The following is a 241,346-nucleotide window of genomic DNA, read 5'->3' on the forward strand; positions in this document are numbered from 1 at the left end:
GGCACCCTTTCAAAACAGAGACACGGAGAAATTTATTTAGCCAAAGGGTGGTGAATTTGTGGAATTTGTTGCCACATGCAGCTGTGGAAGCCAGGTCGTTGGGTGTATTTAAGGCAGAGATTGAGAGGTTCTTGATTAGACGTGGCATCAAAGGTTAGGGGAAGAAGGCCGGGAACTGGAGTTGAGGAGGAGAAAAAAAAAGGATCAGCCACGATTGAATGACGGAGCAGACTCGATGGGCCAGATGGCCTAATTCTGCTCCAATGGTCTTATGGTATCCTTTCATACCCTGACTAATCAAGAATCTTTCAACCTCTGCCTTAAATATGCCCAATGACTTGGCCTCCACCACTGCCTGTAGCAATGAATTTCACAGATTCACCCCCCTCTAGCTAAAAACTCCATTTGTTAAGGATATCCCTCTATTATGAGGCTGTGTTTTCTGGTCTTAGACTCCCCCACCATAGGAAACATCCTCTTCAAATCTGCTTTATCCCAGAACTCCCATACCATCCTCCGACAGCATTGAGAGAGAGAGAGACCATTTGAATGCAGGGGCCTTCCCTCGGGAACAGCGAGTGAGAGGGAGAGAGAAATCCTCACGTGCAGACACTATCCTCTGGCAGCAGCGAGTGAGAGGTTCGAACACTTGCTCTCCTTCTGTACTTCCTTCGATGTTTTCATTCTTCTTCAATGCTTTAATAGGTGAGATCTGTGAGAAATGGAGCTGATCATGGGATAGTGCCCCAACTCTAAGCTTCTTGGCCTCATCCCCTCAGTACTATCTCAGAGGAGATCTTATAGAAACATTTAAAATTATGAAAGGGATAGATAAGATAGAGGCAGGAAAGGCGTTCCCACTGGTAGGTGAGACTAGAACTAGGGGCTATAGCCTCAAGATTCGGGGGAGTAGATTTAGGATGGAGATGAGGAGGAACTGCTTTTCCCAGAGGGTGGTGAATCTGTGGAATTCTCTGCCCAGTGAAGCAGTGGAGGCTACCTCAGTAAATATACTTAAGACAAGATTTTTGCATAGTAGGTGAATTAAGGGTTAAGGGAAAAAGGCAGGTAGATGGAGATGAGTCCATGGCTAGATCAGTCATGATCTTATTGAATGGCGGAGCAGGCTCGATGAGCCAGATGGCCTACTCTTGCTCCTATTTACATTCTTAATAGAGAATGAGCCTCAAAACCTAAGCCTCTGTGCCTCCCTTAGCAACTGGATCCTCAATATCCTCTTTGGAAGGCCACAGTCAGTATGCTTCAGTAATAACATTCCTTCTTTGCTGAAAATCAACACAGGCACACCTCAAGGATGTATGCTTAGCCCGCTGTTCTGCTGTCTCTACACTCATAACTGTGTAGCTAGGAAAAGATCAAACACCATCTTTTAACAATAGCCACTGACACCACTGTTGGCAGAATCTCAGATGGTGATGAGGAAGCACACAGGAGTGGGAAAATGGGCTGAAAAATGGCAGATGGAATTTAATGTAGACAAGTGTGAGGTGTTGCACTTCAGTAAGACCAACAAGGGTAGGACACAGTGAACGGTGGGACACTGGGGAGTGTGGTAGGACGAAGGAACAAAGGGATCTGGGAATACAGGTCTATAATTTGTTGAAAGTGGCGTCACAGGTAGATAGAGTTATAAAGAAAGCTTTTAGCACACTGTCCTTCATGAATCAAAGTACAGGAGATGGGATGTTATGTTGATGTTGTATAAGAAGTTGGTAAGGCCTAATTTGGAGTAATGTGTGCAGTTTTGGTCACCTACCAACAGGAAAGATATAAATAAGGTTGAAAGAATACAGAGTAAACTTACAAGGATTTTGCTGGATCTGGGGGACCTGAGTTATAATCAGAATCAGGTTTAATATCACCAGCATATGATGTGAAATTTGTTGAAAGATTGTATAGTTTAGGACTTTATTCCTTGGAATGTAGAATATTAAGAGGAGATTTGATAGAGTTGTAGAAAATTTTGAGGGACATAGGGTAAATGTAAGCAGGCCTTTTCTGCTGACTTTGGGTGCCATTACAACCAGAAGTCATGGGTTAAGGGTGAAAGGTGAAAAGCTTGAGGGGAAACTTCGTCACTCAGAGGGTTCTGAGAGAGTGGAAAGAGCTGCCAGCACTATTCCAATGTTTAATGGATAGGTATATGGATGTTAGGGATATGGAGGGCTATGATCCTGGTGCAGGCTGATGGGAGTAGGCAGTTTAAATGGTTTTGCATGTTCTAGATGGCCAAACTGCCTATTTCTGTGCTGTACTTTTCTATAATCCTAGGAGTGAGATAAATTAGTTGCTTGAATGGAATTGCCACAACGCCCTTATATTCAATGTCAGCAAGACTAAGGAATTAATTGTGAGCTTCAGGAAAGGGAAGATGGGAGAACAGCACCAGTGTTCTTTGAGGAGGTGACACTAGAAAGGTTGAGCTGCTTTAAGTTCTTGAATATCAACATCTCAGAGGAGCTACCCTGGGCCCAACATTATGATTTAATGAAGAAGGCACACAAGTGGCTCTAAATTAATTAGGAGTTTGAGGAGATTTGGTAGGTCACAAAGATTTGCAAATTTTTACAAATGTGTGGTGGACGGCATTCTGACTGATTGCATCTCAGCCTGGTATGGAGCCTCCAAATCGCAGGATCACAAGGCTTGGTAGACTTGGTCCGTTGTCACAGGCACAATCCATCCCACTCTCAAGGACATCTTCAAGAGGTGGTACCTCAAGAAGGCAACACCCATCCTTAAAGACCCTCACCATTCAGAACATGCCCTCTTTGTGTTACTACTACTAGGGGAGGACACACAGGAGCCTGAAGATTCCTGTTTAAGGAACAGCTTCTTATTCTCTATTATTAGATTTCTGAAAGCTCTACCAATCCGTGAACACTACCTCGTTATTCACCTTTTGTACTTTTTTTTTGGCAATTTTTAGTAAATTTTATGTCTTGCACTGTACTGCTGCTGCAAAACAACAAACTTCACAACTACATCAGTGATAATAAACTTGATAAATACATCTGTGCTTCATTTTGCGACTTGAAGCATTGCAGTTCCTCACAATAAATCAGATTGGGATAATCAACATCCTGGTAGATAATCTAAATGTTAGGCAAAGGCTCTGTACATTTGCAGTTGATTTATTGTACAGTTAAACTTTCTGGATTGTAAACAGACTGTGTGAGGAGTTGTTGGTTGTTGTGAACACTGATAAATTGTACGACTTGGCTAAAAGGAGTCACTAAGTCAAAAAATTGTGCATTTAAGCCCCACCACAAGATATCCAGTCTCTTCCTAATTCTGACAAAGGAAAGGTTTACCATTTCCAGCATCTACTCCTGCAATGACCTAATCTTAACCTTGCTGGCATAGGAACACCACTTATAATACATGCTATCAGTGTATACTGATGTTATTTTGTGATAGATATCGTGTAGGTTTTCACAGATAATAATGGAGGAGGCATCTTATGTTTAAGAAAAAACCGCAACAATTCATTTATTGTACTCAAAGCACTGAACACAACATGCAGTAAAAGTACTTTACGCAGTACATCATCACGTCACACCAGCATCTTAAATTTAACCCTGACTGAATTTCGGTGGCTGTGAATTATGCATGTTACCACCAATTACATTACCATACAATAGCCTTACTTTTGTCATAGAATATTTTTAATGCACTTGATACTGTGTGGTTCTTGGAGATGAAACCAACAGGGAATTTATAATCTAAGGATTTTAACAGTCCTTCTGTTTCATATCTGTAACAAAATAACATCAGCACGTACATGAACACAGCTTTATAAGTAGTGTGCCCATGCCAGCAAGGTGAAGATTGGATCATTGCAAGGGTGGGTGCTGGAAATGGCAAATATTATCCTTGAAAGAATTTGGAAAAGACTGTACAGCTTGTGGCAGGGTTCAGTGCATAATTTTTGGATTCAGGTAAAGTAACACCATTCAGCTAAGTCTGACAACATTCATCAACACCTGTACACGTGAATGATTTTAAAGTGAATTCACCATTCCCAACTCAGCAGGATTCTGCTGGTGCACATAAGAAGTTTTAGTCAACTTTTTTTCAAACATTTTTATTGAGCTCAAGTGAAAACAAATGCCATGAGAGATCTAATAAATGCCCAAAATTCCCAAAGACGTTCTACCTCCTACACAGTACTCAGGACTATAATGAAATACTCTCTGCTGGCACTCAAGATGCTGGACATTATCCAGCTCACCCAAGACATTAAGCATTTACTCACTCCACCATGTACTGAGGCTTCAGTGAGCACTATCTGCACTCCAACCTGCCAAGACTTCAGTAACACCTGCAATCTTTATCGTCTAGAAAGAGAGAAGAAGTGGTGGTGTGGGAACATCACCAAACCCGAGCTCCCTTTCAAAGCACATAGTCCAGCCTAACCTTACTGTTTCTTTATCATCGCTGTGTTAAAATGTTCGACCACATGTACGGTGCCTAAAGACAAACTGCAAATACCTTCAGTGGTTCAAGGTGACGGCTCACTTTCACTAGGGCAATTAATTTGATCAATAAATGGTGCTCTTATCAGTGATGACCAAATATTTAAACAAATAAGAGGCATTGTGAGATGTGTTTTCAAATAGCAAAGTACTTTTCATCATTTCTTGAGGATTTAATATTATGAACACTTAGCGTGTGTCTCAAGCAGATTATGGAATCTCAGAGCAGTACTGCAAGGATACAGACCTTTCCAGTCACTTATCATGGTGCCCACTCAACTAGTCCCAATTTCCTGTCTTTGGCCTAAATCCCTCCAAGTCTGCTCCTCCATGTACCAATCCGAGTACTTCATTAAGGATACTATTGTGCCTGCCTCAACCACTTCCTCTGGCATGGACCCACCACCCTCTGTGTGAAAAAGTTGCCCCTCAGGTCCTCTTAAATCTTTCACCTCTCACCTTAAACCTAGACCCCTAGTTTTGGACTCTCCCACACTGGAGAAAAGATTGTTACCATCCACGTTAATACATTGGTGAGACCCGTTGTAAATTGAGGGACTGCTTCCTCGAGCATCTCCGCACCATATGCCACAAGCTGGACTTCCCAGTGGCCAAACATTTTAATACCCATTCCCATTCTGACACGTTGATCCATGGCTTCCTCTTGTGCCAAGATGAGGTAACCCTCAGGGTGGAAGAGAAAGGACTTATATTCAGCTTGGGTACCCTTCAACCTGGTGGGATGAATATCAATTTCTCCTTCTGGTAATCAAATTTCCCCCACTCCCTTCCTGTATTTTTCCCTCTGACCTTTCACTTCTTCTGACCTGCCTATTACTTCCCCCTGGGTTCTCTCTTCCTTCTCTTCCTGCTATGGTCCATTCTCATCTCCTATCAGATTCTTTCTCCTCCAGCCCTTGACCTTTCCCACCCCTCCTGGCATCACATATTACCATCCAGCTAGCCTCTTTCCCCTCCACCCACCTTTTCATTCTGACACCTTCCCCCTTCCTTCTCAATCCCGGTTGGTGGGGGGGGGGGGGGCGAGTTCTCGGCCCAAAACACTTCACTGTTTATTCTTTTCCATAGATGTTGCCTGACCTGCTGAGTTCTTCCAGCACCTTGTATGCTTTGGATTTCCAGAATCAGTAGACTTTTTTTGTGTTCACATTAATATTTGCCTCTCATAGTTTTAAAAGCTTTGATAAGGCCACCCTTCATTCTCCTACGTTTCAAACAATAAAGATATAGCCTGGTCAGCCTCTGCCTATAATTCAGGCCTTCTAGTCCTGGCAATCTTCTCTACATTCTTTATCTGTGCTATTATCTGGTTGTAGATAGAGTATATCACATGGAATTTACTGCTGTTAATGCTTGATAACTTGCCTAAAACTTTACATGTCCACCAAGTTTAATTGTCATTCAACCATACATGAATACCCATGAATACAGCCAAATGAAACACTGTTACTCCAGGGCCAAGGTGCAAATCACAGTACAAAGTCATACACAGCACAAGGCACATATAGCATATACAAGATAGCAAGCTTATAAAACAGTAAAATAGTCGCACAATTTTTTTTTTAAATTCAGTGTTTAAAATTATGAGAGGCAAGAGAGATTAATTTTAGTTTTCATGAAGCCCTTGACGTCTTTGAGTCAATAAGTATGATTATGGACCAAAGAGGTAGAAAAACAGAATTGCCTTGCCCTGTGACAACAGTGACTAAGAGCATTTTTTTCAATTTCAATAAATGCTGCCAATTGATGTCAATTCAACTGAGATGGCAACAACTGAAAATCTCCCAGGTTCTTGTAATGGTTCCTGATACATTCCTGGAAACTCTAGGATTTTCTGGGAAGGTTGGGGATCCACATTCTCTCACAACATTGTTGATCTTCAATGCTCTCCGGATTGACCTGCAAGTCTACACCGCTGTAAAATCGAACAGCAAATGGTCAACATTGTAGTTGTATTTACAGTGTCTACATTTGTTAAATAAAAGTAAAGTTCAAACTTCAAAGTAAATTTATGATCGAAGTACATATTTGTTACCAAATACAACCCTGAGGTTCATTTTCTTGCATGCATACTCAGTAAATCCAAAAACCATGATAGAATCAATGAAAGATCACACCCAACAGGACCAATAAACAACCAATGTGTAAAAGACAACAACTGTGTAAATATAAAAAAAATAATAATAATATATAAATAAACAATAAATGTCATGAACATAAGATGAAGAGTCCTTGAAAGTGAATCCATAGGTTGTGGGAACAGTTCAGTGATGGGGAAGTTACATCAAATGAAGTTATCCCTACTGATGTTTGAGGGGTAATAACCATTCTGAACCTGTTGGTGTGAGTCCTGAGGTTCTTGTACTTTTTTCCTGGTCAGCAGTGAGAAGAGAGCATGACCTGGGTGGTGGGGGTCCCTGATGATGGATGCTGCTCTCCTGCGACAGCGTTTTGTGTGGATGTGCTCAGTGGTGGGAAGGGCTTTACTTATGAAGGACCAGGCTATAACAACTACTGTTTGTTGGATTTTCCATTCATTGGTATTTCCATACCAGGCTGTGATGCAAACAGTGGATATACTTTCCACCGCACATTTATAAAAGTTTGTCAAAGTTTAAGAAGAATTTAAAGTTGCTGACCCTCTCCATGTCAGATCCCTCAGTAAGGACTGTCTCAAGAACCCCAATGTCAGCAAGACCAAGGAGCAAGTAAAGATATGATTGGTTAAATATACACTCCGTGGTCACTTTATTAGGTACACCTGAAGGTTAATGCAAATACCCTGACGACCATGGTAGGGCAGCAGCTAGCACGACACTGTTGCAGCTCAAGGCATCAGAGCTCAGAGTTTGAATCCAACACCAGCTGTAAGGAGTCTCTATATGTCCTCCCTGTGGAATGCGTGTGCTTTCCCCAGGTGCTCCAGTTTCTTCCCACAGTCAAAGAACATACCGGGTAGATTAATTGGTCATTGTAAATCATTGTGATTGGGTCATGATTAAATCAGGGTTGTCAGTGGTTGCTGGGGCGGCGCCGCTTGAAGGGCTGCAAGTGCCTGCTTCCTGCTGTATCACTAAATAAATAAAAATTTCTATCAGACAATCATGTGGCAGCAACTCAATACATAAAAGCATGCAGTCATGGTCAAGAGGTTCAGTTGTTGTTCACACCAAACATCAGAATGGGGAAGAAATGTGATCTCAGTGACTTTAACCGTATAATGATTGTTGGTGCCAGAAAGGATGGTTCGAGTATCTCAGAAACTGTTGATCTTCTGGGATTTTCATGCACAATAGTCTAGAATTTACAGAGAATGTTGCAAAAAACAAATTTAAAAAATCCAGCGAGCAGCATTCTATTGGTAAAAACTCCTTGCTAATGAGGTCAAATGAGGAGAATGACCAGAGAAGCTAAGAGAAAGGCAACAGCAGCTCAAATAACCATGCATTACAACAGTGATATGCAGAAGACCGACTGTGAATGCACAACACATTGGACCTTGAAGCAGATGGGCTACAGCAGCAAAAGACCACAAACATATACTCAGTGGCTGCTTTATTTGATACAGGGAGCACCTAGTAATGTGGTCACTGAGTATATATTAGCTGCACATTTAATTTTATGAAGGAAAATGATAAGGGAAATTTGGTAAGAAATGAATTACAATGGTTGGGAGGATGACATTATTTAATCATGTTGGGATTGAAATATTTTGGTTCTTCAGTGCTGGAAAATATCTGGGTGGAATGAAAGAATATATACTTTGAACTCTGTGAAATATTGGGATAGGATATTGGGAAAGTTGTGAGATGTAAAGATGGCATATGGAAGTGAAGGAGGGTGAATGATTAAGATATTGGTGCATCTGGCATGACTGAGACGTGTGCTCCGGAAATGCTAGCTCTCATTGTTGAACAACACGCATCAAAGTTGCTGGTGAACGCAGCAGTCCAGGCAGCATCTCTAGGAAGAGGTACAGTCGATGTTTCGGGCTGAGACCCTTCGTCAAGACTAACTGAAAGAGGAGCTAGTAAGAGATTTGAAAGTGGGAGGGGGAGGGAGAGATCCAAAATGATAGGAGAAGACAGGAGGGGGAGGGATGGAGCCAAGAGCTGGACAGTTAACTGTCTTCTCCTAACATTTTGGATCTCCCCTCCCCCTCCCACTTTCAAATCTCTTACTAACTCTTCTTTCAGTTAGTCCTGATGAAGGGTCTCAGCCCGAAACATCGACTGTACCTCTTCCTAGAGATACTGCCTGGCCTGCTGCATTCACCAGCAACTTTGACGCGTGTTGCTTGAATTTCCAGCATCTGCAGAATTCCTCATGTCTCTGATTGTTGAATTGTGTTTAGGAATTTAGTGGAAACTGCATAAGCAAGAGAGTGCTCATTTTTGGAAAAAAAGAGTGGTTAATAAGCAGAGATGCACAAAATGGAAAGATAGAAGAAGTTGTAAGAGGTTTGAGTAGAGTTTAAATACCAGCACATAATGAATTAGTGAATGGCCTGTGTCAGTGCCGTAAATTCCATTTTACATCCTGTTAACTGTGTATAAATTAAAAATTTGTGTTTGAAGCTGAATTATCAGACCAACTGATATTTTTTCTCTCTAATGTATTTATCAAGGTTTCCTTTTATTGTGTCTTTGTTATGTGTCTCAGCAACATGTGGTTGTGAATTCCATATCCTAATATCTTTCTGGGTGAAACAGTTTTTCCTGAATTCCTGCTGATTTCCTTTGTGACTACCTTATATTTATGGCCTCTAGTTCTCCCCTGCTAGTGCAAATACTGTTTTTTTCTCCAAATCTTTCCTACCAAAGATCATTCATAATTCTCCCAAGAGGATTATTATTTTAGAATTTTGAATTCCAATTCATTATCTAGCTCTTCTTCTCATTCCTATAATGTAAAGATTTGCCCTTCACAAACTTATTGCTCCTCTATAAACAGTAGCCACACTTAGTAAGAAAAATGAAATGAAGCACTTTGAGTAATTCAGGTAGCGTGGTAGCATAAGCGGATAGCACAATGCTTTACATCACCAGCTGTGAGATCATTCATACCGTTGTCTGTAAGGAGTTTGTACATTCTCTCATGACCAAGTGGGTTTCCTCTGGGTGCTCCGGTTTCCTCCTATATTTAAAAGATGTATATTCAGGGTGAGGGAGTAGTGGGCATGCTATGTTGGTGCTGGAGGCTCAACACAACCCTCACAAATTAGATTTGATGCTAATGATGCATTTTACTCTATGTTTCATTAACATCTGACATATAAAGCTAATCTTTAAAATAATATTTAATTTCTCAAAGTTACATTTAGGTGATTAAATGCAAATTTTTCTTTTCAACATATTTGGAGCTTAAGTTAGGAAAACTTAGATTTAAGCATTATCCCCAAATTCCATCACAGCATCACTGAGAATTTGTAATGGAGACAAGCCTTTACAGTTCAATTTTATAGACGTCCAATCTGTTATAATAAAACATGTTTATCATATGAAAATTAGGCATATAAAATCTATTCACCCAAATAATAATAAACTTGGCTAACCTACTTACTGTTAAGTCTGTACAGGCAGGCACTTTCCCATCTACAACCAGCTAACCAGAGTCACCTGCCATTCGTTTCCAACTCATCACCTGCAGCCTATTTAAACCTAGCTCTCATCCACAATCCTTGTTGGGCCTTCAAACCAACCAACCTCAACCAGTTGCTCCTAGCCTTCAGTTATCTTCTTGCCTTGTTGTGTTAAGTACCCATTCTCTCTTGTTTTGTAGCCCCTTGTGGCTTGTTACTTTGCAGTTTATTATTAAACTAATTGCTCACCGCTACAGTATCGCTACTGCTCTACATTTGGGTCAAGCTTCTGCTACATTTCCTGACACTTATCAAACTTGCACAGAAAAACATCTGGATTACTCTTACATAGTGCCTGTAAGTAAGAATATACACAATATCTGCTATCATGAAAACCAGTTTGAGAAGCGTGTCAAATATACTGCCTGCCGAAATAAATTACATTTCTAGTGTTCCTTTCATTTCCTTACTACACTCTGTTAAGTAAGGTAGAGTCCCAAAAGTTGGATGCTTATTAGGCTTTCATTGACATTATGAAATATTTGACACTGACATTAATTATCCATTATTGGATGCATTTGGTATTTTAAATAAATAGCAAATTTTATTACAATTCTAATGCACACTAAAGTAAAATCATTACAGTATTCCATTTTTCGTTCCCCTTCCACCACACACATTTAATATCAGATCCTGGAAACTGATTTTACATTTTATTTTATGACTGTGTAGTGGTCCCACAAAAACACTTGAGTTGTTTTGTATGCTTCATGTTTATAACATCAATTGTAATTTGAAGTAAAAACAGAAAATTTTGAAATACTTAGCAGCTCAGGTAGCATCCATGGAAGGTCAAATGGCTGATGTTTTAGATCTGGGATTCCTCATTGCCAGCATTTTCTGCATTTATTTCACATTACCAATAATTGTTGTTTGAGTTTCTTCCATGAATTGCAATTTACAGCTGTATCCAGGGAGCTTTTGGACTCAATTTTATCCAGTCCCAAACTGCTTCAAAATGTCTGAATAACTGTGATATTACTGCAATGATTTTTAATGTATTTTACTTAAAATTAAATAAAATATAAGTCAATATTATATGTCAAAACCTTTTGCAGTTCAGGTTTTACATTCTGAGTAGTGAAATGGTTAACATTACAGTTTCTGGTATGCCACAATTAAACAGAACCATTCTGTCTCCCTCCAAGGATGTTTACAAACTGAGAGCTTGTAATGAATTCTTGCTTTCACTCAGGAATGAAACTGAACTAAACGTGGATGCAAGTCAAAATATGATTCAGAGAGTGTTTAATTTAACTAGTGTATAAACACAGTACCTGTAATGAGCACTGTATTTACATCATTGCACTACAGGAGAGAACATTGCACTGGAACTTAATTCAGAAATTTTAGGTCAGTGTAAAGTACTAAGTTCAATCCCTAGCAAAAAGGAAAAGAATCCCTGCTTAGCAATTAGTTCACTGGAAACCACAGCTTCCTCCTGTTCTTTTAAATTATTTCTGAAGCACCGAACAGTGTACAGGTTATATGACTAGGTGCAAAAACTTGTGTAAAATTATAGGAACCAAACACAACTGCAGCTGTCAATGTTCAGGTCTAATGGCTTATTCCTACAACTCATTAACCTTCATAGTAATATTTTTGTTCTCGGAAGTATGAAGTGAATGTCTCTTTGTAGAGAACTGGTCATTACAAGATTGAATTTGAAAAAAAAATCCCTCTATCTGACATCCCACTTCACTTTTTATAAATATTTTGTTTCAAAGATGTAATGTAAAAATAAAAATTGGTAAGTATGTACTCTGTAGTTGCAACAGCCAGTATGTGAACTCAAGGCTGACGAAACACAAAACCAGAGCTGTTACTAAGCCTCTGAAGTCAGGCCAAAGGGCAAATCTAAAAGTGAAGAATTGAAAGCACATATTAACAAGAACTTGTTCACACAAAGAGTGATGTGTTTAGTATAATCTGCTGGGCAGAGTGTAATGGAAAAAGCACTGAGGGCATTCAAACTGCAGCTGGATCCTATAAAGGTTGAGTTGAGCTTCAATGGGCCAAAAGTGTTTTTCACACCCTAACTTATGAATCCTAGAGGAGATTATGTTTCAACTTCAGTTATTAAATGCATTGAGATTTATGTAATGTTACTGTATGTATTTAATGACAGCTGATTGGTATGATGAATGCCTACACAGTACAGCACCCCATCTGATGATATTCATCATGAAAGGTGAATGATAGTTGTATTGCACTTTGTTTATTGAGTAATAACCAAACAAATCCTATCAACAAGGAAACAAAAAATTGTTCTTTCAAATCTGTCCACTAATTAAAACTTACTAACAGGTCATTTGTTTATGTTCATTTTGCTGATAGGTTGAAACAAACTTGAATGAACAAGTTCACTTTTCAAAACATTGGTATGAATCTTGCAAGTTAATAACTGGTGGTTCCAAAGGGGCCACTGGCCTTCAACTATTCCAATTTAAGTATGTCACAGATTGATAGCTTCATCTGCCCTCAAGTCTGTCACTGGACTCCATTTGGAGTTCATCAGTAAGCCCAGTCTTGCTAGCCTCAGCCGCATTGGCATAGACCCTGTTCTTTTCACTGTGGATTCTTGGACTGTGCACTAGGGAAGGCCAATTTCTGTATCATTATTTTACTTTACTATAATTTTGTTAACAAATTCAAAGTACCTTAATTTGCATTCAAGTAACTTTTAAACTTTTCTGCTCCTATTTTTAATGTTTCTAAATAGTTTTGAAATGATTCTGAATGCCAGATATATAAAAAGATATTCAAAATAAAATTTATGTTCCCAAGAGCTAGAGCCCTGGTTACAGATTTAGCTTCTATCAAAGTCTATAACACATTCTAACAATGGGTCCTGGAGGTCTAATTTCTGCCCAATCTTTCCTATCCAAGTTGAGCTTTCAGAGTGCTGATAGATTTGGCTCTCAGGCCAACTGAATTTGGGTAGGAGGCTAGGGACAAGGAAAATCCATTGGGTTGTTTCCCGATTTACTTTCAAACATTAAATTTCTAATTACATGAAGAATTTGGACAATCATATCTTGGCTAAAGGGTAATTGCATCTTGCCCATGGCTGGAATCTCATTAATTCTTACCACTTCCTAAATCACACTCACATTTATTGTGTTTTTGTGACCAGCTAGTACTTTTTTCCTCACCTATTCTTCTTACATTTTTTTTTCACTTTGCTACCTTACACTTTGTTCTCTTCCTTAATTTCCTTACTGAGACAGTCTAACTTACTTTCTCCCCAAAATCTGCATCAAGCACTTATTCAGTCCTAGTGACTTTAATATTTGTTTTAGTTCACTATTTCCTTTCTCTTATTCAGCTACTTACCGAATATTTTTTTCCACGTACTGTAAGATCTCACACCTATGTTCATATCCAACCCCCCTACCACACATTACTTGGCTTTCCCATTTATGGTGTTTTAATCACATATATTAAAAAAAAGTTGACTATTTCCTTATATCCCTTGACAGAAATCCCTTCCATTTCTTTCCAGCAACACTTCGAATTTATTCCCGGAATTCATTTGACCGCTGAATTTCCCTTTCAAATTACAACCTGCCTCATCTCTGACTTCCCATTTACCCCAATGCTTCAGTTATCAATCTGTTCAATCAGAGTCAATCCCACCTGTGAAATATCTAATCTCCACTTTGATTTTTCTTTTCTAACCAGTTCCTGACTGGGCCACAGCAAGTAGTGTAGGGATTCACACTCCGCGGTCAAAGCTGAACACCTATACTGACTTACCATGAAGAACAAAAATGTGGTGGTTAGCGTTACACTTTACAGTGCTGACTGTGAGATCGGAAATTATTTCCTGCCACTGTCTGTAAGGAGTTTCTACATTCTCTCCACTGGATGGGTTTGCTCTGGGTGCTCTGGTTTCCTCCGACATTTCAAAGACACTTGTTTTATGGTTAGTAAGCTGTGGGCATGCTATGTTGGCGCCAGAAGCATGGCGACACTACATTTCAGATTGTATTGGTTGTTGACATAAACAATACATTTCATTATATGTTTCAATGTACATGGGACAAATAAAGCTAATCTTAATCTCTTGAACTTCGAATGTTAAATCTAACAACAAATCAGGAGATCATGTACTTTACCATTTATATCACCTTCTTCTGCAAGTGAAATGTTAATCTCCAGATACCTGAATCATATATATTTTTTAAAATATCTTCTTAAATTCTCACTTGTCTCCACTCATATTCACTCAGGGCCCAACTTGTACATGACTGAACTTCCAGTTCTTTGACTCAAGATCACCCAATACACCTTCATGGCTCCTGTCCCAGATGCCTTTCATATACTACTCTCCTTCTTTTCAAAACAGACATCATAAGCCTTTACCTCAAACCCCACATTGAACAACTGTCCTTGAAGATGAATATGCCTTCATAAATCCTTGAATATTTCTTTAATAAAAGAGGCTTAGATGGGGTGGTATTTTTCAGTATATCCAAGAGGGGTTTTTAAAATAGTATCTGGAGAGTCAACTAGAGGGAAAAAGATAGTGATTCTGGTTTGAGTGATAGAGTTAATAGTGGATGAAGATTTTCAGAATAGTGACAACAACTCATTATGCTTTAAGATAACTATGGTTAAAGATAAAATTAGGAGAGGGTAAATTACAGCAGGATAAGATATGAACTGAGGGGTACTGATTGGGAATTGCTGCTGTCGGATAAGCCCATATCTGACATGTGGAAGCTGTTTAAAGATCAAGTGATCAGATAGCAGGATTGGCATGTTCTGGTAAGGAGCAAACACAAGGATGGTAAGGTAAAAGAACCTTGGATAAAATGAGAAGACCTAAATTTAGTTAGGAAGTAAAATGAAGCATACATAAGATTCAGGAAGACAGATTCAGGCTGGCCCCTTATAGAATATAAAGATAGCAGGAAAGTTGTCAAGAAGGCGATTAGGAATGCCAGAAGTGCCATAAAATGTCCCTGGTGAGCAAGATCCAGGAGAATCCCAAGGCATTTTCATAAGAGGATAATTATCAAGAGGGTAGGTTCACTTAAAAATAAAGGAAAGAATCTGTGCTTGGAGACAGGGCAAGTGGCAGAGATATTAAATGCGGAGAAGGATTTGGAGGATTGTGAAAGCAGAACGGGGCATGCTAATACACTGGGATCTTTTGAGACCAAGGCGAAGGTAATACTGGAATTTTGGAAAAGCACAAGTCCTCAGGGCCTGATCCAATATGTCCCAGAATATTGAAAGAAGCCAGTGAGGAGATTCCTGGGGCTTGGGCAAAGATCTTGGACACTAGCAGGAAGTGAAGTCCCAGTTATTGGAGAGTAGCATATGTTGTACTTTTGTTCCAGAAATTAAATAGGGATAATTCAGGTAATTATAAGCCAGGGAATTCTGATTATATGATAAGGAGGCTACTGAAGAATACTGAGCAATTGCACATATGCACATTTGGAAAGGCATGACCTGCTAAGAGACTGTCAGCATGGCTTTGTACAGAACACTCATGCCTTACAAACTTGTTCAAATTTTTTCAGGATGTGACTAAAGATGTAAACTTGAAGAGGGTAAGACTGTGGATATTACCTAGTCTTTGAAAGCATTCGTAAAATACCTCATGGTATGTTGATTCAGATATAAAAAGCGCATGGGATCTGGGGTGAATTGCAAGTTTTGCTGAAGAAGACAGAGCAGCAGTTGAAGACTATTATTCTGGCTGGAGGGTCATGACCAGAGCTGTTGTGCAAGGATTAATGCAATGTTTTGGATAATCTAGATGGGTGGATTAGCGCGTTTCTGAAAGACACCAAGATTGACAGAGCTGTGAACAATAAAAAGGTCCATCAAAAAATACAGCAGGATATACATCAATTGCAGATATGGACAGAGAAGTGGCAGATAGAGTTTAATCCAGGGAAGTGTGAGGTATTGCCTTTGAGAAGTGAAAGGAGAAATTATGCAGTTAATGGTAGACCCCTTAAGAACATTGAGATACAAAGGAATCTGGGGCCCAGGTCCATAGTTCATTGAAAGTGGCTACGCAAGAGGATAAGATGGTAAAGAATACTTGCCTTCATTGGTAGGGGTGCTTCCCAGCAGCTGGAAGTGGCAGCGGAACCTCCCAAGTTACTCCGCCTGACCCAGAGTGCCCAACGACACAAACCGCCAACATCAAAGAGCTGACAACAACACACTGCATTGATGGAGACCTGGAACGATGCACTACTTACCGAGGAAGCGTGGGAAAAGAGCTGGGCTGCTGGTCAGGTTGAAGCTGAGGGGCTTCAGGGTCTCTAAGCCCACCATCTACTAGCTAATGTGCAAGCCATAGAGAACAAGATGGATGATCTCAAAGGGAGACTCACCTACTGCAGGGAGATGCAGAACTGCCGTGTATTCTGTTTCACCGAGATCTGACTCTCCACTGCCACCCCCGACTGCGCCATCCGACTGGAGGGATTTTTGATCCATCGGATAGACTGCACGGTGTCTTCGGGCAAGACGAGGGGAGGTGATGTCTGCCTACTGATCAACACTGGGTGGTGCTCGGACACAGTGGCACTGACAAGCTCCTGCAGCCCGGACCTGGAACACCTGTCGGTGAAGTGTCGTCCCTACTATCTGCCACGGGAATTCACCTCGGTCATACTGACAGCGGTCTACATTCCCCCCAGGTGGACGTGGAGTGTGTTCTGAACATACTGCATTCCAACATCAGTGAACTTGAGATCAGGTATCCGGAGGCTTTGCTCATTACAACCAGGAAGTTTAACCAGGCCAAACTCAGAAAGGGCCTGCCAAAGTTATACCAACATGTCTCCTGCCCCATTAGAGGCCTGAATATACTTGACCACTGCTACACAGCAGTCAAGGATGCCTACTGTTCCGTCCCATGACCTCACTTCAGAAAATCGGACCATCAGGCCGTACTCCTCCTCCCGGCTTACAAACAGAAACTGAAGCGGGAGGTCACGGTGTCAAAAGTAGTGTCGCGTTGGACGGAGGAAACGGATGAGGTCCTCTGTGACTGCTTTCAATCGGTGGACTGGTTAGTATTCAAGGACTTGGCAGCTAACCTCGATGAGTATGCCTCAGCTGTCACGGACTTTATTTGGAAATGCATGGAGGACTATGTGTCTTGCAAGACCATCCGGGTATTCCCTAACCGGAAACCTTGGATGAATTATGAGGTCAAGTCCCTTTTAAAGGCTAGAGCTGCGGCTTTCAGGTCCGGGGATACCAGATGCTATAGGGTTATATACTGAGTTTGATGGAAACTTGGCTACACAATCATGGGTGTACAGTGAGTACAGCAGGGGGCTGATTACACAGCCTTGTGGTGCACCGGTGCTCAGAGTGATTGTAGAGGAGAGGAATCCAGGTGTGAACGCCAGAAAGCCATTAAGGGTGGCAAGAGACAATATCGAGCCAAGCTGGAAGGCCAGGCTAACCAAAGGGATGTCAGTAGACTATGGTAGGGTCTAAATGAGATCACTGGGCGCAAAGAAAAGGCTGGGAATATCAATAATTGTGCTGCTTCTCTTCCTGTTGAACTTATCTTATTCTACACAAGATTCGAAGAGAAGAGGAGCATCCCGCTCCCTCCAGATGAACCGGACCTGGTGGCATCGAGATTCATCGTCACCAAGGAGGACGCAAGAAGGGCCTTCCTGAAGATAAATCCAAGGAAGGCGACGGGCCCAGATGGCGTCTTGGGACGGGTTCTCCAGGCCTGTGCAAGCGAGCTAGCTGGAGTGTTTGCTGACATCTTCAACTGCTCCTTGCTTCAGTCTAAGATCCCCTCATGTTTTAAGAAGGCAACGATAATCCCAGTGCCGAAGAAGAGCAAGGTGGCATGCCTGAATGACTATCGACCTGTGGCTCTGACATCAATTGCTATGAAGTGCTTCGAGAGATTGGTTTTGGCACACATCAACCACAGCCTACCAGTCAACCTCGACGCTTTGCAATTCGCCTACCGGAGCAACAGGTCAACGGCAGATGCCATCTCTCTGGATATACATTCCTCCTTAGAACACCTGGAGAATAAAGACGCATACGTAAGACTCCTTTTCATTGACTACAGCTCTGCCTTTAATACCATCATTCCAAATAAACTGATTCCTAAGCTCCAGAACCTGGGCCTTAGCACTCAGATCTGCAGCTGGATCTTCAACTTCTTCACAGACAGGACCCAGGCTGTAAAAATAGGGGACAAGCTCTCCTCTACAATCACTCTGAGCACCGGTGCACCACAAGGCTGTGTAATCAGCCCCCTGCTGTACTCACTGTACACCCATGATTGTGTAGCCAAGTTTCCATCAAACTCAGTATATAAGTTTGCTGATGACACAACAATTGTAGGCCATATCTCGGGTAATGATGAGTTTGAGTACAGAGGGGAAATTAAGAACCTGGTGGCATGGTGCGAAGACAATAACATATCCCTCAACGTCAGCAAGACGAAGGAGTAGCGGACCACACGACCCAATTTACATCGGTGGTGCGCAAGTGGAACAGGTCAAAAGCTTTAAGTTCCTCGGGGTCAATATCACAAATGACCTGACTTGGTCCAACCAAGCAGAGTTCACTGCCAAGAAGGCCCACCAGCGCCTTTACTTCCTGAGAAAACTAAAGAAATTTGGCCTGTTCCCTAAAGCTCTCACTAATTTTTATAGATGCACCGTAGAAAGCATTCTTCTAGGGTGCATCACAACCTGGTATGGAAGTTGTCCTGTCCAAGACCGAAAGAAGCTGTAGAAGATCGTGAACACGGCGCAGCACATCACACAAACCAATCTTCTGTCCGTGGACTCACTTTACACCGCACGCTGTTGGAGCAGTGCTGCCAGGATAATCAAGGACACGACCCACCCAGCCAACACACTTTTTATCCCCCTTCCCTCCGGGAGAAGGTTCAGGAGCTTGAAGACTTGTATGGCCAGATTTGGGAACAGCTTCTTTCCAACTGTGATAAGACTGCTGAACAGATCCTGACCTGGATCTGGGCCGTACCGTCCAATTATCCGGACCTGTCTCTCGGTTTTTTTGCACTACCTTACTTTCCATTTTTCTATTTTCTATTTATGATTTATAATTTAAATTTTTAATATTTACTAATTTTAACTATTCTTAATATTTAATATTTGAAATCCAGGGAGTGTGAAGCACAGAATCAAATATCGCTGTGATGATTGTACGTTCTAGTACCAATTGTTTGGCGACAATAAAGTATAAAGTATAATAAACATTTATAAATGTTCATTTAGCTTTCCAAGCATACTATAGTAATAAAATGCCACAACCAACGTTATACTGCTTTTAAACCTTTCAAAGACGTACATTATCTGATTCACAGTGACATTATTGATCTCATCACATTCGTTTATCATTTATCAACTGTCCCACCTCATTGAGATTGCCGCTCAGATCAGTAACATGCTAAGGAATGGCTCCCTTTATAGCCTGTCTTCTGTTACTTCCGAGGTATTAAGAAACTTGGAGTGGCACGGTAGCTGAGCGCTATTGCAGCACTTGCGATCCAAGTTCAGTTCTGCTGCCGTCCATAAGAAGTTTCTATGTTCATCCTCGACCACATGGGTTCCCATTGTTTGCTCCGGGTTCCTCCCATATTTGAAAGATGTACCGGTTAGTAGGTTAATTGGTCAGATGGGTATAATTGGGTAGTGTGGGCTCATTGGGCTAGAAGGTCCCATATCTCTAAATAAATAATCATTCTCCTCATACTGGCCTCCACCATGGCATTACAATGACACAGGGGCCAGCTCCCATAGGTCTTCTGAAGGCATTGCGATTTCACAGGAACCAAGTCCAATCGATAGGATTACTAATGGCATTTTGATGATACAGGGACCAGTTCCAATAGTTTTATTCTTGGCATTGAGATGACACTGGGACCAGGTTTGACAGGTTTACCGATGCCTGAAATCCCATCATTCCATTAGACGTGTTGCCACTTGTTCAGGTGAAGGGTTCCAGATCTGAAACATTAACCTATTCTCTTTTCAGAGACGCTGCTTACTCTACAGGGAATTTTCTGCTTTTGTTTTGTATTTGCAGGATCAGCAGATTGGTGATTTTCTTTTACCACTTGTGTTGTCAGTTCATAGGAAATGAAATTTCCTCCAGTCAAATGCCGTGAAGAGCAAAATCACCAAATTTTGGTCTCTCCTGAATCTCAGACTGAAATGCTTGAGCCTTCAGTGTCATACAGCTCTGTAACAGACCTTTCTTTTGAGACCTTTTGAGCCCAAGAGCTTCCAACCTTTCACCATCAAAGGCCAGACCACTGCACAATGTAGCCAGCTTCCATCCAGATTCTTCTACATAAATAAATCTATTATCTTCGACTCAACTACAACACGCTAAACATCCAATTCTGCAAATTTCAAGCAAAAACACCTTCTATTTTTGACATCAACCTTACTTTCTCAACATCTTAATCTATGCTGCTCCTCATTCCAATTTGACTTGTTTTCCATATTTAAATTGTCTTGCATCTAACCTCTACTTGCCCCACCAGAACTCCCTGTTTTTTCTCTCCCGAATTGTTGTAATCCACCCTTTTTTTTTTGCCAATTTTGTCTTGTGTTCCAGAGGTTCTTGCCAAACAGACCCCTACTCTCAAGCTCCTTAAAATCTAGCACGTGACTATGCCTTTTGATGATATAATAAATTTTGGCGTCTACTTTTGTGCACTGTCTTTATGAATGAATACCTTTTTATTTCAGATGACAGCTTGCGCCTTGATGTGATTTGAACATGTTAAAAAAAATCTCAACTAGACCTTCACCAGTTAAACTTCCTTCTTTCATTTAACCCGAGGTTAACAATGAAATTTAACTGCTATTCCACGTTTTCCCTTTTCGGTTCCTTAAAGAACAACACCCACCCACCCACCCACCCACCCACTTGCAGCTAGATCGACCAGCAATGCTACCCATCCAACTCTCAAAAAGTCTTTTTGCCCGTTATGGGTTCTGTCTTGGGGAAGCGGTGGGGAATAGAGGGTACTTGATACTGAAAGTTTTCGAGGCAAAATATTAAAGTTTCTCAGCAGTCAGGATACTGGGAAAATGCTGACCTGGTTTAATACGAAAAATTCCGGCCTCCCAATGAGAGATCAAGCCTGAACTGCGGACGCTTGTGAGACTCAACACGAGCTCACAACATAATCATTCCCGCGCCAAACCTAGGCGAAAAGAAATATAACCTAACATCAGGAAACAGCCCGACACGAACTAAATAACGAAATAGAAAGAATGCATGTCACCCGCACCCACCCCACCCTCTTCCTGAGACAGGTTCCAGCGCTGCTCCAACTACCTAACCTTATTTTCAATCGCCGGCACCCAACCCAGGCCCTACGCCCATTGGCTTTCTCCGTCCTTTTAACCCGCCCCTCGGAAAGGTCCATAAATGATTGGTCTGTCGCGATGTCAATCAACTCAAGCTACCAGGGAACAAGTTGGGTTGCCTCACTCATGACGTCAATTGCAGGTGGGGAGAATTTAGTTGTGATCCGGAAATGTTTTTTGGTCTAAACTGGACAAAAGCAACATTATAAGTTCAACAAAGCCCAAAATACGAGGTAACCATTTGATTATTTCCCTCTTCAACAAAATGCACAACAATCCGGCACCACACTTTGTGAAAATACCAACCCCCGTGGCGCGAACTCCCATTAGCTGCTCGCCTTTGACGTCTGAGCAGAGTAAAGGGTGCTGCGTTCTGTTACGCAGTGCTTCGCCTTGGGAGAAAAAAAAATAGATCCCGTGTTTCAAACACCGGCAAAGTCGTCAACGAGCTCCAAGAATCGGCTGTTTGATGAAAAGTCTAACGTCAGGGTTTACCCATTAAAACACAAACATAAGTCGGAGGCTGCGTCTTATTTTGGGGCATTTCCCGTGGTGGCGGAAGGATGCGAAGCGCCGCTGTTGTAAGAGAAGGGGCTGGTCTATATGTGGGAGACTAAAAATAGCAACATTGTATCTTTTTTATACAATTATTCATTTCGCGGCTGATACAGTATCCTCTGACTGGTGAGTAAAAATAGCAACATTTCTGCTTCCCCCAGCCACCCAAATGTATCTGCTTGGCAGGGAAACCGGAGCATGTTTGGAGTGGATATTTGCTTTTCCTGCCCCAGAGTAATGACAGGCACCGCAGCATCAAAGCTTCGGGGGGCTGACTCTATATAGAACAGCGGGAATAATACCTCACAGTGCTTACCTACTGATTTCTTTTTATTAATTTTTAAAGAAATATAAATTGGCAGGGGAATATCGTCCCAGGTCCCCGCCCCTCTCCTTGGGCTCATCCTCGAGGTGATGTTACAGTGGGAACGAGTTCTTTTCTATATTAACCCGGAAATATTCTGGCATGTTTGTCTAATTTTCCCCCCTACTCTTGAAGGATTTTTCTGACAGTTGAGGAGAAAGTGAATGCTGTTTCTGCGAACACTCAAAGGTTTAAAAGTTTGGAAAATTGTCAGGGTCGCCGTCAAAGAGGCAGGAATCAGTAAGTTCAACCAAACTACTTGCTATTTACTGATTAATTTTTTTTGCGGGGAAGGGTGGGAACAGAATCTTTACTCCTGCATCTTCTTAGAGCTATACGCTTGATTTGGGGGGACTGTTTCAGGATTGTGTGAGTGTGCTGTTCCACATTCCCTATCTACGTGATCAGTAAATGGGTAGAATCGTTCTGTTGGCTGTCATGTATTCTTCAGGGAGACGCGAAAATTACCCTGTTATGAAGTAATCCAACTAATTTCCAAAACATTCAGTTACGCGTGCGAGTCGGACGTTCTCATTGAAGACATTAATTCAGTTAATACTTCAAAACACGACCTCATAAATTCCCACATCACGTTATTGTAATTTGGCAGTGAGATGAACGTCCTGTGTAACTTAATAGCTTGTCAGTTCTGTTGAGTCGTCATAGAGAATTTAATTTTATTGCGAAGTTCTTGTACCAGACGTGAATACGGCTAGTAGTTTGTTTTGCCAGTGATTGTTTTTGTATCGAGCTATATTGTTGGGATTCAGTTATATGTAATTCCATTAAAGACTTGGACTTTCAACGTATTAAAAGTGCCATTAAACGGTTTATTTTGCTCTATATTCCCTATTAGCATATGCTAATGATTCTATGATCTTCAGTCCTTGGTGTTCAGGATTGCTAAAACAAGTTTTTCATCTATCAATGCAGTTTTAAATAAAACATTAATTGATTTCTGTTTTAAAATGGACAGACTGACGATTGTTTTGGATTCTTGATGGATGGTCTAGTGGTAAATCTTGTTAAAGGTCACGCTTGTAACATGATGTAGCACCGATTTGTTTTGTCATTTGTAATATAATACAATATTGTGAACTTGATCAAATTTAGTACGATTGCTCCTTGACAGACAATAATCATAAAGCTTTTTTAGGGCTAACTGGCATTAAATTACATTGGAAATATCTGCTCAGATAACATTTTCATACGTGTAATTGGCTGGATACTATTTAACAGTTCTAAAGCATTATAGAAAAATTCTTGCATTTTCTGACCCATTGTAAAATGCATTGCCATAAATGATTCCATTGTATTACATTAAGAATTTAGACATACAGCATGAAAAATTCATGTAAATATGTTGCTGCTTGTACTTTCAGACTGTGGTGCCAACAGACTCATTGAATTAAATGCTCCTGAGAACATTAAGAATGTAGTTTGTTTATTATCCATAAGAGTAATTTTTGCACTTATTTAAATAAATCCAGAATTATGTTTCTCACAAAGAGATGCAACTAGTGCATTCTGCTTATACACAGATTAATTCTGTAAACGTAAAGGTTTGATCTATTTGGTATACTAATCTGCACATGCATCCTGTTCCATAGGAAGTCATTGGCTTGGATGTTGGAAGGAAAAATAGCAATTCAAAATATGGAATATCACAGGTTAAATGATTTTTTTGTATAATTTATCACCGTCAAAATATTCAAAGTAGTAGTTATCAGAATAGCGGATTATGCCAGTGGTTCACAACTGAAAGTTTGATATGGAATTGGTCCACATTTTTTTTAAAAAAGGCTACAGTTGCAGTAATACAAGCAATTTTAATTGTAGGTTTAGCGATACTAACTTCTGATTTTTTGAATTGATTTTTTAATATATAGATTAAAGTGTTTGTAAATTTGGTTTTGAATTGCCATGGCAACAGTAGGATATTTTCTAGATGATTTTGAGTCTCAAAAGTATTGTAATCCTAGATTTGGTGAACAGATATCATGTGACTGATTTACCTACACTTTGGTTGGATGTATCTGGGTAGCTTAGCTTGTGAAAGCTTTAGGAGGTCCTGACAAGTAGTGTGTGTGCTGCATAGATACTTGTACATTAATGTACTGAATGTATTTTGTGTAAATATTAAGTCTTTGAACTTGAAAGTATTTTCTAAACAACTGGAAATGATCATGGAATTGAAGTTGGGTTATGAATTTATCATTTTAGGAAATATACAATTTTGATTGTGCCATCAGGCAGATTCAGTTATCTTAAGCAACAAATTATATTTAAAATCATTATCAAGGAAGTACGGCAGAGTGCAAATCAGAATATATTATACTTTTCAAGCCAGATGAAAATGTGGTTTCTGTATTAAGTAAATCGTTGTAATGGCCAATGGAACTAGCATAGGTATGGGGAAGTTCATATACTTCTAATACAGCATGTGTCTTTTATTGCACATCTTGGCAGTAGATTTAACTTTCTGCACCTGCGTCTGGGGTTTCCGAATTGTACATTGTGGTGAGATTTGTAGCTGCCAATTCCTGTCAGAATTCAGGCTCTTATCTACAACGAATTGATACTGACTTAAAACTAAGCTTTATTTTGGTCCTTCTGTAGTAAGAGTTGCTGCAAAACAAAATAGCTGAAAAATACCATGAAATAACTTCAAATACACATTTGCTTCTGTTGTTCATGGGACCTTCATATGGTTACAGCCTGAATACAGAAATACATACATTTCTTGTGAGGAAAGGCATTGTGTTTATTTTGATAGATGCATAGATATTTAGCACTTGTACCATCTTTCATATCTTAAATAATTTGGCTAAGTGAGGCTCCAAACAACTTAATTGGTTTTGTTGAGCTGCAATGTTGACAGATAAAATCTTTTGAGATTTCTATGAAGTGTTATCACTCTCTAAAATATAATATGGTGAGGAAGACTGTAATACCGAATTAACAGACTGTTTGGGTAAGAGTCTGATACAAACCAGGACCTCTGCCACCCTTTGTTTTGGCATGATAACAGTGAGACAAGTGGAAAAGGAGATGGGGGGGGGGGGGCACAAAGTGTAATTGGAAATAAGAAGCAAAGGATACCTGTTTTGTTTTAAGAGGAAAAACAAGCCTGTTCTAAGGCCATATGAAGTGTTGGGAGGAAACAGGAAAAGGAAGGGCTAATTAAGGAACAACTAACAAAGAATTAATCCAAGGATAAATATGGGGTGCATCAGAGAATGAGAGGAGGACTTCCTTGATTGTTTTACTTAAGGATATGTGAATTAATGGTAAGGAGTTTTGGCACTGTGGAAATTTATTGATAATAATGGCTCAATCATTTCCTGTTTTTAATTTTTCAGCATAAATGGATTCTTGCTGCCTGTCCAACATAAAATTACCATAGAACCAAGAGGGAAATTTTATAGATTATTATAGGGATATCAGCTGGATAACTTTGCTTAGTCATACCACAGTACATGGGAATGGAGAGACATTTTCATCAGAACATTTTAGAGTACAATGACTACAATGTAACTCGCATGATGCTTTTAAACTCATAACCTCACTACTAGTGTCAGACCGTAAATGAGTAATGTTAAGCAATTTCTTCAGTCCCAGCTCAAGAATGGGAGAACAGAATCTGCAATTATTAATACTGGCATGTTTTCGTCGCTCAAGTGGACAAATTGAGAAACTTGGAAAACCTATGCCCAACTCTGCACTGAAAGCTTAGTGAGAGACAATGTTGAATTGGTGTACTAACCAGCCACATATTTTCATCAAGGTCTCTGTCTGGGATGTACTTGACCAGTTAAATTAGATAAATTACTAATCTGCGATTTGGAAATTAGGGTTCAAAATCTTGAATTTTAAGTTCCGTAATAAAGTGAATGTTATAGTACATTTCTTAGGAGACCATGAAAAGATCAAACTTAAAACATTCAAGTACAAAGCACACTTAGAAGAATCTGGCAGCTAAATTAATAGGCTTGAACATACCACCCCACCCATAACTATTTATTTCCTGTCCATTTACAGATAAACGCGGTATAGCTATGCAGATCTTTTCTTATATGTTGCCCACTGTAGGTCTTTGGTGCCTTGGCTCTCTTTGTTTTCGTCTATCAGCTCACTTTCTGTTTATGGGGGAATTGCTGTGTTCAGTTGTCTGGTGCATTTTGCCTAAGTAACTATGTCAATTCATTAGCTGTGAAGCATGCTGAGATCTTCTCACAATGTGCGTTCTTTGTTTCTGTTTTTGCTTGCACTTTTCTGTGAACAACTGTGTAGCTGATTATGGTTTAAAGTGTCAGAACTGCAAGTTGAAGATTTTATTTTAAGCTAGCAGCCAGTTCAATAGAGTCCTGGAGATAGTTAGGAAGTCCTTGGCTATTTGTTAAGGGACTTGAGAGAAGAGTTTCCATTAAGGATTCTGTTAGAACTGCTTGAGGTTGCAATTGAAAGATGGGATGACTAAATAGTTGTGTGATGGAATCTGGAGTTGGGATCGTACAAATGCCATGTTTAATAGTAGTGGAAGTCCTTGTGAATTTATTGAAAAGTGGCATTATGTTGTGCAGACAATTTTAAGTTTGTGTTTAAAATTCTGTTGAATAGTATTGATTTGAAGGTGCAGACAAGTTTTAGTAGTGTATATTTTTTTTATGTGATTGTAATATGGCCAGCTTGTATGTCATTTCAATAAATAACTTCTAAGTGATAGTTACTTGAAAATTATGATAACTTTTTGTATATGTTCCTTTCTGCAGCTAGTGGTGCATCAGGTGTCAACCTTTCTATTTCTTTAGCATTTTTTTGGGCTTTTTGTTTACGAAGCCGAGTTGCTAGCTCGACACTCAACCCAACATGGATGGGAAGCGTGTGTGGAGCCAGCCGGATTCAAACTCAAGATCACTCATCTCAAAGTCCGGTGTGGATGTCTCTATACCACTGGCCGAATAATTCTGAAAAATGCCTGTTTTTGGGGAAAACCAAAAAATACTGCAGAAAATATTGTATAATAAATTAGCTTGCTGATTATTTTGGGTATCATTCAGAGAAAAATTTAATAGTTACTTTAACTATGATGACAAATAAATAAAATTACAATGAAACTCTTCAAAAAGATAGAGTATGTAGTCAGTATATGTATTGACTCTTATTAAACAGGAAGAAGCGGGAAGAATTCTGTTAATCATTGCAGTCCAAAGATTTTACATTTATCTCAATTTAATTGAAAATTTGTGAATTCTGAATGTGTACTGTTTTTTTTTGAAGAATGCAGTCCTAATCTCCTTTCAGGGGCATTATGTAACATGCTTGTAAAAGTTCATTCCTGACCTATTGTGTTGACTGGACGGAAGTTTGCAAGTTCAGTTTGTGACCATGTGGATTTCCACTGGGTGTTCTGGTTTCCTCCCACGTTTTAAATGTTGGTAGATTATTTTTAGTGTGTATGGAAGTGGTAGTCTGAGGAGCTCAACAGAATAGGTTACAGGAGAAATTAGTAATCAGATGGCATTGCTGTGTGAGTTGTGATAGACTCTTATGGTATGCTCTAACTCTTCCTATGTCATTTGCAAATATAGTAACACACATTCATAATGTTTGCCACAGGTTGTATTGCACTTGACTATGTCCATAATTTGAGTTTATAGCCCCACATCCCCTCGTCCTTCTCCTGGCCTATTCCCATGGCTGGAGGAGCAGACTGGAAGGAGTAACTAGGTCTCGGATAGTGAATTCAGTGACTCCACTTCTTGGCCCTTGACTGCTGTAAGGATCAATGGCCTTTTCAACTGTTCTTAAATGTCTCTGATAATCAGATACATTTAAGGCTGATAGTAAAAGTTTCAATATCTTTAAATATAGTTCTGTTAATATTTAGAAATAAATTTCAAATACATGTCTGGTGTAAAATAATTAAAACCATCAGAGTGAATTGACATTAGTTCAGGAGGGAGCTCTGGAAAGAAACAACTGTAATGTATATATCAGAGCATCTAAGTTATCTGCTCCAATGTACTGCATGGTGGAAACAGAATTGTGTGTCCAAGTTCCTACTCAAACCTTGAAGTTCAGGAACCATTGTATACCTTATTGATCTGAGGGGTGTGGGATGAACTGTTTCTGCCCCCTTAGTGTTACACTAGCTATATATTAAAAAGATGTGTTTTAAAATTAATACTGACATAAGCTGAAAATGTTTCAAATGTATCTGTTCATTTCCAATTTGGTTTTACTAACATGTTTTTGAGCTGTCTAGAAATGTGGAATAGCTCATGACATCTTGTGTCATCAGAAGGCCATCTGGGCTGTTTGGAGGAAGGGTCTTAGATTCAACTGTGTACATACTAGTCATGGCTTACAGTTTGCACTGCGTCATGGAGCAGCTGTGCCAGCAAGGCCAGTAGAACATTGGGAGCGGTAAATGGAAAGCGTGACCCCAGAGATCCTGCAAGAGGCAGACACAAAGTACAGACTGTCTCCAGCACAATTTAGCCTATTAATTAATAAAGTAAGCAATCAAGCCATTTACTTTTTGCAGTTCAAATAAATGGGGACAAGTAATATGCCCCAGATTTGACTACCATAAAACTGAAGTATCATGTAAAAGTGCATCTGTTCTCTCATGCAGGATGATCTGGAAGTCTAGGGAGAGTGGGAAAGGTCAAGTGGCATCTAACCTCCAGTGCTATGGTGGGTAGGTTTGGCATTCTAGCACAAAATGGCTAGTCTCCCTGGTGGGTTTCTCTTGACAGTATAGTTATCTGTATGATTACATTATCAATGTGGACACAGGAACTGGTGAGGGTACATCAGGCCATTATTTCTTATCCAGAATCTACTGGTTACTCTTATGTAGTCTTCCATCTGTAGTGAAAACATGGATGCATTTTAAACAACAGTAATATGAAAATTCCTTCATTGTGGTTGGAACAAATGTTCATGGACTGTTAAAGTGTTTAAGATTTTTGGAAGGTATACTTAATGTTGACCAATTTCACACATGCAAGGGTTTTGGGATTCAATGACCATCCCATCCTTGGCTTACAATGACATCTAATTTTTATTTTTCACACATAAATGTAGATTTTTGTTTACCACTCCCATTGTATTCATATATATCTATACTGAAATTACCATCTACATTTGCACTCTATGTGACAAATTATTACCTCAGAAACGAGCCTCTTGCTGTTTCTTGGAGCCCGTGCATCGAAGTTTCTTGGAGCTTCCTGTAAATCAAGGTGACTTGCACCTTCCAGTTGCTTTTGATAAAAGCAAGCAGCTTTCAATCTGAATTTTGTTCTCAAGTTTAATGCTGAAAATCGTTGTTTACTGTGCATTGAACCTTTTTTTGCCAAATTTGCAAGACCTAGTCCAGCAACTTTTTGAATGCAAGCTATCTGACGTTTAGTCCTAGTTGACCTTTGCTTGAAGACGTCTTTTATCATTCTTCCTTTGCTGGTTCAACATAGTGCTTTATGATAGCGGATGTATGACTCTAGTTACCTTAATACGTTAAGTATTTAACCTAAGTACTTTAATCAGTGAAGTGTATTCTGAAATATTTTAAGATTGTTTCAGTTTTACTTGTAATACCTTGCCATGTATTTTCTTACTGCATGTAAATGGATTTTTTTTTTGATATTACAACTGCAGTGGATACTAAAAGTAAGTAATTGTGGGATTTAAAAAAATTAAGATTGAGATAATTTTATCCTTTTAATCAACTTTCAACTTTTAATTTTTCCATTTGTATTAATATTTCAGTTATCTGAAATATTGTGTTTACATTATTCCTTTCTAAACTGAATGACTTGTGTAAATACATCTTGGTGGATAATATCAGTGGAGCTTCTGACAATTGCTGAAACATGACTACTTGAAGTTTTGGCTACCTTGCACTCAACTGAGCTGAGAGTTGTAATAGTGACATGTGGAAGTATAAGGCAGCTATGAAGCCAAGTCATTTTTATGACAAGTGTGTTACTATTGTCAAGCAATGCTTTATATTAATTGAAAATGATGAATGGTTTTACAGTCTTGATGGAAAAGGACAGTGGGCATTGAAGTTTATATGGATAAGATGCTCTGAGGATGGTTATTTTTCAGGAAGTGATTCATCACTTTATACTGCAGAACCAATGTACTGTATCCAGAACTAGTCAGGGCGAAGAAGTACTTACTCTACTTGCTTGATGGGTGCAACTCCAAAGATACTTGAACTTATCCAAAACAGAACCTCACTTGTGCTTAATATGTCCTTCTATATAATTGCTTTCTCCTGTGATGTACTGTAGTTACTGTGTGTGCTATCTGTGTGAACTAGGAGATTTGTAGTCTGAGGGCTAGATCTATTGCATTCAAAACCAGTGATCCCGAACTGTACAAGAAGTCTAGGTACAACCTACAGAAGACTATTTTAAGAGTGAGAAGACAATCCACATTGAGGTTACAGACAAAAACGGATGCACGTCAGCTCTGGCAGGTTTGCGGGCCATTACTTCCTACACAGCAAAACCTAACATTATGAATGGCTGTGATGTTTCACACCCAGATGAGTTCAACAACTTTTATGCACACTTTAAAGGAGAGAATAAAACTACATAATTCTGAATCCCTGCAGTATCTGGTGACCCTGTGATCATGGTCTTGGAGGCTGATGCCAGAACATCTTTCAAGAGGGTGAATCCTCACCATTTGTCAGGCTCCGATGGTGTACCTGGTAAGGCTCTGAAAACCTGCGCCAACCAACTGGCAGGTATGTTCAGGGACATCTTCAATCTCTCACTGCTGCAGGGAGGGTGCCACCTGTTTTAAAAGGGTAACAATCATACCAGTGCAGGGTGAGTTACCTCAGTGGCTTCTGCCCAGCAGCGCATACCTACTGTGATGAAGTGCTTTCAGAGATTGGTCATGGCTAGAATAAAGTTCTTCCTGAGCAAGGACCTGGATCCCTATCACCTAATAGGTCTACAGTGGATGCAATCTCACTGGCTCTCCACTCAATATTGGGTCACCTGGACAGCAGTAATACCTACATCAGGCTACTGTTTATTGATTACAGCTGACCATTCAACAGAATCGTACCCTCAGTTTTAACCAACAAACTCCAAAAGCTGGGCCTCTGTACCTCCCTCTGCAACTGTTTCCTTGACTTCTTCACCAGGAGACCACAGTCTGTATGGATTGGAAATAATATCTCCTTACTGACAATCAACACTGGTGCACCTCAAGAATGTGTGCTTAGCTCACTGCTCTACTCTCTCTACACCAATGATTGTGTGGCTGGGCATAGATCAAATACTATCTGCAAATTTACCAATGACACAAGCATTGACAGAATTTCAGATGAGGATGAGGTGGTGTACAGGAGCAAGATAGATCAACTGGCTGAGTGGTGTGCAACAACAAACTTGCACTGCAACGTAAGACCAAAGAATTGATTGCGTTCTTCAGGAAGGGGAAGTTGAGGGAACACAAGTCAACAGCTTTGAAGATGTATCCTGGGACCAACATATTGATGCAATTACAAAGAAGGCATGTCAGTGGCTATATTTCATTAGGAATTGGAGGAGAACTGGTGTATGTCACCAATACAGGCAAATTTCTACAGATGTACCATGGAGAGCATTCTAACCGGTTACATCCTGAACCCATGACATTTACATTTAGAAAAGCAAGAACATTAGAAGCGTAGAACCACTGATAGCTGCAAGTTTCCCTCAGGTTTCTGCTGCCGGCGGCAGTGGTGGAGGTGGAAACGATCGGGTCTTTTAAGAGACTCCTGGATGGCTACATGGAGCTTAGAAAAGTAGAAGGCTATGGGTAAAGTCTAGATAGTTCTAAGGTAGGGACATGTTTGGCATAGTTTTGTGGGCCAAAGGGACTGCATTGTGCTGTATGTTTTCTATGTTTCTAACATCCTGACTAGAAAATCTATTTCTATTAGTCCATTAGGTCAAAATAATAAATCTACCTATTTAACACTACAGTCACATTTCATTGCATGGACTTGCAGTTCAAACTGAAAGGGGTGGTTCTTAACTATGTTCTTGAATTAGGAATAGTAATTGAATACTTTCTTTGCCAGAAAGTCTTCCTGTTAATTACTGGAAGTAAATATAAGGCAACTAATAGATTACAAAAAAGAATTAAAACCTGAAATAATCCCTTGGGTATAATTGGCCATTCACATTCACTCTGTGACCTCTTGTACTGTGACTTCAACATTTTAAATCCCCCATCCTCCATAAACATACTGAGTAAAGTTTTATTTTTCTGTGTTTATTCCAGCTAGACAGTTGATAACTCCATTTTGGAACAAAAGCTGCAGATGCTGTAAAACTAAAACAAAGAGAAAATGACAGAATTGTGCGGCTGGTCAGGCAGCACATACAGATAGTGAATTCGCTGTTTTGTTGAGGGGTCTTTGATCTAAAGTATTGATTCTGTTTTTCTCTTCCTTGATACTGACAGAGTACTTTGTGTAGCTTCTGTTTTTTAATTTTTAACCCTTTGTTGTTTTGTTGAACATTTTTCAATAACTACTTTTTCTATTCACCTCTTCAATGGCTGCATTTTCTATTTGATAACCTTTAGGCAATTGTGGTTTTAAAGGGCTATTTGAAATTGCACTTGTTGCCAGTATTAGGTCTGCATTTTCCAGCATACGAAAGAAAAGCAGGCAAAGCCTATTTGATTCCTTCTACTCTTGGCATTCTATAAGAACATGGCTGATCTTTCACCTCGGCATCATTTTCCTGCACTAATCCTATATCCTTTGATTGCTTTAATGTCAAAAAATCCCTTGTCCTCTTTCTTGAATGTACACAGCATATAAACCCTCTTGTGTAGAGAATCTAAAGATTCACTATCCTCTGAAGAGGTCTTCTTTTCATGTACTGAATGGGCAAAATGGTCACAGTGTATGTAGTGGGCTGAGGGCTTTCCTCTTATTTTGTGTTTATGACCCAGATTCCAGACGTTCAATCTAGGGAAACATTGTTGGTGATCGAGGAACTGCAGCCACAATCTCTCCGGTGCAATTCTACAGAATGGTGCTGCCATTGATTTCTCCCTTAAAGAACTGGGCTGACCTTAGGATAGCTGATGCAGCCTGTTAATTGCTATCCCGGACTTGAAAATTGTTATCCCAGACTTGTTCTGACTAGAAACTCGCATGCAATGATAGTTTACTCAGAGAAGCCTGGGATAGGGGTCCTTGGACACAGGTCCTGTGGATCATGCATTAATCTCTGAACAGATAGTTTAGGATTTGTTTCAAAAGCTGAAAGCTTCCTGTGCAGCATTCCACGTTATTGTAATATATTCTGTTTATGAAACATACGACCTGATCACATACTTTAAATGGATTGTAGGAAGTTTTGGTTCCAAATTCTTTTGTTATTCAGGAATTTGGCTGTTATTAATGAGCATTGTTGAAACTGGCTGTGGCACTGAAATCTTACGCCTTAATTGGCAGTCCTCTTTTCTTTTGAATCTTCCGTGAAATATTATGTTCGTGCTCTCAGTCCTCAGAGATACATTATTAAGATTTATTTGGAGATTAATAATTAATTGGTGTACCTAATTGGCATTAGTTTTAATCTGATAAGACAAAACATGTTTAACTTTTAGTTCTAAGTTAAGTTATGAATGGTTCAATTATACAAGATGCTGCTAGTGTCTGGTAGATAGTTCTATACTCTCAGTCCATGTTCAGAGAACAGAAAAACTTGGTATTGATCTGCTGGGCAGAGACCTAGCGAATTTTTTTTTCTTTTGCAGTTTAATTTCCGCTTCTCTATATCTTCTCAGTGTCAACACTAATTGTCTTCGAGTGCCCTTCAATAGTTTCCTCACTTTTTTAAAAAGCCAATATACAATTCCTGATGTGAGTGAAGATTTCCTCCTTGATGATGTGATGATGATCATCATTATTATGTGCTGTTGTATGACGCGGCTGATCATGGTCTTGACAATGATAGTTCTTGGCAAGTCTTTCTGCAAAAGTGGTTTGCCATTGCCTCCTTCTGAGCAGTGTCTTTATAAGAAGGGTGACCCCAGCCATTGTCAGTTATCTTCAGAGATTGTCTGCCTGGCGTCAGTGGACGCACAACCAGGACTTGTGATATTCACCAGCTGCTCAAATGACAATCCACCAGCTGCTCCCATGGCTTCACATGACCCTGATCGGGGGGCTAAGTAGGTGCAACATCTTTCCGAGGTATGGCTGGCAGGCTCGTGGAGGGAAGGAGCGCCTTACACCTCCTTTGCTGGAGATGTATCTCCACCTCGCCATTCTTTATGATACTTGTATTAAAATCATTCTGTTGTTTAAATAAGTGTGATTTCTTTATAAATAATTTAAATATAGGAGAGATATTCACTCAAGGAATGCATAATAATGTTTATCTTTATTGCATTTGCAAATGTGATCAAGTCAATCATAGTAATGATATTAGTAATGATGTTATTTAATATTTACTTGGTGTTTAGACTGCAAATTCCATTTTTTTCCCTAGCTGCATGTTATTATGATATTCTACAATCTCACTTTTGCAGGATTTTTGGGTTTTTATTTTGAATGTTAAATCATTGCCCATTAAATTTAGAGATTGTACTTGGACTCATCCTTTCAATATACAGTCATCAACCTAGTTCATGTTGGAGGTAATGACTCCGACTGTCAACAAGAGCAATCTAATTCAGGCTACTATTCAAGAGCTTGCTGATGAGGCTTAATGATGCTCATTGATTAGCTCTCTGCTCAGTAAACCCCAGTGATGTCAGACACACTCCTGGTTTTTCAAGAGTTTGAGGAATCTTACTGAACTTTTACTATTAAATGGTAAGACAGCGTTATTGCAAATAGCAATCTCATGAATCTACTAGTGAGAGTTGTATATTAAATTGCTCTGCCCTAAAAATCCTTAATTTAGCATGCTGATCAAGATAGCATAATTACATTTTAATTACATTTTAATGTATACTTGATAAATAGAGTAAGGGATACAGATTTATCGGTCTGGTGCCTTTGGAAACAGTTATTGCCTTTTGTGGGTTAGGGAGAATAATTTTTATTAAGCACTAAATCATAAATTCATGTAATTATGTATTGAATGTACAACCTATTTTTCTGCCTAAATTTGAAACAAGCCCGTATGCGAGTTTACTCTTGCATTTCTTTCTTGGCTCAGTGCCTTAGAACCCATTGAAGCATAAATCCCAGTATTAAAGTAATTCTGCTGTTGGGAAAGCTAGTTTGGCTTGCTATCATTGAACTGCATAGTCTTTCTCGATGGAGTGTGAGTAAGGTAGATCTGAATCTTTAGACCACTTGACAGCTATAACTAAACATTGTAAAGTGTGACTTTGGGGAGCATTCAAATGAACAGAAAAAAATGTTTGTCTGAAAGGTCCTACTGTGTGGACTTTTACAAGCTGTGACTTTGCTGATGCAGGTGAAATAGAAGAAGACAGCAATGGTTTCTCAGCTGTTCAACCACTAGTGAGCCATCAATATCTCTTCCTTCAGCTGTCACCATTTTTCAAACTGGAGTAAGGTGTCCACTGGGCCAGAGGCATTTGGTGTTTTAGTCAGCCTCGTGATAGACCACAAACAGTTGGTTTGAGAAAGTCCATCGTAGAACAGTTGTTTTTGAAGCCCTCATGACTGGGAGGGTCGACAGCTTTGGTGTGTTTCGGATTTGCTTCTGATTATATTCATGTGGGTAAAATAGTGTTTCTTTCAGCTTGTGTATGTTGATTTAAAGTGTGTGTGTGTGGGGTGGGGTATTCTGGTGAGTAGAGATTTGTTTTAAAAATAATAATACAGGTAAATGTACCACTGTTCAATTAATTCTTTAACTATTAGTTGTGTTGGCCATAGAAATGTGCTTTTCTTTGAGCTTTATGACTGCTTTTATTTCCACTATACATTATCCTTGGATTTGCGTGAGTTTGTTTCAGTGGGAAGAATGAAGCTTTGAACCTGAGGCACTGGAACTACTACTAGGTCTTTATATTGGAATAAGATTTAAAAGAAATGATAGATTTTGTGAATGTCAATGTTTTGAGAATAGTGGAAGTTGTTCCTCGTGTATCACCTGGCTTTTCTACTTCCAGTTGTTTTCATTGCAAGTTATCAATAATATTACAATTTACAAAAGCATGATGTAAATATAGAGCAAGAAAACAAACTGCTGGAAGAACTCAGCATTTGTTTGGGGGGGGCAGGAATTATCGATTTTTTTTTTTTAGGATTAAGACCCTGTATCGGGACTACAAATATAAATGTGACTGGGCGTCTGAAACAGAACCAAAACCATTTATTATTGGTGTGTTTTGACAACTAGTCATGAAATAATAGTATTGTCTCTCTTTACCAATGATTTTTTTCATGGTGGTGTAAAGCCTTTTATGATATTGTAAGGTAGTTATCAGACATGCTGGAAATTATGCTTATTAAATTTGCAAAATATCAGAAGTACAGGATGTTGGAGGAATATAGAGGGAGGGAAAGAGAAATAGGAAAGGAATTTTTAATGAATTTGATCATTGATTCCCATTCATGTTACTGAAAATATTAGTCTTATTTTATTGTTGAAGCTAGATTATGAATTAGAAAGAACTTCTCAGCAGTCACTCAGTTTTGTTCTGCTTTTCGTTTGCTTTTCCTTTCTCACATTTCTTAAATGGAACTTTAATGCTGGTGGCTCTTCTCTCAACTCAACTTAACATTTGGCAAATCATATGTGCTTTTTGGAAAAAAAAATGCAAAGTAGCTATATATTTTGTGGTTCATTTGGAGATACTTTTAACATATTTTGTATTATTTTGCAAGATTACATCAATGTTGTTCATGTTTCAACAAAGAACCAACTTGTATTCATTTAGCATCTTTCAGCATGGTAAATCTTTGTAAAGTGTTGTCAAACAAAATCTGACATTAGGTCACGGAGAGTTATTGGAATACAGATCACCAAAAGCCCAGCTGTTTTCACAATTGCAATTTATTTTGTTAAAGTTTTCTAACTTTAACCTTTTTCAAAAAAAGATATGAATTTAAATGTAAGATTATGAGAAGCAGATAGAGTGGACAGCCAGCACCCTTGTACCCAGGCCAGCAATGGCCAATACCAAAGGACAGCTGTTTAAGGTGATTGGAGGAAGGTTTAGGGGATTTGTCAGAGGTAGGTCTTTTTACACAGAGTAATGGGTACCTGGAATGTATGGCCCAATGGTGGTAGAGGCAGATCCATTAGGGATGTGTGAGTGACTTGGGCACATTTATGTAAGAAAAATGGAGGGTTCTGGACCAAAGGTTAGATTAGTTGTGGAGTATGTTTATATAGGTCAGAACCTGAAGCCCTGTACTGTTTTATGTTCTAAATTATAATGCATTATTACAATTAGAAGAGGGACCTGTATAGATTGTACTAGCCTGACATTTTATAACTATCAAAATAACTTGTATTATGTGATAACTAAATACATATATTAAATTATTTTTCAGAAAGCCACGGTTTAATTTTAGACTTTTTGTCTTTTGGTTTTAATTGTAGATTAATTTCTGACACGCTGTAGTTTCCAAAATATAGCCTGGTATATTTTTTTAAATGATGTACAAGGCTTTTTGTTTTGATGTTTATGGAAGATTATTACATTGGAGTAAGTACTGAGCTATTGGAAATGCAAGATATCCAAATAGTTCAAATAAAATTGTATCTGGCCAAGCATTAAACATACTGCACAATCCAGATAAAACTGGATAAAGCTCAAACCAGCCAGCAGTGCAATGATAAATGAGTGAGTACTATCCTTGTGAGGGACTTGCAAAGTCACAGATATTCTATAAATGTATACTGAGGTCCTCTGAAAGACTCATTTTGTGATTGCAGAATGCAGGAGATGATGCTTTTAATCTCTTTCCATCACATTTAAAATATTTTCTCATTGTTAGGTTGTTTCAATAACTGTGAACTGAATAAGGAACAGGATTTGCTGCACATGTTATAAAGGTGTGTGACCTGTAAAAATCCAATTTCTTGATATGAGGCACCATCATCAGTACTGAGAACTTTTCAAATCCTGTTATGCCCAAGGCATTGTAGTTATTACTTTTGAGTAGGGTGAGAGTTTGAAGGCAAACTTTTGGTAATTAAGCCACTATTTGGTTCATAAAGTGGGTCTGGAAATTCGAGTACATTCTCTAGTAAGCCTTGGTTGAACATATTTGGCGTCACAAGCGTTGCTTGTTAGATAGGTCCCAAGTGTGGTTTTGGTGAGATTGATTGGGGTGTGTGTTGTATTCATGGGTCGGGGTTGGTCGATGGCATCAGAGCCCTATGCAACCAGGGAACCTCGTGCAGTGATTTGTGGAAGGTGCGGGGAAGAATCCAACTTTGTTCAGTAGTCGGTTGGGAGGGGGGAGTCGTAAGGTTTCAGTCTTGTGTTGGGTAAATGTTTGGAAGAGGGGAAAAGACTTGAGTGGCTGTATTTCGAGAGAGGTCAAGGGTTGCCAAAAATGTGGGCTTAGTGGGAAGAGAGATCAAGGACTTCTATATTGAATATGGGAAAGAGAGGAAGTTTGGGTAGAATTAGCTGAGAACTGGGCCCAGGATTCTGGGCAGGGATCATTTAAGTGCCAAAGGAGAATTTTGTTTTTCTTTTGGAGATTTAGGTGAATAGCAAATGGGATTAGTGGATTTGTAAGACTGAAGTCACAGGCCTGTTTCTTATATGACTGAGGGCTTCAGAGTGTCTGCTACACTTATATTAGTGAGTGCTACAGAAAGTGCAGAATGAATACAGCAAGAGAGTTGGCTAATTGCACAGTTCATCTCCAGTGACGTTCACTCTTAGGGCCATGCAGTCCTCCTGCAATGCTCCTAAATGATTGTTGAACAGCAAACAATTCAATCCATTCAGTTACTGTACTTGCAGTGGTGACTCGTGTGCAGATACCTGATTACATTTCCAGTGATGCATAAGGAGTTTGTTGCTACTTCACTTCACTCTAGTGGGGGGCGGGGGGTGCGGTGGTAGGGGGTGAATTGATTTAATTTGTACGACACTGAATGAAATAGCACTGCAATTTAATTTCTAGGCGCTGATGGTTTAGGGTGGTTCATTAATGATTTCTATTCAGCAGTCAGTGCATACTATTTTTAAAAATAGGATTGTAATTGGATTTAAAACTCTCTGGATTTCTTGCCAAACTGATGAATAATTTTCCCATTTTAGTGCTCTTTTAGAAGACTAGCATGTTAAGGGCAGTCTTGCGTTAGTATTTTGCTTTTTGATAGTCAGCTGGTTTCCACGATATTTACTGGTTCATTGATTTCTGAAGAGATTTGAGTCTATGTATGTATACCGTGGATATGGTTTTGGTATGTTGTTTCAGCTTTGCTTTTTAAGATGATAATATTCATTAAGACCCTGAAGGTCACAAGGTAACATTGTAAATAGGCCAAGGGCAAGATGTGGGAGATGATTTGAATGTGACTGCACTTAGAGCCATAGAACACTACAGCACAGAAACAGGCCCTTCAGCCCATCTAGTCTGTGAATTGTTATTCTGCCTAATCCCATCTACAAACCCCATTTCCAGAAAAGTTGAGATATTTTCCAAAATGCAATAAAAACAAAAATCTGTGATATGTTAATTCACGTGAACCTTTATTTAACTGACAAAAGTACAAAGAAAAGATTTTCAGTAGTTTTACTGTCCAACTTAATTGTATTTTGTAAATATACACAAATTTAGAATTTGATGGCTGCAACACACTCAACAAAAGTTGGGACAGAGTTAAAATAAGATTGGAAAGTGCACAGAATATTCAAGTAACACCGGTTTGGAAGACTCCACATTAAGCAGGCTAATTGGTAGCAGGTGAGGTATCATGACTGGGTATAAAAGTAGCGTCCATCAAAGGCTCAGTCTTTGCAAGCAAGGCTGGGTCGTGGCTCACCCCTTTGTGCCAAAATTCGTGAGAGAATTGTTAGTCAGTTCAAAAAGGAACATTTCTCAATGCAAGATTGCAGAGAATTTAGGTCTTTCAACATCTACAGTACATAATATTGTGAAAAGATTCAGAGAATTCAGAGACAGCTCAGTGCGTAAAGGGCAAGGTCGGAAACCACTGTTGAATGCGCGTGATCTTTGAGCCCTCAGGCGGCACTGCCTAAGAAACCGTCATGCTACTGTGACAATTATAGCCATCTGGGCTCGGGAGTACTTTGGAAAACCATTGTCACTCAACACAGTCCGTTGCTGCATCCAGAAATGCAACTTGAAACTGTATTATGCAAGGAGGAAGCCATATATCAACTCTATGCAGAAACGCTGGCGAGTTCTCTGGGCCCGAGCTCATCTCAGATGGACTGAAAGACTGTGGAACTGTGTGCTGTGGTCAGATGAGTCCACATTTCAGCTAGTTTTCAGAAAAAACGGGCGTCAAGTTCTTCGTGCCAAAGATGAAAACGACCATCCAGATTGTTATCAGCGAAAGCTGCAAAAGCCAGCATCTGTGATAGTATGGGGGTGCATCAGTGCCCACGGCATGGGTGAGTTGCATACATGTGAAGGTACCATCGACTCTGAGGTGTATATTAGGATTTTAGACAATGTTACCATCAAGGCGACATCTCTTCCTGGGACGTCCATGCTTATTTCAGCAGGGCAATGCCAGACCACATTCTGCGCGGGCTACAACAGCGTGGCTTTGTAGATACAGAGTGCGTGTGCTTGACTGGCCTGCTGCCAGTCCAGATCTATCTCCTATTGAAAATGTATGGCGCATCTTGAAGTGGAGAGACAGACAACGGAGACCACGGGCTGTTGAGCAGCTGAAGTCTTATATCAAGCAAGAATGGACAAAATTTCCAGTTGCAAATCTACTACAATTAGTATCCTCAGTTCCAAAATGATTAAAAAGTGTTATTAAAAGGAAAGGTGATGTAACACTATGGTAAACATGCCTCTGTCCCAACTTTTGTTGAGTGTGTGGTAGCCATCAAACTCTAAATTTGTGTATGCTTACAAAATACAATTAAGTTGGTCAGTAAAACTATTGAAAATGTTTTCTTTGTACTTTTGTCAGTTAAATAAAGGTTCACGTGAATTAACATATCACAGATTTTTGTTTTTATTGCGTTTTGGAAAATATCCCAACTTTTCTGGAAATGGGGTTTGTACATGCATTTGGACTATAGACAACCATCCGTGTACTTATCCAAACTTCTCTTAAATGTTACAAATGAACTACATCAGACACTCATAGAACATAGAACATAGAATAGTACAGCACAGTACAGGCCCTTCGGCCCACAATGTTGTGCCGACCCTCAAACCCTGCCTCCCATATAAGCCCCCACCTTAGCTTCCTCCATATACCTGTCTAGTAGTCTCTTAAATTTCACTAGTGTATCTGCCTCCACCACTGACTCAGGCAGTGCATTCCACGCACCAACCACTCTCTGAGTAAAAAACCTTCCTCTAATATCCTCCTTGAACTTCCCACCCCTTACCTTAAAGCCATGTCCTCTTGTATTGAGCAGTGGTGCCCTGGGGAAGAGGCGCTAACTATCCACTCTATCTATTCCTCTTATTATCTTGTACACCTCTATCATGTCTCCTCTCATCCTCCTCCTCTCCAAAGAGTAAAGTCCCAGCTCCCTTAATCTCTGATCATAATGCATACTTTCTAAACCAGGCAGCATCCTGATAAATCTCCTCTGTACCCTTTCCAATGCTTCCACATCCTTCCTATAGTGAGGTGACCAGAACTGGACACAATACTCTAAGTGTGGCCTAACCAGAGTTTTATAGAGCTGCATCATTACATCGCAACTCTTAAACTCTATCCCTCGACTTATGAAAGCTAACACCCCATAAGGTTTCTTAACTAACTACCCTATCCACCTGTGAGGCAACTTTCAGGGATCTGTGGACATGTACCCCGAGATCCCTCTGCTCCTCCACACTACCAAATATCCTGCCATTTACTTTGTACTCTGCCTTGGAGTTTGTCCTTCCAAAGTGTACCACCTCCCGCTGGCAGTTCATTCCATGCTCATACCACTCTCTGAAGGAGTTGCCCTTCTGATTCTCCTTAGATATTTCACCTTTCACTCTAAACCTACGATCCTTAGTTCTAGTCTGTCCCAACCTAAGGGGGAAAACAACATTAGTTGTTTTTCATGCATATCCAAAGACTCCGTGCCATTGCCTACTGCCCTCTGTCATTGTAGTGGGTTTTAAAGTTCTGCCCGTCTCTTTCTGGAATGTATTTTGCCATAAGATCTGAAAGGAGATCAATTAAACTTTGCTGAGGTCCAATTTTAAAATGCAGAATAATGTGCTCCACACAGTTGAAAGTGGGCTGCTCCACTGTACTGGTGAGTGCTTGAACAAGCTCTATTTATGATTTTAAAAAACCACGGTAGTAAGAAATTTGTATGATTGTCCTGTTTTGCTTAAATTACCCTCATCGCAGCTCCTTGGGCTCTTCCCAGGGATACATGCTGAGACGCATTTCAGCTGCTGCTGGAACATTATCTGGTCAATCAGTGATGGCCTCAGATCTGCCCACAACCTCCTGGTCCTCTATTGGTTCTCGCCAAAACTGAATTGTTTAGACGGCACATTTCCAGATCGAGAGTATATGCTGAGGCATGCATTGAAATCAAGTACAACCACTGTACAGGACCTCAGAGGAAGGTCTGGACTTAAACTCCTCCTGCCATTGCTCAGTGAGAAATGAAGTCTGTGTTTAAAAAAAAATATTTGAGTATTACGTTATGGAACTTACATAAGAAAAAAAATTGAAGACCTGCCATAATGGTTTAAGTTGTCCATCCAGAGTACTTCTCTATCTTGTCACAATCCATTGTAACAAATGGATGTATATCTGCAAATTTATGTGAATAAAGTGGTGAGAAAAATGCTATCATTGCAGAGACTTCCCAGATTTATGTGAGAGGCACAACAAACCTGGCCAGGTAGAAAATGGGTGAGAAATTCCCAGTATAATAGTTCAATCTTAGCCAACAGATGCTAGTCGTACAGTGATTGATGGCAGCTTATGCTGAGGGTGGACTGTATTGAATATTCTTACAGCTTGGTACGAGCACCTTCACCAGAAGGAGTGGAGCATTTTAAGAAGAGAACTTTCTCGAGTGCAGTCAGGAATAGGCAGTAAGCGGTGGCCTTGTCAGCAGGAGTTGACTTATTGGTAAGTGGAATATTTTCCAATCCCTGGGAGCTTATTATTGTGGAGTCTTCCTAGTGAGTTTGTTTTGGAGTTTGTGCGGTAGAACTAAAGGGGACGATGTTAATAGGAACCTAGGGAATACAATGTGGTTGACAATAAGTATAGTGCAGCATGCAATTGCAGTTTATCTGACAACTCAATAATGCATTGGAAGGCAGATGTAGCGTGAATGCATTGTCACTTCAAAGAGAGCTGCAAGTTTGGCAGTTAGGTTATTCTTTGATTTTCTTGTGACTCAAGTTAAATGAGCCCATTAGATGTTCATTTTCTTACATTTTTCGTTTTGTGGGACTAAAATGCCCCTATGTTGCTTTCTGACAAATGTTATTCAGAGTCCGTACATTACCAAAAGAACTGTAAAGCAGTTTTTTATTGCAGTAAATGCTCGAGAAATTTGAATGGTGGTAATTTTATCAAGGCTTTTCTTTGGTATTCATTACCATTTGCTTGTATTTTTAAGTACTTGTTTGCAACCTCCTGCATTAGATTTTTTTCAGTAATATATCTTCAGCATATAAATGTTATTAATTTGGTTATATTTACTTATTTTTTTATATTTAAAAAATGATATTTTTTGGTCAATTGCAATTAACATTTTTTTTCTGACCAGAATCCTGTGTAATCTAAATTATTTTATCAGCTACAGAGTACTGAGTCTTTATATTGAAGCAAAATTTGCATTGGACAGAATCAAGGTACCTAACAGTCTAGGGTGATACTGATTGTGGGGGTGGGGGGAGGTTTCTATCCGGGGCACAGCAGCAGCAGTCAGGCTAGTGGCCAGCTCTGATGCTCTGTGGGGAAGGGTAAAGTCAGGCAGAGAGCGGTAGCAATAAAGAGACTCGATATTAGGGAGGCAAACAGGAGATTCTGTAGCTATGAAAGGGACACCAGTATGGTATGTTGCCTCTCGGGTGCTAGGGACCAGGATGTCTCAAAGTGACTGCAGAAGATTCTGAAAAGTGAGAGTGAGCAACTGGAGATGGTGGTGCACATAAGTCTTCAATGACATGGGTTGAAAGGGGAAAGATGCTGAAGAGCTTGGACCTTGAAGGTAATAACCTCTGGATTACTCTCAGTATCATGTGCTAGTCAGGGCAGGAATAGGATGATAGTACAGATGAATGTGTGGCTGAGGGAGTGGTGCAAAGCACAGGGTTTCATATTTCTGGATCATTGGGGTCTCTCCTTGTGAGCAGGTTTGCTAGGGATGTTGGGGAAAGGTTAAAACTAATTTGATAGTGGGATGGGAACCACAGTGATAGGGCTGATGATGGGGCATTTAGTATACAAGTTGATGCAGTGTATAGTGAGTCTGTGAGGAATGACAGGCAGATGACAGGGCAAAATTACAAGCAGGATGAGCTGAAGTGCAACATGGGGGTAAAATTGCAAAGGGTGACAAATACAGGACTGGAGGTGTTATATTCGATATACGGATTAAGGTAGATGATCTTGTAGCGCATTTAGAGAATGGCAGGTATGATGTTGTGGGCATCACTGATTCGTAGTTGAAAGATCATAGCTGGGAGCTTAACATCCAAGGATATATATTGTATTGAAGGGACAGGCAGAAGGGTTGGGCTGTCTCTGTCAGTAAAAAAAAAAAAAAAAAAAAAAAAAATGAAATCAAATCCTTTCAAAGAAGTGACACAGGATTGGAAAAAGTAGAATCCTTGTGTGTAGAGTTAAGAAACTTCAAGGGTAAAAAGACCCTCATGGGAGTTATATACAGGTCTCTGAACAGTAACTAGGATGTGGGCTACAAATTACAATGGGAGATAGAAAAGACATGTAACAAGGACAAAGTTACAATGTTCAGGGGTATTTCAATTTGCAGGTGTATTGGCAAAAGCAGGTTGGTGCGGCGCCCCAAGACAGAGAATTGCAAACTTGGACACAAAGTCAATTCCATCATCAAGATCATTGACATATAATGGGAAAAGAAACGGTCCCTAAACTGGCCTCTGCGGAACACCATTAGTCACCGGCAGCCAGCCAGAACAGAATTGCTTTTTAGAACGGCTTATAGTTGAAAGGAGAAAGGTGATGAACTAAATTTGATAAGGGAGCTTAAGGTAAAGGAACCCTTAGGAGGCAGTGATCATAATATTATTGAATTCACCTTGCAGTTTGAGAAGGAGAAGCTAAAGTCAAATTTATCAGTATTACAGCAGAGTAAAGGGAATTACAGAGGCATGAGAGAGGAGCTGGTAAAAGTCGATTGCAAGGGGATACTAGAAGGGATAAGAGCAGACAGCAAAGGGCAGAGCTGCAGGATAGATACATCCCAAAGATTAAAAAGTATCCTAAATGGAAGATGAGGCAACCGTGGCTGACAAGGGAGGTCAAAGGCCCAAAGAAGTAAAAAAGAGCATATAAAATAGCAAAAATTAGTGAGAAGTTAGAGGATTGGGAAGCTTTTAAAAACCACCAGAAGACAACTAAAAAGCCATATGGAGAAAAAAGAAAAAATATGAAGGTTAGCTAGCCAATAATATCAAAGAGAATACCAAAAGATTTTTTCCCAGATATGTAAAGAATATATATAAAGATTTATAACCCATTTAGCTGAACTTTAGTGATTTAGAAGATGTTGACATCCATTATTAAGGATGAAATTTTGGGGTACTGTACTTAGAGTCGCATGATAAAGTAGGTAAAAGTCGGCTCGGTTTCCTTGAGAGGAAATCTTGCCTGACAGATCTGTTGGAATTGTTTGAGGAAGTAACAGGAAGGATAAACAAAGGAAAGTCAGTGGATGTTATTTACTTGGTTTTTCAGAAGCCTTTGACAAAGTGCTGCACATGAGGTTGCTCAACAAGACAAGAGCTCATGGTATTACACAAAATATACTAGCACGGATGGGAGATTGGCAGGAAGAAAACAGGGAATAAAGCAGGTCTGTTCTGGTTGGCTGCCAGTGACTAATACTGTTCTGCAGAAGACAGTTTAGGGACCGTTTCTTTTCATATTATATGTCAATGAACTTGATGGAATTGACTTTGTGTCCAAGTTTGCAAACAATGAAGATAAGTAAAGGGGCAGGTAGTGCAGAGCCTGGAAAAGGACTTGGACAGATTGGGAGAATTGACAAAAAAGTGGCAGAAGGAATATAGTGTGGGGAATTGTATGGTCATGTGCTTTGGTAGAACGAGTAAAGGCTTAGACAGTTTTCTAAGTGGGGAGAAAATTCAAAATCAGAGGTACAAAGGTACAAAGGGAGTCCTTGTGCAGGATTCCTTAAAAGTTAACTTGCAAGTTGAGTTGGTGGTGAGGAAGGCAAGTGCAATGTTAGCATTCATTTCTGGAGGACTAGAATATAAAATCAGGGATATAGTGCTGAAGCTTTATAAGGCATTGGTCAGACCGCACTAGGAGTGCTGTGAGTTTTTTTTGTACACCTTATCTAAGAAAGGCTGTGCTGTTATTGAAATGAGTTTGGAAGAGGTTTATGAAAATGATCCCAGGAATGAAATTGTCAATGCATGAGGAGCATTTGATGACTGTGAGTCTATACTCACTGGTGTTTAGAAGAATGGGAGAGGGGGGATGGGAATCTTATTGAAACTCATCAAATATTGAAAGGCCAAGATAGAGTGCAGATGGAAAAGATGTTTTATCTACTGTAGTGTGTGGATCAAGGACCAGAAGGCACAGCTTCAGAATAGAGGGATATCCCTTTAGAATGGAGATGAGGAATTTCTTTAGCCGGAGTACAAGGAATCTGTGAAATTCATTGCCATGGATGGCTGTAGTGGCTAAGTCACAATATATTTAGAGCAAAGGTTGATCGATTCTTGATTAGACAGGATATTAAAGGTTATGGGGAGAAGGCAGGAGAATGGAGTTGAGAGAGATAATAAATCTGTCATAATGGAATGGTGAGGCAGACCCAATGGAGCAGAACAATTCTGTTCCTCTGTCTTGTGGTCTAAAATTTAAATTGTAAATTATTTTCCTTATTCCTTGGTGAGCGATGAAGCAAGACCTGATGGTGTTAGCTTGTTGGTAATGTTGTCTTACTCCTCCTCCTGGCTAAGTTCCAAGTTGTAAGCATTGTTCACCTGTGATTTGGGTGATTTTCTTATCCATTGCTTTCTTAATTTACTACCTTAGATTGTAATACTGTGCTCTCTGACTCTTCCCACCCCCCCCCCGCCTAGTGATAGCCTCTTCTCTTTATTCCCTGAATTTTGATGACAGTTCCCTTCTGCCCACTCTTGCTGTCATACCCCTTTCTTATAAAACTATCATCCAAAACTAATTTGAAAGTCACTTGCCTGTCATTAGATGTGCTTAATAATTTTGCTCTGCTCTAAAAACCAATATTTGTTAACCCTGAAATTAAACATTTTGGAGGGAGGTGCTTCTAATATGAAGAGTAGCTTATATATCTATATATGTGTGTATTTATTATGTATGTATACATATTGTTTTTCAGTGTGGTGTTAGTCATTTTGCTGTACTTTAAGGTGCCATCTCTGAAACTGAAAAGATGCCTTTTTTGTCAGGAATATTTGATTTTAGTTTTTAACCTTGTATTGAAATGAAAACTGGTAATTTCTGCAGAATTTCCTAAGATCACATGCTTTAGTCTGAATTGAATGGAATGGGAAAAGTAGATTAATCAAGAAGTACTTCAAAATAAGGGAGTAAAAAGGCCTTAATGTTAAATGACAGTGGAAATTTTCAGCTAATACTGAACAGGAATACTGAGAAGCAATGACTCAATAACTCAAATTATTTTTTTTACATGAATCATAGTATTTTTGTGTTTTGGATTACAGTATTTCTGCATGTGTTTTGCAGATTGGCTGCTCTGCCCTATTTTGTCCTTTTAATGAAAAGCAATCAACTTCTTGCTCTCTATTTTGTACTGTCCGGGCTTGTGTATCATGTAGATGTTGGGGACACATCATCCAGAGCCGACTTCAACCAATGGAGGGCCTCATTAAAAGGAATAAGTGTATAAAGGAGAGAAAACCTGGGGTTTTGATTGTTTTTATGTCCCAAAATGAGGCACTGAAGAGCAGCAAGAGTTCGTGGGCATTATCTTTAGTTGTGGAGGGAAAAGCTACTCTAAGTGTGTAGTGGTGCAGCACAGTTTGTGCAAGAAATAGGAAGGGACAGGGAGTCTGTACTGAGGAATGTGTTTGATCAAGTGAGAATATACACAGGAGGTGTCAGATTTATAATGTTTGTTCATTCAATGCCCAATTATTTGAGGGTACCATGAACAAATTTAGAATTATACTAATTATTTAATTGGTTGTGGGGGATGGTGAAGAAGTGCTATTGATATTGAAACTCTTTATGCTCATAGAATTATACTTTGTTTTGAAGTTCAGTAAGTATGGTTGAAATAAAAGCTCAGGTCAACAATTAATTGAGGAAAACAAAATTAAAATACACAAAACATGGAGAGATTAGTTGCATTTTGCTAATCCCCTTTGGAATGTGTTGTCTTATTTTGACACTACAGATAAAATTGTTTTCTGCTAAACTACTTGGAAACTTTTGAGCTTAGGTGAAAATACATTCAAGATCTCCCTGGTGCATCTTTGTTTTTGGCATGAGTTCCACCTCTCAGAATGCTTTGCTTTCCTTTGCCTTTTAAATACTTTTCCAGTTCGAGTCTTGAGAACTGCTTTGTCGGACTTGGACTGTGAATTGCATAGTAATCCGGCTGTGGGACTCATAATTTGATATTGTTTTATTGGAAATGTAGAAAAAAAATTTGGGATTCCTTGCAGGCATTTCTGATTATGCATTTTGATGGAAATTTATTTTTTGTGTGTAGTCTTGCAGTGCCCTCCATATATAGGGAAAGCTATTTATTTGTTTATTGCGATACAGTGCAGAATAGGCCGCTCCAGGCCTTCAAGCCGCGCTGCCTAGCAACGCCCGACTTAATCCTAGCCTAATCACAGGACAATTTACAGTGACCTATTACGCTACCAACTGAAATATTTTGGACTGTGGGAGGAAACCAGAGCACCCAGAGGAAACCCACGTTATCACTGGGAGAACGTACAATCTCCTTGTATGCAGCAGCAGGAACTGTTTGCACGTTTCCTCTTACTACTATATTAAGACTTGCGAACCAGAATGGTCACCCCTAGCTAGTGACAGGGGCACACCGTGAGTCAGTTTTATTTTTATTTGAGTATTTAATCATTTGGGGATTAAGTAGCTATTTTAAAGTTGAAATATTTTTGTTGTCTTGCAAGTGAAATGGAAAGAGTGCATTTGATTAAAGTTTATGTATCTTAAGTATATTTAGAAACTTTAACTTTAGAAAACTGAAGCCTTCTTAGTGGATTATAATATTCTTGAGCACAATAATTCCAGTTGATCATTAGTCATTTGCCACCATTATCATTTTGTCTGTTTTATTTTCAATAAGAGTTTACACGGTCAATCTGTAGGAATTCTAGTGCTTGAAATCTTGCTTCACTATGATTATCAACAAATACATATTGTGATTTAATATTTCTATTTGTGGTATAAGGTTTTGCATCAAGCTAGTTTCTACAACTTGTTCCAAGTCACGGCTATATGTTGATTCTGCGTAATGGGTTTGCATTATCCATTGCCAGCAGTGGGTGCTGGGGAAGTTCTGAAAATGAACACCTAGAATATCTTACTGAAGAAAATGTTGGCAGCATGGACCTGGGTTAATTTGAAGTTGAACATGAAATGTTTATACTTTTGTCTCTACTGTGGAGGGAAAATAACAAGTGTCCACTTTAATGGATAGTACTGGGGAAATAAAGAAACACCAATGCAATTTACTAGACAAATAATGAGTACAATAATGGGAAGGAAAATACCCAAGTAGAATCAGCCCTAATATGACTGGCTGAATATCTGAACTTCATCAGCTATCATAATACACATTGGCACTTTAGAGTCAGTGTGTTAATACTAATAATTTGCATTAACACCAGTGATCGTCTTGTCATAGAGTTGATTGGCTCTTTATGTTATCAAATGAGCATGGGGAATAAATTATACAACCATCTATTTTACCTTAATAATTCAAGTGCAACATGAAGGAGGATTTCATTTGTTATTAGACTACAAAAAGTGAGTTGCCACTCTGTGTTCAGATTTGCATCCAAAAATCAATGAATTTGCATTATGGTATATAGTTTCATTTTTTGCACTGTCAGAAGTCAAGTTAAAATCGTGCCCAGAATCTTGTACGTATAGCATACTAATTTCCTTAGTCCTTTCCTTTTCATTCAAAATAAAATAACAATGCTGAAACCTGACAATTCCTCTGTAGTAAAGATCAATCAATCCTGCAGACCAATAACGTTCTCAATGAATTGTTGGAAATTATTTAGCCATGTATCAAGGAATTGAATGTAGGCTGTCCTTGACTTTTTCATCCGTTAATGGATGGAAAATCATAGGCAGTGCACCTGTGATTTCTTGATTATTTATGGTTGGCAGATGAGGCTCCCTGTTGTGATAGCTTGAAAAATTGGCTCTAGTTCTCCTTGTGGTTAGTACATGAAACTGCTCCAAGTCAAAGATTCTTAGTGCAATAATTATTTTCCAAAACAAATTTTTGATATAAGCTGTGTGCATCATTTTGTACATCATCCTGTGAAAGAGGTAATGCTTTTCTTTTAGACAATCTGTTGCAGCATTGAGGGCATTGTGTCATAGAGCAGATAGAATATTAAATCCAAGCCCCCTTTGCCCTTTCAGATGTGCGAGATCCTCTGCCAGTTTTCATATGAACTTTGCAAAACAAATGTATTTGCATGGGAAGATATTGTGGCTATTCCATTTAAATGTGAATGCTAATGATTTGATTTTTTTTTAATATATTTGTACCTTTGAACTAGATCTTTTTCTGGCAGTGACCAAGATTTAAAGTGACAGCTAGTTTCAAATTAGACTTGTTGCTGTTTATTAGCTCAGTCATCATAATTTAGGAATGTGCGTCAGGGTCTCCTGCTAATTCACGAGTTCATCAAGAACTTTGATGCCTCCATTCTAACTTGAACATTGACGTATTCATATTCTTCTGTAGGCTTTTCTATCTCTGTAACTCTCCTTCAGTCCACAAGGTTTGAAGACCTTTGCCACCATTTCTTGCCCACTCATTATAAATTCCTACTGTTCTACCATCTGCCTTCTACCCCATCCCCAGGTCAAGACTACTAATCTCCTCAACTTCTATCTCAGTTTTAAGGCACTTCAAAATGTATCTTTCTAAGCAAGCTTCGTTAGGTGTTTTAATCTGTATTTAGGTAACTCATGGCTGTCAACTTGGTTGTAAAACATTGTGCGGGTGGAGGTGTCTGTCACGCTATAGCGCTGTCCAGATCTGTGGTGTTGTAAGTAGAATGAGTGACTGAGATTCAGCATGGTATGCATTATGGAACGGGAAGTAATACATTGCTTAATGAGTTTGCAGCCAGAATATTACACAGAATGGTACAAAAATGTTGTTGAAGCTGAACCAGTGAAATATGATCAGGTCAGTGATAACATTATTTACTGCCTATTCACGTGCATGGTGTACAGAGGTCCTCCCCTGTTCATGAACACTTGACTTGCATTATTGTGCAAAAGTCTTGGGTGGATATGTATATATAGAACTGGGTGCCTAAGACACAGTGCTGTTGTAATTTTTTTTGTATTGCAATGTACTGCTCCCTTTTTTAAAAAAAACACATTTCATGACATATATGAATGATAAACCTGATTCTGATATGGTCTCTATTTAGACTGAGAGTGGGAAGCGGGCGGGGAGAGGAGAGGGAGCAGGAAGAAACTGAGGGAGATTCTGTAATGATCAATTAACCAATTGTATGGGATCAAATTTCCTTAACTGGTGCCTCAGGGCTGGGTGTGTCTGCACCTACATCACTCCCACCCCAGACATTCCTTCCCTGCAACTTGTTGCACCCCCTCCCATGGCACTCCTCCCTTACAATTCCAACATCCTTTGCTTTGCCTGATTTTACTGGCTCTCTCTCTGCTTCACGTTGACAAATACAGTACTGTTCAAAGGCCTTGGGCACCTTAGCTATATCTGTGCCTAAGGCTTTTGTGCAGTACTGTATGTACTGCTCTTACATATGAATGAGTGTTTGTGAGACCAGAGAGGTGGATTTGGCTCTGCTGTGAAGCTGCAGGCAGCTTCTGCTGAATGGGAATGAGAATAGTGCCCAGTAACAGAACTTGCTGTAACCATCTTGTGCTCAGGATTAATCTGCCCATGCAGAGGCTGGGATTCTACATTCACTTAACTTGGAAGATTGTAAAGGTCAAGCCTGAATCTGCTGCAGAGCAGAAAATGTTAACAGTTCAGTATAATGCTAAGGGAGTGCTATATTGCTGGCAGTGGGAGAAGGCAGGAAAAGGGTACTGATTGTGTATGATCCGCCATGATCACAGTGAATGGTAGTGCTGGCTCTAAGGGCTGAATGGCCTACTCCTGCACCTATTGTCTGTTGTCTCAAGAAGGGAAAGCCGATTGGCCAGTTATATTTGTGAGATCTGTTGTTTTTGAAATTGCATTTGCCATTTCCTGATTACTTTGTTTTTATTTCAGATTGAATTTAAGTGCCTTGAGGATGACCTAAGTACACAGAGGATTCATAAGTGCACATTAAGTTCTGCTTTTTACTATTACTAAATGTTTAAAAATACTAACCCAGAAGTTACATCACTTGATTATTCTGGTTCTTGATGACTGACAATTTACTTTATTATGGGAGAGAAGTATAATAATAACTTCTTTTGTCATCCCAGAAGTTTGACCAAGCAATTCACACAGTTGTATAGGATGTACAATGAATTTTGCTATTTACCCTGTGCTCCTTTTTTGAGTGAGTGTTTGCTAGTGAGTGCAGAGGAATTAGACTGGATTGTCCCATGAGTAACCATTGTTGGACTGTGCTGGGATAACTACATCACAGTGATGCAGTGCAGGACCAGGACCAGGACCAGGACTCCACCAAGATAAATGCTACTCTTGGCTTCACTGCCCCCCTCCCCCCCCAACACCTGCACACGGTTGTATAGATCCTCTTGAGTCTACATTTCAGGCCTCCTCTGATTTCTCCTGTCACTTTTTTTTTCTCTTCCAATTTTGTTTCTCTGTGTTCAGAAAACTTTAAAACAAAATCAGTGTTCCCCGTAAGACAAGGCAAGGCTAGAACTGCATCAAAACTTGACCAGATGTTGGATTTGAACAGAACTGCCCATGTATAATTGCAAGCTATGTTGTAAACACAAGAAAATAGGACTAGGCCATCAAGCCTGTCAAATCTGTTGCGCCATTTAAAGCTATCATAGCTGATATATGATGGCCTCAAATTCTTTTCAGTGACATTTCTCCATACCCCTCTATTCTGCAATATATCCACCTCTACCTGATGATCCAGTTTCCACCACCTTCCAGGGCAGAAGATTCCTGAGATCCACCTGCGAGCAGAAACTTTTACATACATTTTTCTTAAATGACTAGACCCTTTACAGTTCCATCCTATTGTTAGTGACTTTCTCATTAGTGAAAATGTCCCTGTCAAGCTCATTTAAGATCTTCTGTATTTAAATAAATTCTTTTAAAACTCCTGAAACAACAGGTCTCTCTTGATATGTAACTCGGTATGAGAACTTATTCTACCTCTGTGGAGCTATTTGCTATTTATAGTGGTATCTCTTTTTTAACAACACAAGACAAGGTGGTCATGGGGGCTTCTCAAAGATGGAAATAAAAATTACTTCTTTGTTCTTCATTGCATTGATTGCTTAATTTCCCAACCTGAATAAACCCCTTAAAACTATGTTGCGGCATTCTGTATTTTAAGGATTTTATTTAACTCAGCAAAAAATCTGAATACGATCTCCATAAAAATACTGAAGATTTTATTTATTAAAGTGAATTGGGGGAGGGAGAACCTATGTAGATTGCTTCATTACTTAAACAATGATAAATTTGAACTTGAAAGTTCAAACATTTTTCTGCATTACATTTCTTTATGTTGAAATTTATTTGTATTTCAGGATCTGGACATTGGCAAGGTAGTAATCGTACGTTAGTACAGCTGGCCTTCCATATCCAGATAAGCTTAATGTAGATAGTTAAAGCAATATGGATGGCAAACTTGGGCAGCTGGCTAAGTTCATTGCAGATGTTTACACCGTCAATGAATCTGACTTAATTTCCCATGAGTGAGACAGCTGTTGTCCTGTCATACTCACCTTCTTTAACTGAACAAAAGACTTGATCAGTGACAAAGTGATTGTAACTTCACCATGAAAGCAAAGTAAGATATTGAGAATTAAGTTAAAATACTGTGATTTTTAAATTCATTTTGAGAGAATTTAAATATATCAATGCTGAATAAAGGAATGAGATATTTTCAAACAAATCTAAGAAAAAAAGAGAAAATACTTCTTTTCACCTGCATATGTTGCATTCTGATCTGCAAATCTTTCTTCCCAGAATGTAAAGACAATAACCACTTCAGGCAAATCAGATTTGAATGTTTAAAGTTAATAATTTTTCCTGACAGTAAAAGGTATAATGAGGAATAGAGGGACATGTGTTTTGTGGAAACACGACATTTAATTTGCCCTCTTGCTCTGTGGCATTGCATGCTGTTTCATGGGTGAGAAAATGACTAGGTATGGAGCTTTTTGCCAATCTTTTCTCTCTCCTCCACAAACCCCTAATTTCCATAACGAACCAATGCTGCATGCCTTTCGTGCATCTTCTCTGGCATCTTGGTATTTCTGTTTGGTAAAATTCCAGAGACTGTAAGCAGAATGGTATGTGTTATTGCATTCAAAACAATGTATTTTCCCTGTGTTAGTGTGAGAGGGGCACAAATGTAGAGGTGTACAAGAAAATCTTGGATAACTGCATTCCTTTACACCCTTTTTCTTTCTTCCCTTAGGGAAATTAACTTGTCTGTGAGAATTATTTCAAAACTTTTAAATAGGGTCCATTAGATTTAATGATATGCATTGAACAATGCTTGCACTCCAGCTGTTACAGAGCAGTTCCCAGGATTGTAAAGAAATTGACCTCATTCCATTTGGATACAAATGAAAAGAATGCTCAATATGAGCACTTTAATTGTATTGGCGAATAATGTAATAAATCATAATTATGTAATTAAAAGAATTGTATGAAGTTACACTTCATTGTAATATGATATCCCACCTCTAAGTATTCTTGTAACAAGGTTTGAGCTTGATGCACATTGGGAAGTTTTAATAAGATGTTTAACTTCACAGCAAAACATCTTCCTACGTTGGCTTGCTACTGATTGATTTCATTAGGACTTTGCTCATCCTGGCAGAAATATGGAACAAGTTAAGATGGGTATGAATATTAAGAGATAGATCTGAACAAAGCTAGACCTGTTAATTAAGCCTGTGACATGATGGCTGATCTGGGAAGAAACAACAGATGGCTCAAGCTGCACCACTGGTGATGCGAAACAATGGAATATTGACTGTGTTCAAGGATTTGAGCTTGTGTAAGCACAGCAATAAATGATTACATATTTGCCCCATTAAAAATGATAACAGTGAAGCTTTCTCATTCATCTAATGTAGCTATATTATCGTATTTTTAAAGGCTGCACAGCTAAAAGTCATTGAGCTCCTTTACAAATAACATTTTGCGAGTGTTTTCTCTAAATGAATTGTGTAGTTCACTACCATTATCTCAAGAGAAACACAGGATGAGCAATAAACACAATCCTTGCTAGGGGTGTCTCAGCATTGGATGAATGGCAAATTCAAGTTTGTAACATTTGAAATAATGGAGTTGACTTTTTCTTGCTCTTTTAATACTGTATACTACCCAGTAATAACACAATTTCAAAGCTGCTGCTCCCCAAGGTGTATGTTGGGGATAACAGTTTCGTCCTTCTCCAGTGAAATCTATTTTCCATCCATGAGTAAAGCATTATATAACTTTCTCCATGTCATTTGGCATCACTTTGAGGATGTATCTGTGCATTTCCTGCTGCCATACTCCTTTTGAAGTCCAGATATGAATACTGCTTCTAGTTGCATCATACCTTCAGAACTTGGGCCACAATGACCCTGAAACACCTGTCATTGTCCTGAACAATGTAGTACTGATCTTTGGTGTCCTAAGCTCTCCCCTCCCCTCACATTAAAAGTACACACCCCACCGCTCCACCCCCACTGATCTGTATCCTGATTCCTTTGAGGTTTCCTTCAACTGCTGACAATCTTTAGGCTTTCTAATTTAAAAAAAACACTCATCCAACTGGCATTTGATTGCTTCCAGTCCTACATCTCCATGCACCACCACCACCACCAAGCCCCCTCCATGCACAGGGCACAGGTTGCTGTTGGAATGTTGCCCTTCTATCAGCCTGCACTGCTTCTCTTAAGCAGCTACCTTCCCTTGCTAGATTTGGTTCCAATTCACACACCCTGGTCACACTTCCAGTTAGGCTCATGTTCAATCTCCAAGCCCAGCTTTGGGAGAGGATGGTTGGCTGTAACATTTTCAGCTGTGAAAATGTGCAAAGCCTTGGTCAGAACTGAAGTTGGGTGCTGTAGGGCGATTTTGGATCAAATGGTAGCCCAGGTCATCTGAGTCATTCCAGAGCACGTTTTAAAAAGCACCATGATTTCTAGATTATATTCTTCTAAAAGGAGAACAACTCTGATCATCATGGCAATAGTATCTTCTGAAATGTTAATTTTCTAAAAGAATGATGGGGAAATAAAGAGAATGGGAAACTTGCATTTCATAGCAAGTGCTTTTGGGTTTGAAGTTATGAGTATTTGATTTGAAAGATTGCTGTATGGGGATACATTATTTGTCATTATTCATGGGGTTAGTATGAAATTATTTTGCACTTATACCTGCTCAAACTTCTGAACATGCAGTCTTCTTTTGTTTAACATCACTGTCATTGCAGCTTTAGCCATTTGCTGATAACTTCCAGCTAAGCCATCAAGCCGCAAACTCAATTAGCAGGTGTAGAAGAGAATATTTCTCTCCAAACTGATAATTCTCTCCACACCTGTCAGTACCGGCAAAACACTAATGAAATCAGTCAGTAGCAAACCACTGAAGGAAGGTGCTTCATTATGAAGCTGCATTGCTGACTTGTTTACAGCAGATTCTAAAGCACTAGATTCTACTACAAGGGAATTATAATCTGTTATTTCTTTGTAGTGTTTGCGCAATTTCTAAACTGCTACATGCCATAGTTCTTTACTTTGCAACTGATTTTTACCAAATAAAGACTGATGAGTATTATTTGCTTCAAGTTGTCTTTGTTTGGAAGTATTAATTCTGTGGCATATTGTCAAATACTGAAATCTTGATACTTGTCTGTTTTGAAGGTCATAGAAATCTGAAACAATTGACAATTTTAACTTGACTATAAAAGTAAATTTTCTCAGTTCGCAAGCATACTCTCCACCCCACATCTATAGAAGTTTATTGACGCTTTTGATATCCTGTCATATCTTCCTGAACTCCAAAGGAAGTAGAGTGCTGCTGTACTTTCTCTGTAATTGTACCTGTGTGCTGGGCCCAGAATAGGTCCTGTGAAGTGATGATGCCAGGGAGTTAAAGGTGTTGACCCCCTCCACCTTTGATCCTCCAATGAGGACTGGCTCACGGACCTCTGATTGTTGCTATGGCACCACTCAACCAGATCTTCTGTCTCTCCCCTTTATGCTGGCTTGTCACCACTTTGGATTCCGCTGACGACAGTGGTGAGATCAACAAATTTAAATGTGGCATGGGAGCTGTGCTTAGCCACACAGTCGTAAGTGTAACACATTGTATGGTCAAGCAGACTTGAGTTGCCTGATAGGTGACTGACTCCTGCTTTTACCTTCCCTATAGTCAAACAGACCAGTGAACTGGAATTTCTAGGCGCTGCTCTTTGGTAACAGAATCCTTTTAAATCATATTTACATAAATGGTGATTGTGATTGATTAAGTAATCTGTTACACCATGTTCTTTTCGTATGTCATTGGAGTTACAATTTATACTCTGACTACATGAAACTATAAAGAAATCCCTGTGAAAACTTGGCAGACCATTCGGAATTTAATGTATGAGTGAGCATTAAAAGCCTATCTACTTTTCTTTGAGTTTAAATCACTAACAAAAAATTTCCCTGAATGTGCCATGTAATCCCATTCCTTGTTTGTGTTACTGCCCACTTTTTCAAGCAGCTCTTTTTAATAAATTGGTTTAAAGAGAACGCTAGTAGAAAAAAAAACCACTCAGTATTCAGGCGTGTTAGAGCACTGAAATGTAGAATAATTTTTCATGACCATAACTGTTGGTTTGTGGAGTTCCCAAATTCAGGATTGCTGGTTTGGAGTTAATTTGTTAATCTAGCCCTGGCACCTGCCGCACCTTAGTGATGGTAATGGTGAAGGTGAACCAGGAGCAAAGCAATTGTTGCCTTTCCCCTCAGTTAGAAGCACTCATACAACAGTGGAGGAACCTGGAATAAATTTATGAGGAAATTTTCTTTGTTGCAGTTTAAATTCCTATTCCAACCCTTTCTAAAATGGATGTTTCTGTGTTAACATACTAACTAGTAGTGAATAACCTTGTGAGGATTTTGAGCCTTCCTGAAATTGACTCTGTTGGTGGATCAGATGCTATTTTTATATTCCATGGTCTAGTAATGCATTATGCTGCAGATGATTAACTGTACTAAAAATGTTACTTGTAAAAGGCTTATGTTGTGGTTTATCAGTGGCAGATAAGTGGGTTATTAACGAATGAAGACAAAGCCAAGTGAAATAAAATGAAATGAGGGATGCTGAAATGAGGAAATATAATAAGGATCAAAGGGCAGAGGTACTCTGGCAATTGCATATTATTTCACAACAATGGAAAAATAACGACAGCAGTCCAATCATACAATCAAACTCCAGCCTTGCTAAAGAGGACTGCTAGTGGAAATTGCCTCATCCTTGCACTTGACACTGAATTGGGTTTAGGTTTATGCTGTACGGTATTGAATCAGGTCCTTTGAAACTGTTTCCTTTCAGAAGAGTGTTTTGGGTATGTTCATATTTTGTTCCCCTAGGAATCGAGGTGAAGTGCACATTCCTTTTCTCGTCAGTGTGTTCGTGTGGCTTGCGGCTTTTGATACAGTGAGCAATAAATTGAACTGCTGTAACACTGGGCTAGCAATCCAGAGGGTGAGAAGACAGAGCCCACCATGTTATGATGGGAATCTGAATTCAATAAATCTGGTAAATTTGTAGACTTGCGTAAGAATAACGTTCCCATTGGAGATGTCTGTTGTCCAATTTCCTCTGGCCCACAGGTGACTCAGTTGCTGCAATGCAACTCATGGAAGATGAATGATTCCCTTGCCCCATCAATAAGTAAGTGCAAGCACCAATGTCAGGTATATAGTGGAAGAGTTGAAATGAAGGTTTAGGATAAATTAATAAATCAAAATAATAGTTTTATAATTGGGTCACTCATTTGAATTGTGTACCTGCTGACATTTTATGATGACTTTACAGCAATACTCTTCAGCAGATGATAGTAATAATATGGCATGATTAAAAAAAGGATTTGGGCTATGAATTTTATTTTTTTAATTGCTATTAAAAGGCTTTCACTAAGCCTGTACCTTAGCTTTTATATTAGATACTCTATTGGCCCTCGCCAATAGAGTATGAACAAATATTTGAGAAACTAGCGGGGTGGCTAGGGCTGGGTTCGCCAGCTGCTGCAGACATCTCCTGGATGCCAACAGGGCATTTCTGTGTGCCTTCTCTCCCCATCTTGTGCGGCAACAACCAGACTTGGTTGAGTCAAGCAGAATCACTCAGGGTTAATGAGAGTAGCTGGTGGTTCTTCTTCCAGTGTCTGCTCATTCCCCTGTTACAGCAGTTTCTGTGATCCTTTCCCGCACGTTGTTCATATCCGACTTACAAACGTTTCTTGGGGGTGGAGTCTTATTGTAACATGGAGGCTGCCTGTTTGCAGGAAAAAAAGTAGTGAACAAAGCAAATAGGGTTATTTTTAAAAGCACGTAACAATGTCAGCTTAGCACAAAGTATGTTTATTTTTAATTGTTCTTTAATAGTGGCAATTTTTGACGGTGCCTTGAGTTCATGCATCAGTTACAGAACAGAGTGCCAAATGCCGAATAGCTGGGATGTGAATCTTTTGCTTTTTCACTTCTGCTTTCAGATGGTTAAAACTCAGCAGTGGAAAGATGAGTTGAAGTTTGACTAACTGGAATAAATGTACTGTTCGTTAAATGCTGTTGCGGGGCATGATCTACCTATGGCACATAAACGTCATATCTCTTTGCAGTATGGGAAAGCATCTAGGTGGTAGTGCAGTTTAAGCAGATTGCCTGCTCTTGTTAACACATACCGTGAGTACGTTTCAATATCAACTGCAGAATAAAATGAGAGGTACCAGATGATTTCCGTTCCATGTGTACTGATGGGTAGGAAGGTATAGTGGATAAGTGCTTTTACTTGATTCCTCCATAAACTCTTTGGGGTGGAGTTTGAGGGGGAATACTGCTTGTAAAACCAATTCGAAGTGTGCAGTAATCAGAATACTGAGATTAAATTGAATAGCTCACACGGAGAAATATAGAACATTGTGGGCTCAAGAGCTGAATCTGTGTTGGAATGACCTGCAATAGCACAAAAAGCTTTGCTACTTATGATAAAGTTTCAAGCATCTTAGCAAACGATTCTGGGTGAGATTTGTGAGTTATATAATTCTGCACTTTCCAATATCAAATTTTCCCCTCAGCAATTTTTATATTCACGTTCTCTATATTTGCTGATTTAAGGAATTTTTTTCAAAAATGTGGGTTGTGTTATGTAATCCTGTTAAAAATCATTGGCCATATTCATCAAAACATCCAATAAATGAAATTGTACTTTTTTTCTCTTGCACAGAAAGGTCAATTTTTTGAAGTGTTACTGAGATGATTCAATTCCTCTTGCGGTGGTGAATTATTGGCAAAGCTTTCAGATTGCCTGTGAATAGCAATCCTAGTCTATTGACTTTTTATACAGGAATTCTTATGACTTAACTACTGAACTCTAAAGAGAAAGTTGGGTTGATTGTTTGCCCAGTGATTGTTAATTATTACCTGTATGATAATCTTTAAGTGATATATCTTCAAGTTAGCCAAGAATATTCCATTCATAGTAATGTTGTAGAAATTTGATCTAGTCATGGTAAACTTTGATTTCCGATTTTCTTGAGGGGAAAGTACATATTTATTGGTGCAAGTGAATTAATATTCATAATTTTTTGACCATTTGTCCAGGCTTCAGACCTGGGGTGAATTGGATAAGATAAATGTATTCCCATAAGCACACATCTTATTCATCGTTACTTTGTGCACCTTGACCGATACCTGATTATGGTAAGGTACATTGTGTGTCACTGTGCTCCCCTGTCCACTGGTCATCAAGAAAGGAATGCATATTTTAGCAGATGGTAATTTATTTTGTTAAAAATCTATGTGCTAGTGTGGCAGGAATAGAATATATTTACAGTAATGATGAATCACATTACAATCAGAGAGAGAGAAAAAAATCACTCTTGGAGTATGGTTGCTATTCAGTTAGCCACATTACCAATAGCAGGTGCATTTTTCACCTCTGCCACCAATGTATGAAACTGTCTGTGCTATAGCTTCATCTTCCTTTTGAAGAGATACCAAAACATGGGGGTTGCTTCTCCGAAAATAGTGCTTGTTCACAAAAATAGAGTCACCAAAAGTTTATTGTATTTGTTAGAAGAGCCTGGCAGACAATATACATTTCCAAACTGATACCTGAAGGTGCTAAGCACAAAGAGTGCACTGTGGGGGATACTTTTGATTAATGCAGTTTGGTAGCTTCAATTTAGTGCTGCCTGGCGGAATCCAAATTAGTAATATTTTCTTTTAAAACAAGATCCACATGTGTGAGATTTATTTAATCACCAAACTCAAGTAGTGGAAAAAAATTGTCAGAAGTAAACTATTAAATGACTGTTTGATTTTACTTTAAATCAGATGGTTCACTTTTAGTCAGTGATTCCAATAATGGTAAATCTATATAGATTTCCACACAGCTGAATGCAATTACTTAAAATTTGCAGTCTGAAGTTGGCACCTTGAATCTCTGTAGTCTTTCTAGAGGAAACACTTCCACAGTGCTGAGGATAGGGAACTCCCAAGACCAAGTGAATTTGACAATTGTAAATTTGGAGGGGAATATGCAATTGGTGGTACTCCTATATGCAGAAGAGATTTCCCACCTGAAAGCCTTACTGTGACATTCATTTAGAGAACTGGTAGATGTAGGCTTGGACTGGCAACTTATCCTCGAAGTTTACTTGCATCCACAGGTAGCTGGATCTTGTGGGCTTGGGTCACGTTGTGAGGCTGTTGTCATTAACTGTTCAATAGGAATGGTGTACCTGAGATGTTAATTGCTCGAAGTTGCAGTTTTTAGCCTAAAAGTCTTTGAATTCCCTTTAAATAGATATTGAAAATTGAATTTATTTATATAAAATAAGATCTGACAAGGGGCTGTGAATTGTAACAATATGGTATGACATTTGTTTGAGTAATTTTTTTAAATCTTAAACATTGTCTTTGAAATGAAATGCCGTTTTTGTGTAATAGAAATATTGGCAAATACATTGGTTTATTTTACATTTCAAAGGTTCAAAAGCTCATTTTATTGTCAAAGTATGCATGCAAGATACAACTCTGATATTTGTCTTCCCCCAAATAGCCATGAAATACAGAAAGACCAAGGGAGTTACAATCACAATCTAATATTTGTAATATATTTGCCAATTCAATACATTGATGTATTATCATTTGTATTGAATAATTTGCACTTCAAATATTAATTTATGTGGCTAAATCCTTCATATTGACATGGTTAATTTTCAATTAATATATATGTAAAGATTAATACAAAAATAAATATATTTGGTGTGTTATTACATTAAGTCTGTAGAGTAGACATATGATCTTCTCTCATTTGTACCATGGAAAAATACTGCTAGATCCAGCAGTAGTACTCTTGGCACTGGAAGTGCTATTGGCTGTTGTACTTACTCTTGACATTTAGTTGATCCTGCTGGAAAGACTGCCTTGTCGTCTTTTGACTATTGTATCCGTGGTTACTAACGCATGACAATTAGCTTGATCTTTGGGTAGGGGCAAAGGTTAGTCATGCAAGTTGTGCTTAGCAGAGTACAAGGAGCGAAACTGAGACAATAGCAATGGAATTTACAAGATAAAGTTTTGTTTCCCTCGCTTTTGTATTTACTAGTAAAACAATTGTTGCATTTCTTTTGTGAAATGCAATTGTGGACAGATTAAGAATAAGGACCTGACACTTGAATGGAAATATTTGCTGATTGGATTTCAGTGTTCAGTAATTATGTTGTTAGCTTTTAACTGCAATATTCCCCTGAACACTTCTGCATGCCAAAAGGAAAAAAAAGGTCAAGTACAGTTAATGGAAGCTGGTCCTGGTGAAAATGTAGTGACCTCACAGACGACTTGCACCCATTATTTTAGTTTTGTTTTACATGGCATCAGGAAAAATCAAATTAAATCAAATCCTTCATCTCCATTTTAGCATTTTATTTGTGCTAATTATTTCATTACTATTTAGAGATGGGTAATGAGTGCATTTTAGTAGGAGTCCTGCTGAAGGGTTTCAAACTCAAAATGTCGGCTGTACTCTTTTCCACAGATGCTGCCTGGCCTGCTGAGTTCCTCCAGCATTTTGCGTGTGTTGAGTGCATTTTAAGGGCTTTTTTGAGCAGGATGTTTGCTTGCTTCTGCCAATAGTGATATAAATGGGTAATATGACTCTGATTTTCTGTTTGCTTAGATTCACAAATACTATTGGGACGATGTAAGTGCGTGCTGGAGTAGAGTTTCCACTTTGGCCACATTCAGCAATTCCGTTCGCCCCATTGAATCATGCTGAGAGTGAAATCTGCCCCCCCACCCCACCCCCATGAAGAGAATTCCTGCTAGATTAAGAGAAGCAGCATTTTGGTCTTTGATTAATACAGCTAAAATAGGCTAACCACAAAATAACATCAATTTTCACCTGCCAGGAGTAACCTGATTTTTAAGATAATAGAACTCATTTTTCAAAAATGGTGCCTTTCTTTTTCTTGCACCCATGTTAATGCTTTTAACCTGTTGGAGCTCTTGTACGTAAGACAATCGCGGGGACACGGTCTGCTTTATGATGGAACTTCTTTCTAGTCCAATATTCTCAAAGCTAACACACAATATTCCAGAAAGTTGAGTTTCAAATTCCTCCTGACATAATGTAATTTTCCCTCAAGATCTATCTGCTCTAAACTCATTTTTGTATTATTTTCTCTCCAAACTTTTCTCCAACTTCTGGTACATTCATTATCATTGAAAATTTAATTAAATTCTGTGACTGATTTAGTTTCAGCCACTGCTTGGAAAGTATTTCCTTGCCTGATAACCTTTCAGCTGAAATGAGCAAATTCTGTAATGTCTCTCTTAAGCTTTTGGTGCTGATGTGTGTATATATTTTTAAGTATATTCAGGCCTGCTTACTTATAAATTAAATGCATTAAATTATACATTTTCAACAAAAGGTAACAAAGTGCTCAGTATTACTGGCATTAATTGATGGTAATTAAGTATCCAAAGTTTCTGATTCATATTTAATTTGCAGTTGAACATAAGCCTTATTCTGTTGTTGGAGTAAGCAGTGGTAACTCGAACTTGTGTTGTTTTGGGATGTGGTTTCATCCACGTTGCACCTGCGTCTGCATGCAAACCAGTTCTGCAGCTGGAAAAATGTACCATTTGGATTTAAGTAAATTTCTTGCATTGCAGCATGCCTAATTCTCCTGATCTATTGTCTCCCTCAATCAAGTTCTGGTTGAAATCAATCTCTTCCACCACACTCTGAGATGAATGTATCTATCCTCAACCTGCAAAATAGTTGCAATGGGGTTTTCTGGTGCGGGAGGAAACCAGTCTTCTATTTATTGCTAATTTTTTGAATGCTAGAGAAAAAAAAATCCTCACCGTGATCAGGTCAGAATCAGGTTTATTATCACCAGCATGTGTCACGAAATTTATAAACATTGCAGTAGCAGTTCAATACAATACATGATAATATAGAAAGAAAAAAAAGTAAATCAATTACAATAAGAATATACATGTATATTGAATGACTAAAAATAGTGCAAAAGCAGAAATAATATATTTTTAAAAAGTGAGGTAGTGTTCATAGGTTCAATGTCCATTTAGGAATCGTATGATAGGTGGGAAGAAGCTGTTCCTGAACTGCTGAATGTGTGCCTTCAGCATTTTCTGTAAATTTTCAATACAGCATTCTAATGTGCAAATAAATCTGATTTGTGCCCACTAACACTTGATTAAATTCATGAGCACCTAAGTCAATCTATTTGGAATTTAACATGCAAAAGGGAGGACGACTTTAGGTCGAATATCAGGAATAATCTGATGCGATGCTCATAGGAGAAAGCCATAAGTCCAGCATTGGGGTTGTGGTATCTGGGTTAGTGCTGAAGTTCTTGCAAATACAAATCAATTTGCAAGAAACTAAATGATAACAAAATTGCTTCAGGGGCTGGTGATGGTGAACCAACATTTGACTACTTTTTAACTTTATTGAATTTCTTGATTTGTTGGGTTGGCCACTTCTTAAGCCTACATTGCCAATGCTGTAGGAATATAATTCCTCACTTTTCCAGTAATATGTTGAAGGATCATAAGTTTACTATAAAAATTCATTGTTATTTTATAGTATTTGACATAGCATTAAGGGTGACTGTTCTAGAGCTGCTGCTACTGCACAGTGACCCAAATTCCAGTCCTTTCTTCTGGCACTATCAGTGTCAGTATAGATTTCCTCGCACACTCCAAAGATTGTGCAGTTGGTAGGTCAGTTGGTCCTCATAAATTGACCTTGGTGTGCAGATGAGTAACAGCATTTGGAGGGAAAAGTTTTGGAAGGATTAAATAAATTGAGGTAGGACTGGTGTTTTCGATACACTGGGCCAAAGGACCTGTGTTGTCTCTCTCCTGTATAACTCCATAACTTCATACGCTGATCCTGTTTAGGCTGCCATTTTCAGCTGCTACCTTACTTTAAGATTTTGCAGTGTGGAAGTTCTGTTTGGTAGGTCCAGATATTTGGGCGCCTAAGTAGCATCTGTAGAATACAGTCTTAGAAATTATGGTACAAATGCTTCGTTAGGGATTCAAATATAAAAGCATGACTGTCCAATTCCAGCAGCTGCTGATACCTCTAATGTGTGAAAACCACATTGAATATTAACTGGGTTACAGGATTGTCTCTTGCACAGAAAACAACCACTGGAAGTATGTGGATTAAATAGTTTGTGATATCATTCAGCACATTACACTGATATGACACAGATGCCATGTAGGAGCTTAACATTTTAATTAAAACCTTGTCTTAAGCATGCAGAGACAAACACATATCCAGGATCAGGAAAGAACCAGCGTTATTCAAATGAATCCTTCCTTTTAAAAAAAGGTTACTTCAAATGCTAATTGCAATATTTGTGTTTTATAGTGGTTTCAAGATACAAAATTCTGTTGGGAGTGACTGGCGCTGCATTCTGTGTATTCAGGAAATAGGAATACCCAGAAAGCGGCACCTTGGCATGGAAGAATGTGAGAAATCTAAGTGATTGTGTTAGAGAAACTTCACTGAACCCTGTCACCTGCTGTTGCCCTTGTGCAAGGAAAAGCCATGACAGCAGTATGAGCTTCCATTATGACACTGCTGTGAGGCTCTCATGATACTCTGACATTTAGTGGCTATTGGTTGTGCGACGTAGGTGCCTGTGATGTCAGCCATCAATCACTGCATTGTGGAGACTTCTGCAAGTGTATAAGTTAAGTTGGCCACTAGTTCAACGCTGGAAAAATTGGGCTGTGTTCTCTTTGCAAAGCCCTATGGCCAATTGGTGCATGACTCCTCCAATCTGCTTGGCACTGAACACAGACTTTCTGGCAACCTTCCCACTGCATCAAATGTTTCATTGTCCTTGTTTTTTTTTCCCCCTGCAGCTCGTTCCTATAAGGTCCTACAGAGAGCTGTAGGCCGTATGCACCCAGTGTCTCATTGCTTGCAAGTCCTTTTTTTTATAATGTATTTAATTTACAGGATCACAAATGTGAAATTCAATGATAGTGTATCTTCTTCCTTATTTTGATATTGATGTTTCTGTCATGCTTGGTGATGCACTATCAATAACTCCAAAAGACTGGACGTAGAGTAAGTACTGAAAGGCTTTAATTAGCAGTAAGTGGTCCATGTCCCTGCTGAGTATCTGCCCTGGACTGAGGGAGGAGCAGTGGGACAATCGCCTTTATTCAGGGGTCTGTGGGAGAAGCCACAGGAGCAGTCAGCAGAGGGGCGTGTCCAGGCATGTCCAGACTGGTAACCCAGTTACTATAGATATATATAGATATAGATATATATATATATATATATATACCACACTTGGCTATGTCTTTGCTCCTTTACCATTTCAGCTACCCCAAGAAAAAGGAAAGATGAGGGTGGGGTTGGTGGCTGACATGAGAGGTTCTCTAATATTGTCTTGTGGTTACAAACTGGAACTGCATATGAGGAGCTGTGATATAGAAAAGGAGGTTTATCTGTATAGTAAATAAGCAGAAAGTATTTTGAATAATTAACTGGTGAGGCCAGCATTGGTGGACAGAGCTGCCTAACCTGCTGAGCATTTTCAGTATTTTCTGTTTTATTTCAGTTTCTATTATTGTTAGTTTGCTTTTTAGCAATGAGGTTACTACCAATTTTGAAATTTTCACCCCTGCTCTTGGCCACCTCTGAAGTGTGGCAGAAAGATCATATTCTCCTTGGGTGATACAAAGGGATATAGAAAAATACAGCAGAGGAACAGGCCCTACAGAGCACAATGTCTGCACCAAGCCTGATTAAACTAATTCCATCTGCCTGGTCCATATCCCTCTACTTCCTGCCTGTTCATATCTTTCCGATTCATGTCTGCTTCCATTTAGTTCCTGTTACATCCAGTTGTCGTCTATGTGCCGGAAGCGTGTCAGTGGCCAAAGTGCAATGTGCTTAAATGTTGTGGTACTCTGTCTTGCAGCTGACTCTGTGCAGAATCTGAGAGATGTGGGTGTGAAGCTTGCAGTAGTAGCATGTTATGACAGGTTATTGGTGAAATGATGCGGGTCTGTGGAACTGAGCGGTGCCTCAGCCATTTAGTAATTTTAGGCTTTTGAGGAAACAAGCTCTTAAATTTTCCAAACTAATTTGAGGTCACTGGACCTTTTCAGGCAGTTTCCTGGCACTGATCTCTAGGTCTGACTGCATGTGCAGCTTTCACAGTATGCCCTCTGTCCCTCTAGGAATAGGAAACTCTCTTATACTGCCTGCTTTGAGGCTGATAGTGTGGCACCCAAAAACCTTGAGCCCTGGAGGCAGTTCCCTTCTGTGTTACATGTGTTGCATTGGCTTCGTGGTCAGCTTCTTTAATGGGATGTTAGGCAACACTTGTAGTTGAAGTACACCTCGCTAATAAACTCAGAATGTTGTCATCTGGGCAATCCTGTATTAGCACTGGATGCAGCAATCATTATAATCTGTATTTGTACCTTGTCCCTTCACAGCACGGAAGGCTATTCTACTGGGTCTATGCCAGCTTCCAGAATAACTAGCACGGTAGCGTAATGGTTGGCACAGTGCTTTACAATGCAGTGACCTGGGTTCAATTCCCCTCCACCTCCTGTAACGAGTTTGTATGTCCTCCCCATAACCAGGTGGATTTCCTCTGGGTGCTCCCGTTTCTCCCTACCGTCCAAAGAGGTTCCGTTTCGTCGGTTAGTTGGTCACTGTAAATTATCCTGTGGTTAGTTTAGGAATAAATTAGGGATTGCTGGGCAATTTGGCTTGAAGGGCGGGAAGGGCCCATTGCACGCTTTATCCCAATAAATAAATAATAAAAATTAATTAAAATCCTATTCCTCTGCTGACTTTCCTCGGATCCTATTCTCTCTGTAATTCCACCAATTTTCCCGCAGAATTCTACCATTTACGTAAATTTAAGGAACAGTTTACAGTGGCCAGCTGACCTACCAACACACATTAGTGATAGAACAAACTGGAGCACCCATGGAAACTCCTGTGGGAGAAAGTGCAAACACTACAGAGACAGGACTGGAAGACCAAGATTGAACTTTAAATCTCCAGATGTGTAAGGCACCAATTCTACGAGCTGTATCCACTGTCACCTGTAGACAGTTTAACAGGGCAGGAGTTAACCCTTCAACTCCAGCAGCCTCCACATTTATTGTATAATCCTCTGTCATTTCTGCAACCACCACCAAACAGAGTTTTACTCAATTTTTTAGTTCCCTGAGACCCTTGATCCACTTCTCAGTCACTTCTTCCATTGCCAGTTTCCCTTGCAAGTGTATGAGATATTACACAAACCATTAACTTGTCCATCCTCAATGTCCAGAGAATGTTTTTAGGGTGAAATGGTCATTTTTAAAAGAAATTTAGATGGTATAAATACACACTTAACTGAATGACAAATGATACTATTCCTGCTCTAATCAAATGAGGAAGTTTACTTGTGGGGTTAGCTTCCTTACTATAAGTATATATTTGTCTTTAAAGCAATATGTAAGCGATGTTTACCGCTAGGACATCTTTGTACACGCAAGTATTTGTAATCTTGCAGTTCATGGATAGTAAATTTTGCATACTTCAACTGTTAAATTGTCATACGTTCAAAATACAGGAAGACTTTTTTGTTTTGGAAGGAGCTTAGGAGTTGGCCATTTGCCTTCAAATGGTAACAGATAAGTTGGTACATCTCCCAGGGTGACAGATTTGTTTTTTTTTAAAAAACAGATTTGACCATGACAGATCGCGGGGATCAAATAACATTGATAAACCACAAGAGGAAACCTCAAATGGCTTATCAATATTATCTAAACATGGAGTTGTGTTACTACCTGAAAACACATTTGTGTTTTATCTAATGTATTCAGATGTACTGTAAAATTTAGTCTTTAGCAAGATTAAACCACGACCTTAGGAATAATAGTTAATTTGAAAAAGAGCAGGCACATTGTTCCTCAGCCTCTGTTCTAGTAATGGAAAGGGGTGTTTAAGTTGGCTGAACTATTAGCAACACAGGAATAGAATAAATATAGAACAATAGAAAATACAGAGTTAAATTCCTCATATTCCAGTATCTTGTCCACATGGTAAAAAAATACATTCTTAATGACTAAATGGGAAAAGGAATTAAAGAACACATACTGTAAATTACTCTTACTGCATGATAATTGAGTTGTAGTAATTCTTGCTGTTATGCAGTTTTAGAAGAACCTGATGCTTCAATGAGATTTGTGTTCCTCAGGTTATTTTTAAAAAGTGTAAGCTAACAAATGTATTTGTTTCTTGTTTGCTGCAGCATATCCAGAAATTTACATATAGATGATCATGTGCTTCCTAAATTGTTTTTGTTTGTCACATTGCAAGGATGTGCAATTTTATAAATACAGCAAATTTGTTGGAAATTTTTCCCTTAGCTTTTAACACTGTCTTAATCACTATTTATAACACTAGCCTTTTGTAGCTGGCAGTTTGTATTATATTGTACTTGAATTTGTACTTTAAAACTTTACTTCATATATTCTATTCACTGTATTTCACAGTACAGTAAATGTAATTGCATTTTGAATAGTGTTTCTCAGATGGGAAACTATTACATTCTCACTGCTGCTTTAAATGTTTTTCATACAAATTTAGGAATCCCATTAACTCTTAATTTTCAGTATCTCTAGTTACTTATCAAGGTTTTTATTTAAAAAAAATGAATGTATAGATAGCAATTTTTGGAATTCCTGTGTGTTAGGATATGGATGTTAGCCTTTTGAAAGAAAAGTGCAAGTTTCGTGATATCATTTTTGTGTTATACAGGGCAAATACAGCACACTCTCATGATATCCTGCAAGTTTCGGAAGGAATAAATGATTCTTTGAGAACACACGCAATATTTGCATGGAGAAAGATAGCCCTGAGTTCATTTCAGATTCACCCAACTATTTGAACAAGGATTTGAACTTGGATATCTGATTTGATTCTCTCCCCTATGAATTTAGGATACTGTCAGACACTTGAAATAAGTGAACACGTGTTAAAATGGGGACATGGATAAACACCAGGCAACTTGCAGTCTCATCAACTGTACAGTGGTTGCTTACAATAATGAAAACCTTTCTCTGGAATTCAGAAACCAGAAGTGTTACCAGTAAAAGCTTAATGAGAAATAACTAGTGTGGAGTTATGAATGATCCTGTAAACAACCTACTTTGTAGTACAAATATGAAGCATTGTTAGAAAGGCATTTATATTGACATGCATAAATAAATTCATTGGGAAGTTCCCACATCAAGATGACTTAAAAAAAACAGATATTCAGCACTTGCACTAATAGAAACCATAAAATGCAACATACACTCAACAGTTTTAAGGAGGTATCTACAAAAAGAGAAAGTTTTTACTTTTCATATTGAAGAAACTTAATCAGATCTTCAATCTAAGATTTAACTGTTTTCCTTTTCACAGTGGGGCCTGTTCAGACTTGTCTGTTGATCAGGAGATTGCTTATTAGCATGTACCAATAAAAAGAAGTGAGGTTCAAGCAGAGCGGCCATTGTTGGAATGGGCCAGTGTTCGTGGTCAGGCTTTGGCTCCCCAGGCTTCGGTGAGAACAGGCAGACACTAGAACTAAGCTTGAGAAATCGCAGCCAAAGGTATAACAAGTGGAGGCGGGATGGTAGTTAGTCCAGTGGACGACTACTGTAACATGTCAATTGCAGTGTACCTAATGATCGCCCTGATAACTACATTTGCAGGAGGTGCATCCAACATCAGCTCTTGACTGATGAGGTTGAGGAGCTGGAGATGGATGTACTCAGGACCATCTAGGCAGTTGAAAGCATAATCGATGAAACTTTTACTGAGGTGGTCACATCCAAAATGCAGGCTTCAGTTAGTTGAACTCAAGAGAATAAGGGAAACCAGAAGGGGACCATGAAAAGTCATTGGCAAACAGGATTAAAGAGAATCCAAGGCATTCTATACATATGCCGAGCAAAAGGATAATGAACGGAAGGGTATGTCCACTCAAGGATAATGGGGGGAATGTTAGTTTGGATGTGGGTGAAGTCCTTAATGAGTACTTTGCATCAGTATTTACCATAGAGCAGGAGGTAGAGGATAGGGAGATCAGTGCTAGGTAAAGGAGGAGGTAGTATTGGGTCTCTTACAGAGTATTAATGTGAATAAATCCCCAGGGCCTGATGGAATATACCTCAGGATATTGAAAGAGGCAGGAGAAGAGATTGCTGGGTCCTTGAGCAATATCTTCTTGTCCTCTCTAGCCACAGGTAAGGTCCTGGAGGACTGGCGAGTGGCTAATGTTGTTTCATTATTCAAGAAGGGAACTAGGGATAATTCTGCAAACTATAGGCTGATGAGCCTCGTGTCAGTGGTAGGGAAGTTACTGGAAATAATTCTTAGGGATAGGATTTATGGGCGTTTAGAAAACCATGGCCTAATTAGGGAGAGCCAACTCTCCTACCGTGTTTTCTCAGATGTGTCTTACTAACTTGGAGTTTTTTGACGAGGGTTGTTGATGAAGGTAGAGCTGTGAATGTTGTTGACATGGATTTTGCTAAGGTGTTTGACAAGGTCCCTCATGAGAAGCTCATCTGACTAAGATGCATGGGATCCTTGGTAAATTGGCTATTTGAATTTAGAACTGGCTTGCCCATAGAAGACAGAAGGTAGTGGTCAAAAGGATTTATTCTACCTGGAGCACTGTGATTGGTGGTGGTCTGCAGGGATCTCTACTGGGATCTCTGCTATTTGTGATGTCTATAAATGACTAGGATGAAAATTTAGATGGTTGGGTTGGTAAACTTGCAGATTATACAAAGATTGGAGATGTTGTGGATAGCATAAAAGAATGGCAGAGAGTACAGTGGGATAAAGATCAGTTACAGATATGGGTGGAGAAATAGCAGATGGAGCTTAACCCTGCCAAATGTGTGGATTGTTGCACCTTGGTAGGTCAAGGAGACTGCACACTGTTAAGGGCAAGATCTTTAACAGTGTTGATGAACAGAGGGTTCTTGGGGTCCAAGTTCATGGTTCTGTGAAAGTGGCTGCACAGGCTGGTGGGGTGATTAAGAGGGCATATGGCATGCTGGCCTTTGTTAATCGAGGCATTGAGTTCAAAAGTCAGGAAGTTATGTTGCGGCTTTATACTAGTCCAGTTAGGCTGAATCTGAAGTATTGCATACATTTCTGGTCGGTCCATTATAGGAAGGATGTTGAGCCTTTAGAGAGAGTGCAGAAGAGGTTTACCAGGATGTTGCCTGGATTTAAGGGCATGTGCTATAATGAAAGGGTGGACAAACTTGGGTTGTTCTCTCTGGAACAGCAGAGGCTGATGGGAGATCTGATAGGGGATTATAAGATTATAAGAGGCATAGATGGATAGAACATATCTTTTCCCAAGGGTTGAAATGTCCAATACTGGAGGACATGCATTTAACATGAGAGGAGGTAATTGCAAAGGAGACATGGAGGGCATTTTTTTTTACATAGAGAGTGGTGGTGCCTGGAGTGGTGGTGGAGGCAGAAACACTAAAGACTTTTAAGAGACAGATAGGCACATGAATGTGAAGGAAATGGAAGGATATGGACATTGTGTTGACAGAAGAAATAAGAGCCATTTGATTACTAAATCAATTGGTTCAGCACAACATTGTGGCCTAAAGTGTCTGTTTCTGTGCTTCTATGTTCTGTTTGCAGCTAGATCCAAGTGTTTTTGCATTTTCCAGTTTCATTTCACATTAAACCATTAAAACTTCAACAATGAGTACCTGCAAATGAGAAATTGTTGAATAAGAGAGCACTGGTGAGCAATAATTTAAATACAGAGAATTGTTCAGTGAAATTTTTCACTTTTCAAATGGAATATTGAAAATCCTATTGTTAATTTTGTAGACTATTGCAAATTAGGGCTGCTAATCCAGTATCAGAATTGGGTTTAATATCACTGGCATATGTAGTGAAACTTGTTGCTTTTACGGCAGCAGTAGATTGCAGTACTTAGTAAAAACTATAATGATTTTTACATTAAGTAGAGAACCGTAAAAAGACTTCATTGATAAATATTGAAGACGAAGTTTGACAGGACATTTGTACATCAAGGGAGTTGTCAAATATCGGGAGAAAGGGAAAACGACAAGAGCCCTAAGTTGGTTCAGTCGTGACGTTATTGAATAGTGGAGCAGGTCAGAGTTGTTGCTTGACCTGCTTTTGTTTTCTTAAGTTATTATCTAAAGAGTTATAGGTTGTGACCTTTCTGAACCATTTTCAGCTGTTAAGTGAGAAATGTGCATTGAGCACATTGATGATATCTTGTGTGTGAAATGGCGGTGGGGAAATTGACATTGTGCTGAGGTGAATTACCATCGTTAAGCAAATTGCCCAGTCTAGTTTCCTCAGAGAATGTAAAAAAAAATACACTTCTGTTCAAATGAAGATAGGATGATGAGGTCACATTTAAAATTGTTTACGGTCTATAAATATTAGTCAAAACTAATAATCAGGCACATTTGGGACTTTTGTAGAGCCTGGTTACACATGTTCTGGACTGTCACATGATACTCGTATTAATACCGAACTTTTATTTAATATTTTGCATCTTAAACTGCAGTATCTTAAATTTTCCAGTGAACTCTGTGAATGTGAAGGAAGCAGGAAACATAAAATCACTCGTGCCTTCTTGTTCCAACCACAAATGTACCCATATTTTTGATGTTCTGGATCTCAACTCTGGCTCTGGCTACAGATCCAACTCACATCCTGAATGAATGAGTAAACCAGATGCTAAACCATCAGGATTTCCAAACAGGAAATCCAGAATGCTAGATTATCAGGGTTGTACTTTATTTGTACTTCAAGACTGCTTCAATACCTTCTTGTTTAACTGGATCCTCAATTTCCTCACTTTCAGACCCCAGTTAGTTCAGTTTGGCAACAACATCTCCTCCACATTCACCATCTGCTCAGGTCATCACAAGGCTATGTGCTTAGCCCTCTGCTCTACTCAATTTGTATTTGTGACTGTGAGGCCAAGCACAGCTCCAATTCCATATTTAAGTTTGCTGATGACACCATTGTTAGGCAATTCAAATGTGTTGACGAATCAACATATAGGACAGAGATTGAAAATCTAGCTGAGTGGTGCTGCATGGACAACTTCTTACTCAATGTCAGTAAGACCAAGGAGTTATTATCGACTTCAAAAGGAGGAAACCCAGAGGTGCATGAGCCAGTCCTCATCAGAGGTGGAGAGGGTCACAACTTTAAATTCCACCGTATTATTATTTCAGAGGACTTGTCTTAGGCCTAGCATGGAAGTCGAATTACATAACAAGCATGACAGCGCTTCTACTTCCTTAGACATTTATGAAGATTCAACATTTCATTTGCAACATTGATCAACTTCTGTAGATACGTGGTGGAGAGTATACTAACTGTTTGCATCATGGCCTGTTATGGATACACCAATGTCCTTGAATGGAAAAGCCTACTAAAATTAGTGAACACAGCCCAGTCCACCACAGGTAAAGCTCTCCCCACCACTGAGCTCATCTACACTGAGTGCTGTCACAGGGAAGGAACATCCATCATCCAGGACACTCGTTATCCAGGTCATGATCCATTCTCGCTGCTGGCATTAGGAGGGAGGTACAGGAGCATCACGACCCACACCACCAGGCTCGGAACAGTCATTACCTCCCAAACATCAGACTCTTGAGCCAGAAGGGATAACTTCACTGAATTTCACTTGCCTCAACTGAACTGTTCCCTCAACCTATGGATTCACTTTCAAGGACTCATCATCTCGTGTTCCCGATATTTATTGCTTCTTTATTATTATTTCTTTTGTCCTTTTTGTATATGCTCAGTTTATTGTTTTTGCACATTGCTTGTTTGTCCCTCTTGTGTATGGTCTTTTATTGATTCCATTGTGTTTCTTGTATTTGCTGTGAGTGCCTGCAAGAAAATCTCAGGGCTATGTATGGTGACATATATGTACCTTGATAAATTTACTTTGAACTTTTTATTAAGAGTCAAAATTGATGTTTCACCTTTTATTGAATGACTTATTTTAAGTTAATCACGAAGAATTGAAGCCATTAAATATTTTACTATACCTCACTATTTTTGCATGACTTATTTTAACTAGAATTATTTTTTATATTATTGTAACTTAATGGCTTTTTATGTATTGCACTGTACTGCTGCTGAAGACAAGAAATCTAACTTAATTTTATTCTAGCCCTTTGATCTGCACCACTCAGCAAACCCCAGTTTAACCCCAGCCTAATCATGAGACAACTTGCAATGACCAATTAACCTACCAACTGGTAAGTCTTTGGACCGTGGGAGGAAACCGGAGTACCTGGAGGAAACCCTTGCGGTCACAGGGAGAAAGTACAGAATCCTTACAGAAAGCAGCAGGAATTGAACCCAGGTCGCTGGTACAGTACTGTGAAGTGTTGCACTAACCACTACACTACTGTGCTACCTCATGACAGATGTCAGTGATAATAAATTTGACAACATGTATAAGTGATATATCTAATTTTGATAAAATTTTGATGTGCAGAGAATGCAAGATTTTAAATATACCCTCGTTATCCCACTTTCATTTGAACAGAAAAGTTGGAACAAAAAAAATAAAACAGAAGACTGCCCTCTATCTGAATGTAATAGAATCTAATATTCAGGTTTTTCTAGTGGGAACATCACAAGTATTGACTGTTTCCAGCCTCTGACTTCATGTCCAAAAAGGTTTGTCATGGTAGTTCAGTTGCTCAAGTCCTTTCTAATTGACTTCACCATGTCTTTTCTTTTTCTTTAAAAAAATGGAAATAGTATTTATTTTATAGAAAAATAAAACATATTGCTTCATTTTACTTAATCCCAATCCAAACAATGTAATTATCTTTGATCTGAGATGTACTAGCAACAAATGTGCGGTTAAGGGCTACAATGTCAAAAGGAAATAAGCTTTATGAAAGAAAGCAAATACATTAAGGATATCACTGGCTAATTCAGCAAATAATTCCAAGTGAATTAGCAGTACAGCCTTAGAACAATTAAATTGTAAATAGATTACAGTGGATAAATAAGTGCATATCTGTTATCAGTATATCAGTTTTGTATTTTGTTTCATACATTGCCCATAATTTGCATATAGGCAAATATGCTAAGAAACAGCAAACTAATTTGCAAAAAACATACTTTGGATCAAAGTGTTAAGGTACTGCTTATTAGAGCAGGAAATTGAACTTTTTTACACATGATGGTGTGTAAAGTAATGAAAATAATGTAAATATAATTGTTTGTTCTTGAATGGATCCAGGAAGTGTGAATCTATCACAGCAGGAAATCACCTCGAGCATTTTGATTACAATTCAGAGCATCTTTTAGTGTTTTGTAGATCACTTGAAGCTTGAGAAACCAGAGGAGGTATATTTTTTTTAAAAAGTAGTTTCAAGTTGTTCAGGATTAATGTGCTTTTAGCAATAGAAAGGTTAGGATTGCCTAATCCAGAGCCTCTTGAATGATGGGATAAAACCAAAAAAGGAAAGCTTAAATCAGATGCTGAGAGTTTAACACAGCAGAAAGCCTGAAAGAATATAGAAAGCATGTGAAATTAAGGAGGAATCTAGGAAAACAAAGAGGGGATATGGAAAAATACTGGCAAGTAAGATCACCAAACCCCCAAGCTACTGATTTTCTATGTGAAGCAGATAACTACTGAAGGAGGAAGGTATTTTGGGAGCTAAAATGATGAACTTCACTTAGTGGAGAATGAAATGGGTAAAGTTCTTAACTACTGTTGTGATAGATTTCGTAAATGAGGGTGGGGTGTTAATGCTAAGGCAAGTGTGAAATATTGGACAGCTTAAACATAGTAAAAGTGGAAGTATTAATGGATTTATTATCTTTGGAAACAGACCTGAGTGAAATATATCTGAGGCTTTAAAATAGCAGGAGTGGAAACTGTGGAAGCTCTGATTTTCAATCCTGTCTGGCAAACATTGTACTGAAGGACAATGTGGATTAACTATGAAGTTGCAGCTTACTTGTATGGTGGATAGATTACTTCAATTCATTCATGGGTATTGCATACATCTTTATTTATGAAGGCACAACTTAATTAGTGGCAGCCAGCATGAATTTATTAAGTGAACACCAGAATCTGATGAGCTTAAGTATTTTCTGAGGAGATATTGTATTGGGTCAATGAAGAATGCGGGTTTCATGTTGCCTCAGTGGATTTTTTGCGGGTTTTTTTTATGTAGTCAGGTCAAAAGTGTAAAGGTCCATTTGATCAAGAAGGTGGTAGCAAATTGGATCCAAACTTAGCTCAATGGCTGAAAGCAAAGGACAGTAGTTGAAGGGTGCTTTGTGAATGGAAAACTGCTTCTAATGGGGTTTAATTGAGTAGGTATGAGTAACTCAGTCATAGTATTAGTAACTTGCAAATAAATGTAAGGATTGTAACAACAAAGTTGGAGGTAATACACAAACTGGCAATGCGGATGATGCAACAGGAGGGACTGCGGAATCTCATACTGCAGGGGGAGGGTGTATACGTTTTGAAGGCCAGGGCAGTCAACCAGTGAGGTCATGCAATTGGGAAGAGGAAACAAGGCAAAGGAATAGCCAAGATGTTGAGTAGAAGCCTGGAACAGAAATGCCTATTCAATGATCATTAAAGATAGGACAGGTGAATGCAGTTAAAAGAGCAAATAGTGACTATCTTTTATTAGCTCAGGCATAAAGCACATCAGTAGGGAAATTATATTGAAAGTATATACATCAGCTAGGCCACAGCTTGAGTGCTGAGTGTCATTCTGTTTTCATTACAGGAAATGTATCTGCTGTGGAAATTTTCAGGTATGGGAAGGTGTACAACTGAAGAAAAATTGGTTAAGCTAAGATTATTTTTGTAACTGAAGATGCTGAAGGGGCACTTAATAAAAGTGTATAAAATCACAAGGATCCTAGATTGAGGAGATGGGAAGGAGATGCTCTGTTTCTTTTTGCAGATGGACTCAGGTTTCTAGTAACTGATAGAAGGATTAAGGAGATGAGAAAAAGCCTTTACATTCAGAATATGATAATAGGCTGAAACTCACTCCCTGAAAATAATATTAAAATACATTTAAATAAGGTGAGAATTTCTACTTGAAGAATTTTGGCTTTCAGATGCGAAAAGATGGGACCAAGCTGGAGAGCTATCATTTTTCCTCAACACTAAGTAACCTCCTGTGTCATAAAGTTTCTGTGATTGGAATTTATGGTTATTGATGCCTTGGCACAAGTTCAGAGAACAGTGATATAAAGAATATTTTGGAATGCAGTAAAATGAACAGATTAACAAAGAGATTGAGAGAGGCCAAGATAAGGCAGATCTGATTTCACTAAATACAGCTTAAAAAAATTATAGATGCAGACTTAACTACTCAATAACTAGGCATTAAATGAACCTAAAAGTAGGTAGTGATGTGTCAGATGACAGTGGCATGTGAGTGCACAGAAGGGTGGAGTGTTGGTGGGAAAGTATATTTAGTTCAGACATGACTAAAGACATCATTACTGGATGCAATGGTATGATTAATGTTTAGGGAATGAATGCTTTTTGACCTGCATGGACAGGGCAACTGGCTGAGCTTGAATCATGGAAATAGGTTTGTTGGTGTGGAAAAGGCTGGGCTGCACAACAATATTAAAGTACATTTGTTTCCAAAGGTAATATTATTACCATTGGAAATGACTGTACTCAGTAAAGTTTTCCACCGGGAGATTAAAAAGTAGGATAGACTATGTGACTTTACGTCAGGGTGAAATATTTTGCCTACGCATCAGAGTGAAAGTTGTAATCTATTTCAAGAGTCCAGTTACAGCTTGACTTGTGGACATGGTATGATGCTGAGAAGCATACCACTGCTTCAGAAGATGTAATTCAAATATGTTATGAGGCTGAATTGAAAATGTGCTTAGGTGATTGATTTCGTCTTCTTACCAACTTCTAAGCTTGGCCCTGAGCCTTTTGAACGCAAGTACTGAAACCTGTTCCCTTACAGGTCCATGTTATAATTGAGTCTTGCTGGTTGAACTACTTCAAATTTGTCACTGTTGCTTTCGGATTGCTAACACAACTGAACAGTCGTGGTGATCAGGTAGATTTACGTGCCTTGTAAAAGGGGGAGGAAAAAAAAAGCACTAGCTGAAGGAAATGCTTTGTGCTTTATATTTTCTCGTGAGCCAGTGGCACATTTCAGAGGATCTGGTGATCGTCTTCAAAGTGCCATGGGTGGTTTTAAGTATAAATTCACAGGAATGTCTTGTGCCAAATTATAAATTTATTGAGAAGTAACTGCTGAGTTTCTGTTGTACGAAATGTAATGTTTATTTATCTGTGGCGCATGAAGAAAAACTGTTGTTATGACATACCCAATGAAAGAAATTTTATTTTCAGGGTCCTGATGGGTTCTAGAACTTATGTTTAAATTGTAGAACTTGACAAGGAAAACATCCACCAATCTGTAATTGAAACCAGACACTAGTTTGTTCTTGGAAGTGCATTGAAGGTAGATTAACATGAAGAAGAATTTTTGTGTGAACTCTCTGGTAGGGTCACTTAATTGTAATGCTTTTGGACTTTGTAATACCGGTAGGTGTGAGTCCAGAATTGTAAATAGGATAATTTAAGCTTTTCTGAAGAGAAGTGGGGAAGGCAGCAATAGTGGTTTGCATAGTTTACCATGGAGATCAGTGTAACGTTTAGCTGCTGAATATTCCATCCCCTTGAATAGCAATGTGTTTTTGTAGCTTGTCCAATTAAAACATTGATTTTGCTGGATTTAAACACACCTTTTTATTTTGCGGGGGGATGGGATAGGAAACTTAAATATAAAGCTTGCCCATGAATAAACCATCATAGAAAAAGTTGAAATGATCTGCTAAATTATGTATAACCATCAAAATCCCATGTCCAGCTGGAATCCAGTGCTAATTCATAGATGGAATTCAAATTTTCATGAAATAAAATAATGAATGTAATTATCAGAGTGCAGCATTACTGAGGATGAATACTGGTGCTGAGAAATATTGACCTGGAGAATATTTCTGGGAAGGCTATACTTTTCCCTCTAAGCAGAGATGTGGTCGGTGGGAAACTGGGTTAGAACGGCTTGCTGGGGTGAAGCAACCAGAGCACTGCTTAAGCAAGAATGAAATTAAATCAACATTTCTCTTTTTCACCATGTATTTTATTTATTGTAACTTACAGTAATTTTTTGTCTTGTACTGCTGCCACCAAGCAACAAATTTCATGACATATGTCAGTAATTTATTGTAACTTGCAGTAATTTTTTTGCCCTACATTATGCTGCTGCTACCAAACAACACATTTCCCATCATATATCAGTAATAATAAGCCTAAATCTAATTCAAACATTTTGTTTGTAGATCTCAAGATTGCAAACAAATAATTAAGCTGTTAAAACTTTCATGGATATTTTGAAATAATGCAAGTTCAGGATGGTTAAAGTGTTCCTACTTTCTGAAACATTAAGGATCAAAAAATAGATCTCAGCTAATGAAGTAATAATGTCACAATAGTGACAAGTTGTGATAGTTGTATATTAAATATATTAATAGTTAGCATGTCTGCATAACAATTTGATTAAAGAAGGAAGTGAGTAGCATGGGGCACAGCATGTCAATTGTTGATCACCATTTTATACCTTCATGGAAATCCTGTATGTGCACTTCAGAGGTTTGATAGAGACAGGAGCTTTTGGGTGACATGGAACAGGAAATGTGTGACAACTTGTAATATTGATTGCAGGCTCTATGAAAGAAATTTGACTCTTCTGCAGTGTGTATTACAAACTTGAACTATTTTCATGAAAGCAACACACATAAAAGTTGCTGGTGAACGCAGCAGGCCAGGCAGCATCTCTGGGAAGAGGTACAGTTGACGTTTCGGGCCAAGACCCTTCGTCAGGACTAACTGAAAGAAGAGCTAGTAAGAGAGTTGAAAGTGGGAGGGGGAGATCCCCCTCCCCCTTCTGAATTTTCTGCTCTCCCCCTCCCACTTTCAAATCTCTTACTAGCTCTTCTTTCAATTAGTCCGGACGAAGGGTCTTGGCCCGAAACGTCGACTGTACCTCTTCCCAGAGATGCTGCCTGACCTGCTGCGTTCACCAGCAACTTTTATGTGTGTTGCTTGAAATTCCAGCATCTGCAGATTTCCTGATGTTTGATATTTTCATGAAAGTTCATTTTGCCAGTAGAATACTTTCGTGGGTCAACTAATGCTTTAATATTTGTCCCAAGATAATTGGGCATCTTAAGAAGCCCAATTCAATCATATATTGTTAAATGACTGTTAGAATGAGTGGAGCTGTCTCTGCTTCTCTGTATGTCATTCAAAATTATTTTAGTTAAATTATGGGAAAGAATTGTTTAATTGCATTGGTGACTATGAATTGCAGAAGCACTTTTTATGTTTACAACCAGTAATCTCACATGCTATGATCATTAATGCACATTTTTTAGCTAAGGGTTACTCACGTAAGTAATGAGTATTGTGATTAGGTTCTACTCCTGTTTATTATGCAAGCAGCAACACAATTTTGTAGAGGATCAATGCTACTGCATGTTTACAGTAAGCCGTGTATGAATTTATTTCCATATAGTCCTCCAGTTTTCACAAGGTTGCATAGCTGTTGCTTTGTTTTGTGGCACTCACAATAAATTAAAGGTAGCTTACTGGCCTAATTAACAGAATCAATAAGAAGGTCATGAATGCATTTGTACAATTACTGCGGTTGTAAATTGAGCCCTTCCACAATAAGTAATCTTCCTACTGGATGTCAAGTATAAAATCTATTTAATTTGAATTTGGTTTTAGTTTCAAACGAAATCAAAACAAAATTATTTATAAAACAAGGAGATATCCTTGTGTTTATTTTTAAACTCCAATGTTAGACATCGGTGTCACACTCCAGTTGTAATTTAGCCACAATTATAATAGAAGCTTATATTGATAAAGCTGTAAGAAGATGGAATGATCTGTGTAATCCCAGTGATACCTGTGTACTTTTTGCTTAAGCCCTTTTATTTTGAATATTGTGGATATTGTTGCACCATGCTCGTTGAGTTAACATGGGCAAACGTTCAGCAAGTGAAAAGAGATTTGTTTCTTCTCTGCTCTTACAATGTTATGCTGTATTTAAGCATCACTACAAGCACTGTGCGGGCACCTCTGTAACATGATGTGAGTGGACAGTGTGATTCTCCTTAGTCCTGATCACTTCATGTTGGGGAGGGTGTTTTGCTCACCAGGGTGTATGGAGAGAAGCATTCAAGTTTATTTCAAGTACTTCAAATCCTCTTTGTGAGGAAAGTTTTAAGAAAATTTGATTTGATCATCTTGGAATGGAGTGATTGAGGTAACTAAATTGAACTTTTTCAGAGACTTCAAGGGAAATAATTGATGCAAAAATGTGTTTAGATCACAAGTTGGAAAAACTTTTTTTCTTTGAGATGGAAATAAATTTATAGAATATACAGTACTGTCTTTTGAAGGCTATTGATTTAAATATAATTTTTAAACTTGCAGGCAAGATTCTGATAGACATAGTGACAGAACAATTTAGATCATTCATGCAGCCATTGGCTCTTAGAACCTAATGGCATTTAGATCCTATGAGTTACAATAAAGCAGAAAGTGATCTAAAGAAGGAGACTTATATACAGAAACTGGTACTGTTTAATCATGTACTTTAATTTTTTTTAGATTAACTTGAGTTTTGAATAATATTTAGAAGTATGGATGGTGAATTTATGGCATTTCCCATAAAATTGTCATTACATATGATAGCAATTTGTCAAGCTGAATTGTGCAGTGTGCGATGATTAATCAGCTTATTGTTGCAGCAGATTAAAAGAGAATAGGATGAAGAAAGATGTCCTGGTTTCTGGATGTGATTGAAGGTCAGCCTATTTCCCAGGGCACAACAAGTAGCAAACCATTTTCAAGGACTTGCAAATAGGCAGAGATGGATCCAAAAAAAAAAATCTGAACTAAGTAAATTCAGAGTTGATACGTTTTAGTTTGTGCAGAGCTTATGAATATGTTGTTAGTAAAATTTTCAAGATCCATTCTCTTATGGGCAGAACAGTGGCACCACAGCTAGAGCTTTGGCTACAGACATAAGATGCTGGAGGAACTCAGAAGGTCAGGCAGTATCTGTGGTAAGGAATAAACAGTCGACATTCAGGCTGTGACCCTTCAGAGCCCTGATGAAGGGTCTCAGCCTGAGATGTCACCTGTCCATTCCTTACCATAGATGCTGCCTGACCTGCTGAGTTCCTCCAGTACTTTTCTGTGTGTTGTCTTGGATTTTCAGCATCTGTAGATTTTTCTCCTGTTTGTAGAGCTGTAGCTGCACAGTTCCAGTACCCTATGTTTGACCCTGACCACTGGTGCTATCTATGTGGAGTTTCCATGATCTCTCCAAGCTAGAAAGGACTTTCCCTGGTGCTCAGATGTCCACCCACATCCTGAGGACATGCTGCTATGTTAATTGGCCATGGTAAATTACCCCTAGTGCAGGTGAGGTCTGGAGGACAGGGTACTGATGGGCAAGGGATAATGGGTTACAAGGAAATAAATGGAACAATGGGAACGAACAGATTGCTCTGATAGCTAGTTTTTACACTCTTAGGGAGGTGAAGTACAAGAGTACACACCAAATCTTTCTCATAAAATGTCAAAAATTTCAAATGTTTTCATTTTCTCTATAAAACAATTATATACTTTAAAAAAAAATTATTATCAGTGTAAATGGGTCCTACTGAGGTCTGCCTCGCAACCTTTCAAATTGACTCAGGGCCGATGACCCTCTAATTCCACAGACTACATCTAACTGGATCACAAAAAGCAGTCAAGAATACTGCGCAATGCGGGCTGCTTAAATTCAAACAGCTGCCTACTATAAACACTCTGGAGATGGCCTTTTCTTTGTCGAAACTTTATAGCTCTTCTGAAGTCCTGTTCAAGGATGTCTTCAGTGAAGATGAGAAAATTACCTTTTTCATGCTGTGAAGCATTCTGAAGTTCTGATCTTAGCCACATGCCACAAACAACTAAATTAATAACAGGAATTACTCTAGAAGTAGAACTTGAAAATGTGCTTATTCCATAAGTATTCTGTCATTTTTCCTCGGTGTCTGACTCAGATATGCAATAGCTGGAAGATTTTAGAACTAAGGTGCATGCTTCATTTCTTTAAGGACCTGCAAAGGTGCTTTTACTGTTGCCATGAAAAGGCAGGGCAGGTATCTGTAAGGATAAATCAGGGCTGGGGTTGATGAATGCTCAAAAAAGCAAAAGTAAGCAGTTGTCATACATTCCCTAAATGATGTTCAGTTCAGACAACATGACATAAAATGTCATAAAGTGCTATTTGTTCCTATCAGTAAGAACATAATTGCTTAAATTAGCTATATCATTCAAATATGGTTTTGAACTTTGCATCTGTGAAATTATCACCCTAATTGTTACTACCACTGCTTTACACAGTTTTTAAAATTTCAATATGCATTTTAGACCAAGCTTTCAACCTGCTTTGCCCAGTTTTGCTGAGTTTCAGTCAGAAGGAGGAACTTCCCACCCCATTTTTCCCCTCCCCACCCCCAGTACATTTCCACATTTTTGGTTAAAGATAAAAGTCATCAAATTACTTTTAGAACATGTTTACAATTTTATGAATAACAATTGGCTCAGAAATAGAAACTGATCTAAGTAACAAACTACTGTATTTCGTGCTTGAGCAGAATGGGGGATGAATGCCATCCAGAACAGCTGGTAATACTCTTGAACTACCACTGGCGGATTCATTTGAAGAGGTGACCATTCTTGGGAGGACTCTTGCCCATCGTATGCATACATTGGGACTGCTTTCATTGGCGAATAGCACCATGCAAGTGACATGGAGGGATAGTCCCTGAGCTCCAACTATTTCAGTCATGCTGCCTTCTCTCCAAACTGTTGAATGTTAAAGTCCTGACAGCAAGGAGAAATTTCTTTGTTTTGGTAAAATGAAACAGTACAAAGACATAAAGTTAGTTAGTATTTTTAAAGCTTAAATCCAACTATTGTATGAAAAAGTAGCCAAAAGGATACAGTTTCTTTAAATCTTGTGTTCATGTTGCTATATTTACATTCTTAGCAAGTTCCAAAATGTTTAACTGCTGTTGAAGCACTTTAAAATATGGTTACTGTTGTAATGTTGGAAACAGAAACTATCTTCTAGTGCATGGCAAACTGCCAAAGTGAGTAATGTGTTTTTTTTTTGTGGCACCGAATGAGGAATTAACATTTAGTTTCATTCTGAAATGTAGATTTGACTGTGGGCATTGCCTCATGTAAAAGTACTTAGCTAAAGCACTAGCCACTATAAAAGATTTTAGACTTCTTTAACCATTCAAATGTCTATGTCTATGTTCCCCTCCTTTTATTCCCCATGATTTTCTACCAGCTTAGTAGCAGCATCTGAAAATTTACCAGTTTCTTTGTATAAGCTATTTGTGACTATGTCTGCCTGATCATCACCTCTCCTACCCCTAATTTGCCTCTCAACAAAAAATTTCCATCAACCAACCATTGTAAATACTATAGCTATTGTGTTTATCTTCCATCCTCTGCTCCCCCAATAAAGCTCTTTTCTCTGGTCATTGGCTTCTTTCCCATGCCTGGTAATTGTCCAGAGGCTGAATCTAATAGCTTGCATCCGTGGTGTCAAATCAAGTCTCGAGGCTCAGGCTTCAAATTGAAAACTACTGATAACTCAGTGCTTTCATGGATACCCAGTTTTGAGCTACCTTACTCATGTTGAATCCATCCCATTTAGTGGAGTGATCTGGATGACAAAAGCAAAACTTCGTTGTGACCAAGATACTGGGCAGTGTCTGTTTCCAGTGCCATTCTGCCCTGTGTATCTGTGACTGGTTGCTTAGTTATGACGAGGGCAGTCCTCAAGGAATTAGCCGTTTTTTTCCCCCCAGGGGTGATGCTAATGTGCTGCTGAGTTGATAAATATGGAGTTCCACTATCACAGTTTATTTCCTTCCCTTGTCAATCCTGGTGCCTCTTTCAATTTGCTGAAGTATTGGTTCATCAGCTGAAGTGATATGATAAATGGTCATCGGGTAATGGTGCCTGTGATTAATCTTCCAAACCTCTGCACCTCACCACATCTTGTTTACTGTTCCAAGGTGCCTGTTAAGTTTTACTTTCCTAAGTGTTTGGCCATCTAAACTAATGTCTTTTTGTGTGAACCCGTGCTGAATTTTTGCAACATAGTTGTGAAACACCTTTTGGCAGGAAGGGGGTTGCCTTCCAATGCGCTAAAGGCAGATTACTTTTGGTACTCTGGACCTTGTGTGTTGGTTAAAATAAGAAGGATACTATTATCACTTGATGTAACCCACTTTTGTTTAGCTGGGTGTGAGTCAATTATTTATAAGTTAGATGTTTCTTACATTGAACTAGTGTTGAACATTAATACAGTGAATCCTGGTTAATTGGGACACATCGGGAATACATTTTAGCCCAATTAGGTGGCTGCCCAGTTAGCCGAAATTTCATTTCATATTTACAAACATATTTTTTAAAAAAACAGACAATAACAGATTATATATTTAAATAAAATACAGAACAAATTAGAACATTACCAAAACTACTACAGTGCTATAAAACTGTGATCAGTTCTCAACAGTTGCCCAGGGAGGAATTAATCCAGTGTATGATGTTGTGTTCTTTTGATTGACTGTAAATGAACAGAATCAGTGCAGACACCTTGTGCAGATAATGGTCTGCCTTCAAATAATTCTGTCAACAATTGCATACTCAAAATCTACATTTTTATTGTAACATTTGGGATGATTGTTGATACCTTCAAATTCTTTGGAGTTCCTAACTTGTTGAAGTAGTGAAATGCTTTCTTTTTCACTTCCGGCTGTTTCTGGCATCTCCAAGCCTGAATGCTTGAAACCACAGTGAGCAAAGCAGTTTTGAATTGTCTTATTGTTTATTATTTACCAACTATCAGTGACAAAAATCAATGTCTTTTGACACAAACACACATATGCAAGTGACACTATTGTAAAAACTGTTTGTCTCTAAGCATGGTGCAGTGTCTAGCGGCCACACAAGTACATGTGACTGGCGCTAGTTAGAAACTGTTCAGCAACAGTCTCCTGTCCCAATTAAGTGGCAAATAAACAAAGGGAATCCTGCAAACACGAGGAAATCTGCAGATGCTGGAATTTCAAGCAACACACATAAAAGTTGCTAGGGAACGCAGCAGGCCAGGCAGCATCTCTAGGAAGAAGGTCTTGGCCTGAAACATCGACTGTACCTCTTCCTAGAGATGCTGCCTGGCCTGCTGCGTTCACCAGCAACTTTTAAAGGGAATCCCAACTATTTTCTCAGTGTGTTTTTTTTCTTTAAGAGTTGTCCCAAGTAAGTTGCTTCCCCAATTAACTGATGGCCCAGTTAACAGGAATCCACTATACATTCAAAGAAGAGAAAGAAGAATGCAAGAGAAATCATTACTACTATTCCACCGAATCTCAACTTGATGTCCCTAAAGTTTATATGCACATACATTGCACTTGCTAATACTTAGAAGGTTTTGTTTCACAGGCATTATTCTTATGTTGTATAATAGGGTTCTAGAGCAAAATTAATTGTCAATAGTGTTCTAATTTATCAGGGAATAACTATTTAGGGTTTGGCAGTGAGCTAACATTATTATCTACCTGAATTAACAACAAAGAAACAAATCAGCCAGGATCCGAGGGAGGGAGAGAAAAATCAATTGGCTTACTCTTTTGCTTAGACATTGCTCCAGGCTTGAGGATGACTTGCTTCCACTGTTGGTTTATGGGTTTTTAGATGGCTAATGAGGACAATGAAGGAACTGCAGTCACTTCTCACAGATTTGAGTTAGTGCAATTCTTCAGCCACTTAGGCAAAGCCATATGTGCAATGTATGGCCTATAGCTCAATACCATGCATCCTTTTTGCTTTGAATGCATCCTTTTTGCTTTGCGTGGCCCCAGGAGTTTGTGGGGCAGTGCATTTCTTCCCTCTTCCCCCCCCCCAAGGAATCCTTTAGGTTTTGTCAGAGGAGGGTGTTAACAAGCAAAATAATTTGAGTGCATGCTCAGTGTCAGGTTGTGAGCAACGTAATGGAATAAGAGTAAGTAGGGCCTTAAGCATGTGGTGTTGGTTCACTGTGACTACTACTTGCGTTGTGCCTTAGATTAAAAAAAATTATACCCAGTCTTGTAATAAGACTTTAGAACTGATGGTTCAGCTTGACTAAAAAGATTTTAAGGAATATCTGGTCAAAGGAGAGGCGAAAATTCATTCTAGGCCTTGAGGGAAGGAACTTTAACTCCTGATGGCCAATGGCTGTCAGTGTTGGAGTAATTACATTTCAGAATCTTGAACTGAAGGAATGCAGAAACCTGTATTATTGGAATGTAGCACTTGCTTTGATGTAGTAAGTGATTAATGTTTTTACTCTGAGAATATTTTTCAACATTTACATGACGATTGATTTCCAGGCCCATTGTTTCCAGATCCAATTGTTATAATTCTGAGCTTAGTATATTCCCAACCATCTTTTAAAATCTATTTGGTAAATGTGAAAGCCACTACTGTTAAAATGTAAATATTTGTACCCATTAACTAATACAGCACTTAACCATAATGCCTCTTTATGTTGTCATAGTTTCAATGGGCATTCTATAGTTAGATGCTATATACTGCAGGTCATCAATAATGGATGGTTTTAATTGGTGCCACAATGGGTGATGCACTGAACTAGCAGGCGTCCCCAGGGGTCACTTTTTAATTGAGATAAAAAGCTGTAAACTTACTGGATGCCTGCTGCCAAGCTATTCTGTTCCATTAGGTGCAATGAACAGTTGTACTTGGCAGAAAACATTCAGTGTCTCTTCATGAAGACTGCACCTTGGTTCCATGTAGCATTTTTAAAAATTTCTTGAACATTTTCTTCTCTGTATTGCTAAAACTAAATGTTGGATGTCTAAGAGTTGCTGCCATACAAACCTGGATTAGTTGGAAATGAAAATGGATTAATGTTATGCCAATTTGTATTTGCTTATTTCTCATAATATATTTCATCAGCAACTTTGACATGTTGGGTCGCACATAACTTTAAATTCCTTAAACTAACTGCACTGACTTCTATGATCAGCTCTCCATTGCCTTTGTGAAGAATTTGCATATTCATTAAGTGCACCACTGGAACGAATAAAAAATTGGCCACTTACCCCATAACTATTAATAAACAATCAAATAACCTGTTTCTGACTCTTAGTCTGAGTACTTGATTGTTGATTGTGCCAAAATCAATTTCTAGTTTTGAAATATTCTTTTCCTCGCGTTTAGCATTCCCCTTCTATCAGTTCAGTCACTTGTGTTTTATCCCCACACATGCACTCACTTATTTTAAAAGAAAATGTAAGTACTAAACAGAATATGTCCTATTCTACAACCTTTTCTTGTATGGTTTAAAATAAATTAATTTGAATTGAAAATCAACAAATCATCAGGTAGAGAATTATAAAGTTTGAAAGTCTTTTGGGTTCTGTGGAGAAGAATCCAGTTATAAGCCTGAAGGCGCACACTCAGCGATTCAGGAATAGCTTCTTCCCCTCTGCCATCCGATTCCTAAATGGACATTGAACCCTTGGACACTACCTCACTTTTTTAAATATACAGTATTTCTGTTTTTTGCACATTTTTAAAATCTGTTCAATATATGTAATTGATTTACTTTATTTTGTATAAAGTAAATCAATTATGTATTGTATTGAACTGCTGCTGCTAAGTTAACAAATTTCACATCACATGCTGGTGATAATAAACCTGATTCTGATTCTGAATCAGAGCTACATGTTTATATTTTATCCCTTTGAGCTTTTGCTTCAAGGCATCTAACTTTGAGCACTTTTTCCATTGTGATTGGATAATAGGATACATTCTAAATTTAGTTTTGGTTTACCTTGCCAACCTTCTATGAGAGAGTGGCTAAAGAGAAATATATTCCCTAGTTTGCTTTGGAGCTCGAATTGGACACATGCATAAAGTTAACCTGTCTGCTAGGACGATTTGTTATTTATCCCGTTAGTTTAACATCACCAAAATTAGTTGCTGAAGTTCCCCATTGAGATCAGTATTCCCCCTATCAAACTAATATGCTACAGCAGTGAAAAAGGCCAAGTGACAATCAATTTTTCATTGTGCCGGTTATTAATGGTTGCTGGTTATTGCTGTCCTGTCCAATTTGCTGCAGCTGAACAAGCTGATGAACAGTGGAAAATTAGGAATACCCAGTGAATTTCTCATTAATGTTGATTTTTCTGCCCTTTGAGAGACTGATTATTACTATTCTACAAACATACTTTTTACATAATACAGAATCATTTTTGGTGGGTGGGGGATACTCCTGTAGACCCTCCATATGCCTTTGCTTACTCCTTACAGCTTTCCCTTGGTTTATTGTCAGTCATGCGAGTCCTGGGAGGAGACTCAGGAATACCGTCGCACACTGATGTAGAAGGATTCTTCATTGTTGTTTCTGTAACAGTTTTGTTTGACCAGTCAGGGTTGTTAGCCCTAAGCTGAACCCCCAAACCTGGAGCATTGGTGGCCTCTCCCCTTTGACCTGTTTGGCATGGGTGATCCTACCAAGAGCTAAAGTATAAAGCCCTGACTCCTGCCATTATAGCTCTCTGGGTCATTGAGGCACACAAGCCACAGCAAGGTTGTGGGCCACTTTGAGGTCTTTCATTACGGGACCTGCCTTTTCTGGATGGTCCCAGGGGTGATATTTAGTGTTGTCAGGATTGGGTTTATTATTCTATAATATGTTGTATAATTTTATTATTTATCTATTTAGATATACAGCGTGGACAGGCCTTTGCGGCCAACGAGCTGCTCCGCACAGCAACCCACCTATATTTGGCCCTGGCCTAGTCACAGGAAGGTTTGCAGTGGCCAGTTATCCTACTAACATTTTTGGAATGTTTGAGGAGGCCGTAGCACCCGGAGGAGACCGGCACGTTCGTGGGGGGGGGGAGCGTACAAACTCCTTACAGACAGTGTCATAATTAACCTCCGAACTCTGACACCCTGAGCTGTAATGGCGTCGCACTAACCACTTGTTGTTTTGAGGCAGCAGTACAGTCAAAGACATAAAGTAAACAGTAAGATATAATTTAAAAAAAGGTGAAATATTTAAACGAGGGGGAACCTCTTCACTTAGAGGGCGGTGAGAGTGTGGAATGAGCTGCCAGTGGAAGAGGTGGACTCGAGTTTGATTTCAACACGTAAGAGAAATTTGGATAAATACATGTTTGGGAGGGGTATGGAGGGTGAAGATGCAAATTGTTGGACAGATCAGCCATGATCTTATTGAATGGCGGGGCAGGCTCGATGGGCCGGATGGCCTACTCCCGCTCCTATTTCTTATGTTCTTATGTTCCAAAAATTAAGGTGAAAACTTCAACTTTGGCAGGGTTGCACCAATCTGTGAGGAATAGAAGAAAATTGGGCAAAGTTGCATGGATTTTGTAAATAAATACTAACTCAATGTATTAATAATCAGTTTCACAAGTACCATTTAAAAGCCTACTGATTTTGTTTTAACTGAGATTTTTGGAAGCTTTATAATAACAGATCAAGGTGAAGGCCAGACTGAACTCTGAATGGAATCTGTGGCCACATGAGGACGGAATGTGCACTGTTGTGTCAACAGTTCATGGTTTCACCTCTCAGTTTAAACATTTGAGCAAAAACCCAAGTTACTGTCATTTCGGAGTGGCATTCAGTTGAGGCACAGTTTGTTGTGGCAGTCGGATGTAATAGGTTACATGGGACTGTTTAGAGACAGAGTACATATGGAGTCCTAACCAGTGTTTGTACCGTAATTAACATCTGGTTATTTCCAACATTTGCAGTTTTCTGCTTTTTGCTTTCTGACTTGGACTTCTCCTTTTCCGTTGCCAATAAAACCCCTGATGCTCCGCAGCTGTGATGTCATGAAGCTTGCTGAGCAGTTGCATTAAGTAATCAGCACATACAGCATAACGGGAAAGGAAAGGGCACAAGTCTAAGTTAATGCCCTAACAGGGTGCAAAGAAAAGATTAGAGTCGGTGCACATGAACAAAGGAGAAGCTCAAACACTTTTTTTGGTTTTATTTAACTTAAAATGTTATATCTGAGGGAAATAAAAGCCTCAAAGAAAAATAGTTTTCTGTTGGAGCCAAGTTTGCAAGCAGTACTTCTGAACTGGACCTCAAGAACAAAAATGAAACAATGTTAGGTATTTTATAATGAATCTGTTTTTTAAGTTCACATTAATTCACTTAATTTCCCTTAATTTTTGGAAGTATGCAAAGACATATGGAGGGCCTACAGGAGTATCTCCCACTCACCAAAAATGATTCTGTTATTAAAAATGTATAAGCATTTAATGTACCTCTTCAATATGGTCAAAGTGAAAAAAAGAATGCAAACCAGCATCGGCTGCGGAGACGGGATGAATCACTAACCACAATTTCAGGAGGGCTTAAAATACATAACCACAAAAGTCCAGAAGCTGCTGTCAGCTTAATGAAATAATGATATTGAATGCTAATGGCTTTGCCATCATTGCAATCACATTTACCTCGGTGTACATTGCCTGTTCGTTTGCTGTGATCAGTTTTTGGAATTATCACTATTATTTTAAATCCTTTTTCCATGTTGACTCCTCCAGTACTTCCTTAAAATATTAACCCTTTGCATTTTCATGTAATCATTCTACTATTGAAGTCATTTCTTCAGCAATCAAGGCACCTGTCTACTTCTGTTCCTTTAACTCTTTCAACCTATTCCCTGAAATTTTCCACTTTGTTCAATTTTTGTTTGCACCACGTTGAAAGTGCTTGATAAATGAAATGTCTTATTTGTTTTTAGTGCGTATAACTTGTTTATTAAAAGCCCACTGGCAATAAGATGAGGAACTGGATGATGGAGAGAAAAATGGTGTGGACAATAAAACCAAATCAAAAATAACTCAAGGATTAACTTAATTTGTTCCTTGCAAAAATTGCATTCTTCATTCAGCTAGTTAACTAAAGATTGAGTGATATATGCTGATGCAAACAAATGGTTGGTGGATCTGCAGAGAGCAGCTTGCAATAAGTCGCCATGCTCTGGTGCTATCTTGATGCATTTGAGTCTTGATAAAATGTCACCATCATCAATAATTTAAAAATTTCCCAATGTTTATCTCCTTACTAATGGGATGTTGTCAACATCCACAGAAGATTTTTGCACAGAAAAATATCCAATAAAATCACATTCTATAAAAGGAAATAATATTTTGCTCCAATATATTTTCAAGCAGCTTTCTAACATTTAGGTTTATGATATTGATATATTTTTGCTTTACTGCCTGTGGTTGCATTTCATATCATTTTCAGAAAAAAAAAATTACTTAAGCTTTCTCTCCTATATCCTGCATTGAATCCAAGCTCTGAATCCCCATGTTCAGAACTTTTCGAACCTCCAGCAAGTATCTGTTTCTAATTAGTTTGCAACCATGGGTCCACTCCCCCCCCCCACCCACCCCTCACCTCCAGGATACAGCAAGGTTCAATTCCTGTGAACCTTTTCGCAAGCTGAACAGTACATAAGTTGGAAATTCAGCTGCAAGCTGTGTTCCCACACGGCAGAAGGTGCCTACAGCAGCCGGCAAATCCATCCCACCAGTTTCCCAAATGATTGTCCATGTATATGGGCTGTATATAAGTCAGGTACTCAAACTGGGGAGGACCTGGACCTTCTGTGATTTAAACATCTCTACCAAATTACCCTTGAACATTTTCTGTTATAATGTGAATACCCCCAATTATTTTCTAAATGTTTATTTTTTTTATTTGTATTCCTTTATTAGTGTTATTTCATACCTGTATAGTAGCTTTTTTACATTTGTAAATTGCTTTGCCTTTGGAATGCTTCAATTTAGATTTGATTTGTTCTATTGTCTATAAGATTAAAAAGAAAAGTGATGTAAGTTTGTATAATAACTGCTGGTCATTAACTTCATGTTAGTTAACTTCATATTAGTGAACTGTTATTCACTAACATCAATATTGCTTCAAATTTATGCATTATTATTGCCTTTTTTATTCACTCTAGGCTTTGAAAGAGGGGAAGTAAAGCTGAACAAGTCCACAGGAAGATAGTTCATGAGAGAAATCTGTACCATGCACTAGAACATTAAGTACTGACAAAACTACAATTCTACACTGATATCTTAGAAAAAAGAAGTTGAAGATGGGGCGGAAAAAGATTCAGATTACAAGGATCATGGATGAGCGTAATAGACAGGTAAGAAAATAGGTTTTGGAAATGTGTGGGATGGGTTTCAGTACACCTTCAGACTTGTTCACCCAAGTTCATTTCCATGTTGCATAACATCCTGACTTGAAAATGCATTGTTGTACTTTGGGTCAACACCCTGGAACTCTCAAATAAATAGCAAAACTCCTAAAGGTTGCTGTAGTTGAGAGCATCTCAGGATAAACAGTAAATGCTGGCTTTGTCAGCCAGGGTCCCATGCCCATGCCATGAATGCGTTTAAAAATAAAATGGAAACACAAAGCTTAAATCATCAGAGTTCATGTGCATGTTTATGGTACTATCACACCAAGCAACCAGAGGAACTCCTTCCACTGAAATCCAATATGTTGTGTGCCACTAGTGTAATGCCTTATTACTTTTGAAACTTGGAGTTTGAGTTGGTCTGGCTGAATTTTGTTCCCATGTTTATAATTTTAATTCTGCTTTCTTGAATTGGACTCATTTTTTAAATCAGCTTAATTTCTGATTAATTTCTTCAAATGTTTATCTGACTTTTGGCTAAATTCATTCACATTTACCACTTCAAGTCTTTTTTTTGCCATATATTTTGTTAACTCTATTCATGAAATCATAACAAAAGTTTGTTGCTGAGACCCATGTGCAAGGCTTTGTCTTGTTATAGAAGGCTGCTCTTGGGCACTGTGCCTCAACAGCTTACAGTATGAAATTGTGTAAACTTTTGTACAAAAGCAGGGAACAAGTTCTTAAATACTGTGATCAGAGCCATACTTTTTTTTCCTCTGTTGGAAAATGGGTACAAATGACATGGAATTTTTATGTCAAATTTTTTTTCTCTTTGCCAGCATTCTAAAATAAATTTCTATATCTTTGACCTTTATACTTCACAACTAAACATCTTATGCATTTAAACTTGTAGTGTAAACTTATTGGGGACATTTTTTCTCTCTCTCTATTGAAACCTATACCTATATATTTTTTCTATATTTTTCTATGAAACAAAGTACCCAAAGTGTGCCAGATTTTACTAAGTTTAACCATTCCTGATATGCTCACTTCGCACATTGTGCCAAATTTACACTTCATGGAAATTGATGGGGGATGCTGTCAGGTAGTAGATTAGGCCCCTTAGAAAAGATGTGCTGAAACTGAAGAGGATTCAAAGGAGTTTCACAAAAATATTTCCAAGATTGAATGGCTTGTCATATGAAGAGGATTGAATGGCTTGTCATATGAAGAGGATTTAATGGCTCTGGGACTCTATTCACTAGAATTCAGAAGAATGAGGGGTGACCTCATTGAAACCTATTGAATGGTAAAAAATCTTGATAAAGTGGATGTGGAGAGGATGTTTCCTGTGGTAGGAGGGTCTAAGACCAGAGGACACAACCTCAGAATAGAAAAATATCCTTTTAGGACAGAGATGAGGGCAGAGATGAGGACAAATTTCTTTAGCCAGCGAGTGTTGAATACATGGATTTCGATGCCACAGGCAGCTGTGGAGGCCAAGTCTTTACGTATATTTCAGTCAGAGGTTGATAGATTCTTGATTGGTCAGGGTATGAAGGGAGATGGGGAAAAGGCAGGGGATTGGGGCTGAGAGGAATAATAGATCCGCCATGATGAAATGGTGGAGCAGACTCGATGGGCCAAATGGCCCAATTCTGCTCCTATATCTTATAGTCTTATTAAGTATGTCCCTTATTAACTATTCAGATCCGTCCCTTTTTCCCTGACTTACTGATTAAAATTATATTTTTTTTTATTTCTTCCTCACTAGATATTGGATGCTTCACATGCAATTCTGCTCCTTCATTTGGGAAATTTTACTTAGCCTAGTCATATTAATAATTTTCTGTACTTTTGTGATTTTTGACCTTTCATGGACTTAAGTTTCATTGCTCAGTGTAACTTTATTGCATTATGGCATATTACAGTATATTGCTGTCTGAGATGTGAACATTTGAGTGAAATGCTTTTTAAATCAGTTTGGCAATTCATTTAGGATATTCTCATGCTATTAAACTGGAGTCAAATCAGTTTCAAAAGGATGCTAAATTACAAAGGGAAATTGGTAATTTGTTATGAGGGATTAAATTTAATTCACGAATGTGGGATTCTATTTAGGAGTTCAGAATTCTGAAGCTAGAGTCACATGTGACTTTTGAGATAAATGTGCAATGAAATGTGTACCTTTTTCTTTACAGTTGACAGCATCAATTAGAATAACAATGTTAATGACGTTCAATGGGATTTTGTGTTTTATACCAATCAGAAAAAAAATGCCAAACACTGTTTATTTGTACTATGATTTTAATCAACTGTCACAATGAGATAACTTAAAAACTACAGAAAATGTTTGATACTTTGAGCAAGCAGTGACTTTTGTCTATTGCACTGGGTTTTAAACAGTGAATTTTGATGACACTCTTGGAATTTTCCCCCAGAGAAACTATGCTTATCCCAGTAGTGTTTTGGTCGGGGAGGAAGCATGTTTTTAAAAAAAAGTACAAGTACATTTTGAACATAGAATCATATAGCACAAGAGCAAGACCTTCAGCACAAAATGTTGTGTTGAATGAATTAAGCTAATAATGTCTAATTGCACAAAACCATATCCCTTCATTCTTTGCATATTCATGTGCCTGAGAGCCTTGTAAATGTTTCTGTCATATCTGCCTCCTCCACCACCGCTACAGTTCTTTTCAGGCAATCAACACACTTTCTCTTTTTTTAACAAAAATGGCCTGCACATCTCCTTTGAACAAAACCTCTCACTTTAAATATATGCCCTCTAGTATTTTAACCTTGATACAGGCTGTCTATTCTTTCAATGCCTCTCAATTTTATAAACTGCCAGCAGATTTCCTTCAGTTTCTGCTGCTTCAGAGGAAACATCCCAAGTTTATTTGACCTCTCCTCTTCTGCATCCCCTCCACAGCCTTCGTATCCTTTCTACAATGGGGCAACCAGAATTGTACGCAATACTCCAGATGCAGCTGAACCAAAGTTTTATAAAGCTGCAACATAAAAGTTCGGGTTGCTTTCACAAAGATTACAAGACGAATGTCAGTTTCCTTTTTTGTGAACTTCCACAGTTCTCTGCCTCAGTGATTTTGCTTGGGATACCTCTGCAGCCAAAGGCAAATGTGATGGCATTGCATTTGCTAACTGCGAAGTTCTAAACTCAAACGAGGACCTTAAGCCCTATTGGTTATAAATAGCCAGCGTATCCTCAGTAAAGGGAGGTTATACTGCAACTACCCAATGTTCAAAAACTAGTTCACTTTCCCTGGTTGTTATCAACGGTGAGTTTTAGCTGCCAGTAACCGCTGTTTGAGTGGTGGGTCCCCTCTCCCTACCAAGGAGAAGATACCTCCAGCTAACAACGTAGTTTAAACATAGTTCAATTATTTTTAGTGATACATGTTTAAATCCAAACAACATTCTTAGAACACATTTTAAAAACTCTCAGAGGGTTTCTATTTTAAACTTTTCCAAATTACAAGCCATTTCTAAAACATAAAGAATTTTCCAAGCACAAGCACAATTCCTATAAACTAAAAAGACAAATCAATGATCAAAAGAATCATCTACTGAAGAAACTGAAGCCAGAGAAACAGATTCCAGTTCACCCCTTGTTTCTTTAATTTACTTGATGTTCCTTATTCCATTTTCTAATGAGCCTAAATGGCTCTCTACGCTTGCACACTTGTTCTGCCACTTGGGTGACTTCAGACATGTATTTCCTCAACTACCCTTTTTACACAAACTGTCTAAAAGTCTCTTGGCGATATAGATCCAAGCTATCCTCAATTACTGCTGTAAGGCTAACTACCGTGTGCACATAAACCTCCCAGTATCAGTTTCATTATCACCGGCATGTGACGTGAAATTTGTTAACTTAGCAGCAACAGTTCAATGCAATACATAATCTAGCAGAGAGAAAAAAATAATAATCAATAAACAAGTAAATCAATTACATGTATTGAATAGATTTTTTAAAAAACATGCAAAAACTGAAATACTGTATATATTTTTTTAAAAATGTAAGGTAGTGCCCAACGATTCAATGTCCATTTAGGAATCGGATGGCAGAGGGGAAGAAGCTGTTCCTGAATCACTGAGTGTGTGTCTTCAGGCTTCTGTACCTCCTACCTGATGGTATCAGTGAGAAAAGGGCATGTCCTGGGTGTTGGAGGTCCTTAATAATGGGCGCTGCCTTTCTGAGACACCACTCCCTAAAGATGTCCTGGGTACTTTGTAGGCTAGTACCCAAAATGGAGCTGACTAGATTTACAAGCTTCTGCAGCTACCTTCGGTCATGTGCAATAGCCCCTCCATACCAGACAGTGATGCAGCCTGTCAGAATGCTCTCCACGGTACAACTATAGAAGTTTTTGAGTGTATTTGTTGACATGCCAAATCTCTCCAAACTCCTTATGAAGTATAGCCGCTGTCTCGCCTTCTTTATAACTACAACGATATGTTGGGACCAGGTTAGATCCTTGGAGATCTTGACACCCAGGAACTTGAAACTGCTCACTCTCTCCACTTCTGATCCCTCAATGAGGATTGGTAGTGTTCCCTCGTTTCACCCTTCCTGAAGTCCACAATCAGCTCTTTCGTCTTACTGATGAAATAGTTAATGATATACTCAGTGATTGTTTCCTTTTAATCTGCAAGCTTCTTTGAATGAGCAATTTAGTCATCATTGCCTGTTCTGAAACAAGTGAAACTGAATAATCCATTGTCTATTACTGCACCTCTTTGAGCAGCATTAGATAGGATGCTGTGAACCAGCAAGTCTGAGCTATGAGGAGAACTTATTTGCAAACCTGTGTTTAGAAAGCCAAGCTTGGCAAAACATGAGACCCCCTTGCCCAGAAAGTGAATATCCATCACACAACTAATCATATTGGGTGGTTTTAGCTCCTAACCCATTTGTACAAAGTTGTTAAAATGACCTATTTAACAATATATCACATTGAACTATATTTAAGCCTTAATTTTTCTTTGATTTGACACAACCATGTCTAAATGAGTGTTCATTCATGCTATGTAAAAGAGATCCCTAGCTAAAATAAATGGTGTATTAGTTGTCACATGCTGTTCACTTCTTGAAACTACTGTCAGAAACATTCCAACCCTTTCATGCGGCTTGTCACTAGCTTCAGAAAAATGCAGGGAAACTTTTGACATTCAACTCTTTTCTGGCCTGATTCCTCCCTCCCTCCATCTTTCCTCATCCTTCATCCCTTCCACTCCCTCTCTCCAGAAAGACTTGCTTCCCACTCTGGCCAGTGAGAAGAGCAGGTGGGAAATCTGTCAGGTGGTCTACACCTGCTACCTACTATGCGGAGTTGTTGTGCTCTTAGTATCATCCAAATGCCCCTTTATCACTGGGAGCAGTTATGTGCTAGAGATTCCCAGAAATTGGTGGAATGTTGCATTTCTTCGAGGAGGCTCGCCTTGGAACACATCTTTGAATCTTTTCCTCAGTTTATTTGTGGGCTCTTGTCACCAGGATTCTGATATCATGCTATTGTAGTGGAAGAGGGAAGAGGCAGACAAACAATATTTCCACAGCCATGAGATGCCTTCTGTGGGTAGTCCAGGTCTTCTAAGAGCACATAGGAAGGACCAGGATTACTGCTGCTGCTGCCGCCCCTTAGACAATGCAATATATGCCAGTTCTGAAGATTTGATCTTCACATTGGCCTCACTGTGGAAGCTACAACAGAAATGAGATGGAAATTAGGTTTAAAGATATGACCAACTGATTTAAAGGAATGCAACTGAAATGATAAGTAGTAACATGTTTAAATATACTCACAAAATATTGGAAGTTGATTTCTTTTAATAAATATTTGTTTCTTCAATGGCTATTTTAAAAAAAAGCTTGGCTGAACCCAATAGCTGCTTAATAAGTGTGGAGGCAGTGAACTTGAGCTTTGATAATTCAGCGGCAGAACTTCAAATTGGAGGTGATATGGAAAGAGCGAGATGAGTGTATCTTTGCTTTTGACAGACTATCTACAGGATAGAATTATGGAGTGCCTAGAAGGAGTAATAAGATGTTTGGAGAGCAGCTAACTTTCGTGTTCTCTGGCAGCTCCATTCGAAAGGTACAAGGAGAAGATAGTAGAACTCTATGCTTGTTGTTTGTTGACCTAAAGAAAATGTCAACAGCTCCACATACTGATAGCTAGCCAAGTATAACTTTGCTTGCTAATGTGGATGGGAAGGGACTGACCGTCGGCCTGGCACGCTTCCAGTATTTTTCCTCTTTCTAGAGTAAGTAACTCAAGGGGAATTCCTATTGGGAAAGCCATTGACCTAATATTATGGATATTTCTAATAGCAAAATGCCGGAGGAATTCAGAAAGTCAGACAGCATCTATGGAAATGAATAAGTAATTGCTGTTTTGGGCTGAGACCCTTCTTCAGGACTCTGTCACAAATAAGGAAGTAAAGGAATCAGAAATAGGTTTGGAAATGGGTGGGGTGCTGAATGAGCAAACACATGATCAATTCATAAATTGGTCAATATATGGAGAAGAATGACATTAAATTATATTTCTTTGTCCTATGAGAGAAAAAAAAGTAAATAGTCTTCCAGACTAGTATAATTTATCACTTTTTTTCTTGAAAAATAGATTGTGATATTGGAACAGATGAGAGCCTTTTTGCTTTTTTATTTTTTGTATATTACAAGAAGAACGGATTTTTTAAAAAAAATGAAATTTTAGTAGGTTCTTTCAAAAGTTAACACAAAAAATATATCTTTTGGAGGGCCACAGATTGACAGTGCTATCATGCCACTGGTTGAAAACATGTCTTGACAATAACTGGATAAACTCCGCTTAGGTTGGATCTTAAATTCAAATTTAAAGATTAGGATTATCAGACATGCAATGGTTTCCTGTCTCCTCCCACAGCAGCATACTTAAAACTCTTCATGCATACTCACTGGGTTGTGGGTGATTTTCCTAGCAGTCTGGATAAACCATGTGATGTCTGTACAAATATAATTGTATCCATTAGATTTTGTTATTCTTAGCATATTTTGAATTTTTATTTATTGACTGGATGAATTGATGAACAGAGAGGATGTTTAATTTTCCTGCAGACAATTTCTGGCCACCTGGCTCTGCAGGCATGAAGACAGAACCCAAGTGAGCTTAGTGCTGATCTGTCAAATTTAAAAAAAAAATGCTATGAGATTGCAACTTGCACAGCTTTATGTTTATTTTAATCTACAGTTGTATAATAATGGTAAGAAACTACTTATTACAAAACCTTGGACTACGTGGATTCCAAATGGAGTTCGATGCCAGGGGTTGGATGAATTGTAACATTTGGTTAATCACTGTGAGAAGTGCATATATAAGTGGGTAGGGATGATGAGAGGAGATGGGGGATAAATGGAAAATTATATCAGATGCTCAGAAATGCATCTTGACCAGAAGTGCCTGTTGAATTTCCAGAGCAGGTTATGATTAAACCTAGGCCTAGAAACAGTCATAATTGTGTTTCACTCTGGAGACCGTTTTGACCAACTTGTTTTCTTTCGTTTCAAAACTCTTGTTGCTTTTTAAGTAAATGAGCCATGTTCTTACTTTTAAAAAAAAATCTACATGACCTAATGGAACATTTCAAAGTTTTGATGGAACTGGATAAACATGGTTGAGAGAAAAAAAGTGTTTCTCAAGAACTCAGAGCTTAACTTGATATTTGGACATCAACAATTAAGTAGATTGTGACAGAACATTCCATGCAAAATTTAATAGGCTTATAAATACGGCTGTTAATCAAAAATCTGGTTTAGATTAGATGACTGTTATCTGTTTCTGTAGAAAGAGTTGAGAATGGGTATGTTACAGAAAAGGTTGAAATCCTTCGTTTATATTAGCAATGGCTTGGAGTAATTACATCAGCTACAGCTTTTCTTGAGCTCTGTTTGTTTTACATCATTTGTATGTTTACTGCTAATATATTTTTCCAAGCCTGTTACCTAATATGGAATAGGAATACAATTTTAAATCAGTTATTTTCATCTGTTGGAATTCATTTTGCTTTTGTTTGATGGTACATGATTTCTTATTATTTCAAAAGTCAAACATAACTTCCTGTTTTCTATTTTTTTCCCTAATGCAGGTTACATTCACAAAGAGAAAATTTGGATTAATGAAGAAAGCCTATGAACTGAGTGTATTGTGTGACTGTGAAATAGCTTTGATAATATTCAACAGTTCAAACAAATTGTTTCAGTATGCTAGCACTGACATGGACAAAGTTCTACTCAAGTATACAGAGTATAATGAACCCCATGAAAGCAGAACCAATTCAGATATTGTTGAGGTAAGTTCTGTTTAGCTTTATTTCAAGTTGTAAGAAAGGCATTGATAATTTGTTTGCAGGATGTTTACATTTATTTGATGGTAAAAGCAGGTTTGTCAGATATAGGTAATTGATAAAATTTTCAGCCACCTATAAATTTATAGAATTGAAATTCAGATACTCATTGGTCTTTTAGTCAACTGTAGCTCCAACTTCAGCAATAGTTTTGTAAACAAGATGGCTAACGCTAGGGCTAATACAGGAAAAATAGATTCTGGTTAATTGGGCAACATCGGGACCAGTATATTTTGGCCCAATTAAGTAGCTGCCCGAGTTAGCCAAAGTTTCTTGGAAATAGTTTAAAAGGTTATTTTTTAAAAAAGGCAAACAGCTGTTTAATTGAGTTACAAATTATGTATTTAAATGAAATATAGAACAAATTAGAATACTGCTAATAGTACTGGTGGTTGTATGTTGTATCCAGTAGTAACAGGAAACCTGTGCAGAAGAGTGTTTTTAAGGTTTTTTGTCAAAAAAAAAGCTCCTACACTGGGGCAGTTTCACTCCCTTGACCCCGGGGAGGTCTGGGTCAAGTGGACAAGTAGACATCACAACGGAGGTCTTCCCTGAATGCTGTGGATGATTTCGACTTGTGCCTCGTCATGCCCTTTGCTGTCTATGTAGAGTTGCAGAACTGCCTTCCTAGCCTTTGGATGTCACTGTAGATCTCATCTGCGCAGTCTGCTGGAGCTGACTTCGCGTGCTAGGACGGGTATATCCCTCTTTCATAGGAGTACAAGATCTGCTGCTACCCTCACCTAGTTTAGCCCTCTTTTCAATGCAATGTACTAAGGTGTGGAAACTGTCATGTGCAAACAGCTACTTAGAGCCACAGGTAAGAGCTGAGTGTCAGATGGGGACCAAAGATAACATTCAAGGTGATTGTTGACACCTTCAAACTCTTTGTAGTTCCGAAATTGAAGTAGTGAAATCATTTCATTTTCGCTTCTTGCTGTTTCGGACATTTCCATGTCAGAATGCTTGAAAACGCAGTGAACAAAACCGTTCTGAGTTGTCTTACTGCTTACTTCTCACCAACTATCAATGACAAAAACCACTGCTTTTTAAACACAAATGCACACAACTGACACTATTTTAAAAACTGTTTGCTCTAAGCACGGTGTAGTGTCTAAGGGCCACACAACGTGCACAAGACTTGATGCTAGTTAGAAAATATTCTACAACAGTCTCCTACCCTAATTAAGCGGCATTTTATCCCAACTATCCCGGCTATTTTCTAGATTAATTTTTGCTCTTTAAGAGTTGTCCCAAATAAGTGACTCCCCGATTAATTGATGACACAATTAACTGCAATCTACTGTGTTACTCCTCAAGGCTAAATTTATTTTTCTTCTAATTATAGCAAGTGGTGAGGTTCAGTTTGCTCACGTAGGTGTCCAATGATGTTCTACACTTCCTGGTGTGAACATACTTTCTCTAAACATATGGGAAGTTATGGCAACCAGTAAACAAAAGCATAAACCATGACTTTGAAATAACTGAAGTGCTGTAATACTTGAATTCCAGAGTGTTGAAACCCTCAGGTAATTTTACAGATGTTCTTTTTGAATGAATATAGACCAAGCCTATGATGAATAAATTCCTCATCGAGACGTGAAAAATCAAACACTACAAGCCATTAAAGGCTGACTCCAAATACCCACCTTCATGCTGTATATGTGCACCAATATCTTTAGTTAACAATATCAGCCTCTGATTCAAAATTAGCAAGTTACTTATAAAAGAGAGTGTCATAGAGGAGGCGTTAATATTTTTGACTTAACTATATCAGTGTAAATTAATATCAGCTCTCCTACCATCTTGCCTCAATGGGGCCACATTTTTTTTCCTCCCAAATTTTAAAGAATATGTCTTACTTGTGTAATTTCTCCTTGGAATCCGGGTGTCATTTTGATAAAGCTTCACTTCACTCCTTTCTTTGCCAATATCCTTTGTAGGGTCTGGTGCCTAGGATATGTGAAGTGCTTCGTTTGTGCTCAAATCAGGACTCTGTTGTATACTATCTAACAACTTCCAGGTCTGCTACCTCTTAGAACAACAGGTCAGATCCTGTTGCCCTTCTCAATTATGTTCCTGAACCATCTTTCATATTTTAGTTATCTATGTAGACAGGCCCCTCAATCACTTGGATTTTCACTCCTCTCCTTTTCTTGCCATTATAAATTGGAGTTCTCTCTCCAAGATGGATGGCCTCCCATTCATGTCTATTCATTCAGCCTGCTAAAAGGAAAAGAACTTCCATTTGAGTATTGCTTCTTGTGGCTTTTTGTATCTGAAAAAGGGCTATTGAGATATTGTTGCTGTTTCAGTGTCAGAGATGCTGCAACTGATTCATGCACACAGTCTCCCTCAAGCATCAGTGTATTAGAGAGCAGCTTGTTTTTCCTTAAAAAATAATTTTACTTTACTCTCCTCAGAAAGCACCTCAGTTTAACTTTGCAGGCATTGATGTAAAAGTCTTTTAACTGGGTGCTCAAATAAGTTTTGCAATTTAATGCTGTTCAGCACTTGGAACAATTCTGCCTCCATGCCATGAGCAAAGCTATGTGTGCTGCTTGAAGTATATAACTATAGTGAGTGGTTGCAGCTCCAACACAGGTCCTTATGAACTCAATAAATCACATTCAGCTCAAATGAGTCAATGTATATTAATCCTTGATTTTGCTGCTTGGGCAATTTCTTTACCACTTTAACAATTTGCTTCTAATTTGTTAAGCTTTAACTTTATAGATAAAAGTAAAAGAAATGTATCTTTAGCTGCTTGCATTAAATACACAGGGCATGGATTACCATTTGTATCCATTGTAGTTATAGAATACATGGGTGTTGGTATTAGTGACTGATACTCATACATGTAAGGCAATTTATTATGTCTTCTGGAAATCTTTGTATAAATATCAATAGAGATTTCCTTATTTTGTTATTAATTTCTTGAGGCATCTCTTCAAACAATTAAATATGATTTGCCAGCTATGACCTGTCTTTCATCAATGTACACAAACTCTTTCTCTTACTCCTATAACCCATTCTGCTACAGGGATTTAGGGCAGCAAAGGTCTTCCATCTCTGTCTGTCCATATTGTTGCACACAGATAAAGAATCATTTTTCATGGCTGTTTCTGTAACAATTTTTTTGACCAGTCAGTGTTGTTGGCCCAGAGTTGAACCCCCAAATCTGGAGGACCAGTGGATCAGCCTCTACCCTTTGACCTGTTTGTCATGAGTGACCCTATCAGGAACCAAAGCCCAAGGCCCTAACTTTAGCCAACATAGCTTTTTGGGTCATTGAGGCATGCAAGCCCACAAACCCCCTAACAACAAGGTTGTGGCACTCGTGGCGGAAGCTTTCACTGGTCTGTTTGAAGAATATTGTGATGTTCAATCACTCACTGATGCAAACTTCACTAATTCCTGACTATAGATGCTTGCTTCTCCTGGTTTCCATTGAGCACCTGCTTTCACAGAACAACAGATCAGGATTGAATCCTGACCTTGAGTGCAGTCTGTTTGAAGTTTACATGTTTCTTCCTGAAACTGCATGGGTTTCCTCAAGATTTCCAGTTTCCACCCACATCCTAAAGACATGTATTGTTAGATTAATTGGTTACTGTAAATTTCTTCAAGTTTGTAGGTGAGCGATAGAAACTTGAGGGTTGATGGGGCAGGGGTTGGTTGGGTATGGAGGAGAGGTTGAAGATCTAGTGGGGAGAGTTGATCAATACAGACTAAATGGGCTGAAGGGCCTGATTTCTGTATGACTCTGTAACATAAAAGTGAGATTATTTGTATATTTTAATGTATCATTTCTGTCTGTCTTTTCTCCTTCAAATATCATCATGAAAGAGGTTCAACAACTCTCCAAAATGCTTTGAAAGCCGACTTTCTTTCTTATTGTTGGCATTCTAAGTTTGATTGTATCAATTTGCACCTCTGTAAGGAAACTTCAGCAGCGACTGGTGTTATTGCGTCAAAGAAGATTGTTTTGATTCTGTGTGGGAATGACCTGTATGAAGGAATGCTTCTGCTTTGAAATTCTAGGAGGAACGTATGACATTTTACCTATAGTGTTATAATGCAGACAAAGAAAAAAATGGTGCTTTCGCAATGTGAACTGTATCATTGAGTTATCTGTTTAAAAACAGAACTTGAAGGCTGAGAAATAACTTCACAGTGATGCAGCTTATGTGTTTAAAATCAGGCCACCAGATCTGGTTTGCTTGCATCAGTGTTATCTGCTGCCACCAGTTTCTAAAAATACACAGAAAACAAACTGAGGACATTAGTTCATTCATAAGCATCCACCAAAATGATTGGAAATGATGCACAGAAGGTTTATTCCTCAGTAGTCATTATTCTCATCCCCCTAGTTATTTAGCTGAATCAAAATAAATGCTTAGTATAGAACATTGCAATTAAAAGAACAGTATGTCTCATTTTTCAATTAACTGGACTGTAATTCCATTGCATCCTCTTCCGTCCAGAGGACATTGGGTTTTACTTTTTTTGAATGTTTGTGTTTTTCTCCATTTTATGTGTGCTTTTGCCAGTTGTCAGTGTAGAATGGTCTTTCATCTGGAGATGGAAACCATTTCGTCCAGTTCCAGTTTCATACCACTTAGTTCAGAAGTAAGAGATGACTAGCAGTTAAGCTGTGGCAAATTCCTCGTATTTTTTTCTCAATAATGTCCCCTATTGTATTCTAGCCAGCTTTTGGGTACCAGCTCCAAACATTAATAGATAAAAGCGCAAACATAAAATGAGTTTTCTTTCCTTTCCCATCATAAATTGTACAACTTATTAAACCCAACTGTATATACTTTTAAAAATATTTCAAATGAATTTGTATACCATCAATGTTAGTTTACCATCTCTATAGCTATATCAGTAACAAATACATTCTAATAACAATATTGGTACCAGCAGGTGCTTTTAAAATGTGTGAACAAGATAAGACACTGGAATTTTCCAGTCTTAGCATTTTTTTTATATGCCAGTGACTTAAAGAAAACATTTTGGCGTACTTGAGAAGCTGTTCTACCTCGATCAAATTAGCCATAAAATCTAACTAGTTTGTAATATCTGCTCAGCAGTTGCAACATTTCACATTTAAAAATTGATGCCTGAATGCAGCTATTCTGAATATTTCCTTAGTCAAAAAGCTATTGAATCTAAAATAGTGTCCATCGATATTTTTCATTTATTTTGACTCAGTGCTTGACAGTATTAGTTTTAATTATTTTGTCGAACGTTCAAGATTCCCTGTTTTTAATGATTCTTCAACACAAGATCCTCATGTGAAAGGGAAAGAAAATTTCATGATTTTGAGATTTCTGGAGACTAGCTCTTGAATATATTCTTAAAAGATGTTTCTCTTTTTAAAGTCAAAATAAATCTACAGGTGCTTTAAATTTGAAATCAAAGCAGAAAATGCTGGAAACATTCAATAATCAGTCATGAATTGAGAAACAGCCAATGTTTCAGGTTGACGACTCTTCATTAGAAATGAGAAAGAAAGAAAATAAGTTGTTTTTAAATTGCAGGAGGGTAGGGGATGGATAGATAGGACATAGGAAGCACCTCTGATTGTATGAAGCCAGGATTATTCTGGTGATGATCTCTTGATGATATTAATCTTTTAGATTAATAAGGAAAGTTTCAGGGGGGGTGGGTGGTGGTTGGTGAACATAGAGAACTGTGGAAACTATGAAATGCAGGTCAAAATTCAGCAGAAAAGGCATTATGCTTCTCTTGTATGGCTCTATTGTAAGTGATGGTGTAAAACTTTGAAAAGGTCTTCTTATAAACTTAAGTGAAGAGAAATGGCAGTAACAACTGGAGGAGAATCACATAGCAGTGTGCATTTAACCTACGCAGAGCTCTGCATTCTTTGTGGGCACCGGTTCAACTTCCACATGTTAGCTGATTGTGGCCCTCTTTCATCTGGACTTTTCTTGATTTGTTCCCTGTGATAATGAGCCTAAATATCCTGCAAAAGAAGTTGGGAAAATTCAAGGCCATTATTTTCAATTCCTTTGGTCTGTGGTACTCTGTCACACAAGCCATCTCTTTGTCTAATTGGTCAGGCCGGACCAAATTCTAGAACTTCATCAATCTGTTTGAGTCTTTAAATTTCTTACCCAATATATTGCCATAGCTGTTAATTTTCGCTCCTCTTCATTGCTATAACTTCCTGAAAATTATTATTAATGTCTCAGTTGCTTCCTGAACATTTTATTTGGAACTTCTTGATCTTTATCTTTTGTAATTTCCATATTAACTGGAATTATTTAAGCAAATTTAACTAGTCCTGACACTTCTCACCTTCACCTCAGTGAAGTTAATGACTACTTATTTTTCAATGCATTAATATACCATTCTTCGCTTTATTCTCACTTTCTTTTTAAATATTTAACTTGGTTTTGTCTGCCCCACTGATTTCATCTGTTCTGGGACTACTATGTGGAGTTTTTTTTTCCTCATAGCTTTAAACCTTGTTGCTAATCAAATCTTCACATAATTTCAGGATCTATTCTTTGTTTTCTTTGTTAATTAGCAGTTGTACTACAAACACAAGTCAATGTCACAGGATTGCAGGGAAATTTGCAAACATTCCGTCGGTGCTCCAGTAGCACCCAAAATCCAAGCCAGCTCCACTACTGATGGTGGTTGAATGAGATGCTTCCAGGGTACCAAACATGAGAAAATCTGCAGATGCTGAAAATTCAAAGCAGCGCACACAAAATGCTGGAGGAACTCAGCGGTTCAGGCAGCATCAATGAAGAGAAAACAGTTGACATTTGGGTGAGATCTTTGTCAGGACTCCTTGCGAATTCATTACATTCTAGCTTCCAAGAAACAGGTTTTCTTATCAACGTACCTGCTGACACTTCCTTTCTTCTGCCTCAAAGATAAGGCTCACATAATATACTTTGTAAAAAATAAACAATGTTGGAAATACTGAACAGGGGAGGTAACATCTGTGGAAAGACAGACTGACTTAATATTTTGGGTCAAAGACCCTTCATTTCAGATTTCCAGTATCTCATGTTTTTTTTGACTTTTTGAGGCCAAAAAAAACTAGCTGGTACTGGTTTTCAACACACCTTTTACAATTTGTTTAAATATTTCTGGCAGTTCTGATTTAGCAGTTATAAATCAGATCTGTTCCTGTCAAAACTTTAATCATAATTTTGTTCAATATCCTCGTTGAGTTGCGAAATATAACATCGCATGATCATTGACTTGCTTCACAATTGATCTCAGGCAAATTACCTCTTAACGTTCCTATGAGATCCACATATTTATTCCGATCTTCCATTTAAACGTAGAAAGATCCACCAAGTGGACTGAAGTGGTACCTTCTACTCCAGTTATGTCTTGTCTCCAGATACACCTTCACTCTCCTAGTGGGTTATTCATGGAGTCTAAAGGGGTGACACCAGCCACCTCAGGTTTTCCAAATTTTCAACTGAGATAATGGTCATCGAATTTGATCATTTGATATTTAGAGGCCCTGTAGAGTATGGGTCTCACTAATGAACTGGGAGATAGCTATGTGTAGAAAGATTGCAGTGGTTTAAAAAAAACAATAATGATAGGTCATCAGTGAGCCAGGACTCTGATGTGTTCTTATTGGCCAGTGGTAGCATAATGGTTAACTTGGGGCATCAGAGTTTAGAGTTTAATCTCAGCATCCTCTGTAAGGAGTCTCTATACATCCTGCCCCCACGCCCCCCAGTCAAATGCATGGGTTATCCTAGGATCTTCTAGTTTCCTCCCACAGTCCAAATTAATGGTCATTGTAAATTACCACGTGATTAGTTTAGGGTTAAATTGTGGCAGGGCTTGAAGGACCGTAAGGGCCTATTCCGTGCTGTATCTCTAAATAAAATAAAATAAATTATCTAGCTGCAGTCCACTTGTGTTCCTTTTATTGTAATGAGCCTACCAGAGGCCATGCTGATACATGGTAAAATGATTTGTCAAGTACATTTTTAGGAAAGACCGAAATTCAAGAAATTCCTCCTTTAATTGTTCAAAGAAGCTAGCAAAATGATCTAATAATTATTTTCCAACATTGGTAATATTCTGGAAACTGGTTTGTTTTAATTGAAATAGGATAGGACATGTTAATAAGCGATCCAAAACTTGCTCCAGGTGCGTTACCATTACTGATATTGCCCGACCAAAATTCATTTGATAATACTCATCATAGCATTTAGGTTGCTTTATTTATCTATCACCTGAGCATTTGGACACTAACGGGGAGAATTTGCATGGATTTGTGAAGAGCATATCATTTGTGACTCATCCAATTGAGAAAAATAAATTGAATATTTTTGTAATATGAGAGATTAGGGACAAGAGGAGTTCATGCATACACATGACTAAAAGTTTGTGACACCCACAAGAGCAGCAAAGCCTAATTAATGTAGGCCTTTAGCTGAAGACAATTAGAATTCAGAAGTGACGTTGTGATCTTTTAGTTCAGGGGTTCCTAACCTGGGGTCTATGGACCCCTTGCCTAATGGTGTTGGTCTGTGGCATTAAAAAAAAATGGTGCTCCTGTTGAACAAATATTAAAATTCTGGTATGCTGTTTTGGGGCATAAAGTTGCAACAAAGGAATAGTATGTGGTAGCCTTAGGAATAGTATAGTTCAGATTTACCGGAACATCAGCTGAAATTCAACTTTCAACAAAAATGTAAAAATAAACATCAGCGCTTCTTCCTTTAGAAGTTTGCAAAGGTTTGGCATAATGTCGAAAGCTTTGACAAACCTCTGTCAATGTGTTGTAGAGTATGTATTGACTAGCTACATCACGGCCTGGTATGGAAACACCAATGCCCTTGAATGGAAAGTCCAACAAAAAGTAATGGATACAGTCCAGTCCATCATCCATAAAGACCTCCCAACCATAAAGCAGATCCACATTGTGTGTTGTTGCAGGAAAGCAACACCCATCAGTAGGGACAGCTACCACCCAGGTTGCCGCCACCAGGAAAGTGGTGCCGAAGCCTCAGCAGGTTTAGGAACAGTTATTAACCCCCAGCCATAAGGCTCCTGAACCAAAGGGGATAACTTCACTCCACTTCATTTGACGCATCATTGACATGTTCCCACAACCTATAGACTCTCTTTCAAGGACTCTTCAACTCGTGTTCTAGATATTTATTACTTATTTAATTATTATTATTTTTCTTCTCTTTGCACAGATTGTTGTCTTTTGCACACTGGTTGTCCGCCCTTTCGGCTTTCATTAATTCTATATGGTTATTGGATGTATTGAGTATGCCCACAAGAAAATGAATCTGAGTTGCATATGGTTATATACATGTACTTCGATAATAAATTTGAACTTTGAACTTTAGTGTGAATTTTAAATCTTCAAGTCTATGTGTCTGCGGATTGGTTTGTTTAAAGTGATGAAGAGAATTGACAGGACATTTATGTTGACACTTTCTCCTCTGGATGAATCCAGAACAAGCTTTGATCATTTAGGAGCAAAAATTGAAAGCACTTTGATTACACAAATGTAGTTGAAATCCAAAACTTGTGGTTCCAAAATCCATGGATTTTAGGTCAAGTAATTTGGAATTAAATTGATGGATATTTAGTAAGGTTATTGGAGATTTCAGTCAAAGGATGGCATTGAAGCATAGAACAATGATATAAATAGATTATCAGCGTTAAGGAACTATAGGCCATTCCTGATATGTAGTACATTAGTTTTGATAGAGGTCAGAAAAATAAGATGAAGAATTTCTTGATTGGAATTGGAGCAGGCAAAATGAGTGAGAAGGCATTCCATTAAAATTTGCTTTTTATTTATGAATACAATGAAATGATTTTCTGCTTTTAACTTAAGTTCATATTTAAACATGTGCAACCATGTACATTGTCTAACTCATCATAAGCAAGTTAAAGAACATTGAATTGATTGTCCAGAGGCTGGAGAAAGCAAAGATGTATGTTAACAGAAGGCAATGCCTGTTTGTATTGTTAATTCAGATGAAGACCTTCCCTGTTTGTCTCGGTATTCCTTGGTTTCCCTGGGCCACAGAGCAGGTGTGACTTTTTGAAAGGGTGAGAAAACAATGTACTCCTAGGCATCAGTCTTTCAGCTGGTATCCACATTGTTTGGTAATTGTTCTCTTGTTGATCTTTATCTCCTGTGAGGAAGCACCTGACCTCTGTATTTTCCATATAACACGATGAGAAATCAGAAAATCATCAAACTGGGGGATCTTGAATGTGAAAGCCACATCCTGCCACACTGTGGTATTGTATGTAGGTGTTACACAAGGCTGCGTCATTTACTCCACAAATTATATACATTTTTAATTATATTTAATGTGTATTATATCCACATGCCTCCAAGGAGTAGTTTAATTTTTGTTCGAACAGTTGTACCACCTGCTCTAACCCAGCTGTTTCCAGCTGTCTCTGCATCAGCTGGAGATGTGATAATGAGGCTAAGGCATCTGTCCCAATGGCAAATAGAAATGCAAGACAGACTTTGAATGGGTGAGATTGTACAGCTGCAACATGATCTGCACATATTTAAAATGGCAGCTCAGAGCAGGGAAGCTTGAACATTTTCTTTTTCACTGCCTAGTTGATAATATTTTTAGATTCTTCTACCACATTCAGTGAAGGACCTATCTTTCCTCACATGATTGCCCATATTGCATAGTTGCTTGGTAGCTGTGCTGCCAAAACGAGTTGCAGAACAAAGACTAGATGCTTCATTGCAGATGGGAAAAGCAAAGGTAGGGTTCCTTTCAATCACTTCATGCATGACTTGCCTGCTAAACCAGGCTATTGTAAAATGGCACTTAAAGTCCTAATCAGTCAGGTTTAATATCACTGGCATAAGTTGTGAAATTTCTTTTGTGGCAGCAGTATATTGCAATGCATAATAAGAAACCTATAAAGGCAATAAGTAGATATTTTTAAAAAAAAAAGTAGTGTAATTCATGAGTTCATTGTCCATCCAGAAATCTGATGGTGACAGGGAACAAGCTGTTCCTGAAATATTAAGTGTGTGTCTTTTAGCCCCTCTACCTCCTCCTCGATGGTAGCAACGAGAAGAGGGCATGTCCTGGGTGTTGGGGGTCCTTAATGATGGATGCCGCTTTTTTGGGCTCATCTGCAGCTTTTTCCACCCCTGTGCAGTAGCCCCTCCTTAACAGATATTGATGCAACCACTTAGAATGCTTTCCACAGTACATCTGTAGAAATATGTGAGAGCCTTTGGTGTACTTAGTACTTACAAAAGATGAAATCTTTCAAAGAATTATGATGCCCTGTTTCCTGAATAATGGATATATTTAGTTGAAAGTATGTAAAGTATGTACAGAAACTGGAAAAATAGATAGTACAATGTCATTTGTTAAAGAGTAGCTACAACGAATCAAACTCTTATTTTTAATCAGTTTTTATGTAAACTGTCTTGACAAACAGTGTTTTCCATGATAGCTGAGCAATGATGAAATATTATTCTGGGATTTATCTCCTTCCGTTCTCCTGCTTCCAAAAATAGCAAGTGACAATAACGCGACACCCACATTTCTTCAGCAGATGAGTTGGAACATATTGTATACTGTGGGATGTCACTTACAATAGTTGTCAAATGCTAGTCTTTGATAAAAGCTGTTTAGGTATTTGTTTAATTTATATAGAATGATGACCAGGCTTCACTGGATGTTAAATAATAAAATATTAAAATATTGTTTGCAAAAAATTTTAGTAAATTTGCCACTTCAGTTTAAGTAAAAGAGATAAAAGCATTGTCCCCGGGCAAGATGAATGCGAGCATCTGTGACTATATGATTGGTTTAAAATTGACGGAAGCATATTGAGAGTCCATTATATAATTCTTTCAATTCTTCGTTTCATTGAGGATGAAAAAAATAAGAGAACTAATCTACTGAGTGTCACATAGTTAATGTTAATCTCCATGGAATCTACATCTAAAAATTGCAAACTAGACAATGCCTTCATGTCTTCCTTGATTGACCAGTACATCATAGTACCTTGTAGTAGAGTAGGGTTGTAATGAACAGGGACTTTCTCTGCGTTGTGGATAATGAACCAAATCAAGAGAGATATGTGTCAGAGAGCTTCTGTATGCAGACACCTCAGCCCTGGTTGCTACTGATGTTAATGTGATTCAAGAAATTGTAGACTGCTTTTTGTTTGCTGCTACTCTTTTTCGCCTAAGAATCAATGTCTCCAAAACCGAACTTCTGTACCTGCCGCCGCCTCTGTGTAGTCCTAGTGAGACCCAACCACCAGTCACATCGGTCAATGGGGTAGCGCTGAAATGTTCTGACTCTTTCACATACTTGGGAAACACTGTGACCAACACCAACTCATCAGATCTGGAAGTTGAGAGGAGAATTCAATCAGCTACAAAAATCTTTGGTGCTTTGCAGAAGCGACTTTGGTCTCACCACGACATTAAAATGACAATCAAGGTCAAAGTGTATAACACAGCTGTTTTACCATCTCTGCTTTATTCAACTGAAACGATGACATTGTATCAGAAGCACATCAAGAAATTGACCAAGATACAACACAGGCATTTACGCCAAATATTACACATCAAGTGGCAAGAGAGGGTACCAGATGTGGAGGTGCTCAAACGTGCTGGGAAAGTCAGTGTAGAATCGCTCGTTACAGCTTCACAGCTGCGTTGGGCTGGTCATGTCACAAGTGTGAGTGATGATTGTTTACCCAAAGCTGTTTTCTGTGGCAAGCTACATGAAGGAAAGAGGAAGCATGGTGGCCAGATGCTGCCCTACAAAGATGTGCTCAAGTGCCATATGAAGGACACTGACATGAATGTCAACACCTGGGAGAAAGATGCTTTGGACAGAAGAAGTTGGCACTGCATTTTCAAGAAGTCAATGCCAGCTATCGACGACAAAAGGCAGAAGAAATATGAAGCAGGTCATGAACACAGACATTCATTGCTAGACCACTCAACTCATAAGTGCAACCCATGTGGGAGACAGTGCCAATCCAATGTTGATCTTGTGGCCCATAAACGTGCCTGCAGAGACCGAAGTCTCAGCACAGTCAACATCAAAATCGATGGACAGCTGAAGAAGAAGAAGAGAATGAACAAAAAAAGGTTATGTGTGTGTCTTGCCTTGATATTTTATTGCTAATAATCAGCATTATATCACCCAAAGTTATCTGAGGCAGATTGGTTTGTGACCAATAACCTCTTTCATTAAGATGTGATAAATATTTATCTTCATAATATTTTAGTATGTTAAAAATATGAAGGGCAATTTACATAAATAGATATTTTCATATGTTAGGTTTATTTAACATTCTTCAAACTTTGCTTTCTTCTTGGCATTTGTGAGCATTAATCAGAAGTGATCAGTTCAGAGCTTTTCAAGATTAATTCTTTTTTTAAAGTGTTATTTGTTGGAATTAAACTGCTGATCTATGGTCCTAAGTAGATATGCAGTCACTTAAAATTTATGTTACATTGCTCTGTATACAGGATTTTGCTAATGTTTCTGTTGAGAAGGTAACTAAGATAAATTAAACCCCATTTCTCAAAATTAAGTGGAGTCATTTTCACCTGTTCTGAACATCCTAAAGAAGTGATCTGTACCTTTTCATCCAACTCTTCTTTCCCTTGAATTCTTAACCTTTTTACCTGTAGTATTTTTAATGTCAACCCTGGCTTCTGATCCCCACACTTATTGCCTGACCCACTGAGTGTTTTCTATAGAATTTGTTTTAAGAATGGGGGGAAGGGGGGCACTCCCTGGGGAAATGAACAAGATGTCTGTGTTCATTATTTGTAAGAAAGGAAAGAAGCAAGCTTACAAAGAGAGTAAGCAGTAGTTGTTGTTGCCTGCTTGTGTAAGTCTCGTATTGCTTCATGCTGAAAGCCTTTTAGTATTGTATATCTATTATGATCAACCTAACTGCTTAAATGTAAGTGTCAGGCAAGGTTATTTTTAAGTTTGGGTAATGTTTTGCAAAGTTCAATTTGTCAGCTGTTCAAATTATAGATAAAATTAGTGAAATTATGAATTTTAAGTACAGTGGTGCAAACAGTGTGATTTCAAGATGTGTGCAGACCTCTGTACTCCCATATTCTAAAATCCTGAATGCATAAAATGGTGGCTAATGCAAGACTCTGAACTTTAACTTGCAACTTACTTTGTGAGTGTGTTCTTTTGCTTTTTACGCAGTCAGGCTAACTATATATTTTTGGTTCATAACTTTATTTTTAACTTAGCACCAAAATTATTTTATTTCTGTGTCTGTAATCAATGCCTAATTGAATTTTCAGCTTCAGAATCTGTGAATCTTCTCTGTGAATGAGTTTCCCTGTTTTATTTATTTATATATATATTTCTCTGCACGAACATTTCCCAGTGCCTTTATCAATAAACTTGCAACTGTTAAATGACCTATACTATTTCCTTTGCTAATCTTGCAACTTTTCTGCCCTAGTAATGTTGCACCATGTCATCTTGTCTCTGGAGTCTTTCTGCAACTAATGCATGTTATGATGCCTGTTCATAAAGCTCTAGAAGTGAACAGAGCTCTGTGCAATCATGCTTAAATACTGCTCAGTGCATCATCTTCTAGGAGTCATTGTCTTTTCTATCATTCACAAGGAACTCAGAAGAAATTTTGAAGCAGCTTCATGATCCCTTTGAATTCCATTAAAATTTTATCACCACGAATTAAAGTGTTCATCATTTTTTACTGGTAATTGAGTAGGGTAGTTGTGCACCAATACTAATACTGTATGAGGTATTAATAACAAATTAGAACAACATTTCCTTTTTGTTAAACTTTGTAATTGGTGGCACTGTATGAGGGAGTGTTGCCATGCAATGTCATCATTTCAAAACAATTACTAGAAGCGATTTGTACTTCAAGGTTGCAGCTATCAATTTCTTTTGTTTCCCTCAAGACTGTGTATAGTAAAAGGTCTAGCATAAGTCACTGAGGCTGAAACAATTCTATTACACCAGTTCCTGTCAGTATTCTTTCCTTTTGTCAAATGCTTCTCACAGCTGAATTATACAGAAACAGATTGATATTTCATTCTGGGAATACAAAGTAGATCACAAGGCAAATATCAACCTACGATTAATTACTCACTGCTGTCTTTTTATAGAACTTTACAAGTACTGTATCTATATTCATTACTTAGCACGACCCAAGTGTTGCTGATCCTGGCTTGAATCCAAAGTACTTGGGGCTTCTTAACATTTAACTATCATTAAACCTCAAAGTGCTACAGGAAGAATCAACACTTTACACATTTGTGTGAGGGGTCTGTTGAGTAAAAAGGCGTGCAGATTTGTTTTTGAAATGGCTATGAAAGAAATTAGAGAGATCTGTTTATCTTAGTGTAGTCATATCTTTAAGCCTAATTGAATTGATGATAATTGATAATCTGACACTTTGAAATTATATTGAAACAGTCTATGGTTGCACTAGACTTGTTTTCAGATTTAAAAAAAATCCATTTTATCATTCTGAGCATGTGACTTGGAACATTACTATTCTTTAAACTTAATTAAGGAATTACCTATGATGGAAGAAATAAAGGCATGGCTTGAGTTCCGGTGTGAACAGCTTTACCCTTTAGCACAGGATACTGAGTTTTGCTTGTTGGTATCATCTATACACCAGCACTGAGACAGCAGCAGGAAGTAACAGATGCAAACTTTAAAGACAGATGGATTCAGCCTGCCACGGGAGATTTGTTCTAACACTGCAGGTCAAACTGGTTTTAGAACATCTTTGACATTCTTTCCAGTATACACTAACAGACTCAGAAAAGGTAATCGTTATCCTGGGCCCTCCTTACATTGTTGAGCATTAAGTTTAGCATGTATTCTGGGATGGGTACATCTTGGGCGTTAGCATTGGTGATGCACAAACCACCTTCAGATGACATTGGATGATATGGAGCCATCTGTTAACTTTGTTCCCATGCCTTGAAAAAGCCCCTAGGCACAACCCAAAACATAGTTTGTTTATCTTGGAGAATATTCTGTGCTGCTCACCATTGGCATCACAACATATTATAAGAAAACTGAATCATCAAAGTTCAATCAGAAAGGAAACTAATAAAATGCTGATACCATATGTAGCTGAGTTCTGCCTACTTTGCCTCTGTTTGCTACTTGGACCCACCTATTCAGTTCGACCTATAATAGAGTCCAATGCAAATGGAAATCAACTGATCCATGTATGGAAAGCCAAATATTATTACATCGACTAGCAAATTTAATAGTCAATGTTAATTTAAATATTTAAATTAAGAAATTTAAATATTTATCTTTTTTTTGCAGTTGCTGTATATCTTCTGCCAACCAATGGATCATTGGCTGCCAGACATGTTTTAAACCTGCAGTATTCTTCCTCATATGTCATCTTGCAAGTTTACTAATTCAGTTGGTCTGACTGCTTGCTTGAGAAACATTAATTCCCATGGGGAGACTTTATAATCAGGGTCATGATTTATACAAGTCTTCTAGTATTATGACTTATTTATATTGGGAGAAATTAGCAGAGTTGGTTTGTTGCCCTAATCGTGATATAATTCCTTTCCATGAATAAACCAATATCTGTTTGCATAGAGTGTTTAATTTATATGCATCATGAGGTAGTTGATTTTTTTTTTTGCTTCCTGTGTTTTGTAGAACACCATTCCCTGCTTTTCCAAACTATGGAAGCATCCTGTAAGCTAAATGACATGGGAATAGATATTAATCCTGGGCAGTGATAGCAAATACGCTTTTTATTAGTGACAATGTATTATATTTTGCCTCACAGATTCCATTCCACTGAATCCAGTTTTGAGCTGGATCCTTAACGCCACTAATGAATTTCTAGGCAAACATGCCTAGATTTAGTGAAGATCTCATGTTGGTTCTATCCAAAATAATGTCCTGTATCAGGACTAAATGCTTATATTTCTGATTAGAAGGAAAATTTTCTGTGGATAGGATGTCAGCTCAGAAAGTTTAATCTAATTGGTATAACAATAATCTTCATCTGTGTTTGAATATGGAACCCTTTGAACATTTTGTCCAGTTTGGTTAAGATTGCATCGATTAGCACCCACATGTGCAGCAATTGATTTTTAACCCAATGTAGAGAGAACTAGAAATCATTTCTTGGTGAAATTGTGCCATCACCCCACGTGAACTCTAGATGTTTGGGTACTGTTCAGAGAGGGAGGCTAATGTTTGCTTGGTGTCAGATACAGACCTATTACAACACTCCTTGTGCAACCCCCATTTTCTCTCTTACATAAGTTGGAGCTCTTGCGTGCAACGTATGTCTTCTCCAGCTTTTAGTTACTGCCATATTCATTGATCTTGGTGATAACACTCCAGAATTATTTTCTCTGGGTGAGTTCTGGTAGGAGCTGCTGCTATGCTAGTAGCTCCCACACCACTGTCATTTATTTCAGTGGATCAAAGGATGTGATTTGTCCTCAGGTAAAGATAAATTTGAATCGTGCGTATGTGTTCAAAATCATATGTAAAAGTAATCAAATCATTTACACTTCAGTGCCTTTCCTATTTCATGGATTTGTATGTATGTTTTGATATTGTAATGTCTCTATTTGTGGCTACAATATGGCTTCTAGAAAGTCATTCCCTTACACTTTTGTCTGTGTGAACTGCCCTTTGTGTCCACTTAATATGACTGATGAAGGCCTGTATCTTTGAACATGATACAGAAGTTTGTAGACGATGTAGAAAGGGCAGTGTGGTTGACACTGTGGAGGAACTCTTCGGACTATGAGAAGAGATAGATGGTCTAGTCAGGAGGGTAGAAAACAGCAAAATAGAATTAACTCAGAGTACTATGAAGTAATGTATTGGGAGATTTGCAGGAAGCAAGGAAGTAGAGAGTAAACTGAATGATACTGAATGGTGTGGAGAAAAGAAGGAACTTTGGAATCTATGTCCATGAAAGATTAATGATAGTAGGGCAGATCAGTAAGATAGCTGAAGAGCTTCATGGTTGCTTTTTGTTATTAGTTGAAGCATACAAGATGAGAGCAAGAACTGTATGCAATACTAAGCCACAGTTTGAATACTGTCCATAGTTCTGGTCACAACTTGCAAGAAAGATGTGGCTGCACTGAGAAGCATGCAGAGAAGAATTCAGAAGATGTTCATAGAACTGTAAAATTTCAGCTTTTAGAAAAGATCGGATAAAAAATAGATTGTTTTCTTTGAAACGGAGAGGCTGATTGGAGACTTAAAGTATCCAAAAAAACAAATGACGCCTAGATAGATTAATTAGAAAATATTTCTTTCCTTTAGCAATGGGGTTACAAAATCTCTGACTGAGACTGAAAGTAATTGTTTGAAGGGTTAGAGGGAAGTCATAGAAATGTGTTTACCCAAAGGGTGGCCAAGGTCTGGAACTATTCATCACATTTAAACAGTATTTGGAATATGTACTGCCAGGGGTATGAGTGCTAAATGGTGGAATTAGGTTGGATAGTTCTTCTTTGACTTGTACAAATATGATAAACTGAATATCCTGGCCTATCACAAACTTTCTATGACACGATAAAGCTTTAGGCCAATTTCTGAGCTTTAATTTCCTTTTTCTGTTTTGGTTAGGATGTTCCAAATCATTCATTCCATCCATGTTTTAATGTAGTTTATATTGGAGCTGAGTGAATGCCTTTCCTTATGTGAATGCTAATAGTGTTCACTTGTGATCCATAATTTATTATTTACCTTTTGCTTTTCAACCATTTTATTACGTACAAGACTAATGCCAACAAATATACTTTTTCAAAGCCGAAGTTGCAAAGGCATAATGCACTTACTGCTTTAGAAGTAAGTGCAGTGGCTGCAAAGGCACTTTAACTTCTGCGTCATCAAATCTTTGATGATCCCTACAGTAAAAACTTATTAAAACTGCTATGTGCGAATATATCTTCTATCTTCATTTAAAACTTTAGAACTGAAGCTGAGTTAATATGAATAATATGATCTCAGATAATTGTGTCTTTGTAACTGGGGAATCTACTAATCCTCCAATCTACAAGGGAGCATTTTAATTGATATTCAGAGAACTTTGGCTGACATTCTGGCTTCCTCTGTAAGGAGTTTGTACGTCTTCCCCATGATACTTGTGAATTTCCTCTGGGTGCTTTGGTTTCCTCCCACAGTCCAGTGGCATACTAGTCAGTAGGTTAATTGGTTACTGTAAATTTTCTTGTGATTAGACAAGGGTTGAATGAGTGAGTTTCTGGGCTGTGCAGCTCATTCGGCTGGAAGGGCCTCTTCTGTGTTGTTCTTCTAATAAAAAAATTAATGATATTTCTTCAACTTCCTTTTGTGAAAATACCAGAGTTTAAGGAGGTGTGGGGATTGAATTTTGTGCAGCATCTACCTTGATGATTTTTTTTATTTTTCATTGGACATTGGACATTTCAAGAATGATCATACTTGCCGTAACATTGGGATATACTTCACTCTAGTTAAGACTGATCAGAATTAACTTAGAAACCTTCCTAACATGTATTTCATCACAGAAGGAATTGTTTTACAACTCATATCTACAAAAGAATTATCATTGCTACAACAAATGTAGTTCTGTACACCTGACTTAAACCTTTACAATGTTTTGAATTTAATCACCCAGATCTACCAGCAAGGTTTCAGTGTCACTGGATGTGTTGCTTCGAATGCCAGTTCTTAGATGAATTGGGTGTTAGTGTACAGTCCTCTGCCTGACGCCCAGTCGTGATTGAGAGGCTCAGTAATATGAAGGGTCTTTCCAATCATGAGCAGCAAATCCCATCCTCAAAAAGCTTAGAGCTGGTCAAGATGTATGTCAGGTTTATGGGCTATGAAGGTTATTAAAATCAGTGAATATCTCAGAATGTCTCTGAAATTTGCATTCTAAAACACATAAACTATTCAGCCCCGAGAAGGCTAAATCTTTTAATATAATTAACTTGTGAAATACTAAAATATTATAAGAGCTTAAGAAAGCAAAAAAAAAACATTTAAATCTATTTGATCAAGTTGAAAACATAGGGGAATTCACCATTCAGCCTGCTGTCATTGCTAATTTTCTTTAAGACCAATGGGCCATGTGTTATCCTGAACCAGGTGCAGCAGGGGGGTTTTCCCAGCCTAAGTGTTATGAGATCTAGAAAAGTCAGCTATCATGGAATCCATTGACACTGTTTACTTATGAGGTTGGTAATCAGTTCTACAAATATTGCAGACTCCTTTGCTCTGGTTTCTGGAATTTGCATCCTGTCACACGGATATAAAGCTGGCAGACTCATTGCCTTTTAGTATTAAGAGTCAGCATTTTTATTTGTTCCTCTGCTGTAGTATTGATGCACAATAAAGGTTGACCATCGCTAAAGAATGTATGTGTGGGTGCAAAACAGTGGTTTTAAAGAATTAGTTTGCAAAAGCATTGTCCGAGTAAATTTGCAAATGCATGGAAGCAAAGTTATTTTTCTTTTGGTATCCATACCATTTCAAATAACAAACTATGAAAGTGTTTTAGCACTATCCAAAAAAGTGGATTTGGAAAGTAAAATGACATGTGACTCTAATGGACATAACAGATGTTCATCAAGTACTGTAACAATTCTTCAGCCCTGCTGTTCCAAATGTTTTGTCCTGAGAAAGCACAACTATTTTCTATGCTTTCAAGAATAATTGAACATCTTGCTGGAACGACTTAAGGAAGCAATGGCTTCGAGTCACCCACTTGGTGATGAGAAGAGGAAATTTGGTGCTGCTTTCATGTATTAGCACCAGAATTTTTTATTTTGCTTGTGTGTAGTAAATATCACTAACTAGTCCAAAATACTTCAGCCTATGTCAGTGTGTATACATAATGTTTTTGACTGTGATTTTACTGATACAGATGAGTGCAATTTGTACCAGGAATGTTAGAAGAAATAGTAAAACCAATGACTTATGATCATACAAGTTCAGAGAAGAGTAAACCATTGAGCTCCTTGTATCTGCTCCTCTGTTTAATAATATTATGACTTGTCTGATTATTGCCTCAACTCCCACATTCCTGGTCACCCTCAGTAACCTTGCACTCCCTTCCTATGAAGAATTCGTCTAGCTCTGCCTTTAAATATTTAAAGACCCTGATTACATATTTTGAAGAAGGTTTCAAAGACTTGAGGCCATCTGACAGTAAATAGATAAGTGGTATGTTTTAAATATGTAACCCCTCATTTTAAAACAATGTTCCCTATTTCTAGATTCTCCTGCTAGACGTTTTGGGATCTTGCGTTCCATCTCTCAAATGCCTGTCACTCTTGTGCAGACTCGTGCAGATACAGGCCCAGCCTATTCAAACTTCCCTCGTAACGTATCTTGTCCACTTCATTATTTATGCTAGTGAACTTTTCCTAAATTACTTCCAATGCTTTCACATTCTTAAGTAAGAAGACAAATATGGTACACACAATCTACCTAGTGTATCATCAATAGCCTGTATGACTGAAGCATAATCTTCCTACAACTGTAGTCAGTCCTCCTTGCAATTAACAGTAATATTAACTTAGCTTTCTTAATTGCTTGCTTCACTGGCATTCCAGCCTTTTTTAAAATCAATACATAGGCGCTTTGATCTCTCTTTATCTCAGAACTCTGATCAATATGTTTCCTTTATTCTCGGACTGAAGAGACACTTTTCCACATAGTACATTACTTTTTTGCCCATTTAGTTACCTGCATTCCTTTGTAGTTTCCTTAAGTGTTCTTCACAGCTTATTCTGCTGCCTATTTCAAAGCCAAAGTTGTAAAGGTGAATTGAAAAAACTGATAAATATCAAAATGTGCTCATACCCCAAGAGCACACACCACTGCTAGATAGGCCTCACATTAAATTGCCCACTGATTCTATAATCGATGTTGGAATTAGATAATGTAAAAAATACATGCATACATTCTTCTGCTTCTGCACAGGAAAACTGTGTTAAATAAACAGACTTAAGGTGCCAAATTCATTCAGAAAATCTAACCAATTTCTCAAAACTTTCACACCTTCAATATATACAAATCTGTTTTGAGAACACAAAATCGGTGCAGGAATAAGCCACCTGGTCCTTCAAGTCTGCCCCAGCATTCAGTTTGATCATGACTGATATGCTTCACAGTTCAACAGCTTTCTGTGCTATTTCCACGTAATCCTCAATTCTGCAATCTTTAAATTATCAACTCCCCTTTAAGTACTTTTAATAATGTAGCATCCACATCTTCTGGGGTAGGGAATGCTTCAGATTTACCACCATTTGCAAGAAGAAATATCTTTCTAGGCTCTGCCTCCTAATTTTGTCTCCTTGAGACTCTGTCATTAGTAGAAACATCTCAACATTTGAACCATGGGTTAGATTAGATTTAACTTTGCTGTCATTGTGCCAAGTACAAATACAAAGCCAATGAAATGCAGTTACATGAGGAATTCTGTAGATGCTGGAAATTCAAGCAACACACATTAAGGTTGATGGTGAACGCAGCAGGCCAGGCAGCATCTCTGGGAAGAGGTACAGTCGACGTTTCGGACCGACACCCTTCATCAGGACAGTCCTGACGAAGGGTCTCGGCCCGAAACGTCGACTGTACCTCTTCCTAGAGATGCTGTCTGGCCTGCTGCATTCACCAGCAACTTTGATATGAAATGTAGTTAGCATCTAACTAGGAATGCAAAGAATAATGTTATTTACAAAACAACTGCGAATAAAAAGTAAGTGCTACAGCACACAAGTATAAAAGTACTGAGATGGGACACTACAATACGGATGCAATATTGCTTAGCGCTGTGATAAGAGGTTTATCAGGGTCACAGCCTCAGGGAAGAAGCTCTTCCTGTGCATGCTGGTGCGGGAGTGGAGACTCCTGTAGTGCCTACTGGATGGGAGGAGAGTAAAAAGTCCATGGTTAGGGTGAGGTGCATCCTTGGTAATAGTACAGCGGTAAAACTCCGTCAGTATCCTGGGACAGAGGTGAGCTTTGTTGATGCTCCGCAGAAAATAAAGGCGCTATTGTGCCTTTTTGATCAGGATGGAAGAGTTCAGGGACGGGGTGAGGTCCTTGGAAATGTGGACACCAAGGAATTTGAAGCTTGATACATGCTCCACTACAACTCCGTTGATGTAGATGGGGATGTGAGTGTGGCTCCTAGCATGCCTGAAGTCCACAATGATCTCCTTGGCCTTCTGGGTGTTAAGGGCCACGTTGTTGTCGGCACACCACGTGGCCAGGTGCTGGACCTCGTCCCTGTAGGCCGTCTCGTCATCCCCTCTGATCAGGCCAACCACCGTGGTGTTGCCTGTGAACTTGCTGAGGTCCACAGACCCCTAAATGGTATTGCTCCATGACATAAACAAGGTTGGAAACTCCTGATTTAAACTGTCATGCCTCAGAAGATCCAATTAGTTTAAGATCACCCTTTTTTTCTTCTAAACTACAGATTTAAGTATTTTTAATTATTTGTGATATAACAACCAGGATGTAGCCCAGTGAATCTCTTCTGAACACCTCTAATGAAAATATATCCATTTTCAAATGTGGCCCCAAACTATACACAGTACTCCAGGTGCAGTCTCTCCAAAACCTCTAGAATTGTAACAGTATTTCTATTTTGCAAGGGGTTTGGATTTCAGAGTAAAAGACAATATGCTATTTATCTTCTTAATTACTCACTGCACCTGTATGATTTTTTTTCGCGCATTTCATGCGCAAACCACCTGGGTACCTTTGCAGTTCACTCAATTGCAGTCTCTTCAGATAATTGTCTGCCTTTTGATTTCTCCCACTGAAGTGCATGAAATTAAACTCTATTTGATATCTTTTTCATGCAATTTCATTTAAAAACAGAGTAAGAAGTGTCTTGGTAGTCTTGCAATTAACTGGCTTCCATTTTTTTGTTTACAAGATACCGGTGTTCTTTTTAAGAACAGATGTGCATTTGTCAGCTATAGATGCGCAAGTATTTTGAAGGGAAATCAGCAATAGAATCATTAGCCAGAATCATTAAAAACTGAGAATTATTAAAATACCGAGCTTTCTATAAACCTGATTCTTTACTTTAATGTACTTATACTTGTGTAAATCCTGTGATAAGCTACGTAACTTTTTGTGAATAATTTTCAACCACTGCTCATCTCAGAAAGATAAATCCTGAACTCACAAAGATATCATCTTTTGAACGTTCATTCCTATGAGAATTATGGCTAAATAACCATCATTGATAATTCTAAAAAGTGAATTTAATTAATCCTAATTCTTTTGATCTGCATAATATTAATTATGTTCTAATTGCTAATAAATATCCTAGTAATACTCAACAGACCAGGCAGCAACTTTGGAGCGAGAGGGAGTGAAACTTTTTTCAACATTTAATTTAAAGTTTCCAACATCTACAGGATTTTTTTGCTTTTCTTGTTTTCATGAAACATGTATAAAATCTCTCAAATGTAAGTAATCTTTTACAAGAGAGACTAACTACTAATAATTATCTTAGTTAACCAACATCTAAATCAAAACATAAAACGTGAATACATTTTACATGCATTGTATTGTTATACACCATTATTCCCTAGGTGTGTTGGATACAGTATCGTTGCATCTTGGATTTTCTAGGCCAAAGAAATTCTTTCAAATATGAATATATTTTTAAGCGTATCACTGATCTCTAATGGTACAATAAAGGACTGATACAGCAATAAAGAAGTTACTTTATTGCCAGCTGTGTGGTGCCATCAAGCATTAGGACATTGGTGCAATTGAAAATGAACCTGAGTATGTAGTACTTATGAATATCATTACATCTGTTTCATATTTTGGTAATGAATGCAGATGGGACGCAGCTGCAATTACAAGCAAGCCACATAAAACTTGATTGAATTATAGCCCTGAATGTGCAATGAACAAAGATTAGATTTGGGCAACTGACTGACGCTGAGCTCAGCAAAGGAATTTTAATTGAATATCTGTTTTCTAAAAAATGCCCAGTAACAATTGTGTAAGTTTGCAGTTTATGGATGACTTCAGCAAATAGTTACAACGGTGTGATGTGCAGTACAGTATTAGAATTGCATTATATAATGCTACTTGTACTTTTGCATTTTTGCTCAAAGCTGCCATACTGACAAGCTGCTGTGAAGAGGCTTGGGTGACGCCTCTGGATATTTGGCGAAAGTCTGGCAGAGAGAGAAGTTTTCACAGGCCTTTTGTCACTTTCATCAAACTTTTGCTGGCCTCCCCTCAGAATTAGAACCGGGTTTACTATTATTGACAGATGTGAAATTTATTGTTTTATAGCAACAGTACAGTATATTGAATTTCTGTATTCTGATAGTATATTGAATTCTCATTCTTTCTCGTATACTCTCTTGCGTTGTCTCTCGCGTGTCCCCACACTCTCTCTGGCACCCCTCTTGTATTTTTCAGAACGTCAATGAATTATTTCCTTCACATTACCTCCTAAACAGAATATAAATCCAAAATTCTCCTATCTGATATGAGCACCCTCCCCCTATGTAAAGAACCCAGAATGAAAGCTTAAGGCTTTCAGGCTGGAAAGCAAAGGGGAGAGGGTGGGGGGGCAGCTGGGGAGAGATATCCTTTGTCTAATAGAAATGAGCAATTTCTCTTCCATATTTGGATTTGTTGCTTTATTATTTCATATTGCAAAATTTGTATCATTCATCTAATCTCATGGGGCTGATGCTCCTCTGATCTCTTCACCTCATTCTTAAATTTAATTCTGCTGGCAATTCTCCTCATTTCACTTCATTGAAATTCAAACTCTTCACATTGTTTCTCACCCTACTACTTTACTTTTGAACACAGGCACTCTTCAACTCCCTATCACATTAAGATTATAATGACTTGCTTCTCCAACTTGGTTTAAAAGCCAAAATTTGGCATCTCTTCCTAATTTGGTGCTGTTATTCTTGGTCTAGAATGGTGATGAGTGGAACAGAGAGTAGATAAAGATGTGACAATAGAATTTCCATAAGAGAGTTTAAAACAATAGATTTAAACTTGGGTTTGGATTTGACAGCATTGACCAGATGTGCTTTTTTGTGAAAATAATTTATTGATCACATGCAATTTTCAAGTCTAAACCACTGGTAACCTAGAGAAGGGTGTTTTTTTTCCAGTGCTCTTAGTTAGATCAAGTTCCTTTCTTGGATGAGTTGGCTTGACTAGATTACTGTATATGTGGTCTTTTGAAGGGAAGAATGCTGATATCTACTCATATAATTTATCTTGACTAAAGTACCATTGATAATAAATGAGGGTTAAGAAATAAAATCAAGATTTGGCAATGGGATACCCTTGGAAGAGCAGAAAGTATACAAATAATACATCTTTTTAAAAGTTGAAGTTCACTCCTGTTAAGATAGACAGTAAGTTTATAATACCATAAAAGGTCGTCTGAAAATCTGCATTTAATAATTTGGCCAATTAATTGTTAATTGATTGGTTTGACATGATTTATTTTAATTCCTAAAATTACTTTACTTTATACTTTATTGTCACCAAACGATTGGTACTAGAATGTACAATCATCACAGTGATATTTGATTCTGCACTTCACACTCCCTGGATTACAAATATTAAATATTAAAGATATTAATTAAAATTAGTAAATATTAAAATATTGAAATTGAAATTAGCACATCAATGACCTGTGATCTTTATTGATAGGCTATTTTGAAACTTGGTGGTGCAATAATATCAACGCCGGACTCCAGAGCAAAGGTTCCGGAGTTCGAATCCAAGTCGGGTTGAGGGTTGAGCGTCGAGCTAGCAACTCGGCCTCGTAAAAACAAGAATAGCTTGCTAAAGAAACACCGTCAAAAGACGGTGCCCTGATAACCCCACTGCTGAGTTAAGGGCTATTCTTCTTTCTTCTTCTTCATTTTGAAACTTGGAATTCCACAGTTGACCATAGTACTAACTTTGCAGTCGGCATTGAAGCTCTACCGTGTGATGCTGCTCTGAAAGAAATGTAGTGATCTTATTTGCTTAGACTTCCCTATAGGTGATGCCAGTTAAAACAGGAAGGAAATGAAACACAATTTTTAATTAAAAATTATACTTGGTGTATATACTGTGAAATGCTGAAACACAGTGCATCTAGGTGCATAAAAATATTTTTAAACAGTGAGCTTGTGCATATTTACTTGGCAATTATAACTTGCTTAGACCTGATAACAAAGCATATCTTTTTCCAGAATGCTTCATGGTCAGCCTAGTTTACGAAAGACTTGTATATTCACATTAATTCAGTTGTGGTGAAACCCAGAAACAAATGAAGATTGTGAAAAGCACTGAATTACTGACAAGTTTGGACTTCTGCTTAAACGCACTATATCATATGGTTCACACATGCCTGTGTATTATTTTGTATCCATTGAGGGATTAGTCATGTCTGGATTTTGGGGTCTGAGCTCTTGCAGCATGTGCCCACATTTGTGTGGCAAAGATATTTATTTCTTTAGGAATACAGCATGGAAGAGAAACCCTTCCAGCCATTCAGGCTGCACCACCCAGCAATCCACGACCACGCCCGATTTAACCATAGGCTGATCATGGGACAATTTGCAATGACCAATGAAGTTACCAAGAGTGATTAAGATTCAAACAATCTTCTAGAAGATCCTAAAGAGGGAGGGAGGGAGAGAGAGAGAAAAGCACTCTTTATAGAAGGTCATATTTGACTACAGTACTAAGGGAGAAGTTCAGCTCTTTAATTCTCAGGGGAGAACTCTGTTTGAAACATATTCTCTGAAATGACAGCAATCTCTAAGAAGTTTGCCCAGTTGTGGCCTCTGAGCAGGAAGAGAACTGCCTTGCTAGTGAACATCATGGTCAGTGTAGAAGGAATGTTTATGAATTTTCTCCTTTTTGCTTGAAGGTGGAAATGCATGTAAAATATAGTGTAATTTTCTGTCCACTTTCTGTGAAGTGTGCACACTAATGGGCTCTATTAAAAGAGACTCAGAGATTTCATGCTCTCGTGCCAGGGTCCAACAGACGGTCAGAACACATGGCTTTGATAGGATTACAGACTTTCTAATGTGGCAGAGTGGTTTTGATTGCTTGCACATTGTTTTGTAAACACTGCACATTAACTCTGTCTAATAGTGGAAGTTGAAAGAAATTCCAGTGACTCACTCCTTATGTGAAGTGCTGGTGGATTAGACTGATCACCACTGGCATTATGACATTGGTTTTAATGTCGTCTTTTTATGTTGGTCTGTCACAACAGCTGCATGTGACTCACCATGACAATCCAAAAGGTGCATCTTTCCGATATGACTGACGAACTTGGGTACAAAACCCATGCACACCATGAATCCAAAGAAAATTATGCAACGTACAAACTCAAACAGATTTCCTGAAACAGTTTCTGGCACTGGAGAGTTATATAGGAGGCCTCTGCTATTAGGTAGAATAGATACCAGGAGATATTATGATTTGCTGCTGATGTACTTCACCATCTCTGAAATTGACACTATGGCACATTCCTAAGATGTGTCGCAATTTCCCAGGTTAGATTCACATATAAAGTGAACACACACACACACACACACACACACACACACACACACACACACACACACACACACACACACACACACACACACACACACACACACACCCCCAGCTTCTACTCCAGTGTAATTTGGATGTATGCCGGATTTAAACACAGGTGGTAATTTCCAATAGGTAGTAATTTCCGGTAGTTCAATTGTTACATTTAATATCACAGAATATATACAGTATACAACTTGAAATTCTTACTCTTCACAGATATCCATGAAACAGAAGTAAAAATCCCAAAGAATGAATTGCAGAACATTATTAGAATCCCCAAAGCCAGTATTACGTTCTGCTTTGAAATGGAAACAATCAGCATCAGATTTGGCCTAAGCTGGCAATTGAATTTATACAGTATGTACAAGTGGTGTGTTACTGCTGTAGATTCAACAAGCGTGAGTTCTTCTGCTCACATTGTTTTCAGGGCTAATTAGTCTTGGTTTCACTAAAGCCAATATACCATAACTATCGTCTTTGTAAGTACAATTTCTGGTACTTTTTCATGTCATTTTATCCTATGCTTTTGGTGGTACTTTTCAGAAAAAGGATTCAATTTTGCCAAAGTATCAGTTCTGTATTTCCGTATTAGCATTGAACAGTTTTATTTTAATGTTCTGCATTGCTGCCTATGCCAGCACCTTTCCTGGTGGGATTTTTAAAAATAGTACTGATATACCACAGTGAAGTGTGAGATCCCCAGGAACATTCAGTTCATAAACAGATCCTTGCCAAGGCACACACTTCAGTAAAATGTGCAATTTAGCCAACTTAAAAATAGATGATTAAAATCAGTGCGTATTGCAGTTGGTGAAGCAGAGACCAAGAATATTTTTTTTGTTTTACCGTAAAGTTAACTGCTTTTCATTTAACTTAAATCATACATGGCCTCAAGATATCGAAAACAAATATTATTTAATTTGCATTTGTTTCAAAGCACAGCTACAGATGTTTGAGGCATTGGGTTTGGGTTGCAGCAGCTTCTGATCTTTCGAATGTTCCAAAAATCATTGAGTTATGTTTACTTGGGCTGTTATTTCTGTTGCATGTATGTATCCCTGTCTCTTGGGTACAAAAGTGGCCTGAGGCAGAATTGTTCTGCATTTCATCATCCATTCAAAGATCAAAAATGGTGTAAATTAATCTGAGTGTACTAGGAGTAACTTGTAATTAAATATAATTCAAACTCACTTTCTCTGCCGACTTTTGATTGACCCTTCCGTCGATTTAATAAACAAGGAATTTTGAATTGTAAAATTGAACATGCAGTTAGTTCCCTTTATTAACCATGTCAAACAGCAGTCGGTTGTTTAGCATGGTTAGGAAAGGAAACCAACTCGAAGGAAACAACAACAGTTTCTGGCAACAAGCTTGATATGCTAGTGATTGCTATTATTCTTTGTATTCTTAATTATTTCATGAGAAAATTCATGCGATTTAGTAAACTGACTTGGCCAGTCAATTAAGAAATAATCAGAATAGTTATTTGAATTGAAGAGCAGAAATTGCATTATAATTTAGATAACTTTGAATTGGTTTATTTTCCTATCAATTTTGTTTCACTCTGCTATGTGATCCCTGGATCAGCTGTTACGGTTCAGGGTCTTGGCACTGTGTCAGTGGATCATTATGACAGGGTCTGGGATCTTCCTAAAGTGGATGAAGTGCTTAAAGTGGTCAGATAGTTGAATTTTGTGTAGTTTTAAGGTATGTAGAAAGTAAATGATTTCCTTTTGCAAATTATAGGAAACTCTTCTGGAAATAGTACACGTATATTGTATGAACCCATTCATGTTTACAAAATGTGAAATTTGGTGATGGATGGTGATCAGTAATTAGTGTGGACACTTCGTCCTGTCTGGACCAACATACAGGAATCTAGCCTTGCGTTTGCAATTACAAGGTCAGAAACAACAGTACAAATAGTAAATGAGGACAATTAAATTCAGTTTCCCCATATGTATTTATCATGTGTTTTAGCTAAAATGTCAGAAGTCTGGCTCTTGATGAGATGTGTATTCTTTCATTGAATCATTCTTATTAATGCAGTACACATTTGAACCAATATAGTTGTTATTAACAAGCCTTGAAAATTGTAATGTGGCAAACTCAATGGCCGACTTCTCATTACATTTTGAACTAAATAGTGAAGGCTTCCATGACAGTACCCTCAAGAACATGGATGCCAAGTAGGACCAGAGTGCTGCCTGCAAGTTCCACCAAGGTTTCACATACCAAAGAAACTTTAAATGTTGTCACCATCAATGGGTAAAAATTACTGGGTGAAAAATACTGGAACTTCCCACTTAACAATACTTGGAAGCATTTCACCATGTGGATGCTGCAGTTCAAAAAGAGGGTTTGGTTCTCTTTGGCACTTCTGCAAGGATACAAAGACATTGAATAGTTGCCATATTTTGTTGTGCTGCATTCTATAAGCATGTCTATTCTATAAACAGTCCTGATGCAGTGTCTCAGCCCAACACATCAACTGTTTATTCCCCCTCCATAGATGCTGTCTGACCTCCTAAGTTCCTCCAGCATTTTGTGTGTGCTGCTTTTGGATTTCTAGCATCTGCAGAATCTCTTGTGTTCGATGAATGTGATCCTTGATATGTTTTGGCATTGTGAATAACAATAGTGTGTGAATTTTTTTTCCCTTCTCAATGGCTCATGCTCAGTTTGACCAAAGTGTATGGCATTTCTTTGGTGACGGTACTGCAAATTGCCAACAAGGAACTACATTTTAAATTGTATTCCTGCACTTCAGCCTTCACATAGGCTACCAACAAATATAAATGTCTATGTGAAAGCCTATATGTGTGATCTTTTTGCATCTAATTCTCTGAAATGAGTTTTTTTCAGGTCCTGAAAATATACCCAGCATACCCGGCTACCTATTATTCAGAAGTAATTTTTTAAAATTTTCAATATTTTATCAGTTTTTCCTGTTTATTTATCAGTGTGACTTTAATTTTATTATAGGATTATGCATTATTAAAATTGGGACCAATACTTTGGCATATTTTCTGACCTGGAGCTAAAAGCTAATTAGAATAAATTAGAAAATTATTGACTTGGAAAGGAGTAAAACTAAAATGATTTTTTTTTTAAAGCTAGCAAGTGTCAATAATGGTAATGAAAATAATCCAATTAATCTTGACATTAGAAATTGGGTCAGAATGTACTGCATTTAAAACTTGAAACTTTTCCAAAATCTTTTGTAAGTGGAAAGCAAGCAAAATTAAAATTGGAAATGCAGTCACAGCAGAACTTATAATGATTCCATGGATGCTGTAAGTTAGGTTCTAAGATAAAAAAATATGAAAGAAACAATTCTGATTTTTTTTTTCTCTGTCTCTGGGGAATGACAACCAGCACTTGTGTTTCTCCAGAAAGCTCTTGCTTTCTGTACTTTATGATACATGACCGAATATTGAAGATTATATGGAAAAGTTCTGAACAGAGAGTTTAATTGGAGATTGTTGAAAGCAAAATTAAGCATCTTGGCTCTTTCAAATTTTCTGTGCTAATTTACACTGCAGCAGGTAAAAACCCATCAGTTACTGCCTCTAGGCGAGCATATAGTCTGGTGGGGATTATTCATTAGAAGAAAGTATAACTTGGTTTGCTTTAAAAGGGAATAGAGCATCAAAAAAGAAAGTTTGCAGGGCTCTGGGTAAAGAGCTGTGGAACTGTACCATTCGGGAAGTTTTTTTCAACGAGCCAGCACAGACATATTAGGCTGAATGATTTCTGATTCTGCTGAAAGATTACGTGTTGCATCAATGATTTAGAGCTTGAACTCTCATAAGGTATGACGATTAATTGCATCTTTAAATGTTCTCATCATGCTATTGTAAACTTGGAACATTAATTTTATACTAATAGACAAGTTCCATAAGCATTTGTGTTTTAGCAGGAAGAAAACATTTTGAGTACCACACACAGTGGTTGTTGCAGGCAAGATTCCTCTATTTCCTCTAACTCGTTCAGTAAATGGTTTTCAAGAGAAAGTCATCTGTTGGGGGGGAAAGCATCTGGAAAAGGAAATAAATTGATATGTGTAAGCATGTTGCTTCTCACATACAATACTCGCAAATTTCTCTGCCCTTTTTTAAGCTGGCGAGGGAAAAGACACAAAGCTTCTAATTAACAAGAAAAAGTCTGTAATTAAAAGGGATATTAAGATGTTCCTCTCAGCTGTATTTTGGCACTAGAATAAGCATACAGGCTATAACAACATCATCTGCCACACTTTCTGTTTATGTACTGTTTCCAACAAAGCACATTAGAGTTGTTTATTGCTTCACTGAAGCATTATCCAACGAGAATGATACTGCTCCATGTTAGGAGATGGCTGAGTAGGTGATCAAAAACTTTGTTAAAGCTGCCAGTTTAAGGATGAGAGAAATTAGGAGATTTGGATATCTCAAATGGTGAAAGGGTTGGAGGAGAGTAGGAAGATATAGGAAGGACAGACATGTGATTTTAAAAGTAATGGTAAGAAGTTACAAGTCAAAGCCAGTTTTGGTTAGTGAGCAGGCGATGAGGGTCTGAACCCGGCATGTGGCAAGATGGTAAGTAATAGAGGTTTAGATAATCTCAAGTGCGCAGAGTGTAAAATGAGAGGCCAATCAAGAGTTTGTGGGGGGAAAAGAGGGAAGTGAATAGTCTGAGACAGGGTGGAGTCAGGTTGATGAAAATACAGTTATGGTGATAGGCATAGATATGAATTCCAAAATTTACCTCTGGACCAGATATGACACCAAGATTGCAAACAATGTGATTCAGTTTTTGATGTTTGCCAAAGGGAGGAATGGAGTTTCTAGCCAGGGAACAGAGTTTGTGACATGGGTCAATTGTGGTGTCTTCTGTAATCAATGTCCAATATTTATTTGAAGAAAATTTCCATTTCACTAGTATACAAGTGCACCTGTCTTTAGAAGCAAACCTGAAAAGAAAATGCCATAAATAAACTATCAGAGCATATTTTCAGAACAAATTTGAACTTCAGGTCTTCAGGTTTAAATGTTGACATATTATTAAGGCTCATCTTCCAGGACAGAACAAAGTTAGAAATAAATAATGTTTTGGAATTTAGTAGCAACTTAAAGTTGCTTCTGGTAATTGGACTTGAAGGTTTCTGCCTGACGTCAGGAAAGTTAGTGTTGCTCTTCATAGATTTCTAAATTTTTGGCTTCATGTTATATTTGTAGCTTCAAGTAGTTATTAAACAGCAAAAATCTACAGGAACCAAAAGAGAAAATACTACATAGGGGAGGAGAAAATGTGAAAAATTACGGTGTATCCATATCCTTCCTAAATAAATCCTAACCTTGACCAGAAAACCATGATCAGCTCATCACTTATGTTTTAAAATGCCTGTAATATACGCACAGTTACTGAACAGTAAGTTTCCAGAGGGACCATTCTGTGATCTTGGTAGAGATGATAGAATTGGAAAGGTTGGTTTAGATGAGGGGAGGATGTGCTGTGAAGACTTTGTTTTGAGATCATGACCTCTAGTGGATGAATGCACAAAATAAAAATGGCCTCTTACCCAAAGCACCATTGCTGTGTTCTTTGATCATCTGAATGGTTCCATGATATTTGAAAGCATAAAATGGCTTGTGATTCCAGAAATCTCTTTTGAATGATAAACGAAAGACAAAGATTTGGTTTGTTAATTAACATTTGATTGATAGAGTAGAAAACCTGAATGGGTGCTGACTAGACATTGGTGAACGAGCTACTGGAAAATTATTTTACTTGATCTCCTGAACATGTTTATGAGGGGAGGGGTGCACTTAAAGTACAATATAAGGTAAAGGAGATTGATAACGGTCCATAGTGGTGGCGTAGGTTAACATTAATGAACCTCTGAATTCATGTCCATGAACCTACAAAAATGATCTTGTTATTTGTCTTTTATATAATCTGTTTTATAACTTAAGTAAATTGTGTGCCTTGCACTGTACCGCTGCTGCAAAACATATTTTGTGATCTGTGTCAGTGATAATAAACCTGATTTTCTCATATCATACATTATAGGGAGCACAGTCAGAGCAAATCAGAATTAACATCTCCTCACTGACAATCAACACTGGCACACCTCAACTCTATACCAACAGCTGTGCGGCTAGGCGCAGCTCAAATGCCATCTATAAATTGGCTGATGACACAACTATTGTTGACAGAATTTCGGATGGTAACAAGGAGACGTACAGGAGCGAGATAGACTAGCTAGATGAGTGTTGTCGCAACAACAACCTTGCGCTCAGCATCAGCAAAACCAAAGAATTGATTGTGGAATCCAGGAAGGGGAAGTTGAGGGAACGCATTGCAGTCCCCATCGAGGGATCAGCAGTGGAAAGGATGAGCAGTTTCAAGTTCCTAGGTATCAACATTTCTGAAAATCTATCCTGGGCCCAACGTATTGTTGCAATTACAAAGAAGCCACAAAAGTGGTTATATTTCATTAGGAGTTTCAAGAGACTTGGTATGCCACCAAAGACTCTTGCAAATTTCTTCGATTGTACAGGGAGGAGCTTCCTAACTGGTTGCATCACTGTCTGGTTTCGAGCGGCCACTGCACAGGATTGAGAAATGCTGCTTAAAATTGTAAAGTCCGCCAATTCCATCATGGGCACCCCAGCATTGAGGACACCTTCAAAAGGCAATGCCTCCAGAAGGCAGCAGCCATCATTAAGGACTCTCATCACCCAGGACATGCCCTTTGCTTATTTCTGCTATCAAGGAGGAGGTACATATCCATTGTTTTAGGAACAGCTTCTTCCCCTCCGGCATCAGATTTTTGAATGGACAATGAATCGATGAACACTGCCTCACTTTTTTTTTGCTCTCTATTTGCACTATTTTTTTTATATATATATATATATATATCTTACTGAAATTTATAGTTTTAAAAGAATATATTATTTATTGCAATGTACTGCTGCCACAGCCCAACGAATTTCACAACATATGCTGGTGATATTAAAGCTGATTCTGGTAAATTTTGTTTTTTCATAAGACAACATTTATCATTCTTGGCCTTCCCCTCCCTATCCCCTATTAGTCCACTCCTTTCCATGACATTTTCAAATAAAACATTAGGCATTATCAATAAGATTATTACAGGACTGTTGGAAGATGGGTATATGTTACAATTATACAATGCATATCTGAGGAAATGGGTGGCTACTTGGCTGACTAATGGACACAATGTAGGTTCAGGTATTAAATATTGCTTATCAGCAAAGTACTATATCAAATTTTATTACATTTGCCTGTACTCGCTGGAGTTTACAAGAAAGAGAGATTGGGGATCTCTCAGAGTAGATGATGGACTGAATAACCTAATTCTGTTTCTCCATCTTATGGTCTTATGGACATGTAGGCCATTGAATTGGGGGACTGAAGTAATATTTTAGCCTTCCTGCAGCTGCATGAGGTTGTCTTGTACATATTTTGGTTACTACAGGTGACATATTTATGTGTAATTCTCAGCTTTTTACTCTACTTCACCCTGGTGCAGTGAATCTCCTCTAAGTATTGATGGCACACAATTTTTCCTAGTTTTTTTTTGATACTCAGTGAGCCAGATGGATTTTGACCACTAGCTTACAAAATTTCCCATTGTTTTTAATTAACTGAACTTAAATTTACCAGCTGCCATGGACCTTCTGTTTTCAGATCATTGGTTTGGTACCTGAATTACTAATCTAGTAATATTACCATTTTTTTAAAATCTGCGCCAGGGTTCAGTCAAAATAGTGAGCTCTTGTTTGTGACTGGTGTTGTTGTGATCTCGATTCAGTCCCTTCTTAATATCCTTTTTTGATGAGTTGCTGATTAAAATTGTTTATAACATAAAATGTTCTGATCAGCAGTTTGTTCAAACCAGCAATTGGTTACTGAGAATTTGCGCATGCAGAATTTATTGCAGGGATATGATAATTAACAGATACTGAGGATTGGCTGTGGGTGCAGATGAAGAGTTGGAAGATATTGCTCAGTCAAAAACAAAGAATCCTAATCAATGAGATTGCAGCTGTCAGGAATTTCCTCAAGAAATTAGATCACAAGATCGATTGTAAACATTTTACCTAATATGGCCAATTTTCAGCATGAAACATAGGACATAGACCAGTGCCGCACAGGAGTAGGCACTTTGGCCCACGTTAAACCCACTATGTTAGCACCTCTGCGGAACTTCAAATTATGGTGATATTGCTTGAATCAACACACTGTGCTAAAGTCAGATTTTCAAGCAGATGTCTGCTACTGAACACATTGCTCATTTACAATATTACACTTAAATAGCACCACATTTCATTCCCAGACCCAGCAGATCAAATGCACAAGGAGTATCTTTACAAATAATGTATTTGGTATTGATATGAAATTAGCAAGTATATGAAGTAATGAATAAGAATGCATGAAGACAGCTGTAAGCTATAATTTAGTTACAATGAGTTTATAAGAGGAAAAGGGAATATATTTTTGGAATAACAAGTATAACAAAAAGGATCTTAAAGTGAAGGAAGTTCGATCAGGTTCTTATATATATGATACAAAATGTCATGAAAAAGGAAAATGGTATTCAGTATTTTGTGTATGGGCGTGTTAGCATGAAGGGATGGTCTGCAATTTGCACAATTCATTGGTCAAGGCAGTATTTAGGAAGTGGTACAATTCTCATCAGAGCTCAGCTTGTAAGCATAGTGAAAGTAATATCCAACAAGTTGTATTCTCGGCTCTGATCCACAATCTGTGACTGCACCTTCCCTGCTGAGAAAACAGATTGTATTATAAACCAGGGATCATGTTTCAAAGGGGATATTAAAGTCATGGAAAAGAAGAATGGCGTTAAGAAATTTAATCTGTTCCACTGTAATAGAGCTGGTTGTTTTCAAAATTCTGAAAAATGTCAAGAGTAAATAGTAAATTTTGTTACAATGTCTGAGAAGAAGGGTATATGGGGTAGGAAGAAAGGGAATGTGTGGCATCATTTATTTTGGGTACGGATTTGATAACATTCTGCCATGGGGAGATAAGTACCTTGAATTTGATTTTTTAAAAAAATGGATTTCAGAACATATTTACAAGAAAATGGAAAGTACTCCCTGGATTTTTTTATTATTTGGCCTTGTCCGCCTATATATGTGATCATAGTACATATTGGGGAATTTTTAGCTCTACTAATGAACAATTGTGGATTATATCTATGTCATTTTTTTAGTTATATCCATTCTTCAATTTAATTGTGGAAAAATGGATAAAAGTTCAAAGTAAATTTGTTATCGAAGTACATGTGCATCATTATATACAAACCTGAGATTCATTTTCTTGTGGCCATTCTTAATAAATCCAAAATAGAATCAGAATTGTAATAGAATCAGTGAAGGACTGCACCAATTTGGGTGTTCAACCAGAGTGTAAAAGACAACAAACTGTGCAAATACAAAAATAAAGAAATAATAATAATAAATAAGCAATAAATATTGAGAACATGAGGTGAAGAGCCCTTGATTGTGAGTTCATCGGTTATGGGAACATTTCAATGATGGGGCAAATGAAGTTGAGTGAAGTTATCCCCTTTGGTTCAAGAGCCTGTTGGTTGAGGGATAATGACTGTTCATGAAACTGGTGGTGTAAGTCCTGAGGCTCTAGTACCACCTTCTGATGGCAGCAGCAAGAAGAGAGCATGGCCTTGATGGATGTTGCTTTCCTGTGACAACATTTCATGTAGATGTGCTCTGCAGGAAGCTCACGCAGGAAAAAGTGGAATCATCTGGATGATTCTTTTAGAACATTGCTGCTGTTACTTCATTTGCCTTTTTCTACAGAAATGCATACCATCAATTTTGGATTTCTATATTAATCAGAAAGCTGATTGGCTAATTTTATACATTGGCTCTCCCCTAAAACTCAATAAGGATCAACACAGATTAATGTTTTCTCTTCATGGATGCAAATTGAGGCCCAGACATATTGCTAAACATAATTTGCTTGTGAGCAAAAGCATTTTGTAGTAATAAACTTGCCTTTATTGTTTTCTTCCCCCATGAATATTTACAATAAATGGTGCTAAAAGCTTAAACTTTGTACATGAAGAATTGGAAAAGCTTCATGTAAAGAAAAATGTTGCTCTGAATACTTAAGCTTGCATTAAAATGATAAAGGATTTTATGAAAGTTACACAAGCTCATAAAGACCTGAAGGTGAATTGATGAACTAGACATTGTAAATCATTCTGAACCACCATATTATCTGCAAAAAAATGCCTAAATGCTATTATGACTCCTTGCTGCTGAATTTAAAAAATGAATAATGATTACTGGGCGTCCATTTTGTTGGGAAACAAATCTAAACACCTCAATTGAGGCTGCTTTGCTTGACAATAGGAAAACGTATTATACAGTGCAATCTTCATAAAAACATGAATGCAATTCCTGTTAAGATCTATGAAGTGGAAGCAAATTGAATGATACCTTAAAGTTCTGTGCCAGAGCTGAAATTTGTGTGTGTGGTGTGAATGTATATGCAGTTATCTGATTCATGGATGTTATCCAAAGCTGACATTAATATTTCACTCTATCGTTGATGGATAGAAGACTTCTGAATCAAAGAAACTTTCAGAGTAGGTGAAATAAACATTTGCTGAAAATAATTGTTAATTAAAAATTATATATTCAAAACAGCACGAATTGAAGGACTGTATTGCCCAGTAACTTTCAAAACCTCAGGATATCTCTGAGTATTCTGCAGCCAATGAATTATTATTTAGTCGAGCTGACTGGGTAATAAGAATTGTGGTTTATTGCCATGCATTCCAACATACTAATGTCATACTATGACTATGACTAAAGATGATCTTCCTTTCTTAAGGCATTTTCAGCTTTTTGTTCATTAATTTTATATTGTGGTTAAATGATCTTAAAAGATGCTAGGAAGCTGCACTGATGGTTATTATTTAACTTACCGTATCAGTTTGCATCTATTGAAACCATTACCTCATAATTGTGCTTTTGAGCATGTCTTCAACATACAATAGATAGGTAAACTGGCTGTGATTTTTTCTCTTTCTCTCTGTCTGCAGTAGTTGTAAGTCCCTACTGGCAACTTGATTTTCCATCTACCACTAACATTCTTTTCCCAGACAATCAACTATTACAATACATTAATTTTAGAGTTCAGTTTCCATAGCTGATGTAATGCAGTTAGTTTTGTAGCCCATGTTATACCCTCTTTTTCCTCTCTCAGATGATTCAATGTGGCTTTTGTCTCAGCAGGCAGTGAGAATGTGCTGCCTTGTGCACTCTGGTCTTATCATGCGTGAGATTTTATCTTCCATAGAAGGAGCATTTATGGTTCTTTGGAGAATACAAACTTGTATTTGTGATTTTAGTCATTTAAAAAAGTCCAATTAGGTACTGCCTTCTTGAAACACATCAGCTATAAAGCAAAGTTTTATGCCCAATTTGCCTTTTTATAGGTGTACATTTTAGATCAGCTTTTTCAGTAAGTGTAATTCTAAATTTTCCTTTCATCCTTCCTTCTCCATTGAGAATAAAGTATGAAGGACAAATATGACTCTTCACCACCAGTTAAATTACTGAGCCTAAGTGGGATTCTTAATATTTTTTTCTCTTATATTTTTTCACTTATCTCGGTCTCTGGTAGGTAAATCATTTACTGATAATTTTTAACAATAGTTCCATATGTGTAGGATATCCCTAGTTTACAAGACTTTTTGATTTGAAAGAGATAGGGACAAGGAATTCCTGAAATTGTCTGGCCTGCAGGATTTCCTGTGGAAAATAAATGCAATGAAATTCTTAATTCAAGCTACTGAGGACTGAAATTCACTCTCTAAGTCACAATGGGACTTCAGGGGTGCTAAGCTTCTTGCCAGATGCACATGCAGACACTTGTTTTTTCCCGGCTAGGTAGCTGCTCTGCTGTGTGAGAGGAGCTCTGAGATGCAAGAATGCAATGGCTCCAAAATCAGGTTATCTGGAATACCCATAAGCAATAGGGCAATCTGGACTTCAGAGGGAAGTGTAAAGTGAATGTAATTCAGCTGTCTTTTATATTTCTTTCCTTGACTTTAGTACTCAGTTTCTTTAATGCCAAAATTTTATTTATCAATTTTATTTAGACAATCTCAGAAAGTCCGAGTCAGCAAAGCATAATGCTTTAAATTACTGGTCCATTATCCAAAGATCTGGAGTAAACACTTGGACAGTATGTGCTCATTTCCACTGTGGCAACTGAGGAATTTAATTTCAAGTAATTAAGCAAATTAGGAACATTAAAACAATCACTAACAGTTCCTTTTGAAATTGCCCAAGTAGTTATTTCTTAAAAATATCTGGCTCGCTATTATATTATTTGGCTTTTGGAGTGGGTTTGGAGGTTGCAATCTTGTTGACTCTCAACTAACTTGCAATATAGATGGTAAGATGGCGGCGTGTTCAGTCACACTGACTTCTATTGGGTCAGCCAGAGGTGTTGTGGCCTTTTATAAATGTGTGTTTTTTTTTTTTTGCAATTGCAAGACCCTGCTGGACATTAACATCTCAAAGTACTACAGGTTTGCCCATCAGTGAGATGCTCGTTGGTGAAGAAACTAGAGGGGGACTTGGTGCCGATAGTGCCCCTGCCTGTATCTGAGAGGGGTCGGATGAGCCTGGCGTGAAGCCGATGTGCAGTCTAGCAGCGAGTGATCGTAAGATTCCTATTGGGCATTGTTAATGGTAGAATACTGCACATCCGATTCACTGACTTACTGGTGGATGGTGGGGAGATGTGTGGTCTCAGTCATAGTGAGGACTATGCCTCAAGCCTCATTGTCACCTGTTTACAGCCACAACCACCCAGGAGAGAGGCATTGGAGGTGGTGTAGCACAGAGGCCAGTGCTGCCTCCCACTCAGTAGAAGACCAGCTGCATTGTGTTTCATTGAGGAATGCTGCAGCATTCATGGACTCAGGGTCTTGGACTGTATTTTTTTTTGTGTGACTGTGTTTTACTGTTATCTGCTATCTATGTACCTCGTGAAGTGTGTGACTGTTGGTACTGTGTTTTGCACCTCGGCCCTGAAGTAATGCTGATTCATTTGGCTGTATTCATGAGTATCCATGTAGGGATGAATGACGATTCAACTTGATATAGTCCAACAAGCCACTTAATTACAGATGGGAATAAATGCAAAGCTTGTCATAGTAGAACAGATCCCATAAATAAAGGACTGAAGCCCTAATAAATCCTGAATAACAAATAAAATTGTTTTCAGAGTTTAATAATGTGTTAATCTTCAGATATTCAGGAATATTCTACATTTTAGACTACTCACTGCTTAATGTGATAGCTATTTCATAGTTTCAAATCCATAGTTGTTGTAAATAAACTGTTTTTAAATAATAAACACTAGAAACTCTCCAGAAGCTGGAAATCCAAAGCAACACACACAAAATGCTGGAGGAACTCAGCAAGTCAGGCAGCATCTATGAAAATGAATAAACAGTCGATGTTTTGGGCCGAGACTCTTTTTTCAGGACCCCTGTGGCATTATTAAATAATGCTGTTGGGTCCCTAGAGTGAAGCAGAAGTGCTGACCTCAGGAGCAGGATGATTCAAGTACGATATATTTCAATGTGTTCAGAATTTCTAAATTAAAGTTAAAAGAATGTTTTGGGGTTTATGACAGTGGTAGGTTGTACTGACCACCCTCCTGAACGGCTCCAAGTCGTGGGTCACCTACCGTTATCACCTACGACTCCTTGAGCGTTTCCACCAGCACTGCCACCGCACCATCCTCAACATCCACTGGAGTGACTTCGTCACCAACATCGAATTCCTCGAACAGGCGGAGGTCACCAGCATCGAGGCCATGCTGCTGAAGACACAGCTGTGCTGTGCTGGGCAGGGCACGTCTCCAGGATGGAGGATCATCGCCTGCCCAAGATTGTGCTGTATAGCGAACTCTCCACTGGCCACCATCACAGAGGGGCACCGAAGAAGAGGTATAAGGACTCTCTGAAGAAATCCCTTGGTGCCTGTCACATTGACCATCGCCAGTGGTCTAATCTAGCCTCCGATCGCGAGGCCTGGCGACACACCATTCACCAGTCTGTCTCTTCCTTCGAGAACACACGCAGGGCTGGCATTGAGGACAAAAGGAGAAGGAGGAAGAACCGTGACACAGCAGCACCAAATCCAGAACAGAATTTCCCTTGCAGCCACTGTGGCTGGACCTGCCTGTCCTGTATTGGCCTCATCAGCCACCAGCAAGCCTGCAGCAGACGTGGGCAGCCCCCTTCCTAAATCTTCATTTGCGAAGCCAAGCCATGATGATGATGAGTCAATGAAAATTATTTTTACTGTTCTTTGAGTTTCATTATTTATATCAGTATGTCTGTAGTTTATGGTTATTTATAATTCAAAGCTCAAAGGCATACATTTGACAGACAAAACTAGCTGCTTACAATACTCAGTTGTAGTAAGCTGGTTTGATATTTTTGCACGGTACTATTTTCTTGTTATGTGGGGGAGAAAAGGAAACAATAGGATTGGGTGTTTTTAATGTTATTTTCCATGTAAGATTTCATTTAATAGAGGCATAATCAGAAAATACATCATGGAATATTGAGCATCTTGTAATATGAATAATCCTAAAAAATCAGTAACTACACATACTTATGGCACCACATTTGCAATAAAATGTTGATGTCCACTTTGCTCCTGATCAACCAGTCTTAATTAAAATACAATATTGTATCTGCCATGCAGTAATCAGGAGAAGTGTTTTATCTGTTTCTACTTGTCCTCCGCAAAAACTATTTACAGTTGCAATTTTTTCTATCAAATGCCGTACATCCTCATCTCTTCCTCCATTGTTCCTCGGCAGGCATCCTCGAGCTAATATCTCTCGGACTTTCACCAAGTGCTCAGCCTGAGTGCAATAGTTTTGCAGCTGTCTTCTGCAGTTCTTGATTTGAGATTCTCCTCTGCCAGAAAATTCCCAGTGTTTTGCTTGGCTATTAGTTTTGTGAAATCTATTGCATGTGAGTTATTCTTATAACCTTGCAGTGCTCTGAGGCGCACAGTGACATACGGAGCTATTGTAAAACACAGAAGGAAGAGTGAGTATCCAAACTTAACTTGAACACAGGAAATAGATTACAAAAAAATTCAAGCCCTGTCAACTAACGGAGAGGATATCCAGAGAATATGCAAAAGAAACAAGGAAGTGAAAACAGGATGTGGAATGATGAGTGACACTTTGACAAAGGATTTGAAACAGAAGCAGAGGAAGTCGTGGGTAAACAGAACATGAAGATCCTGTATGTAATCATCCAACACTGAAAATCAACTGCAAGCAAAACAGGACAGGCCTTTGAAAGACAAGGTGGCAAAAAAAGTGAAGTGCATGGTAGCGCAGTGGTTAGCACAGTGCCATTACAGAGTGGGGTGTCGGAATTCAGTGTTCAATTCCGATATCATCTGTACATTCTCTCTGTGGAATGCCTGGGTTTTCTCCAGGTCTTCTAGCTTCCTCCCACAGTCCAAAGTCATACTGGTTGGTAGGTTAATTGGTCATTATAAATTGCCTTGTAATTAGGCTAGGATTAAATCAGGAGATGCTGTGTGATGTGGCTCGAAGGGCCTATTCTGTGCTGTATCTCAAAAAATTTTTTAAAAATAACTTAGTTGAACAGTGGACCCAGTTGCTGCTGATAATCACAAAGAACTAGAGCCACCTATCATTTCAGAGTACAATTAACTCCAATCTGCCAGTTAGGGAGATGCTCCCTGGGTGACCCATGTGCCACTAGCCCCTGCCAACCCCTGACCAATGGGGATGTAGAAAAATACTGACAAAATTACCAAGGATCAGTTTGCCATCCCTTGATATTTGGAGACCTGCTGGTACCAATCATTTTAAATGAAAATTTCAAAAGATGTAACGTGAACCCTATACTTAATTTACACATTCAAAGCTTCAAAGGTCACTTTAATGTCAGAGAAATGTATACAATATACATCCTGAAGTGCTATTTCTTCGCAAACGTCCACAAAAACAGAGAAGTACCCCAAAGAATGAACAACAGTTAAATGTAAGAAACCCAAAGTACTCCCCACCTCCCCTCCCTCCTGTGCGTAAGCGGCAGTGAACAACAATCCCCCTTCCCGCCACCGGCAAGAAAAAGCAGGCATCAGAGCGTGAGCAAAGCAATAGCAAAGACACAGACCTGCAGTTACCCCAAAGACTTCGTGTTTCACCCGGCATTTGACATACCACAGCTTCTCTCTCTCCCTAATAAGGGAGAAAGAGGTGTCTCCATTTTCCACATGACTCACTACTAATGTGATATACTCCTTTTTCTTATTTCAAATGATGGAAAATAAATCTCTGTTCACCTTGGCAAATCCCTATTGTAAATGACAAACTAAAATATTTACACTGTTATCTGAGGAGGAATATTATTGGAATTTTCAGATTTGTGTTGATTATCATAATGAAGTTCGTGAGTTTGAAATTTCCTGATCTAGCTTCTGTTGTTGAGTAATTAAAATGAGCTACATGCATTGATGTCACTGTGTCCACGAGAGGACTGGGAAGTGAATGCATGTGAGTGATTTGCGATAGGAAATGCCCCTGCCCACTTTCCAGATAGGCAGAACTTCATCAGGAACCGGGCAGAAGCACTTCAAACAAGCGCAGAATGCTTTGTGTGATTTATGCACAGAAACACACGTAGGTGTTTCCAGTCACCAGGCAAAACTTCCATTTCAGTGCATGGAAACTAATGGGGTTTTACGACAAGAGCTTTTGTCTGAATGTGGAACAAAACACTATGCTGCATAGAAGTAAGCGTGCTGCCAATTACTGTTTGAATCGTTATTATGCATTTAAGATTTTAATTGATTAGTTTTAACCTGAAACAGAGGAGGTGTGGTCTGCTCGCCATGATTATGATGCAGGATTTGTATCACATATGTACTTACTGCCATTGATTAGTAAATACTTCTGAAATTCATTTATGCGAAGACGTACCGTCGATCACCACTTGCTATGGAGGTTGTAATGCACAGGATTGGAAGAAAGCTGCAGAGGGTTGTAGCCTCAGCCAATTCCATTGTGGGCACTAGCCTCCCCACCATTGAGGACTCCTTCAGAGAGCGGTGCCTCAAGAAGGCAGCATCCATCATTAAGGGCTCTCGCCATCTAAAACATGCCCTCCTGCTGCCACCAGGGAGGCGTGCAGGAACCGGAAGACCCACACTCATCTCTTTAAGAATGGTTTCTGCACCCCACCCCCACCCCACCCCTGCCCCCGCCACCAGATTTCTGAAGTTTATGAACATTACCTCACTATTTTGCTCACTTTTTGAGTTATTTATTTTGTTCTTACTGTGACCTATAGTTTTTTCCTCTCCCACTGTACTGCTGCCACAAAACAAATTTCACATCATATGTCAGTGATGATAAACTTGATTCTGATTTAATAACTCAATGAATAAAAGCATAAAATTCACAATGTAAGTTAAAGCGCTTTATATTTTTCACTATGGTTAGCGACTTCATTCAGAAAATGTTCATACATTAGTTACCCTTGGCAAAGGGCTGAAGCTCAGATGCACCTGTGTACCCTTTCTTCAGCAAGTCACTGCTCTAGCAGAGAGCTGAACAGTGAGTCCAGTAGTGTAGTGGGCCATTGAGTGTGCAGTAGGAATGATCGCTGGCATTTTGTAAGTATGATTCAGCATTTTATGGTGGCTGTAATGATAGAAAAGAAAGGAATGAAGGAAAAGGTTACGAAGAGCTTGATAGCTGCAGGAAAGAAGCAGCTGTGAAGGCCACACAGGGAGTTAGAGGTCTCTGAATGAGGAAGAAGCTTTCCTTTTTTTCCCATATATTCATGGATCTATTTGGGAAATTGAATTAAGGAACTGACATGAAAAACTGAATCTGAAGGGGGAAAACAATCAGAATTACTATCTCCGACTTAGATTATATGATTTTTTTTGTGCAAAGGCATAAAATTACTACAAAATACAAAAATAGGGCGAAAGGTAGTAGTAATAATGGATCATTCAGAAATCTGACAGCGGCAAGGAAGAAGCTGTTGCTGAATCAGAACGTGGGTCTTCAGGCCCCGATTTTAATAATGAGAAGAGGGCATGCCCTACATGATGAGAGTCCTGAGTGATGCCACCTTCTTGATGCACTGAGAGGGTTGTGCCCATGATGGAATTGATTGAGTCTCCAACCTCATGCTGCCTCTTGCTGTTTTGTGCACTGGAACCTCCAGATCGGGCTGTGATACAGCCAGGGTTGAAGTGCAATAGTCTAGCAGGAGTTCAGCAAACTCTTTTGCTTTTTTTTATTGGTCAAGTGCAACTTAAAGATATTACCTTAAAAGATTTTGGGTTCTCTTGTGATGTCAGTGACCTCAATGTTAAATATATCAAAAGACAATCCATAACATGCATCAGAGAGTGAAATTCAAAACAGGAGTTAAAATAGAAGATGCAGAGAAACTTTGCTTAGTTTGGGATTTGGCAGGTTAAATATTTTGGTCAAGAAGCACGAGTTGGCCAATTCAATTCATTTGGTGAGGCTACTTCTGCTGTTGAATAGCAAGTTCTATGATAAATTTCAGAACAAATACTTTGCACAGATAAGCATTATAACATGAATATTAATTCTGATTATTTCAACTGATGATAAATAAATCTCAATTCACCTTGTCATATTCATATTATGAATGACTGAAACTAAAATATTAACTCTATGCTGTCATCTGATGAAGAATATCATTGAAGTTTACAGACGTGTGCTGATTAGCATAAGGAATTAAGCTATGAAACCTGTTCAACTGGATTTTGTTAGGTGATTGAATACTTTCAACACAAGACCTTCCATCATTTGGTTGACTTGTGCTTTAGCTGGATGCTTCAGTTGAACTGCTGGCTTTTTCTTATCATGTATAATGAGCAATGTGTAGTGATCACTTGCTGGTCTGTTTTGTGTTGGTAAAGATTTGAAAATATTCACCATTAATGGCCGTAAACATAGCCCGAAAACCCTGCATAACACGGTGTTCCTTCAATACAAAACTAGATTCTCATAGTGCATTTTAAAATCCTTAAGTCAAGCTTAGAGAAAAATTTGATCTCTGCTTCATTTTAACTGAATGGAATATTCACAAGAGCATTAATGGGAGACACCAGGTCGGATGTTCATTATTTCTTAGCGTGCTGCATAAGGATATTGTAATTGTCATCAATTACATCATTTGAAGCAAAATAAGCTTGTTTATTTTTTTTGTAAGGAAGCGCACAGATACCACATGATAATAGATTGACATGTCAAAGTATTAATCTTGGCTCTGCTCTCCCGTACATGGCAGTGACCCATTTTCATCTACACTGCCTTCACCAGATTTCTCATTAACCTATTTCTATCAAAATGGATGCAAGTAATCTCTCAATCACATCCTCGTAATAAATGTATGAAATTCGGGTTGGAACTCGAGCACTGGGCTGATTATATCATTCCTGGCAATGGAGAAGTTGCATAGCACCCCTTTGAAATATAGCAGGGAATAATAGCCGGGGCTAAACAGTATAACCGTTTCTGATTTACAATATTCCCATGAGTACACTGTCACAATTTATGAAGCCATCAACGGTTTGAACTATGTTACAACTTTCTGCAGTGCAATCTATTGTACTTATTCACAGTATTTGTTGCATTTGATTTTTTTTTCATTTAAGCTATTTCTGGCCTTGTGCACTTTAGCCTTGAAATGGGGCGCCAAGGATGTGGGCTGAGTGTGAAGTTGGAAGATGAGTGTGAGAAGCTTTGAAAGATCTTTATTTTCCCTTTTGCTTATGTCATTATCACTCAGTACCCCATGGTAATACAAGCCGTGACACATTTTATTAATTTATTCAGTTCTCAGCCACTGCTGATTTTGGACTGCATAATGTGCTTAAACGTTCTTTTACATCAAAATCTCAAAACAAAAATTGTAACTTATAAAAAAAAAAAATGAAGTAGTACAAAAGCCTGGACCATTCTGAGTGTTGCACACAAATCTGTATTTCAATGTGATAATTCATTGGGAAAATAAACTGGGTTGACATTTTTTCTATAAGCTGGCAGTTTTCCAAGTTAGGCTGATAGGCTGTGTTTTTTTTTGCAAGACAGCAGCTGGCTGAAGGCACTAGGATAATCTTCCAAGTTGTAGATCATACTAAAGTCTCAAGCTGATGAACCACATTCAGTGGGAATATTGTATAACACAGAATTAATGATCATTGTCGATGTCCTGAAAGCTTTCATCTCATTGTCCTTAATTGTGCATTTTAATTTTCTAATACATGAGAAGGCTAACAAGATGGTGTTGATTTCCAATCTAATATCATTCCAAGTATTATCAGCTGGGTAGAATGCTTTAATACTGTTGGGATTATGATGTACTTCGTTTTATGCAAAACCACTAATTTAGCTTCAGCTTGTGACATGATATGAAATAGGATACACTGGATGGAATCATTGTAGCAGATTTTCTGTCCACCTTGTTCATTCTGTTTTTTTGAAAACATTATTCAATTCTTCTCGCTATACTATGCTTTCCCAATGATGTGGTGAACATGCACCTTTTAAGATACTTTTCCAGTTTCTTTGTGAATGTTGCTGTACTTCCACTTTCACCATTTTCAGAAGGAATATTTCAAGATAGGAGTAGCAGACTACATAGGGAGAAAAAATAAACTCTCACCTGGTTCATTTGTTAATTGCCTAAAATTTCTCCTCACTTGACTGCTGGTGAAAAACAGATTCTCCTATTTTGTTTTACTCTCAGCATCCTTTTAAAATTTGAATATTATCTGCTATAAGAGGAAATATAGCTCAGAATTATCTCGTCTCATTTGTCTCCTGCTTGATACCATTTTAATAAATTTCCTGCACACCTTCTCTGGGGCCTTGTCATCATTCATGATGCATTGTGCCAAGAATTAGACGAAGGCTGTGACTGAAGGATAACTAATATCATAGTGGTTAAGCAGGATCTTGCATCTACGTTCTACACTCTGCAGTCATGCTGTTATTAAGTACATATTTTAATATAAACACCAAAATGTTTACTGTCTGTTATTTGTTATAAATGATCAATTCATAAATGACATTATAACCTTACTGAAGCTGGGTTATGATGAGGATGTAGGTGGTGAATGTGGAGTGTATTACATTGTAATGCATTGTCATTGTATTCATAAATTGATATTTGTAGCTGTACTCCATTTGCTGTTTTTTAAGGTCCATCCAGTGTATTGCAGGGTGTGTATGGAACTGGTGGCCTAATACTTTCATGATTATTAGTAGTGTAAAATAGATACTTGGGGTTGATGATTTATTCAAATTAAGCTTTAGGATTTTTTTTGTAAATTGAAGTAGAACAGATTGATCATTGGAAAACTAACTGTTTTCCTGTTTCTTGGTGTGTGTGTGTGTATATATACTCAGTCACTACTTTATTAGGTACACTTGTCTACCTGCTCGATAATGCAAATATCTAATCAGCCAATTGTGACAGCAACTCAATGCATAAAAGCATGCGGCTATGGTCAAGAGGTTCAGACCAAGCATCAGATTGGGGAAGAAATGCGATCCAAGTGACTTTGACTGTGGAATGATTGTTGGTGCCAGACAGGGTTGTTTGAATAGCTCAGAAACTGCTGATCTGTGACTTTCACACAGAACAGTCTCTAGAGTTTGCCGAGAATGGTGCAAGAAACAAAGAAAACATCCAGTGAACGGCAGTTCTGTGGGTAAAAATGCCTCATTAATGAGAGAGGTCAGAGGTGATGACTAGGCTGGTTCAAGGTGACAGTAGCTCAAATAACCACATGTTATAACAGTGGTGTGTAGAACAGCATCTCTGACGCATAAGATATGGAACCTTGAAGTGGGTGTGCAATGGTAGCAGGGCTCCAATCCTGTGCCTAATAAAGTGTTCACCGAGTGTATGTGTGTATAATATATTTATGTTTGTGTATGTGTATATATTTTTAAGTTACTTATAGAATAATATAAAACATGATCTATAAGTAATTAAAACTTCACCTACAAGCAGTTAGTGTGCAAACAATGTGCTAGCTAGATCCTCTCATTGGCCTCGGCAATTTGGCAGTAACAGTGCATGGAGAATGATTGTTTAACCATAAAATCTAGTACAAAGTTCAATTTCGTCCGTTTCAAATCTGCATTAGAAATAAGTTAACTTTCTTTCATATGCATCAGGGTGCGATCAAATTCCTCCTTTGCCTGCAGCTCACAGAGTAAACAACATAACTGGTAATAACAAATGCAACAATAAATGTAACAGTTAAGGTGAAACAGCTGAATGGGGCAAAGATTATAGTTCAATCTGAAGTAGTGCGAAAAGAATAACCGTGAGGAAAGGTAACAAAAAGCAGAAAAAATTTACAAGGATGTTGCCAAGACATTAGGATCTGAGTTGTAGGGAAAATGTTAAATGGGTTAAGATTTTATTCCCTGCAGTGTAGGAGAATGAGGGGAGATCTTTTGGAGCAGGAGTTCCCAACCTTTTCAATGCCATGGACCAATACCATTAAGCAAGGGGTCTCTGAACCCCAGGTTGGGAACCCATGTTTTAGAGATGTACAATATTATGAGTGGTGCAGATGGGGTAAGTACATGCAAGATTTTTTCCCTAGAGAATAAGTGAGACTAGAACTAAAGATGATACATTTAGGGTGAAAGGTGAAATATTTCAGTGGAACTTCTTCACCCAGGCGATGGTGCATGAGCTGCCAGTGGAAGTGCTGGATCAGGGTTTAATTTGCAATATTTAAGAGAAGTTTTAATAGATACATGGATAGGAGCGGTATGGAGGGCTACGGTCTGGGTGTGGGTAGATGGGGCTAGGTTGGGCAAACAGGCCAGTATAGAGTAGATGTACTGAAGACCTGTTTCTATGACTCCATCGGAGAGTTAGAGTGAAGAGTTAGTGGATGTGGAAGCACTAGTGGGGAGGGGTTGTGGAAGATGTGATTGAATCAGGAGTCTGCTAGTAATGGGGAAGAAGCTATTTCAAGCTTCTGTATCTTTCCCCAGAAAGTAGAATAAAGACAATGGCCATGGTGAGAGGCATCCTTCATGATACAGCCAGCCTTCCTCGGGTAACATGCTGTAAAGATGATCTGGATGGAAAGATTTGGTGAGCCTGTGATGGGCTGGGCTGGGTTTACCACTGTCTGTAGATTCATTCAGTCAAGAGTTGATCCGTTGCCGTACCAGGCTGAGGTGCAACCTGTCAGAATACTTTCTATTGCACTTCAAGAGGTGCATCACAGATAACTGTATATACTGATGTTCATTCCTGGCCATCACATCAATGTGAAGGGACTGGATGAGGTAGTTTGTGATATGGATGCCAAGGAACTTGAAGTCCTGACTGATCAGTATTTACTTGACTACTGTCGATAAAGTCTGGGAAACAGGACTTCCTCTGGTTCAAATGTTGCCTGGTGTGTGCCTGTGTGACAGAGAGAGAGGATGGTCCATGTTCATTCCTGGCCAATGACAAGTTACCTGATCTGGTCCTGGATGGATGAAGCACTTGACTGTAGTTTCCTCTACAGTGGGCGGAGGAAAATAGGCAGCATTTAATTTTCCGAGTTTTTTTTTGTTACTTATTTATGAGCTGTGTGTGTCTTTGGCAAAGTCACTAGGTATTACATATTTTTGTCTAAAAGAGTGTGATGCTGGCTTGCTCATCCATTTCAGAGGCAGTTAATTGTCACCCACCCTTGTTAGGGTGCATGTGTGTGTGTCGAGCCAGATGTTTTTCAAATAACACATTACTTTCATGCCAATTTCTTCCCCAAGGGTTATTTCATTGATTGAACTTTAATTTTCAGGTCCAGTAGAGGAAACTGACTTTATTTCTATACACCATTACATCAGTGGATGCTAGCTACATAGCTAGTATCATTCAACAGTCTACCCTCATAATCCTTTGGGTGGATGAATTTTGTTTGAGCATAAATGCCTCTGTATAAGTAGGTCTTTGTAACATGTGTTAACATGTTCAGGCTTCAGACTGCACCACAGTGAAGCATACTGGGATTTTTAAGGATGCATTGTAAATGTAAACTGTTGGTAATCGTGACGAGGTACCTGAGCGTCTAAGAGTATTGCATTGTATTTTGCATAAGTGAGTTACTTCGGAAGTACAAGATGAAAGGAATGAAATATTAAATAAACACAAAATATTTTGTGAAAATAATTTGACTGATGCATCAGTGACGTGAAAGTCTACTGAAAAAAAATCTTTTTTCAAAACCATTATATTTATTATTTTATAGTAGGTTCAGATTAGTGAAAAAGAAGCCACAGCAGATTTATTCTTTGTTAGTTTAATAACTTTAACTAAGAAAATTTGGAAACTTAGCCACTTTAAATGAGCTGCAAATTCTATAATCAACAATCACATCCTCTACCAAGTACAGCTCTTATCAAAGTAAAAATGCAGCCTCAGAGAAAATGGTGGTTGGTATCTCTCCCGTACTTTCACCAGGCTTTGTTAACAGATACAGCATTCCAGATGTACTCTTGTGTATAGAACAAGGCTCGTGCTATTGTGCCACTGAGTAATGATAAAAAAGAACAGAATTATTTCATGGCTTTGGGGCTGAAATGAAGTGATAAGGTGACATGACTTGGATATCAGTAAAGCGTCATGGCATGTTATCTTTTAATGGAGTGCTATTGCTTCAAGCTCCTTTGTGATGACAGCAGCCCCTCTAGAGTCCAATCGAGCAGCGGCTTCCAGAAATGGTAGCAGAAGCCTGTGCACTGAGCGTTTTTCCCAGTGGAGGCTGAATATTTGCTTTACTCATATCAATGCTGGGAACCGTCTGAGTTGGCAGCAGGAACAAGCTGGGCTCACACTTCATGACCTTCAGGGTACCAAATAACAGAACCATGTATGGCCATGGTATGCAGAGTATCCTGCTGATTGGCTGGGAGGGAAGATCAAGGCCTTGAACGGCTGACAGGTGTTAGAAATGACAGCACCTGTTTACCATGTGCTAATTTAGTGATCCTGTACATTAGTGGATGTTTAGGAAGGGTTGGCATGTAAAAGGCACAACAGATGCCAAGTTCTTTCAAAACCTGCAAACTTTCTGCTTCAAGTTAAAAAGATTTCAAAACTCTCAACTATAATTCTATCTGATCAAACAGTATATGATGATGACCACAATTGAATCAGCAGATGGCTTCTTAACTTATTGTATTGAAAAGCATTTACTTTGCCTGCTCTGAACTTGACATATATGTTGGAAATTGGAGTCTTAGTGAACTAGCTGGACAGATAGTATGTGAAGCATGTTGGGTGATCTGCAATTTAAAAAAAAAGGATGGACATGGAATAAGGGAAAACTTATAAAACAAAAGTTTTACCTTCCAGTAAAAAAAATTACCTCTCCCTCTGGTCATCTTCTATTTTTCAGTCTGACCTCTTAAGACTTCTCACCTGCCTATCACCTGGTACCCTTCCTCCTTCCTGGTCTCCTATGGTCCACACTCCTTTTCTATCTGATTCCTTATTTTTGCAGCCCTTTGTCTTTCCAACCCAGCTAGCTTTACCTATCACCTTCCAGCTAAGCTCCTAACTGTCCCCCCTCCTTTTTATCCTGGAGTCTTTCCCCTTCCTTCTCATTCCTAAAGAAGGTTCTCGGCCCAAAATATCAACTGTTAATTTATTTCCATAGATACTGCCTGACCTGCTGAGTTCCACCAACATTTTGTGTGTGTTACTTTGGATTTCCAGCATCTGCAGACTTTCTAATTTTTATAAAATGTACGGATGATTATCTCCTTGAATCATAGAGTGAGATTTTACCAGAATCACTCCCTATAGCACTTGCTTCGACATTGCAAAGAGGAACAATACAATGTTGGTTGACTTTTTGCAAGTTGGCCATTGAGATGTCGTGGAGTTGAGAGCGAATGTTGGGGCAGAGGTCATTGTAGGGGTCGATGTTAGTCATCTGGCTGCCCACTCCATCCCTTCCATGATCTTCTACAGTACATTCATTGCCTACTATTATCATGAGAAGTACCACTCAACTGCAAGTCATCAGCTTGGCAAAGATTGCAGTGTTGGAAATCTAAACTAAAACCATAAATGCTGGAAATGCTCCGCAGGCCAGTCAACACTTGTGGGACACTTTAACTGCCGTCACTACAAATTGACTGTTGGATATACTCATTTTATAGTGAAAAGCCTCAGTGAAAAGTCTCAGTTTTAGAGCACATATTTAATTTAATAATTACCATTAATCATGGGAATGACTACTTTGTGCAGAATGATGTCATTAGATGGGCATATCAGATGCCAAGGAGAGGTCAAACATGCCAGCATGGATTGTAGCTGAAAGGTACCTGATCTAGTATATCAAGTGCCTCCGATTTATCAAATGTAGAGAGAAGAACTAGGGATGATAAGATCATAAGACATAGGAGCGGAATAGGCCATTTGGCCCATTGAGTCAGATCTGTTATTCAACCATGCTTCGTTTATTAACCCTCATAACCCCATTCTCCTGCCTTCTCCCCATAATCCGTGAGCCCTTACAAATCAAGAACAGATTAGTGTTCCCACACCGGTCTCATTTTAAGGACTCTTTATCTTGTTACTGCTATTTATTTATGTTTACATTTGCACTGTTTTTTGTTCATTGAAACAGTTTACAGTTACTGTCTATAGATCCGCTAAGTATGCCTGCAGGGAAAAAATTCTCAGGGTTATATGTAGTGACATGCATATACTCTGATAATAAATTTTACTTTGAACTTTGAAATGCACCCAATGACTTGACTTCCACAGCTGTCCATGCAAACGAATTCCACAGATTCACCACCATCCAGCTAAAGAAATTTCCCCTCATCCCAGTTCTAAGGGATGTCCTTGTATTCTAAGGCTGTGCCTATGGTCCAGACTCCCCCACTATTGGAAATATCCTCTCCACCTCCTCTCTGTCTAGGCTTTTCAATATCCAATAGGTTTCCTCTCGATATAGAGAAAATTGCAGGGGGCCTCCCCACAATTTCTTCTCTACTTTAAATTGAGGATAGAAAGTCACCAAGAGTGTAGCCGAGGTTCTCCAATCAGAGCAGTGAGCTTCCCACTAGTACTGTATATCCATTATATTGCTCCCTACATTTAAATACCCATCAATGGTAAGCTTTGTTTAACCACCTAAAGACCCCTTCCTCTTTTTTTTTTGACCTCTAAGTTGTGTTTCATAGGGCAATCACATTTACCTGCCATCCTCCATCTGCAATGCTGAATTTGAAATAAAGGCTGTGTCAGTACTACATTGGTTGATCTCATTTGCAATACTATGGAAATGCCCTGAACAATTTTCCCGTTCCTAGATGTACGTACAAGATGCTGGCTATAATTTCCAATGTCTAATACGCATCATTCATTTGCTGATATGGGTGCTGTCTGTCCCTACCTGGACATGAGATGATAGCTGTTTTCTTGAATCACTGCAGACTGTATGGTGTAGAAACCCCAGTGGTGCTGCAGTATTGGGAGTTACTGGATTTTGGCCCAGTAATAATAAAGGTAGATATTCCATGTTTGAATGTTGTTCATCCTGAAAGAAAACCTACAAGTGGTGCTGTTTGCACAAGATAGCTGCTATTTTCAGTTTATTCATGGGGTTCCTGTCTTAGGGAAGTGTTGTTGAAGAAGTCTTAGTAAATCGCCATCTCCTGATGCCTAGTTGAAGGAGAGGAAATATGTTTTACCACACGAACGAACAACTTTAATATGTGTGATGTAGAGTTTCTTGGATATCTTTGGAGTCATCGTTAAATATTGACCAACTTGAATCACATGAAGATGAGATTTATCTGTGTTGTAATGGTGTCAGTGATCATCAAAAAAAATGCCAGCAGTGCTTTCTGTGCAGACTTGCATGTGTGAAGTGACTGCTTCAATGTGAAATATTTTTCCCCCTGTGAGGAATCGCACATTAGCATGATTCACCTCCTGCAAAAGAGTGAAAAATGATCAGAGAGGCAATGGAAAACTGAAGTAAAAGTAAACAGATTTAATCTGATTAAACCAATAAGAGGTGATGAAAATGTGTGAATAGATACAGAACTGAGCTGGTGGAAAATGGTAATAAACCAGAAGGGGGTTTGTTTAGATTCAGTTTTGTGACAGATTTATAACATTGGAAGACTGACAGGCTGTGTTGGTTTCTGCTCCACTGTCTTATTTCAGATATAGAGAAAAACAGGGAAGATGAGGAAGAACAGAAACTGACCCCCTTACTGCATCTCCATCCCTAGTTCCATATTTGTTCTTTCTTGTCTGGACATTGAGGAACAGGGCCTGATAGGATACAGTCTCACTGTCCTTAGTATGGTGGGTTCAGGAAAATACCAACCTTATTGCTGAGCAGAATAGAGGCTGGGGAGGGGAGGAAGAGAGGAGTGGACATGGATGAGTGGAGGAGAGAAGGGAGCATTGGCCAATGGGTTTCTTCGGCAGGAATTTCTCCTTATTGAAGTAAATTTATTATCTTTCTGCACCTTCCCCCATCCCATTTTCAATGTTTCTCCCTTTCCTTTGCTTAGCATCACTTAAGTTTTCACAGTGACTATCTTCTATGAAAACTCTGCCAGAAATGTGCTGTCTACAAATAACTGCTTGTAACCAGGGCAATGAGTCAACCTGGCAGCATGTCTGGGGAGTAATTGTAAGTTGTTCCTTTTGAGAGGAGGTGGAATATCTTGACCACTATCTGAAACTTGCTGAAGCTGGCATCAATTTGCTGAGCTGTTGATAAACAGCACTGTGCAAAAGTTCTGGATACCCTAGTTTTTTTTTGAGGTTTCAGATGATATGGTCTCCACAGAGCCCTGATCTCAACATTATTGAGGCTGTCTGGGATTACCTGGAGAGACAAAAGCAAGCGAGACAGCCAAAGTCTGCAGAACTGTGTCAAGTTCTCCAAAATGCTTGGAACAACCAGCTGATTTTTTTTTAAAAATATATAAAACAGCACAACAGTATATTGTGAATTGTTGCAGTTTTAAAGGCAAAGTTTGGCCACAACAACTAGTGATTTGATTTAGCATTTTACTGTTCACTGCTCCTTATAGTGATTTAAAAAAAATAAATTTGTAGACCCTTATCATTATTTTCGAAACCATCGTCGCTTTACAGGTTTTATTCTTAACATTTGCCTGAGACTTCTGCACAGTACTGTGGACCAGGCTGGAGATCACTCAGGATGTTATGTGAAATCTTAATTTGTATCTAACAGAAAAGAAGCAGAACTTTATATAGTGATTAGAATATTTCAATATTGTATTAATTGTTCAAGAAATTGTACACCCTGCAATTCGTGTTTATGAGCATAAAGTCACTTGATAATTAAAATCAACCGTTAATTTTCAAAGGAAATCTGAAAATCCTGGAAAGATGCAGACCCTTCTAAATATACAGTTGTGAGTTGTATATGGGCCAGGCCAAGAAAGCAAGATAAATTGCCCTCTGCAAAGTACACAAGTGAACCGGGGTATCTTTTTATAACGATCTGAAAGTTTCATGCATACCATTAAGGATCTAGCTTTAATTAAATTAGATTTCTCCTCTGCCAGGTCTGAATTTGGCTGTGTCTTCAGTTCAAAAGGCCATGTCTACAAATGCCAATTCAGAATCTTAACTACAATGCGAAAATACACAGTTGAGAAATTGGGTAGATCATACCATGTTTGCTTAATTGACTGCAGGGAGGGAGGGGTGGTAGTGATGTGGTAGAATACTCTTGCTTATCCTGGCCAAAGTTATGCTGGAAATGCATCTAGCTGCAGCATCCTCTAAATCCCAGACTTCCTGAACTAAAAGAATCCCAGTTCTTTGTTGTTAAATAAAATTCAAGTTAACAACATCGACCCATTTCTTCACAATTGGTAACTCGGCTTGGATAAACCAGAAACTGGGATGTTTGTGATAAGCTTCTGTGATCAGATTTCATAGTTTTCCTTGTTTAACTGGCCTGCTAACCTTTGTTTGCATGTCCTATTAGATGGTAAAGGAGAGTGATTTTAAAAATATGCTCTGCCTATGTGTGAGTATAATTTCAGTGACAATATTATTGTCTTCTGACATTAAACTTTGTTTAAATTCTGCATGATATGTTTTCAAAACCTCTAGTTATATATGACAACTGCATGAACACATTAAAGGCAATCATAGTCTAATGCTGCTTCATTTTTATTAAACCTTGAAAATAAAAAATGTCCATGGTAAACTGAGGCATAAATAATTCAAGTTAGTACACAGAAAATTAGATGGAAAGGAGGTCATATATATTTAAACCCACAAATAAACCACACTCTATTTGTTGATATACTATATGTACTGTACCAGGTGATATACAATTCAAAAACACTGATATTATCTTTTTTTAAAAAAATTGTAACTTATCAGTAACAGTTGTAAGAAACTAAAAGTCCAAGCTGAGGAGTTGACCACTCAGGATATTGATTGCTCTAATCTGCAATGGAACCCTATTTGGAACAACAGGGTAGATATTTTTCAGCACTATGCAGTTTAGAAGATCAGTATAAAATGAGTCATGAAAATGCAAAGAAATGTTGCTTTTCCTATTTGTTTTAGTGTTAATTATGTTTCCTCTAAGGGTGAGTTCACACTCTGCAAATTTATTGTCTGTACAAAGCTTCTCACCAGCGCTAATCTTGGAGTGTAAATTGGGTGCCGTGGTCCAAGATGATTCTTAAGCAAAACAGATGAGCAGTCTCTTCTTGGGAGTCGTACTGAGCTTCCTTCTGGTGTCAAATCAGCTCCTGATGCAAGAATCCAGAACATTTACACACTAACTACCCTGTAGGTTTGAAGTCAAAGCACTTTGCACTCACTCTGCAATTTGATTGTGACTGCAGCTTCTCATTAGACCATAAAACCATAAGACAAAGGAGCAGAAGTTGGCCATTCGGCCCATCGAGTCTGCTCTGCCATTTTATCAGGAGCTGATCCATTCTCCTATTTAGTCCCACTCCCCTGCCTTTTCACCATAACCTTTGATGCCCTGGCTACTCAGATACCTATCAATCTCTGCCTTAAATACACACAATGACTTGGCCTCCACTGCTACCCGTGGCAACAAATTCCATAGATTCACCACCCTCTGGCTAAAAAATTTCTTCGCATTTCTGTTCTGAATGGGCGCCCTTCAATCCTTAAATCATGCCCACTCGTACTAGACTCCCCCATCATGGGAAACAACTTTTCCACATCCACTCTGTCCATGCCTTTCAACATTTGAAATGTTCCTATAAGGTCTCCCCTCATTCTTCGAAACTCCAAGGAGTACAGTCCAAGAGCGGACAAACGTTCCTCATATGTTAACCCTCTCATTCCCAGAATCATTCTAGTGAATCTTCTCTGTACCCTCTCCAACGTCAGCACATCCTTTCTTAAATAAGGAGACCAAAATTGCCCACAGTACTCCAAGTGAGGTCTCACCAGCGCCTTATAGAGCCTCAACGAGCCTCAACATCACATCCCTGCTCCTATACTCTAATCCTGTAGAAATGAATGCCAACATTGCGTTCGCCTTCTTCACTATTGACTCAACCTGGAAGAGGTTATTGTAGAGTTAATTATGTTGAGTAGGACTTTATATAAAGAAAAACTCAAACCGCATAGTTGCTTATGAAATATGCTTTATAAGCTGACTCTGACCGGAAATGATAAATATTGTTGGTGGGGGGAGTGAGGTACGGAGGGGTGGGTTAGTGGGCAGATGTTCTATTCAGCATTACTGCTTAGGGCAAGTAACCGATTTTAAGGTCTGGTGGTCCTGGCGTGGATGCTACATAGCCTCCTCCCTGATAGGATTGGGACAAAGAGTTCATGAGCAGAGTGAGTGGGATCCTTCATAATGTTACTGGCCCTTTTTCAGCACCTTTCTGTACATGTGTCCTTGGTGGCAGGTAGGCTGGTGCTGGTGATGGATTGGGTAGTTTTGACTGCCTATTGTAGAGCCTGCCTGTCCGCCACAGTGTAGTTTCTGTATCAAGTGGTAATGTAGCATGTTTGGATGTGCTCTACGTTGCATCTGTAAAAGGACGTAACTGTATATGTGCATAACACAGCTCTCTTTGGACTTAGAAAACTGATGAGCGTCCTGATTATGTACAATATGTTTTGGGACCTTGAGAGGTTGTGTGAGATGTGAGAAACTGCTTGTAGTTTCCACTGCTGTACAGCCGATGTTTAAAAAAAAGGGTGTGAGTGGTGCGATTTCTTCTGAAGTCGATAACCATCTCCTTCATTTTGTTGACATTAATAAAGAGGTCATTTGGCCTGAAGCTTTTCCACCTCCTGTTTGCATGCCGTCTCATTGTTGTTGGTGATGAGCCCTGCCACTGTTGTGTCATCAGCGAACTTGACAATATGGTTACTCGGGTGCAGTTGTATGAGCAGAGTGTACAGCAATAGGCTATACACAGAGCCCTAGGTTCACCCTTGTTGAGGAGACGGGGAGGGAGCAGTGCTGTGCATCCTAACTCTTTGCGGTCTTATGACTGAAATTTAAGAAACAGAATGAGAAGTCCTTGTGAATACCATACTATCAATAATAACTTGTCTTTTGCGTGGCTTTCAGACAATAAGTGCAATAGACTAACTGAAACCTGTCTTCCAATATCTTATGGCAGTACAAGAGTAATAATTCTGTGGTATTGTATAAAAGTACTTTAGAAAACTTCATGTACCTTTTAATTTTATTGGTATTTGAGGCAAAATTATTTAAAAAAAAACACAGAATTTGCTATTCTAAGAAGTTGCTTTCTTACCTACATTTAATGAATGATATGAAAGAACTAAATATTGAGTCCTTCCAGAGTAATCAGAGTTTGCCTGTTCTACTCCAAAGCTTGTTACTTAAGAGAAGGTAACCTAGTCTGCTGATGAATCTTTCTTTATGCCATTCTGCTTATCTTAGAGGGAAGATGCTTGGTTCTAACCTCTAGTGATTTCCCTTGAAGCCCTTTGCGGCAAAGAGCCAAGAGTTGGTTGATTCTATGCTTCCAGCCAGTTGCTTTAAGCATGTTGGCAGAATATTAAGTCATAATACCTTGGCACTGGAAGCTTTGTTGATATGTACAGGGTCAAACACCGGCCTGACTACCATTTTATAAATATTGACCCATGAATGCCAGTTGCTGTCTCAGACATGTATCTATAGCAAAATCTTGATTGTAGATCTGCCAAAATGTTGATTGGGGAGACTGCTGCTGGGGAATAAATTAGGAGACCTTTACTTTTCGCAGTCATGCAACCCATTTCAGTCTTGCTCAGCCATTTTCACGGCCAGATTAACCATGACGGTCTTTGAATTGACAATAATGCATACTCTGGCCCTCAGTGTTTACTCTTACCCCTTCATTCTGTCCTCTTCCCTGCCCGTTCAATCACAATGGCTGGATGTAGGGCATGAGGGAGTGAGACAGGTAAGGCATTTAGAACTTGGGGATGACTGGAAGCACACCAGAGGATATCAGAACGTAAATGGGGATGGATACTTCTTTACTGAGGTTCAGGAGAAAATTGCTGGCATTCAGCTATTCCAGCAAAAATAAATCCTGACTGGAGTGAATCCACTAAGTTGCACTTGCTCTGTCACAGGTGGTGCTGCATTCATTCCTCCTCCCCATTCCATGTGGAGACCAGGTTTCCAAATATTATACTGAGGAATCATTATCCAATATCCTCTGGTAGCTCTTCCTGGGTAGCATGTACACCAGCAGTCATTTCATTCAAGATTATTAGCTTGCAAAATAGGAGGAATGGGGAAGATTGCTTTCAATTATTTCATTTTAGTTAGTGCTTTTGAAATATTCATGTTATTAATCATTCTTAAATAAGTTATTTGAAAATAAATTAAGCCTTTGACAGAAGCCAAAGTTTCACCCCAAACTTAGCCAGTCAGGGGCATGGCAGAAATGGGACCACACTGGTATGCATCTTGATCCCTTGCCTATTGTCTCCAGGGTGAGTTAGGTCAGTATGATTGTCTTTCCTTTGGTCTGGATGAGGGGCCCTTGCCTCGAATGGGTGACTCCAGCCATTGGTATGGATCCATCATGATCCAACCTAACATGGGAAAATCCAGTTCCCATATTGCAAATCGTAAGTGTTGGGGAAAAGATCAAGTCACAAATGCTCATCAAGAGAGAAGTGGAGTGGATTTTCCATTTGGCACATCAGATGAATTTGAAAAATACACTGCAGGCTTTGCAATCACGCAAGTGATGCGCAAGCTATTTTTCCATTTCCTGCTTAATACATTGTCGCATCAAATTCTTATTTGGAATTTGTCAGTCTCAGCAAGAACACTGATCCAGCAGTGTGGTGCTTACTTAAAGGGGTATGACAATATTTATAGTGAAATAATTTGTTAAGCACTTTTAATAATAATATTGTGGTAGGCTGTAGACCTCACTACCAGATTATTAATTTCTATCAAAATATATAAAAACAAGCATGTTGTGTGTATTACGGACAATAAAGAGACTCTAACCTGAAAACTGGGGTAAAGTTTTATGGATAATATAATTTAACTAACAATTGTGAGAATAAGCATGGAATTGCTCAATTTGGTCCAGCATCTAGACTTTTACCCCTAGGTTCTTCCCATTACTTTAGAGCAGGAGTTCCCAATCTGAGGTCCACGGACCCCTAGCTTAATGGTATTGGTCCATGGCATTAAAAAAAGGTTGGGAACCCCTGCTTCAGGGCGTCTATGGGGATATACACATGTAAACGTTCCCTGTTATCCAGCCCTGGGGAGGCCGGAGCGGATTGGAAGTGCCCAGCAGCCATTAGACCTTAGTTTGTGTAGTTTGGTTATGATTTGCATTCCTAAATTTAATGTAACCTTGGTACAGAAGGCTTCTTGTAGTTTGTTGTAGGCAGTAACATCAGTTGCCTGTAATGTAATACATTTACTATTTAGTTCCATTGATCATGATATACCTGATTTAACTGATGGATGATCAATGAAGTTGTTTTCTTTGGTACCTGCTGTGCATTCTGTCTTCAAACTGTTAACTCCATTCCTAACACTGGCAACCATCTGAAACTCTCTAAGACTATATACAATCTCATTTGACTCCAAGATAAGCTTCCATCCACAAATCCTTGCCAGCAGTAAGGACACTTTATTTTTCTAAAATTAGCCTAGCTAGTCTGTTGTTGAAACCTTTATCCCTTCCTTTCCTATTTCCGGATTTGATGATTCCAAAGCGCGCTGTATAGCCTTTCACGTATTCTACTCCATACATTTGAGGTAATTGAAAACTCCTGCCAGTGTCTGATTTAGTTCATGCTATACAATATGTCAATGATTTGGATGACAGAATTAATGGCTTTGTGGCCAAGTTTGTGGACCATATGAAGATAGGTGGAGGGGCAGGTAGTGTTCATAAAGGAGGAGTCTGCTGAATGACTGAGACAGATTAGGAGAATGGGCAAAGAAGTGACAGATGGAATATAGTATAGGGATGTGTATGGGCGTGCACTTTGATAGAAAGAATAAAGGTATACAGTACACTATTTTCTAAACAGGGAGAAAATTCAGAATCAGAGGTGCAAAAGGACTTTGGAGTCCTTGTGCAGGATTCCCTAAATAATAACATGCAGGTTGTGTCACTGGTAAGGAAGGAATATGCAACGTTAGCATCCAGTTTGAGAGGCCTAGACTACAAGAGTAGGGATGTAATGCTGAGGTTTTTTAAGGCATTGCTCAGACCACACTTGGAGCATTGTGAGCAGTTTTGGGCCTCTTTTCTAAGAAGAGATGAGTTGGTATTGGTGAGGGTCCAGAGGACATTCACGAGAATGATTCCAGGTGTGGAAGAGGAGCATTTGATGGCTCTGGGCCTGTACTCACTGGAGTTTAAAAGAAAGAAGGGGGATCTGAAACCTATTGAATATTGAAAGGCATTGATAGAGTGGATGTGGAGAGGATTTTTCCTATAGTTGTTCAGTCTAGGACCCTTAAGCACCCTTAAGGCTGATTTATACTTGTACGTTAAATGTACGCCATAGGTACGGCGTAGCCACGAACCCTACACAGTATCTACGCTGAACCCTATGCCGTAGCCTAATGCGCACCTCTCCCAAAATGTAACTACGCGTAGCGGCGTTGCAGACCGCAACAACTGTGATTGGTCCGCTTGGTAGCATCGCATTTCTTCCAACGCTGCAATAGCTTCCCATTGGGTGATGAAGGGCAGGGAAGGAACTCTGGCTGCAATGCTTTCCATAAAGCTTTACAGACCTCTGAAATTATGGAGGACCCTGTGCTTGACGCCAGTTTGTATCTAGCTGCTACAGCCTGTTGACTTTCACCTGAAGCTAAAACTCGAATGGTGATTGCCAGTCTCTGAGTACACTGTGTGTACACTGATGCAAAATAAACGGTTGAAGACGATGAACCAAATCATCAAATCTACCTGCCGACATCTGAAAATATTTGAAATGCATTTCCTTGTCCATGTCTCTCAGTGGCCGGACAAGCACAGAAAATTCACCCTCCTTCAGTTTCAGTCGCCATTGTTTGAAGTTTGAGTTTCTTCGTGTTGAGTTTCAACACGAAGAAACTCAACACAGTGGCATAGAAACACCACCGCCAACTAGTGTTTTGGCGGTGAATTGCAGAGCGACACAGACGCGCCAACGCACAAGTATAAATGCTCACAACAGCATAGCCCACTTGCGTAGGCTATGGCGTAAGCTCGTACGCACAAGTATAAATCAGCCTTTAGAATAGCTGGACATACATTTAGAACAGAGTTGAGGAAATATTTCAATAGCCAAAAAGTGGTGAATCTGTGGAATTCATTGTCACAGACAGCTGTAGAGGCAAGTAATTGGGTATATTTAAAGCAGAGGTTGATAGGTTCTTGATTAGTCAGGGTGTCAAAAGTTACAGGGAGAAGGCAAGAGAATGGAATTGAGAGGAATTATAAATCAGCCATGATAGAATGGCCTAATTCTGTTTCTATGTCTTATGGTCTCATTCATCTGTTTTTTTTTGAGTTACATTAGTCTAAACTTTAAAATTCTCAGTTTGTTTTCAAATCCCTTCATTGCCTTCTCCCCATTACATCATTTTCTCTAGCCCTATAATTCTCTGAGAAATTATTTCCTCAACTTGGCTCTTCTGAGCATTTTGATTTTAATTGCTGCATCACTGGAGCTGTTCCTTCAGCGGTTAAGATCCTAATATCTGGATCTTTTCCTGAATCTCCTCGTATCTGTGCTTTTTTTCTTCACTGAGGTCCTCCTTAAAATCTACCCTTAAGACCAACCAAGCTTTTGCTTGCCAGCCCTGATATTTATTTCAGTTGTTTGATGTCAATTACTGTTTGATAGCATTCTGATGAAGATCTCAGGAAAGGATACATTCCAAATAAAGGCAATTAGTTAAAGCTGCTTATATATCTCTACCACTGAAGGCAAACTTGTGCAATTAAAAAATTAAAGCTGCTTGTATGGTAAGATTATTAACACAAGAAAGTCTGCAGATGCTGGAAATACTGAGTTCCCCCAGCATTTTGTGTGTGTTGCTCTGATGAGATTGTTTTCTTTTAATTCATAAACACCTAATACTCCACCTCTATACATCGTTACATTTTTGATGCAAGCAATTGGCTTGTAACCATATGCAATAGCCTGCATCATTTGTGTAAGAAGTGTTGCTATTGCCATGCTTAATTAGTCTAAAGAAAACAACTTCTAGGTTTCATTGCAGATTTGTGAAAGCATTCACTGGCCATGCAGCCATTTTGTCATCTTGTGCTGCCTCCTTGTTGTACAGATTCCTTTGCACAGCTGGCAGTTCTAACACATGAGCAGAAGGCCCAAAGATTGCACCTTCCTCGCACCATTTTAAAGCTTAGTTACATTCAAACCAGTTTACAGTTTGATTTTACTGAAGACGCCTTTATGCAAGGGTGCACATTGATCCTTATAGGGTTTCACACAAGAGAATTACTCCTGAAATAAACAGTAGGTCATAGTTTCTTGATGTCGCTCCCTCTTGCGACTCTCCCCTCTCTTGCTCCCTCCCCCCCTGGGTCTGTCTCTCTTGCCCCTCCCCAGGTCTATCTCTTTTGCGCACCCCCACGGGTCTGTCTCTCTTGCACACCCCCCCCACCCCGGTGTCTCTTGCCCCCCCACCCCAGTCTGTGTCTCTTTACCCCACCACTCATCCCGGTCTGTCTCTCTCAAAGGTCTGCATTTCTTTAGCTCTGCCCCCCCCCCCAGTGAGTGTGTGTGTGTGTGTGTGTCTCTGTCTCTCTCTCTCTCTCTCTCTCTCTTTTTTCCTCTTTCTCTCTCTCTCTCTCTCTCTCTCTCTCTCTCTCCCCCCCCCCCACATCTCACCTCCCCTTCTCCTCTTCCCCCCCCCCACCCCCGAGCATATTCTTCGGCTGCTAATTCTGCTCTCCATGCCTTCCACTCATTCTCAAAGACATGTTGCATTCTAACAGGAGTGCCCAGTAAGATACCTCAAATTTGGGAATTAGTGATTATGCAGGTTCTGAAGACAGGAAATCTAATCTATAGCACCTGTTCTAGCAATCCCTGTGGGCTTTATAAACTTGCATGAACTATAATGCAATCACCATCTGTAAAACTATAGCACAAACCAGAAGAAATCAGCTAGCAACTAATGTGAAAAGGGTTGTGAATCCACTGAAGTAATGGTGCTGGGGTCTCCTTCCTGATGCTTAATACCTGCCTAGTTGATTGAGAGTGTTAGCTAGAGTGCCAGAATGGCAGTATTGGTATGACATCCGTCTTATAGAGAGGATGATGTGCTTGCCTTTCATATTTCTGATGTATGTGCACTAACACTGAGTCTAGGGTTTTCTCTGATAGAAGTGTGTGCATCCACAGTATGTGCCAATTTGGAGTCCGGCTGTTTTGAGTGACACCCAAAATGTAGAAGCTATCAAGCCTGATTTTTGCACCCCAGTAAGCTTTGTGGTGGTGGTGGTGGGAGAGGGCATCATTAGTTATTAAACTATCAGTGAACAGTTATTATCACAGCAGGTTTGTAGTTTTGTGTGAATTTTCCAATTGTATTTCAGACCTTAAGAAAGAAAGGACATAATGACTGTGATAGCCCAGACCCAGATGATTCTTTTGAGCACAGTCCGCTCATGGAGGACAAATACAGAAAGATTAATGAAGATAATGATGTAATGTTCAAGCGATATGGTGTAAGTACCTTCATCTGGTATTCTTTGTGTTGATTCTTTAAATCTGCTAGGCGCTTAACAAGAAAGAACACAGAGGTTGCGACAGTCCGGAGCCTGACTCCTCATACGTGCTCACCCCCCACACAGAGGAAAAATATAAAAAAATAAATGAAGAGTTTGATAACATGATGAGGAATCACAAACTCGCAGTAAGTAGATTTTGGCACGTGGTGCTCTTGCTTGAGAAGACTTTGATTTCCTTGCTATATTATTGCCTGCTCTGTGACTGAAGAAGGCTGCATGAAGATAACGGAACATGGCGAAGGGATACAAAGCATAACACCTAACTTGCAAAACGTGTACCTAATCTCAGAGGCTGATTTAGAACTAACTTAAACCACCTAGAATCACCTTACCATCGCTTGAAATTTCAGTTATTGCATGCCTTGAGCATTATTAAGAACTTCATCTCATTATCACCCTGACACATAATGATGTGGTGTGTATGTGAATTAAAGAAGAAAATAATTTTCTTTAACATTTGCACTGGACATGGTGTGTGTTTGTTCTAAGTTGTTCCACACAGGAGGAGTGTATTTGACCCACCAAGTCCGTGCCACTTGTGTATTTTTTTAAAAAAAATCTATCCATAATGCGTGGTAGTTTAATGGTTAGCGTGATGTTGCTGTAGCGCCTATGACCCAGGTTCAATTCCACCACTGTCTGTAAGGGGTTTGTTTGTATGTTCTATCCCATGACTGCATGGGTTTTCTCCAGGTGCTTCAGTTTGCTACCATTTTCCAAAGGTTAGTAGGTTAATTGGTCACGTGGGTGTGATTGAGTGGCATGTTCCCATTGGGCTAGGAGGGCCTGTTACTGTGCGGTATCTCTAGATAAATAAATAAGTACATGATGCTGTCACCCAGCACCAGTGCTCAGCCTTTCAGATCACTACCCCTCAAGTTTAAGTGTGTTGAGAATTTCTGCCTTGACTGCCCTTTAGAGCAGTTAATTCTAGAACTCTACCTACCCACCATGATGAAAGGAAAATCCTTCTCTTCAATCCTCCTATCAATTTATTTAAATCCCCCACCAGCTCCCCCCCCCCCACCTCAGATTTTTGTCCCCTTCTGCTAGTGGAAATGAATATTTCCTATTTTTTTTTTCAGGTGGTTCATAAATTTGAACAACCCTGTTTTATTTTCCTCACCCTCCTCTGTTCCAAAGAAAATGATGCCAGTTTATCCAATTTCAAAGTTCAAACTTCTTTTCCTGGTAACGTTGTCAACCTCCTACACACACACTTCAGTCACATGTTTCCTGTCACATGGTGACCAGAGCTCCACACAGCACTCAACTTGTGATCTAGCCAGCTGAGTATGCAGTCTTAATAATCTCTTTGCTCTTTTTAATAACCTCCTTGTGTACCTCAGAGAATAATGCAAAATATCCTACATGTCATTTTAAACACATTGATGTCCTACTTCAATTAAGTCTGTGTGGATGTGTTCTTCTCCATTTGGTATTCTCCCTTATTTTTACTCATTCCCTTCCCTTTCCTTGCCTCGTTGCACCTCCTCACAAGCACTACCTCCCAGTTTTCTGAATTAATCTTTGCTCAATACACCAGACTATCCCCTTCTTGCTATTAACCACACAGACAATGCTGGCGCCAATGTAGTGAACTGCAAAGGAGATTTCTTACAGGTTTGTAAGTGCACCTTGGATGTAACCAGGTGTAACCTTGGGTGACAGTTCCTTTGATATTTCCTTATGGTCACAGAAGGAGGCTGTTCAGGCAATTAAGTCTCCTGAAACAATCCCCTTCCCCAGTAATTTTTTCTGTCATGTATTCTCCTTGTGTTCCACAGTGGATCAGAGAGTGGATCCATTTACTTTGCAGCAGAGTGCAGGAAACTAGGAAGGTCTGAAATTCTGCCCCCCTCCCCCAGGTCTTTTCTGAATTAGTGAATCCTTAGACATGGATTGAATATCATTCTCAGCATGAGTGGGGAAAAAAATAACTGCAAGGTTTTTAAAACTACTAACTTTTCTAGGCTTATGAATAAGGATGTGATTGGGCACAGCTGTGAGAGCTGTTAACACGCCCCGCCTGGCTTGCATGTGAGGAATAAACAATCAGACCCAGGTGTTTGCGTGCAAAATTGCCCCCCAGTGTGACTGCCTTTCTCAGGAGAGTGTGAGGGGAGATTTTCATTGGTCATTAGCCTTAAGCATATGAGGGAGTGTGGACCACTGCGCCCACCTGTACACTTCAGTGTCATTGACAACCCACAGGCGGATGTGAGTAAAACCAGCAGGTAATAATCTTTAATGCATCCCCAAAGACCTTTCTTCCCAAGTATTTGAGGGCTCTGTGTAGAAATTATACCAATGACCCACAGATGCTGAGCTACACTGATTTATAACGTCAGTTTTCCAGATATGTGTGGGTGGGTATTTTCTGACTAGTAAATCTTTAAAGTTTTATTTAGTATCATTCAATATGAAAGAGTGCAATAGGAATGTTACCACAACACACAGTTCATAACTGTAATTACATAAAGTTTAGACATATTTTCTGGGGCATCTGTCAGTTGTTAAATGTTAGCTTCATGTTTCCGGCCTTTAAATGATCTGCAGCTGATTGCAGAATGAAAGGTAAAAACGTTACAAGCAAGTAAGCAAACAAATTAGTTCCAGTTCAGCAAATTATAATTTTTCAGTTTTATGATGCTCTGCTTTGCCTTTCGAATCTGAATTTCTATGTGCATTCTAAAATGTGCTGGGTTATTTTATAGTAGGATGGTCTAGCACAAGAATTTTGGAATTTGAAACTTGGACCCAGAATTATAATTGTGCTTGTAGGTTACTTCTAATCTGGAATTTAATATCCAGTTCATATTTTATTCCAAATTGTGTTAAAATCAAGGAAACTTACTGCTTCTCTACTGTAACAACAGCATCAGGTCAAATAAAATTAAATGTCCAATGCATCTTTGTGAGTTTCCTTTAATATGTTATTTTGCTCCAGTTGATGATTTGTAAATTTAAATTTTCCATGGTTCCTTGCAAATTTTACATTTTGGAAAAAATCAATTTTGAATACAAATGTCACTTATTAATAGCTTTGCCACAGTACAGTATGAAACTTTTATTACAGAGTTCCTGTTTTATTGCCTGACCTAGAATTTTACTATTTTCCTTTATAATTGTGGTGATTGAGAAATATTCTTAGCTGTGGTGAAGTTGCAATGATGTATTTACATAAAAGCTAAGTAGTTTTTATATTTTCTATTCATTCATGCTGATGCATAGTTTCATGTTGCACTGGCTCATAAAAAAATAATTCTACTTGGGAGCATTACGTTTTTAGCACTGAACTGAGTTTGCATAATCTGTTACCTTTGTGCTGATTGTACTTGGCAATAGATAACACCAAAACTGGGAAAAAAAATATGCTTCCAAGTCCCAAATCGCAGACACGAAATTGAAAATTAGAATTCTATATTTAACAAGCTTAGCAATATTATCAAAGATATTTTAGGCATGAATTATACAGAGTTCCTGATAAATAGTACAGTAAATACTGTGATCTTTAATTTCGGCAGTGTGAATTGGTACTCTTATCCTATTGCCTGGTCACCAGCGATTCGTTAAGTTAGACAATTACTTAAATTGTAGGTCATGTCCTCTTTGAATCAGTATTAAATGATTAAATATTTAAATATTCAAAAAGCTTAGATATTTGGATATTGCAAAATTGTCCAAGGTGATTTTAAAGGAAGAAACATTAATAATTACATTACCTTCACATGCATAAGATAACTAGCAGAGACCCAGCACTTTTACTGAAGGTCCAGCTGTTGATTCACCAAAGAAAATTGCAAACTCATGGGTTTGTTCTCATATCTGTTTCTTTGTGACATGAAAGCTTAGAAAATTGCTTTTGATGTGAAAGTATAGTCAATGTTAGACAATATCCCTTTAATTCCAATTTAATGAGGTGTGGGATAGCAACAATGTATATACTGGAGTATTTAAAGCAGCTAAGTACACGATGACACTTTATAGAAATAGAACAAAATAAACTGAACTTTATTTATCACAATCATTTTCGAGTAGGGAAATGGTAATGGTCCTTGAAAGACTGGACAACTGAATATAATAATTTTTGTGTTTGTGTTCAAGGTTGTATATTGTGCTTGACAAATGGGAGATTAGTACTAGCTTTACCACTTTAGGAAATGTGGGTTTGGTTCTGAAAATTTAATACATATTATGTTAAATACTTCTGTTCATGAAACTGTTAACTGTGGAGTAATTCAATTTTCTTTAATTTCTTTTTAGCCTGGTTTGCAACCTCAAAACTTTGCAATGCCAGTTGCAGTTCCTGTGAGCAACCCAAACACGTTAACTTACAGTCACCCAGGAAGCTCTCTTGTAACTCATTCATTGGTAACTACATCCATAACAGATACCAACATGCTTTCGCCACCCCAGGCTACACTGCCCAGAAATGTTATGTCACCAGGTGCCCCACAGAGACCTCCGAGCACTGGTAATGCAGGTACCTGTCTTTCCATTGTAATGATACTGCTATGAAGAAGACAGAAGGACTCTCAGTTAGTTGGATACTGTATGTTGGCGTAACCTTTTGCTGTGGGAGCTTGCTGTTCTATAAATGAGAAAGCCACTACAAACTAGAGTAACTTTCTGACGTTGAAATAACATTTAACTCATCTAAATGTTTCATAGTAGTTTACATTTTTTTTCAAATAATGCTATGGAGACATTTTCCACTTGCGTACTTTCAGACCAGGAGCCTTTTGCTTTGGCAGCATTTAGCAGAAAATTAGCACACCACACATGCATATTTCCATCCAATGTGGTTGGTACACTCTGGAATCTCTGTTCTGGCCTTTAAACTTTCGCCTTTTACTGTTTAAACTGCAGTTTTCAATTGATAAATCTGAAGACTCAAAATAGCTGAAGTTTAAAAAAAACTTTGTTGTAAAAGGAATACACGCACATACACGGAACTCAGCAGGTCAAGCTGCACATATGGAGCAACAAAAGATTTGTTGTAAAAGCATCAGCATATATATAGAAATCTGAGGAAATCATTCTCCTATTCTTTCGTTCAAATAAAAATTTGGAATTGAGGCAGCATTCGGAACTGAAAGAATTGAATAAGTTTATCACAACAATCTTGTTTCCAAAAGAGGTTTGAATTTGCTCAGTGGTATTGGAGTATGCACATTCTTTATGAAGTTATTTCACCCTGACTTTTAACAGAAGTCTTTATAGTTTGTTGCCACCTATATTGAGAATTTGTACAGGGTAGGTTATCAGTCTGGCAAAAGTTTTAGTCCCACTTTTATTTTGTACGACACCTATTTGTGTTGCTCTTTTTACTGAGGTTAGTTGGTAGCTCCCATTATTGCAGACACAAGTGTAGAACTAAGGCAATTGCAATATATTCAGTTCAGGTCTTTGAGATGTAGCATTAAATTTAAGGGGGGAGGTGTGTGTGTATATGTGTGTGTGTGTGTGTGTGTATATGTATGTATGTATATATATGTATGTATGTACACATACATACACACACACTGATTATTCCACTTCCTTCACTCCCATAGCTGCTAATCAAAAGAAGTCTATTGACTATGCACCCTGAGAACCTTGTTTCTTTATAAATAAGATATGAAATTTTTAAATTGTATCTCCACGTGTTTCTATCAGCTTAATATTAGTTTTAAATTGAGTGAGAAAAGCTAATCACATTCTTTGAAATGTATGATGTTACGTAATGCAATCTGAAAAATAAAAGATTACTTGCTAATTATAACATGCACATTAAGTAGATAATCATCATGTTGTTTTGTGAAATCAATTTCCAGATTACAGTAACTAACGTTGCTTTATAATGTACATTATATAGAATGTACCTTGATGTATAACTAGTTTCCAAGCTAATAATATGTAATTTTATTGTAAATATTCTAATAATCATTATTTCTATATGGTTTTAAATATTAACCCATTCAAATGATGTCTATTTAATAGATAGCCTGAAAAATAAGTATTCTAATTTTCAGAAAGAATTGATTTAGGGTGAAGAAGCCATATTTCATGCTGTAAAGAAATAGAAATTATCTTGATGTTCCACCCAGAACTGTGTGTGTATGGATACACTGCTAACTTCTGCCTCTGTTTAAAGATTGGATCTCACTTTTGTTTTCTTTTAGGTGGAATGATGGGTGACCTTACAATGCCAAATGGTGCAGGTACCAGCCCTGTGGGTAAGCATAGAATCTGTTCTTGACTTAATACTTAAAGCTTTGTTGAGCTTGAAGTCACTGAAATTGGAAAATCATTGTTATGATAATTTTGATGGTACAGTACTGTAAAATGCACAGGAGCAGGAGATTTAAAACTAGCTGCTGTCTCACTTTTTGCTCCCACATATAAATTAATGTGGAATTGGCTCGTTCCTTTAACTCTACTTATAATCTTGAGTGCCAGTATTCTACAGTCAATTTTGCTTCTAATAAATGTGTAATGACATTTTTTTTTTGTAGATATATTTCAATCTAGTTTTACATAGTAGAGTTGTTTTGGGTAGAGATATAATCTACAAAATTATTCTGGAGCGGTTCCCATTGCTCATTATTTTATCATTGCCCATGTCTCTTTAAACTAAAAGAAAATGGCAGGCCGGTTATCAATATCACATCTTATAATCAATCATTCAACTTTGGGTCCCACTCGGTAACTTGGTATACAAGGTTTAATTTTGAAGTAGCCCACTGCTATCTTGCACATACAATATTTCACTTGACCCAACAACTTATAAGAGGCAGTTGGACAGGCCCTTGGATTGGAAAGGTTTAGAAGGTCATGGGCCAAACACTGTTATAAAGTGGATAGGGTATCTTGGTTGGCATGAACCTGATGGGCTGAAGGACCTGTTTTCATGCTGGATGACTCTATAACCTACAACTATAAAGTAAACAAGATGCAACAGGATAGTACAGAACTGGAAGGTTAAGTTTGCTACCGATGAAGACAGATGGCTTTAACTTGTTACTGCTTGGATCTTGTATTCAATTGTTATGTTATTCATTGAATCAGGAAGATCTCTGCACACATCTTGCTAAGTTATTTCCAGTTTCTGTGTGAAATTCCATAATAGAGAGATTAACAGTTTCCCTACTTACAATAATTTTTAAACTAAATTTAGTGCAGTTTTTGTATTATAATATCCCATGTATTCCAGAATACTAGACATGAAATGCGTAGAAGTTTTTAAAGCTCTATTTCCAAGGTATTTTACCCCTTCATATTATGTAATGGATAAAGGGCAGGGATATAGGTAGCATCTCCATGTCTAACCCTCCACAAATGGTGTAAAAGCCTGTTTCTGCATAAATTGAAAAAGTCACTGGCCCAACATTAGTTGTCTTTTGAGAAGATGATGGTGAGCTGTTGCCTTGAACTACCACCTTTCTGGTACATCTACCCCTAAAATACAGGGTGTTCTAGGAATTAGACCAGTCAATAATGAAGCACTGAGGATATACATTCAGTGGCCACTTTATTAGGGACATCTTTACACCTGCTTGTTAATGCAGATTTATACTGGGGAAGTCATGTGGCAGCAACTCAATGCAGGCAAGAGGTTCAGTTGTTCTTCAGACCAATGAGCAGAATATGGAAGTGATGTGATCTAAGTGACTTTGACCGTGGAATGATTGGTGCCAGATGCGGTGGTTTGAGTATCTCAGAAACCGCTGATCTCCTGGGATTTTCCCCACTCAACAGTCTCTAGAGTTTACAGAGAATGGTGTGCAAAAGAACAAAAAAAATCCAGTGAATGGCAGTTCAGTGAGTGAGGACACATTGTTAGTGCAAGAGGTCAGAGGAGAATGGCCAGACTGATTTGAGCTGACAGGAAGGCAACAATAATCACGCTTTTCAGCAGTAGTGTGCAGAAGAGCATCTCTGAATGTACAGCACATTAAACCTAGAAATGGAAGGTAGCTAATAAAGTGGCCATTGAGTATATTTCCAACTCAGGATTTCTCATTTAAGTTTTCAATAGCTGACCGCTTATCCTGAGAGTATGTCACCAGTCCAGGCAGAGGTAATAGCTTCATGGCATCTAACATTCAGTCTCTCAAACCGGTATACCTGAATGAGGCCAACACTGGGTATGGTATGTATATGTTCTCTGGGCAGGATGTCCCTCTATAGCAGAGGACTTGATATATCCTATTTGGCACTGCATGATCATTAAAGAAATAATGTAAGGAACTATTCATGAAGATTAGCACTTTTTGAGATGTGCAGCAGATGGTGCAAGGTCTAAAATTAGACTATCTACAAAGCGACATTTAGCAGATCAGCACTGTTTAAAGATTGGCACTTGGAATCTTAACATGTATATTCCAATTGCTTAGTGATTATTCAGTAATATCTAAGCAACAATAAATCTATTCTGAAGTGTTTAATCCTGTTCTATACTTTGCAAATGCCAAATAATGAAAACCTTTAAGTTTTGCATTGCAAAATTGAACAAATGTGAATATACAGTTTGAAGTCTCTAGTGAGCTTGTTTCAATTGTTAGTGCAAGCCAATTTTGCAAAATGCAACTTAACACACTATATTTTTGAAGTTTGAGCTTATCTGAGGGGTAATAAGGATGAGGTTTGTGGGCACTGAAACAAGGACAAGGATATTCTTGCACTTATACCTAAGCGTGACAAGGTGATCAAAAACCTGAAGCCAACAACAAATTCACATAATTCAGAATGTGGTTAAGCACTTGGTAGAGTAGCAATATTAATGGCAATGGCCAGCATGGCTTAATTGGAATTTATCAAGCTGTTTCTTACTTCAGAGACTTAAACTAGACCAAAATAATACAGCACTAAGGAAATTTCTTTAGGATCAGAATATGCTGTTTTGAAGGAATTGGTAACCAAAGTTTCCCCCTGCTTTGTTAGATGGGTGTGCAAGATTCTGGTATTATTTTGAAAAGATTAGGAGGTATCACCCTGACCAACGATTATATTTTAACCAAATTACAAAAAAAAAGGATTAGCATGTTGCTGTTGTGAGATATTACTGTGTGCAAATTGGCTGCCATGTTTTTATATAACTTTATTAGCTGCAAAGTACTTTGGGATATCCTGTGGTGATGAGAGGCACTAAATATATGTCTGTCTTCACTTCAATTTCACTCCAGAGTCTTTTGTACATTTATTCTGAAGATCAGCTTTGCATGTCTATATAAATTAACTATGCTAGCAATTTTATGCCCCAATAATACTAGAATTAAATTAATATTGTAAAGAGTTGACAAATCATTCTTATTAGGTGTAGGCATTATTTCAATTAATTCTCTGCCTACATTCATTATTACACAATTGCTACTGGATAAACTTATCACAGTAAATAATCATAAGTCCTTTCCTACAGTTCTCGACAACATTTGCTATACTTAAATGACAGTTTCAAACATGTGTTGGATAAGATGGGAGCTTTGCATTTATTGCAAGGCTACTAATGTGTATACTGAGTAGAACTTCTAAACATCCACCAGGCATTTGGGCTATGTCATATCTTTCGGCTCCTGGTACACAATAACCTGCCAGCTCACTGTGCCTGTTGTATGCTGTGTGAAATAGAACAGCAGGTGCATATTAAGGATGAATCCTGTAGCTGAGACCCCAGTGAGGCCCTGATGGATCATCAGCTGTTGTTTTCATCTTTCTAGTGAATGGGGAGGAAGGTTTTCAAAAAGCTCAGTATGCCAGCGGGGATGTGAGTTTAACATTTCTGGCATGCTTTTGCTTGTTGCCAGTGCTGTTGGGAAATGGAACCTGTCTCATGGTTTAAAGGGAAAGTATGTTGAGTAATATTTGGGTCTCTTTCTACATTGAAGAACCAGTAATTTCTGCTAAGTACAAATCCTTACCCCCTTAAAACTGATGAACAATACAGTTACCTGCAACCTTTTATACACCTTAAATATACATAAATCTCAATTCATTGCTATTTAATAGCATCTAAAATGGAAGATAGCTGAAACCCAAATTGATAAAGGCTACAATAACAGGGCTCCAGGATCCATCACTGAAGAGGACAATGTCCCTTTACGCTTGTATCATTAAGGCCCATAATAGTACTCAAGGTTCTCCCTTTCTGAAATGAGACTATCATGAACACAGCCAACTCTGGGATGGATAATCAGCTCCATGTAAGCTCGCAAAACCATTCTTCCAAAGTTACCACACAAAAGCTGCTTTTATCTTAAAGATTTTCCTTGCTATTTGCAAGAGAGTGATACTGTTGCATCATTGCTCAGGTTCCAGTTACAGCCCTTCATATCAGCATGCTTGAAAACGTGTTGAAAGATGAATTGTCTGGAGAGAGATCTACAGCAGAAACCCGAGAAGGGAACTGTTGATACTGGTTGAAGAGAGCATGTTACTGGATCAACTTATCTAGTTGCCTTCTTGGAGAATAGTGTATTTTTAGTAACATGCATAACGAAAGCATCAAATATTTCCCCTCTGCTCCCATGGCTCCTTCGTCATACTCTACCCAAGTACTCCTATCATTTGGCAAACAACTATCTTTGTAACTTGATCTGGCCACTGGAAGCACAAACTTGTTCAGCATGTTTTCTTGACTGAAATTTTGACGAAGTTCATTGCTGATCATACTCTGAATAAAATTCCACAATAATCTCCTAATTAAGACATCTTTGCTTGTGTCTTCCTGTAGAGAAGAGGCCAGTGTACTAAAGCCTGTTGGCTAAATTTCCCAATGGAAGGCCTCAGACTAAAATGTTGAAGGGCCTCTGATGTTTTACCATGCACTATAGATGATATTGTACATAGTAGGACAGATGCTGATCTCCCACTATTGTAGATATCAGTGAAAGAAATGATGGTGTGAGGTACATGTGTACTGGGAGGAAGTAAAGGGTAGATGATCAGGACATTTGGGGTGAAAGTAGGTCAGATGTGGTCAAGCAGATGAGGGCGGGGACAGAAAGAGGCGAAGCATATGATGGAGATAGTGATAAGACAATGGAGGTTTACGAATCAGGTCAGATGTGAGAATCTTACAGACTCAGCGACAGAAACCCTGATAGGATAAAGCCCTACAATCATCTTTGGTGTACCTACAGGTTCCATCTGCATGGGAGAACTTTATGCAAGTAGCATCATTCAGGCATTATATGTCCTTAATGTCATTGCTTCTGGTGGCATATCAAGCACAAAGGATCAGCAAAACACTGTGGTCACAGTTTCCATTTCTACCCTCTATATGGTCATAGAGTAATACAGCATCGAAACAGGCCCTTCAGCCCACTTGGTCGATGCTGACCACAGCATCTTCCCTGTTCGTCCCAGTTGCTCATGTTCCTCCCAAAACCCTCCAAGACCTTCCGCTCCACGAGCCTATCCAAATGCCTCTTAAACTTTGCAAATGTGCGTGCCCCAACCAATTCTTTGCCAGCTTATTCTAGGTGCTCACTACCTTCTGTGTAAAGGGGTTACCTCTCGAGCCTCTTCTAAGTCTTTCCCTTGCATCTGTATCCTTTACATTTTGGTTCTCCTACCCTGGGGGAAAAGACAATGACTTATCCATAACCCTCATTATTTTTATAAACTTCTGAGGTTGCCCCTCATTCTTCAGTCCTCTGAACTTGAACATTTGGCCATTGCTGCTATTGAACATGACTTAAGGTTAATTTAATGGCTGGTTCAGTAGCTCTCTTTTCAATGGCTTGCAAATAAGACTGTCATCTGTCAGATTAATTCTTGCTATAGTGTGAGCATTTGGGAAAAAATGGTGCTTGGCAGATTGCACACATCTCAGACTTCATTGCTTTATGGTTTTATAGCAAGTTCTTTTAAATTCACAAAGACTTTTGAACAACTGGGATCAGTTTATATTGGAAACACGAATAGTGTTAGTATGAAGAGATATGCACAGTTTATATTGTCAATAAATAAAGGACCTATAGTAGATAATATAACAAAGTAGACAGAACTACAACAACCATTGTTTAGATCACCTGGCTTAAATCATTGTTTCTGCAGCTTATTTAAGAGGGACTGACAGAAATCAAAGAACATTTGCAGGCCAGATGGTTCTCCTGGTTGGAACCGAATCTAAGACAAATGGCTTGCAAAAGAAGCCAGAATTAATTAGACAAATGTAGAATTGTTGCAGGACATTTATGGTTGAAAGGATTTGCTGAAGCTTGATTTTTGTTTTCCAGATTAATATGTATTCCTTTGACTAGAGGAACATTTACAATATGGGGATAATTAATTGAAATGCTGAATTTTAAAAATTCAAGCATCCTCCCTGTGTAGGCATTCTCTGAGTTCAACTGCCTTTTCAAGCAAGCATTTATCTCGGGGAATGTGCTTTGCCAGCCAAACGATCCAGCTGTTATAAGCAATGATAGGATTTGGTTTTCATTCTGATTATAGAATATACAGTATGTTATCACTGTTTTCTGCCGGGTTAATTCTAAGAGGAAGTCTTAAAGATATCTTTGTTAGACTGTTCTTAACATACAGATATTATCACCTTTTCCTCATGTTTCATTTCTGAATTTTCTAGCCTTAACTATACAGAAGAATTAGTATGTCTGGGGTTTTGTAATTTCACAATTAATGTAAATTCACAAAATTGCAGGTGAATTATAACTACACTTGTTTGCACTATCACTTGTAAAATCAGAAATGTAAGAAATATTCTTGGTCTAATCAGATGAAGTATAATAATATCATGTTCTGATCAGATGAAGTATAATAATTTTCTAATGGAAACAAGACATACTTAGTGGAGAAGGTCACACAAAATGTTCCTGAAATATCTGGATAGAAAATGTACTCCTATCACTCTGATCAGCTACAAAAAGACCTTAAAGTCATAGAAAAGTACAGCACAGAAACGAGCCCATCTAGTTCATGCTGAACCATTTAAAATTCTTACTCCCGTCGATCTGCATGGGGACCATAGCCCTCCATACCCCTATCATCCATGTACAGATCCAGACTTCCTTAAATCTTATAAATATTCTGATTGGCTTGATATTCCTTACGTTCCTTCATTTACGATATGTTGAAAATTATTGATTTTGTTTGGTCAGTATCTTAAATTGTGAGCAGTAAACAAGATGCTGGAGGAACTTAGTGGAGTGATAGCCAGTACAAAATTCTGAAAGACCTCCTGCCTTTACCTTTTCATACTGGCTGTTTCCCCACTGTCTTTCAGTCCAGATGAAGGGTCTCAATCCAAAATGTTGACTGACCATTTCCATCCACAGATGCTGCCTGACCTGCTGAGTTCCTCCAGCATCTTGCTTGTTGCTCCAGGTTCTAGCATTTTCAGTCTGTTGTCTCCAACTTAAATTTATGAATCTTGAAATGACAATACATTTATCTATCTCTGTTGACTTTGGTTTGGCATAAAATCCATTGTATACAGAACACCATCTACCATTCGCAAAAGTAATGTTGTTCAACGAGATTCATATGATTCTTGGGTATACATTGCATTCTTCTGCTCCCAGCTGTTACTGATTTTTCTGATGCTGTGATCTGAACTTTCTGCAAACTGGTTGTCACCTTTTGATATAGTCCTCACCCATTTTCTGACTCCCAGCCCTTGACTTTCAGTTCATTCCTCTATCTCCATTCTCATCTCAATGCCGACTTTCTGACCATGATGTCCTCTGCCCTGTCCTAGCATGTAGCATTAATCTGCACCCTAGATTCATCTATCTTCTCATCATGAAGCTTTTGTTTTTTTTTTAATCTTGATTTTGTTCCAGACCTCACTCAAAATTAAATGAGGGTAAAATTAAGTGTTGGAATTAATGCCTGCCCCAGACTTGCCAATGTAGTCTGGCTCAAACCCAGGCCTTGAGAACAAGCTCATATAAAAGCATGCTTACTTTCAAAGTCATTGATGATCCATTCAGGTTCATCTGCATTTATTTTTGATCCTTTTGAATAATTCATGAGACAATTATCTGCTCTAGTTGCAGCTCATTCTCAGAATCTCATCATAATTACAACTTCAGTTTCCTCCTTTACCAGCTGAGTTTTGTTCTTACTGAAGAGGAAGGTTATTATGTAATTGAAGGTCACAACCTGCACCTGGGTTGACTCACAGTCAGGTCACTGCTGGTCAACTTTAGGGATGCATCTGAAAATATCGTACTAAGTCAAGCTGATTATTTGAGCTATTGAGAACTGATTGATGGTCACATCATATGCACAACCCTGAGAGCACTTCTTGTGCATCATATCTTGATAATAGAGAAAACATTGACAGGGATGAGTCAGTCATTTATGCTTGTGATTGCAGATCTCGCGTATAGAGTTTTCAAGTGAGGTGGGAAATCAAAAGAAATCGAAGTTTTTCTTAGTAAATACCACATTTGTGAGATAGTGAAAGGAGTTAATGTTAATGCAATTAATTTCTAATGAATAGTTAAGCTTATTGCAAGGGAGACAAACTAGACTGCTGATGCTGGAATCTGGAACAAAAACAATGCAGGAAGAACTCAGCAAGTCGAACAGCATCTGTGGAAGCAGAAGGTATTAAGTTCATGTTTCAGGTTGAAAACCTGTATCAGGATGGGGAGAAGAGGAAGGAGAATGCCAGGGGTATAGCAAAATGAGGGAGGTTGGGGGAGGGTGATAGGTGATAAATGGAGCCCGGTGGGGAGGTTTGATGGACAAGTGCATGCAGGTGGAGGAGGAGCTGAGTGGCAATGGATGAAACAAGTTGGGGACTAGTTGATGGGCAGATAGAACTGGGTCAGGGAAGGGGTGAGATAGAGGTTGGTAAGTGAGCAATGATTCCATAATAGGAAGGGGATGGTAGGTGGATGTGAAATTTTAGTGGGTGAGGTGGAAGCAGAAGGGAAGATGGGAGTGATGGGTGAAAGGAGACTAAAATCTGATTCTATAGAAGATTCCCCAGACACTGAAAATTCATGTTTTTAGGCTTGACTCTTGAGTACACAAATATCCCAACAATTGATTGCCTATACCTGTGACCAAGTTTGATATGCTGTGATAACAGCAATCTGGTAGGTCAGCTTGAGCTCAAGTCAGAGTGGTACAAATAAATTAGCCAGTGCTGCTTCATTTGATGCAGGCCAATTAACACAGCCCCATTGTCTTAACATTTGGCAGTGAACGTCTATGAGAACACTCTACAAGAACATCTCATGGTCAACTCGCTTTACAAACCATATCTCTAGAGCAGTTGATCCCCTGTGTGCCAGCAGCTTGTATTTTGTAGACAGTGCTGCTTGCTTGCAAAGATGTCCTTTTAACTCCAGCCTGTTTATTACTTGCGATTTACATTGAGAACTGAAGACTGGTTCTTGTTTGAATTAATATCTGCTATATTCACATTACTCCAAAATACTTCCTAACAGGAGTGATGGGCAAAAGGAGAAAAAAGATAACTTGGTGGAACATTGCTGTGGGTTCCCTGACATATAAGGGGTGATTGATAAGTTTGTGGCCTAAGGTAGAAAGAGTCAATTTTAGAAAGCCTAGCACATTTATTTTTCAACATAGTCCCCTCCTACATTTACACACTTAGTCCAGTGGTTGTGGAGCATGCGGGTCCCTTCTTTGTAGAAGTTGGCGTCTTGGACCTCCAGAAAGTGGTCCACAGTTGGGGTGATTGATAAATTCGTGGCCTAAGGTAGAAGGCGAGGGATTACTGCTCCATTTCAGACTGGGTTTATTTAAATCCCTTGAGACTTTAAAAAAGAAAACATTTGGTAAAATGCCTAGTATAGGAAGAGTATTTTGTAAGGACTTTCTTTTAATTATATTTTAAATGTAATATGGCAGAAAATAATTGTTAAATCTAATACTTGCAGTGGGGTTCTTCATTTGCAGCAGATCAGTAATTTGATTTTAAAGCTGGTCATTGCACAAACAAAAAAATGCCTTTTCTGACCAAAAGGTGAATTTTTGCTTTCTAAATTTCGTTTTGCCCTGTATTTCCTAATAAAGGCAAATGAAATGGACCTTGAATGGTTTTGCATAATACCTCAGCAGCAAGCAGATCTTTTCCTGTATCCATGACACAATAACCAAAATTGCTGACGCAGTCTTGGAGTTGGTGACGTTTACCAAGCAAAGTGAATTGTACCGCTGTTTCCTGATGATATTTTATTCCAATACTCACTTCAGTAGGTTATGGTTTGAACTGAGGGGAAAGAAAACATTTGGTTCAATATCAATTTATTTAATTTGTAAACTGTTAGGAATTAGTTCCTCCTCTGTGTAGTTCATAAAACTATCAGCAGATGACACTAAAATGCACTATACCTATTTGAAATGATTGCTGCATAACATCTAATGAAAATCATTTATTACTTAAAAATTTGTGTTTGGCTCGGATTTTAACTGTTGCATTTAAAAATTTGCGCATTGTTTAAAAAATAAAATGTTAAAAGGTCCGATTATATTACAATTTTAACACATTAGCCTCCATAAATGAAAGTATTAGGTACAGGAGTTTGGAATTTATGTTGAAGTTGTATACAAGGTGTTGGTGAAACCAGATTTCAGTTCTGATCACCTACCTCTAGGAAAGAAATCAATAAGATTGAAAGAGTACAGAAAAAATTATCAAGGATCTTGACGGGATTTGGGGATCTGAGTTACAGGGAAAGGTTGAATTGGTTAGACCTTTATTCCCTGGAGTGCAAGAGAATAAAGGGAGATTTGATAGTGGTATGCAAAGTTGCAAGGGATAAAGATAGGATACTTTATTGTCGCCAAACAGTTGATACTAGAACGTACAATCATCACAGTGATATTTGATTCTGTGTTTCCCACTTTCTGGATTACAAATATTAAATATTAAAATATTAAAAATAGTAAAAATTAGTAAATATTAAAAATTTAAATTATAAATCATAAATATAAAATAGAAAAATTGAAAGTAAGGAAGTGCAAAAAAACCGAGAGGCAGGTCCGGATATTTGGAGGGTACGGCCCAGATCTGGGTCAGGATCCATTATCACAGTTGGAAAGAAGCTGTTCCCAAATCTGGCCGTATGAGTCTTCAAGCTCCTGAGCCTTCTCCCAGAGGGAAGAGGGACGAAAAGTGTGTTGGCTGGGTGGGTCGTGTCCTTGATTATCCTGGCAGCACTGCTCCGACAGCGTGTGGTGTAAAGTGAGTCCAAGGATGGAAGATGGGGTTTGTGTGATTTGCTGTGCCGTGTTCACGATTTTCTGCAGCTTCTTTCGGTCTTGGACAGGACAACTTCCATACCAGGTTGTGATGCACCCTAGAAGAATGCTTTCTACGGTGCATCTATAAAAATTAGTGAAGGTTTTAGGGGACAGGCCAAATTTCTTTAGTTTTCTCAGGAAGTAAAGGTGCTGGTGGGCCTTTGCAAATAGGAATTTTCCACTGAGGTTGGGCAAGACTAGAACTATAGGTCGTAGGTTAAGGGTAAAGGTGAAAGGTGAAATATCTGAGGGGGAACTTCACTCAGGTAACAGTGCAAGCGTGGAATGAGCTGCTAGCAGAAGTGATGGATGTGTGTTCAATTGCAAAATTTAAGAGAAGTTAGGGGGAATATGTGAAGGGATAGATATGGTTGATGGGGCTAGGGTGAATAACAGCTCGGCACAGACTAGATTAGCTGAAAGACCTGTTTCTGTGCTGTAGCACTCAGACTAATTGGTTAGTAATCTGCAGAACTAACACATCTGGATGTGGCTGTAAAAAGAAAAGAAAAATCAATTTTTGATGAAATCCATATTGTTCATTAGTTATAGTGGATTATTTCTTAAAACATTGTGATTTTTTAATCAGCTGGTATGGAATGATATCTATTTTCTCTTCAGTGCTTTTTTTAAGATCGAAAACATCAACATGTGTTGGAAACTTCAGATTTCATACTTCACCATGTTACGCAGAAACGACTTATGATTAATAAAGCCTGTAGTTATCTTTTTAATCACCATATTCTTCACTTGAATTCAACAGGATTTACAAGGACATCAGATGCAAAATAATAGCTATACAGTATAATTCTAATGTTTCCAGCTGATTATTTCAAGAATTTGCTTTCATAGACCAGTTGTGATTGTGCTCCAAGGTTAATCCTGATACCTTTAGTGTTTTTCATGACAGTTATCACGCTAAATGTTTTTCATCTAAGTTTGTTGCTAAGATCATTAAAAACTCTCTTTGGCCGCTTACAATATTTTAATCAGAATTTACCAAAGGATGAAAAATGAAATAATTTCACATTGATTTTGAAATAAAATGGCACAGGGTAAAGATTAATACAGTAGTAATCACCTTCCAAATGCTGCTACCATGAAGTGTCTGCAATGCTGGTATACAAAATTATGAAAGGTTGGGTGGTGAGAAACTCGATGGCAGAGATGCCTGAGAACAGGTTTAACCTGAGGCATAAAGTGTTCAGAGGGGATCTGAGGAAAATAATTTTTATTCACAAAAATGATGGTTGAAGTTTGGAATGCAAGTAGGAATTTTCCACTGAAGTTGGGTGAGACTAGAACTAGAGGTCTAAAACTGTTGAAAGCACCTGAGCAAGTGGTGGACGCAGTTGCTTTCAACACTTAGGAAAGATCTGGATGAGCATTTGAATTTCCCATTAGGATTAGAATAGATAGGTACTTGATGATACACATAAGCTTGCTGGGCTAAGATACTGTTTCTGTGCTGTAGGACTCTATGCTGAGAGATGTATCTGCTACTAAACTGAAATAGTAATGTACTATTCAATCCATAGTGCTCTAATGTAGTGATGTGATGCACATGCAAACTGATCTACAGTTGTAGTCCATCACATTGAAAAGCCGGCACTCGCTTAACAGTGGGCAATTTTGCCTTTTGCCTAAAACAGGCTGTCTAGATGCTTCCAGATCTTAGAATATGACTCATTCTACTTAGTGTTAATAGTCAATTGATCTGTCATGGATAAACTGGACTTAGAGGGTATGTAACTTGTTACTTAATGGGACAGTGTATGTAGCCTGTTACTTAGAGCCTTTGCTGCTGGGGGTGGGGGGGAGGGTGGGGGCGCACGGGGGAAGCTCCGTTCAATGCAGGTTGGCACTTCCATTGTAATCTGGATAATGGACGACCTGTCTGGCAGACTACAGCTTGTGCAGCTAAGGAGCTATATCAGACGTGGCTGTAAGCAACACTGGGGCCCCACAGCGGACTATATTAGCTCCCTTCCTGTTTACCCTATATACCTCAGACTTTAGATACAGCACAGAGTCACACCTGGGGCACACCTCCACATACTAACTGCTACTGTCCCGATCTTCACCTCCCCACCTTCCACCAACTCCCCAGTCATCATGGACTCACCCCCACTACTGAGCAGGTGAGAAAGGCTCTGGAGAAATCCACATGGCGAAGCATTGGGACCGGATAGTGTGAACACCAAGGTCCTGAAAGAGTGTGCTGAGCAACCGTGTGGAGTTCTCCAGGACACTTTCAGTCTGAGTCTCCACCTGGAAAGGGTCCCGACTGGGTGGAAAACATAATGTATGGTCCCAGGACCCAGGAAGGGCCGACCATAAGTCTTGAATGACTACCATCCAGTGGCACTGACCTCACACATCATGAAGACCCTAGAGAGATTGGTCCTGGCTCCCCTCTGACCCCGGCCAGATCAGTCCTTGATCCACTGCAGCTTGCCTACCAGGAGTACGTTAGTGTCGACGATGCTGTCATCTGCCTGCTGAACAGAGCCTACTCCCATTTGGATAAGCGGGACAGCACTGTGAGGATTGTGATTTTTGAATTTTCGAACGCCTTCAATACCATACAGTCCTTATTGCTGGGGGCAAAGCAATGTTTAATGCAGGTTGGCACTTCCGTTGTATCCTGGATAATGGGCTACCTGACTGGAGAGCCATAGTTTGTGCTGCTTTGGAGCTGTGTATCATACATAGCTAAAAGCAGCACTGGTGTCCCACGGGACTGTATTGGCTCCCTTCCTGTTCACCCTGTGTACCTTGAACTTAAGACAAAACAGAGTCATGTCATCTGCAGAAATTCTCTGATAATTCGGCAATAACTGGGTGTATAAAGGGAGGACAGGAGAATGAATACAGGGCCCTGGTGGAGAATTTTGTCGAATGGTGCAAGCTGAATCATCTGCAGCTCAACATTAATAAGACAAAGGAGATGGTAATGGACTTGAGGAAGACCAAACACTACTCCCTGTTACTATTGATCGTGAGGAACTACAAGTACCTGGAGGTGCACCTGGACTACAGACGTGAGTGGAGCACCAACACAGAGGCAAGACAGACTAGAGTTGCCTCTACTTCCTGAGGAGACAAAGGTCCTTTGGAGTATGCAGGTCTCTCCTTCACATGTTCCACCAGCATGGTGTCGCCAGTACAATCTTCTATGTGGTGCTGTGCTGGGGCAATGGTATCAACGTGGGTGATGCCAACAGGCTCAATAAACTGATTAGAAAGGCTGGCTCTGTTATAGGAGTCAAACTGGATATACTGGAAGAAAAGACCCTCTAACAATCCCGGCAATTCTTGACGATGTTCCTCACCCGCTGTATGCCACCTTGACTGAACAGAGGAGCACTTACACTAGTAGACTAAGACAACTGTGCTGTTCCAAAGAGCGCTATATGAGGTCATTCTTGCCCTTGACCATCAGGCTCTGTAATGTGTCAACCTAGCTGGGGAATGATCTTGCAATCTTTGATCTGTAAATCTTGTACATCTTATTTTTATTCTTTCTTATTTCTCTTCTAATATTTGTATATCTGTGCACTTGTATTACTGTTGAGACCCTGTAATTTCCTTTGGGATCAATAAAGTATCTATCTATCCATCTATCTATTAATATAAATGTATTATGGTGAAAGAATTCCAGATCACAAGATATTTACAGCCAGGCCCATCTTAACTTTCTTATCCTAACCTAACCTATAACAATCTATCTAAATGTTTGTAGTAAGATCTCTAAGTGGAAAAGATTTTTGAATCACTTCTAAAATTACCTATCATTAGTTTAAGCCATTGTCTTAGTTGAGTTCTATCGTTGAATTAAGGTAGAATTTTGGATTAGTTTTTTGAATATCCTGTCTATTTCTACCATGCCATGATTAGATTTTAATAATATCCAGTTTTCTCAGAATTTTCATAACTCAGAGCTCTGACAGTGGAATGAAGCTTGTGATTTTTTTTGCTGCATAACCTCCTATGTTTGAGCATGTGCTTGTTTCTTTGGCAGAGTTTGCTACAACGCTCAAGGTGTGGTCTAACCACTCATCATCATCTTAGGCAGCCCCTTTTGTGATCACTGTAGTTTTGTAGGTATTGAGGTGGCTGATGAAGGCAATGTAGGATCTACAGACGGGGCAGGAAATGGAAGGTGGACCAGGGAGGAGAGCTGGCCCAATCCTTCTGTCACTTATGCAAAGCCTCTGTGCATTCTTAATACTCTGAGTTTCCAAATACATCCCACTGCTTCTGTCTTAATTCTAAGCACAAAAATGCTGTACTTTGAGTGACATGGTAATTGTCTTCTTATCCTAATTCTGACATTGAGCAGCATATTAATAGTTGACCCCAAACCAACAGGATAAATGTTAAGTGTGAAAATAATTGTATCAAATGACAAACTAAGTAACAAATGTTATGAAAACAAATTTAGGAATGTATTTTTTGAAATAATTTTCTAAAATTGATTTCAGGAAATGGATTTGTTAATCCTCGAGCTTCTCCTGGGCTACTGTGCTCCACTAGTGGAAATGGGTTGGGTAAAGTAATGCCCACAAAGTCTCCACCCCCTCCTGGTGGAAATATTGGAATGAATAATCGCAAACCAGACCTTCGTGTAGTCATCCCACCGACCAGCAAGGGAATGATGCCACCTCTGGTGAGTCTTTTACATAACACCCCAGTATGAATCCATCAATGCAAGTATCAGTACTGTATGTGCTATAAGACACACAAGATTCTGCAGATGCTGGAAATCTGCTGCGACTAACCGAATGCTGGGGGATTCTCAGCAGGTCTGGCAGCATCTATGGAGAGAAATAAACAGTGATTGTTTCAGGCTGAGATTCTTCATCAGAAAAGGTCTTAGCCCGAAACAACAGCTATCTATTCCCTCCATAGATAATGCTTGACCCGCTGAGTTTCTCTAGCACTTTGACTATGTGTTTTAACTGTGCTGTATTCAACAGTCTTAGAAACTGTTAAAAGAGAAGCTTGCAGAAAAGTGTAGGTGCACTGAGTTTAGCTTATGTGTTTGAGGGAATGACTATAGTAAGCTAAAAGTACCTGTTTGAAAATTACTCCAGATATTAACAAAATCAAAGTTGCTACATGCTCTGATATAGCTGAGGCTGGTAATTTTAGTATATGGCATCTTTCACACTGCAAAATGACTTGATGTGAATCTTGTGGGTGTAGCTGTATTTTCCAGGATAATAAAATGTTAAGAGATATTAGGTGTGAAGTAAAAGGAGGAGGGCAGGGAGTGATTTTTCTGCTGACTGTGGCAATGTGGGCTGTAGTGTAAATACATAACAGCGAACAATTTGTATCCTGCAATTAGGAGATGTATAAGATTGCACTGGTGAGTCTGACAAAGCCTTGACAGATGCTGAGATTCAGAAGTCTGAAGTTGTATCAGTTCAAAACCAGTGTGGAACAGAAAAAGAAATAACCACTGTATAATGTTTCCAGAAGACTAAGGATTCAGAGTGCCTTAAAACTCAAGAGACACTCATTCAGTTCTGACCTGCAGTGTTATTGGTGTAGAGTTTGTACATTCTCCCTGAGCTTAGTTCTCCAGGATGCGCCTGTTTATTTATTTATTTTTAGGATGTGGGACTAGTACTATAAGACATAGGAGTAGAATTAGGCCATTCAGCTCATCGAGTCTGCTTCACCATTCCATCATGGTTGACCCCAGATCCCGCTCAACTCCGTACACCTGCCTTCTTGCCACATCCTTTGTTGCCCTGAGCAATCAGGAAACTATCAACTTCCACCTTAAATATACACACAGACTTGGCCTCCACTGCACTTTGTGGCAGAGCATTCCACAGATTCACTACTCTCTGGCTAAAAAAAAAAAACCTCCTTACCTCTGTTCTAAAAAGTCGCCCCTCAGTTTTGAGGCTGCACTCTCTAGTTCTGGTTACCTCCACCATAGGAAACATCTTTTCCACATCCACCCTGTCTAGTCCTTTCAACATTCGGTAGGTTTTAATGAAATGTCCCTGCATTCTTCTAAATTCTAGTGAGTACAGGCCCAAAGCTGCCAAACTTGTAGGTTAATAAGTAATTGAAAATCACCCTTAATTTGTAGATGAGTAGTTAAAATCTGGAGTAGTTGTTGGGAGTGTGGAGAGCATCAAATGGGAATGATATAGGATTAGTGTAATTGATGGTCAGCGTAGACTCATTGGCCAAAGGACCTGTGTCCATGTTGTATGATGATGACATATTCAATGCATCCGTAACTCTATTTTTCTAAAGATAGTGTAAGGCGTCATTAGGGACTACTGTGAACAATAGCATTGAAGGTGAACTAAGGACATGTACAGACTGATATTCCAGGGGTAGTATCTTTGGTTCTATGTAGGTTGAAGGGAAAAGAAATTAGACCTCAAGATTCTTTGGAGAGTTGTTGAATTCTTGTCCGAAGCTGAAAATATGAACAAGATTACGTTCTTCCAAAATAATTAAGTTGAACCCATGATGGTGTCAGCCCTTTAGCACAGTGACCGCTCTGTGATCACTTAAGAGACGCAAGGTAGAGTTGGTGTCATAGATAACGTTGTGGAACCTAAGCTCTTGATTGAAGGTGTCACTGAGAGATAGCCAATACAAGTGGGATGGGTGGGGCCAGTGGTAAAACATGACACAGGGTGAACTTGTTGTAGGAAACTCATGAAATAGGGGCAAAAAAGAAATATTAAACTGATGGTAGTGTTTTTATATTGAGAATTTAAATCATTTACCCAATCTTAATCCCATCATTTCCTTTCAAGATAACCATTGATCACTTCAAAATGGAAGCATAGAATGAACATGAAATTATACATGTACAAGTGACTACGAGTAGTTTCAGGATCATTTACGCGTAGTAACAGAGTATATTTATTTTGTATCTGGTTTTTGCAGTCAGAGGAGGATGAGTTGGATATGGTAAGTCTGAACTCAGCTTGGAATATTGTGTGTTTTTATAAAAGATCTGAAAAGAAGCTTGGACTAATACTTATTTTCAGAAGATAATAGAGTTTTGCCATTTGTAGAACTGCATGCTTTTTTGTGTTTGAAGAAGGACATAATTAAACTGTCTTCAAGAAATTAGACTGTCCTTGTATTTTAGTCATTTCAAGAAATCCCATTCCAAATTTTTGAAGCTACCTCTGATTCGTAGAAGCATGAAATCTTAGAATTGCATTCTTTGATTTGCTCTCCCAGCTGCATGACTCTCAAAGCACTTGAGAGTTCCCGCAATAATACTGCACAACTGCTGTACATTCTTCTCCTCCACTCAACTCCCAGTTTATGAATAACTTTCTAACTTAGCAGAGCCATGGAAAGGTTTGATTACTTTCCAGATAATATAATCTAACTGTATAATATCATAATATAACTGTAGTCTTTCTACAAATATAATATCACCAGTATCTCTTGTAAATCCGAACAGTTTAGTTTGAATTGGTAATTTAATATTAATTAATCATCAGTTTTTGATTCAATTAAAAATATTGCAATTCATTCAATTATTTTCAACCACTAATAGCTCAATATCCATCTTGTATTGGTATGCCATTGGTCATAACAGGAATGTATATAAACAATAACTTTAAGAGCATGGTACTCTTTTATCATTGTGACAAGATTTATTGATATGTGTATGAGTATACCTTAATTTTGGTATATTGTAATTTTTCTGCATGCTTTTGTGATATTGGTATTTCTTTTAATCTAAAGTTACTTCATTTAGAACCAATTGAGCTAATGCATGTTGCATATACAGTTTGTCTAATGACCAGCTTTGAAATTTTTGTAGGTCTTTTACTTAAGAGCTCAATTTAAATTCCATCAAATTAGTTTGGCTTTATAGCCATTGTAATATAATCTAATTATATTATCTTCCTTTCCCTCCCATCTCTCCCCACTCCACCCTTCATTTCCCTCTGTTTTGGTACTTTATCTGTGTAGTTATTATCCACATAAGCCTTGATGTTCGAGTTGCTCAGACCCAACCTTGGTACTGCAATCTAGGATTAGAAATTTGATCGCATAATCCAAAAAAATTTGTAACTCCTTTGTGATTTTGAAAAGAGGACAGCAATGTTGTGCACAACTCTTTGTGCCTAATGAGTCCCTTTGTATTTTTTTGTCCTTGCTCTTTTTTTTCTTATTCTCTCTCAGAAGAGCCACTTTTTACTAGCTCAACTTGGTCTGAAACTGCCATTGAAAGAGACAATTTTGTCACGGAGACATAAGAGACTGCAGATGCTGACAACACACAAAAAAAACCTGGAGGAAGTTAGTGGGTCAAGCAGCATCTTTGGACCTTTTGACTATTTCTCTCCAGATGAAAGGTCTCGACCCAAAATGTTAACCCTCCTTATTCCTCTCACTGAGATCTAGATGGAACATCTTGCAATCTTGTGCATCTTGACTGATTTGCCTGGGGCATTTCAAGGTCTCTCCAGGCTGCTGCTGCCAATCTTTGCAACATCTTGCTATAACAGTATAACAAATAATGAGAGGAGAGTTTATGTGAGGCTAAGCACATCTCCAGTGCCTTATTTAAGTTTGCCATTGACACAACAGTCATTAGCTGAATCGTGGGTGGTCATGAATCAGCATATAGGAGGGAGATGGAAAATCTGGCTGAGCAGTGCAACAAATATGACCTCCCACTCAGTGTTAGTAAGAACGAGGAGATGGAGGAGAACAGGAGGAGGAAACTGGAGATCATGAACAAGTCCTCATCAGATGATCAGATTTGGAGAGGTTCAGCAATTTTAAATTCTTTGGTGTTATCATTTAGAGGATCTGCCATGGCTCCAGCACATACCTGCCATTACAAAAAAAGCATGGTAGCTCCTCTACCTTCTTAGAAGTTTGTGAAGATTTGGCATGTCATCTAAAACTTGGACAAACTTCTATAGATGTGTGGAGGAGAGTATTTGATTGGTTGCATCATAACCTGGTATCAAACATCAAAGCCCACAAGGAGTAATGTATATGGCTCAGTCAATCACGGATAAGCCCTCCCCACTATTGAGCTTTGTAGCAGGAAAGTAGCATCCATCATCAAAGACTCCACCATCCAGGCCACGCTGTCTTCTCACTGCTGCCTTCAGGAAGAAGGTTCAGGAGCCTCAGGACCCACGCCGCCAAGTTCAGGAACAATTATTACCCCTCAACCATCAGGCTCTTGAACCAGAGGGGATAACTTCACTCAACTTCTCTCACACCATCACTGAATTATTCCCACTGAACCAGACTCATGTTCAAGAACTCGTCATCTCATGTTCTTGAAATTTATTGCTTGCTTGATTGGTTTATTTATTTATTAATTATTTTCCTCTCTGTTTTTGTATTTGCAGCTTGTTGTTTATTTTGCACATTGATTGTCATCCGCTCTGTTGGGTGCTGTCTTTCATTGATTCTATTGTGTCTCTTGCACTTTGATAATAAATTTACTTTGAGCTTTCCTTTGGCTCGGGGAAATAGGCCGAGTAGGTAGAGCAATCTCTGCATTGCAGGCTTTCCCAAATTGCAAGGAATCAGTGCCTCAACTCGTGTCCCTTTTGGGTCCCTACCAGGATGCTTGATAGTAGCTCTGAAGATTTCTCATAAGATTTCTGACACAAAGAACATACAGTATCTCCTTGCAAGCAATATTCTGATTCTTCCGATCCCTCCTGGGAGCACTGTTGCAGCACTGCACCATCTATTCGTTCAAAAACAATCCTCTCTTGTAGCTAGAGAAGTATATTTTACATTATGATATGCTAATTTAAGATCTGTCTGCAAAGATCTATGTTACATGTGGCAACAGCAACACCTCAAAGAGAATACTGCATTGGAGCCAATGATAACACTTAAAGAGGACATTACACAGGGAGTCTGACCATACTGTCCTGTGACCTTGCAATTGAAGTTAGATTATGAAGACACGTAGTCCTGTTTTATTGTCATTTAGTAATGCATGCATTAAGTAATGATACAATATTTCCTCCGGTGTGATATCACAAAACACAGGACAGACCAAGACTGAAAAAACTGACAAAACCACATAATTATAACATATAGTTACAACAGTGCAACAATACCATAACTTGATGAAGAAGTCCATGAGCACAGTAAAGTTCAAAGTCTCTCAAATGTCCCACATCTGACGCAGACGGGAGAAGGAAGAAAAACTCTCCCTGCCATGCCGACCACAATCCGACTCTGAGTCATCCGAAAACTTCAAGCTCTGATCAGCTCTCCGACACCGAGTACTGAGTGCCATCTCTGTTCGAACGATTCGACCTCCTTCTCGGTCACCGAAAGCAGGCAAGACCGGGGATTTTGAGGCCTACCCTCCGAAAGATTCCCGATCATGCAGTAACGACAGCGTTTCAGAAATTTCTCCAGATGTTCCTCTGTGCTTTCACGTCCATTCTCCATCAAATCAGAATTGTCCACGGCCCCTATTTAACAGATACGATACCATTTTTCACCGGAGGGCTATGCACGTGCAGGCGCGTCGCCATCTTCTTGCAGTATAAAGACTTTCACTAGCGATGTTTAAGTGGCCCACAAAGCTGTCCAGTGTGAAACAAAAATAGCAGCAGCTTCTCGTCCCTGATTAGCACAGAAACACCACTTCACTATCTAGATCCCAGGCCAGCTCATTACACTTGGACCAGTTAGTTCCATCAATTAGTTAGAGTGGGTAAGTGCACATTCATTAAAGTGCTAGCACAGGTTCTTTTTGATGGCTCCACAACTAAATTGAATAATGCATTTAGGTGTTGTTTCAAATGTTTGAGCTTCAGTCTTATTTAACAAAAAACTGTCTGAATAAAAACGTGCGCAAACCTATTTATGCGGAGATGATGGTTCCAGTGAAGGATGTGTATACCATTATATCTATCTTATTATTAAAGCTATCTGAAACTATTCTTTCATTCCTGCTGTGTCATTGTTAGGCTGTATCAATCATCTTGTTTCAAATACTTACCTGCTACTAGAGTTGTTATGTGACTGAACTGAAAATAAATTTAGCACTGAACTGAAGGACGATGCCCTCATAAAATATCTGATAGTTGGCTTTCTTCTGAATGAGCAAAGATTTCCTCTGCTTAGACTTCTTCGTGTCACTCCATCTGGTGGCCTGTTGAGAAAACTGACAACATCAATGTGATTGGGGCATGTGAGCTGGAATATCTAGTGAAATCTGGCAGTTTTTCCTTGAATCTCTGCTCTAGTGTCTGTTAAAGAAAGTAAAGGATTTCTCATCTAATTTGTCAAATGGAGGAAACAGAATATTAAACTATTAAGGCCCCAGTTTCACCTCTTTTGTGCACTTTTCAATTTGACAGCAGAAATCTCCAATACACATAATTTTATGTAATGAATAATTTCCATTATTGTAACCCTGGCTGATCTTGGTTATTAAAGAAAGACTGCAATTTGCAAAATGTTAAATTGGGCTCTCACTTTTGTAATGAATCTAGCCATCCCTGTGAATTAAGCATAACAAAGGAATTTAGATCTCACTATTTTAAAAAAAATATACAGAGTGGAAATCATTTTTTCTAATAGCTCTGTAACATCACACATTCCGCTTCTATAGAAGTCTTTAAATCAAGATTTTGCATGTACTAGTGCTAACTAGCATCTTTTTTTTTGTAGAATGTACAGAGGATAAGCAGTTCACAATCAACACAGGCTCTTGCAACTCCTGTTGTGTCTGTTACTACTCCGAGTCTACCATCACATGGACTGTTGTATTCGACATACAACAATGGTAATACTATTGCAATAGCATTTATTATTACTTGTGCTGAAGCTTCGCTATTGGAAAATTCGTCCATTACGTACCTAATTTGTGAGAATTAAAGCAGTACTTATGAAGCTACAGCCCAGCTGTGGGATGGAAGATTTTTGGTTATTGGCCTCCTGTGTACTCATTGGTAGCATGTGTGTGGTGCTGAGCCAGTTGCCCTGTGAAGATATTGTTTCATCTAGAGGTAGTGCTAATATTAGTGCAAAATAAATGAGATTACCAAAAACAAATAGATTTGACAAACAATATAATAGCTTCAAGGGCAAGTGAATTTTTTTTAAAAACTGCAGACACCAGAACTTTGAAATAGAATATGAAATGAACGGTTTTATAAACTCAGCATCTCAGGCAGCATCTGTGGAAGAGAAAGTAAATTTCAGGCATGAAATCCTTCAGAACTGAGAGAATTCAAGCATAATTTCCAAATATATTTGGAAAAATGTATAATAGCATAATGGAGCAACACATGATCAAGTATTTCTCCTAGAGCAAGGGTCGTAATGAATAAATCCACTTATTTGTAGCCATAGATTTATTGCAGAATCCAATTAATGACACTTGCAATTTCAGACCCTAATTGACTTCATTGACAAAAAAGTAATCCTGTCTTCTTCAAAAAGGAATGGTATTTCCCAATTTAGCTTTGGATTTTCACTCTCATTCCCTTTTTTTAAAGTCCAATTCCCTTCCCAATGATCAAACTACAGCAAAAGGATCATTTCATGCATTTCTGGTTGGCAAGTGCAATGGTCCTACTTTAGCTCCTGATTCAGAATGTAAACCATGCTATTGCTGTGTTTAATTATTCATGGTGAACATCATGTTTTGTTTTGTAGAGGACCCTACTGGACATTAGTACTATCCACAACACCCATTTAATGCGTGTGAGAAAAAATATAAAGATATAAGAAAATTCTAATTATAGTGACTGAACAACAGGAGAGCTGGATTTGCATGTGGTTGAAGATAATATGTTAACATGTAAATGTGGTTACTTTTACTGGAAGTTACAAAATTGGCATTGTGCTAATAAGATTGTTGTAAGTTTGGTTTAGCACTTAGCTTTCATCCTTGTTACTGGTAACCATAATTTGTATTTTGCCCAGTGGTGCTAAAACACTCACTTCCTAGTGCAACACTAGATTGTTGATTAACGTAATATGTGTGAAGAATATACCCTCCAGTACTGATACTGTGCAGCTGCGTCAGCAGATTCCAGGCTGACTTAAGGACATAAGATCACAAGAATTATGCACTGCATTAGGTCATCCACTTCTTTGAAATTGCTCTGCCATTCATCAAAATCATGTAACTCAGCTCCATTTTCCTGCACTGTCTCAATATCCTTTATCAGCACTGAGAAGGCAGAGTAGATGTGTGCTAGTTTCATTGAAGAAGGGTTCGGAGTGGAAAGATGCTCAGTACACACTGGTGGTAGGGGAAGGGCGAAATGGAAAGACATCCTTCTGCCTGGCCCCTCATGATCCCACCATCACCTTTCTGCTGGTGACTCCCATGGGTAGCACAATCTTTGAAAGTCCTTGAAGTACTTACAGACTAATGTGTTAATAGTCTTGACGTTGTCTCCCAGAAAGTCTCCTGAAGCGTTTCAAATTTCTGCTTCCAACCTCCTGCAGTGATGGATCATTGAAAACTAATACAGTGGATTCTGGTTAATTGGGCTATCAGTTAATTGGGACAGCCTCTTATTTGGAACAACTATTTTTTTTTAAAACAAAAAGCAAAAATTAATCAAGAAAATAGCCAGGATTCTCTTTGTTTATTTGGGTCACTATCCCGCTTTATTGAGGTAGGAGCCTGTTGCCGAACAGTTTCTAACTAGCATCAGTTGCATTCACTTGCATGGCATTTAGACACAACGTCGTCTTCAAACAAACAGATTTTAAAGAGTGTCAGTTGCACATGTTTGTGTTCAAAACGCAGCGATATTTGCCACAGATAGTTAGCAAAAAATAAACAGAAATACCATTCAAAACTGTCTCTCTGTGGTTTCAAGCATTTAGGTTTGGAGATGCCAGAAATGGTCGGGAGTGAAAATGAAATGATTTAACACTTCAACAAATTAGAAACTACAAACAATTTGAAAGTTTCAACGATCACATTCAATGTTACAAAAAAAAAGGCTTTGGAGGGTGCAATCATTGATGCTTTGTTTGAATGCAGTCCATTATTTACATTAGGTGTCTGCACTGATTTTGTTCATTTACAGTTGAAAGAATGTGACACAGCTGAATTCCTCCATGGATGAATATTAGGAACTAATACACAGGCTTATAGTACTGCAATAATATTGGTAGTGTTCTAATGTGATCTGTATTTCATTTAAATATATAATTTGTTACTCAGTTTGTCTCTCTTTTATCCTTTTAACTATTTCCCTGAAACTTTTTGGCTAATTAAGGCAGCTGCTTAATTGGGCCAAAATGTGCTGGTCCTGATGTGCCCTATCTACGCAGAATCCACTGTACCTCTTTCTCGGTTTTCAAAATCCTATGCAGTGACAGTGTTGTTAGCTGACGATGCCAAATAAAATTATAACCACCAAAATGCCATGCCTCCTCCTTAGTTAGAGGAGGAGGCATGTATATTCAGGTCAGTCCCTCAATTTTTAACAAAGAACTCTGCCTGAAACAATCCTGATCCTTGTTTAGTGCTTTAAAGTTTTTAACTGAGCTCAGTGGTCACCTTTAGGCTCCAAAACAGCAAAATCCTGGAAAACTGGAAGCATTATTTGTCCTGAAGAAGGGTCTCAGCCCAAAATGCCAACAGTTTATTCCCTGAAGTTCCTCCAGCATTTCGTGTGTGCGTTGCTCTGGATTTTCCAGCATCTGCAGAATCTCCTATATTTAGGATTATTTGTAGTTTTTCAAAATTCCAAAGATACATAATGAAGAACAACTTCAGGACTGCAGTTGTATACCTGAAATAGAATAGAACAGGTGTTGAGGCACTTTAATTCATTAAAAATTGCTATGGGCAAAGTGCAGAATAATTCTTAGTAGGTCTTATTAACTAAAATTGTGCCTTTTAGGTACTCAGGGTCATGTAATCTGAAATGGAAAGTAAGTTTATTTTCCTGAAGAAGGGTCTCGGCCCAAGACATTCATATCCGTAGATGCTGCCTGGCCTGCTGAGTTCCTCTGGCATTTTGTGTGTATTGCTTTGGATTTGCAGTAGCTGCAGAATTTCTCAAGCTTATTTTCCTCCTCCTTCATCTTCTTGCAGATTATTCACTAAGCAGCGCTGACTTATCTGCACTACCAGGATTCAACTCACCAGGGACATTGTCATTAGGGCCAATGTCTGCTTGGCAGCAACACCACCTTGGACAAACAGCCCTCAGCTCACTAATGTAAGTTGGTCATTACTCGTTGAGCTACTGAGAAAGTTGATCATTAGTAAATTTTTTTTAAAAAAATATCAGTAAATGTTTTATTGCATTTGATCTTTGGGAAAGGGGTGTGTGTGTGTGTGTGTGTGTGTGTGTGTGTTAGAGTTCCAGATGGTCGCAGGTTGGTTCTTGGTTTATGATATATGCTCATCTTACATTATCTTAACCAATCTAAACTGAGAAAATTCTATGCATTGGGGCCGCAATCTGCCATTGGGGTTCAACTCCCACTGCTGTCTGCAAGGAGTTTGTGCATTCTCCCCATGACCACATGGGTTCCTCAGCGTGCTCTGATTTCCTCGCATATTCCAAACAGGTGTGCTTAGCGTTAGTAAGTTGTGAGCATGCTACTGGTGCAGGAAACATGGCGACATTCATGGGTTGCCCCCAGCAAATCCTCAGACTGTGTTTGGTTGTTGACGCAAACAGCGCATTTCATTGTATGGTTTAATGTACCACATGTGACAAATAAAGCTAATCTTTAAATGGTAGTTTGAGTGAGCTTGGAACACTTATAGAGTGAGGCCGTGGAGTTAATAACAGAAAACATCATATAATTTAAATCAGTACTTTGCAGTAGTCTTGGCATTGAAAATATCTCAAAGATATCTGATGGGCTAGTTTCAAATGTTATGGGGAAGAACTTGTAACAATTATAAGGAACAATCTATTAGAAAAAACTAAAGGCAAGGAGGTAGTCAGGTCCAATGACCTACTTCTGAGCATTTAAATGTGCGAATGACCCGAAGCTGAGGACAGGGTGTAGGGGATCCAAGTTTGCTGATGGTTCCAAAATAGCTGAAAAGGACATGTTACCTTTAAGATATTTGGAATCTACCAAGGTATATAGATAGTTTGGTTGAATGAGCAAAAATATGGCAAATGAAGTTTAATGTGAGAAACTGGTAAGAGAAATTTAAGCAGGCTATAATTTAATTGGAGGAAAAAAAAGAGTGGAATTTGATATAGTGTGTAGAGTTTGGCAGAATGAGGCAAGATTAGTTATAACAGTAGATATCAACATGTTTCTACTACTAGGAGAATCTCAAACAGGAGAACATAGTTACAAGATTGAGGACAGGTCATTTAAAGCTAAATTGAGAGGGAATTTTTCTTTTCGCTCTGAATAGTGAAACTTATGGAACTTTCACCTCAGGTGGTTGTGAAGGCTAAATCAGTGACAGCTAATATAGTTATCTTTAAAATGAGGGATGGGGGAAGTGGCTAGAAGAAGAGATGGACCTTGGGGCAGATTCCCCATGAATGGAAGTGCAGCCTTGAGGGCATGAAGGGCAACTTCTCTCCAGACAGGGAAATTATCAACTCATATGGAGTAATGAAGCTGATGAGTTTCTGTTCTTGGTGGCTTTTCAGATAAAATAATTTTATTAGGTGCAATGGCCCTAGGGAATACTTGTCTTAAACTTTACAAGTTTATACCATTGAAGGTGAAACATTCTGCATAATGTTCTTCAGGTTTTATATTACTTTAAAATCAGGTTATGTACAGGTAGAGGATTAAATATATTAGAAATCTCTTCTATATTAATAAAACCACAGTGAAGTAAGTTCTTGAGTACATCAGTGTACTCAATGCTGACTGGTAACCCCTGCGACGCTGCTGGTACCAAATTGCATCGGTCTCTGCCGTTCCTTTGGGTTCATCAGATGCATGGAGAGGGGAAGCTTGCTACATGGGCAACAGCTTGTCCTCCATATTGTACTGCCCAGGTTTGACAGCTAGGACACAATATCCATGGCCAACTCTGACTGACGGAGGCCTCAACATCAGTGTATACTTTAATGCAAAAAAACTCGGTGCTTACCTTATAATATACTGCTTGATTGTGCAAACTCATGAAAGGTTCAAATTTGTGATTACATCAATGTACTTGGAAACACAAACTGCAATGCTTTACAGTACCAGCGAAATTTTATATCAGGCATTTGCTGAAGCAGGTTTTCTATCCATTGAAATCTAAGTGACTTCTAGCAACATTTTAACATGTGTTTTTGCAGGAGTAGTTTTGAATTATTTTGCTGGCTATTTGAAAGGTTTGGTTTGAAAACACAAATTTAATGACTATTTGCAATTCATTTACTTAAACGAAAAAGAAAGCAAATATCTGGATATGCTTATTGAGAGGTCAAAGGGCTTATTGAATTGCAATGCAGTCTCATTTAAACTAATTTGTTTCTTGGCATTTATGGGAGTCTGGGAGTGATTTTTTTTTTCCCCCCTGTGTGTGTTCAGTGCACTGAAGTTGTTATTTCCTCTGCTGGAGCATTGTGTTTCATCAGAACTATTTACAAGTATATCCAGAAAGTATTTCTATAAATTTACAGCATCATCAAAATTGGTGGCCAGAGCAATTTTCTACTCTGGAGATGAAAGTTCCAGGTCATTGATACTAGTATCTCACATGAGTCTTGTTAATGAGCTACTTCAGTTTGATCTTTTACAGTGAAATATTACTGAAATCTAATCCATTCTATTAGATTCTATGCTTAAATTTAGTCCGATTGCCCAAAGTACTTGTGCCAGGCACTTGCGTGCTGCACCATGAATAGTTGACAGCTTACACAGATTTGTGTGTATGTGTGTGTGTGTGTGTGTGTGCGCGTGCGCGCGTGCATGCGCCCGTCCGTCCGTCCAGAATCCTCATCTCCAAGTGAGTAGTCGGTCATAAAAGACGCTCCATCACTGACCAGGCATTATTGATTATTTTAACTGCTGGATGAAGAAATATGTTAGTTTGAGTGATCAACAAGCAGATATTAGTTCATACACATTCCTTCCTCATATAAATAAAATGGTTATGTAGAGAACCCAAGCTCAGGAAATGCAGCTCCAATGCAGTTATAATTAGACTGCAGTTTATTACACAGTAGAGTTATAATCTGTGATGCATGGGAAACTAGACCATATAACAATATAACAATTACAGCAGGGAAACAGGCCACCTTGGCCCTTCTAGTCTGTGCCGAATGCAATACTCTCACCTAGTCCCACCGACCTGCACTCAGCCCATAACCCTCCATTCTTCTCCTGTCCATATACCTGTCCAATTTTTCTTTAAATGACAATAGCGAACCTGCCTCTACCACTTCTTCTGGAAGCTCGTTCCACACAACCACCACTCTCTGAGTAAAGAAGTTCCCCCTCGTGTTACCCCTAAACTTTTGCCCCCTAACTCTCAACTCATCTCCTCTTGTTTGAATCTCCCCTACTCTCAATGGAAAAAGCCTATCCACGTCAACTCTATCTATCCCCCTCATAATTCTAAATACCTCTATCAAATCCCCCCTCAACCTTCTACGCTCCAAAGAATAAAGACCTAACTTGTTCAATCTTTCTCTGTAACTTAGGTGCTGAAACCCAGGTAACATTCTAGTAAATCTTCTCTGTACTCTCTCTATTTTGTTGACATCTTTCCTATAATTCGGTGACCAGAACTGTACACAATACTCCAAATTTGGCCTTACCAATGCCTTGTACAATTTTAACATTACATCCCAACTCCGATACTCAGTGCTCTGATTTATAAAGGCCAGCATACCAAAAGACTAGTTATTTCCCTGTTTATTCCTCACAGCGAGTTCAGGTGCCAATGCTCACTATTTGAGCAGTAGCCCCCCCCTCTCCCTACTTAAGGAGAGGATACTTCCAGCTAACAAAGTAGTTTAAAACACTTTATTTATTTATTTGTTTATTGAGCTGCAGTGTGGAAAAAACCCTTCCAGCCCTTCGAGCTGGTCTGCCCAGCAACCCCCAATGTAACAATGTAATTAATCAAGGACAATTTACAATGACCAATTAACCTACCAACTGGTACATAATTGGATTGTGGGAGGAAACCAGGGCTCCCGGAGGAAACCTATGCTGACATGGGGAGAACATACAAATTCGTTACAGTCAGAAGCGGGAATTGAACCTGAATCGCTGGTACTGTAAAGCATTGCATTAACCACTACACTTCCGTGCTGCCCCATCATTTATTTTCAGTGAAACACATTGAAATCCAAACAACACTATTAACACATTAAAAACTCTGAGGACTTCTATCTTAAACATTTCCAAATTACAAAGCATTTTCTAAGCAAGGGACAATTCCTATAAACTTAAAAAAAACATACCATGATGCAGATGAACAAGTCACCTGTCATAGAAACCAAAGCTAGAGGAATGGATTCTTGTTCACTCCATGTGTTTCCATGTTTCTTGATGCTCTTTACCCCATTTCTGATGATCCTAAACTGCTCTGTATATTGATACCCTTTACTCCTACTTGAGTGACTTCATACACATATAATATTTTCTCAGATATCCTTTTAACACAGTCTAAAGGCATTTTTTGGACACTTGGATCCCAGTTCCTACAGTCAATGCTATGAAGCTAACTTCCTTGAGTGCATAAAACTACCAATTATAAACACGTCAGTTATTGATATGCTAAATGATATTATCCATCTATTCTGCAATTTTCTTTGAACTAAGCAACTTAAGAGTCAGCTTGTATGTTTGAAATAACCCAAGTTAAAAAGCCCATTGTTTTATACTGCATCTTGAGCAGTAATAAAGCAGTTAGTGAGCTAGCATCTGCTTCTACATAGACAGAGCATCTTCAAAATAGCGTATTTGCAAAGCTGTTCTATAGATAGTGCTTGTATTAACTTCAAGCTGATTACTGCTTTACAGTTACATTTTAAGAACTAAACTGACTCCCTTTTTATAACCAGAAACTAAGCAAACTGTTAGTTGGAAGTTTTCTTAAAACTTTTTTTGATCTTATAAGTGGCAGTTGCTATCTTTAGAAAGCTGAAATTAGCAAACAAAACCATCACACCATTAATTTGCAGCATTCCTGAGCAATAGATGTTGAGCATGATTTTTGGCATTTTAACTCTGGTATATAAGTAACGCTTATCAAATATAATCTTTGATGTATGCTTGGTTACAATCATTTTATCTGTTTTCATTTCTGCAGAGTTAATAGTCAGTCACTTCAGAGTGCAAACCTTTCAGTCAACACAAATCAGAATGTCAACATCAAATCAGAGCCCATCTCGCCTCCCCGAGATAGAATGACGCCCTCGGGTTTCCCACAACAGTCGCGACATGACACAGGACGCTCGCCGGTTGACAGCCTGAGTAGTTCCAGCAGCTCTTACGATGGGAGTGATCGTGAAGAACCACGGGGTGACTTCCATTCACCCATTGGACTCCAGAGGCCCTCAACGGATGACCGAGAGAGCCCATCCGTAAAGCGCATGCGGATGGACACATGGGTGACATAAAGCCCTCGTTTTGCTGCAGTTTTGTAGTAATCTCTTTTGTTACAAGAGAACTGTCCTTACATATCTAAGACAAGGACGTGGAAAGTGTATAAGTTAATCAGGTACTCTACAGTGCAAATTAATTGTATATTTGCAGGTGTCCCACATTTAAATTGTAGTCACTGTCCCAGTCTGGCACTTATTTGTATTAGCTGTTATCTTATACTGGTTTGCAAAAAAAAAATTATATTCAACCCTACCATGCTTGCAGAAACAAGACAGTTGGTTGTCAATTCTGACAGTGTCCTGTATGTGTGTATAAAAAATGGTGTGGCTAGTTAAATTTTCTGCTTAGTATCATTGAAGCTGTAGAAAGAAACAAAAGAGAGCAATACTGTACATAAAATAAATGTATGATATTGAACCTGGCATGGGTCTCCGTCTCTTGAAGGAGTGTTTTAAACTGCACGGTATAGGGTTGAGGTGAGCAGTTCTTTCTGCATGTGCAAAAACGGGTTGTTGAAGCAGCAGAACAGTTTATTGGAAACATGCATTAAGGACCTGCATGAGAAATGAGGAGACTGTAGGTGAAATATAGCATTAAGAGAAACTTAATATATTAAGTTATAATTGGAATTTGGTTAAAGTTCTTTTATGTTGATGTCTGAAATCCAAATTTGATTCCAGATCACTTATATATATTTTTATTAAAAGAAAACATAATACCCTGACTTATTATTGATTATATAGAACTGTATAATTTTAAACACATTCAGCTATGAAATTATTTATATATGCCAAAGTTGCATGTTGATGCTCTCTAGATATGGTTTATCTTGTTACCTTGGCTTAGATTTGCTTTTTTAAATGCAGGCTAAACCTTAAAAGCCGTGAACACTTGCTAACCTATATGTAAAGAGAATTTGAGCCAAATGTCTGTGTATATAGCATCCTAAATATATCACTTTTGGTGTCAGTGTACAATGTATTGTACGTTCACCAGATCAAAGTATATTTTTGTGGATAATCGCCAATTTGACAGGGCAAGATCCTTATGCGTAGATCATCCACTGGCAATTACTATTTTGTTTAATATGCTGTACTTCCTTGGGTTTTAATTATATATGGCATTTGCAGAAAGTAGTAAAAGTTTTATTTTCCTCTATGGCAGTGAATGTGTATAATAATTGTCATTTGTGCTGTATGGTAATGCTTTACTATACATATAAAAAGCAGATCCTCAATCCCGATGTTATATTTGTCATGCACAAACTTGAAAACAAGTTCCTTATTGTAGACTGTTGTGGATGGAATTTCACTGCTTTATTCAATTACACTTTTCTGATATAAGCTGCCTTTTGTGATAATTCACTGACAGTAGACACTTGTGGTTTATATAAAAAAAATACCTGCGAGAGAGTAGTGCGGGTGAGTACCTTTTGAGAGTAATAAATACAAAAGGTGTCTTTTATATATTTAAAATAAAGGATTGTTCAGTGGTGAGTGCAATAGGAGATTTGACAATCAAAGGGGGAGACCTGAGTGCACACTTGTAGAAATAGAGCAATAGAGTAAGGTTTGTACCCCCTTGAACGGACTGACCTGATGACTCCCAAGTCAGCCAACGTTGATTGCACCAAAGGGAACCAAATCCGTTCATGTTCATCTCTAGTACACATTAAGTAATTTAGTGATTAGAAGTACATAAAGTGGGAAATGAGTTGACATGTAAATTGCCGATTGTTTCCAGTGACATTACTGTAGAAACTGGCCCCTTCATTAATCATCTGATTTCATCTCCAAAAATGATGAGGTATTTCAATGGATCATAACAGTTATACTAATGAATAAAGTCATTAATAAGTAATAAGCAGTTGATTTTGGCAACCTTTAAAGCTCAGTATACACAGCCATAAAATGATGGCAACAAGCCTGCAATTGAATAGATCTCTTTCTTGGTTTATAGTGGATTCCATTCCTTGTATAGAGTGAAGCACAAAGTGTGTAACCTGACTGGCTCTGGAGGTTTATGCCATTAGTACCCATCTGTTTAAGCTGGAGTTACAAGCATTGTTTTGTATGACTGGTGTTCTTACAAAATGTACTTATGATATGATCATTACTGCTGTTTGGTTCTTTTATTAACAATAAAATATGGGCAGAATATTCCTCCTTCGATCTTCTTTAGGAGTGTTAGAAATCTGGCCGCCTTTCTGTTTAGCTAATTGTAGAATATAAAAACCTTCAGATGTATTCAAAATATTGTTTCATTGCTTTGTCTAATGTATATATTCAACTGATTTAAACCAAGTGTTTGTACTATGCATGCATCTCTTATTGAATTAACATTTAACACACTCAAATCAGTATGTTTTTCCACATTTACACGTTCCCATTTTAATTTGTTGAAAATGTGTTCAGATGACAAAGTAAGGCTAATGCTACTGAAATGATGGCAAGGATTATAATTTGCTCACTCACTGCTGAACAGACCACTTTTAAGCTGCAGAGAAGCAGCTGAGTTGTGTAATCTGCAGAATAGAAAAATATTGCTTTATTGAATTATGCATGTAAATGAAACTTTTCTGTACATTTGGTAAGAAGTTTGCTTCATATTTACTGTGTCTCCTTGTGTGCAAATTGCCTTATGTGGTGGCATCATTTACGTTATTTTCTTAAGTAAATGTCCAACATTGTGGGCAATAACTGTCAGTGCAAACTTGGTTTAACATAGGAACTGTTGCTAATTGTTGATAATTTTATGTCTATATTAAGAAAGCCTAGTGATTCAAGTTAATAATTTAAGAAAAAAGTTTTCAAATACATCCTTTTCCTTCACTGTACCCATGTACCACATAACTTTTCGCACTGAGATTACCAAGCCTCAGCTAGGGATGTTGAAAGGTTGGAGCGATGTCTCCTTTGTAATGTAGTGATTAATGGACTGTAAAATGGTATGGGGTCATCTGAATGAATGAAAATCATGTACTTTTATTTGATAGCTAATATTTTTGATAGAAAGTGTTTAGTATTGAAATGCGCTAGGTACTGCCACCATTCTACATGGCACCACAGAATATTTCAAGGTATCGTCATAGCAAACTACAACTCCCTATTTTAGTGTAACTAAATTTCGGTGCAACATAACTTAGCATCTAACTTTTGAGAGAAAAGAATAACATTTTGAGAGATGCATTAAATTGGCAGTGTGTATAGCTGGATTTCCTACCTATTATTCTTAATCCTTGTTTTCTAGATTCCCCTTTGTCCAAATGCTGAATGATTATAAGTTGGAAGATTGGATGTACTGTACAGTACTTGAAAACACAGATACATCAATTAGAGTGGTAATCATGAAAAAGATTGCCAAATTTCTATCCTGATTTTTTTTTGGGGGGGGTGTCATCAGAGATTTTTTAAACTAAAGTCAAAGAATAATATGAGAGATTTCTTAAAAGAAAAGGACATCTCTGTGCTGTTAGTTGAACATCTGAGGAGATTTTACTTGAGCAGTAGGGACTGTAAGCATGCTGACATTTAGTATTTAGGACATTTGTTCCCAATTCCCAAACGTGAAACAAAATGTATAATTACAAAAAAATGTTGCACCAGCGATCTGAGTAATGAGTACAAAATCCAGTGTCTCTCAAAATGTAATGTGTATCAGTAGCCTGTGATAGCGAGGGACTGCATAGCTCAAATCAGCTATTTTGCATGTCTGCTGAATACACAGCTCCTGAAAGGAAAAGGAGCTTCAATAACACCAGGAGTTGATGACTATCATGACATTTTGATTTAGATGTCACATTTTATTCAATTATGTAAAGTATCAATATTGTGAGTAGTAAAAGTACTATTCACTCTCAGGGTAAATTCTAAATAACATTTATTTACCATCTCAAATAGTTTCATTGGTATCATGATCCCAGGACGTATGTTAACAGGAATTTAAAAAGTATCTAGTCCCTAACATAAGGATGTTGGTAAATGGATACCTTTACATTAGTCATGAATTAATTCTTCAGAATCAGATTTATTATCACTATCTTGTTTTGCAGCATAAAGATTACCGGTAATCTGATTCTGAACTAATTTATGACTTATGCAAAGGTATTCCATTTACCAACACCATTGTATTAGGCAGCTGATTTTACTGGTTCTTTTTAAATTCCAATTACTAAAGTTCTCTAATTGATTATTAACATCCAGGTCCTATTTCACTTCAGACATTTTACAAATACTAAAAGCAAAAATCTTAAGATACCTTGTATAGTAACATGTAGGATGAGGCTAATCCAATGCAATCATTTTATGCAATGCTTAGCTGTGGAAACCAGGGATATATGAAGGTGATGTCCATCTGCACACAAGCGACAGTAAACTAGAATTCAAACTTCCTGTCTCTGGACACTGTTTATGAAAAACTAAACTAAGTATGCAAAGAGAAAGGGAATACAAATGATTTTCTCTTGCACAGACTTTCTATCCTATGCTGTGCAAGACACTTCTTTGCAAAATATTTAAAATGGCTTTTTTTAAAACTGATGTATTTGGTAATTGTTTGTTACTTGTAGAAATCACCGGAGCTGTTCACGGTTTAAATTTTAAGCCTGTTGGCAGCACAAGCTGGACTTTGTTGCCATCATTGAAACAAATGTTGATGAGACTTTAAGTTAACCTGCAATTTCCCTGAATGTGTTGTTTTACTTCAATATACAAAGATAAGTGAACTTTTTATCAGATGATTACAATTATGCTAGAGATTGTTGTAAAAATTTGTACCCTGCACTCACTTAAGTAAAGATATTGGCTTTTACTGTGTAATGAGAGTCCATGTCAATTATTCAATGCAAATTTTAAAATGTCAGAATTGGTAATGCATTTAACTTTACATATTGTTACAGTATGGATATATTCAATTCTGTAACAGAAATGCAAAAAAGGATATATCTAAGATACAAATCTCATTGCTATGGATTTCTTGTGGTCAGTCATGCAATGGTGTCTGCTGGTCACACTGGATTATTTTTACAGCACACCTAGTCACATTCTGTATTTTTTATTTTGGTATCTCCTAAAAATGATCAGCATAATTTATAATATTTGAACCATTTTACAGAGGCATGAGGGGAAAAAATTAAGAACTGAATTACCTAATTTCTTACAACTACGAAACTTTACATAAAAACCACACATGATAAACAGGAACACATATTTAAAACACTTGCAATAAAAAAAAACAAAAAAAACATTCAATTTTCTAATTTCTCTTCAGTTCTAAGGTTCTAAATCTGGTTTTAATATCCTTCCAGGACCTTACTGTTACCTCGCTTTGTAATGTTGACAGCACTGAAATTTGAAATAACTACACATCTCCAATTCCTATATTATTGAGAATCCTCAGTTTTAATTACTTCATTGCTGACAAGTCTTCAGCTGCCAAGCTACAAGGTCTCAAATTCCCTCCTTAAACCTCCCTCTGCTTCTATTCTCTTCAAAAATGCAGTTTGGAACACATCTCTATTTAAGCTTTTGGTCATTCCCTAACACCTTATGCTCCAAATTTTGCTTAACTGTGCACCTGAAAAATACCTAGGATGTCCAATTACATTAAATGCATCATATATCGAGGAGAGTGGTTTGCAGTTACATTGAAAGAATTGTAAAACAAGCTATGTGGTTTAGATAGACGGATACTCTATCATTCCCAAAGGAAATTTATAGTGCACATATATACAAATATAGAAATAGAAGAGAAGTAAGAAAGAATAAAAAATAAGTTACCTCAAACAGTCTAACAGGAGTGGGGAGGGAAGTGGGGGGGGGGGGGGTCATCACTTACCTGGCTATAGGTTGACTTATAGAGCCTAATGGTCGAAGATAAGAATGACGTCATGTAGCACTCTTTGGAGCAGCTCAGTTTTTGAAAGACATTTCAGAAATCTGAGCGTAAGTGACTGGAGTTCAAGTTCAAAGTACATCTATTATCAGTATGTATACTGTATACAACCCTGAGATTTGCTTTCTTGCAGGCAGCCACAAAATAAAGAAACACAAAGAACCCATTAAAAAAAACCCCACACAATGAAGCCCATCAAACACCTAGTGTGTGAATAAGGAACTATTTGTGCAAACAATAAAGAAGTAAACAAACAAACACACAATATTAACCATAGAGTTCCTGAAAGTGAGTCCACAGCCACAGTCCATTTCAGAACCAGTGTGAGGGAGTTCAGATAGCAGGCTAAGATAAACTGTATGCTGTCTTTCTCCCCTTGTAAAGGCAACAAGGATTGTAGAACCCTGAGTGAAGTCTCTTCAATATCTTCCATGTGCTTGAATATTAAGAGATTAACTTAGCTTTCCCTGGAATAAAAGATTAGCTACATAAACAAGAGTTTATCACTGTTGACTTCACTTTGAAAGTGAAATTACAGTATATCATTATAAAATGTGGTTCCTGACTTTAAGGCCTTCACTTGACAGAAACTGCAGAGACAGAGGAAGTCACTTTCACTTCTGGTCTTTGCTGCCTTCCCTCTGTATTCTTATATTGACTTACTTTTAAAGGAATTATGGGGACAATACAGAAAGGTGGCAGACTCCATTAGGGATCTGCTTTTGTTGTTGGGGATGGTGGTAAGGACAGCTTCAACATAGGCAGTGCAGGGAATGTTTAAAATGTCAAGTTAGGGCTGCTGCTCCAGGTTTCACTTGAAAGTACTGGGCTACCATGAGGCAGCCTCTCAATAAGAGCCTCACCACCCCATCACCAGTCATGTCTGACAAGCTGCTGTAGTGGATTATGTAAATGGGACTCACTGTGTGATCTCATTGCACAAGTGCAGGATGGAATGCTAATTGATAGCCTGCTTTATTTCTTGATATAGTCAAGATCATTGAATCTTATTAGTGCTTCAATCATCCAGGCAATAAGAAAGTTCTGCCCCAAACTGATCTGTGTCCTATCGCTGGTAGAAGGGCTCTGGAGAAGTTGAGGGAATAGTCACATTAGATTATTCAATTTCTGGGCCAGTAGTTGCTCTTGTAGCTGCAATCTTTTATGTGACTTTAAATTTCTGCTAAATAGTGCCTTTGAAAAAGATGGCGCTAACAGATTCAACGATGGTTTTGAGGTTCAAAGGTCAGTGGTGGAGTGTGCATGTCAAAAATGTCTCCTGCTGCCAATTCTCCAAGTTTGTACATGGCCCAGTAATATTTGTATGCAGATACAGTACATCAGCGTTATAACAACTATACTGAATACTGCTATCATCAATGAAAATCACTCTTTCAGACCTAACCTTATTGTGGAGGGACGGCACATAGCTTAGTATGTCCTCAATACTTTTAGATATTGATAATATCAGCCAAGTTTTTAGCATAGTATACACAGCTAGGAAATGTGATAGCCTTGCACGTGTATAAGGAACAAAATGAACTTCCAGATATTCAACACAATATGGTGAATTGGGTGCCAATGTTAATCATTGATTATTGATTACTCTGACTGCAGATGCAACATGCCTCAAAACTAGAATGTGAGCCTGGAAAATGAGGCTGATAATAATTAAGATGGGATTTTACCTAATGCAGATCTTGTCAATGAACACACTGAGGTGAAAATGCACCAGTTACAAAAAGGACAGGGTACTTCCCTGCATGATTTAAGTTAGACCACCTGGTCTTTCTCCAATATTAGACTCATGTCTAACAATGCCATTGTATTAGTGAGTGTCAGTTTTACATTCACAGACATAAGCTGGGGTATAATGCCCCAGACAATAACTGTCTTGGTGCAACCAAGAGCCCATTGCGCTAGTTTGGGGCTTTGCTTTCAGCCTGTCACCTGCTGCATCATAAATACAGAACAATAAGTGCCTTGGGTCCATATCCTGAACAAATTTGTTGGGCTCTTTTCATAACCAGACTGTTCTTAGGGGATTTGGAGTGTTTGTAAAGTGTGTTCTTAAAGAAGTTAATAGATGCTGGAACCTAAAATACTAATTGAAAAATAAAATACTTCATCCTTCCTCCTGTCAATGAAGTAACAAACCGTAATAGTAAACTTATTTTGATGTAAAGTTAGTTGACTGAATATCTGTGGTTAATATCTTCATCACATCAAGTCCGAGTGGCAAATGTACCCAGGTCAAACAGACCAAATGACCTACTCCACTGCAGACCAACCAAACGTTTTCCCATCTAATAGTACTGACTAGAGTACTTTGACAGTTGTTTTAATGGGCTCTGAAGCCCATAATAAACACCAATAACTAACGTTGTGCACATAGGATCAGGAGTCTACCTTATAAAGGAAATCTGCAGCCTTTACCCCATTTTAATCAAGGCCTTTTCCAGATGACAGCTTCAGTGGCCATTTATTTGGTACAGAATGGAACCCAGTGTGATCTTCTGCTGCAGTACCCATCTACTTCAAAGTTCAACGTGTTGTGCTTTCAGAGATGTTGTAATGCATGGTTATTTGAGTTACTCTTTCCTTCCTCTCAGCTTAAACCATTCTGGCCATTCTCCTCTGACCTCTCTCATTAACAAAATATTTCCCCCCCCACAGAGCTGCTGCTCACTGGATTTTTTTTTTCTGTTTTTTCACACCATTCTCTGTAAATTATAGAGACTGTTGAGCATGAAAATCCCAGGAGATCACCAGATTTTGAGATACTCAAACAACCCTGTCCGGCATGAACAATTATTCCATGGTCAAAGTCACTTGGATCGCAATTTCTTTCCCATTCTGATGCTTGGTCTGACCAACAACTGAACTTCTCGACCATGTCTGCATGCTTTTATGCATTAAATTGCTGACGCATGATTGAGTAGATATTTGCACTAATGAGCGGGTGTACCTAATGAAGTGGCCACAGGGTGTATATTGGGAAGAAGGCTCTGTAGATGACGGTAATACACCTTATGTTGGTCTGCCAACTACCGTTGAACATCGCTAGAATAAGAAGAATGTTGGGAAGGAGTTAATTTGCCAATCAATATAACAACATTGTGCAGTTTTCTCTATGAATGGGCAAGAGAATGGCATCTGAAGTTGGAGGTCAAAATCATCCTACAGGAAAAAAAAATTGGTTACATTACTTAAGTATAATGGCAACGTAGCACAAAGGGCTGAGTAATATTTCTGAACAAGAAAAGCATAAAGCACTGGGTAATATTTGTATTATTTTTAAAGCCATGTCAATTTCATAATTCACTGTAACACCCCAGTTAGAACTGCAACTTTTTCTACCATTCTTATTTCCTGTATGTCACAAAGCATTTTATTATCTTATTAAATTAAGGACACTAGTTCATCCAATTGCTAAGACTAGAACCAGAATGTGAATTACTGGTGGAAACTATGGATTTTCATATCTCCTTGGATCTTGTGCACATTTCTATTTTTCCACAGAAATCTCTTACTATTACATGCATTTAAGGTCAGTAACAGTTTAAATTAAGGATTCCCAACCTTTTATATGCCATGGACCCCTACCATTAACTGAGGGGTCTGTTAAAATGAACATAGTTTAAATGAACATATATCAAATGAAATGATTTAAACCTAATGTGAAGAAAAAAAATCACAACTTAATATAAAATGTTGCATGTGTGCCTGTTGCTTTCCAGTTAGGGTGAATGGAATGCCTTATCAGATGGTAGGAAAGAATTTGCACGGCAAATTATTGTGATTTTTGTCTAAATCACTTGAACAGAATGTATATTTGGGTTTGCACAAGTCACAGGACCAACGTAGGTCACACACTGAACCATTAGATAGGTTGGCAATCATTTATTGAATTGGGCAAGACTCTGAAGGATTTTGTTCCAAATTTCTGAAATCTCTCATTTTTATCCATTTGCAAGGGGAATAATTTCCGTTCCTCTACATCCAGCTTACTGTGGACCATAAGATCTTCCCTTTGGTGAATATTATGTTTCCAGGAAGCATCCTGACTTTTTCCTCTGGAAGTCCACACTGCCAGGCATTTTTATTAATCAGCACAACCCAAAGGACTGTATCCCTAGGGGCATGTCATTGTTGAATTCACGTTGAAAAGGAAATTATGTATTAATGCAAATGTGGCTCCTGACTTTTAACTCCCTCACTGGGCAGAAACTACAGAGGGACAGTTCAAACATAGGAAGTTACTTCCACTTTTGGTCTTTGCTGCTTTCCTCTCATGTTGTCCTTCTTTTAGCAAGTGTGTGGGACAATACAGGGAGGCAGCAAATTCATCGAAAGATGTTATTAGGAACTGGCTTTTATTGTTAGGCTGGCTTCAAGCTAAGAGGAAAAGGAATAGATAATATGCTATCTGAGCACTCCTTGTGGGTTGGGGGAACAAGACTTCTGGTCCAGACCTCTCGTGGTGGAGTTGGGCCGCCTTGCACTTCCTTTCAACAAGACCCCAACCACCCAATCTAAGTATTAAGTTCTTTTTTATATATTGAGAGAAGCAGCATGGTAATAAACTTCTCTTTCCTGATGAGCCCATGCTAGCCAATTACACCCATGGGACTAATTTACCTACTAAACCGTATGTCTTTGGAATGTGGAAGGAAACCAGAGCACCCAGAGGAAATCTACGTGGTCATGGTGAGAACATACAAACTCCTCACAGACAGTGTTGGAATTGAACCTGGATCACTGGCACTGTGACAGTATTGAGCTAACCACTATGCCCCCAAATAGTTGCTGCAGTCAATCCTGTAGGTGGGACACGCTCTGATTACGTTGCACAGGTGGAGAATGGAATGCTAATTGATGATCTGCTTCCTCTTTGATCCAATCAATATCATTGATTTTTATTATTGTTTCAGTCACCAGGGCAAGCAGAGAGTTCCACTGCGTACTGAGGTAACCTGTATTTCCATGGCTGCTCACTTTAATTTACTCTCCCACCATAGCAGAAGAGCTCAGATAAGAGAGCCACACAGTTACAGAAAAGTGGTGGTAAACAATATTGGTCTCCTCAAGATGGATTTTTAACCTGTATCAGCATGATGTGTGCCCATCAGTAACTGGAAGGACTCACAATGTGCTGCACACTATGTAATCTTGCAAATCAGAAACAGCAGCTGGTGCCAGTTGAACATCACGGAGACCTGAAACCTAGGGACCATGAGGCAGAGCTTGAAATGTAGCAAGAGAAAGAAGAGGCCTACCAATAGGATGACTTTTCCTGGCCTCCAAAGAATAGTTGGACTGTGATCAATATCTTTCCCACTCACCCATAGCCCCTAGAGTACACTGGGAAACTCTCCACCCTCCATTCTTTACCAACAATAAAGTGGAGGCACTCTGGTGATATATAAAAATAACTCACATTACATTACTTATACTAACTGCAGTACATGAAGAAATGAATGGCTTCTCCAGTAGCTTGCCACCTAGTCCCTCTGTAGAATTCCCAACGAGAGAGAGAGAGAGAGAGAGAGAGAGAGAGAGAGAGAGAGCATTACTTGATCTCCTATTAGGAACTGGCAGGTGACAGAAATTTGTGTAGGGAAACATTTGGCATCTGCTGAACACAAAGCCATTAGTTTCAAAGTAAATATGCAAACAGAGAGGTCTGGACTGCAGGTTGAGCTCCTAAATTTGAGAAAGGCCAATTTTGATGGCATTGGAAGTTATTGGATAAGTATGGATTGGGACAGGCTTTCTTCTGGCGAAGGTGTACTTGGTAAGTGGGAGGTCTTCAAAGTGAAATTTTGAGAGTACAAAGCTTGTATGTGCCAGTCAGAATAAAAGGTAAGGATAGCCCATTCAGAGAATCTTGGTCTTTGAGAGATATTGAGGTTAAGAAAAAAAGGTGTGTAGCAGGTATAGGCAGGTAGGTACTTGAGGAGTATAAGAAATGTAAGAGAACACTTAAAAAAGAAATCAGGAGGGCTAAAAGAAGGCATGAGGTTGCTCTAGCAGATGAGGTAAAGGAAAATCTTAAGGGCCTCTACAGATATGTTAAGAGCAAAAGGATTACAAGGGGCAAAATTTATCCTCTGGGAGATCAGAATGGGAATATATGGAAAAGAGATGGGGAGACCTTAAATGGATTTTTTACATCTGTATTTACTCTGAAGTCAGATATGGAGACTATAGAAGTGAGGCAAATCAGCAATAAGGTCATGGACCTTATACAGATTACAAAGGAGGAGGTGTTTGCTGTCTTGAGGCAAATCAGGATGGACAAATCCCTAGGGCCTGACAAGGTGTTCCCTGTGGGAGGCAAGCGTAGAAATTGCAGGGGCCCTAGCAGAGATATTTAAATCATCTTTAGTAATAGGCGAGGCACTAGAGGATAGCCAAGGTTGTTCTGTTGTTTAAGAAGTGCTCCATGAATACACCAAAAAATTATAGGACAGTGAACCTCATATTAGTAGTAGGAAAGTTATTGGAAGGTATTCTAAGAGATCAGGCATATGAATGTTTGGATGGACAGGGATTGATTAGGGATAGTCAGCATGGCTTTGTGCTTCGTAGGTCATGGCTAACCAATCTTATGAAGCCTTCAAGGATGTTACCAGGAAGGTTGTTGCAGGCAAGGTGGTGGATATTATCTGCATGGATTTCAGCATGGCATTTGACAAAGTCTCACATGGGAAGTTGATCAAGATGGTTAAGTTGCTTGGCATTCAAGATAGGGTAGTAAGTTCAATTAGACATTGGCTTCCTAGGAACTGCCAGAGAGTGGTAGTAGATGGTTGCCTCTCTGACCCATGGATCAGTGCTGGGTCCATTGTTGTTTGTCATCTATATACAATCTGGATGATAATGTGGTTAACTAGATCAGCAAATTTGCAGATGACACCAAGATTGGAGATGAAAGCTTTCAGCAGGATCCAGACCAGCAAGAAAAATGGAAGATTGGAAGATGGAGTTTAATGATGACAAGTGTGAGGTGCTGCACTTTCGGAGGACCAACTAGTGAGAAGTGAGGGCTCTGAGGATGGGCTAGAACAAAGGGATATGGGAATACAGGTCCATAATTCAATGAAAGTGACATCTCAGGTAGATAGGGTCATTAAGAAAGCTTTTGCCATATTGGCCTTCATAAGTCAAGGTATTGAGTACAGGAGTTGGGATGCAAACAACAGGAATTCTGCAGATGCTGGAAATTCAAGCAACACACATCAAAGTTGCTGGTGAACGCAGCAGGACAGGCAGCATATCTAGGAAGAGGTACAGTCGATGTTTCGGGCCGAGACCCTTCCTCAGGACTAACTGAAGGAAGAGTTAGTAAGAGATTTGAAAGTGGGAGAGGGAGGGGGAGATCCAAAATGATAGGAGAAGACAGGAGGGGGAGGGATGAAGCCAAGAGCTGGACAGGTGATTGGCAAAGGGGATATGAGAGGATCATGGGACAGGAGGCCCAGGGAGAAAGACAAGGTGGGGGGGAAACCCAGAGGATGGGCAAGGAGTATAGCCAGAGGGACAGAGGGAGAAAAAGGAGAGTGGGAGAAAGAATGTGTGTATAAAAATAAATAACGGATGGGGTATGAGGGGGAGGTGGGGCATTAGCGGAAGTTAGAGAAGTCAATGTTCATGCCATCAGGTTGGAGGTTACCCAGACGGAATATAAGGTGTTGTTCCTCCAACCTGAGTGTGGCTCCATCTTTACAGTAGAGGAGGCTGTGCATAGATATGTCAGAATGGGAATGGGATGTGGAATTAAAATGTGTGGCCACTGGGAGATCCTGCTTTCTCTGGCGGACAGAGCGTAGGTGTTCAGCAAAGCGGTCTCCCGGTCTGCGTCGGGTCTCACCAATATATAGAAGGCCACATCGGGAGCACCGGACGCAGTATATCACCCCGACCGACTCACAGGTGAAGTGTCGCCTCACCTGGAAGGACTGTCTGGGGCTCTGGATAAGGGAGGAGATGTAAGGGCATGTGTCGCACTTGTTCCGCTTACAAGGATAAGTGTCAGGAGTGAGATCAGTGGGGAGGGATGGGGGGGGGGGGGACGAATGGACAAGGGAGTCGCGTAGGGAGCGATCCCTGCGGAAAGTGGGGGGGGGGAGGGTGAGACGTGCTTAGTGGTGGGATCCTGTTGGAGGTGGCGGAAGCTGCGGAGAATAATATGTTGGACCCAGAGGCTGGTGGGGTGGTAGGTGAGGACCAGGGGAACCCTATTCCTAGTGGGGTGGCGGGAGGACAGAGTGAGAGCAGATGTTCCCAATGTGGCCTTATATATATTGGCGAGACCCGACGCAGGCTGGGAGACGCTTTGCTGAACACCTACGCTCTGTCTGCCAGAGAAAGCAGTATCTCCCAGTGGCCACACATTTTAATTCCACATCCCATTCCCATTCTGACATGTCTATCCACGGCCTCCTCTACTGTAAAGATGAAGCCACACTCAGGTTGGAGGAACAACACCTTATATTCCGTCTGGGTAACCTCCAACCTGATGGCATGAACACTGACTTCTCTAACTTCTGCTAATGCTCCACCTCCCCTTTGTACCCCATCCGTTATTTATTCTTATACATTCTTTCTCTCACTCTCCTTTTTCTCCCTCTGTCCCTCTGACTATACCCCTTGCCCATCCTCTGGGTTCCTCCCCCCTTTGTCTTTCTCCCCGGACCTCCTGTCCCATGATCCTCTCATATCCCCTTTGCTAATCACCTGTCCAGCTCTTGGCTCCATCCCTCCCCCTCCTGTCTTCTCCTATCATTTTGGATCTCCCCCTCCCTCTCCCACTTTCAAATCTCTTACTAACTCTTCCTTCAGTTAGTCCTGATGAAGGGTCTCGGCCTGAAACGTCGAATGTACCTCTTCCTACAGATGCTGCCTGGCCTGCTGCGTTCATCAGCAACTTTGATGTGTGTTACAGGAGTTGGGATGTTATGTTGAAGTTGTACAAGATGTTGATGAGGCCTAATTTGGAGTATTGTGTGTAGTTTTGGTCATCCACCTACAAGAAAGAAGTAAGTAAGATTGAAAGAATACAAAGAAGATTTACAAGGCGTTGCTGGGCCTGGAGAACCTGAGTTATATGGGAAGATCGCATAGGTGAGAACTTTATTCCCTAGAACATAGAAGATTGAAGGAAGATTTAATAGAGGTATACAAAATTATGAGGGTGTAGATAGGGTAAATGCAAGTAGGCTTTTTGCACTGAGGTTGGCTGAGACTGCAAGAGGTCATGAATTAAGGATGAAAGGTGAAATGTTTAAGGGGAACATGAGGAGAATCATTTTCACTCAGAGAGTGGTGAGAATGTGAAACGAGCTGCCAGACTAAGTACTGGATGTGATTTTGATTTCAACATTTAAGTGAAGTTTTGGATAGGTACATGGATAGGAAGGGTATGGGGGGCTATGGTTTTGGTGCAGGTCGATGGGACAAGGTAGTTTAAGTTGTTCAGCACTAACTAGATGGGCCAAAAGGCCTGTTCTGTGCTGTAGTTTTCTATAGAAACATAGAAAACCTGCAGCGCAATACAGGCCTTCCTGCCCACAAAGTTGTGCCGGACATGTCCTTACCTGAGAAATTAACTAGGGTTAACCTTAGCCCTCTATTTTTCTGAGCTCCATATACCTGTCCAGGAGTCTCTTAAAAGACCCTATTGTATCTGCCTCCACCACCGTCACCGGCAGCCCATTCCACGCACTCACCACTCTCTGCATAAAAAAACTTACCCTGACATCTCCTCCGTACCTACTTCCAAGCACCATAAAACTGGGTCCTCTCGTGCTCGCCATTTCAGCCGTAGGAAAAAGCCTCTGACTATCCACACGATCAATGCCTCTCATCATCTTATACACCTCTATCAGGTCACCTCTCATCCTCCGTCGCTCCAAGGAAAAAAGGTCGCGTTCACTCAACCTATTCTCATAAGGCATGCTCCCCAATCCAGTCAACATCCTTGTAAATCTCCTCTGCACCCTTTCTATAGTTTCCACATCCTTCCTATAGTGAGGCAACCAGAACTGAGCACTGTACTCCAAGTGGGGTCTGACCAGGGTCCTATACAGCTGCAACATTACCTCTCGGCTCCTAGACTCAATCATATGATTGATGAAGGCCAATGCACCGTATGCCTTCTTAACCACAGAGTCAACCTGTGCAGCAGCTTTCAGCGTCCTATGGACTCACACTCCAAGATCACTCTGATCCTCCACACTACCAAGAGTCTTACCGTTAATACTATACTCTGTCATCATATTTGACCTACCAAAATGAACCACCACACTCTTATCTGGGTTGAACTCCATCTGCCACATCTTAGCCCAGTTTTGCATCCTACCAACATCCCGCTGTAACATCTGACAGCCCTCCACACTATCCACAACACCTCCAACCTTTGTGTCATCGGCAAATTTACTAACCCACCCCTCCACGCTACATATTGATGACTGGCACCTTGCAGGTGTAAAGCATGGTGTACTGACCACTTGAAACACCTAGTGAGGAAATGATACTTTGTTTTATCATGTGGGGGTGCTTCTTCTACTAGGCTCTTCTAATGGTGGACCTGGTGGGGGGAGGTGGAATCTCCTGGACCACCCCCTCCCCCTCCCTCCTCAAACCCTATAACACATTAGTGATACAGGATCTCATTCCTGATGTATTGTTGACCATGACCTAAACCTGGAGCTGCATGTATTTGGATAGGACTCCTCCCAGTCTCATCCATCTCCTGACATTTTACTGTGGAGCAATCAGATAAGGAGACTAGGATATTCCCCTTTCAGAACCTTCCTGGTCCTTATAATTGAATGTGCAGTTTCTGGTGAATTGTCAGCCACTGGTGAAAATAATGCAGGAAACAACATTGAGTCAGTGAAATTGGTGGACAATGTAGTAAACAGAAATGAAGGCTAACTTTGAACTTCATTTTCCTCCTTTGGAGACCGCATTACTGAGGTAACTTTCATTTTCTATGAGATATCGAAGCTCTTTAGGTAGGAAACAACTAATTAACTACACTTCATTGAAAGGCAGAAGCCTGTGATTACACCTTTGACTCCTCTTGCATTGCTTCAGAAGTGTATAGGATTAAAAATATCTCAATAATTGGATAGTTTTCAAATTGAGGATGCTATTGTGCTCTAAATATCATATCATGAACTCCTTGCATGTTGGTAGGATAAAAACAGCAATAATAGTTTGTGTCAGAAGTGAAAAAGTGATGCTGAATCTAGACAACTGTTTTCCATAGTGTCTATTTTTCATCTGACATAATAATTTACATGTAGCCATTCCAAAAGCTAAAACGAGGAGCCTAATTCATAATCTATGCAGGAGATACAGTGAATGTTTGGTTATATCTACACACAGCTGTAAGGGTTTATTTATCTGTTGCCATCTCCTGAACATTTTTTAATGTTGAATATGACTAGGGAAAAAATGCTAGGCTTTTAATCATTGCCCTGTGCTCTTCTATTCCCTTGCACACCCAGTCCACAACCCCTTGTCTCTCTTCCAGAAGAACTACCCCTTATTGGGAAGAAAATATATTGTTATTGATGTAGCTAACTTAATCAGACAGAAGATCTTGTGAGCCATTGGCTGTACATCTTCACTGATAAGCTTATCGTAGTATATAAAGTCCACGTTTTAAAAACATTTTTAAAGTCCTTGTAGTTCACTGGCTTGGAATGGGGAATCCCTGGGACTGAAATCTCTTCCATTATTCTTTTGATACATGTTCTGCAGCCAATGGTAGAAGCTCTGAAAGTACAGAATGGAAATTATAACCATTTTCATATGACTTGTAAAATACTTATGACAATATACATGCTATCAAAATGCACGGCATCCATACAAAGTTGGCTATTATATCAATTTAGTCATTGGTGCCTCCACAGTAGGACCAGTGCTCTTCAAAGTGCTCTTCTTTCTGTGTTAGTGGACTCATATGTAAATCTCTCCGTTCACATCGCCATGATTTTTTTTTACAATTTACCTTTTCTTTGCCATTTATAACCAAGGAGTGAGAAAAATCTTTCCACTGTCACAACTTCATTGCCCCACAGTGATATAACTCGTAAGGTTCAGACTTGTACAAGTTTAAATAAGTCTTATACAGAAGTATTATCCAGGATGTTGGTAATTATTTGAGTATTATGTACCTGGTTTGTATTATAATGATTTGCTCCCTAAAATCACGATATTTTTGGGCTTCCAATTATAAATTGCAGATTGAATTTGTCCCTTTTGGAACTGCTCACTTGTCAAATCTTCATAATCCTATGCCTAGGTGAATTGTCAGTGCAATGTCTAAAGTAGGTGAGGAGTTGAAGTCTGGAAGATTTTAACATATAACTGTTACAGTTCATTGACTGAGTAATCAAAATGGAAATCCTGTTTGAGTACCTTGGATTAGAAATCATTTCAATTATTCCACTGATAAAGGTTCCACAACAGAAGAACATAAGATACAGGAGCAGGAATAGGTCATCTGGCCTGTCGAGCCTGCTTTGCTATTCAATAAGGTCATGGCTGATCTGGCCATGGAGTCTTCTCTACGTAGCTGTCTTTTCCCCATAACCCTTAATTCCCCTACTATGCAAAGAATCTACCCAACCTCGTTTTAAATATATTTACTGAGGTACCCTCTACTGTTTCATTGTGCATAGAATTCCACACATTCACCACTCTCTAGGAAAAGCAGTCCCTCTCTATCTCTGTCCTAAATCTACTCCCCTGAATCTTGAGGCTATGTCCCCTAGTTCTAGTCTCACTTACCAGTGGAAATAAGTTTCCTGCCTCAATCTTATCTGTCCCTTTCATCATTTTATATATTTGTATGAGATCGCCACTCATTCTCTGAATTCATTTGAGTACAGTCCCAGGTGACTCAATGTTTCCTCATAGTCTAACCCCCTCATCTCTGGAATTAACCTCCTCTGCACCTTCTCCAAAGGCAGTATATTCTTCCACAAGTAAGGAGACCAGAACTGCACGCAGTACTCTAGGTGCAGCCTCACCAGTACCCTGTACAGTTGCAGCATAACCTCCCTGCTCTTAAATTCAATTCTTCTAGCAATGAAGACCAACGTTCCATTTGCCTTCTTGGTAGCCTGTTGCACCTGCAAACCAACCTTTTGTGATTCATGCACAAACACTCCCATGTCCCCCTGCACAGCAGCATGCTGCAATTTTTTACCATTTAAATAATAATTTGATTTCATTTTTCCTTCCAAAGTGGATGGCCTCACATTTACCAACATTGTCCCCCGTCTGCCAGACCCTTCCCCACTCAACCTATCTATACCTCTTTGCAGACTCTCTGAATCTCCTACATAATTTGCTTTTCCACTCAATTTAGTGTCATCAGCAAACTTTGAAACATTCCACTCGTTCCCCTCTTCCAGATCATTAATGTATATTGTGAACAATGGTGGGACCAGCCCCAACTCCTGTGGCACACCGCTCGCCACTAATTGCCAACCAGATTAGCACCCATGTATCCCAACTCTCTGCTTTCTATTAGTTAACCAATTCTGTATTCATGCTAATATATCACCCCCAACTCTATGCATCCTTATCTATTGGATAAGTCTTTTTGCAGCACCTTAGCAAATGCCTTCTGGAAATCCAAGTAAATAACGTCCATCTGTTCTCCTCTATCCACTGCGCTCGTTATATCCTCAAAGAACTAACAACTGGAGGGCAGAGCTTAACAAAGCTTACTCATAATCTGTAGAAAGCAGATATTATCTTTATATGTTTATACAATATTTTAAAACTCCAGGTTAATTCTATTGGTAACACTTGAGATATGATTGTGATAATTAATAGATTTGTGCTCCTCTTTTATAGTAAAAAGTAATTTGCTCGAAAAATGTGATCATCCAATTACACAAAATATTAAATATTATGTTACTTTGAAAAAACATCAGAAAATGCTAATTTATCCAGGTAGGTCACCCATCTGACTCCCTTGATTGGGAAACAGATCAGCCTGATGATTGCAATATCAGATGAGCTATAAATTGATGAAGCTTGCTAATTTAGACAGAATGAAGCTTGGACCTCAGGAAGCTGTATAAATCAAAGGCAGATGGAGTATTTGAACCATTATTGTCCTAAACCTATAAAAAGGAGAGTTCACTAACAATGCTAACTATTGTTTCAGATGTGCCACTGGCTTGCGGAAGATATGTTTGATCTTTACTCGACTTGGCTTAATGTAAGAGGTACAAAAAGCTGTTGCTGTTCATTAAAAAATCAAGTTGCATGTAGAACCTTACAGCAAAGAAACTGGAAAGGATCTCATTGAGTTAAGAACCAGCTGTTCCCAATGTCCTTGGGGGTGAGAGTAATGAATATTTCTTCAGTCGAAATTGGTATCTCGTGGATATTGGACTAAAATGAAGGAATCAGTATTCAAGTATGAAATAGGCTTGTGATGAGCATTTTACCAAATATATGATATGATAAGCTAACATTTCTCTAAGCTTTTAACATAAATGACAGAAAAATTCTTAAAAAATCAGAAGTTGTGTAGGTATTGCATGTTAAATTGATCCTATTTAAGATTTAAACCCACATTTACGAATACAAAGCTCTGTGTTAATCATATGAGCTGGGTTACTCTGAAAAGTAAAATTTTATAGAAGCATTTGATTCAGATCAGCGGTATACATGATTTAATGGGATGCTGATGAGTAGGTTTTATCAGATCACTGACCTCCATTACTGAGAAGTACTGGACCTTGAATTATCTCAAGGAATTCAACTCTTGGTGAAGAATTTGACACAACAGGGAATTTAACTCTGAGAACAGATTCAGAGATATTTGCTCTAATACTTTCATGAAAATCTTTCCCTAGCTCCTCATTTTTTAATCCATGACCATATTATAGGAGTCCTGGAGTGGAAATGTGGAAGAAGCATAAAAAAAAAATTACTACATTTACAAGCACATCATGAAACTAAATTTCAGAATGTGTATTAACATCTGTTTTGGTTTTGAATAGCTTGTGGCTCCGGGCAGCCAAGGAATTGTCAGTGAGCTGGAGGCAAGCCACTTAGTGCTATGGTGCACATTTCCCAGCAGAGTGACTGTTATCAGTCTGCCAAGAAACTTCCCAACATGGCTATTAGCTTCCTTCTTTCTCATCTCCAACAATTTTACTCCTCCATATCACATGCAATGTTGCATTAATAAAATAAAGGTACACAGAAAAGTAAACAAGTAAGAGTAATTGTGTTTGGCGATTTATTATCTGTGAGTTACAGCAGAAGTATTCATTTATAAAGTTAGTTTAAATTTTAACCCACTTTCTTCTGAGTTTCAGTTGCAAGTATATCAAGCTTTTAGGCCTCTGTGGAACTATTAATAATGAAACAGTATTGTATAGACAATTATTTTCCTGCACTACAATAGCTGAGAATATCTACTTAGCAAAACATAGCCTGTTGATTGAAAAATACCAACACTTTTTGCTGTATTACATGCAGCACTTTGAAAAAGTAGGATTTTTTGAGATAATCTACAAAACATTGTGTATCATGTCAAATCAAAAGAAAAGTTGCAAAACCTGGCAAGAATTTATTAAAAATTAAAAAACCAAAATAGTGAGGCTGAAAAAGTATTTATCAGCTTTGTAGTTACTATGCTAATGTTCCTCAGGTACAATAGACAGTATTACCTTACCAACACACCAAGTGCAGTCCACAAAAAGTGGAAAAAACATGAAACCACAACCAAACTGCCTAAGTCAGTTTGCCCCCCTAAACTTAGTCACTGGAGAAGAATGGCAATTGTAAGACAGTCACTCGGAGTGAGCTGCAGAAGTCTCTGGCACACTGAAGATGAGGTTCATGGCTCCACAATCTCTAAGTCCATGCACAAAAAGGGTTTTTATTGAAAAGTGGCAAGGAAGCAGCCCTGGCTAAAAAAAGAGGCATATCCTTGCCTGTGAAGAGTGGCATCCCAAGGCGAATACTCAGGATGTGTGCGACACAATTGGCAGGTGTGTTTACAGGTATTTTTAATCTCTCCCTCTCCCAGTGTAGAGTGTCCTCCTGCTTCAAAACATCTACCATTGTCCCTGTACCTAAAAAGACCAAAGTAACATGTCTGAACGACTGGGGTCCTGTTGTACTCACCTCAATAATAAGTAAATGCTTTGAGAGGCTGGTCAAGGACTACATCTGCAGCATGCTACCACCACACCGGATCCCCTACAATTCACCTATCAACACAACTGATCGACAGGTGAACGCAATAGCCACAGCTCTACACACCGTCCTTACACATCTGGAGAAGAGGGATGCTTATGTGAGAATGCTGTTTTTGGACTACAGTTCAGCATTCAACACTATAATTCCCTCCAGGCTCGACAAGAAACTCAGAGATCTCAGCCTTGATCCTCCCTTGTGCAGCTGGCTGTGGACCACAGGAGGAATGAAGACAGGCTAACCTCTATAGACATCAATGGATCTTGGGTTGAGAGGGTGAACAGCTTTAAATTCCTTAGCATAAACATCACCGAGGATCTCACGTTGTCTGTACATACCAGCTGTGTGGTGAAAAAGGCACAATAGCACCTCTTTCACCTCAGATGGTTGAAGAAGTTTGGTATGGCCCCCCCCCCCCCCAAATCTAAGAACTTTCTATAGGGGCATGATTGAGAGCATCCTGACTGGCTGCATCACTGCCTGGTACGGGAACTGTACTTCCCTCAATCACAGGACTCTGCAGAGAGTGCTGCGGAAAGTCCAGCACATCTGTAGATGTGAACTTCCCACTATTCAGCACATTTACAAAGACAGGGGTGTAAAAAGGGCCTGAAGGATCATTGGAGACCCGAGTCACCCCAACCACAAACTGTTCCAGCTGCTACCATCCAGGAAGCGGTACTGCAGCATAAAAGCCAGGACCAACAGGCTCTGGAACAGCTTCTTCCACCAGGCCATCAGACTGCTTAATTCATGCTGACACAACTGTATTTCTATGTTATATTGTCTTTCCTGTTGTACATGATATTTATTATAAATTACTATAATTGCACATTTGAATGGAGATGTAAAGATTTTTACTCATGTATTTGAAGGATGTAAGTAATATAGTCAACTCAATTCAATTCAATACTTTGCAAAGTGTCACTTAGAAAATACTGTAAAGATGAGGAGGAAGGTCTTGTGGTCAGATGAGACAGAATGGTTTTAGCCTCAACACTAAGCATGTGGTGTAAATTTAATACTGCACATTAGCCAGTTAACAACATCCTTACTGTAAAGTATGGTGGAGGTAGCATTATGCTATGAGGACATCTTTCAGCAGCAGGGACTGGAAATCTGGACAGGATTAATGGGAAAATGAATGCTGCTAAATACAGAGAGATTCTGGATAAAAACCTGCTTGACTCTGCCAGAAAACTTAAACTGGTGAGGATGTTCATCTTTCAGCAGGACAACAACCCAAAGCACACTGCCAGAGCAACCATGAAGTAGTTGCGATTGATGTCCTTGAGTGGACCAGTCGAAGTCCTGGCCTTAACCCAATCGAAACATCTCTCGCAAGACTTCAAGACTGTTGTCCACCTCCCCTCCCCCGCACCCCAAATAACCTGGCACAGCCTAAGCAAATTTGCAAGAAGGAATGGGCAAATCTTGCTCCATCACATTGTGTAAAGCTAATGGAGACTTATGTCAAAAGACTACTGACTACTGGCTGTAATAGCTGTGAGTAGTGGTTCAGCTAAGTACTTAGCAAAGGGTGATAAATACTTTCGAACTGCTGAAATTTCAGTTTTTGAATTTTTAGTTTTTTCATTCTTTACAATTTTTTCCTGTTTTCTGAACTTTATTGTGGAAAAAAAAAGCAAGTGATTCAGAAATAAAAATTCTCAGTTAAATTGTTGTAATACTTATTTATATGAACAAAGGACTGAGGACATCTACAAAACACTGTATTTTAAATTGCACCGGATACATTTTTTTGATGTATGTTCATTTCTAAACAAATGAAGAAAAATTTTGTAAGTAAATAAATATAAAACATCTGAATTATATAAGATTAAGTCAAATGGAACTGTGAAACAAGTTTCTTTCAGTGATGTACTTATTACCACAATTGGCTGTGGAGGCCAAGTCATTGAGTCTATTTAAAACAAAGGTTGATAAGTTCATTAGTATTGGTGTCAAAGGTTAACAGAATGGGGTTGAGAGGGATAATAAATCAGCTACTATCCAACGGCACAGCAGATTCAATGGGTCAAATAGCCTGAATCCATTCATATGTCTTCTGGTCCTATGGTCTGATTGTTACAAAGCATTATTTCAGAAAATGATTGATTTTTGGACCTTAAGTAAATCAAGAATTGTGAGGCTGGTAAAATGACGCTGAGGTTTTTTTTAAAAAAAAGCAGCCAACACTTTCCCAAATGGTGAAGGGGGCACGATGGCTGAGTGACCCGCTCCTCTCTAGCCTCTATATTTCAAGAAATACAAGCTTTACTTGCATAATCTCAATTTGTAATTTAATATCTGAGGTACAGGAATCCTTCTGGTGAATATATGGTCTCCCAGTTGCCACCGAAATACTGAGGAACAGATACGCAGGCAGATTAGGGAAGGGTGCAAAAGCAACGAATGTCAACTTCCCCAATAGAGACTGGGACCACCTTAGAACAACAGTGTTAGAGAGGGTAGGTACTGTACATCCAATAGTTTCTTAAAACAATATGGCTATAGTCTGACTAGAAGGCGGGCCATAACCAGGGATCATACAGGGAACAATGATCACAACTCATGTTTTAATATAGGAATAAATAAAAATGCACCTTCTGGGAAAGCATTAAAGTGGGGGAAAGCAAATTATGAGATCATTAGGCAGGATCTAAGGAGGCTTAATTGGGAAGATCTGTTTTTGGACAAGTCCATACATGAAATGAGGAGTTTGTTTGCATACCAAATGCACAGAGTACAGAACAGATAAATTTCCATAAGAAGGACAGACAAGGATGGCAAGGTAAAGGAATCTTGGGTGACGAGGGAAGACAGAAATTTAGTTAAGAAGAAAAAGCAATCATAAGTACAGCTTAGGAAGAATTATAAGCAGGTCAAAAAAAAACTCAAGATAATTACAAGAACAAGGACGTGTATGAAAATTCCTTGACAAATAGGATTAAAGAGGATCTATTACGTACATCAGGAGCAAGAGGATAACTAGGGAGAGGCTAGGGGCACCCAAGGTTAAAGGAGCGAACGTGTGCTTGGAAGTGGAGAATGTGTTTTAAATGAGTATTTTACATTGATAGTTACCAAGGAGCACGTAAATGATGGTAAGAGCAGTGCAGAGCATGCAAATATGTTAGAGCAGTCTGAGATAAAGCACAAGGTGGTGTTGAGTCTCTTAAGGTGAATAAGTCCCCAGTGCCTAATGGAATATACTCTAGGTAATTGAGAAAGGGAAAGGGTGAGATTACTTGGGACCTTGACCAAGATCTTCATGTCCTCTCTTGACTAAGACTAAGATCTTCATGTTCCCTCTATCCCCAGGTGAGGTCCCAGAGGACTGGTGGGTAGATAATGTTCCTTTTTTCAAGAACAGAAATAGGGGTAATCCTAAATATTATAGACCAGTGAGTTTCACATCAGTGGAAGGAAAACAATTGGAAAAGATTCTTAAAGATAGTATTTATGAGCATCTGGAAAAACATGGTCTAATTAAGGACCATCAGTATGGCTTTATGAGAGCAGGCTATGTCTTACTAACTTGGCTGAGTTTTTTTTCCAGGTGAAAAGTGATTGATGAAGGTAGAGCAGTGGATGATGTCTACATGGATTTTCATAAGGCATTTGAGAAATCCTCATAGGATCCATGATGACTTGGCTATTTGGGTTCAGAATTGTTTTGCCCAAAGATGATAGAGGCAGTGGTCAACTGAACTTATTCTGGCAGGAGTGACTAGTGGGTGTTCCAGGGGGGTCCTTAATGGGACCTCTGCTGTCTGTAATGTATTTAAATGATTTGGATGACTATATGGATAGGTGGGTTAGTAAGTTTGCAGATGACAAAAATTGGTGACATGGTGGATAGTGTAGAAGAGTGTTCGGGGATACAGTGGGATATAGATCAGTTGCAGTTATGGGCAGGGAAATGGCAGATAGAGGCAGTGCACTTTGGAAATCTAAAAGAGAAAGTGCATAATTAACAGAGGGACCCTTAACAGCATTGATTACAGAGGGATCATGCGATCCAAGTCTATGGCTCTCTGAAAGAGGCACAGAAGTCGTTAGGGTGGTTAAAAAAAAAGATGCATGACATGCTTGCCTTTATTAGTTGAAGCACTATATTGCAACTTCACAAAACTTGAGTTAGGCTGCATCTGGAGTACAGGTTTCAGTTCTGAGTGCCCCATTATAGGAAGGATGAAGAGGCTTTGCACAGGGTGCAAAAAAGGTTTACCAGGAAGCTGCTTGGATTAGAGACTAAGTGATGTAAAGAGAGATTTTTTTTCGAACTCTGGTTGCTTTCTATGAGAGGCATGGACAGACAGCTGGCATTGTTTTCAATGGTTCAAAACGTCTAAATCAGAGGGCATGCATCTAAGGTGAATGAGGATAGTTCAAGTGAGATGTACCAGGCAAGATTTTTTGTTTTGTTTTTACACAGAAACATGGTGTGGAAGGCAGCACTGGGGAGGTGTTGGAGCCAGATATAATAGATGTATTTAAGACATTCTTAGTTATGTGCATATGGAGAGAATGGAAGGATATGGAACATGTTCATATAACCATATAACAATTACAGCACAGAAACAGGCCATCTCAGCCCTTCTAGTCCTTGCTAGTCTTACTCTCACCTAGTCCCACTGACCTGCACTCTGCCCATAACCCTCCAGTCCTTTCCTGTCCATATATCTATCAAACTTCAAATGACAACATCAAACCTGCCTCAACCACTTCTGCTGGTAGCTCGTTCCACACAGCTACCACTCTCTGAGTAAAGTTCCCCCTCATGTTACCCCTAAACTTTTGCCCTTTAACTCTCAACTCATGTCCTCTTGTTTGAATCTCCCCCACTCTCAATGGAAAAAGCATATCCACGTCAACTCTATCTATCGCCCTCATAATTTTAAACACCTCTATCAAGTTCCCCCTCGACCTTCTACGATCCAAAGAATAAAGACCCAACTTGTTCAACCTTTCTCTGTAACTTAGCAGATGAAACCTAGGCAACACTCTAGTAAATCTCCTCTGTACTCTCTCAATTTTATTGATATCTTTCCTATAATTTGGTGACCAGAACTGTACACAATACTCCAAATTTGGCCTTACTAATGCCTTATACAATTTCAACATTACATCCCAACTCCTTTACTCAATGCTCTGATTAATAAAGGCCAGCATACCAAAAGCTTTCTTCACCACCCTATCCACATGAGATTCCACCTTCAGGGAACTATGCACCATTATTCCTAGATCCCTCTGTTCTACTGCATTCTTCAATGCCCTACCATTTACTATGTATGTCCTATTTTGATTAGTCCTACCAAAATGTAGCACTTCACATTTATCAGCATTAAACTCCATCTGCCATCTTTCAGCCCACTCTTCTAAGTGATCTAAACCTCTCTGCAAGCTTTGAAAACCTACTCCACTATCCACAATTCCACCTATCTTCAGACAGAAGGAAATAACTTAATTAGATGTCATTAGCTTCATTAGTTTCGACAACATCATGGGTGAAGGGTCTGTTCCTGTGCTGTACCTTTCTGTGTTCTGTGTACCCACTCCAAAACTAAAACATCCCTTCTAAAATAACATACCATAACACAGACTAATCAGGGTTTTATGTAGCAGTCATATTATTTCTAACCATTGTATTCAAACTCTCCTGATAGAAAAATCAGCAACCAATTAGCCTTGTTGATCCTGAATTGCCAGGTGGCAGGGCAGCAATATCACTTCTTCCTAAACTCATAAAATGTTTCCCCTCATAAAATGAACCTTTCAAATGGCTTTTGGAAATCTCCAAAAATAGCAATGATGAACATTCAGCTCCATTTATCTCAAAAATCCCACACCCTCAGTTGGGAGGTGTCAAAATTCAGATTTGTTTCCCTCCAAAGATACAAATAATTGCAAACTGAATTTCAAAAACTAATTCATCAAATAAGAGGTATTTTGATGTATGCTTATAAATGTGATAAAATTATTCAAATGCACTTTATTTTACAAGACTTAATATAAAAGTACATTACAGTCTCCCAGGGAGATCTCTCACCACATCACAACATTCTAATGAGGGTGATCTGGAAACTATCACTGGACCAATGTCCAGTGTAAGTATATATCAAGTTCCATGTCTTTGACATTTGAAATTTTCTACAGATATACCATGGTGAGCATTCTAACTGGCTGCATCACTGTCTGGTATTGGGGGGGGGGGGTGGGGGTTACTGCAAATAAACTGCAAAGAATTGCAAACTTAATCATCTCCGTCATGAGCAACAGCCTCCGTAGCATCCAGGACATCTTCAAGGAGCGATGCCACAAAAAGGCGGCATCCATTGTTAGGGGCTCTCATCACCCAATTTTTTTTGCACTACCTTACTTCCCATTTTTCTATTTTCTATTTATGATTTATAATTTAAATGTTTAATATTTACTAATTTTAACTATTTTTAATATTCATAATCTTTAATATTTGTAATCCAGTGAGTGTGAAGTGCAGATTCAAATATCGCTGTGATGATTGTACGTTCTAGTACTCATTGACGGCGACAATAAAGTATAAAGTAATGCCTTGTTCTCATTGTTACCATCAGGAAGGTGGTACACAAGTGTGAAGGCACACATTCAACGATTCAGGAACAGCTCTTCCCCTCTGCCATCTGATTCCTGAATTGACATTGACCCATGAATACTATCTAACTATAGCAGTGATATTAGACCTGATTCTGAATCAGATCGTAAATTCATTCACACACCAAAAACACAGAATTACCCGTGAAAGTAAAATAGAACGTAGTTATTTGTAGAAATAATACACATTTTGTGAAATTGTTTAATTTATACTGATGAAACTGCTGCTAAACATTATTCGATAAACTTCTGATTCATTATACTGTTTTATCTGGCTGTAATATATTGTCCTAATAGCAGTGCATTTGTATAACTCAGTTTAGATAAATTCTCTTGTCCTTACAGAGCACAACAGCAAAATCACAAATGGATAGAGCAATTTAGGCAAAAGCATGGGAAACAATTTTGTCATAAATCTTTGAACTATACTCTATAAAATGAAGGTAAAGCAGCCAAAATTTACTTTTTTATATAAATCTCTATTTCTAGAGAGCAATTAATTTATTATATACAATAGGGAAGAAATAACAGCTTCAGAATGTAAATGTAAAAACAGTCAAAATGAATTGGGTTTATGTTGTTGGTAAATATATTGGAGAAAATGAGAGCAATAAATACATTAGCTAATTACACAGTCAGGATGGTGACATAAAACATTGTTCAGTCATAGCAAATACAGAATTAAACATTCAGCCATGTCATTACATAAATTATGCTCAACCACTGATTTACTGAGAATAAATTAAACTGCAATTCAAAATATCTTTTAGAAAATTCCATGGTAAGATTTTTACCTTGTAATTGGTGTGTTCTCTGTGATCAATGGAATCCATTGCTTTCTAGGAGTCATCCAGAAATATAATGGTATTGATTTTAATGATTTTTAGTGCCAAGCGTGCAAGCCTTGTTGGTAGTTATTGTCAACTGCTTGAGATCAGAGTACAGTATCAGATCTTCTCCATAGATTTGAGCACATTATGTAGTTTAGAGAATTAAAAACTGCGTTGATGGTCTGCTCAATTCCAGTCTTTCCTGTAATACCATGGGCTCTTAACTTGTTAAGCAACCTTGTGTGTGGCTCCTTGTCAAAGGCCTTCTGAAAATCCAAGTACACAACATCCATCGATTCTCCTTTGTCTATCCTGCTTGTTATTTCTTCAAAGAATTCCAACAGATTTGTCAGACAAGATTTCCCCTTAAGGAAATCATATTGCCTATGGCCTATTTTTATCATGTTTCTCCAAGTACCCCAAAACCACCTCCTTAACTTAGCTCCAACATCTTCCCAAACACTGAGGTCAGACTAGCTGGCCTATAGTTTCCTTTCTTCTGCCTCTCTCCCTTCCTGAAGCGTGTAGTGACATTTTCAATTTTCCTGTCCTCCCAAAAGATCCTTGCTAATGCCTCCACAATCTCTGCAGCCACCCCTTTTAAAACCCGAGGTGTAGACCATCTGGTCTAGGTGACTTATCTACCTACAGATCTTTCAGTTTTCCAAGAACCTTCTCCCAGGTAATGGTAACTTCACTTACTTTTGCACTCTGACATTCTCAAACTTCCAGCATACTGCTAGTGTCTTCTGCAGTGAAGACTGATGCAAAATACATTTCCGTTCATCTGCCATTTCCTTATCTCCCTATTACCGTCTCTTCAGCAGTCGATATCTACTCTCAATTTTACACTTTATACATCTGAAGTAACTTTTTGTATCCTCTTTAATATTATTCGGTAGCTTACATTTGTATTCCATCTTTTCCTTCTTTATAGC

The 241,346-nt window shown here is 38.7% G+C and overlaps 1 protein-coding gene and 1 long non-coding RNA gene across 10 annotated transcripts; one reads left to right on the forward strand and one right to left on the reverse strand.

Annotated features, from left to right (window-relative positions):
* Window positions 1–3,508: 3,508 nt before the first annotated feature.
* LOC140209786 (uncharacterized) lies at window positions 3,509–22,017 on the reverse strand. Of its 2 annotated transcripts, none has more exons than XR_011889060.1 (4): window positions 21,846–22,017; window positions 21,266–21,373; window positions 9,587–9,656; window positions 3,509–6,435 (listed from the first exon to the last, which is right to left on the reverse strand). It is a non-coding gene; the product is annotated as an uncharacterized lncRNA (long non-coding RNA). The 2 variants fall into 2 exon arrangements; XR_011889061.1 differs by lacking the exon at window positions 21,846–22,017 and adding an exon at window positions 21,465–21,492.
* Window positions 21,929–214,254, forward strand: mef2aa (myocyte enhancer factor 2aa). Of its 8 annotated transcripts, XM_072278263.1 has the most exons (13): window positions 21,929–22,223; window positions 22,597–22,701; window positions 96,306–96,497; window positions 104,649–104,852; window positions 172,832–172,963; window positions 173,014–173,151; window positions 177,293–177,512; window positions 179,194–179,247; window positions 194,749–194,933; window positions 197,195–197,218; window positions 201,947–202,061; window positions 205,347–205,473; window positions 210,501–214,254. In XM_072278263.1, the coding sequence occupies exons 3-13, from the start codon at window positions 96,444–96,446 to the stop codon at window positions 210,808–210,810; spliced, it is 1,563 nt and encodes a 520-aa protein (XP_072134364.1). In that variant the 5' UTR covers window positions 21,929–22,223; window positions 22,597–22,701; window positions 96,306–96,443; the 3' UTR covers window positions 210,811–214,254. The 8 variants fall into 8 exon arrangements, with proteins under 8 accessions (XP_072134364.1, XP_072134361.1, XP_072134356.1 ...); XM_072278260.1 differs by lacking the exon at window positions 173,014–173,151 and having other exon boundaries at window positions 21,931–22,223; XM_072278255.1 differs by lacking the exon at window positions 172,832–172,963 and having other exon boundaries at window positions 21,934–22,223.
* Window positions 214,255–241,346: the final 27,092 nt, after the last annotated feature.

This window comes from Mobula birostris, chromosome 14 (genome assembly GCF_030028105.1).
Source record: "Mobula birostris isolate sMobBir1 chromosome 14, sMobBir1.hap1, whole genome shotgun sequence".
Classification (NCBI taxonomy): domain Eukaryota; kingdom Metazoa; phylum Chordata; class Chondrichthyes; order Myliobatiformes; family Myliobatidae; genus Mobula; species Mobula birostris.

Coding starts and splice junctions, on each gene's coding strand:
- mef2aa (XM_072278263.1), top strand. CDS start 96,444: ATGGGGCGGAAAAAGATTCAGATTACAAGGATCATGGATGAGCGTAAT. Junction 177,513..179,193: donor TCCGAGCACTGGTAATGCAG/GTACCTGTCTTT, acceptor GTTTTCTTTTAG/GTGGAATGATGGGTGACCTT. Junction 197,219..201,946: donor AGGAGGATGAGTTGGATATG/GTAAGTCTGAAC, acceptor TTTTTTTTGTAG/AATGTACAGAGGATAAGCAG.